The 279,829-nt window shown below is 56.7% G+C and overlaps 4 protein-coding genes, 3 long non-coding RNA genes, 1 other non-coding gene and 1 pseudogene across 16 annotated transcripts in view; 6 read left to right on the plus strand and 3 right to left on the minus strand.

Annotated features, from left to right (window-relative positions):
* Window positions 1-8,416, minus strand: part of GPR20 (G protein-coupled receptor 20) — a 13,904-nt gene extending 5,488 nt beyond the window's left edge. Inside the window, exon 1 of the mRNA XM_004047577.5 lies at window positions 8,331-8,416. The gene's annotated coding sequence lies outside the window, so the exon portion shown is untranslated. The remainder of the gene's footprint in view (window positions 1-8,330) is intronic.
* A 21,815-nt stretch (window positions 8,417-30,231) lies between these two features.
* LOC129523964 (uncharacterized) lies at window positions 30,232-32,897 on the minus strand. 2 transcript variants are annotated; one of them, XR_010135058.1, is made up of 4 exons: window positions 32,570-32,897; window positions 31,698-32,171; window positions 30,505-30,582; window positions 30,232-30,414 (listed from the first exon to the last, which is right to left on the minus strand). It is a non-coding gene; the product is annotated as an uncharacterized lncRNA (long non-coding RNA). The 2 variants fall into 2 exon arrangements; XR_008667599.2 differs by having other exon boundaries at window positions 31,698-32,897.
* A 96-nt stretch (window positions 32,898-32,993) lies between these two features.
* PTP4A3 (protein tyrosine phosphatase 4A3) lies at window positions 32,994-78,611 on the plus strand. Of its 8 annotated transcripts, XM_055348022.2 has the most exons (7): window positions 57,212-57,315; window positions 68,772-68,994; window positions 69,573-69,737; window positions 72,444-72,536; window positions 74,333-74,463; window positions 75,139-75,213; window positions 78,052-78,611. In XM_055348022.2, exons 3-7 carry the CDS (start codon window positions 69,633-69,635, stop codon window positions 78,167-78,169), a joined length of 522 nt encoding a protein of 173 aa, XP_055203997.1. In that variant the 5' UTR covers window positions 57,212-57,315; window positions 68,772-68,994; window positions 69,573-69,632; the 3' UTR covers window positions 78,170-78,611. The 8 variants fall into 8 exon arrangements, with proteins under 8 accessions (XP_063565621.1, XP_055204002.1, XP_055204001.1 ...); XM_063709551.1 differs by lacking the exon at window positions 57,212-57,315 and adding an exon at window positions 32,994-33,104 and having other exon boundaries at window positions 68,772-69,737; XM_055348026.2 differs by having other exon boundaries at window positions 57,211-57,315; window positions 68,772-69,665.
* Window positions 78,612-81,061: 2,450 nt separating this feature from the next.
* Window positions 81,062-153,214, minus strand: LOC101134497 (maestro heat-like repeat family member 5). Its single transcript, XM_019032685.4, is given in 31 exon segments — window positions 81,062-81,202; window positions 81,787-81,861; window positions 82,060-82,162; window positions 82,364-82,486; window positions 83,150-83,305; window positions 83,931-84,107; window positions 87,359-87,502; window positions 88,270-88,384; window positions 88,763-88,906; window positions 94,700-94,881; window positions 96,382-96,541; window positions 113,245-113,399; window positions 114,234-114,383; window positions 117,616-117,782; window positions 118,075-118,210; window positions 119,870-119,974; window positions 121,198-121,293; window positions 123,000-123,222; window positions 124,478-124,557; window positions 124,851-124,973; window positions 125,695-125,841; window positions 126,283-126,402; window positions 126,984-127,058; window positions 127,061-127,102; window positions 127,417-127,524; window positions 135,735-135,787; window positions 137,300-137,459; window positions 141,118-141,246; window positions 141,647-141,792; window positions 142,632-142,813; window positions 153,135-153,214. Coding segments are annotated over 31 exon segments (3,957 nt in total). The 3' UTR covers window positions 81,062-81,101.
* LOC129523967 (uncharacterized) lies at window positions 83,299-85,070 on the plus strand. The gene is made up of 2 exons (XR_008667601.2): window positions 83,299-83,398; window positions 84,695-85,070. It is a non-coding gene; the product is annotated as an uncharacterized lncRNA (long non-coding RNA).
* On the plus strand, window positions 94,268-94,342 carry LOC115935707 (small nucleolar RNA SNORD5). Its single transcript, XR_004071325.1, has one exon. It is a non-coding gene; the product is annotated as a small nucleolar RNA SNORD5 (small nucleolar RNA).
* LOC129523965 (heterogeneous nuclear ribonucleoprotein A1-like) lies at window positions 105,898-107,312 on the plus strand (annotated as a pseudogene).
* A 146-nt stretch (window positions 153,215-153,360) lies between the features above and the next one.
* Window positions 153,361-155,756, plus strand: LOC129523968 (uncharacterized). The gene is made up of 2 exons (XR_008667602.2): window positions 153,361-153,425; window positions 154,838-155,756. It is a non-coding gene; the product is annotated as an uncharacterized lncRNA (long non-coding RNA).
* Window positions 155,757-161,703: 5,947 nt separating this feature from the next.
* Window positions 161,704-166,318, plus strand: C7H8orf90 (chromosome 7 C8orf90 homolog). Its single transcript, XM_055348033.1, has 2 exons — window positions 161,704-161,812; window positions 165,805-166,318. Exons 1-2 carry the CDS (start codon window positions 161,746-161,748, stop codon window positions 166,302-166,304), a joined length of 567 nt encoding a protein of 188 aa, XP_055204008.1. The 5' UTR covers window positions 161,704-161,745; the 3' UTR covers window positions 166,305-166,318.
* Window positions 166,319-279,829: the final 113,511 nt, after the last annotated feature.

Consider the following 279,829-nt stretch of genomic DNA (forward strand, 5'->3'; position numbering starts at 1 on the left):
AACACCGAGCTCCCGTCTGGCCTGGGCAGGGGGGCCGGGGTGGGGGGCGGGCGAGGGGCTGTGCCGGAGCCACCCACTCTGTTTATGTTCCTGCCCTGGCGTGTTTAACTCGGCAGTGATTTATCCCTCTATTTATAAATGAAGGGTTAACGGCCCTACCCCCACCCTAGAGCTGGGCTGACCCTCCAAATAAGGGCATTTCTGGCTTTTTCAGGAGAAAGGAGAAGGCTTTGGGGCCAGGCAGGGTGGGGAGGCTCGTGGGCCGTTTCTTCTGCACAGCGCCCCTCCCCCACCTGCTGGAGAAGGGAGGACCCTTACCCCTTCCCCTCCTGGTGGCCCCTGCTGTAAACAGGCTGTGCCCCGCCACTCCCTCTGACCAGTGCATGGCCCCATCCCACCCCTGGGGAACAATGAGCCCTGCCTTCCAACAGTCCCTGGCCTGGCTCAGGGCAGCAAAAGAACTCTTGCTTTCAGAGGGCCAGGTCCCTCCAGTCGGAGGCCACCTTCTTCCTCAGAGTCAGAGAGGTCAGTGCCTGCATGAGGTCACCCAGCATGCCCTCTGCCTCTGGGACCCCAGCCCTCGGTGCGTGCTACCCTGGAGGCTGCTGGGAGGAGTCAAGTGCTGCCCAGGCCTGTGCCCAGCCCCTCCTGCCACCCCCACCACACAAGGGACCAGGCTCAGCTCACAGCTCCCCGCGACTGCAAGCAAGCTCTCTATCTCCAGGCCCTGACACGCGGGCATTGATGGGTGCATTTGTTGGATAAATAGATCTGTCCTCCCTCAGCCCAGGTGGGCCACCAGAGACAGGGGATTTGGGGGCACAGCAGGCAGCCAGGGGAGGAGAGGAGGCTGCGCACATGGGGGCTGGGAACCTGGCATCTCAGGGCTGTGGGCTTCAGGAGCCCCAGAAGGTCCCCCTGAAGGAGATGGGTCCCTCCCCTGCTGTGGATGAAACGCTCTCAGAAAAGGTCGAGGCGGCTCTGCAGCTGGACTGAGGGACTGCACGGCCAAAAAAGTATTTTGGGATTCCTTTCTATGTGCCTTTTGCTTTTCCAATTTGTCTGCACGGGGCCTATATTAGTGTCCCAATCAGAGACAAATCATAAACAACACAGAACGTTTCCTCTGGGAGTGAGTCCCAGGGTGATGCTGGCCCCTGGGAATTCTGCTGTCTCAGAAAACTCCCCAGGGCCAGCCCAGCAGGCTCACCAGCAACGCTGCAGTGCTGGGGTCCTGGCTAGGGATGTGGGGGCTCTGCGGCCTCTGGAGCTGGGGGGATGGGCAGAATGTGCCGGACACCCCAGAGGCCAGACCGGAGAGGAGAGGCAGCTAGCAAAGCATGCTCTGATGCCCTGCACTAAGGGTCTGACCCTGATCTCAAACAAAGCTGAGCCCTCCTCTTGGTCACACACTGAGCCATGATCCCAGTAATGTGATGAACCTCGATCCCTGTCCCACTCTGAGCCCTGACCCTGGTCACACACTGACCCCAATCCTAATAGCACAATGGGCGTTGATTCCTGTGGCGCTCTGAGCCCTGATCCCGGCCACGACTTGGGCCCTCGGCCCGGACCTTCTGTCCCTGTCTCTGCCCTCCTCTCCCAGCTTCGTCTGGCTGTCTCTGTCTCCATATTGTCAACCCCCACCTGCCTCCCACAGCGACGGATGTCCCGATTCGATTATTAAGGGGCCTCTCTGGGGCTCCCACTCACCACCCTCTTTGTTCAGAAGGAGGAGGAATGCAAGCGGGGACTCCAGACCCTGCAGGGGCCCATGGAAGTGGCTCCCTGGCGAGCGCCTGGGGAAAGGAGAAGGTTCCGCCCCTCCTGGGACAGACTGGCTCTGCCTGTGGGAGAGGCACAGACTCTGCTCTCCGGAGGGCCCGGGTGATGAGCAGTCACCAGCACAGAGACCCGGGTTTGAGTCCAGCCCTGCCACTCCCTCAGCTGCGACCTGGGCCTGGTCAGTAGGCTGGCCGTCCTCATCTGCTGAATGGGGTCACTCGTGCCTTCCACAGCTCTGCCTCGCCCTGGTAGCCTGGACTGAGGGGAGAGGCATGGTTTTACCCTCAGAGCCGGCCGGAGAGGGGAGGCAGGGCCCTGTCCCCAAGCCCAGTTTCCCTAAGCCAAACCGGGGTGTGGGGGAGATGGTCCTGTCTCCTCCCTCTTTCCTGGCAGGCACCCTGGGCCTGTCTGAGACAGCAGACTCCATGGCGGGGGCCAACTGGCCAGAGTCTCATGGGCAGGGACTGGCACCATGTCCTGATCGTGCTGACATGGTGCTGGGGCTCAGGGCCTGGAGGCTGTGCCAGGGCTGGGAGGTTTCTCTTTTCCACTGGCCCAGGCCGGCTCTGCTCCCCACCCACACACAGGTACTTCCTTGGGGACAGAACAGAGGGAACAAGGGCCTGCTCTCCAGGGCTGAGAGTCAGTGAGTGGAGACCCAGCAGGGTAGGGACCTGGAGTGTGGCCATGGAGCCCTGGCTCTGGCCTGGATGGCCCTGTCAAAGCCTGGCTCCATCTCTGAACGGACTATGTGGCCTTACAGTCTCTGAGCCTCAGTTTCCTCATCTGTAGAGTGGGCAAAATACAATCTCCCCTGGGGGTTCTTGTCCTGATGTGCCAGCCCAGAGTAGGGGCTCAGACACAGGAAGTGATGAAAGGATGGGACAAGCTGCCAGCGGGGGACCCAGAGGGCGAGGGGGCGAGCTCTGCTCCAACCTGGGTGTGCAGCCTAGACCAGGTCCAGCTCCCACACTACTCACTGCCCCCGCCAGCCTGGAGGGAGGGCTCTGACCTGGGTGGGTCCTCTCTGAGCCTCAGTGTCTCCTCCTGTGAAGTGGGAATGGCCGGACACGCTGCCCTGCAGGGCTGTCTTGGGCCTTGGCTGAGACAGAGCACCTGCTGCAGGTGTGGCGGGGCAGGGGCAGGTGTGCTGTGGCATCTCTTTCTTTTCTGTTTCTGGCCCACCCCTCCGGGTGGGCAGACCCCCAGAGCCCCCACCCCTCCAGGTGGGCACACCTCCCAGAGCCCCGGCCTTTCAAGGCTTCGCTGAGCTCCTCCAGGGGAGGGGGCAGAGGGTGAAGGAGGATGTCCCTCACCCCCTCCCCGTAGGTATCACATCACAAAACAGCCTTCCTAGGCGGGGCTGCCACTGGGTTGGGGGTTCTCCCTGGGAGGGGTCCGAGGCCTGGACTGCTGGGCAGGGCTGGGGATGTGCCTCTCCAGTCACTGCACCTGACTGATGCTTCCGCAGGCAAAACTACTAGCGGGGCCTAAACACTCCACTTGCCCTCCAGGCCCATCCCCAAGCTATTCCTGCTCTCTCCCTTTTGGCTTATTCATGCCCATTTTTAGGACTTCCCCCTGGACTTGCCTCCTTAAGGAAGCCTTCTTCCTCCCTGGGCTGCCTCTCCCTGGTGCATCCTCCCAGGGCACCCTGCGCTTCCTCAACCCCAGGGTTCATCCCACGGCGCTGCTATGTGCTGCAGGCTTCCCTGTTGGACTCTGAGCATCTTGAGGCGGGGCTGTGTGTGGGGGCTGAGCTCCCATCTGTTCCACCAGCCCAGCACCCAGATTGGCCTGGCAGAGAGCAGCACCCGTCTTCCCCCTTGTCTGAATGAACGCCCTGAGCAAGCCCCATCAGGGCTGGCAAGGTGTGGCCCAGTTTCTCACCCTGGCATTCAGGGTGAATGCCACCTGGCCTGGCCCCCTCTGAAACCTGCCTACCCAGTGTCTTGGTACTGGTCTGGAATTGGCTTCCACCCCCAGCCCCATCCTCACTACCCACAAGTCCTCCCAGCCGAGCAAGGCTGACACCTCCTCCAGGAAGCCCGTCCTAATCACTCTGACCATTGTGTCCACACTTACATTCCTTCCCACCCTCTATCTCCCATCACCACTCTTTCTTTCTTTTTTTTTTTTTTTGAGACGGAGTGCTGTGGCGAAATCTCGGCTCACTGCAACCTCCACTTCCTGGGTTCAAGTGAGTCTCATGCCTCAGCCTCCGGAGTAGCTGGGATTACAGGTGCCTGTGCCACACCTGGCTAATTTTTGTATTTTTGGTACGGATGGGGTTTCACCATGTTGGCCAAGGTAGTCTCAAACTCCTGGCCTCAAGTGGTTTGCCCACCTTGGCCTCCCAAAGTACTGGGATTACAGGCGTGAGCTACTGCGCCTGGCCCCATCACCACTCTTGATAGCAATGGTCTTTGGTTTGCAGGCCAGCTCTACCACCCGCCACCTTCGAGGCCTCGGGCAAATCATTTCATCACTGGGAGCCGCAGTTCCCTCACCTGGGACTTTGGGAACCATATTTGTTGAATGAATGAATGAAATCAGGCAGGGTGGCTGGACTAAGTGAGAAATACTGCAGACACCCCCCACATGGGAGGCGCGCGATATAAGAGCACTGGAGGCTCCTGGTTTTGGCACCTGGATAGGGCCCTGTCTGGACCAGCCCGCTCACACGTGGGGAGAGGCCAGGGCCAACACATGTGCTCAGTGCAGGACTTCTCAGAGCCTTTGTGAAACTCACGGTCCTGGGAACTTCCAAGGGGTGGGAATGAGCATCGCGCATGGAAGCTATTTGACCCCGTCCCCTCCCTGGGGGTTCCTGCTCCATCCATCCCAATGGCCACACCACTACTCCATGGCCAGAGCACTGATGGGGGCTGCTGCCTCCCTGCCCCCACCCACAGCTTGTTGAATTTCTGCTGGGCACCCGGCCATGGAAGGCCAGATCCCCGGGCTTGGGGTGCTGGCACCTGCCCAGAGGCCTCCAGGGGGGCACCAGGGTCATGCTGGCCTCCGTCCTTGGCAAGTGGGTGGGGAGGGCTATGTCCTCACTTCCCTGGGCTCCTCTCAAACCCACCCCACCAACCTGGGAGTTCTCTCTTGGCTGCCCAGCAGCCTGTCTGCCTCTGTCCTGCCACATGTGAGACCAGGCAGCAGAGTGGCCCCGGCCCCAGGGCAGCAGATGGCCCAGGGTGGCTGTTGAGCCTGCCTGGGGGTCTGGCTCAGGACCCTGTGTGCTGTCTGTGGATGTGTGGAGGTCGGGCCCAGCCTTTTCCCCACAGAGGGGCTCTGAGCACCTGCTAAGGGCGCTTTGCATCCACACAGCAATCCCAGGTTTTACAGACGAGGAACCGGAGGCCCAGAGGGGTGAGTGGTGTCCTCACGGTTACCCAGCATGGAGCTGGTGGGGCTGGGAATCAGACCCAGGTCCACTGGCAGGACCCGGCACAGGCCGGAGTGGAGCAGAGTGCGGGCTGGGGAGCAGAGGGGCTGGATTGGGCATCTCTGGACCAGGAGTTTGTGCACAAGGGGATTCTCGGGGCCCTGAGGCCACATGTGTGACCACGGGTCTGTGTGTGCTTGAGCCTGCACCCCAGACGGCGTGGCCCTCATGGCCTTCCAGGGCTAAAATAGCCATGATTCGGGGAACTGTCTGCCTGTTTATTTTTATGATTATTCTTGGTTTCACAGCATCTGCTTTTGAATATCTCCTGCTGTTTTTGATAAGTCTGAGCCTCTGTTTCTTCCACCCAGAGGCAGGTGGGTGCTTGCTGAGCTCTCCAAATGGGGTCAGACTCACCCCAGGTCACCTAGCAAGTCCCAGGTGGCCCTGGCCAGAAGCCAAGTCTTTCTCCCTGTCCCCCAAGCCCACAGGCCAGGGCTCCCTCCACCCCAGTGCAGAGAGAGATGTCACTGGTGGGCATAGACTGAGCTCTGTGGGGAAGGACACCTGGGCCCCATCTGGCCCGACTCTGCCTCAGTTCCACCAGCTGAGAGCCCTCTTGCTGAGACTGCGGCTCTAACGGAAACACCAGTGTCTCTGGGAGGGGCATAGCCAGTTGGAGGTCCTGCATGTCACCCGTCGGCCCCTCCCTGCCTCCCCATCATTGGGTTCATTGCTCACCTCTAGCTGGGTGTCTCTGGGAGGGGCATGGCCAGTTGGAGGTCCTGCGTGTCACCTACCAGCCCCTCCTTTCCTCCCCATCACCGGGTTCATTGCTCACCTCTAGCTGGGATAGCCGTAGCTGCAGCAGCTCCTGAAACCCCTCCCCAACCTCAGCCTCTCCAGGAGCTGCTGGGACAGGCATTCTGTCATGTATACCTGCCTGGCCTCAGCCTGGTCCTTCCACCTGAAGATCCTCAGCCTGGTCCTCTCAGCCTGTTCCCTCTGCATGTGCTGTTCTCTCTGCCTGGAATGCTGTTCCTCTCCCTGTGCCACCTGGTGAAGGCTCCGGGCACCCACAGTCATTGTTCCACAGAGCCCTCCCTGAGCCCCTCTGATGCCCTAGTGCCCTGGATGCCCCTGCCCCAGGGGGAGAGCTATGATCCCGCAATCTGAAGGGCACCCGCTGGGCTCATCCTTCCCAGGGTCTTATTGACTTCCCTCAAGATGCCCCTGGGTGGGTGTTTCCGGCCCCACTGTGCCTGTGGGGAACCAATACAGAGGGGCTAAGTCATGTGTCCGGGCTCACCCAGCTGGGGTGCAGGAGGGGCTGAGCTCTGCCTCAATCTGCCTGCTGGCACTTTGTCCCAGTGCCCGGGATCAGCCTTATGCGGCACCCAGCCCTGTGTGTGGAGGGAATCAGAGGCCCCAGGCCACACAGCCCCGTGCAGTTTGGAGGTGTCAGACCAGGACTTAGACCCCAGCACTGCGGGGACAAAGGGGTCCCAGGCAGACCTGGCCCCACCTTTCCGAGCTGACAGCTCAGGGTAGGGTGGGAGGGGGCTGGTCACGGCCGGGATGGGCCTCAGGACAATCAGAGAGAACAGCGCTCCCGGCAGCAGGAAGGGCACAGTGAGCATGAAGGGCCAGAGGTGGGAAGGAGAGTCTGTGTTCAGGGCTCTGTGAGACGCCGGGGGCGTGGGGAGGGCTTTGGGACGTATGGTGAGGGGATCAACTTAAGGTTCTTTGGGCCCTGACGCCCCTCCTCAGGGAGGCCCTCCAGAGCCCGCAGCCCCGCACGCCTGCACCGCCTGGCTCCCTTCGCAGTGCCCTGCCACGCGCAGTTCCCTACGTCCCTGCTTTCCTGTTCGCTGTGCTTCCCTCACTGAACTGGAGTGCCTCAGGGGCCCTGGCCTTGGCTGGCCCCTCTGAGTCACTGAGTCACTGCTGAGTGATGGAGTGGATGATTTTAGAATACCCCTCTGATCTCCTTGAGCCTCAGTTTCCTCATCTATAAAGAGGAGATGCTAATACCACTTAACAAGAAGACAATGAGGCCACCCCGTGGCTCCAGGAGCTGCTCAGAAATGGTCCAAACTGCATGGCCCCCACTCCCGGCTCTCCAGCCACAGACCCCGCCTTTGCTGATGGGCCCACACTGCGTGGCTCAGAGAGGGGCAGCGACTTGCCACGGCCACTCAGCAGACCGCCCTGGAGCCCAGCGACTGGATGAGTCCTGGGGGGAGAGGGGAGGGAAGACCCAGGATGACCAGCTGTTGAAGGAAGAAGACAGGGCAAGTGGACAAGCCCAGCCTCCTGCAGGGTGCATTCCCCATCCTGCGAGGTCGCCAGCTGCTCCACGTCTGCCCCGCCAGCACCCTGGCTGCTGGCCAGTTCCCAGCCCGCTGCCCCCTCGGGACCCTGTCCCGCCGCCTTCTCACAGCGCAGTCCCAGGGCGAGCTTCGCGGGGCTGGAGCCAGCTTCTAGGTCCACACTGAGGGCTGGCAAGCAAACCTTCCCTGGGACTCAGTTTCCCCACCCCTAAGGGGTAGAGAAAGCACCAAGGCTGCTGCAGAGGGCCTGAGCTGCGGGATGGCAGGACGGGCACTCTGAAGAGGGAGCATGGCACTTGGAGCCCATGCCCACAAAGCCCTCACCATGGCCCTGCCCCAGCTGCGGGGTGGTGGTGGCTGAGGCCCCAGAGCCTGCCAAGTGCCTCTGGGGTCCCCCATCTCTGTCCCTGGCCTGGCCTGTGGGCCACCCTGCTGCCTTGCCAGGTGGGGAAACCAAGACCCAGCTCTGGGCACCCAGCAGATGCTCGGTGAGTGTTGAACGGAGGGATGAATGAGTGAATGAATGAAATCCAGAGTTGGGTGGGCACCTAGCAGCTCAGCTCCCCCTTATGCAGCCGGCCCAGCTCACGCCCACGTTCTCCCTCAGGTCTCTGTTTTCTCTTCTGAGAAATGGCTCCCTGTCCAGCAGGACCTGCTCTGAGCTCTCCCCAGCCCAGACCTGGAGACAGTTTCTCTGCCCTGCCCTTCCCACTCCTGCTTGGCTGGGGGTGAGAACCCCTGCAGGGAGCAGCTCAGGAGCCTCCTGTCTAGGGAAGCTGGGGAGAGGGAGGCTGGGGCCAGCCCACAGGGGCACTTACCGCGCTTCACCAGGGCAGGCTGGAGATGGGAGTCCTCGGCTCTCAGCTCTGCATGCAGCCCGGACCTCGCCTTCCTAGGGCCTGACGTCAGGCCAGCGCTTGGGGCTCCTTTTGGGCAAAGGCAGGGTGGGGGCGGGGCAGGCTCCTTCCCCGCCCCCAGGAGGAGCCAAGGCTCAGAGCCTGAGGGAGGGTGCCTGGGGCGCCAGAGTCCCCACACCCACTGGAGACAGAAGAAGAAACCGAGGCACAGAGGGGCCTGGGGCATCAGAGTCCCCACACCCACTGGAGACAGAGGGGGAAACTGAGGCACAGAGAGGCTGAGCCTCAGCTGCACCATCCAGGAGGTGGTGGCTGGCACTTGTGTGTGCCATGTGCAGGGCAGGAGGTGGGAAACTGAGGCACGGAGGGGCTAAGCCTCAGCTGCACCATCCAGGAGACGGTGGCTGGCACTTGTGTGTGCCGTGTGCAGGGCAGGAGGTGGGAAACTGAGGCACGGAGGGGCTGAGTCTCAGCTGCACCATCCAGGAGACGGTGGCTGGCACTTGTGTGTGCTGTGTGCGGGACAGGAGGTGGGAGCACACGAAAGCCCAATTTCCTTCCCGGGAGGGGGCATGTGCACGGAAGCTTCAGCCCACGCAAGCCTGGGTTCCTGCATGGCTCTCTGTTTTGCATGTGTCCTGGGTTTGGCTGTGTCTGTGTGTACCCATGACCGACAGCCTGCACACCTGGCATCTGGGCCTCTGTTTGCACCCATGCAGCGGTGGCATGTGGCATGTGGGGTCAGGTGTGTGGGAAACACCTGGACGTGACCCAGGCCAGCAGGTGGGGACAGCATGTGGGACCCGAACCTCAGTGCTGGAGGAAGCGTGAGCTCATCAACAGGCTTGATCCCAGAGGGCTGCTGGAGGGCCACTCCCCCCAGACAGCTTCAGAGCCAGGAGGCCTTGTGGCCAGCCTGGGGTGGCAGCAGGGGTTGTCGGGGAGCGGTTGGGGCCATTTACTGTCTCCTCTGCCGAGAGCACCATCTCCTCTTGTTCCCATCCCGTGTGCTTCTGCTGATACTCACACTTCAATCTTCGAGCCGCCTGAGTGCCGAGGCCCTGCTGAGTGGGTTGTACTGCACACCGGAGACTCAGGGAAGGCTCCCCAAGGGAGGGGCTGGGCCCTCCCGAGCTGGGGCTGGTTGTAATGCAGACCAACAGGAGAGAGTAGGTGGGCCCTAGGGTCCTGACCCAGCCTGCTGGGGAGGGATGCCGTCTGGGAAGGCTTCCTGGAAGGGGCAGAGGGAGGTATAACAGGAGGCAGGCAGCCCAGATGGGCAGAGGGACAGGAGGCCATCAGAATAGTTCCTGGGGAGCAAAGCTGGGAGTGGGCAGGGGACTTCCACACTGAGTCTCAGCAGCCTCTATGGGTACCAGAGTGCTGCAACAGGGAGCCATTGAAAGTTCTGGGAGAGGATGGTTTCTTCACTCTGGAGCAGCCTCCCTGTGGCTGCAGGGCTGAGCCCACAGGCTGCAATTATCTCCTTTAGAACATTGTTGTGTCTGTTTTAGCTGGGGAAACTGAGGCCCAGAGAGGCACAGGAGTCTCTGGCCATCAGCCTCTTGCACCTCTCTGGACCAGGACTGGCTCCTGGCAGGCAGGGTTTCACCGGGCTTGTGGAAGGTGGGGGTGGATGCAATGTCATTTTTGTGTGGGGGTGGCCTGGAGGCAGCCCAGATTGGGCAGGGCTGGAGCCAGAGGAGGCTCAGATTTCCTGAGCAGGCGAGGGTGGCTGAGTCACCGCACCAGTGCCAGGCCTCATGTCCACCTCTGAGGGCCTGGGGCTCCAGCCTTGCACTCTCAGGCTTGTTCTCAAAGAAATCTCAGAGACGGTCCCCCAGCAAACAGCGGGGAACTGCCTGGGGAGGGGTCACAGCCCAGGCCAGCCTCCCCGACTCCTCCCCCAGGGAGACTCTTCTCAGCAGGACCCAGGGATCCTCTTGGGGGGACACCAGGGATGGGGGTCCCGAGCTCAGGGCCAACACTCCACAACCCTCAGAGGAGACAGGGCACAGGGACAATTTCCTCCTTGTCATCTTTACCAGGCTGGCAGGTCAGGCCAGGCTGTCTGTGACTGGGGTCAGAGGTCAGAGGTCAGAGAGTGGCTGTGCCCAGGGTCAGGACCCCTTCAGGTGTGTCTGACTGGCCCTTCGCAGGGCAGGACCGCTCATCCTGGGCTCCAGCCTACTTGCTGCTCATCCTGGGCTCTGGCACACTTTGCAGGGTGGGAGGGGCCCCTTGGGCAGACACTGTAGGGACCTGGGCCTGGTGGAGAGCCCTCTCAAGCCCATGGAAGCATCCTTGGAGGCCCTGCCAGCCGTGAGGCATCAGCAGCCTACCATTCCTCCTTCCCCAAGGGACAGGGTGCAGGGAAGCGCCACAGTGATATCTCCACATGAGCCACCAGCAGGGCTACCAGGCCACCCTGGGCAGGAGGCAGAAGTGGCCCCTCGTGAACCTCCATGGGAGCCAGGTGTACCCATGGCTCCTGTCCTCCACCCTTGGCCTTGACTCCAAGGCCCGACCCTGCAGCTCCGGTGACCCCGGAGAGGGTCCGAGAGCCTGTGCTTCCGGGAGGATGGGCCTGTGACGCCAAGGCCCTCTCGCTGTGGCAGCTGCAGTTGGGAATCCCATAACGCTGCAATCAAGACTGACAAGCCCCGCCCATCACGGGCAGTGCTGGCGCTGTAGGGTCCCCATCCTGAGGGATGAAGCCAACAACGGGCCACTGAGCAGTCCACGGGGTGGAGAGGGCACAGGATAACGGGGAACAGCAGACGGTGGTGACAGGCGGGTTCTGCCACCCCTGCTGGTGCCTGACACTGCAGACCTCGTCTGTCCTCCTGAGGGTACCTCGTCTTGGTGCCACTCGAGGATGTAAACAGCCCCGGGCCCCTGGCAGCCGTTTCCTGCCATGTGTCCAGGGGTGAGGTCCTCCTGAGGGGACCTGCGAAGGTGGGGTGATGCCAGCCAGCTCTGCAGGACTCCCACCTATTCGAGAGGCCAGAGCTATGGAGGAGGGGCAGAGGGGGAGTGCAGAGCTTCCAGATGAGGGGTGATCGGGAGACCTGCAGGCTCCTTCCTGGGGGGTCCAGTGCCCACAGGCCCTCTCCTGCACTCTGGACTTGCTGGGTAGCGGGCAGGCACCTGCCAGAGAGCTGGGGTGGGCAGGAGCCTTTCTCTGCCCCAGGGAGAGGTGAGCCTGCACGTCCAGGGAATGTGGGGGCCCCTTGTGCAGCCCTGGGTTCAAGCCCAGCCTGGCGCCTCCCTTGTCTGCTCTGATCCTCAGCCTTGGCCCTGTGGCCTGTGCCCATGGCTGGGAAGGGGCGTCCCTCCTCTCAGGAAGCGCTGGGCCCTGCCGGCCACATCGCAGCTCCACAGGGAGGCTCAGCCCCACAGTGGGAACCAAGGAAACTGGGCTGGGGGTACAGGGACAGGACCAGCCCCAAGGCCCACAGCAGCGAGGGGGCAGCCTGGGCTGTCTGCAGCCTCCTCCTATCTGAGGGGAAGACGCGGACCCCACAGTAGCAGAGCGTGTCGGGGCTCCAGGGGTGGAGGCTAGAAGAACCAGGGCAGGCTATGAGACCCTGCAGGGCAGAGCCTTTGAGAGGTGGGTGGGGAAGTACCCAGAGTCCGGTATCATCCAGGCCAGTCTTGGCTGAATGCCTGGAACTCAGCCACAACTGGGGACGTCCAGGGTACCTGGTGCAGTGCCTGGTGCACAGTTAACGCTCGGCTCTGGGGCTCTAGGGAGTCATCCTCGGGTGGCTGCTGGGACTGCTACCCTCTGGGCTGGCCCCCTCGGTGCCCCAAGACACCCCCTTATGCCTGCTCAACACACAGGGTTCCCCCCAGGGCATCTTGTCTCACCATCTGCTCTTACACACAGGGAAACTGAGGCCCAGAAAGGGAGGGAGGCCTGTCCAAAGTCACACAGCAAATGGGGCATGCAGACACTGGCTGGAACCATGCCTGGCTTGCAGCCCCCCAGTACCCTTCTGTTAAACCCAGTCTCATGAACTGTGGGAAGGGGCACCCACAGAACACTGCCTCATCATGGGGTCTGGCAGGGCTGTGGCCCTGGCCACGGCTGGCACAAGGTGGTGAGACTCACTGTGGGCTGGTACTGCCGAAGGGGCCCACATGGAAGAAGCTGCAGCCTTGAGCCCCATGGAGCCCAGGGAGGGTCTCCGCAGGGAATGGCGGGGGACAGCGGCGCGGGGCTCATTGGTGAGAAAGCAGAGGGAAAGCCCCAGGCTCCTAAGACCCAATCCGGGAGGGATTGCTGGTGGAGGAGGTCTGGTCACCAGCCTTGCAGGCTCTCCCAGGATTCACACTGGCTCCGCCTGGCCTTGCCACGGGTCCAGGAGCCTGGGGTGAGGTCTGAGTGTGGAGTGTGGAGTGTGTGTGGGGCTAGCTGAGTCTTAGCTTACAGAATGGGGCAGCAGGGTCTCAGGGGGAACACTGGGACCAGAGGACCTTGGAACCCGCCAAGTTGGCCCCACCTTTTATACATGTGGAGATGAAGGCCCGGAGAGGGGCTTCAGCTATCGAAGCTCCGAGGCAGCTCAGCTCCATGCCAGCCTTCCTGCCACCTGGGCAGGGGTGCCCCTTCACGCCCTGGCCTTCTTGTGGCCAGCCAGGTTACAGCTGGGAGGGGGTGCAGTTCCCATCATCTGGGTCTCCAGGCCCACCCAGGGCCAGCCTAGGAGGTGCTGGGTGAGTGGTGGGTTCCCCCAGGGCAGAGACAGCGGGAAGAGGATTGCCACCGTGGGGGGCTTCCCGTGTGTCCCGTTCCACCTGGCCTGTGCCTGGACCAGCACTTCTCATCCCGCCCACCTCCTGGTGAGGGTCCTCACAGAGACCAAGGGGGCTAAGTCCCTTCCCTCCCTCGGGCTCACACAGCTGGGCCCCTGAAGAGTCAGGTGGGAACCTGGGAGCTCAGAGGCCAGGCCACTGGGCTCCCACCACCCCGGGACCTTCCACTTGGGGTTTGAGGAGGCGGCCGAGCCTTTGGGGTCTGACCCACTTTGGGGCTGCTGGGGCAATAGACTCCCCAGGGAGAGGGAGAGAGGAAGCCCCGGGACCCTCTCAGGGGCCTGGCCCTGCTCCCTCCCTCCACGGCCTCCTCTGACACTTGGCCCAGCCAGGGAGGGGCTCTAGTGGGATCAGCACAGGTGCCAGAGCAAGCACAGGTCCAGTGGGCTTGGTGGCCGGGGGTGGTGGCCATGCGGGCCCTGCTTGGCACCTCTTATCCCAGGCACTGGAACACAAAACAGGGCAGAGTATGAGGCACTGCTGCGTGGAGCCCTCCTGGGATGTGATCCACGGGTTGAAACCCCTGGTCTAGCAGGTCAGTCACTCAACATGCAGCGCTCACCGAGACAAGCCTATAACAGCTGCTGCTCACTGAGAGCTGCTGGCGGGCCAGGCACAGGGGAAGCACTTCAGGTCTATTAATTCCCCCAAATAATCTTATAATGGGGCATCCTGTTCCCATCTTCAGAAGAGGAAAGGGAGGCTCAGAGATGCAAAGTCACTTGCCCAAGGTCATGTAGCTAGGAGGGTGGAGCTGGGACCAGGCCTGGAGTCTCTCAGCCCTTACAAAGCCCCCAGATTGCCAGAGCTTTCTCTCTGGAAGCTCCAGGAACCCATCACCTGGGGAACTGTGACAAGGACCCCACAGCCCGGGAACCTCAGGGGAGAGAGTGTGAGGTCTAAGATCCTTCCTGGGCCCAGGCCAGCCACCACAAACTGGCCAGGCTGGGCTGAGCTTCAACTCCCTCTAGAGTTGGCCCAGTCCACCCAGGTCAAGAACAGGCCACGTCCCCAGCAGGGCTCGGGACCTGCTTTCTATTTCAGCACTTCCCAGCCCCCAATGGCCCCTTGGGACAGGAATAACTGTGTCTGTCTGTGTCTGTCTGCTCGGCAGGCCTCACAGGAGCGGCCCCGGGTACCCGGGTTCTCCTGACCTTGGCTTCCTCGTTGGCCCAGGAGCGGGGAGCATGGATGTCCAGGGGTAGTGTCCGTGTGGGGACGCTGCAGTGGCAGCTGCTGTTCTCTGTCCAACCCCTCCACCTTCCCTCATAGCAATGAGCTTTGGTCACTGTGAGTGGCTAAAATGGCCTAGGCCAGCACAGGCTAAAAGCTACTGGCTGGACATCTGGCACTGGTGGGCAGGGAAACTGGTGACCTCTAAGGAGCAGGACGTGGAGACCCAGGCTCTGAACTCTCTGGCTCTGAGAGCAACTTTTAGGAAGTTGCTTGGGTTCAGGGTTTCTGGGACAAGCCCTCCCAAGCACTGGCCACAAGCTCAGGACCGAGAATGTGACCCCAAGGTCTCTCCTCACCGTCTCTGCAGAAGCCTGAGAGCCTTCCCACCTGCACAACTCTGCCCCACTGTTCTCTCCACCTAGAAGGCCTTTCCCACAGATCCAAACCAGCCTCTAGCCACAAGGCCACCTCTTCCAGGAAGCCTGCCCTGACTGGTTTGTCTTAGCCCTGAAGTCTGAGGGCAGTCTGGGCCTGGATTAATTGCTGGGATTTTCCTGGGCCAAGTTTGTCTCCAGCCAAATGTTTGACTCCTCTGAGACACGGCCAACGTTTCGCTGGTTTCTTCCTCCTTTCTGTTGCTGAGCATGTGGGGAGGTATATAGTAGAAGCTCAATAAATGCAAATGCCTACTCATTTTAAACATGGCTGGGAAGGGCAGGGCTCCAGGCTGCCATGACCCCATTGCAGGCACTTGGGCCCCTTTTCTGCCTGTATAAACTTTCCCACAGAGCCTTCCGGAGTGGCACACACTGCTCTTACGAACAGGAAGTTCTTTCCCGTTTCTAACCTTAGTCCTTCCTGCAGCAGCTTCATCTCATTCTGGCTCCTAAGAGCTGGACCTGCTCACCCTGCCCTCTCCTCCTAGGGGTCAGGAGACCACCTCTTAGTGAGTGAAAGGGATGCAGTGGTCCTGGGAGATGGCGGCAGTGGGATGGACCGCTGATGTTACCTCCACTGTCATAAGCAAGGAAACTAAGCTCTGAGGAACCACCCAGCTACTGGGAGGTGGAGCCAGGATTTGAACCATTCAGGTGAGCCCAGGGCCTCGGACTGGCTCCCATGGCTCTGAGCCTCACATTTCCCTGTGTGGAGACCCTCCTGCAGTGGGTTCCTCCCCTACTCACCAGGGCTGACCCCTACCTCCCAGGGGAGCCCTGGGCAAGTCCCAGCCTGTCTCCTTCCCGACCTGGGTCTGTCCATCTGGGCAGTGGGGGTACAACCCCAGCGAGGCGGTGGAGGAGTCAGGGCCACTATTTATAGAGGCCTGCTGCCTCTGCCGACTGCCTGCCGCCCTGGAGGAGTGCGCGGGAATGGGAGGAGGGAAGCTGTTGTTGGCGGGGTAGGTTACTTTCCGGAAGGCTGGTGCCAAGTCTCCTGGTTGGCAGGCGGGTGAGGGCGCTGGGAACCGAGCAAAGGGGAGTGGATGGCACCCGCCAACGGGCGGTCCCAACAGGGTAGGCGGGGCCCTGGCGGGGGCTGCAGACCAGATCTCACGTGCCTCTGCTGAAGCCCCAGCCCAGGATCCCGAAATCCAAACTTCTCTGAGACAAGGAAGCATTTAGGTAGGTTTGACACAAGCTCACTCAGCCGCGTAAACTGACTGGACCCAACCCGAGGGTATTCAGCTTCCATTTATCCCTCCCGGTGGGCATACCAATAAGGCTCGCGGCAGAAGCATCAGTGTGTGTGGTGGAGGTGCTTCCCAGACCCCATGGGGTGTATGTGACTTCCACTAGGTGCATCTGACTGTCTTTCTAAAATCTGAGCCAGACCCTGAAATGCACACAGCCTCAAAAGTTTCTACAAGCCACTGTGAACCTGATTGTCTCCTGCATTTTACAGACGAGAAACCTGAGACTTGGAGAAGGGACCAGCGGGTGGCCGGGACCTGCCCTGGGGGCTGAGACGAGGACTCCTTGGGATCAGAATTCCAGCCCTTGCTGGTGGGGCCCAGTTTGAGGTTGTCCCAAGAGCTATGGAGTCTCTCACTAAGGAAGCACCTTCCCTGTCTCTGCTACCCCCTAAAATCGGCCTGTTCTGTCCTGAGCGGTCTTCCTGGAGGCCTCCCAGGGGAGCTCAGCCCCCACTGGCAGCCCTGGCTCTGCCTGGCTCTGGAACCCTACCGGCTGTTGTTCACTGTCTGGGGCACAGACCCTCTCTGCCTCCAGCCCCATGGGTACTGATCCAGGAGGGGCTACCTCCTCCAACTCTGTCACTGCTCCTCCAGAGTACCAGCTGAGGCCAGGTCCTCAGGTGCTTTGGAGGTGGGAGTGAGAACTAGGCTCAAAGTCTAAGCCCCGGGCTCAGGTCCCAGCATGGCCCCTGACCAAGGCCAGGGTTTAGTGGCTCAGAGCCTCAGCTGGCTCACTTGGAGTCAAGAGCATTGGACTCTCCGTCCTGACCAAGTCGTGGGGCCATATGGGGGATCAAGTGTGAGGCCTGGGTCAGGGCTCAGCCTGTGACCAGGGTCAGAGTTCACTGTGTGACCAGGATCAGGGCTCAGGCTGTGACTAGAACCAAGGATCAGTGTGTGACCAGGGTAGGGGATCAGTGTGTGACCAGGATCAGGGCTCAGTGTGTGAGCAGGATCAGGGCTCAGTGCATAAGCGGGATCAGGGCTCAGTGTGTGAGCGAGATCAGGGCTCATCCTCTGGCTGGAGTCAGCAGTCAGGGGACTCAACCCAATGCAGGTTACCCCCCATCTACCCTGGCCCCCTTAAGAAGGCCTCTCATAGACCAGGTGGCCCTATGTAGGGCATTTCTCATGACCTCTGCACCTTGTCCCGGGGTGGGGTTGGCAGTCCTCTTTCCAGTGAGGAATGGGGAGGTGCTCAAAGTCCCCTCCCAGGCTCTCCCCATATCCCTTCCCAGGCTCTCCCCACATCCCCTCCCAGGCGCTCCCCACATCTTTCTCGCAGCAGAGCTGCTGGGGTCTGGGATCCAGCAGGCCTGCCTGTGCAGGGCCCCAGGCCACTTCCTGCTTATGAGGCGTGTCAGAAGGACAGAGAGCAGGCCCGGAAGGTGCTTAGCTGGTGGGGGTGGCTGGGAGCGGCTGAAGCTCAGGAAGAGGTGAGGGAGCCTGGGTAGGGCAGGCACATTCCTGGGAGCGGCTGAAGCTCAGGGAAGAGGTGAGGGAGGCTGGGTAGGGCAGGCACGTTCTCAGGCTGCAGGGTGGCTGCCCATGGCCAGGGGTGCTTTTGGATGGCCACCTCCCCAGTTCCCATCCTGCTCGGGCCTCTGCTTTTGAAGAGGGTCATGGTGAGCGTCTGGGTTTTGGGCCCTGCATTCCCTGTGATGAGCTGGACTCCGGGCTCCAGTCCCCACTCCCCCCGCCCCCCACCCTGCTCTCAGGAAATGAGCCTTGTGCCCAGACCCTGCAACTCAGGCTCTTCTCTGTGGGGGGCGTGAGAGCCTTGAGCCTGGCAGGAAACTAGGTAGCAGATCCACAAACACAAAGGGACAATTGGCCGTCATGACAGCGATGGTGGTGACAGCAGTATCTTCATGACAGTGGCCCCGCAGCAGGGCACGGAGCCACCTTGTGCTGTTCCTCACAAGGGCCGGCCATGGGGTGCAAGGGCTGCAAGTGAGAAACTCTGCAGACCCCAGCCAGACCTGGGGGAGCCCCGTCCCCAAAGGCCCTGCTTGGCGTGGCAGGTGGGATTAAGGTTGGCGGTCGGTGGAGGAGCAGGTGGGGCTTCCTGGAGGGGAGGGAGGAGAGACCCCACTGGTGGGTGGTGGGAGGGGCAGCAGGTCTCAGGCGGGAGTCACGGCTGAGGGCCAGTTCTCGGTGGGGCCTCCTATCACTGGGGGCAGGGGCAGGACAGCTGGGGATGGGCTACTGCGGGACCGTGTCTAGAAGCAGATGGTTGCTGTGTCCCGCCTGTGGGTGTCTGGGGAGTGGGCAGACTGGGCATGGTCATGGGTAGGGAAGGGGGTGTGGCCCTCTCAGACCCAGCAAAGACCCTGGGGTCCTGGCCACCAGTCCAGCCTCTGTTTCTACCAGACACCTGTGTGTGGGGCAGGTGGACAGTCAGGTCATTTGAAAATATTCTCCAAGAGGAAGCTCTTAGAATCTTTCGTCCCTTTAGCTGGGGTGGGTGGGGGGGCAACATCCTTTGATTCAGAGTTCTGGATCTGGGGTCCTGGGCAGCTCCAATGGCTTCACGAACCCCTAGACTTTGTGTGTGTGCAACTGCCCATGTGTGTGCCATGAGGGTCCATCGGGACTGTGAAGGGTCTGAAAACCCACGTGGGTTAGAACCACGGTGTGGTCCGGCCCCGTTCAGTGCAGATGGGGCAGGCAGTCCCCAAAGCCACACTGAGAGTTGGAGAGTTAGAGCCAGGTCAGCTGTTGGGAAGGGCTTCTCTGCCCCCATGCCCCAGACCCTCCTTCAGGGGCAGATTTCTGTCAGAGAGACTGGGATGGGCCTCAGATGAGCCCCATCAACATCCAAAGAGAAATGGATTGTGGAAGATCCGCCTCACTTGTCCAACTGACCATGTGTCTATCTGTCCTTCTCCAGGACCCCGGCAGAGAAGGCTGCCGGGGGGCCGGCCACCACTGTGTGGGGTTAGTTCCAGGCAGCAGCGTCCCGGTGGCTTTCATCCTTCACCTTTGTACATCCTGGCTGTGTTTGACATCTTTACGGTGAGCTCGTGCCATTCTATAAACACACGTCCTTTTCTTCCTTAAAGAACAGCAAAAAGTTGCCTGGAGTGACTGGAAGCAACCCTCGCAGGACATTAGCAAGGATTAATTCTGGGCGGGAGAAAGCAGGTGACTGTTAACTTCTTCTTTCCACTGATTTGTATTTATTATTAATTTATTTAAAAATTTTAATACAGAAACCCCTCTGCTCTCTAATTGTTCAGTCACTTGCATATCACCATCAGGCCTGTACACCAGTAGAGGCAGAAATGTGTAGCTTAATGCCAACTTCCCTTCCCAGGTTATAGGTGCAGGGTGACAGGAGGAGAGAAGCCCTGGCGCACGCCTGCCTCATCCCTGGCTGGTCCTGGGCAGGCGTCACCAATCAATGAGGCTCTTGCTCCCCAGGAGCCTGGATGGACACCCCCTCCCCGGCCCTCTGGGCAACCGGCCCAGTGGACCAGCAGAGCAGGCAACATGGCCCTGACTGGATTGGGTCCAGACTCCTTAATTTATCCATGAAGAACCTGAAGCCCAGAGGCATAGTAATTGCCAAAGTCCCACAAGTGTTCAGGGCCAGCCTGCCCCTGGCTCAGTGTTCTTCCTGCTGGGAGCTGGGCCATGGGCTCTGCACTTCCTCACTCTGCATTTGGGTCCATCTGGGTGGGACTGCCAGGCAGCGTGAGGGAAGCCTCCCAGCACTGTCCATCGTCCGGGGGAATACTTAATGTGTCATGTCCTCCACCTGGGCAGGGGCAGGGCAGGGGTGAAATACCTCCCTGCCCACCAGAGCTGCCTCCCCCAGAGTCCCAGACCCAGGAACCAGCCCCCACCCCACCCTGAAGCCTGCCAGGACCCAGCCCTTACCCAGGGGCCCAGCGGTTGCAGCTCAGAGGCGTGAGATGCGGACCCTGGACCACCTAGCTGGCAGGGGGCAGAGTCCGGACTCAGACCCAGGACCACCCATGCCAGCACACAGCCCCTTCCCCAGGGGCGCCTGTGGAGCAAGTCAGAAGGCAGGACGCAGCCTTGAGGACTGCAGGTCTGAGGAGGACAGTATCTGCCCTGGGGACCCTGATCTGAGGGAGGAGGCAACAAAAAATGACTCATCAACGGGGTGATGGGGACATTTTGGGATGGCAAATTTGGATCTCAACCCAGGCCCCACCGCCTCCCACCAGAAGCAGTTACTTAGCCTCCCTGTGCCTCAGTTTCCCCATCTGCATAGTGAGGACAGCAATGTTTGGGGCCGTGAGGAGTAAATGAGGCAACAGTTGTGGTTTGGGTCTGGTCTGTGGCTGTGTGGGGTCAAGTGAGCCCGTGTGTGCCCATGCCTGCCTGTGCATCAGAATCATCGGGAGTTCCCATCAAACACAGATGTCCGGGCCTGGCCCAGGGAGGCTGACTTTAATGGTCTGGGCAGAGACCTGGTCATCAGCACTTTTTTTTTTTTTTTTTCCGAGACAGAGTTTCATTCTGTCTCTCAGGCTGGAGTGCAGTGGCGTGATCTCGGCTCACTGCAACCTCCGCCTCCAGGGTTCAAGCAATTCTCCTGCCTCAGCCTCCTGAGTAGCTGGAATTACAGGTGCCCGCTACTATGCCTGGCTAATTTTTGTATTTTTAGTAGAGATGGGGTTTCACCATGTTTGCCAGGCTGGTCTCGAACTCCTGACCTCATGATCTGCCTGCCTCAGCCTCCCAAAGTGCTGGGATTACAGGCGTGAGCCACCGTGCCCGGCCGGTCACAGCATTTTAAGGACTCTGCCATGATTCTGATGTGCTGCCAGGGTGGCTGTGCCTGAGCCGGCCTTTGGCTCTTGCGCACACACTGAGATGCCGGTTTGAGTGGATACAGGGGGTCAGCCCGCTTGTTTCCCACGGCCAGCCTCCAGTCGGGCTCCCATTGAGTAGTTGTCTGAGCCCAGTCTCAGGTAGACATCGTCAGTTTCCACGTGTTCCTTCATTCACTCAGGAACAAACGGGCTTTACTTTATCCGAGGCCTTGTAGATAATTATTTTTTCCCTCTGTAAACCAAGTCCTGCTTAAATCCCATCCAAATCCCTCCAGCCAGAGCCCATGCTGCCTGCGAGCCTGCTCCCCATCTCCGGCTGAGCAGGTTTGTTTAAGGCTGGGCTGACACTTCTTCTCCCCCCGCTTTGGTGTGTTTACACTGGGGCCATCAGCAGAAACTGCAGGTGCGGCAGGGGGGCTGGAGACAGGGCAGGGACCACGGGGGTTTCAGGGCGTCCTTTCCACACAGTGTCTCACGTCGCCCTGTTCCCAGCCTCGTCCTCGTTCTCGTTCTCACAGGCGAGGCCTTGGAGGTCACTCAGGACAGGGGAAGTGCTGAGGCGAGGCCTCAGGCTGCTAAGTGGAGTGAGCCCAGGAAGGCTTTTTGAGTGGGGGACGCCCGAATTGGTTTTCTGTGAAGACCAGGGAGCAAACGTGCCCGCCATGGAGTGAACGGCATGACCCGCAGGGAAAACCTCAGGCAGTGGCTTGAAATACCATGGCCGTCCATGGAGGGGGCTGGTCAGATGCTGGCGGTGTGGGCAGAGGAGACTCTGGGCCACTGCCTGGGTGTGAGTCCTGCCACCACCACCTGATGGCTGAGTGACCTTGGGCACGTTACTTAACTTCCCCATACCTCGGTTGCCTCATTTCTCAAGGGAGTAATCATATTAACTTCTCAGGGTCATTGCAAGGGTGAAATCATCTAGAGACACAGAGCCTAGAATACCATACTCAGGAGTTTGTGCTCTGCCCTATAGGCAGTGGGGAGTTATGGCAAGTGGTTGAGTAGTGCTGGAGCTGGGCTTTCTGAGGGTCTGAGCTCCCAAAGCCTTTTCTGTATGGCTGGGTTGTGAGGCTTTTATATTGTCACTGCTGACCAATCACAGATTGGCTACCCTTCCTCCTGGCCAGTGATTGGTTTAGGGTGGGTTAGCCTAGCCAGCTTTGGGCCAATGACAGGTGACCAGAGGCTTATTGTGGGTTCTGAGCTCCCTCCTGTCCCCGGATAGACAGGCAGCCTTTTTGTGAGCATGAGGGGAACCTGCCTGAGAATGACGGTGGGGAAAATCTTAGAGAGGCACAGCTGGGTGTGGTCACCCTGTCCTGGAGCCCACAGTCCCTCTGCACTTCCTGTTATGTGAGTTCCTAAATTTCCTCACTGGGAAGCCTGGGATTCTGTCACTTGCTTCTCAAAGTACCCAGTGTCCACATGGCCGAGTGTCCTCCTAGAGCCCACATCTGATTGCATCCCTCCCTGCTGAAAACCGTCAGGGGCTCCCACCCCTTGATGAGGAAGCACAGTGCTTCACCCCACAGCCTGTGCCTCCCACTGCGGGTTCTGCCGGCCCCTGACTGTCCTTGAACACACCAGGCACACATCTGCTGTGGGGCCTTCACGCTGCTCCTCCCTTGGCCAGGAGCATTCTTCCTTTAGGCCGGTCACTGCTCACCTCATTGAGGGCCGAGCTCAAATGTTGGCCCCTCAGGGCAGGTGGGTGGCCAGGACCATCTGGGTTTGCTGCAGCCACACACACCCCTGATTCTTCTGTGGCCTTATTGATGGAGGTGTGGGTCTCGCTCACGCCATGAATTGCTGGTCGGTGCGGTGGCGGATGGGTCTCTTGCTCCTTGGTGGCTTGGGGACCTGAATGACAGAGGCTCCACCATTGCCTGTAGCTGGTGCTGTCTCAACAGAAGGCCTCAGGTCCCCTGCGGTGGGGGAGAGTGGAAGAACAGGGCACCAGTTCCTAAAAGCTTTGTCCCTGAAGTGTCCATCACGTTCATCTCTTCTACTCGCATTCCAAGGACCACAGTCAGTGGTGGTGGCCATGCCTAATACGAGGGGGCGTGACCCCAAGCCTGGAAGGGGCCTGGCACACAGCAGTGGCTTCCTGGCCATCCAGCCCCCGTGAGCGGTCTCTCCCCTCCACAGCGGCGTCCTGTTCTTATTCGGGAAAAAATGCACATAACACAAAATTCACCATGTTAAAGTATGCAACCCGGCTTCATTCACAGGGTGGAGCCCCATCACCTCTGCTTCCAAAACATATCCATCACCCGAAATGGGAAACCCCATTCCTCCCGCCGAGCCCTGGCAACCAACAGTCTGTGCTCATCTCTATGATTTGCCCATTCTGGGCATTTTGTATAAATGGAATCATGTGATATGCAGTCTGTCGTGTCTGGCTTCTTTCACTCAGCCTCATTTTCTCAAGAATCGTCCACACCGCAGCCTGGATCAGAGTGTCCTTCCTTTTCATGGCCGCATGCTATTCCACTGCTGAGATGTGCCACCTTTTCTTTGTCTGTTCATCCAGTGACGGTTGACGGACATTTGAGTGTTTCCTGGCTTTGGTCATTGTGAACAGCACTGCTACGCGTGTTCACATACAAGTTTTTGTTTGAGTCCTGGCTTTTTTTTTTTTTTTTGAGATGGAGTCTCGCTCTGTCACCCAGGCTGGAGTGCAGTGGTGCGATCTCGGCTCACTGCAAGCTCTGCCTCCCTGGTTCAAGCAATTCCCCTGCCTCAGCCTCCTGAGTAGCTGGGACTACAGGCGCCCAACACCACGCCCAGCTAATTTTTGTATTTTTAGTAGAGACAGGGTTTCACCATGTTGGTCAGGCTGGTCTCGAACCCCTGACCTCGTGATCCACCCACCTCGGCCTCCCAAAGTGCTGGGATTACAGGCGTGAGCCACCACGCCCAGCCAAGTCCTGGCTTTTAATTCTTTTGGGTAGATACCTGGGCCTCATCCCATTGCATTCCTTCCATAACTGATCCCCCTCCGCAGTTACTTGCTCCCACCGTGCCTCTGTTTCCCTCTCTGTGAACTGGGCATGTTGCTGATCTCCAGTTATGAGCAGCGTCTCTCTTAGGTGGTGTGTTGTGTTCTGCAGGGAGGGGAAGCAGCCGCTGCCCCTGCACGCGCCTGGCCATGCTCACAGCATCTTCCTGTCGCTCCTTGGCTTGTTCACTGACCCCTCCCTGATGTGGCCGGAGGACGGGGCCTGGTATCACCTTGTCCTGTGCAGGCCTGACACGTAGAAGGTGTTTGGCTGATGCTTGCTAGTATAGGAATAAGCTAGTTCTCTAACCTGGAGTTCCTCCCTGTGAGGTTTTGTTTGCAAGAAAAAATCTGCTGCTAAGCCAGCTGTGGAGGCACATGCCACAGTCCTAGCTACTCTGGAGGCTGAGGCAGGAGGAGCGCTTGAGCCTGAGAGTTTAAGGCTGCAGTGAGCCATGCTTGCACCGCTGCACTCCAGCCTGGGCAACAGAGCCAGACCCTGTCTCTTAAACAAACAAACAAACAAACACCCTGCTGCTAAAACATGTAGAAAGTGTGATGGACGCCACACTGGCAGTTTTGCTTCCTCAGCCAGCACCTCCCAAATGCTCCCAGGGTCAGAGGTCAGGGATCAGGCTGGCTCCTGGTAGGGGGCTCTGTGTGCCCTGGCAAGTCGCCCCTCCCTGGGCCAGGAGCGAGGTGAGGGTGCCCACAGCAACAGGCTGTGTTTGGACACAAGCGGGGTGGGGCTGCACCACACGGGGCTCTTCCTGTGCCTCATAAATCAGCTCCCAAGAACATTCCCCAAAAGGAGTTTCAGCTGCTCCTGAGCCCAGGACAGCAGGCTGGTCTCCCCTCCGGCGAGAAATCTCCTCTCCCGTCTACCACCCCAGGAGTCCCCAGAGAGGCTCACTTATCCTCCAAGGAGGGGATACTCGCTGCCTTGCCGAGATCGGAATCCACTTTTGCCTTTTCTCTAAGCCCTGCTGGAGATGTGGGAGTGCCCCTGCCCCACAGCCTGTTCCGAACTCACTTGGGCCATTGCCCAGCTCCAGCCTGTCTCTCAGTGTGAACCCCGAGAGCATCTTCCGCACCCAGGTGGATGGGTGGCTAACAGCGTGGGCATCAGGGGCTCCTGGCTTTGCTTCCCCGCACCTGCATTTCCTTGCTGTTTGGCTTTGGGTGATCTGCAGGAAGGAGGACCGCCACCGCCATCGCACGCACCTGGCCTCTCCACTGGCACCTTCCTGTTGTTCCTTCCCTTGTTCGCCAACCCCTCCCTGATGTGGCCGGAGGACAGGGTCTGGTGTCGCCTTGTCCTGGCACAGGCCTGGCAGGCAGGAGGTGTCTGACTGATGCTTGCTGGATAGAGGAATAAACTAGAGCTAGAACTTGGAGCTCCCTGTGGGGTTTTGTTTGCAAGAAGAAATCCCCTTTTCTGCAGCTCCCTGGGGCCCTGTCATTGCAGAGGGGGACTGGGATGACTGGGGAGGCATGCGCCCTGCTGAGGGCAGCCACTTCTCCAGCCCAGCAGGCTGTAATCCGACATCCACAGGGATTATCCTGGTAACTGGTGGTGCATGGCCCCTGTGCTGAGAGGGCTGCAGTGTGCACCCCCCGTTTAGAGCATCGTATGGGTTCAGCACGTGTCCGCGGATGGGTGCTTGAGGAGCACCTGTCAGACGGGTGCCTGTCAGGCCATATTTTTGGCAATGGTAGCTTCCCGGGAATGAGGGGTTTTTCCTGGGAAAACTGCCCCCGTGGAGGGCGGTCAGCAGCCCTGAGGACGTGGTATGAGACCCACAGCCTTCCTTGACTCCAGAGCGGCCAGGAAGCTGGGACTCCAGCAAGCTGTGCTGCCCCCACCAGTGCTTGTGTTCCCTGCATCTCACATGGAGCCTCACTCAACTCCTGTCCCTGAGTGCCCACTGGTGGGGACGAGGGAGATGGCAACCGTGGATGGATCCCAGGCCAGTGGAGAAGACAGACCCACACACCAGGAGGATGAGGGGTTGTCAGGTTCGGGGGGCCTGGAGGCTGCCTCCTGCAGGCCCTGTCCCACGGTGAGAGGGTCTGGACCTCAGGTTCCTCAGCCTGGACCTGCCGTGTCTCAGGCAGCATCCAGTGTTTGGGCCCCACGACCTCCAGGGAGGGTCACTTGTTCTGTGGCTGCCCTCTGTCCACCACCAGGCTCCCCATGGAGGGCTCAGCACGCAGGCTCAGCACACATCAGGCATGGAGGCCCTGGCCCCATGTTCCCTGCTGCTGGGCAGTGCACAGCCTGCCTGAGCCTGGGTCCCTGGGTGGGGCCAGCTGCCCCCGCCCTCTTCTGGGCCTGGTGGGGACATTTGGACCCTCTGCATTGTTGCATCCCTAGATTCAGCCCTGCTCTGCTCCCTGTGGGGACACCAATCTCCCTCAGCCCCCCAACAGGCCTCATCTGCCGAGGAACGGGAGGCATGGGGCCCAGGCACCAGGCCCGTCTCTTGTCCCTTCCCAGAACATCTTCTGCCTCCTCCCCTTCTCATCTTCCCCTTCACCTCCTCCCTCCTTTCTCCCTCCCTCTCTCTTTCCCTTCCCCCTCCCTCCCTCTTTTTCCTTTCTCCCTCCTCCCCTTCTTCCTTCTGTTCCTCGCTCTCCTCCCCCTGTCTCCTCTTTGCCTTCCTCATCATCTCTCCTCTCTCCTCCTCAGCCCAGGGACCTTTACTGAATCTGGAAAAAACAGGAGAAACAGCCTCATCACAAATTCTCCAAATTGTTCTTGGATTGAGGGTTGGGAACTTCAATGCCAGAAACAGTGTCATTTTCCTGGTTTGGTAAGGGTCTCTGAGCCCTGTGGGCCCCTCCAGGGTCTAAGAGGTCCCCAGAAAATGAGGTGGGATGAAAGCCTTCTGTCAATACCCTTGCCCAGAGGTACACGTGAGGGCTTCAAGACAGGAGGCAGGAGCCCCACTCCGGGGTCCCTGGTGGGCCAGGGGTACAGGGGAGAGCGGCGTTCTGAACCTGTGTGGGTGGGTGAGTTGGGCAGGCCCCAGTGGAAGGCCACTCCCCACTCTCCCTGGAGACCTCCCGTGGGGTCTGCCCCTCTGAAGATACAGGTTTTCCTAAGTCACACTGAGGGGCGGGCTTGCTGAGGCCCAGCTGGGGGTCTTCCTGCAGACCAGCCTGTCACTCCCCACTTGCCAGTGGTCTGGGCTGCAGCTGGGGAGGGCTTCTGCTCTGGGTCTCAGGACCTGGTGGGGGCAACTCACGGAGCAGGCTCTCCCTGCATTGGTGGGGGTGAAAGGACAGGCCCTCCCAGGCTGATCTCTGGGGGAGGGTCCTGACCCCTGGGAGCCCTGGGTGCTGAGGAGGCTTCTCCCAGGGCCATAGTCTCCATGGATGGAAGTAGGGGGTGGTGGCTGGGCCAGTCCCCTGACACCCACCAGCTGCCAGGCCTGCTCTGAGAGTCCCCGATCCCTCCACCGCCCTTGAGGCCACACCCAGCTGTGGTGTCCCAAAGCCCTGCTCCTGGGGTGGACGGGGAGCACGGTTCTACTTTCCCCACCAGCCTCTCCAGGCCGGCTCTGCTGGACCCTGCAGTGCAGAGAGGATGGAGCTGGACCCCACCTTGATGGGCCACAGGATGGGGGCACATCAGACACACGAGAGGTCTCCCTTTGGCCATGCCATGTGTGCGGGAGCCTCAGTCAAGCTGTGAACACGCTCAGCCTCAAAGGACTGAGCGGAGGGCCCTGCGCTTGCAGATCGCATCCTCCTTCATCGGGATCGTGGGGTGAGGAGCAGACCCCGGCTGCGGCTCTGCCTCTTGCCCTGAATGGGGTGCTGCAGGGCTGGCATGTGGACGCTTTTTGCTGGAGTCTCCCCTGAATCCCAGCAGATGAGGAAGCCAGGTAGGGACCCGCAGGCAGGACCTGATACGTAATTTCAGGGGCCTGGGGCAAAATGGAAATGCAGGCCTCTCATTCAAAAATGTTCAATATCGCCCTACAGCAACAGTAGAGCATTCAACCGGGCTGAGGGCGGTGCCCGTGACCTGTGCCCAGCTCGTACCCAGTGCAGTGGCCCTGCCCCACAGGCCCCACGAGGGGGCGCCCGTGTGGCGTGCCTGAGGCCCACTCCTTGCAAGCTCGCCTGCCCCGACCCTCCCGGCATCCTCAATGCCGCAGCGTGGGTGTCCCGGCCTCCTCACTGGCGGGAGCATCTGTGGACGGTGGTCCTCCGGGAGCTGGGGGTCACAAGTGCAATGGCAGGTGCCAGATGGGGCTGAGGCCAGCAGGGCTGTGTGTGGTGGGACACCTGGCCACGGTCACCCCCAGGGAGGCCCCGTCATCCCCAGGAGACAACCTAGCTCTTGCCTGGGACCCCAGCACCAGGCCACAGGGTCCCTGCTGACTCCCCCATCCTCCCTCCGCCAAGGCGCCCCTCCTGCCTGCTGAGCTCCAGCCTCTTTCCTCCAGGAAGAACACTTGGCCGGCAGGTCCCTGCTCAGATGCAGTGCCTGGGACGTGCCTCCTGGATGCCCCCACTACAGTAGCTGCAGCACTGTCTAGGGGGGCTCCCGCTGCAGGTCCCAGTGAGGCCTGGCACAGGTGCTCAATGAAAGTTTGCCAAATGCAGGGGCAGTGGGAGCCAGGAGCGCTTTCAGCTGTCAATGGGCGACACAGCTAGAGCATCCAGGCTTAGGGTAGCCCCACTGCTGCAAAGGTCCCAGCTCAGTGTCCCACCAAACTCCCACACCCTACCTCACTGGTGGTCTCAGAAGTCCAGGTCAGGCACTGCCCTACCTCCACCCCAGCCCCCAAGGGGCCGGAGCTCAGCCTGCAGTGGTCTTCCCTCATCCTTGTAGGTGGCACCAGCTGCAGGCTTGGGAAGCCGCCCCACCCTGCCCACACCAAGTCAGGGCAGGCCTGGGTGCCCCACAGAACACAGTGAGGTGGCACTGGGTGGCTTCTGAGGTCAGATCACACGTGTCTTGCTCTCCTGGGTAGCTCCTTGTGGGGGAGGCCAGCCCCAGCGCTGGGAGGACACCCAAGCATCCCTACAGAGGGGCGTCTTGAGGAAGACTCTGAAGCAGCAGCTAATAACCTGCATGGCCTGGCCAGCTGAGACAGTGAGAGGGTTCCGAAGGGGATCCCCCAGCTACAGTCGGGCCCTTGCATGTCTGGAACCCTGGCCATCTGACTGCATCTCATGAGACCCCAGCCAGAACCGCCCAGCCCAGCCACTCAGAACTCCCGACCACAGACGTGGAGAGAGAGCAGGTTTTACAGGCACAACTAATACACAAATGAAAATGTCACCATCACAGTAGCGTGGCTGCATTAATGAAACTAGGGGAAGGAGGGAAATGAAAACGACTTTCCCAGCTCCTGCACGCCAATCCCCTGAGTCCTGGCCTCCCTCAAGCCCTGCTTCCTCTTCGCATCAGGGGCGTGGCTGCTTATGCTGGTTCCCTCGATAGCAGAGCCTGAGATAGGGACACTGGTGCAGGTGGTTTATTTGTGATGACCAGGTGAGGGAGTCAACACAGGTGTGTTATCAAGGTCTCAGCTGGTTTCAGGACCTCCTGGGAAGTGTGCTGGACACCTGAGGAAGGTCCTTCTGCAGATGGGAGGCAGGTGTATCCACCAGAGCCCTGCCACACTGCGGAGGGATGGCCCTCCTTTGCCCTTCGGGGCTTGGTACACACGGAAGGCAGGCACTGAGGAGGAGGGTCCAAGCTCGCTCAGAATGGGCCACTGCCACTGAAATCAGGGCACCGAGGGGATGTGAGGTGGCCCAGAGAGCATCGTTCCCCACACTTACTCTCTTCCTAGATGTATACTCCTGCACCCCGCTTCTGTTTACCTAACTAACCACTAAACAACAAGCTGTTTTTTGTTTTGTTTGACCCTCAGGGCTTGAGGAGGATTCAAAAGGACAGTCATAAAGACATCTACTTCTGCGCAGGCAGAAGCAACGCAGCACTTGACAGCCACCGTCTTGTGGGTCTTCCCAAGAGCCCTGTGAGGTTGGAGCTATTACTATGACATTTATAGACGGGGAAACTGAGACCAGGAGAGGTCAAAGTGTGCAGCCCAGTGATGGGGGCTCAAGAGCTGCTGCTGGTGCCATTAGCCCACCCATGCCCTCCATGGCTGGATCTAGGTCCCCCAGCCTGGGCCCCTCCTGTAGGGCCCTGCTGGGCTGGAGGAGGCTTTCCAGAAATCCACTTAACGCTGACCTCGTCTTTGTCCTCCTTGGAGCTAATCTGCTAATCCTGCCAGCCCCAGTGGGCCTCACCACTGTCTAGATCGTCCTGCATGGTTGGCATCCCTCTCCAACAATCCCCCACCTGCTGGGGGCCTCCTCCTGGCCATGCCTCCAGGGCTGGGCAGGTCCAGTGACTGGGGTAGGTGTAGCTGGGATTCTTTCTGTGGAACATACCTCAATCCTGGGGGAGATTCTGGAGTCTGGAATTCAGGAGACTGGGCCTGGCTTCTGACCCCACCTTTTCACGGCTCAGCCATCATCTCTGAGGCCCCGTTTTCTCCTCTGTAAAACACGATCACTTTGAGCTCTCTTCCGGCTATGAAATCCCAGGATTCTCCCCAAGCCTGTTCATGCCCGGCCCATTCCACTCACAGCAGCTGGACAGCTCTGGTTTCTCCGTGCCTGGGTTTGAATCTTGATTCTGCTTTTGCTTAGCTTCTGCTTCCTAATCTGCAAAATGGGGGTGTCAGGGATTCCTCTGCAGGGCTCAGTGTGGACTTGGTGGGTGGGTGTAAGTCCCTGGCGTGTGGTCAGCACTTGGTGAATGTCTGGGAACTGAAATGAATCCAGCATGGAGGAGCCTCCTCCTTTGCTCCCAACTCCCTGCAGGATGGTAAGAGCGTGGGGAGGAAGGAGACTCCAGCCTCTTGGGAGCCCACTCACCCCAGCAAATTTGGGTGGCTGGGATAGAAACCTCTCTGAGATTTTGGGCAGGAGAGGAGGAAAATAGCATGAAACAGGCAGGGGGTGTTGGTGCTGCTCAGGCTAGATGAAGCCAAACATTTATTTATTAATGCTTTTTTTTTTTTTTTTTTTATCTTTTTTGAGACAGGCTCTGGCTCTTTCACTTAGGCTGGGATGCGGTGGCGGGATCAGGGCTTACTCTAGCCTTGACCTCTTAGGCTCAGGTGATCCTCCCACCTCAACCTCCAAGCTGGGACTATAGGAGCATGCCACCACGACTGGCTAATTTTTTATTTTTTGTAGAGATAGGGTCCCACTATGTTACCTAGGCTGGTCTTGAATTCCTAGGCTCAAGTGATTCTCCCGCCTCAGCCTCCCAAATTGCTGGGATTATAGTGTGAGTCACTGTGCCTGGCCTTAAGCTAAACATTTAAAAAATAAGAATTAAAATGCAGCCACAGTGAAATGGGAAGGGGCTGCTTTTACAGGTGCTGAACTTCCAGGCAATAGAAGCACTTAATGGGGGTTCCCTTTTTCCTAGGACCTCAAAGCTGGAGCACCAGGGATGTTGCCTTGACCTTCCCATGTGTGGATTTCCGCTTGAACACACCAAGTACAGGACACCCTGTTTAGTGACTAAATGTGGGAATTGCACCAGCTTTACTCCCAACTTGCTGGGCAATCTTCGGGAGGTGCTGACCTTCTCTGTGTCTCATCAGCAAAACAGGGAGAACACTAGCTCTCCCAACATGGGCTGTGTGAGGACTAAATGAGCTGATGAGCTCAGATTTGAACCTGGGTCTGCAAGTTTATGTCCTCTGAGCCATCCCCACCCCTGCCCTTAAGGACCAGGGGCCTCTGGACACCATCAGCTTGCCCACCTGTCCAGGATTTGCACACAGCTGCTCTGTGCCAGATGCTGGGCACTGTGGACAAACCAGGTGAGGTGTGGACCATGACCTGTGTTGTCACTGATTGGGGGACTTTCTGGCAGAGTGGAGAGTGCAGTGGGCTGAGAGACAGGATGGCCAGTGGAGACTGAGCTCTCAGAGGCGGCGGCAGCTGATGGGGACCATGCAATGGGAAGGATGGAGGCCCTGGGATAGTCTGCGGTGAACTTCCAGGCAGAAGGAACAGCAGGTGCAAAGGCCCTTAGCTGGGAAGGAAACTCTGGGTTGGAGGAATAGCTTGCAGGCGCTCCGAGAGAGGCTGGCAGCCAGGTGGCAGGGAGGCAGCCCAGTCAGGTGGTCTTGGGACAGTGTAGGGTCTCTGGCCTTCACCAGTGAGGTGGTGCCTGGTGACTTTTGCAGAGGAAGGCAGCTCTCACTCCCATCTTCCCGGGGTCCCTCTGGCTGCTGAGGGTGGATGGGTGGAAAAGCATCTTTCAGGGAAGCGGAGGCAGGGCTGGAGCAGTTGAACATCTGACTGGGCCAAGGGTCCAGGGACTGGCATGGAACAGGGCTGGGTGGGTGAGGCCGCCTGGGAGACCCCAGCTTGCCTCTGTTTCCCCCTGTACTGGGGCCTCCTGCGTGAACCAGCACTGGTTTTTCCAGTAACTGGAGCCACAAGCCTCCCTAGGAACGGCTGACCCATAAGAGGACGTTCTCAAGGTCCCCAAGGGCTAGAGGCTGAGATGCCGCCTTCGCCTGGGCGGGCCTCGCAGCCTGAAGGCACGCGGTGGTGCAGCTCGGGCAGGCCCCGTCCACACGCCTCCCCGCTCTTCTGAGCACCACGCGTCCCGTGGGCTCCCTACCCGTCCTGATAACACGGCGGTCCGGGGGCCTCGAAGCCGGTCTGACCCCAAGTACCCGGGCCAGGTGGCTGCTGTCTTGTCGCCCCAGCCCATCTCCTCAGCCAGCCCGCCTGGCGGCACGGGACCCAGCCCCAGTCGACTTAGGGGGAAACTGAGAACTCCAGAAGTTTCGTGAACTCCCTGGCTTCGTCCGCATCCCGCCCTCTGCCTCTTCGCTCGGGCTTCAAAACTGCCCCTCCGACGCCCGCCTGCCCCAGGTCGACCTGGCCTATGCGCCCGGCAGGCACAGGCGCCAAGGTCAGTCCCCGAGGCCGCCCGCGCGGCCGGAGCCGCCTCCTCCCAGCCCAGGAGCGCCCTCGGGGGCGGCGGGCGCGCGGCCGCGGCGTGGGGAGCGCTCCCATTGGGCCGTGCCCCCACGTGACCCAGCGGGTCCGGCGCGCGCCCTAAGCCGGTGGAGCCGCGGCCGCGCCTGTGCGCGAGGGCGCGCGCGTCCCGAGCCCTCCACCCGTCGTGCCGGCGCCGCCGGGACCGCCAGGTCAGTCTCCTCCGCGCCCGCTCGGGGCGGGGGCGCGCGGAGCTTTGTGGAGGCGCGTGGGGGGCCGTCCGCGCGCGAGCCCGCCGCCCGCTCCGGGCACGGCTTCGGGGCCGCGCAGCCGGGAGGGCCGCCGCCTTCCCCCTGCCCGCGCGTCCCGGGACCCTGCGCCTGGCGGCCGATCCGGCGGGAACGTGGGCCTGGAGGCTGCCACGTGCCAGGGCCGAGCCTCAGGAGGCCGCTGTTTCCCCAGGCGAGCCACAGAACACCCCTGGCTGGAAGGGGGTGACCCGCTCCCGTTTCTGGGTGCGCGGGAGACCTCCTACCCTGAGTTCATCCTGCCCAGGGTCCCGCCCAGGATCTGGGTCTGCCCCCATTCACGGCCCAGTTTCCTCAGCTGCACAGTTTGGGGGGCTGGAACCCCACAGCCTTCCGTGCCTCCAGGGCAGGTCGTAGATGTCAGTGGAGGTCAGGGGGAAGCAGAGCGTCAGGTCTCAGGCCGGGTGGAGTCCGCCTCAGACCATACCAGTGTTGGGACTCGGGCGGCGCCTCAGCCCTCCAAGCACACCCCGGTAGAATCAGGTCAGCAGCCTTGATCCACGTGCCTCAGGGATTAAACGGGTGACTCCTGACACGCCCCTGGGCAGCTGGTGGCCCAGGGGTGGGGTGGTGGCATGCTTAGCTCCAAGTGGGCAGAGCAGTTTCACCCTGCCGGTTCCCGGAGGGAAGCCCTTTATGAGGGAGGCTTCCCTGGCCCTCTGTGATAGCGGCTCCAAGGGCAGCGTGAGGTTCAGGCTAGCTGGTCACAGTGTGTGCCCGGGCACCCTCAGCCAAGACAGAAAGGCACGTGCTGCACCCCCCCCCCCCGCCTGCGGGCTCTGGGGTGTGCCCCGCACACGATGGTGGGTGTTGGGCATCCACCTAGTCTGTGGACCCTGGGGGCCCTGCTCCCAGGATGGAGCAGTGTCCTCGGCTGCAGACCAGAGGAGGTCACTGAACACAGGGTGCCTGTGGCCTTGCACAGACAGAAGCCGCCTGGCAGCCCTGTTCAGAGCCGTGCTTCACTGAGTTCCTGCAATCCTCCCAAGAAGTTCGTTAACCCCATTTCTCAGATGAGGAGACTGAGGCCCGCAAAGGTGGAGTTGGTGCAGCCCCTAGCCTGCGGGGCTAAGCAGAGCCTTGTTGTTCCCATCTGCAAAGGGGGCATTGGAGATGCTGTAAATGGGGGGCCCCGAGCCTGTCACCTGAGTGGAATTAGGCATTGGGGATCTCCCCATCACCATGCCGGCCCCCCTCTCTGTGGTTACGAAGGAGGAGAAGCTGCCCTGTGTAGGAATTCCTGGGCTGTTTCCAAATAGCCCCGCTAGGGAGCTGGTCACCCCTCAACACCCCCAACGTGTTCTCCAAGCACTTACTCTGTGCCAGGCCCAATGCCGGACTGGAGATGGGGCATGGCTGGCTGGCTGAGCGGGGCAGGTTGCGGACAGGCCCCCGCAGGCAGTCGGCGTGATGGGAGAAAATGCAGGCGGGGATGAGATGCAGCCTCCAGGTGGTTTCTTCAGCTGCCTGCTCCTCTCTGCCTTTGCCCTCCTCCCGGAAGCTTGTGCTGGCCACTGGAGTAAGGCTGGGGGCCTCAGCTGGTCCCCTCTCTGTCCCAAGTACCGGCCCAGAACATGGTGAGGGTGGCTGGCTGATGCAGTCAGGCACTGGACATGGGAGGCAGGAGGAAGGCCGGGAGGTGGGCAGCTTTCTCAGACGAGTGGGCAGTTTGGATGGCGAGGAGGTCTTGGAGTCACCATGGGTGGCTGGGCTCAAAGATGACATGAGGGCATGCTTAACAGACACTTAACCAAATCCTGAGTTGGCATTGGCCAATTTCTGTGGTGTAACTACTCCCAAGCTACACAGACGTGACTTTACTGGCTGAGGACTTGGGCAGAGGTGCACACAGTCAGCCTGAGAGGGGGGCATAAGCTGATGTGAGCCCTCCCTCTCACCGCCAGGGTGGGCAGAGTGTCCGCTGGTGCCCAATGCCTATGCACGTGGCCTCCTTAGGGACTTACATCCAGATGGTGGTGATATAGCTTGGGGAGGCCTCTCCCTGGTTGGCAGGTCCTGGCGAAAGGGTGAGTTAAGTGGAAAGGGTACCAGGCTGGTGTCCAGGTGGCATTTGGCCAGAGGGGCTGAGCTGGGAGCTCCTGGGCCTGGGGCTGGCAGACAGTAGTGATTTTTCGCCCCCCAAGACCTTGGGCTTGCTTTGTTCCATGAAGGTCCCAAACCTGACCAAAGGCTGTAACCAGATGGTCACTGTCCCAGACCACCCCAGGGCGCTTTCTCACCTCGAGAGCACCGCTTCTCCCCACCTCCACCCTGGCTACCCTTGCTGTCACCTACTCCCTCTGGTCCCTGGCACCCCTCCCTGCCCGCAGTGGTGTTTCCTAGCAAGTGCAGCAGCCCGAGGCTGGGCTAGAGGCAGGAGGGCCTGGGAGGCTGGGCTAGAGGCAGGAGGGCCTGGCTTCCCAGTGTCTTGCTGGATACTTGGCTTCTTGCCCCTCCGTTTCCACACCTGTAAAATGGGAGCAATGACAGGTCTTCCTGGCAGGACAGTGGTGAAGCTTGGTCACACAGGTGAACATGTGTGAGGTAAAAAAGACTTCCCATCCCTCCTTCTGACCTGGACCGGCTTGCAGGACCCATAGGCAGGGACCTGGGCAAGGTCCCAGGGCCGATGAGCCCCGCCCTCTCTGCACAGTTCAGAGTTGGGTGGGAGTGGCCGTGGGCCGCAGGTGGAGGTTCAGAGTTGGGTGGGAGTGGCCGTGGGCTGCAGGAGGAGTTCAGAGTTGGGTGGGAGTGGCCGTGGGCTGCAGGAGGAGTTCAGAGTTGGGTGGGAGTGGCCGTGGGCTGCAGGAGGAGTTCAGAGTTGGGTGGGAGTGGCCGTGGGCTGCAGGAGGAGTTCAGAGTTGGGTGGGAGTGGCCGTGGGCTGCAGGAGGACTTCAGAGTTGGATGGGAGTGGCCGTGGGCTGCAGGAGGACTTCAGAGTTGGGTGGGAGTGGCCGTGGGCTGCAGGAGGAGGTACTGCACTTTGCACAGTTACGTGGTCGGGTTGGCATCGCCGCCGCCTGACTTCGGCGCCCCGCAAGTGGGGTGTATGCGGTTGGGGGCGGCCCAGAGTGTGCCCCATGCCTGCCAATCGGGTAGGCCAGCCTCCCTGGAGAGAGGGGGCCTCCCCGAGGTGGGACGGGGACAGGGACGGGTGCTTCCTTCCACCCAGGAGCCTGAGCAGAGGGTGGAGGGTCCTGGCAGCTACCTACGGCAGCTGAGAGCTGCGCTCTTTAGCCGAGCGGTATCAGGGCTACGTGGACACAGCCCGTGCCAGTGTGGGTGGGGCACGAGCTGTGGGTTCCGATGGCCCAGTAGGCGTTCACCTGGCAGAGAGGGTGCACGTGTCTCCCCTCCTCGGGGCGCCTCAGGTCAGGACCCTGAGAACCTCACTTATCCTTTGAGCTGTGCCAAGGCTGTTGTACAAAAGACAGTTCAGAAAATAAGAACAGGCTGTTCCTCCCAGCTGACGGTGTGGCCCTAAGGACCCCTAGGTGGGGCATCGCTTCCCGCCAGGCACGTGTCACTCAGTCTTGGGCTGCTTTAGTGGCAGCCTCCTGGTTTGGAAGCAGAACTGAGGGTCAGGGATGACCACATGGCTCAGGGCTCAGCTGGGGTCCTAAGAGTGGGCCCTCAGGTTTACCTTCCTCCTGGAGGGGAACTGGGGGCCATCGCCCAGTGCACACCCACTTCCCCTTAGGTGCGTGGGCCACCCTCCCTCCTGCAGCCCCTGTTTATCTACCTGGGGTAGGTTCGTGGACGACCCCTCCCTCCTGCAGCCCCCGTTCATCTACCCGGGGTAGGTGCGTGGGCCACCCCTCCCTCCTGCAGCCCCTGTTCATCTACCCAGTGGGGATGTCCCCCGGCTCCTCTCCTGGCATCTTCCCGGGATGTAGGGGTGCTCCCATGCCCCCCGGCTCCTCTCCTGGTGTCTTCCCCAGATGTAGGGGTGCCCTCATGTCAGGGTTTATGCTTCTAGAAGGAGTGGAAATGCAGCACAGTCATTGCTGTTGCCTGCCAAGGGCCACCCTGGCTGGGGACAGATGGGGCTGCCTCCCCTCTCCCACCCTGTCCTGGCCACCTGCCCCCGCCAACCCTGCCACTGGCTCAGAGGAAGCAGGCCTAACCTGATGTGTAACCCCCACCCCTGCCGTGACTGTAACCCCGTGCCATGTGAAGGTGGGGCTCCTTGGCAGTGCCTGGTGATCGTGGTACAGCCAGAACCGGCCCCATTATCTGGGCTGTGGGTGCCATTAGTCAGGACCGTGATGGACTCATACGTAAAACTTGATGCATTTTAACTCCCTTCATCCTAGAGGATTGAGACCTCTGGGGTAAGTGTTCATATTACCGTCCTGCCCTAGAGCCAGGGAAGGACCCTAGGGGAGAAGTGGCGTGCCACGGTCACTGCTGGGAGGAGAGCAGGAATTTGAATGCTGGCCATGCCTCCTTTTTGGGGAAAGGTCAGTAAATGGGCAGGGGAGGGTTCTGGTCATTTGGGTGATGGTGCCAGTGGGGTGAGCAGCTCCAGGTCATCAGGTGGTATGGAATCTGGCCCCGGGCAGCCCGTCCAGCATTCCTCTCTCACCGAGCCCACAGCCCTGGAGCACCTACTGTGTGCCTGCTCTGGCCCACTGGGAACAGGACAGTCCCGAGCCCTGCCCCGAGGAGCTGGTGCCAAGTGGAGCAGCTGCACCACAGGCACACGGGGGACAAAGGGCACCGCTGATGATTTGGCCAGGAAGAGATGAGGTGGGGATGGGGGCTACAGGGTGGGGAGAAGGTGGCCTCGGGAAGGGCTAGCTTGGCCACGCCAGCTTGGTCATGTCACCTTCTGAGTCTCAGTGTCCCCTTCTCACGTGGGACAAGACCACGCATAATCCGAGGGGCTGCATGTGTGGAGCCGACAAGCTGACGTGCGGGTCCTGAGTGCACTGAGCCCGCTGGGGTTCCAGACACAGTGGATGAACGATCCAGGGAAGGAAACAGCCTGGGCTGTGCTCTCTGGGACCTGCCCTTGAGCCAGGTACTCCTGTGGGAGGGTAGCCGGGCTGGCTGGGGGCCTGGAGCCCATAGCCTCTCCTCCCTTGCTGTTTTCCCGGCCAGGGAGGAAGCCAGGCTGGAAGACCCCAGAGGACTAGGGGGATGAACGCAGGTTGATCTGTGTTGAATGTGGCTCTAGCCACCTCCTCAGGGCCAGAGCGGCTCCTGAAGCAGGAGTGAGAGCTGTGTTACACGCAGGGAAGCCGGGGCTCGGGGAAGGTGGCTGCCAGGGTGTGCAGGGCTGTGCCAACCCCATCCTGGTGGGTCCCTGTGACAACAGGACAGGCTGTCTGCCCATTGTACAATGAGAGGCTGATGCTCTGTCACTTCATGAGGTCACACAGGCTCCAGGCAGTGGGGGCTCTCTGAAGGAGGTCCCAGTGACCTGAATGGAGCCCCCTGGGTGGGCTGGAACTTCTTCCTGTAAGGCCTGTCCTGGGTTGGGGTTGGGTGGGAGAGGGCAGGAGTCCTGCTGGGAAGGGCCTCTGCCATGCCCAGCTCCTACCACAAGTACAGAACAATGACAGCTCCACCACCTGGCTGCCCCACGCTGGGCACATGCTCCCCGCTGGCCTCAGTTGGGAGTCCAGTGAGTCAGGAGGTGAAGGTGGGGTGCACATCCCCTGCAGACCCTCACAAGGCAGGTGGCGGGGCGGGTATTGGGCATGAGAACCCTGCCTTGGGGCCTGAGTGCCTCAGTGGCTATGGAGCCTGGTTTCGACCTCTTTGGGACCAGTGTTCTTGTCCATAAAAGGCAGTGATCTTTCTGGATAGTTCAGTGAGATTCTGTTATCTTTGCCCATCAGAGCTGGAAGGGAGTTGAACAAAATGTTTTGCAGAAATTGGACCTGAGTTGGGCATTGCTCCTCCTGCTGCCCCTGGTTCTGAGGGCTTGGCACCACTAGCCCGCTCTCTGTCCAGGGTCGGCCCGGCTCCTGCCTTTATTATGTGTGAGCCTCGCTGTGTGTGGCTCAGTCCTGGACGGGCCGAGACCTGGATGCAGGACCGTGGACAGTCAGCGCAGGTGGAGCAGGGAGGGAGGCGTCTGCCTGAGGCCTGCTTGGAGGTGCCTAGGCTGGAGCCCTTGGCCCTGGAAGATGTGGTCAGGGCCCAGTGGTGTTGGGATGGCCAAGAAGAGGGCCCCTGTGCCTTCTGCCCGGGGCTTGGCTTAGCCAGTGCTCAGGGTTTATTTGCTGGATGAGGAGTGGAGTGGGCCAGTGGGGCCCAGGTCTCCTGCTAGGTGACCCTCAGAGGTGGGTCATCCCTTGGAGTCTCTGCTCTGCACTTGCCAATAAGAGGCTGGACCATTTGAGTGGTTATAAGTTGGGGAAGCACTCCCTGATTGCTTGGTTCTGCTTGAGGCACAGCCTCCAACTCCCAGAGATTCCAGCACCCCTGCAGGAGCCAGCGTTGCTGATGTGGGCAGACGGGCGTCTGGGAACCCCCTAGACTCAGCATACTAGGGTTCAAGTCCCTGACTCCCATCCTGGGGCATGAAGTGGCAGGAGCCAGGGAATGTTCTAGAGTGAGGTGGTGAGGTGGAGCAGGGCCTGCGGGGATCAGATTTCCCTGGGGTGGGGTCCTGGAAATGGGGCATCAAGAGGAAGTCTCTAACCCTGGGAGTTGGAGGGTCTCGGGTCCATGGCTGAGGGTGGATGTGCTAGAACTGGACTCTGGAACCTGAAGACCCCCGGATGAGGGTGCTCAGGGCCTGGCTGGGGAGACTCTTGCCTTGTTCTCCCCAGTGTCCGGGCCTGGGCTGCCCAGGGGACACTTCAGTTGATGACGTCATTGTCCAGGAGGCTTTTCTCTTGGACCTCAGTTTCCCCTTCTGCAGGATGGGCTGGACCCACTCTGTCTAGCTCTACCACCCCCTAGTCCCTCTGGGGAGCTGCAGGAGCCTGTTCCCACGGCCTCGTCCTCACCCGCCACGGAGACCTCGAAGCCAGGCCTGGCCCAGCTAGAGGAGGTGACGGGTGGCCCTGCCCTGTCCCTGTCCCCATCTCAGTCCCCTTCCCACGGGACCGGTGCTCCCGGCTGCTCTCCTGGCCCTGGGTCCCTCCTGTGACTCAGGCTTCCTGGAAGAGGCTCGGGAGGGCTCGGAGGATTCCCCGCCACCCCACCCCGGGTTTCTGCCCGCCTGCCTCAGGTCCCTGTCACCACCCCTGCTGTGGCACACGGTGTGCTTTACCTGCTCATCCACTCCGCCCTTGCCCCTAGAGCGGGTGCCTCTTACTCCTGGCACCCCCACTCTGGCATCTTCTACTGATGCCTGGAACGCTGGCCCCCTCCTCTGGCTCGCCTGGTCCTGGGGCCCCTGCCAAGGCAAACATCTTCTCCTTTAATCTCCCCGTCCTGGGTCAGCCACAGAGGCCCTTCCTCCCGGGCTTTGCTTCCCTCTGGCCAGCTGCCCAGAGGTCCATCTGCTGGGAATTGCCGTGTGGAGCTCAGGGGGTCCCTGGGGGTGCCCGGGGCTCCCGGCTGCCCCTCCCCTCGGTGGCCTCCCTGTCCCCTCCGCATGGCCCTAGGGAGCTACAAGGCCTGGCCCTGGCTCTGCCGACTCTCCCTGCTCCTGCCCTTTCTGGGCCTCCGTTTTTGTGTCTGGAGAATGGGGAGCCTGGGGGAGACCCCGGCCCCCACAGCAGATGGGTGGGATCAGGACAAAGTCCTGGCAGCTGAGCTCCAGCCACTTGAGCCAGGCTGCTTGCTTCTGAGTCGGTGACTGCAGTGGATGGACGGGGTCCTGGTGGCATGCCCTTTACTCTCTTCCAGGCCTGTGATCTGGGGGAGGGCTGTCCATGGGTGCCTCAGTTTCCCTACCTGCCAGGTTGTGTTCTTGGGGCAGGCTGGGGATGTGCAATGGCAGCACTGCGGGACCCACAAGGAGCTCACATGGGGGAGAGGCAACATTTGAACAACGCTTCAAACATTTAATTATTGTTTTCTCTTTTTTGAGACGGAGTCTCACCCTGTTGTCCAGGCTGGAATACAGTGGCGCGATCTCAGCTCACTGCAAACCTCCACTTCCCAGGCACAAGCGATTCTCCTGACTCAGCCTCCTGAGTAGCTGGGACCACAGGCATGCGCCACTATGCGCAGCTATTTTTTGTAGAGATGGCATTTCACCATGTTGGCCGGGCTGCTTCTCCTGGACTCAAGTGATCCTCCTGCTCCAGCCTCCCAAAGTGCTGGGATTACAGTGTGAGCCACTGCGCCCGGCCCACCACTGTGCCCGGCCTGCCTCTGCGCCCGGCCCACATCTGCGCCCGGCCCACCACTGTGCCAGGCCCAAACGTGGTTATTGTTTTAGTCACACATTTGGTGATGTTCATTATAAAAATTCAAACAGCCTGGGAAATACACGGCTGCAGTAGCTCTGGGCTTCTGCTTCATTTCACAAGAACCGTGCCGGCCTTGGGTGCTGTTTTACAGTGTCACTTGAAATTTCCCTGGGTGTTGACTGGGGTCCTCTCCCGATGGCACCCTTGGACCCTGGTCTCTGGATCTGGTCAGATGCTTGTTTATTAACCAGCCATCCCCCCACCCCCATGATGGGCTCTCCTAAGTGAGGCCATGGACAGCCAGGATGTGTGTCTCGGCACCGGGGTGAGTCTTTCTTGGCCCACTGGCAGAACCCTGGGTCAGATGGGAGGGTTGTTGGTGCCCGGCTGTGTGTCTGCCAGCCCCTTCATCCCTATCCTGGCTGCTGTGTAGCTCCTGCCTCCCCATAACTCTTGGGGGCTGCCCGGGTCCACACTGGCCCCGTGGGGATGGCAGTAGGCAGAGAGGGGTGGTCCTGACCCCAGAGAAATTGCATGGGTGAGTAGGACTTGTAGGAGATGGCAGTTCCCTTCCTGGAGCATGTGTCCCCAAGACTTAGAGGTCGTGGTGAGGCAGGAAGCAGGTAGTCAGGGTGGGATTTTGGGAGGAGATGGCATCACAGTACGGAGGGAGTCATGCACGAGGCACCAGGAAGGGGCAAGCCGGGTGAGGACAGGCTCCTCCTGGGGACCCAGGACCTGACGGAACGGCATCACTCTTAATGGCACCGTCGCGAGCCTCTTCTGGGCCAGCAGCCGGAGCTCACCCAGGGCACATCCTTAAACCTCAGGGTCCCCTGGTGGCAGCTGCCATGGTCGTCCTGTTTCCCAGGGAGGGAAGCTGGTGTCTGAGGCTGGCACTCTGCTAGGTAGCACAGTTGGGGAGTGGCAGTGCTGGGATGGAAGACAGACAAGCTGGCACCTGCACATCTGCATGTCCTGTCGTTGAGATGACCTCTAGCCAGCCAGCTCATCTGCTCCTTTGCAGATGAGGCCAGAGAGACGGGAGTCTCCGGTGTGGAGGGGAGGGCACTGGGTTTGGTGGGCTGGCCCTGGGGTAACTTGCCTGCCTGTGCTTCAGTGTCCCCCTCTGTAAACGGGGTGTGACGTTCCCCCGGCCATGTCGGAGGCTCCGAGAGGGCAGCGGGTCCATCTCAGCAGATGCTCTGCTGACGGATGCTGCTGGCTGGCCCCTGCTCCCACCCTCCCCTCCTTTGGTGGCCTCCCTGGGCCGGGCTGTTCCCACGGCTGCCCAGCCACAGGAAGCCATCTGGAGGCCTTGTTTACCCCTCCCCCTGGCCTCCCTGGCAGGAAGTCACCGGAAGGGCCGTCCCGAGGGGCCCCGGGCCTGTGAGGACAGCCATCGGCTCAGAGGTCTGTGCCGTGGAGTCCCAGGATAGCATGCGGGGGCAGGGAGCTCAGAGAACAGCAGGTAGAGTGGGGCTCCAGGGCACTGGAGCACGTGGGCCGGAGCATGGGCAGAACCATTTACCGAGCGCATCCATCTGTCCATCCACACAGTCACCTACCCCTCCCCCGCTGTGGCCCCAGCAGGGCCCAGTCCCATGAAGCTCACAGTCTCAAGGCATGGACGAGGCCACTCCAGCTTCAGCCCAGGGCGGCCCCGTGATGCCAGGGCCATTCCTCCAGCTCCCGGGATCCCACACCTCCCCTGATATCACACAAGCCACCCTGGGTCGGGGCTGGAGGAGGAGACCTGGGCAGCAGCTAGGGTGTCCAGGAGAAGGGAGTTGGGGAGAGGGGTGCCAGCAGAGGGTGCAGCCTCTAGAAACATTGGAGGCCGCCCTGGGTGACAGGTCTGAGGCTGCAAGGTGTGGGTGGGGCAGGTGAAGGGAGAGGTGGGCAGGCACAGCTGGCGGGGGCTGAAGGCATGGATGGGGTCGACCAGTCGGGGTACTTGTGGCCCTGCAGAACCCCTCTCTCCACCACCTCCTCCAGCCCTCTGGCGCCCTGCTCAGGGAGGGCTCCCCCAGATAACCCTGTAGGTCTGGACCCTCCTGGAGTGGGCTCAGGGGCCTGGGTTTCCACTCCACAGGATGGGTCCAGCTGCCCCGGCATTTGTGGCAGCCCCAGTGCCCACTGACAGGCCTGAGTGTAGCTGGCTAGGCCCAGGGCCTTTCCCACGGACACTGCCAGCAGGGACTACCTGGCCCTAGGGGGATCTTTGACCTCCGTGGGGCCTTGCGCCCTGTGTTCTTGGCGGCCTCGCGCCTGTCCCGGCCTCCTGCCTTCAGGAGCTGGGTGGAGTGGGGGCAGGCAGCCCTGCCCCCGCCCACATGGGGAGGCTGAGGATTGGCCCTTCCGCCTCTGGCTACCGCTCTTCCCCTCCCCCATACCTCCTGCTCCCCTTTTTCCTCACTTTCACCCCACCCCTCCCCCCTGCTTCCGCTTTCTCATCCCTTTAGAAGGTGCCTACTCATGATCGTCTTGGGTAAAGCCCTCCCTGAGAGTGTCTTGGGGTTTTGGGCCTGGCAAGCATCCCCAGCCTCCCCTGAAGAGGAAGTGAGCGTGAGAACCGGGGCTTTGGCGGATCCAGGTGCCTGCGGGCAGCCCGGGGGCTTGTTTGTTGGGGGCCTGGCCAGCGGGCCGGTCCAGAGCAGGAATAGATGTCTCAGGAGGGTCCCTGGCTGGTCCCAAGCACCTCCTGTGTGCACCAGGGCCGCTGTTCTTCCGTCCAGCCTCCCAGCAGCCCTGGGGTGTGGGTGCCCCTGATTCGGAGGGAGTGACGGGACTGAGGGTTAGCCAGCTCCCCAGGTCAGAGACGCAGAGCCCTGGGCCAACCCCAGGATGAGCCCCATCAGCCTCTCCTTCCTGACTCATTCAAGATAGTAAGTGAAAGAGGGCATGCAACCAGCACGCAGCCCCAGAGGAAAGGCTGCAGCGGCCTCGCGCGGGGCCAAGGAGGCTGGGCACCGTGTGTGCCGCGGCACTGCCCTCCCTGGTGTTGCCGATGCTGCTGAGATGGGAGAATGTTGTGGGATTCTAGGGGAGGCTCTGGTCTGAGAGTCCCGAGCCTGGGGAGATGGCCTGGCTGGGCCCAGGCTGGCCACAGGGGCACCCCAGACTTTTTTCCTGGGCATGGTGTACAGTAAGTCCTCACATCACATCATAAGTTCTTGGAAGCTGCGGCTTTAAGCAAAACGATGCCAGTTTTAAGTGAAAATTGGTTTAAGGACACTAGTGTTCCCATAAGTTGATAGAGATAGATAAGAGTTAAGTTCCTGCCAGGTATTTCTGGTCACAAAAACGTCACCAGGCTTCCAATGAAGACCCCAAACACTTCTAATATTAAACACTGAAGTAAATGTGAGCTACACATACATGTAAGAAAAGTGAATTAAACAGGGAAGAGAATTGCTTCCCCAGCTTTCCGTGGGTCAGTGAGTGGCAGCGGAACACACATCTCACAGCAACCGTGGTCGGGAGCTCCTCCTGCCACACGCACTTCAAAAATCAAATGATCACAAATGTGGCGGCTTCCTGTATTGCCACGCATTCATCTGACTATGTCTATTTGACGAATTTTTATTTTGCAATAATTTTTATTCATTTATTCATTCATTTTCCAACCCACTAATTCCAGTGCAGGGTCATGAGTGGCTGAGCCTGTCTCAGCAGCTCCGGGCACAAGGTGGGACCTGACTCTGCTCAGGACACCATCCCCTCGTGGGGCACACTCCCATGCACAGCCACACCCACTCAGCCAGGGCCACGGCGACACGCCTGTTCACCGGATGTGCACAGCACTGGGGTATGGGGGAACCGGAGGACAGGGAGAAAAGCCACACAGACTTGGGGAGCTCGTGCACACGCCACGCAATGGCCCTGAAAGGGAAGCGATTTTTTTTTCTCGTCAGCGTTATCACAAAACCACGTTGAAAGCAACAGTGTTATTTGAGGAGCTGCTGTACTTGACGGACGGTGCAGGACAAGGTGGGCCCTCTTCGGGGCCTCTGCGCCTCTCCCCGTTTCAGGGGGTTGGGGTAGAAACTGGATCAAGGATAGGGGACTCTCATAGGATTGGAGGGGCCATTGGGGCAGGGCCCCCCAGCAGCTGAGGGCCTCTCTCCCCCTGTCCTGGGGTCCTGGGGTCTCTGGCCCCCATGAGTCCAGCTCCTGATTGCTCTGCCAAGTTTGCTGTCATGCCAGGAACTAAGCCTTTCTCCTCGTGAGCTCTCTTGCACCCACAGTATAGCCATGGTATTCAGTAGGTGCCCAGTAAGTGTGGGCTGGTGAATGGGCCTCCAGGGAGGTGGGATTTGGATGGACAGAATGGACGGGTCCTTGGGAGGTGGTACTGAGTCAGCAGAGGCTTGGGGGCAGAGCATCTCTGCAGAGGCAGGGGCTCCATCCTCAAGGACCCCCTGAGGGCCTCCAGGAGGAGGCAGCCATGGGGTGCGTGGGGAAGTAGGAGCGGCAGCTCTGAGTGAGCTTGTCCCAGCTCTGAGCTCCCTCCCGCACCTACCTGTCTCCACTGTGGGGGCCACACAGCCTTTACATATAAAGGGCATGGAGCAGTGCCTGGCACTCAGGCTGCCAGTACCACCAACTGGCAGCACTCATTGGGCACTGACTGTCTACATTGCCAGGAGTGTTCAAGAAGTAATTTAAACTGCCAGAAATCCTCATCCCACGGCGTTAACTGACACCTGCTTTGGGCCTGACCCTGTGCCTGATCCTGGGGACCTGGCATGGGTCAGTCAACACTCCCTGTCTGCCGCCCACAGTCCATGACAGGGACAGACAAGTCACGAACAGGGCTGCAGGGGCTGACCCAGGAATAAGCAGGACCTCTCTGGGACTGTTTAGGGCTTTGGCCCCCTGGTGAGGGAGCAGCGAGGCTGTGGGGACCCAGGTCCCTTGGGCCTTGCATGCCTGGCTCCTGATCCTGTGGGCCCCATGCAGAAGTGGCCCCCAGTTCTTTCTGGGTGCTTGGCATGTCCAGTCTTCCTTGGGGGCTCCCCAGGCAATTTTGGCTAGACACCCAGCAGACGCTCCTTCCTCCAGGCCCCCCAACCTCTGGGTCCCTGAGGTCGGAGCCAGTTTTCCCCAAGACCACCCAAGCAGTGACTTTGGGTCCACCCACAGATGCCCTGGTCACTGTGTTGCTGGGAGTGCTTGGGTGACAAGGAATGGCTGCTGGCGGGTCTTCCTTTCTTCATCCTCAGCATCCTCATCCATCACTGGGGATGCTTGTCTCTGCCTTACTCCCACTCACAGGACAGTTGAATATGTTCACACAGCCACTGAGCCAGCACCTGCTGTGTACGGTGCCCATTGAGAACCAGAGAGCCGAGGGTGGAGCTGTGGCCGGGCTCTTGTCCTGTGTGGGGAGAGAGGCTGACAAGCTTTGCCAGAAGGGGGACAGATGATCCCTACTGTGTGTGGGGGACAGAGGACAGGTCTCGGTGGCTAGCAGGAGGAACAGGAGGATGCTGAACCTGAGATCCGAGTGGTAAGAAGGGGCCAGCACCGGACGATGTGGGGACAGAGCATGCTCCTGGCCTCCAGCACAGGCAGTGCAAGGGCTCGGAGGCAGGACTGTGCTTGGCAAGTTGCAGGAACAGCTGGGAGGCAGGTGAGGCTACAGCAGATGAGGAGAGGGGAGTGGTAGGAGGTCAGAGGGCAGGGAGCAGCTCGCGTGGGGCCTTTAGGGCAATAAGGATTTTTGGCTTTCCTGAGTGATGTGGGCACCACTGGGGGCTTTGAGCAGAGGGGGCTATGATCTGACTTAGGTCGAGGACACTGGTGGGGGCAGTGGTGGGGATACCCAGGATGCCAGATGGGTATCCCAGATTCTTGGTGACCCTCGGTAGCCCCTCTGGGCGGTGGCTTTAGGCATCTGGGCTCAGGTGTCACCATTTCACTTGTCGGCCACCCACGGCTGCTTCCTGCCCCATCTGGGGATTCCGGGGACTTTCCATTTCCTCACCTTGCACTTGATTCTGTGATGTGCCTGGACTGGGGATTGTGGAGGCCTGTCTGTGCCCTGAAGCACTTCTGAGAAGCCGGGGAGCAGTTCCCTGGGGTTTCCCCTGGGAAGTCCTGCCGTCCTCTTTCTGCTGCCACCCAGAGCCCGCCCTTTCCGGAAAGCAGTTCCCTGGGGTGTCCCCCTGGGAAGTCCTGCCCTCCTGCCTCTGGCCCTTGCTCAAGCCGCGCCCCCATCTGGATGCCCACTTCTTCCACTCTGCTCTGTTGGACCAATTAGGCCAGCTCTGGGGATGTGTGACCCCAGTGTTTGTGATCAAACGGGGCCCAGACTCATTGACATCCTGCGTGAACTATAGTTTTGGTAGAGGTGCAAGTGGATTCTGTGCGGCACAGAAGATGGCGAGTGGTGACGGCTGTGTTGCCTGCATGCCACCAACAGCCCGCCTCTTCTTTCCATCTTAATCCATCTTGCCAGCTCTCAAGGGCTGTAGGCACTTCGCCCTGAATCCTCCTCTGAGCCGGCTTTGCCTCCTGCCGTTCCCACTGAGCGAATTAAATAAGTCTTTGCCCTGTGCCCACTGTATGTGCAAGGTCATGCAGGTTATGCTTTGAACTTCCAAAAATGCGCTCAGAAATCTTTCCTGTCCTCTAAGGCCCATCTCTGATGCCACCTTCACCTTCTGGATTCTCTCCAGGGGAGGAGGTCAGGCCCTTGGGAGGTACCCTTTGCCCTCTCTGCTGGGGATCCTGGAGAGTCCCTCCCCAACTCCCCTGGCCACTGGGACCTCTCTTCCTCCCTGACCTGCCCAGCATCCTCCCTTGGCAGCCTGGCACAGCCCGGACAGAACCTAGAAGGTGTGGATTCTGCCTGCCTGCCCTGTGTCCCCACAGTCCACATGCTGGCCTGGACTCTCAGGCCTCCCCACCTCCAGTCTCTCTCCTGCCCTCTCCATTCCTTCACACACGTGGGCACAAAGCTGGGGCTCCCATAAGGGTGCATCTGGTAGGACCTCAACCTCCCGTACCCGATGGGGTCTTGGGAGAACAGAAGTTGTGGGTGATGGTTAAGGTGTAGCCCTCTTCCCAACCTTGCACAGCCCCCTGGCTCAGTCCCTGAGGGTAAAATTCAGACAGAGCTGGAAATGACCCAAATGTCCATCAGCTGAGGATAAACGAAATGTGGCAGGCCCATAGAGTAGAACAAGCTTGCCCAGCCCGCAGCGCGGCCCAGGACGGCTTTGAATGTGGCCCAACGCACATTCATAAACTTTCTATTTTTTTTTTTTTTTTTTTTTTTGAGATGGAGTCTCACTCTGTTGCCCAGGCTGGAGTGCAGTGGTGGGATCTTGGCTCACTGCAACCTCCACCTCCTGGGTTTAAGTGATTCTCCTGCTTCAGCCTCCCAAGTAGATGGGATTACAGGTGCCCGCCACCACACCCAGCTAATTTTTGTATTTTTAGTAGAGATGGGGTTTTGCCATGTTGGCCAGGCTGGTTTCAAACTCCTGACCTCAAGTGATCCACCTGCCTCAGCCTCCCAAAGTGGTAAGATGACAGGCGTGAGCCACCGTGCCTAGCCAAATTTGTAAACTTTCTTAAAACATCATGAGGTTTTTTTTGTTGTTGTTGTTCATCAGACATCATTAGCGTTAGTGTATTTTATGTGTGGTCCTAGACAATTCTTCCAGCGTGGCCCAGGGAAGCAAAAAGATTGCACACTCCTGTAGTAGAATATAGGTGGCCAACAGGTGGAGCGGGCACAGACTCAGGCTGGGCCGTAGCTGAGCCTTTACAACACCAGGAGAAGCGAAAGGAACCAGGCGCAGAAGGCCACGTGGTGTGTGAGGCCATTCACAGCAAATGTCCTGAACAGGCAAGGCCACAGAGACAGAAAGCAGACTTGTGGTTGCCAGGGGCTGGGGGAAGAGGGGTGGAGTGACTGCTGGTGGGAGGGGGTGATGGAAGTGTTCTGGAATTAGTGGTGATGATTACACAGCACTGTGAATATATTAAAAACACTGAAGGTTACACTTTAAGATGGCTAAAATGACTGGGCCTGGTGGCTCACGCCTGTAATCCCAGCACTTTGGGAGGCCAAGGTGGGCGGATCACCTGAGGTCAGGAGTTTGGGACCAGCCTGGCCAACATGGCGAAACCCTGTCTCTACTAAAAATACAAAAATTAGCCGGTTGTGGTCGTGGGCGCCCGTAATTCCAGCTACTTGGGAGGCTGAGGCAGGAGAATTGCTTGAACCCCGGGGGGCGGAGGTTGCAGTGAGCTGAGGTCGTGCCACTGCACTCCAGCCTGGGTAACAGAGCGAGACTCTGTCTGGAAAAAAAAAAAAAAAAAGACTAAAATGGTGGATTTCATGTGTTATGAATTTTATCTCAAAAAATAAATTAGGATAGCACCCCCGCCTACACAGACTCTGTCCTGAGCAGCTCTCAGAAGTCCGTAAAATAGGGTGAAAGTGTCGTTGCCCTGCCCCTGGGTTCCCAGTGCTGTGGGGAGGTCACCAGCTGCTGGGGAACAGAGGGATGCTGGCACCCACCCAGGGCTCAGGGCAGGGCAGGAGCTTGGTGTGCGCTAGAGACTAGAGTAAGAAGGCCCTTCCCCAGCCCTAACAGAGTGCCTTGCCACTGGGGAGTTGAGTGAAGGCACAGACAAGGTTGTGAGGTACCCACGCTGCCGTGTAGCATCACCACACCCTGATGTGTATAACCTGTTTTCTTTGCTCATCTGGGTGGACTGGTGGGGCATTTGATTCTGGAGGGTGGGGTTCCAGTCTGCATGGTTCCCTGGGGATCCCTGGCCCCAACATGAAGGCAGTGTGGCCTGAGGGCCTCTCAGTCCCCAAGGTGCTGACCCACCACTGCCTTCCCGAGTCCTCCCTGGGCCCTGCTAGGGGAGGCCTGGGAGCTGCAGCATCCAACAGGCCCGTGTGAATGGCCTGGCCACAGCACTGCCAGACAGGGCAAAGTTCCTGGCCCGGGGCTGTCTCTGAGCCCTGGAGCTGGCGGGGTAGGGATCAGCTCCTGTGAGCTCCCTCCATCCCCAGATCCACCCTTCAGGTCCAGGGCTATTTGGTGGCAGCTCCTGGTGGGGCAGGGGGATGGGAGCCTCCATCTGTGGACCCGGCACCCAGTCTGCCTGCAGGCCTGGTGATTGTGGCCCGACCTCCTGCCCACCCCTTCTGGGCACCATGGCGATGCCCAGAGCCCCTGAGGGGCTGTGCAGGCAGGGCATAAGATGGCAGAGGGCTCCACGTAGCCCCTAGGCTGGCAGGATGTGTTCTGAGCTGAGGTCCTCTGGAAAGCGCCTGTGGATTTCTGGCCCCTCCCTGGTGTGTTCCCCACCTGCCTGCTGAGCCTTCAGATGCCTGGGAGAGCAGGTCTCCCTTAGGTCCGCTGGTTCTGATGGTTCCCCTCCTTCTCTCCTGGGAGCTGGGCAGGTGCTCAAAGTGGGCAGTGCAGGCTGCCCAGCGTGCCCAGCTCCCAGGATGCACCATGTGACCCAGGCCTCCTCCTGCCCTGCTTGAGCTGGCGAGGGGCCGTGGCTGGGTGCCCAGCGGTGCCTGCGGGGGCCCACTCCCTGGGGCAGTGCCTGCCTGCCACCCACCTGGGCTGGGCATCCAGTCTGGCCTTGGCTGTTGTCATGGCAGCCAATGCCTGCAGCCGGGAGCTAAACTTGCTACCCTCAAGCCACTGTCACCACGACTGTGACGAACATGGGGACATACAGCCTGGGTCGGGGAGGTGACCAGGCCTGGCTCTGCCCAGCCCCTGCTGCGGACGGTCACCGCGGTCACAGCCCACATGGCCTGCCTGCCACCCCCTCATGCCATGGCCTGGGCTGTCTGAGGTTCCGTGACAGGGATGAGGCCCCAGGATCACAGAAGTGCCCACAGCCACACAGATGGGCAGGAGTCGGGAGGCCCCGGCCCCCAGGCTCCCAGCCAGACTTGGGGAGTGGGGCTGGCCCAATCTGGAGTTGCCAAGGTGGGGTTCGGTGAGGCACCATTGTTGCTAGTGCCTGGTTTCAAAAACATTCCAGAAATGCCCTGCTGGCCACCTGCCTGGCTCTGAGGTCCCCACATCTGTGGAGGAACAAGGGCTTTAAGAAGCCCTGCGGGGAAGAAGCCCCATCTGCGCAGGCTCCCCTGAGGGTTCTGAGGCACCTGCTGGGAACTGTGGTCTTCTTGGGGCACTCGGTGTCCTCACAGCCCCTGTGGGTACCTGGCAAAGTGCCAGTGTTCCAGGGACTCAGGCGAGGCCTCTTGGAAAGGGTAATGTCCCTCCGATCCCAGGAGAACACCAAGGGCAGGTCCATGAAGGACAGCCTTCCAGTGAACCCATGCTACAGATGAGCACACTGAGGCACAGAGGACAGCCTTCCAGCGAACCCATCCTACAGATGAGCACACTGAGGCACAGAGGACAGCCTTCCAGCGAACCCATCCTACAGATGAGCACACTGAGGCACAGAGGACAGCCTTCCAGCGAACCCATCCTACAGATGAGCACACTGAGGCACAGCGAGGTTGAGGGATGTACCCATCACACAGCTCACAATGGGGAGCCAGGAGGGGAACCAGGTCACACAGCCCTGTGTGAGGACAGTGGCCATGGGCTGAGCAATGGCCAGGCCTCGGGGGTGGAAAGGAGCTGTCCCCTCCCCTGGACCCCAGAGAACCCACCTGCCTTGGCTTTGAGCTGAGCTTTGAGCCGGGGTCACCGGCTGAGTCTCGCACCCTCTCTGAGCTTCAGGTTCCCCATTTGTCAGATGGGGAAGGCCAAGACCCAGGGTAGATGGAGCCCGAGTCAGTGCTGGCAGCACTGGCGTCGTGGGCTGGCGAGGCGTGGGGCACCTCTGTGTGCATGGGGTGGACTTGTGTGTGCCTAGCAGCCTCCCTGCCACAAACCACCCTCCTCCCGTATGCCAGGGTCACAGGAGCTGAAGACAGTGGCCGAGCCCTGCTTTTTCTGCCCCCTCTTGATTGTTTCAGGGACGAGGTCTGGTTCTTTGTCAACCCAAGTGCCCAGCACAAGGCTTGGCATATGGTGGTGGCCTGTAAAAGCCAGTGGTGTGACTATGAAACTAATCCACTCATAGCACTGCACATGCTTTTTGGGAGGGAGATGGCTCAGAGAGGAAAGGCCATCAGCACTGGTCCCCCCAGTAGGATATAGGCACATGGGGAACCTGCGGGCCCCTCCAGCCCCTCCACCGTGTGTCCTGGGGGTAGCCCTATCCCGCTGGGCCTCAGTGGCGCCGTGTGCACTGGCTCTGGGGGTGCCAGGCTGCGTCTCACCGTCGGGCCAGCCCAGAAATAGCTGTGACCTTCCGCAGCCAGCTTGGCAGCGCTTGGGGCCAAGAGGCCTACGTGCATGCCGGCTGAGTCCCCTCACCGTGCGGGGCTGGCTATTTTGGACGTGGCCTCCCGAGGCCAGGTCAGAGCTCTTTCCCGCGGTTCCTCAGGCCCCTCTGACGTGCGTCCACTAGAGCCTTGGCCAGTGGCCCTGGCTAGCTCCATGATCTCGATCCCCCTTCCTGTCCCCCTGACCCCACGGGCCCTGGGTGGCACAAAGGAAGGGATCCCAGGGACTGAGCACAGGGTGACCGCGCCTGCTGGGGCTGACATGGAGTGTAGGGCTTGGCTGTTTTAAGAAGAAAATGCAGAGAAAGTGCCCACCCTGGGTAGGCCCTGAATCCTGTCTCAGCCTCTCAGAATTCTCGCTGACTGCACAGCCTGAGCCTCGGTTTACTCATCCACAAAATGGGGTGATGGGCGCCTTCCAGGACTGCTCTGAGGACGGACATGGGCATTGCCTGTGCTGAGGGCACCATGCGAGGCCACTACCCAGAGGGGTTCTTGGGCCTTCTCCGCCTTCCATGGGACTGGACACTGGGTTCAGGGAGGGGCGTCATGGGTATATGGGGGTGGTGCCCTGGGCAGTGGCTAAGCGTGGGCTCTTCCTTTTCTGTGACACAGCAGAGGTGTACATGCCTGCTGCCCTGTCCAGGGCGTCTGGGTATGGTGGAAGTGGCCCCAAGGTCCAGCCACCCTCAGGGACCACAAGCTTCCTGGACACCCTGCTGACAGGGTCCCACTGTGGAGGAACAGGCCGGCCCAGCTCCCCACCTCCCAAGTGAGCACGGGTGGCTGGGTGGGCGTGAGGGATTGGCTTCCCTGCTAGAGGGCAGAACTCCTGTTCCCGTGAAGGTGCTGGGTGGGGTGTGACTGCTCCTGGGTTTGGGGTCAGGCATGCCAGGAACAGCAAGCAGGGGCTGCCTGCCTGCCTAGTGCTGGCTGCATGCTCATGGCCCTCAGGGCCCTGTCCCCTGGATGGTCCAGGGGTCCCGAGGAGGAGCCATGGCCTCTTCTCCGTGGAGAGGGCCTGTGGGCCCAAGGCCTGGCTCCATCCAGGCAGGCACATGGAATTCAGCCAAACTCTGGATCCTTTCTGCAGAGCAGGCTTAGCTTGAGCCCTCCCACAGTGAGCGCGCCCACTGCCCACCCTGCCCTCTCAGCCTCTGCGACAACTCTGTGGGCACTGCCAGGGGCAGTTCCTGTGTGTTCTCATCTGGTGATGGGTTCATAATTCCCATGTTGTGCGGGTGACTAACAAGGTCTGGGAGCTCAGGAGAGGGGCCCAGAGGCACACAGCATGCACGGGACAGTTTCGCAGTTCCCAGGGGGCACCTGGGGTGGAGGCTCAGCCAGGCCCAGTGGGCTCAGAGCTGGCCTCATGCCCTTCCCCCGTTGTGGACCACTGTGGGGCCTCTGGCTGATGCTGGTGGGTGAGGACCTTCCTGGGCAGCCTCCTCCAGCCAGCAGGAGGGACCATCAGGGCATGCGGACCCTTGGAGAGCTTGGGGGTCGGTTCCTGCCCTGGAGTCAGCTGTGTCTGCTGAAGGTCCACTGGTGTGTGGCACAGAAGGGGTAGGGGCTGTGCCTGGTGTGCCAGGGAGGCCCTGAACTCTCTGGGAGGCCAGATCAGGGGCCTCCTCTGGGCCTGCTGGGGGCCTCTGCATTCTTGGCAGGGCCTCAGGGACTGGGGCGGGGAGAGGCTCCTTCTCAGAGGCTGTGAGCTCCGAATGAAACTCCATGCCCTCCGGGACACCATGCCCACTTCTGGGTACTGGCCTTCAGGGGCCTTGGATGTGGGTGGCATGGCGCTGGCTAAATGGGGCCCAGGAGGAAGGCAGCAGGACCGTGGGCATGCAGGCCTAATGCCAGGACCAGGGCAGGCTTCATGTGGGCTTCCTCCTGTCTGGAATCCTGGAGCCACACAATTTCCGACCCAACACCCCGTACTCCAGAGCGACTGGCTCTTAACGGAAGCTGCTGCTGGCAGGTGTGTTATAACAGAGCTCTGGGGTGGGAGGCTGGGGGCAGGGAGGGTTAGGGCCGTCAGAACACGGCTCCCTCCTGCCCAGGGCAAGGTGGGACCACGTGTGCGCATGTGAGTGGGGCACCTGGTCTGGGTGTGGCCTGGGAACCTGCATGTTACAGACGCCATGGCTTTGGAAACACTCAGGAGTCCAGCTGTGTCTGTTCCAAGATGGGTCAGGGTTGCCGCAGGGAGGGCAGTGACTGGTCCACAGCTGGTGTGGCTGTGCCATCCTCCTTCCAGCCTGGGCAGAGGCCTTCCAGGCAAGATGAAAGATGCTGTGTGGACAGGAGGACATGGAGGATTCAGGGCTCATGGTGTAAAGATGCTGTGTGGACAGGAGGACATGGAGGATTCGGGCTCACGGTGTCCCTGGAGGCTCTGGTGGGTGTCGTGGGGCTGGACTGCTGCGGGGCAATGGGGTCCCCATCTTCCTGGCACAGGCATCTGATCTGGTCATCTGTTTCTGTGGCATGTGTGTGTGTGTGTGCACGTGAGCACACATCTCTGTGTATGCAGGTCAGTGTGTGTGCTTGCCAGAGCTTCCCATTGGGCGGTTTCCACACTGGCTTCTCAGTCATCCTGGGAGGTGAGGCATGAGCACTGGACTGGGAGTCCTGTCTGAGCCACTGACTTGGCCTGCCATTGTGGAGCTGTCCTGTCCACTCGCTGGACATTAGGCCATTTGTGTACAATAATCCTCTGAGGTTTGTATCCTCCCATGGGGAGATCAAAAGGGGCCGAGTGTGGCCCTAGGGTCTGGGGGCCCAGCCTGGTGGGTGACTCCAGGTAGACCTGGCTTCTGGGACTGTAGTGGTGGAAGGTGGCTGGGGCAGGGGAGGTTCACTCACCGGGAGGCTGGAAGAGGTGGCCCGGTAGGGAGAGAGAAGGGCAGCCAGACAGAGGGCGTGTGGGAGCAGCAGCCTGGTGGCAGGTGTGTGAGTCTCTGCACCTGGCCGGGGTCTTGAGGAGCAGGAGAGGTTCGGGCAGGCGGCTGAGGAGAATGCGGGCACTGAGCTTGGGAAGAGCCCTGGGCTGGGGGGGGGGTAGGGACTGTTGGGCAGCCCCAGACTGGCACAGGTGGATCGGGTGCCTAGGCAGGGGGTGGTGAGTTATGGGGCAGCTGTCTTGGTGACTGGGGGGAGCAGGGATAAGGGTGGACTTCTTAGTGACCGCTCTCTGCCCCAGGAGGTAGAGTCCTGGGGGCTGGGCTGGCCTGAGAGACGCCCCCTCATCCTTTCCAGGGTGAGGTACAAGGGCTCCGCCCCCTCCTGATATCACCAGGCCTAGGGCAGCATCCTGATGGGGGAGGGGCAAGTGACCCGGGCCCTGGACTGCAGGAACAGCCCCTCCTCCACTGGTGGAGTTCCCACTTCCTGCGGAAGGAACTATGTTAGAAGTTGTGTATGTGGGGTGGGGGTTGGGTGTGGGTGGCGGGGGGCCTGGGTGGGGTCCACTAAGTCGCCTGTCTCCCTGTCTCCCTGCACTTCCTCCTGGAGGAAATGGGGACAAAAGGATGAAGTGAGGGCCTGCTGAGCCCAGGGCTGCCACCTGGGAGTGAAGCCGGGGCAGGCTGCAGGGTCCGGGCCCTTCTGTGTGGGCAGGTGGGAGTGGTGGGGATGCAGTGAGGCTCCCTCCAGCGCAGCAAGGAACGGGCCCTGAGACCCTCTTCCCAGCCTGCAGCAGGCAGTGGGGAGACAGGCCGGAGCCCTGGACAGCCCCCAGTCTTTCCCCACCCCAACTACAGGGCCTGGGTCTCCGTGCGCCATCCCCCTCCCGCCCCCTCCCGCCCCCTCCCGCTCGCTCCCGCTGTTACAGAGCCCTAGGGACCGCCCTGTCCCCCGTGGGCCCCAGAGCCCAGGCCAGCGCTGGAGGGACCCTCTTGCCCTCTGGCCGGGACCAGGGTGCCCGCCGCAGCCCTGGGACCCTGCGGCCCCGGTCCGTATTCGAGGCCGCAGCCGGAGCGTTCCGGGATCCTTCGGGGGAGTGCCCAGCCCCGCGCCCCCGCCTCCCACATGACTCCGGGTGGGCCCTTTTGACCTGCGCGGAGGGCGGGGGGCAGGGGGCGGGGCGGGGGGGGCCGGGGGCAGGGGGCGGGGCGAGGGGGTAAAAGGCAGGGGGCGGGGGTGGTGAAGGGTAGGGGGCGTGGCGGGGAGAGGGTTAGGGGGCACGGCGGGGAGAGGGGTAGGGGCCGGGGCCGGGCGGGGGGGGGTTGGTCAGAGGGACGGTGAGGGTGGGGGTGCGGGGAGGGGAGTGGAAGGCGTGGGGAGGGGGGAGCGAGTGGAGTGGAGCGGGCAGGGCAGGGCAGGGGAGGGGGGCGCGGGGGCGGGGAGGGCCGGCGCAGGCGGGGATAAAGCCCGCGGCGCGGCTCGGCTGACTCGGAGCGCGGAGGACCGGCCTGCCGGGTGAGTGTCTGCGCCGGCTTTGGCTGGCCCGGGACGTGGGACAGACCAGGGAGAGGGGCCCGCGAGGGGTCGGGGTGGGGGTGGGGAACGCTGCCTTCCGCGCACGCGCGCCGCTGGGCCTGAGCGTGCAGTCGATCGGGTGGGCGAGGGCGCCGCCCTGGTGGCGGAAGCGCCTCCTCCAGGGCTCCCCCGAACGGCGGCGCCGGGACCCCGCTCTCCTTGGGCTCTTTGCCTCAGACCGCACGTGGCGATGCCCCGGCCTCGGTGTGCGCGTCGGTGCGGAGGCCGGCCCTTCGAGCTGGGTCCCGAGATCGCTGACGTCTGGCCTCCACTCCCAGCCGCACCATCCGGAGGCGGGGGTGGGGGTCCGGGGGTGGGGGTCAACCTGATTCTTCTGCGGAGGAGAAAGCTCCCGATCCCCTCTGCTCGTGGCCTGTCTTAACAGCTGAGAGTCATCACGCAGTGGCCGCATGGTTTGTCCCTTATCACTCTGTCACTAAAGGAGGTCCTGTGAGCGGTCACTCCAGGACGGCAGGGTGGACCAGGGCTGCCTGGGTCACCCCAGTCACACAGGTGCCCTTAGAGGTGCCGTGGGACCGGAACCTGGCCACGCGGCCCCGTGGTTGGCATGGCCATTAGAGCAGATTCGACTCCCGCACCGGAGTGTGAACCAGCTTCACCACCTCATCCTCACAGCAGCCGGGGAGGCTGCTGAACCCCGCTGTGCAGGGCACGTCAGCGGGGGTTCAGAGCCGCAGAAGCTCCCCACCCAATAAGCAGCGGAGACTCAGGACCTACTGACCCCGACAATAATCAGGCTCTGTCAAAAATCAGGTTCCCAATATGTGGCAAATGTCACAATTACTGTTAACACATGGCAGCTTAGGTGGTCATCTGCTCTTGGGTTTTAATCATCCCTGTGAGGTCTGAAGTCCCAGTGGCTTTCTGGGTTGGTTGGCCAGTCCCTGGCTGAGTTGAGGATCTGAGAAGCTGGCCTGGGGTGCAGTGGCTGAGTCCAGGCGTGAGTCTCCTGCCGTCTGCTCGGCTGCTCTGCAGGCTGCCCGCGTGTGGTCAGCCTCCCCTGGGCTTGAACACATAAGGCTCTCAGGATTTGCTGGGGTGGAAGAGAAGGAGCCCTGGGCTTAGCACTGGAAAACCTGGTTTCCCGCAGCTCTGCCCCGTCCGGCCCGCCTCTGTGTCAGATGGGGCTCATAGGCTTGGGTCTGTGGTGAGGGTGACATCACGCATGGGGGCGGGGGTGATGGAACATGGGGCATGAAAGGGCTCTGAGATGCCAGTGGGGACAGACTTGATGTGTGCTGTGCTCGTGGGGCTCAGTGGAGAGTCTGGTACATTCCCCACCTTGGGAGCCCATACCACCCTCTGGGAGGATCCTACCCTGCCTGAAGGCCACCTCCTCAGAGAGGCCTCCGTGATTGCTCCCCGCAGCAATCACAGGAGGGATGGGAATCAATGGTTCTCTGGGTCACATGCCACTTCCCATTGCCATAATCCTTTGCCTGGTTAGTGTGTGTCCCCCCGCCCCCACTGACCAACCAGTGCCCTCTGAGTGTGGGTGATGGGGTTTGCTCACCCCTGACCCCCACCCAGCACCTATCATGGGGTCTGGAGCCCAGAGGGTGTTTGGCAGGTACACGTATGAATGGAAACGTGATAGGGGAGACCCAGGCACTGAGGGTACCTGCAGGCTTCCTGGAGGAGGAGGGACTCTGGTCTGGTCTTGAGCATGAGGAGGTGTGTCCTGGGACATTCTGGGCAGAGAGAAAAGGGTGCCTGGAGGTGTGACTCCTACAATCCCTTCCCCTCCTCACCTGTGAGGGAGGCAAGGGCAGAGGGGCCAGTGTGCCAGGCTGAAAAGCCGGTACTTGGTGTGTAGGCCATAGGGAGCCATGGAAGGTATGTGAGCAGCAGCAGGGTGGGGGCCAGTCTCCAATCCTGTGCCAGGCCTCGCTGTAGGGGGTGGCTTGCCGGGTGGGTGGGCAGCTGACATGGGCTCTTGACCCCAAGTCTAGTCTGGGCTGGAGTTGGGCTGCACACTTACCAAACCTCAACCAAGCTGCCCTCAGAGACAAGGATGCGTGGACCTCCCTTGATACCTGCCCTGGTGAGGAGGCTGGGCTGGCTGGCTGGCTGGGTGGGGGTGGGGGACAGGAGGGGTGGTAGACTAGAGACCCCAATCAGGTGGGGAGACCAGTGGGCCCCTGGGGCCTCGATGGTGGAAGCGGGGCTGGCCCAGCGGTGGCCCTCTGGAGGCAGATCTGTGCTCTCCCATTTGGTTCTCTGGTTGGGGTCCTGAGCTGCCTGGGGGTGTCAGGGACATTGACAAGGAGAAGGCATAATGACATGGGTGACAGGCCCTGAGACCTGGGCCCGCAGCGAGGCAGGGGTCAGGGAGGCAGCGGCCAGGGGCTCACTGTGGCCTCGGAGGATGCCCAGGCCTGGGTGGCCCATTCCTCGCTGGACCCAGACCAAGACCAGAGGAGAAGGGGTGGCATCCTTTCTGGGGTTTGGGGATACAGGGGCCACGCAGGCAGCACTAGGCACTATTCTGAGCACTTTTCATGACCTGATTCATTTATTTCCAAGGAGGAAGCTGAGGTGCAGGGAGTGGCTGTTACTAGGTAGTGAAGATTCCCCTGAGGAGGTGGTGTTCCCAGGAGAGCATGACCCAGGCTGGGAGGTGGGGAGGGAGCTTGTAAGGGTGGGCTCGGAGGGGAGGTGGGCAGCCCTGTAGAGGCAGCTTGTGGAGGCCTTGGCTAGGCCGACGGCTGGGGACAGTAGGGGGAGTGGAGGCCTGACGGCCCTGGGTCCTGATCTGCCTGCCGTGGCGGTGTCTCCGCTGTGAGCCAGGCATCCTACATTCTAACCCTGTTTGTGACAGCCTGGGAAACTGAGGCACAGGTTGGCATGGGGTCTCTTTGAGGAACCAAGTGGCTTGGCTCCAGGGAGGAAGTGACCCCTGACTCAGTAGAGATGCCAGCATGTGGGCACCCTGGACCCCTCCCTGGAAACTCACGATATTGTCATTACCTGGCCCACCCGCCCAGGGAGTCTGGGAGGCAGCTTGGCAGGGCAGGGGGTGGAGGGGTGGCTGGGCAGCCCCACCTGGGAGGGCAGGAGAAGGTGGGCAGGCTGTGTGCTGTTTCTGTCCATTTCTTTCCTGAATCTCCCAAGCTTAGCCCAGCACCTGGCCCTTGAAGGTGCTCAGTACATATTTGTCAAATTGGATGAATGAACGGATGAATGAGTGGATGAATGCCTGGTCTCCAGTCCTCGTTGGTGGGAGTCTTGTGGTCCAGGGTGGGAGTAGGGGAGGCTCAGAGGCACTGCTGAGCCTCGGGAGGGTGCAGGGCAGTGTAGAGGGCAGGACGCCCCCTGCAGGGATGGGGAGGTGGGTGGTGGGCTTTGGGCAGGGCAGGCAGCCCAGGATGCAGGCCTTATGTGCCGGAGTGTGGCACCGTGTGGTGTCAACAGGTGGCCTGGCTGGCAGTGGCTGCTGGGATGCTTTCCAAGCACTGACACCCCCATCCCGGCCCCCAGGAAGGGCAGGTGGGGGGCTGGGGTGCTGGGGGAATGACAAGGGCAGGGTGAGGGGAGTTGGGAGGGGGGCCTGGCTGTGTCACGCCCCCAGGCAGGGAAGATGCCCTACCTGTTCTACCACCAGGTGGGCTTCTAGGGCGGCAGAAGGGGTGAAGGTTTGCATGGCCACATTTGGGAGTCACACTTCCCCTGGCCGTGCCTCAGTTTCCTCATCTAAGCTGCTGCCAGAGGCCCCGTCTTCCAGCTGTCAGTGTCCACTGTCCCCTTGTCCCCTCGACCCCTCAAGACCCCGGTGAGCCAGGGCTTGCCATACCTTTTACAGGTGGGGAACCAGGGCTCAGAGGGGAGAAACGGTCACAGGCAGCACTGGGCTTGACCCTAGGCCCTATGAGCCCAGAGCCCAGTCCTGACTGCCGTGGTTTGGTGCCACCTTGTGAGTGGGGTCAGAACCCCTCCCTGTGACCGTCCCCCTCTTCTACCTCCTCCCCCTGCCACCTGTCCTTCCTTGCTCCTTTCTTCTGGCATCCCAGGTCCCGTTAGGGAACGGTCCAGGCCCACAAGGGTGAGGCTGGCTGAGCTGAGTCCAGGTGGAGAGGGCTGGGGCTTGGCGCTGGGCTATGGGGGTAGGGGTCTGAGTCCTGGGCTGGGATTGGGCATCGCAGCAGGCCATAGTGTGGTATTAAGCACCTCCTGGGGTCAGGTTTCTACCCATCACCTGGGTGGTTCTCCTGGTGCCATTGGAGGTTGGGAGGCTCCGGGTGGGCCTGGCAGGGCCTGAGTGGCCACAGATTTGGGAGGCTCCTAGTGCTTGGCGGGCATCACCTGCTGCCTGCCTGATGCTGGGTGCCTGGGGCCCAATGGCAGCCTGAGTGGAGCCCCATGGCCTCGTCCATGCTCTCGCCAGGTGCCCACCTACCCGCCTGCCTGTGGAAGCAGTGGTTACAGCCCCCAGGTCTGTGGTGGAACTGTGGCCTGCCTGGGCACTGCTGGTGGCTGGCAGCATGTGAGCAGCTTCAGGAGGAGCAGGGCAGGCCTCCTGGGTTGGCAAGTTAGCGAAATGCCCCAGGAGGCACTGTTAAAGCTGTGTGCAGCCTGGACGGGCAGCAGCTGAGCACAGGGGCATGTCCTTGGAGCCCACAGTCGTTTGTAGATGCCCAGTGGGTAGAACCCGAGCCGGCGCCCAACAGCTCTGCTTCCAGGCCGCAGCCAGGCACCCCATGACTGGCTTGGAGCTGGCACCATCTCGGAAGGTGGCTTTCCTTTCTGGCAGCGTCTCTATCTGTAAAGGCGGCCATGGGCCCCAGAGGGCTAGCACTGGCCTAGGGTCACACAGGGAGTTGGGGTAGTGGGTCAAGCCTGATGTGAGACTCCAGGCATCAGGAGCATGCCTGCCTCCCCACTGGCCAGTTCCTCCAGGAAGCCTTCCCTGACCTCCTACCCTCCAGATCACCTGCCATCCTGGGGCTTCTGCTCAGGGGCTTTCCTCCTGCTGGTCCCCGTCCCTGCAATGAGTGCTCAGAAGCACCAGAGAGGGGGCCTGGGACCAACAGCTTGGGAGGCTGCCTGGAGGCGGAGGGCACGAGGGCTGCTAAGGAGTAGTGAGGTCCCCATCACCAGAGGTGTGCAAGCTGGTGCTTAGGTGTGGCGTAGGTGACCTTTGAGTTTCCTCTAGGCCTCAGGGGTCGAGATTCCGTGATGGGTTCTGGATGTGTCCCAGATCTGGACGTCTGCCCACAATGTTGGGTCATTTGTTCCTTCCACAAACAAGTGGGAGCCCTCTTGGTGCCAGGGCCTGTGTGGGAGGTGGGGTGAAACTGAGGATCTCTCAGCCCTCCTCCAGTTGGGATGCCTTCCCTGGGGCCTGTGAAGGGCTACTCTAAAGGACACATAGCAAGGGGAGAGGGGATGGGGTGGGGTGGGGAGAGGGGATGGGGTGGGGTGGGGAGAGGAGAGGGGGTGGAGTGGGGAGAGGGGATGGGGTGGGGTGGGGATGTGGGGTGGGGTGGGGAGAGGGGATGGAGTGGGGTGCGGAGAGGGAATGGGCGGGGTGGGGAGAGGGGGTGGGGTGAGGGGGTGGGGTGAGGGAGTGGGGTGGGGAGAGGGTGTGGGGTGGGGTGGGGAGAGGGGATGGGGTGGGGTGGGGATTGGGGGTGGGGTGGGGAGAGGGGATGGAGTGGGGTGCGGAGAGGGGATGGGGCGGGGTGGGGAGAGGGGGTGGGGTGGGGTGAGGGGGTGGGGTGGGGACTGGGGTGGGGTGGGGAGAGGGTATGGGGTGGGGTGGGGAGAGGGTATGGGGTGGGGTGGGGAGAGGGGATGGGATGGCATGGGGGGATGTGGCAGTGAGGAGACTGGGCCCTTGGAGCTGCCGGGTGCAGGGGCCTGGAGGACTCTGGGAAGGCGTCCTAGTGCATCAAGCGTGGGCTTGGCCTGCTCGGGTCTCCCCTCCTGGCCCCCCTAGCAATGGGCGGACTTGGGCCCGCTCTGGGAGGATTCCAGGAACGGCTCCTGCCTGGTTATAAATAGACTTCTCCGAAAGGCCTGGGGCTGTGCCAGCTGCAGCAGGTGCCCCCCAGGCCCGGCCAGAGGGCCCCAGGCAAGGGGGTGGAGCCTGGGTGGGGGTGATGAGGATGCCGGGGTCCACTTTTGTAGTGCCAGAGGCTATGGGCTCTGTCTGGTTGTAGCCTCACAGAGCTTGATGGGAACTTTCACTCTGAGACCCCTTTTATGGATAAGAAAACTGAGGCTGGGGTGGCAGGAGCAGCTTACCCCAGAGGTCCTCTCTCCCAGAGGGCTAGGGTGGGGATAAGCAGGGTCTCTGGGGGGGCAGCAAGACCCAGCTCCAAATGTGGTTCTTCTGCCTTCTGGCTGTGTGACTCAGAAGGGTTGCTCAGCTTCTCTGTGCTGTTATGGTTTGTCAGTGCAGTGTGGCAGGTGTGTGTCTTGCTTGTGGAATGCAGTGTCTAGCCTGGTATCCTTAGAAAGTGGCTAAGGTTGGAGATTGGTGGGGCAGAGTCCCTGAAGCTGACCCATTCCTGCCTTCAACCTTCAGGGAGATGCTGCTGGAAGTGGTGAGCTGAGAGCACTGGGCAGGAGTCAGAGCCTAGCGTCTCCCTGTGGCGCTGGGTGCACCCACGTGGGTGGGTGTCCTTGCCAGGGAGCTCACACCCTTGGGGGTCCATGAGCTGGCAGGCAGGGCTACCTGGCTTGGTGTGCCCTTGGGTGGAGGCTCCCATGGGGCCCTTCAGACTGGGCACAGCCCTCCTGTCCTCTGCTCTCCAGCCTGCTTGCCCACCTGGAGGTGGGAGGAGGCGAGGGTTGCCGGCACAGCTGGGCCAGGCTGATGGTGATGCTTTCTGGAAGTGTGAGTGGGGGTAGCCTGGCAGGGGGAGGGGGGGTCGTGCTCTCAGCTGGGCCCCTTGATGACCTCAGATGGCAGGGACCAGGTTGTTTGAGAGCTGCAAGCAAGGCCACACCTCCAGGGACCCTGTGCTGGGGGTACCATCTGTGCCCCTCCACCCTGCTCTGAGGGCCCTGGGTGGCCAGGGCGGGCACAGAGTGGGCGGTGATGCCAGCTGCATCCCTGGGGTTCATAGTCTGGGGAGCACATGAGTTCCCGGCACAGTGCTCCCAGGAGGCAGAGCCAGGAGTCGCAGGGAGGCGTTTGCTTGAGAGGGTCTGGGAGGGCTTCCTGGAAGAGGGGGCATCAGTGCCGAGCCTCAGAGTTTGTGGAGCCCGCCGCCTGTCTGAATCCTGCCTGCCGGTGTTACCTCAGGGTGTTCCTCGTTGCAGTGCCTCAGTTTCCTCACCAGTACGCTAGGAGAGACCAGCGTAGCCAGCCACAGCTGGGTCGTGAGGATTAAGTGAGGGGACAGCAGTGTCTGGCACGGTGGGTGCTGAGTAAATTCATGGAGGAGTGCCCGGGCGGTGGGGCTGGTGAGCTGGGCAGGGGGTCTGAACTGGAGGGACTCGGGCGCCCTCCTCCTCAGGGTGCAGGACAGCACCTGCACAGCGGGGCCGCATTTCCATTTCCAAAGCTGGGCGCGCTCCGTCCAGGCCTCCCCACCAGGAGCGCGGCCCGGCGGCTCCTGCCCTCCGGACCCCGAGCCCACAGGCCCGTGCAGCCCCATGAGGGGGCCAGGGGGAGCTCCGAGGTTCTAGGGAGGGCGCGCACCGGGAGAGGGCGCTGGGCCGACCGGCGGGAGGAAGGAGGGGTCCCGGGCGGCAGCGCCCCCAGCCCTCGCCGCGCCCCGCACTTCCCTTTCCTGGCCGGACTTCCTCTTCCCCGCGCCCGCCCTGCGCGGCCCCTTTGTTTCCCGGGCAGGGCGCGGCTATATTTAGGCGGCAGGTGTGGGAGCCCCCGGCAGCTGGGTCGCCCGCCGGTCACGCCCCCCACGTGACGCCCGGGCGCTATAAATAGCCGCAGGCGGCGGTGGCGGCAGCGCCTGGAGCCGGCTCCGCGGCGGAGGGGCGGCGCCCCGACCCAGGCCCAGCACCGTGGGCACCGCCCGGCCGGCGCGTATGGAGGCGGCGGGACGCCTGCGGCGCGGGTGAGCCTGGCAGGTGGGGACGCGGCGGACCCAGGCCTTCCGGGACCCCAGCCCCGCCGGGGAAGAGGTGGCGCCCTCCGGATGGCTGGGCGGGAGCCCCGCTGGCACCCAGGGAGGGGGCCGCGCCCGTTACCACGACCCCACCCGCGACTGGTTCCCCGGGACTCCCCAGAGCGCCCACCTCAGCCCTGACCGCGGTGCAGCTTACTTCTCCTGAGACCCGCTGAGACCCGGGCCTCCAGCCTCCTCCCCCAAAATCACAGGGGGGGCCCTGTCTGAAGCGGGGGCTGGATTCAAACTTCCTAACCTGCTGTGCCATCGGGAAGGAGAGCGGTAGCGTCCCTGAACCTCGATTTCCTCTTCTGTGCAGGGCGCTGCGTGTTGTTCCTGCCTCCTAGATTTGAGCCAGAGAGAACCCAGTTAACTGGACGCCTGGGGTGGCCCTGGTGGAGAATGTTCTCCCGTCTCCCTGGCTTGTTTCCTCATCTCTCAAACAGGGACAAGGATGGACTCTCCCTTAAAGGGTCTTGAGAAATAGCTGAGGGCTCTGGGCCTGCTGGCCCGAGGAGGCTGAGCCAGATCTTGGGAAGGGTTCTGCAGGGCTTGGTAGCAGGAGGGAAAGGAGGGGCCATGGCTGCCAATGGGTCCCCGTGCTGTGGGCCGCGGGCTTGGTGGGGGTGGTAGCGACTCACGACACATGGAGGCAGGGTAAACCTGTCCCCATTTCGCAGATGGGAAGCCTGAGGCTTTGGCTTCAGGGAGTTCTCAGTGCCCATCCCTGGGGATCCTTAACCCTTGCTCTCAGGGCCCTACCTGGTGACCTCACTGGGGGCATGTGGTTATGGAGGGGTTTTCTCCCTTGGGGGACAGCCACCAGGCAGGGCAGAGCCACATAGTGGTGCCAGGGCATCATTGCTTTGCTCTCACCTGGGGCAGGGGTAGGGGCCCTAGGCTGCAGAGACAAGTGGGGTGTGTGGCAAGACCCCAGCCCAGCCTGGTCCAGCCTCTCCCTGGACCCCTAACCCCATTCTAGCCTGGGCTGTGACCCCTGAGCGTAGCCCAGGCTAACCCCCTGATTCCGGCAGATGTGTGGCATCCTTAGGCCTTCAGTGGGGGGTAGTGTGGGATGGTAGAGCCTCCTCCCTCCCAGTAGCCTGCAGCCCTGAGGACCTGTGCCGGGCCACTAGGCAGCAGGTCCAGGCCACGTGCTGGTGCCTGTGGGGTCTTCCCGGGTCCCTGGCAGCTGTAGGTGTGAGGGGTTGGTCAGCCCGTCAGGGAGAGGCCCAATACTGTGGTTTCTCTGGTGCTTTTCCTCCTTTCTTTCTGTAAACATGAGCTCGGCTCCCGTGTGCACACAGGGACATCCTGCTGCCCCAAGAGGAACCCAGGTGTTTGTGTGCTGTTAGCACGTGGTGGCTTCCCTCACCCACACTCAGAGCCTGTGCTCCCTCCAGTCGGGCAAGGTGGGGACTGGCGGGACCAGGGACAGTATCCTTGTCTCCACCTTTACCTCCTTCTGGGGCTCCCACCCTACAGCCCGTTTTTTTTTTTTTTGAGACGGAGTTTTGCGCTTGTTGCCCAGGCTAGAGGGCGATGGAGCGATCTCGGCTCACTGCAACCTCTGCCTCCGGGGTTCAAGCGATTCTCCTGCCTCAGCCTCCCGAGTAGCTGGGATTACAGGCGTGCACCTCCATGCCTGGCTAATTTTTTATTTTTTTATTTTTAGTAGAGATGGGGTTTCTCCATGTTGGTCAGGCTGGTCTGGAACTCCTGACCTCAGGTGATCCGCCCGCCTTGGCCTCCCAAAATGCTGGGATTACAGGAGTGACCCACTGCGCCTGGCACCCACCGCCCATTTTAACCTTCCCAGAACCATGCACTGGACAGAGCCTGAGGTGTGGCGGCTGCTCTGAGCCCATGAGCGCTGGCTGCCACCCAGGGTGTGGAGGGCAGGCAAGGAGGAGCCCACTGTCCCAGGTAGCCACCCTCTGAGTCCAGGGGCCCAGGCCTCAAGCCCTACTTGCACCTGGGCTGAAGCTCCAAGGGCCCAGCCTGCCTGGTGGGCAGCTGGGAAGGGGGTGCTGGGGCTGGGGCAGGGGCACAGGTGAGAGGGGGTGGGTTGGGGAATGGAGGGCTCTGCTGGGCGAGGGGCCCTGAAGTGCCTTTTCTTGGGTAGCAGGCAGTAGTGACAGGGCCGGGCTTGGGTTGAGTCTAGGGGGCTGGAGAGTCTGCTAACAGCTGGGTCACAGCCAGGGCCAGCAGTGCGGGGACCCCTCAGCAGCAGTGCCCAAGTACAGCTTGGGTCACTTGTGTCACCCCTCATCGTGCTAATGGGGTAACAAAGAGGCCGGCACCTTGCTCGAGGTCTCCCAGCCCTTCCGTAGAGAGGGAAGGGGGCTGCGTGCTCCTGGAACCCCTTTGCCTGGGAGCTTTGGGGTCATGAGACCCAGAAAGGGAGAGAGGCAGGTGTGGAGGTGCCTTGGGTTGCTGTGGCCCCCCCTGCCGCCTCCCCTCTTCAGGGCCCTGTCATGGTGTGAACCCACTCCTGGCCACCTGTGCTGTCACCACCTTGGCATGTGTGCCTGATGGCTGGCCCATTGGCGTGGTCTGTCCCCGCCTCCCTGAGCTCCTGGAGGGGCAGAGCTGGCCTGTTTATCGCCGAGCCTGGCTGAGACCTGTGTGAGCAGTGGAGACACAGTGGCGGGGGGACACTGGTGGACAGGGGGCTGCTGACAGGCAGGAGACTTTCTGCAGAAAGCAAGAGGTGATTAGGGTGGCCCACGGCCGCGTGTGGGGCCAGACCCCTCACCTCCCTGTGCTGGCAGCACTGACCGAGTGCCTGGGCCCCATTCCCTGAGGATGGGCCACCCAGAGACACCTGGGCTCAGATGTTCACAGTGGCCAAGAATCGGAAGAGGAGAGGGCAGCTGTCCTGGGGTGGAGTTTCCGCAGATCACAGCAGGTGGGCAGGGGCCCAGGCTCAGGCTTCTTAGGAACTCAGCCTCTGTCCCCACAGAGGGATCTGTCATCTGTGTGCTGGGGTTCATCATGTCCTCGGGGGTGTCCCTGAAATCCCTGTCCCCTCTGTCCTCCGTCATGCCCTGCTGGCTGTGTGGTGGCTACCCTGTCGCCTCTGGGCCCTGGGTCAGTCCTGGCAGGAGCTGTGCTTCCTTGTGCTCCCACATAAGGAAATAGACCCAAGAGGGTCATTCTCTCAGCATGGTCAGGAGGAGGGCTCTGGGAGAGGTGTCGCCTGTGACTGTGGGCTCATGACAGGCATGAACCCCTTGTGGGAGGCGGGGCCCCCTGTGACCCCTTTCTATTCATTTCCTTCATCTTTCCCCACAGATGCTGTGTGCTGTGGACCCACCTGGGGTTCATGGAGTGGGCCACGGGGCCCAGCCCTAAGCACTGCTGCACCCAGGGTCGCCGCGCCTCCTGCTGAGGGGTCCCCGCGCCACTGGCTCTCACCATTGCCCTCACCTGCCGATGGCCTCTGCTGCCCAGCCTGGGGCCAGCTCTACCGCCTGAGCCCCCTGCCCCACTCCAGGACTCACCGTACCCCGATGGGGTAACGTGACACAGGCCCCGCACGTTAGAGGCCGCTGTCCCCACGGCCACTGCCCGTGACCCCTGGCCCAAGGCAGCTGGAGTTCGTTCAGTTCAAGTTCATTCTTCCTCTGGCCCTTGGGGGCTTGGGGCCCACCTCTGAGTGAAGGGGGCTGTCTGCCCATCCACCAATGTGGAGAGGGCACCCCTGGCGTGGGGTCCAGCTCTGGACACTGCTTGGCGGCCGGGTTCACTTTGGGTTTTTAAGTTTTCTTTGCTGAACTTTTTTGGTTGTTCTTTTTATTTTTTGCCTCTTTATGACTATCCAGCTCTGAGAGACGGGAGTTTGGAGTTGCCTGCTTTACTTTGGTTGGGTGTGGGGGGGGGGGGGGGGGGCGGGCTGTTTTGTTCCTTTTCTTTTTTAAGAGTTGGGTTTTCTTTTTTAATTATCCAAACAGTGGGCAGCTTCCTCCCCCACACCCAAGTATTTGCACAATATTTGTGCAGGGTATGGAGGTGGGTTTTTAGATCTCGTTTCTCTTGGACAAGCACAGGGATCTCGTTCTCCTCATTTTTTGGGGGTGTGTGGGGACTTCTCAGGTCGTGTCCCCAGCCTTCTCTGCAGTCTCTTCTGCCCTGCCGGGCCCGTCGGGAGGCGCCATGGCTCGGATGAACCGCCCGGCCCCGGTGGAGGTGAGCTACAAACACATGCGCTTCCTCATCACCCACAACCCCACCAACGCCACGCTCAGCACCTTCATTGAGGTGAGTGGAGATGGAGGCGTGGCAGGCAGGTGGGCCAGGTGTCTGGGAAGCCCGGCTGAGCTGCCCTCAGGCCTCCCAAGAGGGGTCCCCAGCCCCAGCTGGCCAGACAGGGCTCACAGCCTTGGAGCAAAGCCCAGTCGCCTGTTACAGGATCCTGGAGGAGGGACATGGGGGTGCCCCGGGGGTCGGGGTTGAGGGTGTTGGGGGATCAACGGGGTCCCCTGGGAGGCCTGCAGGAGGCTGGCGTGCAGCGTGGAGGGACTCCACGCTGTGTGGATAGAGGCAGGGGGTGAGGCAGGGGGATAACATGGACCAGGCTGTGTGTGCTCAGCCGTGGCCTGGGCTGGGGCCCTCCCGAGCCCTTTGCTGTCCCAGATGTTGCTGGGCTCTGGATGAGGCCTCAGGTTAGACCAGGCTGGACTAGGGGTTTCAGGGCCCAGATCTCTGTGTGAGGAGGGACTGAGCAAGGGTCAGCGCTGACCACAGGAGGGAGGGACCGCTGTGCCCTGGAGAGGCAGCAGAGATACCTGCCGCTGGCAACCCTGGCAGATGGGATGAGATGCGTTTACAGAAGCTTTCTTGGGAGTGGAGTCTGGAGCGACCTGCATGGCCTCCTGGAGGAGCCTGGCCTCTGCAGAACGCCCTGCTGTTTGCAGGCCTGGGGCCGTTTGCAGCGTCTGTCTGCAGTTGTGTGTGGGGCCGTTGACAGAGCCTCTGACTGCCAGGCTGTGTGAGAGGCTGCAGCTGTGTGCAGGGTCATTTATGGCTGAGTCCTTTCCCCTGTGACATGAGATAAGCCATCATGGTCTTGTCATAATGAAACAGATTTGGGCGTGAGAGGGCATTGAGAACTGTAGAGCAGCAGAAGGCATTGGGCACCTTGCCATCAGGGAGCCTGGACCCTGGACACTGAGCCAGGTGCCCTACAGAAGATGGCTGTCTCTCTCGCAGCTGAGACCCTTGAGATAACAGCAGCATCTACAGAAAGATTGGCGAGAACAGCACGGTGAGTGGCCAGGGTGAGGCCTCAGAATATGACTGGGATCGGGGTTAAGTCTGTAACCAAGGTCAGGTCTCAGTGTGTGACCAAGGTTGGGGCTCGCTGTTTGACCAGGATCAGGGCTCTGTGTGACCAGGGTCAGGGTTCGGTGTGTGTCTGGGATCAGGGCTCAGTGTGTGACCAAGGTTGGGACTCAGTGTGTGTCCAGGATCAGGGCTCAGTGTGTGTCCAGGATCAGGGCTCAGTGTCTGTCCAGGATCAGCGCTCAGTATGTGACCAAGGTTGGGGCTCAGTGTTTGACCAGGATCAGGGCTTAGTGTGTGACCAGGGCCAGGGTTTGGTGTGTGTCTGGGATCAGGGCTCAGTATGTGACCAGGGTCGAAGCTCAGTGTGTGTCCAACATCAGGGTTCAGTGTGTGACCAGGATTGGGGCTTAGTAGGTGAGCAGGGTTAGGGAGGGCTCATCCTGTGACCAGGGTTAACGCTTAGTGTCTGACCAGGATCAGGGCTCAGTGTGTGACCCAGATCAAGGCTCGGTATGTGACCAGGATCAGGGCTCAATGTGTGACCAGGGTTGGGGGCTCAGCACGTGACCAGGATTAGGGCTCAGAGGTGTGTGACTATCAAGGCTCAGGACGTGACCAGGATCAGGGCTCAGTGTGTGACCAGGATCAGGAAGGGCTCAGCCTGTGACCAGGGCCAGGGCTGAGCCCTGGGCTGGGTGGCCATTCCCTCTGCTGAGGGTGCAGAGGGCCTCTGAGGTACCCCATGGCCACAGAGCCCAGCACCCTACCTGCTCCCTGCATTCTCAGATAGTTGGGTGCTGGCCTCTCTGTGTTCCAGGTCCCTGTCCCGTGACCAGCAAGACCCATCAGCTGATTCCTCACCCCTCCCAAAATAGCTACGAGAGCAGGTGGGGTGGGAACAGCCCCAGCACGTGACCCCTGTGGAGTGGATCCTCCGCGGTGGGAGTATAAATATCGGCCTGGCTGTGAACTACCACGACCTTTTCCCTGGTCGTGTGGGGCTTCCCTGCTGGCGTACAGGGCCCATCTTCCTCCTGGCTGCCATCTGAGCGGTGCCCACCCTCCCTGCTCTGAGGCGCCCCAGCTGATGCCCGCCCCTCTTAGACCCTAAAAACTGGACCCATCCCTGCGGCTCAGCTGGGGTCGCTGTTCGGATGCAGGGGCTCACACGTGGGCTGGGGAGTCCAGTTCCTGCTGTGGGGACCCAGTAGCTTTTCTGGAAGAAATGTCCTTGCTGGTAGATCTGGGGTCCTGAGCACTCCAGAGGAGGGAGTGGTGTGCTGGGCAGCTGGGGTCCCAGCTGCCAGTTACCGTGAATGTAGGTGGGGACACCTTTGCCTCTGCTGGGTGGCCCAAGGGACCTAGGACAGGCTCTTCCACAGCCAGACACCACCTCGACCAGTAGTGGAGCCTGAAGTCCACTCTTGGTGGACCTCACTGCATCAGGGTCTGCCTGGCTGGAGGGTGACATGCCCTTCCCTGGGGGCTTCAGGGGCCATGACCCTGCCCCGGGGGACTGAGGGGACAGGGCTCCACCCCGAGAGGTCTGAGGGGACATGTCCAAGTCCTGGGTGACTGTGGGGGACACAGCTGTGCCCTGGGAGCCCTGGTGAGTGGGTCCTGCCCCCTGAGCCCTGCAGCCCCAGCCCAGCCCGGCCTCCTCCGTCCTCCCACCCCCAGGACCTGAAGAAGTACGGGGCTACCACTGTGGTGCGCGTGTGTGAAGTGACCTATGACAAAACGCCGCTGGAGAAGGATGGCATCACCGTTGTGGTGAGGCGCGAGCCACGGGGACCCTAGTCACTGCTGCCACCGGGGGAGGGTGGGGCGGGGGGCTCTGGGCCTGCGCAGAGGGTTTGGTGCCCCTCTTGTGGCAGCCCCGGGCATGTCTGTGCCTGGGCCACGTGTGTGTCTGGGTACATCAAGGGAAGGCCAGGGTGTTGGGCCGTGTGACCTCAACAAAGTCACCCTTGCGCACCCGTCTTTCTGTCTCTAGGGTGGGCCAGCACGGCTCGCCAGGCAGGGGTGGCACATGCTTGGTGCATCGGCCAAGGTGGCAGGTGGGCTCCTCCGCCTGTCTCAGGCCCTCCTCTGGGCCTGTCTTGGGTGCATCTCAGTCTTGCTGCCTGGGCGGCTGGGGCCCTGTTGCCAGGCAGCAGGCTCCTGGGGAGGACCCTTGGGCAGTTTCCTCGGCTTCTTTGGCCCTGGGGACCCAGGTCTGGGCGGGGGGTGGGGCGGTTCTGCTGCGATATCCTTGGGGTGTGGGCCACAGCAGCCGCAGGCCCAGAGCCAGCCCCAGGGGGTCCACCCCCGGCCTGGTGGACGACTGCCCCCCTGGTGCAGGCCTGCCCAGCTGCGCCTGGGCCTCAGTCTCCTCAGTGCGGAGCACCCCTCAGTCACTGCTTTTCATCCCAGGACTCTGCTTTTGGCTGGGGTTGCAGTTTTGTGACCTCAGCTTGGCGGTTTGGCATGGTGGCAGCGCTGGCGGTTTGGGGTCAGACAGGCCTTGGGCTGTGTCCCGCCTCTGCCCTCCCCAGCCTTGCGACCCTGCAGGTCACTCCGAGCCTTGGGTTCCTCACCTCAAAGCGAGGCTGCTTGGAAGAATGGGAGGCAAAGGCATGTCCCCGCTTCTTGCACGGGGTGCGCCCACACCCTCCCTCCCCTTCCACAGCAGTGGGAGGGATTGGGGTCAGACGTAAGTAGCCGTGACACCGGTTGTCTCTAGGAGTTGCCCTGCCTGGAGGCTGGGGAGGGGTGAGATGCCCCCAAGGGCTGTGTGTCTGCCTCAGTGGGCCCAGCGGGCTCTCCCTGGCACCAGACAGCCCCATGCCTGGCACAGTCCCTGCATGAACCCGTCTTCCCAAGACTGAAACGTGTCCACTCCTACTGCAGCACCCTGGCCCGGGCCCTCCCCTAGGAAGACTCACGTTGCCCACCGATCTAGGGCGCTGGGGGACGGGACAGTGGGAAGCGCAGGTCATCTTCCAAGACCAAATTAACCCCCAGGAACAATGGGCCGGGGCCCGGTGGAACCGCCTGTTTTGAGTCCTGCCCTCGGAAATGTGGGCCCTGTCTCGCCCCACAGCCCTGTCTTCAGTCCTTCCTGGCACCTGGGCTGTGTGTGGCATGTGCCAGCCATCTTTGCATGCCAGCACAGGGGATGAGACCCTTTGCACCAGCCGACCCAAAACCTCTCAGGCTGCCACCGGCACACAGGCGTGAGGGATTGTGACCCCAGAACCAGAGCTTGGGCTGACAGGTGTGGGGATTAGGATTTGTGCGACTCTGGAGCAGGCTCTATTCAGAAAGGGGTGGGGTGGTCCAGGAAGGCTTCCTGGAGGAGGGGACAGCTGCAGTGTACGGGGAATGATGAGGAGTCTGAAGCACTCACCATGGGGTGCCCATAGGCAAGCTGTGCCCCTCCTGTGTGCCCTCTGGGTCTGCTGCCCCCACCCTAGTGGGCTCCTGGCATCCTCTGCCTCTCAGAGCTCCCTTTCCTCGCCTGAGCCCCAGGGCCGCCTCTCTACCCTCCCTCAGCCGGGGGTCCTCATGTCTGCTTCCCTCCGTAGGACTGGCCGTTTGACGATGGGGCGCCCCCGCCCGGCAAGGTAGTGGAAGACTGGCTGAGCCTGGTGAAGGCCAAGTTCTGTGAGGCCCCCGGCAGCTGCGTGGCTGTGCACTGTGTGGCGGGCCTGGGCCGGTGAGTGTCGGGGCGGGGTGGGGCTCGCCATGTCAGGTGGTTGGGCATCTCGTGGTCTGACAGCCTCGCTTTTGGATGTGGGTCTTGAACACACGTCCACGCGACACAGGAGGCCCATGCCCCTAGTGCTGGGGCTCCCAGGCTGGTCCTCTCCCAGCATCACAGAGAGGAAGTGCTTCCCAAAGTCTAACCCAACTTCTTCCTGCTGTGGTTGAAACCATCCTGACATCTTGTGTAGGAAAGGGCTGCCGTCCCCCTCTCCAGACACAAAGATCCCCCCACACACAGCTGGGGCCTCAGACTCCCTGCTGGGAGAACGGGAGGAAGAATGGCAGCTGGGATCGGATGACATGACCAGTGGGACACCCCCATCTGCAGAGGGAAACCCAGGCGAGCAGAGTTGATAGCAGGCCTGGATCCGGCTCTTAGCACTTCACCCGCCAGCTCTTATTTAACCCTCCTCCAGCAGATCACAGAGAGGTTGCCTGGGAGGAGCCAGGATTTAGACCCAGTGCTCAGGCTGGGCTGTGAGGCTGTGGCCTCCATGGGGGAGCTTCAGGCAGGGGGGATTCTGGGCCCCTTGGGCCCCCGTGCCCTGCATCTTCAGCAGGTGCCCTGTCAAGGGGACAGGGGTGCGCAGGCTCCGATGACCCCCGCCCTGCTGTTTGCCCCCAGGGCTCCAGTCCTTGTGGCGCTGGCCCTTATTGAGAGCGGGATGAAGTACGAGGACGCCATCCAGTTCATCCGCCAGTGAGTGGCCACGGTGGTGGGGTGGGCTGTGAGCGCTGGGAGAGGGGAGATCCGGCTGCCCACGAAGGGTGGCGGCATTGGCTGTGTGGTTCCGTCGCCCTGAGGCTGCGTCGATCAGCACAAGCTGGGCCTTGCTGCAGAAACGGGGAAGCCCGAGGTGTTTCTGATGGGTGGGGACAGCAGCCCCCGAGTGACCATGCAGCCACACAGGGACACAGCGAGGCCACCCGCCACGCCGTCCTGCCCGCCCTCCACAGACAGAGCTCCTTCTCTCGCAACCATCCTGACGGGGGTGGAAGGACCCCCAGAGCCAGCCAGTTCAGTCCCTCCATGAAAGACTAGAACCTGAAACCCCACACCACACCGTGTCCACCCCCAGGGACGCTGACACTGGGCTAGTGTCTCAGGACTACTCTGAGTCTAGCTGCTCACCACCCCACCCCCCAACCCCGAGCTCTCCAGCTCAGCCCCTCCCCGCCCTCCTTGGAGGCTTCTAGGCCAGCTCGCCTGCCCCATCCCTGTCACTTGGTGGCCTCCCTGGGGAGGGCTGCCATCTGCCCACTGCCCAGGGGGTCCTGGGGGAGTCTGGCCGGGATGGCAGGGCCAACTCTGGAGGAACAGATGCGGCACCTGAAGCCTGCCCCTGCCCAGCCCACCATGTGTGTGCCCGTGAGTGTGACACACCTGTGGTACTCCTCGGACAGGCTTGGCTGGTGGGGCCATCTCTTCCTCCCAGAGGCAGGCTTGTTCCCAGCCATGCCAGCTGGCCCTGTGGGTCTGTGCGAGAGCGTGGCCTGCAGGTGCTCAGGTCTCCCTGGGGACCATGGGATGTGCACACTCACACACAGACACGCGTGGGGGTCATACAGGCACACATTCACACACAAGCACATGTGTGCCCACACAGACCCGGGCATACGCAGGCACACACTCACGTACAGGCAGGTGTGTGAACACAGGCACATACAGACAAGCGGGTATTTGCACACATGGACACACAGGGATGCACTCAGGCGTGTACACGCGTGCACTCATACGTGACGTGCATTCTCACACATGCGGGTGTACACCTTCCCCGGGTTGTCTCCCCACCCCACGTCTCACCGAGCAAGGGCTTGTCTCTCCCTTGTGGCTTTTGCTGTGTGGCTCCCCACACCTGAGGCTGCGCTGGTCAGGACAGGTTGGGCCATGCTGCGGAAACAGCCAGGCCCGAACCCCAACGACTCAGAACAGCACGGGCGTTTCTTGCCCCTGTTGCGTGTCTGTTGGCGGGGGCCCTACGCGGAGGCGTGGCTGAGGGCTGCGCCTTCCCCAGTGTGCCGGCTGCTGGGCGAGGAAACGAGCACGGTGGAGCCACACGGGGCACCTGCAGCTTTGCTGGGCAGAGACTCCTCGCGCTACTGCTGCTCCCACTTCCTTGGCCAGGGCCAGCCTGTGGCCACGCCTGAGGTCATGGCAGGTGGGGATGGATGAGCCTCCAGAGGCGCTGGGTGGGCAGCCCTCGCCCCTCAATGCCTGTCACCTCAGGGCCTCTCAGGTGTGGCTGCAGCATCCTCTCCAGGAAGTCTTCCTGTCCACCCCAGCCAGGTACATGTGGTCAAGGACCAGGTGGTGGGGCAGGGTGAGCACATAGCCCAGGTCCCCGCTGTAAGGACCAGGTGGCAGGGACAGGGTGAGCGTACAGCCCAGGTTTCCGCTGTAAGGACCAGGTGGCGGGGACAGGGTGTGCACATAGCCCAGGTCCCCTCTGTAAGGACCAGGTGGCGGGGATAGGGTGAGCACACAGTCCAGGTCCCCGCTGTAAGGACCAGGTGGCGGGGACAGGGTGAGCACACAGTCCAGGTCCCCGCTGTAAGGACCTGGTGGCGGGGACAGGGTGAGCACACAGTCCAGGTCCCCGCTGTAAGGACCAGGTGGCTGGGACAGGGTGAGCACACAGCCCAGGTCCCTGCTGTAAGGACCAGGTGGCAGGGACAGGGTGAGCGTACAGCCCAGGTTTCCGCTGTAAGGACCAGGTGGCGGGGACAGGGTGAGCACACAGCCCAGGTCCCCGCTGTAAGGACCAGGTGGCGGGGATAGGGTGAGCACACAGTCCAGGTCCCCGCTGTAAGGACCAGGTGGCGGGGACAGGGTGAGCACACAGTCCAGGTCCCCGCTGTAAGGACCTGGTGGCGGGGACAGGGTGAGCACACAGTCCAGGTCCCCGCTGTAAGGACCAGGTGGCTGGGACAGGGTGAGCACACAGCCCAGGTCCCTGCTGTAAGGACCAGGTGGCTGGGACAGGGTGAGCGCACAGCCCAGGTCCCCGCTGTAAGGACCAGGTGGCGGGGACAGGGTGAGTGTACAGCTCAGGTTTCCGCTGTAAGGACCAGGTGGCAGGGATGGTGGGGACAGGGTGAGCATGCAGCCCAGGTCCTTGCTGTAAGGGAAGGTTGCGCAGCTGGGCTGGAATTCTGGGCTCAGCCCCTCCCTTACTCACAGGCCCCCCTTCCTGGATGGTGGAGGTGCCCAGGCACCACCCTTGTTGCCTGCTCATGGCCTTGGGGTGGGTCCTACCGAGCTGGGGAAGCCTGGGGGCCTTAGGGAGCCCAGAGTCAGCCTGGAGGAGGTGGCGCTTTGGTTAGTTTGGAAGGCAAGCAGGGGTGAGCTGCAGGGGGCCAGGAAAGGGTGACTGTGACTCTGGGAGCAGCCGTGCCAAGGCCCTGGGACAGGAGGGGCTTGGCCAGCCTCAAGGCCTTACTCCAGCCCACTGCACTCTCAGCTTCCAGCTCCCTGGGGCAGGTGAGATGGCCAAGCCAGGTCCTTGGATGATCTCTGTTCCTGTTCCCCTCTTCCCAGGAAGCGCCGCGGAGCCATCAACAGCAAGCAGCTCACCTACCTGGAGAAATACCGGCCCAAACAGAGGCTGCGGTTCAAAGACCCACACACGCACAAGACCCGGTGCTGTGTTATGTAGCTCAGGACCTTGGCTGGACCTGGAGGCCCTGCCCAGCCCTGCTCTGCCCAGCCCAGCAGGGACTCCAGGCCTTGGCTGGCCCCACATCGCCTTTTCCTCCCCGACACCTCCGTGCACTTGTGTCCGAGGAGCGAGGAGCCCCTCGGGCCCTGTGTGGCCTCTGGGCCCTTTCTCCTGTCTCTGCCACTCCCTCTGGCGGCGCTGGCCGTGGCTCTCTCTCTCTGAGGTGGGTCGGGCGCCCTCTGCCCGCCCCCTCCCACACCAGCCAGGCTGGTCTCCTCTAGCCTGTTTGTTGTGGGGTGGGGGTATATTTTGTAACCACTGGGCCCCCAGCCCCTATTTTGCGACCCGTTGCCCTGACCTGTTCTCGGCACCTTAAATTATTAGACCCCGGGGCAGTCAGGTGCTCCGGACACTCGAAGGCAATAAAACAGGAGCCGTGGCCGTGTGTGTGGAGTGGGCTGCAGCGTCAGGCGGGGCGGGCTGGTGGCCTGGGGGCCCCCCAGAGGCTGCTGTCTGGATCCTGGGCTGCTGCCCAGGATGGGGCTCCCGCGTGCTCTTGCGCTGCCCTCTGGTGGCCGCTCTGGGTCCTTGCACCCCGACCCAGGGGCCGGCCTGCCCTGTCCTGTCCTGATACTGAGGTGGGAGCCCTGCCTTGGCCAGGGTGGCCGTGTTGACGGTTCTTGGGACTGTGACATTGGAAGGCGAGGCAGGTCACCAGCACTGTCCTCTGCAGGATGGGCTGGGATTCATTTGGCAGCTTCTCAGGGCCTGTGTCCGGCGGGTTGGTCCCTGTGCTGCCCAAACCACGTGTCCACATTTCCGGCTCCGAGGCGCAAAGGGGGCAGGTGGTGGCTTGGGTGGAGGAACGCACCATCCATCAGCCCAGGGAGGGAGGGTACCGCCTGGGCACCTGGGGCTGGATGTGAGAGGCCTGGACCAGGGCCCGCCGGAGGGCGTGGACCAGATGCTCATGTGTTCCTGGGTGCAGTGTCTGTGTTGGGGGCTGGCCCCACCCTGGGCCGGGGTGCATGGAGGGCATGGCCCCAGCGGGGAGGAAGGTGGGCCTAGGGCTGGCTCCAGGGTGTGGAGAGCCTGGGAGTGGTCTCCGTCCTGCGGCCCCAGGAGGTTCCCGCAAGGAGCAACTGGGGCAGGTGCTGGAGGAGGTCAGTGGACAAGATGGGGAGATGTGGAAACCCCAAAAGCCCCTTCTCAGGCAGCCCTGCCTTCAAGACCGACAGATGGCTAAGGGGGCCGCAGTCCTGGCTCCCCCAGCTCCTGTGTGGAGAAAGGGCAACAGCTGTCCCGGATGGTTACTCTCTCCTTTCCTCAAACACATTTGGAACTCAAGTAAATCCGATGCATGTTGGGTGAAGTTTGCCGTATTTTTTCAATCCACCAGCCAAGTTTTGGGGTCACCTCTGCTGGCCCTGTGTAGCCATGTCCCTGCCCCAAGAGGCTCACAGTCTAGCAGGGTTGGGGGGAAGACAGGCTGGTAAGCCTCCCAGTTACAGCTAGGGGTGCTCCACCTCGGGGGGTGGCAGGGGGACAGGGGGCATGGAGGTGGGGCCTTGGGGTGCTGCACCTTGGGGGGACTGAGGGACATGGTGCATGGCGGCAGGGCCTCAGGGTGCTCCACCTTGCGGGGGGGACGGGGGAATGGGGGGCATGGAGGCGGTGCCTTGGTGTGCTCCACCTTGGGGGGCAGGGGAAATGGGGGCATGGAGGTGGGGCCTTGGTGTGCTCCACCTTGGGGGGCAGGGGAAATGGGGGCATGGAGGTGGGGCCTTGGTGTGCTCTACCTCGGGGGGCAGGAGAAATGGGGGCATGGAGGTGGGGCCTTGGTGTGCTCCACCTTGTTAGGGGGCAGGGGGACAGGGGCATGGAGGCGGGGCCTGGAGCGGCACAGTGCGGAGTACCACGTCGGGAGGTGGGGGAGATGCCCCAGGTGGAAGGACTGCCTGAGCTGAGTGTGGAGTGGGGGTCCGCGCTGGCCAGGAGGGGAAAGGGGGTGCAGTCTGGATCATCCCATTGGTGGGATGGTGGCTGGCCTGGCAGGATCCCGAGACAGATGGAGCATGGGATGAGGCCCCAGGCAGAGCTCTGCAGGGAGGGGCTCTCCAGGAGCTGTGTGGACCCCAGGCCAGGCGGAAACCCAGGCCGAGGCCGAAGGTCAGGCAGGTACCCTGGTGGCTCTCTGGGAGTCCAGGGTACCTGCCTCTGGACTCATCCCTCCAAGGGTCTCGGGAGAAAGGTCTTACTGCCCATTTTACAGATGGAACAGCTGAGGCTCAGAGAGCCAAGACTCCTGCCTCAGGCGACAGTGTGTCCAGGGTGGGCCTGGCTGGTTCTGCTGCTAGCCCTGAATGGACTGAGGAGGATGTTGGTGGGGGTGGAGGGAGACGCTGGGGGCCTGAGGCTGGGGGTCCTGACTGAGGCGACCCCGTCCCACCGTCAGCCCCCAGCCACTGTGGCGCACCAAGCTGGAGACAACTGGAGATTGAGTGGCCGCCCTGGGCGGAGGCTGCCCTCAATTTGAGTGCCTGCCCAGCCCCAGCCCCCAGGACCCTGGGACCCTGGCAGGCTGTGGCTTGGGCTCAGGCCCCAGTCAAGGTGACCGTGTCTCCAGGAGTGGATGGGTATCCACCTGCAGGGCACTTCACAGACTTCATAGTTTGTCTCTGTCCCCTGGGCCTGACCCTGAGTTTGTGCCCAAGTCCTGCCAGTGTCTCCTGGGGCTTGGCTTGGTCACAGCAGAGGGGCCTGTGGTGGGCAGGGAGCTGACACGCATAACGCTTCTTTTGTTGAATCTAGATCTTTCTTTCAAATGAAAAAACGTTATGCAACCAAGCTCTGTGGGGGGCGGATGGGGCAGGGCTGACCAGGTGGACACGGGAGGGGAAGGCGGTGGGTGGGAGAGGATGGCTGGAGGTCACTGCTTGGGTCTGGCTGACACCTTCTGGAGGAAGGAGAGCTGGCTGGTGGCGAATTCCCGGATGCTGGGCTCAGGGTCACTTCTGAGATGTTCAAAAGCTCCAGAAGAGGAGGAGCAGGTCAGAGGTGACCCCAGTGCAGGCAGGAGCAGCCCCTTTACTCCAGCCCAGGTGTTGGGGGAGTGTGTGTGGTGGGTGGGGCCAGCTCAGACCCCACCTCCTGTGACTCCAGGCCTGGGATGCTTCCCTCCACCACTCACCCACCACCCCCATTCCCCAGCCCCTTGTTCTGTTGGTGCCATGAGGCAGCTGTGGAGTGAGTGTGAGCCGTAGGCCCCAGGTGCCCTGATGGGGGCCTGGGGAGGGGAAGGGTCAACCTCAGCCTCCAGACATGAAGGTGGGATGGGGGCTGGGTGCTGCTCAGGAGGCCTGTGTCTTTGTCCTGATGCTGATGCTGGGGAGGGGAAGGGTCAACCTCAGCCTCCAGACATGAAGGTGGGATGGGGGCTGGGTGCTGCTCAGGAGGCCTGTGTCTTTGTCCTGATGCTGATGCTGGGTACGGGGAGCAGGAGGGGGTTCCCTTCTGGGGCCTCAGTCTTGCTGTCTGTGCAGTGGGTCTTAAGAGTGCTTGGGCAGGGGTGGGAGGGTGTGGGCTGCGGGAGCTCTGGAGGGAGGGCTGCTTACTGCGGAATAGCAGGTTGGTGTCCACAGCATTCAGCATCTGGAACATGGCCTGGGGGTGGTAGCAGATGGTGTGGCCTGTGTAACAGACGGGCAGCTGGTGGCTCAGGGCTCCCTGTCTCCTGGGGGGCTCTAGCCCACCCCTGCCCCTCTTCAGCCCCAAGCTCCTCCTCATCCACCCCCTTTCCTCTCTTGTGGGTGGTGGGTCAGGGAGGGTCAAGGGTGCTTGGGTGGGGGCAGGCCTGGGGGTCTCCAAGCCCGGCCTTGCCCTCCCACCTATGAAGAGTGTTGCCCAGGTCTTGATGTGGCAGGAGTGGCTGTGCAGGTAGCTGAGGGCCTGTGACAAGTGGATGCTGAATTCCTCCTGGCTGTGGGTCATCTGGCCGGAGGAGAGCACACCTGGCTGGGACGGGCTGGGGGGCCCTGGGCATACCAGGGTCCTCCAGCCCCAGTTTGCCTTGCCCAGCCTCTGGAGCTGCTATAGCAGCTGTGTGTGAGACGGGAGTGAATGGGGGAGCCGCAAGCCTGGTCTCCCCCACTCCCTGGCCCTGTTCCTCCCCACTGATCCCAGGCCTCTCACCAGGCAGGTCCAGAGGAAGTGGCGGGCGCTGAGGCCTCTCTCCCAGGCCAGCGTGCAGAAGAGGGTGTGCAGTAACCGCCAGCGGAGGAGCACAGCACAGCGGTAGAAGGTGAACTTGGCCTGCTGCAGGGACAGGCGTGGAGGGTCACCCACCGCCTATGTCTGAGCCCTTTCCCCTAGAGGCCACAGGCCTCCATGGGCACTGGAGGCAGCCTGCTGTGCGGGTGTTCCCTGGTTCTGTCCTGCTTGTGCCCCTCGGCAAGCCTCCCCGACCCTGGCAACAGCACCTGGCCCCCCGGAGCCCAGACTGGCCTGCCCGTGGCCCTGGCCCTGCCCCTTCCACGGTTGCCGCGTATCCTTTTCCCCATAGCAGGGAGACCCGCGAGGCCAAGCTCTGACTTCGTGGGCTGTGCACAGGGCATGTGCTGCCACAGCAGGCAGGGCACAGTCCATATTCACACAAGCTCTGTGAGCTGCTGGACCCCCTGCCCCGTTACAGGGACTGGGGGCACAGCAGTGAGCAGAAAAGACTGGGTCCTGCCGCATCGACGGCAAGCCTCGCTCGCATGCGTGTGCGCAGTGGGGGAGCGGGCAGGCCAACTGTGGTCACAGAAACCAGTGCAGGTGGCCAGACCCTCTGCCCGCCACTTGCTGCCCCGTGGGAGCTCCCCCAACTCTCAGGCAGTGCTGCTGCCATCCGTCTGCCCCGTACCCTGGCCTCCTGTGGGCCCCAGCCCTGGCCAAGGTGAAGGCCTATCACCTGCCTTTCCTGGGGTGGGCACTGACCGTGGCGACAGCTGGGCATTGGTCCTTCAGGTGCAGGAGCAGGGGCACCATGCTCTGGTGCACCTGGGTCCGCAGGCCTCTCAACTCCCTGTCTGCCATGGCCGCCACCAGGTCCCCGAACAGTGCCATGGCTGCCGCCCGAATCCTGTCCCGCTCCTGCAAGGCAGAGGCGCAGAGGCTCAGAGGCACGGCCAGACCTGTCCAGGGGTCCCAGCTTTGGTCCAAGTTGGGACCTCACACCTTGTAGGGGTACAACTCAGTTCTTTCTGCAGTATTCCTTCACCCAGGCTCTCGGCTCCCTGGGAAGGGAAGGGCTGGGGCTCCCCCCTCACACAGGGCTCTCTGGTGTCCCTGAGGATGTAAGAATCACATCTCCCTTCTACCCACAACTGCATCCTGGCAGCCCAGGCCTCATGAATGCATTTGAGGGGCGCCTATCCCCCAGATCCCCCAGTGAAGGAAAAACAGCCACGCTAACCGTGCTGACATGTCAGAAAGCAAATCTGGGTAGGCTGTTGTGGGGCCGGAGACCACTGCACTTGGAGACTGAACGTCAGAACTAGTTCAGCCCTGTGGAGAAGGGGTGAGCGCCAGGGGCCCACCCAGCCCACCTGCTCAGCGCCCACCTCAACCGAGGGCCACAAGCGGGCAGCTCCCCAGGGCCTGGGCCTCCCTGCCTGCAGCTTGGGGTTCCCCCTTTGGCAGAGGAAGGGAGCTGGGTTGGGAGGAGGGTCCTGGAGGGCATGAGCAGGAGGTAGCCCCGCCCTGCCCCAGTGCTCACGTCATTAAAGAAGGAGCGTGTGCTGATGGCAACGCTGAGGCTCTGGTTCCCTGTGCCCTGTGCGCCCAGGCGGTGCAGCGTGTCTGACACGGTGCCCATGATACACACGATCACCTGCTTGCTGCTCTGGAAGAAGCCGTCGAGCAAGGGCCACAGCTGTCCCTGGAGCAGGCTTCCCTGGGGGCGGTGGCGGCTGGTGGGCGGAGAGCACTAGGACCTGCTGGCCCCATGCCCCCGCCTCGTTCTCCCACTTGACCCCCTCACCCCATCTGCACTCGGGGTGGGGGGAGGTGATTCAGAGCTGTGGGTCCCGGCCTGGCCCTGCCCGCCATGGGGAGCTGTGGGTCCCGGCCTGGCCCTGCCCGCCATGGGGAGCTGTGCCCCTACCTGGGCTTTGTCCACCAGGAGCTGAGTGGTCTGGACAGGGTGGCCTCTTTTCTTTTTTGAGACAGGGTCTCACACTGTCACCCAGGCTGGAGTACAGTGGTGTGACCATAGCTTACTGCAGCCTTGACCTCCCAGGCTCAAGCAATCCTCCCAACATAACCTCCTGAGTAGCTGGGTCTACAGGTGCGTGCCACCACACCTGGCTATTTTTTTTTTTTTTTTTTTTTGGGTAGAGATGGGGTCTCACTATGTTGCCTAGGCTGGTCTCAAACTCCTGGGGTTGAGCAATCCACCTGCCTTGGCCTCCCAAAGTGCTGGGATTATAGGCGTGAGCCAACATATTCGACTTGTCTTTTTTTTTTAAAATTAATTTTCAGCCAGTTCCGTCTTCTCCACTTGATTGCATGTTTGCAGTGAGTTCCTGAGTTATCGGGATGAATGGTCAGAAAGCAGTGTGCCCACCAATGGATGTTTCCTGCCATTGGGCCCCTTAGCAGTGACTTGGGTGCAAACCAGGGTGATTTTTACAACTTTTAAACAAGTTTAAAGCAACTTTGTTGGCTTTCTTAGCTATTTGCTTTGAAAATATTAAATTCATTTTCAGCAGGTGAGTCATTCAACAGTCACACTTTCTGAGCATCTATGTTTGCAGCCAGTGTTCGAAGACCAGGGTTCTGGCCAGGTCAGAACAGGACAACAGAATGAAATTGTAATGGAAATGGTGAGAAAAGAAAATAAAAATGCATAGCATGGCGTATTTCCACTCAGAGTGGAGTGGGGTGGCCTGCCCCAGCCATACCTGGTTCAGCCTTCCCATCCCCAAGCCGGCAGGCCTCCCTGGCTGGCAGTGCTCTCGGGGCCTGTCTCCTCTGGTCTGCTGTGGCTGCTTGCCCATATCCCACCTGATGCCAGGCGGGGAACCATTCCCTCTTCTCTGGACCTGGTCCTCCCGATCTAGCAGGGCCCTTCTTTGCCTTTCTGTATTCCCTGTATTCAGTGCAGGGTACAGAGGAGGCACATGGAAACTTCCTACTGATCATTTCCCTGCCTGAGAGAACATTTGGTGCACAGATAACAGAACACTGAATGAATGAATGAGGGAGCAAACGTGAATAACTGGGTGAATGAATAGACATAAAAAGAATGAACAAAATAAATAATGCAAGAATGGGTCACCGATGAAGGACCCAAGGAACAAGTGGGTGGGTGGAGGGATATGTGGGTGGACGGGGGGATCAATGGATGGATGAATGGACGGGTGAATGAGTGGGTAGATGGATGGAGGCATGGGTAGAGATGAATGGGTGGGTCGATGGTTGAATGGAGGGATGAATGGAGGAATGAATGGGTGGGTGGATGGATGGAGGCATGGGTGGAGGGATGAATGGGTGAGTGGATGGATAGGTAGGTGAACAGTTGGATGGGTGGTTGGGTGGATGGAGGCATGGGTGGAGAGATGGATGGGTAGGTGAATAGCTGGACGAATGGGTGAGTGGATGGATGGATGGGTGGAGGGATGAATGGGTAGGTGGGTGGCTGGATGGATGGATGGAGGGATCAATGGATAGATGGGAAGATGAATGGGTGGGTGGATGGATGGAGGCATGGATGGAGAGATGAATGGATGGGTAGGTGAATAGCTGGACGAATGGGTGAGTGGCTGGATGGATGGGTGGAGGGATGAATGGGTAGGTGGGTGGCTGGATGGATGGATGGAGGGATCAATGGATAGATGGGAAGATGAATGGGTGGGTGGATGGATGGAGGCATGGATGGAGAGATGAATGGATGGGTAGGTGAATAGCTGGATGAATGGGTGGGTGGATGGATGAAGGATGGAGAGATGAACAGATCAATGAGGAAGTGCTATCTAGTCTCCATCTTCCATTAAGCACCTACTATGCATCACGCACAATGCAAAGAGCTTTGCCAACTGTGACCCTAATGGGAGTCAGTCTTGTTAACCATGTGGAGGCCTGTGGTTGGAACAGAATCACAGTGAACTAGTCTGCTAGGCAAATGACTTTGGGATCTCTTTGGAAACGGCCCCTTCTGCTGCCTTCCCATGATGACAGTTTTCTCCCACAAGCCCTGAAAATATTTATGTTCATAACAGCCTCCTCCAACAGCAACAGAAATGGGGGCTGGGCATGTCGCCTTCCCTCTGGGGTCTTAATGCAGCCCTGGGGTGGATGAGGGGAGGCTGAGGCTCCACACTTCCTGATCAGGTGAGAAAATTTCTGCCTCTAACTCAGCATTTTCAGGGTGCAGAGTCAGCCAGGCAGGAAGTTTGCTGCTGCTGCCAGCCGGTGCCCCTAGGGCTGACCACGTGCCAGGGACCGGTCTCTGCATGGCACTCGTGACCTGCCTACCACAGGAAGCAGGCACTATTACTGCTCTCGTTGTACAGATGTGGTCATTGAGGCCTGGAGAGCTGACAAAGCCTGCCAGCTAGAAGGTGCTGGAGCGGGGATAGGCCCAGGGCCTGGACTCTTAACCACTGCATGGTGCCCTGGGCCCCCACAGCAAGGGCGATGTCAGTTAAGTGGGGGGCTGTAGCTGGGGTAAGGGCAGATCCCCCAAAGGCGGCATCGCAGGCTTTCTCTCCCACAGCTGTCCATGATGGGATATGGGTTATTATGGTGATGAGGTAGAATTGGTTGGGACTGGAGAAGTCAGCAATGGGTTGGGGAGACCCATTCATAAGATTCTCAGAGGGCATTGTCCTCTCTGGGTGAGCCCTGGGATGCCATCTGGTGGGCTTCACGGTGACCACCTGGAGGTCTGCAACAAGGCCCCTCTCTCTTTCGGGTGTGGAGGAGACTCTGTGTCCGGGGAATAGACACTTTGACCCCTCCCACAACCTGCCCCATTCTGCAGATGAGGAAACAGGCCCAGAGAGGTGGAGTCAGGTGTCCCAAGCCACACAACCTGAAGTGACAGAGCCCGCATTCCAACCCGGTGGCCCTTGCCTACACCCGGTGCACCGGCTGTTCTGTGGGGTCGCGTGTGCACCAGCCACAGTGCCCGACAGCCCTTACCTTATCTGGGTGGAAGAGGATGTTGCTTAGGCCGGGCAGACTCAACACGCGGACCTCAGGGCTGGGGTCGCGGAGGCCTTGTGCCAGCACGGTCAAGGCAGCTTGTTTGGGAAGCACCTCCAGCAGGCCAGGGCTGTAGAGGAACTGAGGTGGCCCCCGGGAGGGCAGGCAGGTCACTCTTTTTTAGGCGCCTGCATCTGTGTTGAGGGGTGGGGCTCTAGGACCGGAGTCCGGTGGGAGTTTCAGGGAGGGAGGTTGACCAGTGCCCTCTGGGTATCTTGGTGAACAAGTATTTGAAACCTACCTGGTTCAACCCCTCAATGTACAGCTGGGGAAACTGAGCCCCAGAAAGGGAAAGGGCCTTGCCTAAGGTCACACAGCGAGGCAAGGCCTCACTTTTATCAAGAGCCGAGCTTGTGGGGCACCTGGGGGTAGAGCGCCCATGGAGGGCGGCCTAGGCAGCTGGTGGGTGGGAGCTGGCATGAGGCTTTCGCTTGGGTTCTCCTACTAGTGTCAGTTACTGAAACAGCACCCACCCCTGCCTGAGCTCGCAGCTGCAAAGTGTGCCACACCCAGCGGCATCTGCTTCTACCCATTCCCCTTTGGCTTTACCCTGAGTCCCACAGGCAGGACAGGGCTGAAGTTGGAGCCTGGACTTGCCTGAGTCTGCACCTAGTGCCCCTGCAACTCTGCAGGGATTGTGCCAGGGAGGGCCGAGTGGGGAGACAGGTCCCCAAAGTGTGCAGCCCCCCTCCGAGGGCTGGGAGTGGGAAGGCAGGAGTACGAGGGGGTCTGTCTGGGCAGCCTCCCCAGTCAGGGCGAGCTCTGGCATGGGTTCTGCTGGGGTGTCAAGGAGGCTGGAGAAGGAGGCCCAGACATCTGAGGTGCTCTCTGCTGGCCTGCATCCCTACCTCGGTGAGGATGAGGATGGCCACCTTCCTCTCACGCTCCTGTGGGTTCTGCAGGCTGGGCAGCAGCTGACGCAGCACCACTGTGATCTGCCTGCAGTGGTTCTGCACCATGGCCCTGCAGGGGTGGGCCTGGGCTGGCGGTCACTGCTCAGAGCCCACCCTCCTGCCCCCACCCATCTCATCAGGGCTGGCATCCCGGAGCGTCCCGACGTGGCAGGCACGTTCCCACTTCCTTTCCACCCACTGGCTGCCCACTGCGTGCCAGGCTTGGGTTGGACATGCAGGAGACAGAGAAGCAGGCACAGCCCTTGTTCCCTAGGAGGTCACAGGCCAGGGTGAGGGCTGGGGGAAGACACTGCATCAACAGGCTCTGAGGGTGTGCCTGTGACCGGGGGCAGGGGGCCGTGTCCTGTCACTAGAGTCCAGATACCCAGTCCCCTGGATGGGCGTGGCCTGAAGCAGGCTGCCTCGACTTGCCCTGGCCCCACCGTACCTGGCAAGGAGGCCCACGCCCTTCGGGTAGGTGTGGATGGTGGTGAAGAGCTCCCAGGATCCCTGCAGCTCCAGGTGGGCAGAGTCATGCCAGTGCCCCGTGGTGGACAGCAGGCTCTTCAGTGCCTCCAGTGACGTGCTGCAGCTGAGCAGAGGGGGCTCAGGGCTTGCCTCAGGCCACAAGCGGCCCCCTGGGCCACCCCCTGCCCTGGGAAGGGTGCCCAGCTGACCCAGATAGAACGGCACTTTCTGGTTCCTATGCCTGGCGTCACTGAGGCCCCCTGGGGCTACTCTCTCCTGCCCTGTTTTACGTGGAAATACTGGGACCCAGGATTGGCGGAGCTGGGCCGAGCACGGGGAGGCAGCATGTGCCCAGTCAGACCCCGGGCCTTGCTTGGGCAGGAGACCAGGGGGTGCCCTTCTAGGGAGCGGCACTCTGCTGAAGGGCACCTGCCCTTCAGCTCGAGGATGGCAGCATTTAAATATGGGCGAAGAGTACGGAGGGTAGCAGCGGGCGAGGGCGTGGGAGACTCAGGTCGTGTGGCATAGTGGAGCCCAGAGAAGTGTCCATTCTCCACTCCTGAGACTCCTGCCCTCAGAGGACACGGAGAAACCCGCGGCACTGGCCCTCGCTTGTGAGTGACGGAGAAACCCGCGGCACTGGCCCTTGCTTGTGAGTGCATGGCTTGTGGTGTCACCATATGCTTGGTAGTTGCCAGGTACCATGGATGGTGCCTCACCTGCCCAGCCTGAGGTGGCCCTCTACTGTCGCTGTCCTTCAGCAGAGGAGGGAGCAGTCCTGTCACACAGCCTGGGCAAGGGCACAGAGGTGGGGTCAAGCTGGGCCCTGGCTCCAAACCTGCCAGTGATGTCACTGTCACAGGATGCCACTGTCACTGAATGCAGTCCCTGGGGCACAGGTAGAAAGCCCCAGAATGCAGGCCCATGAAACATGAGATGGCCCTGGCTTGCTGGCCTGTCTCACTGTTCCAGCCACACACCCCTGCCCCGGCCGCTGTGCTCGGTCAGTGTAAGTGCATCACCCTGGATGTGTGAGCATGCCTGGACGAGGCTGTCAGCTTGGACCAGGCACGTTTCTGAGCAGATTTGCAAAACCAAGTATCAAATGATGAAATGCCATCCGTGAAAGTTCTGACAGTGCCAATCCAAATGCCAGCTGGCTTGTCCTCTCGCCCCAAGCTGTGTCATAAAAAAAGGCAGCATTTTCCAGGTCACTGGTCTCAGCCATAATGTGACAATGGTTTTCAGAAGAAGGGGACTTGGTGGGGGGAGTGGCATTTTGTTTGCTCTGGGAGGACTCCAGAAGCTTCTGGTCCTGTGACTTCTTGGGCACTGTATTGGCTTGTTCTTCAAGATTGCCTTGTCCCTGCAGCCCCAGCAGGGCTTCCAGAAAGATGGGCTGATTCAGCATTCTTGGGAATCCATGCCCAACTCCCCTGCAGGTCCATAGAACCCAAAACCACCTCCAGCCCAGGACCCCCCGCAATGCTCAAGGACATGTGTCTCCTGAAATCCATATGCAGTCCCAAGACCGATGAAGGTGGAGCCCCTTGAGTCTCTGCCTCGCTGTGGACTCAAGGAACCATCCTCCGTTCCTGCTGGTCTCAACGTCGTTGCCTGCCTGCAGCCTCTTTGGACACTTGGCATCCCAGTGATGCCTGCCCCATACTCGACCAACCCTCCTTTCCCCACTCTGGCCCCGGAGAGGGCAAAGGCACCTGAGAAAGAGGAGGCAAAGCCCCTCTGCTCTCCACACTCCTCCCCAGCCTGAGGGTCCATGAGACCCTCTTCCCTCTCCCATTACCTGCTCCTCATCTGGTTTTATTTCTATTTTTAATTGTGGTAAAATGCACATCTCATAAAATTTACTGTTTTAAGTGTACAGGTCCGTGGCATGGAGCACATTCATAATATTATGCAACCATCACCACCATCCATCTCCAGTACATTCTCATCTTCCCACACTGAGACTCTGTCCCCGTTAAACATTAACTCCCCATTCTCCCTCCATCCAGCCCCTGGCACCCAGCATTCTACTTTCTGTCTCTGTAGATTTGGCTACTCATGGACCTTAAGTAGGTGGACTCACACAGTATTTGACTCAGCAGAATGTGCTCAAGGTTCATCCATGTTGTAGCATCAGAGTTTCCTCCCTTTTCAAGGCAGAATAGTATTCCATTGTGTGGATGGACCACACTGCTTATTCTAATTCACCCATTGATGAACACTTGTGTTGCTTCTACCTTTTGGTTATCGTGAGTAACACTGCTGTGAGCAGGGCGTACAAATATCTGTCCCAGGTGCCTGCTTTCCTTTCTTTTGGGTGTACACCCATTAGTGGAATTCCTGGGCCATATGGTAATTCTATATTTAATTTTTGGAGGAACTTCCATACTCTGTTCCAAAGCAGCTGCACCGTTTTACATTCCCACCAACAGTGCACAAGGCTTCTGATTTCTCCACATCCTCGCCAACACTCATTTTCTGATTTTTTTTTGGACAGTAGCCAACCTAATGGGTGTGAAGTTCCTCCTCTTCTTTTGATCACAAGCCTTTGGCCCCAAATCCCCGGGGGACAGAGGGAACGATGAAGATGAGATGAGGGTGAGAATGATGAGTGCCTTCGAAATAAAGAGAAACGATGTAGCCCAGTTGAATTAAATAGAGTTGGCCCACATGGATGACATGTGAGAACAATGAGAATTCCTTTGTGGGGCAGGGTGGAGACTGGCTGGAGGAGGACCCAGCTGAGAACTGACCAACGCAGGAAACATCTCTAAGGAAAAGGCTTTGTTAGTGGAGGAGCAGGGGAGAGGGAGGCCCCTCTGGCAGGCCTGGCAGCACCTGTTGCAGTCCTGCCCAGGGAAGGGTGCCCTGCTCAACCCCACTCGCTGCTTCCTGGTCCCAGAGGCCTGTCCATCTAAGCAGGACATGAGAACTTCAGAGGCCCAGGGCTGGCCCCATCAGGCCTCAAGACTCGCCTGCTGCCCCATGGTGTCCTGTGCCGCCCCCACCGTTTTGGGCATGCAGAGACAGTGGCTACTCAGCACTGCTAATCCAGATGTCCTTTTGGGCCCCTGTCCCCACCTTGACAGTGCCACAGCAGCTTGGCAGGGACCTCAGACCCTAAGCCACCGGGATACACCTGGGTGACACTCTGCTCTCAGGCCTCCCTTTCTCCCTGGCTCCGTGGTGGCGCTGGGTGGCGTGGCTGCTGGTTTGGCAACCGGAGCCTGGGCCCCTTCGCGGTGGTCAAAGTGGCCTGGGCCCATGCCACTCCCTGGAGGGTGTGGGAGCCAGGCCTGGCCAGTCAGAGCCGCACAGGCCCCTGTGGCCAAGGTGATTGGTTCAGGATTGGGTATGTGAGCCAAGCTAGGCCAATCAGAGCCCAGGACTGTGCCCGTGGTGAGAGTTTTTTCTCTTGGGACTGCGGGGGCTGCCGGGGCCACCTCCAGGGCTCCAGGAGAACCTGCCCAGAGAGGGGCCAGCGGAGCGGCCTGAGCAGAAACCACCCGTGGCCCCGCACGAGGCAGAAGTCCCTGCTATATGGGGAGCCCGAGAGAGACAGACAGACGTCCCAGCTGTATGGGGAGCCCGAGAGAGAGAGAGAGACGTCCTTGCCGGTGGGGGAACCCGCGAGAGACAGACAGATGTCTCAGCTGTATGAGGAGCCCCCAGTGAGACAGACATCCCAGCTGTATGAGGAGCCCGAGAGAGACAGACGTCCCAGCTGTATGGGGAGCCCAAGAGAGACAGACAGACGTCCCAGCTGTATGAGGAGCCTGAGACAGACAGACGTCCCAGCTGTATGGGGAGCCCAAGAGAGACAGACAGACGTCCCAGCTGTATGGGGAGCCCAAGAGAGACAGACAGACGTCCCAGCTGTATGAGGAGCCCGAGAGGGACAGACGTCCTTGCTGGTGGGGGAACCCGCGAGAGACAGATGTCTCAGCCGCATGGGGAGGCCCCAGTGAGACAGACAGACATTCCCGCTGTATGGGGAGCCCCCAGTGAGACAGACAGACATTCCCGCTGTATGGGGAGCCCCCAGTGAGACAGATAGACATTCCCGCTGTATGGGGAGCCCCCAGTGAGACAGATAGACATTCCCGCTGTATGGGGAGCCCCCAGTGAGACAGACATTCCTGCTGTATGGGGAGCCCCCAGTGAGACAGACAGACATTCCCGCTGTATGGGGAGCCCCCAGTGAGACAGACAGACATTCCCGCTGTATGGGGAGCCCCCAGTGAGACAGACAGACGTCCTTGCTGTATGGGGAGCCCGCGAGAGACAGACAGATGTCTCTGGCTCTTCGGGACCTTCCAGTCTATGGGTGCGGGCAGTAAAGCAGGTAAAAGGCGCAGATCACAGATGGTAGCTGATGGCGGGGCTGCGGCGAGAATAAAGCAGCAGAGGGTGGGAGGCGCCGAAGGGGCTGCTATTTTGGAGGGTGGTGGGGGAGGCCTCAGCGAGGTGCGGGTGAGCAGAGCCTGCAGAGACAGGATGGCTGGGGGAAGAACATTCCAGCAGGGGGAGGAGCAGACGGGGTGAGGCTTTCTCCCAACCCTCCCACGTTCCGGGAGGAGAAGGTTTTATTAGCTTATTAGGAAAGATTCATGCATTTTGCATGGTTGAACTGAATAAAAAAGGAACTTCGTGCACATTCGAATTCAGAGGCAAGATGAGAAGAAGTGGCATTTTTTTTTTTAAGTGACTTGCCTTGGGGAGAGCTGTTAAAACTGACAAATTGCGTGACACACATCATAATACAAACAAATGAAAAGAGTCGGCCCCAGCGGTTTTTAGACTTGCTTATTGGATTTTTGGAAATATGACCTGGTGCAGAGGGAAGATGAAGGCAGGCAGCCCTACTGAGGCCAGAATACGGCGGGCGGGGGAGCGGGCAACTGGCCGTGATGTCAGTCTGAGCATGTGCTGAGGACCAATGAGATGCCCAAGAGAGCCTGGAAAGGTATCTGCCCCATGGGTGAGCCCAGTTCGCCTCTGCATGGACATGCTGTGTGGCCCAGGGGAAGCCTCTGACCCTCTCTGAGCCTCAGTTGCCTCATCTGTAGAGCAGGGACAACGACATTCATCTCGAGTCCTTGCAGGAAACCCATTGGGGTAAGATGTGGCTCACTGCATGGGCGCTCTTGGTAACTGCTGTCCCCTTGGGGTCGCTGTATGGCAGTGACACTAAGTATCTCTACTGCCAAGCACCCTCAGGTGACGGGTAAGTGGGATGAACACCTGTCTGCAGGTGCTGTCCACAGCCCCTGTGACCCTGGCCATGGATGGGGCTCAGGTTCATGTCTGTTGTGGGTTGAACTGTGTCCCCCCGAAAAGAGATATATTGAAGTCAACCAACGGTACCTGTGACTGTGACCTTATTTGGAAAGAAGGTCTTTGCAGATGTTATCAAGTTGAGGTCGTTAGGGTGGGGCCGTAACCCAGTCATTGGTATCCTTATAAGAAGGGGAAATTTATTCAGATGCTGAATTTAACTGTTCAACTGCTGAACCACTCAACAGACATGAACGAAAGCTTAATTCTGACAGAGCTGGAAAAAAAATGGAGGAAATTTAAACACTGGCACACAAGGGAGAATATCAGGTGACCACAGGGGCAGAGATGAGCGTGGTGCAGCCTCAGGCCCAGGAACACCCAGCGTGGCCATGAGACACTGGGAACCGGAAGCAGTGAGGAAGGCCCCCGCAGGTTTCAGGGGAGCACGCCCTGGTGACACCTTGGTTTTAGACTTCTGGCCTCCAGCACTGGGAGATGTTGCTTTGAGTCCGTGGGGTATGCGTCTTTGTTACTGTGCCCTATGAGGCTAACACAGTCTTTGCCCTCGGATGCCTGCGGAACCCTATGTGTGTCTGGCCAGGCCAGGAGGCCTGGGAGGCTCTAGTCTTACCTTTGGGGGCTGGGCACGGCTGCCTCCTGGGCCTGCTGCTTGGGCTGGGGCTCCCTGGGCAGGTTCAGCTCCAAGACATAGTGCATCTGGGTGAGGAGGGCCAGGAAGAGCTTGGGGTAGGCCTCCTACACGGCCTGCTTGAACTCCCGGGCAAACTGCAGCTCATGCAGCATGTTCATGGCCTGTCGGGGGCAGGTGTGGAGTGAGGCTCCCAGGCCCTGGGTCCCGGGACCAGGGGTTCTGACCTACTGTCCCACAAAAGCCACGTCCAAGCATGCTCGTCCCTCCTTGCTGCAAGCTCTCCAGGACCAAGTCCAAGTGTCCACATGCTGTCCCTCCCTGTGGGGCCTGACCCCGTGCCTCTGCAGCCTCAGCCTGGCCGTCTCTTGCACCCTCTGGACCCACCGCTTGGGTCTCGCTGCTGCTGGATGGCCTAGTGGTCCCCAGCCTCCCCCAGCTGTCCACCTGGATGCTGTCCGCTCTACACTCCTGCAGACCTCCACCTTGACCCAGGGCCTCCCTCAGACCGCACACTGGATGCCACCATCTGCCCTCTGCACTTTGCTCCTGTCTAAGGGGTGAGCTGCTGGCATCTGGGCCCTCTGCTCTGCTGCCTTGAAGGCAAGGTCCTGTGCTGTGTGGTCTCACGGTACCCTCAACTCTGTGGCTGACACACAGCAGGACCTGATGCCTGGGAGTTGGGGAACCCATGGCCCTGGAAGGCAGAGTCAGCTGATAGCAGCCCCCAACCCCAAAGGCCAGCTGTGCCTGCCGGAGCCTTCAGTCCAGAATGTTCTCAGGGTGGGGCCAGCACTGAGCAGTGACAACTGGGGGAGGGCAGGAACTGGCGGTGTGGTGGGGTGCAGTGAAGGCTCCCCTGCTACCCCTGGGTGGGTCTCACCCATGCTGCTGTGTGGTCCTCTGGTAGGGGGGCAGCATCAGCCCAGCGCCGACCGGGGCGGGGCTGTTGGGGACGGCCAGCCGATAAATCCCCGGGCTGAGGGGGTGCTCTCCCACCGGCTGCCATTGTTAAGCCCTCATCACACCCCTGCTGCAGGCAGCAGCTTGTCTGGGGGGCTCTGGGTGGCAGGGGAGCTGCTGTGAGCTCTGGGCCACTGCTGGGGTGCCTTTGGGGCAGGGACTCAGCCTGGAAAGCTCTAAACAGGAACACAGCTGTGGCCTCATCAGGGTCCAGGTAAGGGGGACAGGTGTGGCCATGCCAGGAGGGGAGCTCCTGGCTCCTGGGAGTGTGGAAGCAGTGCTGGGCTTACGAGGAAAACCAGGGGCTTCCTACAGGGGGGTGGCGGCTGCAGAGGGCAGCCTCTAAGATTCCTCTAGAATCTATGACTCCCCAGAACCCAAGCATGGGGAGGGCTCTCAACTCTCTCCACACCCTTCCCTCTACCTGAAGCCCCTCTCTGAGGCTGCCCCACAGTGAGTGAGTGAGTTCCCTTGCCAGCCCAGGGGACTGACACGACTGTCCTGATTCACAGACAGGAGCTCACAGCCCTCGGCCAGGAGGTGGGAGCTGGGCCTGTGTGGTCAGCCCTGGGCGGCTTTCCTCCAGGCTGGGGCTGGACTGGGTGTCTGCAGCCTGGATATGGGGTGCCCCCCTACAGCCCGGCACAGACTGAGTGCCCGAGGTGCTGCCAGTATCTGATGGGGCGGTGGCAGAGACTCACAGCCAGCGAGCGCAGGTAGGTCTTCTCCTTGGGGCAGGGGCTGCTGTCGCTGGCACCGGTGGGCAGGGGTCGCTCCTGCAGACAGGCCAGCAGTGTGGTCAGCACCAGGTGGCTCCTGGGCTGCTCGGCCCCCAGGGCCCTCCACAGCTGGAAGGTGTGGCTGTGGACAGAGAGGGCATGTGAGGGCAGTGCTGCCACCGAGGCCTGGCTGGGCTCAGCCACATGAGCAGGCCACCATCACCAGGGCCTGGGTGCCTGGAACAGCAAACTTAGGCTGGGCCCTGAGCCGGACCCTAGTGGGATGGGGCTCAGGGCAGATACGAGCATTGCAGGTTGGTGTGGGAGGGGCCCAAGGCGGGGGCTGGACAGGAGGCCCCTGGTCCCTGCCTGTGGTCTCACATCCGCACCAGCCCCCTCCTGGATCTCCCCGCTTTCAAGGTCTCTCCGCCAGCTCCTCACTCATGCTGGAGGTTTCCTAATGTGCCCTGTCTCCCAACTGCTTGTCATCGTCCCTGGCTCCCAGGTCCTGCAGACCACAGCCCCAGCCGGCACTCAAAGTCACGGCCTCCAAGCCCTCTGCTCTCTGACCTCCAGCCCCTGCCTGGCCTTCCCTTCCTCTCCTTCCCTTCCTCTGGGCCCCCACATGTGCAGGCCTGGTGTTTAGAGCACTCCTTGTCCCTGACTAATTCCCCCTCAGCCCTTAGGGCTCACCACAAAGTCACTTCCTTCTGGAAGCCTTCCCTGACTACTCCCTCCTAGTCCGGGTTTGCTGGGGCCCAGCTCCTCAGGCCCAACCTGCTTCAAGTGACAGGTCCTCACTAGCATGAGCACAGTGCTTTATAGTTTGTAGAGTGCCCATTTTGCAGATGGGGCCACTAAGGACCGGAGAGATGAGACCTGTCCTGATCAAGGCCCTGTCTTGGAACTGGGGATCCTGGAGGCCAGGGCTGTCCAGTCCTGTGGCCTTTCCATGGTTCCATGGGGCATGGCTCGGTGAGGCCTGGAGGGAAGGAAGGGACAGCTGGGTTGCCCTGAGATGCTGGTGACCATGATGGCCCTGTTTACTGCCCTAAATGGTCTTAGGGTCTGAGTGTTGGGTGGAAGGGGTTCGAGGGGCAGGAGGGCCCCTGGCATGAGGAGGCTGGGGCTGCGAGGACCACAGGAGGGTGGCTCCATGCGCTCCCACCCCTGCTTTAAGACAGACTCAAGGGTGGCTCTCCTTAAAACCCTGGGGAAGCCACTCCAGGACCATCTGACCCTTGGCTGGGTGGGCACGACAGCTCGGAGGACTCTACGAGTTTCCACCTAGCTGGAAAGAGCCGGGCCTTTGGAGTCAGAAAGGTCTAGGCTCAGACCCCTACTCTGCCCCAAGCTGGCTGTGTGGCCTTGGGGGAGTCACTTAACCCCTTTGAGCCTTGGATTCCTGGCCGCAGAGTAGTGGGCAATGCCCGCCTCAAGAGGCTTAAGCGGGAGGATTCTCCCCCGAGCAAGTGTGCATGCCCAGAGGGTGGGTGTTTCTATTCTGCTGCCTGCGGGCCTGCCTCTCAGTCAGCAGGTGTGAGCCGAGCGTGCAGACAGTGTCCCAGGGGACCAATCAGTGGCGGAATTGGCAGGAGTCCCCAACCTCCTGTGCATGACAGCCTCACGGGGACACAGCAGGAAGCGCAGTGTGCCGGATGCTCAGTGCTGCTTGAGAGAAAAAAGCAGTGTGGGGGGCAGGGGGAGAGTCTGGGTGCCTTCGATTTCAGACAGGGCAGTCGGGGACGCATCCCCTGAGAAGGGGACACTTGAGCAAAGCCCTGAGGATATCGGGAGGGAGCCAGGCAGTGATTCGGGGGAGAGAAGCTTCCAGACAGCTTAATCCTGGTGTGTTCAGGGGACAGAAAGAAAGGCCAGTGTCATTGGGGTGGAGTGGGGAGGGGAGAGGAGGAGAGGAAGACGGTGATATCATCGGGACCACAGCACGACCTTGATGGCTGCTGTGGAGGCTTTGAATGAGGTGGGACCACTGGAGGATTTTACACAGAGACGTGGCATGGGCCTACGTGTGTTCTTCAAGGACGGGGGGGGTGGGCGACTGGAAGTGGGCAAGTCACTGCAGGTGAGAGCCGGTGGTGTCCTGGACTAGGGTGGTGGCAGCGGGGGCCGGACACAGGCGGAGGTGGAGCTGGCAGGGTTTCCTAGGGGATGGGATGTGGGTGTAGAGGTGTCGGATGGCATCAAGAATTCCAGCCTGAGATGCTGGGAGCACAGAGTCACCAGGGGTGACATGGGTAAGCCTGCAGGAGGGGCAGGTTGGGGGAGGCCAGGGGTGTGGCCTGGCTGGGTCAGTGGGAGACGCCTGTGTGACATCCAAGGGCTGCCGTCAGGGGGTTGGGGGAGAGGCCTGGGCCAGAGGTGTCAGTATTTAGGGGATATTTGAAGCCACGGGAATGGAGGTGGTCACTGTGAAACTGAGTGTAGCTGAGGAGGAGGATCAAGGGTCAGCCCTGTGGCCCCAGGGCTATGAAATCTGGGAGATGAGGAGGAGCAGTGGAGGAGGCTGAGCAGGAGTGGCCGGGGAGGTAGGAGGAGAACCGGGGAGGGCAGCATTCCCAGGAGGAGAGAGTCACTGGCTGAGTCAAATTCTGCTGACAGGTCACATAAGGTGGGGACAGAGAATGGACTATTGGACCTAGTGACATGAGGTTACTGGTGACCTTGACGAGAACCATTTTATTGGAGCAGCAGTGGACAAAGTCTGGTTCATGTGGGCCTAAGAAGGAATGGGAGCTACAAGTCACAACCCAAAGACAAACAACCCAACTCCAAAGTGGAGAAAGGGCTTGAAGAGGCATTTCTCCAAAACAGATAGACAAATGGCCAATAAGCACATGAAGAGATGCTCAGGGAAACACAAATCAAAATATGTCACTTCACACCTCCTAGGATGGCTACAGCCCCAAGATGAGAGACACCAAGTGCTGGTGAGTATGTGGAGAAACAGAAACCCTGGTACTTTGCTGGTGAAAATAGAGAATGGTGTAGTTGCTATGGAAAATGGTACGGCAGTTCCTCAAAAAGCTAAACATAGTACGGCCACATGGCCCAGAAACTTCACTCCTAGGTACACACCCAAAATAACTGAGAGAAGGGTCTCGAACATGCTGGTATGCCAGTGCTGACGGCATCGTTATTCATGACGGCCCAAAGGTGGAGGCAACCTGAGTGTCCGTCAACAGATGAATGGGTAAATAAAATGCGGCCTACCCGTGCAGTGGACTATTATTCAGCAATGAAAAGAAATGAAGTTCCGATACATGCTACGGCATGGATGAACCTTGAAAACATTAGGCGGAGGGAAAGAATCCAGACCCGAAAGGACAAATATTATATCATTCCACTTACATGAAATGTCGAGAACAGCCAAATTCATAAGACAGAAAGTAGATTAGAAGTTATGAAGGGCTATGGGGAGGGGAAGATGGGGAATTATTATTTAATAGTTACACAGCTTCTGTTTGGAGTGATAAAAAAGTTTTAGAATTAGACAGCGGTGATAGCTGTGCAACAATTGCAAATATAATTAATGCCACTGAATCATACACTTAAAAGTGAATAAAATGACAAAGTTTATATTATACATATTTTACTACCATTAAAAAATAATGTAATATGCCAAACCCATTGAATTGTACACTTTAAATGGCCAAATTGTATAGTATGTGAGTTATATCTCAATAAATCTGTTTTTAAAAAAAATGAATGAGAAGACTTCTTCATCTTCCAGTAGTGGTGCACTAAGCTACTTGAATCAGCTCCTCCATTGGAAACAACTACAAAGGTTGGAGAAAATATAAACATGTAGGCTGGGCATGGTAGCTCACACCTGTAATTCCAGCATTTTGGGAGGCAGAGGTGGGTAGATCACTTGAGGTCAGGAGTTCGAGACCAGCCTGGCCAACATGGTGAAACCCCATCTCTACTAAAAATACAAAAATTAGGTGTGGTGGCACATGCCTATAATTCCAGCTACTTGGGAGGCTGAGGCAGGAGAATAGCTTCAACCCAGGAGGCAGAGGTTGCAGTGAGCTGAGATTGTGCCATTGCTCTCTAGCCTGGGTGATGAAGTGAGACCCTATCTCAAAAAGAAAAGAAAATATAAACAAGGGTCCTGAGAGTATTAAAGAGATGACAAGACTGTAAGAAATTGCAAGGCCAACATGTGGGGAATATGCTGACCCTGAGGGGTTGGGAGCAGGAAAGCTACTGATGCCTTGGGGGCATCTGACAATTCTGGAAAATTAGATCCTTTGTTCTGACAGCCTTGTGGGATGAAGGGACAGAGACCTAAGCTCAGAGACTGCACAACATGGTTAATCTCATAGGAGACCCTCGGCCACTTTCAGACTGGTGCCTAAGCAGGTGTGAAAAACCCAAGCAAATTTCAGCCACGTTTGAATTGAATGGGGGCATCCAGGGAATCTGAAGCACTGGATTTGGCTTAAGGTAATCACGGGCTTACCTTAGGTATCCTTAGGTGCTTGGCAGAGCAAAGACAAGTTGTTTTTGTTGGAGGAAAATACCTTAATTGTGGGCCCCAAATCATTCCTACATTTTTTTTCCCCAAAAACAACATCCAGTATGTAGTCAAAAGATAATCAGACACATGAGGAAGGCACACTCCATCGGTAACATACAGCAAGAATAACAAATAAAGTAGACCTGAAAACTTAGATATTAGAATCGTCAGGTATGAACTATGAAACGAATATTTGATTATGAATACAGAAATAAAAGACAAGCTTAAAAATGTCTTCAGGGACTAGGAACCTATAAGTGATAGAGCAGGTGAGAAAAAGAACCAAAATGACATTTTAGAAATAAAAAATACCAAATCTGAAATAAAAAAAATGCAATGGAAAATGTTAACATCACATTGACATGGTTAAAGGAGAATTAGTGAACTAGAAGATAACTTAAAATAAATTAGACAGAATTCAGCAATGAGGGACACAAATATGGGGAAGCACAAGGGAAGTAAGAAATTGTGTTGAATATCTTCTGCTTGCTCCTGCAGATATAATCTCTGCTGCTCCCCATCCTGCCTCATGCCCCAGGAAGCTGACCTGTATACACTGCATCAAGAAGCTCTCTTGACCTTTGGCTTCCAGTTGACTTGGCTAATGGTAAGCACTAGCAAGAGGTCAGAAGGTGGGAGTGGAGGGAAGTCAGGGTATTTATACCACAGAGTCTCTCCCTGTGGGTGGCCACAGGATTGCCATGTCCATCTGTCCTGTGGTCTAGCCATATAGACATCCTTGGTTCTGGGAGCACTCCCATTCCCTGCCCCTTTAGGTCTAGAAGGTGGCAATGACTCAGCATTGTTACTTTTCCTGGGGCACTGGCCCTTCCCCTGTCAGTCACATTAAACTCTACCCCTTGTCCAATAGCTCTTTTATTAAATTTTCCACCTCAACCAATTTGAGTGTGTTATCTGTTCCCCTCAGCACTCTGAGTGATCTAGTGAAATAGAGGATATGGTAAGATATTGACATGTGCCTAATCAGTGCCCTAGAAGGAAAGTGAGAGAGAATGCAGGAGAAGCACTATGTGGAGAGATAATGGCTGGGATTCTTCCAGGACCAGAATATTCCAGAACAGGAATTCAAGACAGGATAAACATAAAGAAATCCATTCCTAGACACACAGTGGTGACGTATCAGACAAATAAAAACAAACAAAACAACAAACTCTCCCAAACCAGAAAAAACCAGAGTACTGTAAAACCAGTCACAGGATAAAGCACATAGCACGATGAAAAGAGCAGCAGTCCTGCTGACAGCTGACTTCTCAACAGCAGCAATGGAAGCCAGTGACAGTGGGATGTTAGCTTGGCGTGCAGAAAGAAAATCACTGCCAATATTGAATTCTATACCCAGTGAAGTGTCTATCAAGATTGAAGATGAAATAAAGACATTTTCATACAAAAACTGAAAGCATTTGCTAACAGCAGACCCAAACTAAAGGCGGTTCTGAAGGATGTGCTTTAGGTTGGAGGAAAATGGCCTCAGGTGAGGGGCGTGAGGCTTAAAAAGAAATGAAGAGCAAAGAAAATAGTGAAAATGTGGGCAACTCTAAATGAATATTGACTTGTGAGATTTAAAAATATACAGAGTTAAACAACAAGGGCATTAAAATTGAGAGTGTGTTAAGTCAGTTGAAGACTCTGAAGGTTCTTCTTTTTTCTGGTCTGGAAAGAAAGTAAAGATGGTAAATTCAATCCCAAATATATAAACAATTATATTACATGTAAATTGAATACATGCTTCAATTAAAGACAAAGGTCGTCAGGCTATAAAAACCGAACTAAATGCTGTTTACAAAAGACACATCTAAAACAAAAGAATGTAGAAATAGCAAAAGTCTGGAAAAAGGCATACTATGCAATATCAACAAAAGAAAACTGGTGTTATTATATGACTAGACACTTAATATTAGACAATATAAACTCTAAAAAACTATAGTAATATTAGGCAAATGGAAATCTCCAAGTATGTGCAACATAATGCCCTTCATATGAAAGTATACAAATTATAACTCACATGAAATTATAATTTATATGAAATTAGAAAAACAATAAAGTACTTTTAGGAATATGTTTAGGTGCAATAAAACTAAATAAAAGGAAAGCAAAGTAATGATGAACCTTAGATAGGGTGAGCCAGAGGAATGGAAATTAGCAATGGCGGACAACACAATAGAAACGTGTGCAGGATACTTGAATAGGCATATCACCAAAGAGGCTAAAAAGAAACGAAAAGATGTTCAACTCCTTTATTTAATCATGAACGTGGAAACAAATACCACAATACTGATTAATAGCACCACCAGACTGACTAAAACTTTGATTACTGGCTAAACAGTGAATGCTAAGTGTTAGTAAACTGCAGAGTAACGGGAACTCTAAAAAAAATACTGCTGAGAGTGTGAATCAGTACAAGCTCTTTGGAAACATTTTGCATTATGTATTAGAGTTGGATATATGTATAGCTTTATGATGCAGACATTTCCATCCTGGATGCATACACTGTGGAAACTGAGAGCTTATGTACATCCAGGCACATGTATAAGCAAGTTCGCTGCAGCATTGCTAACCATAGTACCAAACAGGAAATGACCCAAATGTTGACCTCTAGTAAAAAGAATAATTGGCATTCATAAAATGGAATACTATACAGCAACAAAAATGAATGAACTACAACATGTTAAAATGAATCTTAGACACATCATATTGGAGGAAAAAAATAAGCCAGACATGCTGGGCATGGTGGCTCATGCCTATAATCTCAGCGCTTTGGGAGGTCAAGGTGGAAGGATTGCTTGAGGCCAGGAGTTTGAGATCAGCCTGGGCAACATAATAAGACCCCATCTCTTCAAAAAAAATAAATTAGCCAGGTGTGGTGATGCATGCCTGTAGTCCTAGCTACTCATGAGGCTAAGGTGGGAGGATCACTGGAGCCCAGGAGTTTGAGGTTACAATGAGCTATGATTGTACCACTACACTCCAGCCGGGGCAACTAAGCAAGACCTTGTCTCAGCAAACAAACAAACAAACAAACAAACAAACAAACAAACAAACAAACAAACACTCAAGCCAAACAACAGAAGAATATTGGAAGACTACATATTGTACAATTCTGTTTATACTTTTAGGACACACCCCACCATGATTTCACGTATTTCTAAGAAAGAAAAAATGGCCAAGATGGGAGTCTTATAGGAGACCCCAACATGGAGCTGGGACCCAAAGGTCTGCATGTACAGTTTAAGGGTGATCGAAATAAACAAACAAAACTCGGCCCTGCAGAAAGAAAAATCGAGTAAAACTGTCATGCTTCAGTCAGCACACTGGGTGGAAGTGGGAAGGGGTACGGATGTCCTGAGGATTTGAACCCAAACCTGTTTGGATGCCTGAATTCACACCAATGTGGCCCAATAAAATCTCAAGCAGAGACTTTTAAATTGAAAGTAGTCTCAAACTAACAGTGCCCCCAGGTGCCTGGCAGAAAACTATATAAATCCAGTGTAAGGCACCATCAATGGAAAATGCACCCTGATTTCATAAATGTTAAAATGTAAAAAAAAAATGCTTCTTAGAATTGAGGAAATAAGATAAAAATTCCAATACAATAAAATAGAACTGTAAACTTCTAGGTAGCTGAAGACGATGCCTGTTGCCTAGGCCTCCACCTCCCAAAATTTCCTTGAGATACAACAAAAAAACAAGAAGGGAAATAAAAATGCACAAAAACTATGACTCCAGTGCAAATTCAGAGAGTTCCCAGACTTCAAAATTAAGCACAAAGAGAAGAGTATCAACCTTAGCATGAAATCTCTACTGCTCCCACCCTATCCCGTTCTACCATAAGGCTTTGATAAAAGCAGGCTGAGAGAAACTGGGGGGAAAGAGGGAAGGGAGGAGTTAGCAACAGGGCTTGAGATTGATATAAAGCCTAAAGCACCTTCTAGAAGACTAAGTCCACCCTAAGTCTTAAAAAAAAAAAAAAAAGTTCAAGTGTCAGAGCCCCAATCACAGAGCAGTGACTTAAAAGTCTACCTGCTTTGGAGGGCGGTCTTCAAAATGCACAGATTTTTGGAAAGGAAAGGGCAAAAAAGAAAGCAGAGGTATCCTCTGGAGATTAGGTGGTGATAGGGAAAGAGGTAAAAGGGAAAAATGTACGGCCCTGCAACAGAAATGGAACCAAAACATTGGAGGATCCATAATCCTTTTGCTTACCACCCAAACAGTCTATTAAATTATCTGGACTTTGCTGTATTGACAGAAGAGGGTGCCATTGAACTTAAAATCATACAAAACACGCAAAGAACACAAACATGAACAGGAACAAAATTAACAGATCCATAGAATTATTGTAAAAAATGAGAAAACAAAAATCAGCACACACAAAATAAGGAACTCCCTCTGGAAAAAATCACGATGCAGGAAAAAAACCCTAAGACAACATTCATTCTATGTGTCATTACATATGCTCAAATAAGCATCTAAAAATATGAAAACTACCTTGAATTATGAGTTCAAAAAAGGACAAAAAAATCCAACAGGATCTGAAAAGAGAGTTGATTGACTTCAGGAAAGAAATGGATGAGATGAAAAAATTATCTCAGAAATGAAGAAAGAGTACAAGGCGTCCAAGAGAGATAAGACTCAAATGATAATTTAATAAGGGGCATTTAGGAAAACAAGAAAAGCAACCGAGAGAATGACAGTGAATTTAAGAAAGAGTAAAAGGGGTCAGAGGGAAAGTAGTGAAAATGGAAGACAGGAGGAATAGCATTTGTATTACTGGAGTCCCTGAGGAAGAAAAACAGCAATGGAACATGACTAATATTTAAAACTGTAACCAAGAAAATTTTCCAGGAATAGCAACCTCAAAAAAATTTCAGTTCTTTTTTTCTTCTGCCCGTGGACGCCCCTGAAGAAGCATCGTTAAAGTCTCTCTTCTTCCTGCTGTCATGTCCAAGTCAGAGTCTCCTAAAGAGCCCGAACAGCTGAGGAAGCTCTTCATTGGAGGGTTGAGCTTTGAAACAACAGATGAGAGCCTTGAGGAGCCATTCTGAGCAATGGGGAATGCTCACGGACTGTGTGGTAATGAGAGATTCCAACACCAAGCGTTCCGGGGGTTTTGGGTTTGTCACTATGCCGCTGCGGAGGAGGTGGATGCAGCCACGAATGCAAGGCCGCGCAAGGTGGATGGAAGAGCTGTGGAACCAAAGAGAGCTGTCTCAAGAGAAGATTCTCAAAGACCAGGTGCCCACTTAACTGTGAAAAAGATATTTGTTGGTGGCATTAAAGAAGACACAGAAGAACATCACCTAAGGGATTATTTTGAACAATTTGGGAAAATTGAAGTGACTGAAATCACGACGGGCCGAGGCAGTGGCAAGAAAAGGGGCTTTGCCTTTGTAACCTTGGACGACCATGACTCTGTGGATAAGCTCATTCAGAAATACCATACTGTGAATGGCCACAGCTGTGACGTTAGGAAAGTCCTGTCAAAGCAAGAGACGGCGAGTGCTTCATCCAGCCAAAGAGGTCGAAGTGGTTCTGGAAACTTTGGTGGTGGTGGTGGAGGTGATTTTGGTTGGAATGACAACTTTGGTCATGGAGAAAACTTCAGTGGTCATGGTGGCTTTGGTGGCAGCCATGGTGGTGGTGGATATGGTCGCAGTGGGGATGGCTATAATGGATTTGGGAATGATGGAAGCCATTTTGGAGGCTACAATGATTTTGGCAATTAGAACAATGAGTCTTCAAATTTTGGCCCCATGAAGGGAGGAAACTTTGGAGGCAGAAGCTCTGGCCCCTATGGTGGTGGAGGCCAATACTTCGCTGAACCACGAAACCAAGGTGGCTATGGCGGTTCCAGCAGCAGCAGTAGCTATGGCAGTGGCAGAAGATTTTAATTAGGAAACAAAGCTTAGCAGGAAAGGAGAGCCAGAGAAGTGACAGGGAAGCTACGGGTTATCAACAGATGTGTGAACTCAGTCAAGCACAGTGGTGGCAGGGCCTAGCTGCTACAAAGAAGACATGTTTTAGGCAGATACTCATGTGTATGGGCAAAAAACTCGAGGACTGTATTTGTGACTAATTGTATAACAGGTTATTTTAGTTTCTGTTCTGTGGAAAGTGTAAAGCATTCCAACAAAGGGTTTTAATGTAGATTTTTTTTTTTTTGCTCCCATGCTGTTGATTGCTAAATGTAATAGTCTGATCGTGATGCTGAATAAATGTCTTTTTTTTTTTAATGTGTGGTGTAAAGTTAGTCTACTCTGAAGCCATCTTGGTAAATTTCCCCAACAGTGTGAAGTTAGAATTCCTTCAGGGTGATGCCAGGTTCTATTTGGAGTTTATATACAACCTGCTGGGGTGGAGACGTCATTGTCTTCAGAAACCTTGGTGTAGTTGAACTGGTAGTTACTGTTGTGACCTGAACTTCACCGTTAAAAGGGATGGCCCAAGAAAAATCATGGAATTATTGGTTATAAAAATGATTGTTGGCACATCCTATGAAATACATGTAAATTGAATAATGGTACCAGATAAAACTATAGATGGGAATGAAGCTTGTGTATCATCCATTATCATGTGTAATCAATAAATGATTTAATTCTCTTGAAAAAAAAAAGATCTCAATCTACATAATCAAAGGATGTAGCAGGTGCCTGGGAACATTAACCCAGAATGATCAGCTCTGAGACATTTCCTAACTAAATGATTAGATTTCAAAGATTACAAAAAAATCTTAAAGTCTCTGGGCAAAAAGATCAAATAACTTACAAACGCCAAAAAAACCCCTATTGTCATTAACTTTTAAAAAACAATGCAAGGCAATGATGAAACAGCATTTAAAAAATACTTAATAAAAAAATGTGAACAAAGAATTTTATATCCAGCCAAACCATTCTTCAAATAAAGAACTTTCAACATAAAAGCACCTAAAGAATTCTGAATCTTTTGGAGGATGAGCTTCTTCAGACTAAGATGACTGGAAAACTTCAGCCTAGGAACTGATGGCATGCCTGTAAACACAAAGTGTGGAGATGAGGGTGGAGCAGTAGAGTGTGAATGTTCAATGTTTTGACAAAGTACAAATATGTAACTGAAAAATGGGAGAAGAAAGGAGACAGAAAGAGGAAAATAGAATAATTTCACTGATTGTTGTGCAGAAAACATGTGGGAATTAAAGAGTATTGGGGTAGGAGGTGGGACACGGACACAGGACCAAATTGAGGACTAGCTATCACAGGGATGGGGCAGAAGCACCTTTCCATAAGGCATGCCCACTGGCGCGCCATGTCAGTTTACCATTGCCATGGCTACACTGGGACGTTACCACCTCTTTCCATGGCAATGACCTGACGACCCTGAAGTTACCACCCTTTTTCTAAGAATTTCTGCATAACCTACCCCGTAATTTGCACATAATTAACTGCAGAAGTGCCTCTGAGCTGCTCCTCTGGGCTCACGGCCTCTGGGTAGCCCTGCTCTGCAAGGAGCAGGCCTCTACTGCTGCTGTGCAGGGCCGCTTCAATCAAAGTTGCTGTCTAACACCATGGGCTTGCTCTTGAATTTTTTCCTGGGCAAAGCTAAGAACCTTCCTGGGGTAAGCCCCACCTTTGAGGCTCACCTGCCCTGCATCAGTATCAGATAAAAAGGATAAACCTGGCCAGGCACGGTGGCTCACGCCTGTAATCCCAGCACTTTGGGAGGCCGAGGAGGGGGTGGATCACCTGAGGTCAGGAGTTCAAGACCACCAGCCTGGCCAACATGGCAAAACCCTATCTTTACTAAAAATACAAAAATCAGCCAGGTGTGGTGGTGCACACCTGTAATCCCAGCTGCTTGGGAGGCTGAGGCAGGGGAATTGCTTCAACCCAGGAGGCGGAGGTTGCACTGAGCTGAGATTGCACCACTGCACTCCAGCCTGGGTGACAGAGCAAGACTCCGCCACACACACACACACACACACACACACACACACACACACACACACACACAAAGACAAACCTGATGTTAAAGGGCTGAATAATAAAATGGGAACTAAGAGACTAAGGGCATTAAAATAGGTTAGGAGCACAAAGGTAACAACTAGGACAAAAATACATTTCCTAGATTAAAACAAAATTGAAGTTAAAGAGCAAAGAATGCATCTCTTGTAGAAAAAGAAACAGCAAATATCATGAAGTACACACAACTACAAAATGTCATGACAGACAAACATATCAATGGCATCAATATCGACAGGCTTCACTCACCTATTACAAAAGATTTTCAATTTGGATTTCAAATCAGGACAAACTTTGTGCTGTATATAAGATGGAGACCTAAAACAAAGGGATTCCCAAACGCTAAAATAAAGACGTAGAGAAATGCATACTGGGCAAATGGAAAAATAAAAAAGCAGGTTAATGATTCTGAACAGACAGTAGAATTCAAGTCCCCAAAACATTAAGTGTGACAAAGCAGGGCATCTCAATACCAAAAGTCACAGTTCATAAATATAGAATACTTATGACTATGTATGTGCCAAATAACATGGCAATCACCTTCACAAAGTAAAAGTCCAGGGATTGAAAGTATAGATAGAGACACACCAATGCTTCTTTAGTGAGACTTTAACACACATTCAGTCCAAGACAGATCAAGAGGACAGAAATTAAGTACATAGAAAACCTCGACAACACAATCAAGGTAAACCTTATACATATAGAGGCACACCTCGTTTTACTGTGCGTCACTTTATTGTACTTTGCGGATATTGCATTTTTTTACAAGTTGAGGGTTTGTGACAACCCAGCATCGAGCAAGTCTGTTGGTGCCATTTTTCCAGCAGCGTGTGCTCACTTCATGCCTCTGTGTGATATTTTGGTAATTCTCACAGTATTTTAAACATCCTCATTATTATTAATCTGTTATGGTGATCTGTGATCAGTGATCTTTGCTGTTACTATTGTAATTGTTTTAAGGCACCATGAGCCACACCCATATAAGATGCCAAACTGAATCCATAGATGTTGTGGGTTCTGACTGCTCCACCCACTGGCCGTTCCCCCATCTCTCTTCCTTTCCTTGGGCCTCTCTATTCCCCAAGACACAACAACATTGAAATTAGGCCAATTAATAACTTAACATGGGCTGTAAGTGTTCAAGTGAAAGGAAGAGTCCCATTTCTCTCACTTTAAATCAAAAACTAGAAATGATTAAGTTCAGTGAAGAAAGCATGTTGAAAGCTAAGATAGGCCCAAAGCAAAGACTCTTTTGCCAAACAGTGAGCCAAGCTGTGAATGCACAGGAACAATTATTGAAGGAAATGAAAAGTGCTACTCCAGTGGACACACACATATGAAGAAAGTGAAACAGCCCTTATTGCTTAGTGGTTTGAAGAGATCAAACCAACCACAACATTCTCTTAAGCCAAAGCCTAATCTAGAGCAAGGCCCTAACTCTTCCACCCTGTGAAGGCTGAGAGAGGTGAGGAAGCTGCAAAAGAAAAGTCTGAAGCTAGCAGAGGTTGGTTCGTGAGGTGGAAGGAAAAAAGCCATCTCCATGGCATAAAAGTGCAAGATGGAGCAGCAAGTGCTGGTGGAGAAGCTGCAGCAAGTTATCGAGAAGATCTAGCTAAGATCACTGATGAAGGTGGCTACACTAAACAACACATTTTCAATGAAGAAACCACCTTCTATTGGAAGATGCCATCTAGGACTTCCATAGCTAGAGAGGTAAAGTCAAAGCCTGGCTTCAAAGCTTCAGAGGACAGGTTGACTCTTGCGTTAGGGGCTAATGGAGCTGGTGATTTTAAGTTGAAGCCAATGCTCATTTCCCATTCTGAAAATCCTAGGGCCCTTCAGAACGATGCTAAATCCACTCTGCCTGTGCTCTAGACATGGAACAACGAAGCCTGGTTGACAGCGCATCTCTTTACTTCATGGTTTACTGAATATTTTAAGCCCGCTGATGAGACCTACTGCTCAGAACTAAAAGATTCCTTTCAAAATATGAGTGCGTATTGACAATGCACCTGTCACCCAAGAGCTCTGCTGGAGATGTACAAGGCGATTGATGTTGTTTTCCTGCCTGTGAACACGACAACCATTCTGCAGCCTGTGGATCAAGGAGTCATTTTGACTTTCAAGTCTTATTATTGAAGAAATACACTTTGCAAGAGGGTAGCTGCCATAGATAGTTGTTTCTCTGATGCATCTGGGCAAAGTACACTGAAAACCTTCTGGAAAGGATTCACCATGCTAGATGCCATTAACAACATTTGTGATTCATGGAGAGGAGGGCAAAAGAGCAACATGAACAGCAGTTTGGAAGAAGTTGATTCCAACCCTCACAGATGACTTTGAGGGGCTCAAGACTTTGGTGGAGGAAGTAACTGCAGATGTAGTAGAAATAGCAGGAGAACTAGAATTAGAAGTGGAGCCGGAAGACTGAATTGCTGCAATCTCATGATCAGACTTGAAGAGATGAAGAGCTGCTTCTTATGGATGAGCTAAGAAAGTGGTTTCTGAGATGGAAACTACTCCTGGTGAAGATGCTGTTGAAATGACATCAAAGGATTTAGAATATTCCATAAACTTACTGATAAAGCAGTGGCAGGGTTTGAGAGAATTGACTCCAAATTTGAAAGAAGTTTCACTGTGGGCAAAATGCTATCAAACAGCATCACATGGTACAGAGAAATCTTTCAGGAAAGGAAGAGTCCATTGATGCTAAAACATCATTGTTGTCTTATTTTTAAGAACTTGCCAGACACCTGAACCTTCAACAGCCACCATCCTGAGCAGTCAGCAGTCCTCACCACCCACCAGCAAGAGGATCCCGACTTGCTGAAGGCTCAGATGATCATTAGCAATTTTTAGAACGAAAGCATTTTTAAATTAAGGTAAGTATATTGTTCTTTGAAAAGACACAATGCTATTGTCTACTGAATAGACCACAGTATAGTATAAACAGAACTCTTATGTGCACTGGGAAACACGGAGGCACACGTGACTGCTCTATTGTGGTGGCCTGGAACCGAACCCGTAATATCCTGAGATATGCCAGTATCTCAAACTCTACACCCTGACAACAGAAAATACACCTCCTTCTTGAGTGCCAATGGGACATTCACAAAAAGCATTTAAAAGACTAGTAAATTTCATAAGGTAAAAACTTTACAGACAACACTCTCTGACTACAGTGCAGTAAAACTAGAAATTATTCACAGAACCACAAATGCGCTTCCACATGGAAATTAGACATCTTCCTGGAAACAACTCTTGGGCTCTGGGAGCTTATGACACCCCTGTTCTGGTGGCTTCTAAGTGTTCAGTGAAATGGGAGCAAGGCCAGCAGCTGGGGCCAGGGACCTGTGTGTGTGTGGGAGTCACTGTCTCACTGCCAGGTGCGCCCCAGGCTGGAAGGAGGGTGACAGTGAGGACAGGTGAGGGGGAGTAAGAGGGGAGCAGGGCAGTGCATGGCGGGTCCTGGGGACAAGGCTCGCTGGGTCTGGAGGCGAGCTGTAAAGGTGGGAGTGCCTGAAGCTGGTGATGGTCACACCAAGGGATGGCCGGGGGAGTGGGTGGCTGTGGGGGATGGAAGACAAGGTCCTTGGGAGGGAGGACATCCAGGCCTGGAGAAGTCAGGGTGAGGGGAAGACAGGAATATCCCCCAGGAGTCAGGCATGGGGAGTGAGCTAGGGGGTGTCCCTGACTGGAGCAAGGGGCCATCCAGGACAGGTGCATGGTAGGTAGGTGGCAGGGGGTATGGACTGAGGACTTGGGAGGCAGAGCTGGGACTTTGGGAAGGAAGGGCCATGAGCAGTGACAAGGAGCCTAGCCCATCTCTAGGCCCAGGTGTCTGAGGGCTGTGAGAGAAAAGCCAGCCCCACCTGAGAGGGATTTGATGGCCTCCGGTGGATATAATGGGGTGGTCTGTAGAGGGGCAGGAAGGAGAGTAGAGTGTTTGTAGATGAGAAGAGACAGAGGGGTTTGCTGCTGGGCGGCGAGGCTTCAGTGTGGGCTGGGGTCTTGCCAGGAGCACCCAGGGTCCTGTGGCCTCTCCATCAGGTGACAGCGTGGCCTGGCTGGGGCAGGTGTTTCATGTGGAGCCAGGACAGGAGACAGTGAGCAGTGCCTCCCATGTGCCCGCCCAGGAGGTGTGCAATGATGAACAGATGTGGGCTCCCTCCAAGCACCCAGCCCTATAGAAGTCCCTGTGGACCGTGACGGGGGCAGACAGGAGGGCAGAGGTCACCACCCCTGCCTGGGGAGAGGATGGGGAGTGGGCAGTGAGGCAAGAGGGGCAGGCACCTGTCCAAGGGGATGGAGATGTTCAGGAAGGTGGTCACCAGCTCGTGGGTGTGGCTCCGGGCCAACAGGGTGATGGCGTGCGGGGTCTTTTCCTTGGCTTGGGGGATGTGGACAGAGCACAGGCGGAGGCGGATGGCCTGGGCCATGCTGGAAACCTGTGCAGAGACGGAGAGGTCTGGCAGGGAGGCCCAGCCCTGCCCTGGGAGCCTGAAGGCAGAGGGAGGTCTCACCCTGATGAGCACGGAGCCCCTTCAGATATGGCCCTGTCCTGAGCCGTCTGGGTGGGGGGGCACAGCCCTGCCCCGGATGCTTGGTCTGAAGAGAAGTCCCAGTCTTGGGGGGACAGGTCCTGCCATGTTCTGCATGGCATTTGAGGTCTTTGTATGCTGTCCACGCTGCCCAGGTAGACACTGGAAGGTCCAGGCCCCCTGCCTCCCATCTCATTCCTAAACATGCCACTTTGCACATGGGGTGCCCTGTGCCTGGGGCACCCTGCCTTCTCCTTGGGGTCTCTCCTGCTCATCCCTAATGCCCAGTGCCAGTCTCCCTGTCTGAGCTCGCCCACTTGCAGGACTTGGCACTGGGCATCCTCTCTCTGGGGTGCACCCCTCACCTCCCTGCAGGGTCCTCCTCCCGGACATCATATCCCCATACGCTGTCCAGGCAACATCTGCCTGTGTGTCCGTTTTCCCCGAGACCTCAAGCTGCTCGAGGGGCTGGTCTGTGCTGTCCCCTTCCTTTCCCACCATTCCCATATTATGGCGCACAGAGGCTGCTCAGACCCCGCAGTCACCACCCAGGACCCAGGGGACTTGCTTGGGCCATTCATTCATTCATTCATTTGCTCATTCAAAACCATCAGACTAGTTGCTTCCTAGGGTGGGATCTGTGTCTCCCCCATCAGGCTCAAGGACCTGAGCCCTGGATGCTGACTGCTGGGCCCGCCCTCCGCCCCCTGGCCCTTCCTGGCCCAGCCCCAGTGCCCTCACGATCTCCAGCTTGGCCCCGTGCTCCTGGACGGCTGTGAGCAGCATCTCAGAGGCCGCCTGCACGCGGAAGGGGCTGGTGGAGCCCAGGCCGTCGATGGCCGTCCAGATGAGGTCGTTCAACTCTGCCAGTGTGAGCTGCTGCATGATATCCTGTACAGCGGGGGTGGAGAGAGGCCATCACCTTGGGCCCCCTGGGCCTGGGCGTCCGCCTCCCCACTTCCGCTTTTACCACTTCTCCTTTGTCCCAGGATCTCGCAAGTCTCTGAGCATATCTGGCCTCCTAAGCCCCACTCCTCTGGGTTCCAAGCACCTGTCAGTGATTTGCAGTCTAGACTTGTGCACGTCCACATCTGTCAGAGCCAACCACGGCCCCAGCTCTTTCCCACACTCACACTCCGTGCTTGTCTCAGGACTGGGTGGCCAGGCCAGCCTTCCCTCTCCCCTCCTCTGCTGTCCTCTGCCCATAGGGCTTCCTCATCTGCCAGCCTCAGCCCCGTGGGGTGTCCCCCTGCCAGGCTCCAGTCCTCCTTATGAGCATGTATCAAAGAGAAAGTGAACTTCCTGGCTGTGAAGGAGCTTCGAGGTCACCTGGGCCAACCCCCAGTCCCAGAAGGGTGTGTGGGCTGCCGTCAGCCTCGGAGCAGGTCAGGGTGGGTGCAGCCAGGACCCAGCTCCTGTCCCAGGACAGGCAGCACTGTCCCAGGACCCTGACACTCTCTGTCCATCTCCTCCTAGGAGTGGCTTTAAAGGTCCAGGAAGGTGGGTCTCACCTCCACAAGCAGCCGTGAGCTCAGGGGTAAGGAAGGGGCTCTAGAGAAATGCAAGATGATGGGTGTGACCCCCGCCTCACAGCCTCAGACTACAGCCTCCTGGAGGGGGCACCGGGCCTCAGTCACTGCTGCAAAGGTAGAACTTTCTGGAAAGACTTTAGGCATTGTACCACTAGCTATACACAGCTATTTATATTTCAATTTAAGTACAGTTAAAAATTCAGTTCTGCAGTAGCACTAGCCACATTTCAAGTGCTCCATGGCTCTCCGTGGCCAGTGGCTACCTTGGGTAGCACAGAGATAGAACACGCCCATCCTCCCAGAGGGTTCTCTGCACAGTGGGGACACACAGCATTGAACCGAAGGAAGTTAGAAGCTAAAGGAGGGATAGGAGAGCAGCCTGACAGAAAATTAGGGCATTTGCAAGGATGTCAGGATGGCAAAATGCTTCTTTGCATGTTAGGATATTTGCTGGAGTGCCTGCAATCTGTTAGGACGTTTCTAAGTATATTAGAACATCAAATTAAGTGTTAAATAATGGATGTTAGAATATTTATTAGAATCTTTTAATTCTAAAATTTTGATACAGTGTTTGTGAGAATGTTAGAGTATTAGCACAATGGTTAGAATGTTAAAATAATTTTAGTGGAAGATTTGTGGTAAGAACTTTTTAAAAGAATATTATGCTATTATACATCTGGCTAGAATATTTGTTAGATGAATAAAATCATTTGCTAGAATGTTAAACTTCTGCTTAAAGCTAGCATTTAGAATGTTTGTGAAGAAATTCAACTTGGAATGGTGGTTAGATTCTCAGAATACTACAATCTCAAGATTGGTAAAGACTTTGGAGCCATCTTCCTTCAATCAAGGGCAGGAATAAATGTGAGATAAAGGTAGCAGTGATAGTAGAAGTGGTGGTGGTGGTGATAATGATGGTGGTGCAGGGTCATAGTAATGCAGATGGTGATGGTGGTTGTAGTCATGGTGATGTGGTGGTCGTGGCAATGGTGGTTATGGTGATGGTGGTGACAGTGATAGTGATCATGATGGTGATGGTGATGCTTATGGTGATAGTGATGGTGGTGGTGATGGTGGTGATAATGTTGGTGGTGGTGACAGTGACCATGATGGTGGTGATGATGATTACAGTGATCATGATGGTGGTGATGATGTTGGTGGTGATGACTGTGGGGGCGGTGATGGTACTAATGGTGGTGGTGGTGATGATAGTGATGTTGATGATGCTTATGGTGATAGCAATGGTGGTGGTGGTGGTGATAATATTGGTGGTGACAGTGATCATGATGGTGGTGACGGTGATGGTGGTGATGATTGTGGGGGTGGTGACGGTGGTGATGGTGATGATGCTTATGGTGATAGTGATGGTGGTGGTGATATCACCACCAGGTGATAATGTTAGTGGTGGTGACAGTGATCATGATGGTGGTGATGATGATTACAGTGATCATGATGGTGGTGATGATGCTGGTGGCGATGACTGTGGGGGCGGTGATGGTACTAATGGTGGTGGTGGTGATGATAGTGACGGTGGTGATGATGGTGGTGATAATGGTGGTGACAGTGATCATGATGGTGGTGATGATGATTGCAGTGATCAGGATGGCGGTGATGATGTCGGTGGTGAGGGAGATGGTGGTGATGGTGGTGATGATGATGCTGGTGGCGGTGGCGGTGGTAGTGGTGGTGATGATGCTTGTGGTGATGGTGGTGGTAGTGATGATGGTGATAGTGATGCTGGTGGTGGTGGCTGTGATGGTGATGGTGGTGATAATGGTGGTGGTGACAGTGACAGTGATCATGATGGTGGTGATAATGCTGGTGGTGATGATGACAGTGAGGGTGGTGATAAAGATGTCATGTATCCAAGACTACATGAGGAGTTAGGGGCAAACTTGGGACCAGAACCTAGGCCCAAAGTGTCTGTTTTCCAGCTGGAACCTTCTCAGCCCTGTGGTTCTATGATGGTTCTGTGATTAGCAGACCCTCCCATCCTCTCCCTTCTACTGCTGCCGTCTGTCTGGGGAGAGCCAGAGCTGGACACCCATGGTCTGTGTGCAGGGACCACATGGGGTGAAGCAGCTGTCCCTTCAGTGAAACTCTTCCTTCCCGGCCCTGCCTCTGCCTTCAGGGCAGGTTCTGCAGGGTAAACTGCAGCCAAGTAAGGTATTCTTCCTTCTGGACACAAACAGTGAGTTGGCCCTAGGGCTTTAGGTTTTCCACACTAAACTTCTAACTGGCCTCAGCACACCAATGGCTTGCAACTGCTGCTGAGAGCACGGGTTCTGGAGTAGCTGGGGCTGGATCAAATTCCAGTGGGGCACTGACTAGCCCTGTGCCATCATTTCTTCATCATTTGGTTCAATTCAGTTTATAAAACTTGAGGAAGGGATGTGGTAATGTCTGTGAAGCCCCTGGCGTAGGTAATAAGTAGGCATCTAATGTGTGCTGGCCCCCCAAACTTTCCTGGCTCCACCTCAACAACATGAGAGAGAGTGAGTGAGCGCATTTACCCACCACTTCCCACTCCCCAGATATGTGGTGTGCTCTGGTCACGCCCCTGCCCTGCCCTCCACTCTAAGGACTTTGACCTTGATGACTTGGAAGCTGCAGAGCTGGAAGATGTGGTTCTTTGCCATCTCCTGGGGGCCCAGGGGAGTGGCCTTCTGGTCTCTGCTGTTCCAGAGTGGGGCTCCGTCCGAATGGGCCTGGAAGAGCTCCTTGGGGGCCTGTGATTCTGCCTGCAAAGCTTCTCCTGCTGGCCAGGGGCAGGGTGGGTGAGGGCAGGGCGAAGGTGGTCTTGGGGTCTAGTTTGGGACAGGGCAGGGTTAGGGTAGGGTCATTTGTAATCAGGGTCAGGCCTGTGCCCAGTTTGGGGACTGGGATCAGAGTGGTGAGGGTCAGGGCGAGGCCATTACAGGGTTATGGCTCAGATCCGGGTTGGGTTTGGGGGTAAATCTGGGGCAAGGTTGAGGTCAGAGGTGTGGGTGTGGGTCTGCCAGAGGTTGTAGCTGGGGTGGAAGTTGGTGCTCAGAACTCACAGAACTCACCTTTGTGGTACATCAAGAGCTGGTAGAGATGGCTCGCCCCTTCCAGGCTGCAGCACTGGGTGGCCCTGTCTGGGTCCTGGCACAGCATCCCCAGTATGCCCACCAATTGCCCAATCCTTTTGAAGTCCTCTTTTGGCTGTGTTAAGAGTACGGGAATCATTGATGGCAGAACCTCCCTGCAGAGCCCTGCCACACACTCACCCAGCATGGCCTACATCAGAGGTGACCCTCCAACAGTGTGGCAGGGCTGGGACTGGGGGCTGGGCAAAACATTCAGTAATCAAGAAAAGTAATATTTTAGGTGGCCGGGCGCAGTGGCTCACACCTGTAATCCCAGCACTTTGGGAGGCCGAGGCGGGTGGATCACGAGGTCAGGAGATCGAGACCATCCTGGCTAACACGGTGAAACCCTGGCTCTACTAAAAATACCAAAAATTAGCTGGGCATGGTGGTGGGCGCCTGTAGTCCCAGCTACTCGGGAGGCTGAGGCAGGAGAATGGCATGAACCCGGGAGGCAGAGGTTGCAGTGAGCCGAAATCACGCCACTGCACTCCAGCGTGGGCGACAGAGCGAGACTCCGTCTCAAAAAAAAGAAAAAAAAAAAAAAGAAAAGTAATATTTTAATGCACTATTTAGAAAAATCAGAATAAGTGCAAAAAACTCTGTGGTGAGCAAAATCTCAAAACTGTAAGTAAAGTCAGGATCTGACCCTGGTTTTGCATGTCACCTCACCTGTCCTACCCTCATCCTGGCCCTGGTTTAATAAAACTTTATTTACAAAAGCAGGTGGTCAGCCCATGGGCCATAGCTTGCCAAATTGAGTTTTAAAAACATCACATGAAAACATGAATCATCTTGATTACAGAGTTTTTTGTTTCTGCGGTAAATTTTGTGCGCAAGGTGAGTATCTTGCTTGCCTTACCCTGGTCCAGTCCTCTGATGTTGAAATGGATTTTGAGTAAATTGAAGCCACTTTAATTGTCCTCCTCCTCCTAGGGGTGCAGGGTCTTTCCCTTGGCAGAACAGTCCCCCCTCCTTCCGGCACTTCTGCCTCCTGCCCTCATTAGACCAGGCAGTCACCAGGCATTAGGGCAAGGAACTTATTTCCCCATCCCCCTGAATATGCCTAGGGAGTTAATGCGGGTTTGGGCTCATACTCGCGGAAGCGCACTCTCTGACAATGCGCTGACGCAACTCAAGGGCAGTAGCGACAGATGAGGGCTGTGAGCCATGTCATGATAGGGGCTGCACTGGCGGAAGGGTGGTGGGGTGGCCACTCCATGCAGCAAGGAACCCCTAATCAGGCGCAGGGCCGTACAGTTTACCAGCCTTCTCACGGCCTCCGCCCCATCTGAGCTCCACCATATCGCTCTAGGGAGGGGTCATTTCCATTCACTCTACAGGTGAAAAGCTGGGGCTCGTTGAGGAGAAACACCTGTACAAGGCCTCAGGTGCATAGACAGGTGCTTAGCTCCAGGGTCAGGGTTCAGGGTTCAGGGTGACCTGCCTTCAGATCCCAGCTGTGAGGCCTCGGGCAGGTCCTGCCCCTCCCTGCCTGTTCCCTCAGTTGCAAGGAGATTGCCTGGGCCGCCAGTCAATATGGAGCCCGGCTGTGCTGTCGGGTATTCAGGGATCCACTCTGTCCTGGAGGCAGGTGTCCAGGGGGCCTTGAACCCTATGAACCCTGGGAGGATCTGGGAGGAGGGCGGCTCTGGCTGGGCCCTTGCGATCCAGGGCAGGAGGCCCAGCCGGCAGAGCGGGTGCGGGACGTGGGACCGGCGAACCGCGTACTCACGTCCAAGTAGCCATTGTGGTTCAGGAATTTGAGGAGGATCATGCAGCTGTGCACAGCCCGCTGCCGCTCATGCGCCTTCTCCGACGCCAGCCAGATGTACAGGTGCTGTGGGGCGGGCAGGGTCAGGGAGAGGATTCTGCGGGGCCCTCGGCCCAGGCCCCGCCCACTCGGCCCAGGCCCCGCCCACTCGGCCCAGGCCCCGCCCACCGGCTTTGACGCCCCCCCCGCTACCCGCAAGGCTCCATCCATCCTCCGCCAGGCTCTGCCTGCTGCACTTACAAAGGCATCTAGAGACTGGTACGTCAAATAGTTTTTAAGCCAAATCTGAGCTCTTTATTAAGGTGATATATGATTAGATATATAATTAGTGGCTCTGAAGTAGGATGAGGGTACCTGGTATTTGGAGATTCTGTGACCCAGTGGTGTCCCAGAAACACATCTGTGCCTTCCCCAAGACGCACTGGGCTCCTCTGCACTGCTCACCTTTGCCCTGCGTGCCCTCTGCCTGCTGGGCCCCTCCCTTCCCTTCTCTGCCTGTGGCTGCCTTAGTCCTCAGCCAGGGCTGCAAGAAGTCCTGTTGGGCTTGACCTCTGAGCCAGAGCCAGCCTCCCCTCCCTGGGCTTCCGCCTGCCCCGGGACTGTCATTGCCTGCTCTGGTCTGTCTCCTGACAAGGTGAGGGAGGGCAGGGGGGGAGTGGGGGCAGCGGGTTTGGGAGACCCTTCAGGGGACACTGCAGGGGAAGTTCTCTAGGAGGGGAGGGCGGGACCCTCATCAGCCTTCTTTCTTTCTTTCTTTCTTTCTTTCTTTTTTTTGAGGCAGAGTTTCTCTCTTTTGCCTGGGCTGCAGTGAAGTGGTGAGATCTCAGCTCACTGCAACCTCCATCCCCCGGGTTCAAGCGATTCTCTTGCCTCAGCCTCCTGAGTAGCTGGGATTTTAGGTGCCCACCATCATGCCTGACTAATTTTTTTTTTTTTTTTTTTGTATTTTTAGCAGAGATGGGGTTTTACCATGTTAGCCAGGCTGGTCTCAAACTCCTGACCTCAAGTGGTCCACCCGCCTTGGCCTCCCAAAGTGTTGAGATTACAGGCGTGGGCCACTGTGCCAGGCCTATCAGCCCTCTTTCTACCAGGCCACCTGCTGTCTCTCCCTCCCCAGTGCCCCAAACCACTGTGATCCCTAAGTGCGGGTGGTCCTCACCCCTCCTGGTTCCTGGACCACTCGAAGCCCCCAGGTCCCGCCCTGTCTCCTCTGGGATGCCCTCCTTTGGAGTCTGGCCATAGGCTGAGGACCCCTCGGCCCCAGCCGACTGGCCTCCCCGCAGCCTCACCGACAGCAGGAAATGCAGCTCGTCGGCGGTGGGGTCCTGCATGATGAGGCTTTGCAGCATGAAGTCCAGCGCCTCCATGGTCCTGCTGTACAGGCTCTGTGTAGAGACGAGGGTGGTCAGGCAGTGCCACGCCCAGGTGGACGCAGGGCTTGAGGAGCGCCTACTTCCTGCATGTGCCGGGCTGCTCACCACTGGGGCTTGCCACTGTGCCTGCGAGGGGGCCGCCATGGCCCCCATTTGGCAGATGTGGGGACTGGGTGGGGAGGCCTCTGGTGATCACCCAAGGGCACAGGTATCTCAGTGGCCCGGACGAGTTCATTCCTAGCAGGGCTAGCTTCACAGGAGGGTGCCCTGAGTGGTCCCAGGGTCCCTGGCTGAAAAGGGCCCTGTGCTGGGTGAATGCTCTGGAGGTTCTTAGGTTTGAAGCAGGGGCTGGCATCTTCATTTTGCCCAGGCCCTGCCAATGACGCAGTGGGCTGAGTTCTAGGTCTTACATGCCATGCTCCTAATCTTTACTGCTTTACTGCTTTGCTTACTGCTTTACTTCAGGGAAGGAGAGGACCAGAGAAATGCCCCCAGCTACCCTCCCTTCAAGGGCCCACCAGGAGCAGAGCCCTGGGGCTCTGGTCACTCAGTAGGTGCCCTGGGGAGACTTACTTTGCCTCTCTGAGCTTACTTTCCTCACCTGAGAATGGCATGAAGTCAGCCCTACCTGCCAGAGTGGAGGCAGGCAGGGGATTGGAGTCAACAGGAACCCCAGCTCAGTGCTCCCAGCTCCCAGCGCCGGACCGCCAGACACCAGGTGGCACTCCCTGGGTGAGCCAGCCTCAGTGTCACCGTGTCATCAGGTAACGGGGTCATTCTGAACTGCGGTGGGATTGGGGTGTGGCCAGGGGCCACCCTTCTGGAGGGCTGTGTTGCCCTGGTCCCAGGACACCCTCGTTCTCTCACCACCCCACCCTAAGTGTCTGTCTGTCTAGTTCCAGCCTGGACTCACCCTTGGGGGGTAGGGTCGGGGTCCAAACCCTGCCTCTCCCACCAGACAGCCTCATTTCTCTGAGCATTTCTTTACTCTGGGGCCGCTGCTGGGAAGGTGAGATAACTGATCTAGGGCCTGGCACCTAGCAGGGGCTCAGTTAACACTGGCTCTGGCCACAGGCCGAGGACCGCAGACACACTAGAAGCCAGGCACGGTGACTGTGCCCAGGAGCCACTCATGTACCCAGTGGTGGCCATGAGCAATGGCAGGCGTCTCTCTGCAGGGGTGGCTTTTACTGAACAGAACCCAGGAAGGGGTGGCCACTGGCCAAGTGCTGAGAGCAATCCTGGAGTTCCTTCCCCCAGCCTCCTGGGGTGGCAGGGTGGGCTGGGCACGGCCTGGGCAGGGCACCACCTCTGAGTAGCTGTGTGGTGAGACTGAGCCCACCCTGCAGGGAAGGTGACTCACTCCAGGTGTTGCAGGGACCCCTACAAGGTTGGGGAACTCATCTCCCCTCCTCTCCGCTTCCCTTGGGCTGCTGGGGAGCTCAGCGAAAACTCAGACCTGACCCTGCCACATAGCATGGCGGCCAAGGCCTGCAGGGCTGGGCAGCACCGGCTTGCCAGCCTCTTCCCGCTGGCTCTCAGGGCTGGCAGGGAGGGAGGGAGGCCACACGCGCCACTGTTTACAGGGTGCTCCTCCACGCCACTGCTCACCCAGTGTCTCAGTTCAGTCGCCAAGTGTTAAGTACCATTGGTCCTGTTAGTATCACCCCCATTTTACAGGTGGGCAAACACACTGTGGCATATAGCACACAGCAAACCTGTAGGTGCTCAGAGCAGTGAAGAACTGCCCTGGGTCCCCAGCCCTGGTGCGTCCAGCCTGCCCGCTCCCGAGCCACGGGTCACACCTGGATGTTGGGAGGCTCCACAAAGAGGCAGGTGTGCTTCTCCAGGGCATCCAGCAGCGGCAGGGCAAACACGCTGCAGAAGCAGGTGGACAGGAGCTGAGACTTCCTTTCCAAGTCTATGGGAGGCCTCAGCTTGCTGTTGGGAAGACAGAGGGCCATTAGCATGGGGCTGGGGCCTGGGGAGGTCCCTGAGTGGCGTCTGCCTTCATCCCTGCAGACTTCAGGCCTTCAGCTGTTCACAGAGACTCTTGTGCACACATCTGCCTCCCTGGCCCACCTGCCTCTGCAGGGCCTTGAGCTGGGGCATCCTGGCCAGGTGATGTCCTGGTCCATCTCTCCTCTCAGTCCCTGGCTTTAAATGCCACCCTGATGCTGTCTAAGGAGCATCTCCATCTTGATGCATTCCCCCAGGGTAGCTGCACCTGCAGCCCGCCCCATCACAGTGGACTGCAGTGCCATCCTCCTTGTAGCTTGGGCGAAGCCTCAGCACCTTCTCCATTCTTTTCCCTCCCTCGAAAGCTGCGTCCAGCCCTCCAGCAGCTCCTGACAGCTCTACCATCACAATTTATTCGACATTTAAGGACTTCTTACTCTTAATCAGAACACTTGTTACTTTTCTCCTGGATTGTTCTAGGGAGTCCTTACTGGTCCCCCATTTTTTCTTGGAAGCTCCATCTACTCCCCACACTGGATCCAGACATTCCTTCTCAAGTGTGACTCCCCCAAGGCCCCACCTCGCTCAGGCAAGAGCCAGTGCCCTGCAGTAGCCCGGACGACCTTCCCTGTGGCTCCCGGGGCCCTCATGCATTCCAGTCCTGCCACCCTGGCCCTCTGCGGGTCCTCCAGCAACCCTGCTGCGCACCAGCCTCGGGGCCTTTGCACCCGCTGTCCCTTCAGCTGGAAACTGCAGGGCTACTCTCTCACCCTTTCAGGTCTTTGCCCAAAAGTCCCCTTTTAGGGCCGACTAACCCAGCCTCAGGCTGTATCCTGGAGCCTAGAAGAGCATGGGGCCAGTGGTGGGTGCCCAGTCCACCAATATTCAGTTAATCAATTCTCCTTGCAGAGTCTCCTGTAGCCCTTAACTCATGAGGATCTTACCTCCCCTCCACCTCGCTCCCCCAGCTCCATCTGCCTTCAGGCAGCAGTGTCAGCTGTCACTGAGATGTGTGGTTTGCTCACGGTCTGTCCCCATCCCCCAAGGGTCAGCTCTTAGAGAACAGGGATGTTCCCTGCTGTCCCACAGCTGGGTCCTCAGACCCCAGAATGGTGCCTGGAACACAGAATGGTGCTCCATTTCTGACCTCTCCACCTTGCTGCCTGCCAGCTCCAAACCCAAGTGGAGAGGCTGCTGCGTGGCACTGAGGAAGCCCTGTGTGAGGCGGGGGGCCTACCAGAGGCTGGACGCGATGTGCATGGTCTGCTGGCGACTCCGCGTGCACAGAGTGTCCTGGGGCTCCTTCTCCATCAAAACCTGCAAGTCCCAGGTGGCACCAAGCCGCTCAGGCCTGGCCCGTCCCCCTTCCGACGCCACGTCTCCCCACCCTGGGAAGACCTCAGTGCCCAGCATCCCCGAGAACCGCAGGATTACGCTCTGGCCCTTCACCCGCCCAGAGAGGCCTCTGTGAGCTGCCCCACCAGGAGGGCAGAGCACCAGAGCAAAGCCACTGGAGTCAGGTTAGGACATGCCCTAGAAACCCACCCCACTCCTTCCACAGGGAGTAAACTGAGGGAGGCTGCCCGCCTCACCCAGGGCCTGGAACACACCATCAGACACTGGAGGAGCTCGGAGGTCTGGGAGAACCTGTAGCTGTGGGCGCCCTCACTCCGGCTCACCGCACCTATCAGCATCAGGGTGGCTGTGAGGAAGCTCTGCTTCAGGGTCTCGTCCTGCAACGGGGGACAGGGTCAGGGCCCAGGGCACGGGAGTGTGCAGTGGGAGCAAGAGCGTGAGGCTGTGATCCAAGGGGCAGCAGGGTCATGGCTGAAGGGGACAGCAGAGACCACCCACTGGGGCCGCACCTGGGGGGCTTCTTAAGGGGTGGGGCTGCATGGTTTTAAAACTGTAATTTACAACGTTTAAACACTGGGAGAATGCCTGTAAGTCTCTTGAGATGTGGCAACCCCATGCCCCAGGGCCACAGCAGCGGCGACCCGGGGCAGCGATGTGGCTACTTTGGGGTGGGGGCAGCCCTGCAGGGCCCCTCACAGTGACCTGGGCTGGAGGCCCTTGGTGTGAGGTGTGGAGTCAGGGGCTTGTCATCAAGGCATGAATGGACGTCAGCCTGGCCTCTCCGTACCCATGTCCCCCACCCCCAAAGTGAAAACCCAGGGTTTGCTTTAAGAGGAGAAGTGAGGGTAGAGGCATCATGAAGCCCAGAGAACTTTCGGTGGGACGGACGGACGAAACCTGGGGCCACCAGAAAGCTGGGCCTGGTTCCTCATGATTCCAGGGTGGGGTGGGGCATGGGGGTGGGCTCCAAGGCCCTGGGAGGTCCTGGAATTCTCTGCTCTGAGAGGCTGGTGGGGCAGCTCTGGGCTGGGGTCCGGGACTCGGTCTTGGTGGGGAGGGGCAGGTGTTGGGATGTTGCAGGGGCAGCCAGGGGCCTACCCAAGAGCTGTAGTGGAAGTAGAAGACCATCCTGGACACGATGTTGTCCACCCACGGGAGGATGTGGGCCCGGGCTTTGGCTGCCACCTGGCCGTATGCCAGGAGGATGGTGCTGCTGGCCCATTTCCAGCGCAGGTCCTCCGAGTTCTGGCCCAGGGGTGGCAGGCAGGTGAGGAGTGTCAGCACCCCGCCTTACCCTCCTCTGGGGAGCTGTGGAGGTGGTTGCCCGGCTCTAGCAGGGCCCTGGGGGCAGGTGTCTGTCCTGAGGGGCAGTGGGCCTCCATCTCCTCAGTCAGAAAACAAGGGGACTAGGACTGGCTCTTTGGGGGATGGCTTGGGCCTTGTTAGGGCCACGGTTTGGGTGGGGTGTTAGGGTGGGGTGTGTGTGGGGCGCTCGTCTCTGCTGGAGCTGGCTGGGGTCCAGGCCCCTTGCCTTCCCCTCCTTGTGGGGGCCCCTCCCACACCCACCTGAACGGGGTGGGTGAACGGGGTAGTGTCCTGGGAGTCCCCAGAGGCTGGCCTTCACAGAGGGTGGGGGTCTTGCTGTCCCAGCCCCCTGCTGGTCTCTGAGGACCCCTGAGCCAGTACCTTTGGGGAGGAGCTGTGGAGACTCCATCTGATGGGCCTGCTCCTGCCAAACTTGTCCAGGACAGCCCAGACGTCATCCAGGTGGCATGTGGCTGCCAGCCCCAAGGTCAGAGCCAAGCCCTGTGGGTCGGGGATCAGGGTCACTCATCAGGGGACCCCAAAGTCCAGGACCGAACCCGGCTCCTCCCCTGGCAGGAGGGAAAACAGGGGGAATGGGACCGCCAGAGGGGGTTGGGGCTCATCCAGGGCCCCAGGGCAGCCAGCACCCACCCCACTCTGTCAGGACCTGTGACCGAGCCCATGCCAGGGGACACACGGCTTATGGGGCCTGGTGGGGGGAGTGAGGGGCGTGGGGGGCAGAGGTGAATCCCTGGAGGCCCATTATCCCTCACTGCCGGCTATGAGCAGGCTATGCCGGAGTGGGAACGAGGAGTTGTGTTTAAGAAGGAGGAGGAGGGCTACGCTGCGGCTGAGATCACGGCTGTAACTGGGGTCAGGGGTTAGCCTGTGATCAGCGTCAAGGTTCAACTGTAGACCAAGGTCAGAACTTAGTTTGTGACCACGGTCAGGGGTTGGGGTGAGAAGAGGGAGAAGGCTCAGGCTGTGGTCAGGATTAGGGCATGGTGTGAGACCAGCCATCAGGCTCAGCCTGTGGTCAGGGTCAGGTGGTGGTGGGGACAGGGTGGGGCCTGGGTCCTCACCTCCCTCTGCTTGGGCCACTGGTGGGATGTTTCCAGGAGGGCTTGCAGGTGTCTCCTGACCGTGGCACCGTTTTTTTTTCAGCTTGAAGGATTAGCCCATAGTAGGTGAACAGGAAGGCCTGTGGGAAGGGCAGCATCTTATCCTGTGCTTGACCCCCCCCGAGGTGGCCTGCCACCTCCTCTGAGCAGCTGCCCCTGACCACACTCGCTTGGCCTCCCTCGGCCCCTGCAGCCACCGCAACACCCGGCTGTGGACTGTCCAAGCCTCTGCCTGCGGCTGCAGCGAGTGCAGCTCAAGTCCTGCTGTCCAGGCCCCACCCCTGCCTCAAGTCCACCAACTTCTTTCTAGGACCCTGGGTGTCCTATGGACAGAGCCCCTGGGGCTGTGTAGGGGGCAGGCAGGGGCTGCTCCTGGAGGCAGGGTGGGGCTCACCTTCTCAGGGGACTGCTCCTGTTGGGTCCAGCTGGGCGTGGTGAGTGTCCACAGCAGCTCCTTGGACCACACATCCGTGCTCAGGAACGGGACTGACTTGATGGCCATCTGTCAGCAGAGGGGCATGGGGGGCTGGAGCTGTCTGTCCCTCTACCTGAGAGCAGGGCCTGGGATTCTAGCTGCCCCGGCCCACCCTGGCCACCCTGAACCCTGATTCCATCACCCCCTTGTCCCTCCCTTCTTTTGAGTCCCCAGCGCCCAGCTCTCTTCTTTGTTCTATGGTTCTCAGGGACAGGGAACTCATTCCTGAAGATTCTTTCTGCAGAGGGGTTCAAGGTGAGGCTGGAAAACCAGAAGGCTGGAGACTGGAGTCCTGACTGTGTCCTGGGCACCACCCAGGAGTCTCCGACATAGCAGATGATTAGTGAGTGTCAGCTGAAGGTGGCCCCTCTGCGGTGGGTGCCAGGAGGGCAGGGCCTCGTCTGGTTATTCACAGCTGGATCTCCAGCACCCTGCATGGTACCTGGCACACAGCAGATAGGCCATTAATTTTATAAATCAATGAATGAGAAATCAAATGAATGAATGAACTGTCCCTTCAAAATATAAGGTCCTGAAAGTTCTGTTCCTAACATCACGTGATTTTATAACGATGACTGCAATATTTCTCAATTTCAAGTGTTCCCAGATTCTGTGATTCAATATTTCCAAAGTTTTTGATCCCAAGATTCTTTGGGGGTGGGTGATAACCTCCAAAATTATGATCCCAAACCCAAAAACCTTAAAAGCAAAGATTGATAAATGTGAAGATAAACATTTAAAAAAGCTGGTTCAGCAAAATTACTATAAATTAAGTGGAAAGATGAAACAAAGTTTTGTTTTATCTTTGTTGCTGCCTATTGCCAAGGGTTAACATCAGAGATCAACAACCCACACTTTATAAATCGATAAGAAGATGACAAACAAGACATTGTAAAATGATGAAGGGATACATACATGATGAAGACACTGTAAACTCAACCTTGCTAATACTTAAGGAATGAAAACTAATGTAATGTTTTGACTAAGATTGGCAAACAGTCAAACGCTGACTATCAGCAAGGAAGTGTCCTTTGGTGGGAGGGTGATTGGATCTGCATTTTTGGAAGGTTTTTTCAATCTCAATTAAAAGGCAATGTCAATATCAAAGTTGAAAATATACACAATTTCCCTAAGCAACCCCATTTCTAGAAGTTTATCCTAAAGGAATACTAAATGTGTGATGCTGTGAGCACGAGGGGACATCTTGTGGGGCAGAAGACACAGGTGGGACCATTTGCATCCTCCTTGGAATTAATCCCTTGGTCCCTGGAATGGAAATCCGCCCACCACTTATGGTAGAATCTGGACGAGCTTGTCTGCCCAGGATAGACCTCTTCCTGGCCATTTGTAAAACACTGGGGTGCAGCGGGACCTGGGGGGGCTGTCTCACCCACAAAACAGGTGATGGCAGAATGTCCATGAAACCCCAGCCCCCCAGGAAGCCCTGAGGTCCCCCAGAAGGTCCCCTCCCCCAGACCTTTACTGTCTTTGTTCACTGCTGCATATAACAATGCCACAGTTCCTTGTCTAAAATTCAAATTCCCAAGCTCAGAAAATTAAACATTTTTCCCCCATAGCTTTGTAGCAACCTCATTGGATAGCAGACACTGAGCCATGCCGACGTGATGCGATTTGTGGGACCTGGTGTGACTATTTGCTTCTGATTGGATAGCAGACACTGAACCGCACTGACGTGATGCGATTTGTGGGACCTGGTGTGACTATTTGCTTCTGTAGCAGGGATGCCAATCTATTTCATTCTACATCTGCCCAGACCCTCTTAAGGATGTTCTTGGAATATACAGTGTGTATATCATATTACCTTTTAAAAAATCGAAAATATTCTGAATTTTGAAGCACATCTCTTCCCCAAATTTTTAATTTTTAAAGTTTTAAGTATTTAAAAAATTGAGATATTTTAACTCACAATGAAGTGCACAGATCTTTACCGTAGAGCTCATGAATCCAGCCCACTTAATTTACATCCTCTCAGGATATAGAACATTTGCCACCACCCCAAAAAGCTCTCTCATGCCCCTTCCTGGTTAAGCTCCGTCACTACAAAACTGTTCTGATTTCCCTGCCGATGAGTTTGGCCTTTTCTAGAATTGCATGTAATTGGAAGCAGGCAGTCTGTGATCTTCTGTGTCTGGAACTTTTTCACTCAGCATGTTTTTGAGATTCATCCATGTCGTTGCATGTGCCGCAAGTTCACTCCTCTTTTTCTATTTTAACTTTTATTATTTCATTTCCTTTGTTCAGGTTTAACTTGATCCTTCTCTAGTTTCCTGAGATGGACACTTAGATGATTGACTTTAGATCTTTTCACGGGGATGTGCAGCATACTGCCCGTCTGGGTTGTTTCCAGTTTGAGGCTAGAATGAATAAGGCTGCTATGACCATTTTTGTAGAAGTAATTTTGTGTATGGATGTTTTCACATCTCTTGAGTAAAATACCGAAAAGTGGGATTGCTGAGTCATATGTTAACTTCAGAAGAAAATGTCAGTTTTCCAAAGAGGTTGCGCCATTTTCCCGTCCCGCCCTCAACGTTCTGCTGGCTCCACGTCCTTGCCAATGTCTGTTGTGGTCCTTGTTTCACCTGTGTGCCCTTGGCAGAGACATGGAGGCGGCTCCTTGTGGTTTTAACTGAGCCTTCCCTGAGGACTAACGACGCTCATCGTTTTTTCACTTGCTTATTGGTCATTGAGATGTCTTCCTTCCTGAGGTGCGTTGTGGATTTTTTGCTCATTTAAAAAATTGACCTCTTTGTCTTTTGCTTACTGAGTTATACAAGTTCTTTATTTATTCTGGATATAGCCTCTTTTCCAGTTTGTGAGTATTTTCTCCATGTCTGTGGCTTGCCTTTTCATTTTCTTAGCATTATCAGTTGATGAAACGTTTTAATTTTAATGAAATATAACATCATTTTTTAAATCTTTATGATGATTACTTTCTGAGCCCTAATAAATATCTAGTTACCCTAAGGCTGGCAAGATTTTCTCCCATGTTTTCTTCTAGACACTTTTGAGTTTTACCGTTTACATTTTAGCCTTTGGCTCCATCTGTAATTAATATTTGCGAATGGTTTGAACTAGGCACTAAAGTTCACTTTTTTTCTTACATATATGAAATAGTTTATAAGACTTTCCCCATTGAACTGCTTTGATATATTTTTCTTTAAAAAAATCAATCAACTGTTTACGTATGGTTTGATATTGGATTTTCTATTCTGTTCAATTGATTTATCTGTTTAACCTATGCCAATGCTTCATGTCTTGTTTGCTGTAGCCCTATAGTAAGTCTTGAAATCAAGTAGCCAATTTCTTGCAACTTTTTTCTGTTTCATAATTGTTTTGGCTATTCTAGGTTCTTTAAAATTTCTTTATAAAAATTTATTCTATAGCTTATATTTAATCCTACAATATAGTTTTCTGAGATTGATTGGCATTGCATTCAATCTACAAATAAATTTTGGGAGAATTGACATCTTACCATTATTAAATCATTTTGTCCACAAACATTGTATGTTTCCATTTTTTAAGGGTTGTTTTAATTTCTCTTTGCAATGCTTTGTAACAATATTGCATATATTTTGTTGCATTTATCTTTGAGTCTTTTATATCTTTAATGCTGCTGAAAATGTCATTTTTTAAGAAAAATTTTATTTTCTAATTATTTGTTACCAGTATATAGAAGTTCAATTGATTTTTATATATCGATCTTGTATCCTGAGATCTTGCTACATCCAAGTATTAGTAATTATTAGTTCTAGTATTTTAAATATGATTCTGTAAGATTTTCTATGTGTATAGTCACATTGTCTACAAAAGAGATAGTTTTACTTTTTCAATTGCAATCTCTATGTCTTTTTTCCCTTCTCCTTTTTCTTACCTTATTGCATTGGCTAGCAACTTCAGTGTAATGTTGAGTGGAAGTGGAGAGAAAGGACACCTCTGCTTTATTCCTGATCTTAGTGGGAAAGTGTTTGGTCTTGGATCATTAATTGTGTTAACTGTAGCTTTAGATGTCCGTTGTCACATTGAGGCAGTTTCCTTCTACTCCTAGTTTGTTGAGAGCTTTTATCATGGACAGGTATTGAATTCTGTCAGATGCTTTTTCCACATGATTTTTTATAAATATGACCAAACTTTTTTTACTTTATTCTGTTAATGTGTTGAATTGCACTTATTGCTTTTCAAATGTTAAATTGACCTTGTGTCCCTGGGATAAGCCCTCCTTGATCATGGTGTATTATCTTTTTATTCAATTTGTTAATATATTGTTAAGATTTTTGAGTCTATTTTCAGGCAGGTGGTGGCTCATGCCTGTAGTCCCAGCACTTTGGGAGGCTGAGGCGGGCAGATCATGAGGTCAAGAGATTGAGACCATCCTGGCCAACATGGTGAAACCCCGTCTCCACTTTAAAAGAAAAAAATACAAAAATTAGCTGGGGGTGGTGGCATGTGCCTGTAGTCCCAGCTACTTGGGAGGCTGAGGCAGGAGAATCACTTGAACGCGGGAGGCAGAGGTTGCAGTGAGCCGAGATTGTGCCACTGCAGCCTGGCATGTGCCTCCAGCAACAGAGCAATACTCTGTCTCAAAAAAAAAACAACAACAACTATTTTTGAGTCTATTTTCATAAAATATATTGGTTTTTAGTTTTCTTTCTCTTTTTGTAATGTCTTTGGGTTGTGTAGCCCTCATAAAATGATTTAGGAAGTTATTCATTCCTCCTCTATTTTCTTGAAAACATTTGTATAGAATTAGTACTATTTCTTTTTTAACTTTTTGATAGAATTCACAGTGAAGTGTCTGGGCTTGAAGTTTTCTTAGTGAGAATGTTTTAAATTATGATTTCAATTTATTTAATAGATATAGGACTATTCATTTTTTGTTTCTTGCTATGTCAGTTTGGTAACGTGTTTTTTAGAGAATTTGTCTATTCAATCTAAATTATCTAATTTATTGAATATTTCATTATACTTTTTAATGTCTGAGGGATGTGTAGTGTTCCTTATTCCTTTCTGAAATTGGTATTTTGTGTTTTCTCTCTTTTTGATCAGTCTAGTGAGGGGGTTTATCAATTTACTTATTTATTTATCATTTTTTAAATAGAGATTGGTCTTGCTCTATTGCCCAGGCTGGAGTGCAGTGGTTTGATCCCAGCTCACTGCAGCCTTGAACTCCTGGGCTCAAGTGAGCCTTCTGCCTTTAGCCTCGTGAGTAGCTGGACTACAGGTATAAGCTTGCCTGGCTAAGTTTTAGAAGTGTTTTTTTTTTTTTTTCTTAAATCTCATATTCAACCCTAATATAAGTTTTTTTAGAGACAGGTTCTTACTACGTTGCTCAGGTCGGTCTTGAACTCCTGGCCTCAAGCAGTCTATCTGCCTCAGCCTCCAGAGTAGCTGGCATTACAGGCATAAGCCATGGCATCTGGCTCAATGTATTGATCTTTTGGTTCTAGTCATTCTCTGTTTATCTCTTTTTGTTTCTTTGATTTCTGCTCTAGTTTTTGTTATTCCTTCCTTCTACTTACTGTAAGTTTATTATCTGCTCATTTTTTGGCTAGTTTCTTAAAATAGAGGCTTAGATAATTGATTTTTTACCTTTCTTCTTTCCTAATATAGGCATTAAAATATAAATTTCCTTCTAAATATTGCTTTTTATCGCATCCCACTGATTTTCATATGTTGCGTTTCATTATCATTCAGTTCAAAATATTTTCTAATTTTCCTTGTGATTTCTTCTTTGACTGATGGGTTATTTAGAAATGTGTTGTTTAATTTCCAAGGATTTGGAGTTTCTCCAGATATATTTTATTTTGGACTCTAATTTGTATTTTGATCAGAGAGTGTACTCTGTTTGATATCAGCTGTTTTAAATTTGTTGAAACTTGATATATGGCCCAGCATATGGTCTATCTTGGTGAATTTTTAAAAAAATTTAACATTTTTAATTTTTGTGGGTATATAGTACGTATATAAATTTGTGGGGTATATGGGATATTTTGCTACAGGTGTACAATGTGCAGTAATCACATTAGGGTAAATAAGGTATCCATCACTTCAAGCGTTTATGCTTTGTGTTACAAACAATCCAATTATACTCTTTTACTTTATTTTATTATTATTTTTTAAGACGGCGTCTCACTCTTTTGCCCAGGCTGGAGTGCAATGGCACGATCTCGGCTCATTGCAACCTCCATCTCCAGGGTTCAAGCAGTTCTCTGCCTCAGCTTCTCGAGTAGCTGGGACTACAGGTGCATGCCACCATGCCCAGCTAATTTTTGTACTTTTTAGTAGAGATGGGGTTTCGTCATGTTGGGCAGGCTGGCCTTGAACTCTTGACCTCAGGAGATCCGCCAGCCTCAGTCTCCCAAAGTGCTGGCATTACAGGCATGAGCCACTGTGCCCGGCCCTCTTTTAGTTATTTTATTTTATTTTGAGATGGAGTCTTGCTCTATTGCTCAGGCTGGAGTGCAGTGGCGTGGTCTTGGCTCACTGCAACCTCTGCTTCCTGGTTTCAAGTCATTCTCCCATATCAGCCCCCCGAGTAGCTGGGATTACAGGCATGTGCCATGACGCTGGGCTAATTTTGTATTTTTAGTAGAGATGGGATTTTGCCATATTGGCCAGGCTGGTCTCGAACTCCTGACCTCAAGTGATGGGCTCGTCTTGGCCTCCTAAAGTGCTGGGATTACAGGGGTGAGCCACCACACCCAGCCTCTTTCAGTTATTTTAAAATCTACAATTAACTAATGGACTATAGTCACCTTGATCTTATTCATCCTTCCTATTTTTTGTACCCATTAACCATCTCCATTTCCCCCCACACCCCCGGCGAATATTTTGTTTGCACTTTATTCGACGAATTTGGTTAATGTATTGTTCAAGTTTTCTCTATCCTCCGTAACTTTTTGTCTTTCTTGTTCTATTAATTGCTTGTGTTGCTGCTGGTGCTATTTCTACTGGATACCATTCCATTCCAAGTATTCTCCTGCCGCCACCGCTGCTGTTCCTGTCACTACCACTACAGCTCTTCCCATAGGACAATAATGATATTAGCGAGGGTTTCCTGCGTCACTGGCACGGTGCCTGATGCTTTCCACGGATTACCTTGTATACTCGTCATACCCACCATTTGAGTGAAGTGCTTGGATTCCCATTTGACAGATGAGGAAACTAAGGGACCAAGAGGTGAAGTGGGTCCCCCAGGTCACAGAGTGGTGATTGGTTGAATATGGGCTTGGATCCAGGGGGCGGGGGTCTCGTGTCCCTTCCCTCAGCTATGTCAGCCCCTCACTCACTCGGGTGTGTGTTCAGGGATGGGCCTGCACGGACTCTGTTTCTTGGCTGGGGCTTCCTCTGTTCACCCCAACCTGCTTCCTGCGTTCCGGGGTGACAGCTCTGGCTGAGTGCGTTGCGTATGTGCTCTGTGCCAGGCATGTGGAGACCAAGGTTTGAATCCCACCGCCTCAGTGACAGGCCCTGTGACTGTGGTCCCCTCCCGAATCCCAGTGCTGCAGTCCCCTTCCCAATCCCAGTGCTGCAGTGATCGGCCCTGTGACTGCGGTCCCCTTCCCAATCCCAGTGCTACAGTCCCCTTCCCAATCCCAGTGCTACAGTGACGGGCCCTGTGACTGTGGTCCCCTCCCCAATCCCAGTGCCGAAGTGACCGGCCCTGTGACTGCGGTCCCCTTCCCAATCCCAGTGCTGCAGTCCCCTTCCCAATCCCAGTGCTGCAGTGACGGGCCCTGTGACTGTGGTCCCCTTCCCAATCCCAGTGCTGCAGTGACTGGCCCTGTGACTGCAGTCCCCTCCCTAATCCCAGTGCCGAAGTGACTGGCCCTGTGACTGCAGTCCCCTCCCTTTTCCAGACTTGTGTGCTCATCTGCAGAGTAGGGGCCTCCCTCCTTCCCTCCCTCCTTCCCTCCCTGCTCCCTCTTGTTCCCCCGTCTTCCTCCCTCCCCCTCAATCCCCTCTTCTTGCCTCCTCCTCCTCCTTTCCCCCCTCCCTCTCATTCCTCCCTCCTTCCTCCCCGACATTCCCTCCTTCCTCCCATCCTCCCTGTCTCCCCACTACCCTCTCTTCTCCCTCCCCTCCCCTTCTCTCTCTCTCTGCCTTCCCTTCCTCCTCCCTCCTTCCCCCTACCCCTCCTCCCAGGCACCCATCCTGCTGCCTCTCCCCTGTTGCCCCCACAGAAGGCCTGGTGGCTGGGAGCTGGGCTCCTTCCCTACCTGGATCAGTTGCTCTTCCCAGCAGGCCTTGTCTTCCTGGCTGAAGAGCTCCTCTGTGGGAGGAGGGATGGGTCACAGGGCCCTGTCTAACACCCGTCTCTTCCAGCCTTTAGCGCTGGCCTGGGCTGATGCTGCTGGCCTCTGCCTGCCCTAGCTCTGTGGGGCGCGGGAGCTGGAGGGACGTGAGCTGGGCTTGGCTCTGGGTTCAGAGAGCTGGGGTGGGCTTGCGGCCCAGCTGCTCTTACTGTGTGGTCTCAGGCGGGCTGGGCTCCCTCTCTGGGCCTCAGGCTCACTCATGGTGAATGGAGGGGCGCTGCCAAGCATGGCCTCTCAAGAGTGGGAAAATAAGCCTTTGGGAGGGAGGCATTGTGAGAGTGGAGAGCTTTTCCGGAACTTTGGAACCTACCCCAGAGGGAAAGGCTGCTTTGGGGAGGGATCTGGCAGCCTCAGCAGTACCCCCAGGTGCAGAGGGACCTCCATGCAGCCTGCTAATCCTGGGGTGGGAGGTGCAAGGCCAAGCCGAGCAGGTCCTGCTTCGCCTCAGGTCTTAGCGTCTGACCTGGGCGCTGGGCCTGGGCCTCCCTGCAGGTCACAGGGCCTGCCACACCCCAACCCCACCCCTCACTGTGGCTGCTGACCAACTCTTCCTCAAGGCCCTTGGCAGAAGGAGTGTCCCTCCTCACCCTCCTACGCATCCCTCTAGATGTGGCCTATACTGGCCGCCTCCTCCAGGAAGCCCTCCTTGATGGCCCCAGGACAGCTGGTCCCTTTCCTCTCTGGGCTCCCCCAGCTGCCCTCAAGGCAGCCCTGCATCTCCCAGTGGGAAGCGCAACAGCATATGCTGTGAATGAATGAGTGAATGAATGAAGGCTGCCCCTCGCCTCTGTGTGGCTGGGGGCCTGGCACTAGGTAGGTGCTCAGTAAGTGTTCACTATTTTGTGTCAGCAACTCTCTGAATGTCCTTCTTCTGGGGTCCTCAGAGGCCCCACTGTCCAGGCCGGCACTTCTCGCAGCTTGGAGGCAGCGGCTATGTGGACGCAGGGCCCAGACACTGCGGGCTGTGACAGGCTGGGAGTGGCCCTGGTCGGCCATGCTGCCTCTCTGAGCTCCATCTCTTCACCTTCCAGGGGAGGAATGCCCACCTGCCTTGTGTGACCAAGGGAGGAGACAGATGCAGCAGCTGGCAGTGGAGTTGCCCGGCCATGTGCCAGCCTCACACCTGTCCTGGGCCACCTCCTGGGACCTCCTCTGTCATCCTGGCTCCGTCCAGGTCCAGCTGTTGCAATACTGACAGTAGGAGTGGGTGAGCCATCAGAGGGGCTGACACGGCTGGGCCTGGTGTCGCTCTTTCCAGGGAGATCCTGAGCATGGCCTGGGCCCTCTTAGGGGTGGTGGGCAATGGGGGTCCTCGGGGCAGCAGCCTGTTGCTGCCGGGCATGAAGCTACCTCATGGTGCACAAGTGACATGCAACCCTGTACCCTGCCCATGTGGACCCTCAGAGCCACCTCTTGGATCACTCTCCATGACCCACCCCACCCTGTCCGCAAACTGGCGCCCGACATACCGCTGGAGGACAGGACGCCCATCACGTAGAGGAGGCTTCTGTGTGGGAAGACGCCCATCAGGAGCTCCGTCTCCAGATGCTGCGCCACCGCCCGCCACGAGTGCCTGCAGATGGCCACCAGCACGTTGCTGGCCGCGTCCTGGTATATGTCTTCCAGCTCCTGGGGTGGGGTGGGAGCAGGCAGGGCGGGAGGTAGAGTAAGAGCGGCTTGTTACGAGACCTCGCGTCTTCACATGCCAGGGCTGGTTTGAGGGGCAGGACAGCGGCCACGGCCCATGTTTCTTTTAGTAGAAAACTGAGGCTGAGGGAGCCTGAGGCCTTCCTGGTCTGCGTTCATTGCCGGAACACCTCCTCCTCTTCCTCCCTACCTCTGAGCCCTTGCTTACGCTGTGTGCCTGCCTGCACCTCCACTCCCACTTAGAGCCTGCTCCAAGGCCTGGGTTCAGGGCACTGATCCTGAAACCTCCAGCCCACATCACATCTCCTCCTGAGCACCTGGCGGCTCAGGACAATGTCACATCTTTCACCATGAATTCAGAAGCAGAGGCTATGTTCCTGTCCAGGAGAGCCAGCTGCTCAAGGGCAGAGCCCTGCTGACTGGGTCCCTGGCCTCCCTGACCCTGGCCAAGCCCCCACTGTCCAGTGGAGGGGCATCTCCAGCAGGAAGGAACCACATGGGTCCCGGAGCCTGGCTCTGTGTGGTCACACCTGGGACCTTTCTCAACAAGCGTGTGGGTATCCCTTTAGATCTTGCTGCAATTTTGATTTCTACTCTTTTCTCAGTCTTCATGGGAGCCATAAGGCAGCTTCTGTGGCTCTGAGGCAGGTGAACAGGAGGCCTGCCTGCACTTGGGGGCGTCTGAAAGTGGGGGTGTCTGAGCCGTGCCATGCAGCTTGAATCATCACATGAAATAGATATATCATTTATAACTTATGGAAAGTATGGTTATGGGGGCTTCTTGTGAAGATGGTGATTGAATCTGATTTTGCTCTTTCAAAAAACCTACCTCAGCTGACACTACATTTAGGAGATTTTTTAAAAAGGACAATAGCAACCGCACTGTGGAAGCGGGAAGCAGGTAGGCAAGGGGCCTGAAGACCACGTGTAGGCTAGTGGAGCAGAGGCTGAGCGGCCAGCTCACCCACACGGCACTGTCCCCCACTATTTGAAGTTGGGGGGGTCTCTTGTCTCCCAACCTCTAGAACTGGTGGGGCAGTGGAGGGGGCTGAAACTAAAGGTGACGTGGTTTTAGAAGTAGTTGAGTCCGTAGATGTACCTCCCACACTCTGCACACGTGAAGGGAGCTGGCCCTCTCCCACCCCAGCAAGACTCTGGGGGCTCAGTCTCTGGAGGGGGCAGATGAGTGTCTCTACCCAGGGGTTACCAGGCCTGTAAACTCCAGGAATACTCACTTCCCAGGCCAGTCCTGGCATGACTGCCATGGGATGGGACCCTGACCTCTATGCAGGGCCCCTGGGTGAGCGTCTCCCTGGGACTCCTCAGAGTGTAGAAGGGAAGATGGAGAGATGCTGATGTAGCTGGGTGAAGGTGGCAGCAGTGGGCTCACCTGGTCACTCTACGGTGGAACCAAGGGCTCAGGTAGCCAGATGGAAGGGATACGTGACCACAAAGCGCGGTGGCTAATGCTGCACCCAGAGTGACTTCCACTCCTGCGGAATGGGCAGGGCAAAGACTCCACAAGCCCGAGCCCCCCAGCAGACATCAGGTCGCGTGTGAAGGATCACGGTTCAGAATGGCTCTGGATCCTCAACAGCCACGAGGGCCAGAGGACAATGGACAGTGGTTGCCAACCCACAGTCCAGTGTGAAATCAAATCCAGAGATTTCTGGAAATGCACGGGCTCAAAACCTTACTTCCCTTAAGCCCTACCCCAAGAAGCACCTCCAAGAAGCTGAAGTCTGTCTCCGGTTTAAGAAAGTAAATCGGGAAGGGGGATACTTAGGGTGTAGGAAACACAGTCCCCCACTGGAGCAGGGCAACAGGAGTGCAGGCCCAGGCCGGTCCTCGCTGACTCCAAGCTCTATGCTGGGCTGGAAGATTGTCTGAACTCGGCTGGTCCTGACCTAGCTAACAGAGTGCCTGATGACCCTCTGTGTCCCAGGTGGTGGGTAGGACCCACAGAAGTGTCCCTCTGTGTCCCAGGCAGCGGGTAGGACCCACAGAAGTGTCCCTCTGTGTCCCAGGGGGCGGGTAGGACCCACAGAAGTGTCGACTTACTCTGGGGGCTGGAGCGGGGCTGCGGTGTGTTCAGAAGCAGAAAATGTAGACCAGTCCTGGCCTCATTCATGCCAGACTCCATGCAGGGGCCCCTCCTCATGAAGCCCCAGGAGGGTCTTGTCCACCCTCAGGGAGGCTGAGGCCAGACCACACCCCTGAGTGTCCCGAAGCCCTTGCCTCCCCGGAGGAACCGCTCCCCGACCCCATCTCCCTAGGATCATCGATCTGTAAACTGCAGAGACGCCTGAAAGACTTCGCAGTGGTGAGTGTGACAAACACATGCATAAGATTCCAAAAGAAAGAGAAATGAGGTGGAAAAAAGAAATAGGTGGACAGGGCCCTTGCTTCCCATTTTGCTGTCTCTCACACCCAGGGTGGCCTCATTCACTTCTCTGGGGGAGCACAGGGGCATGTCCCACCTGCCACCCACCAGCTGGGCTGTGATTGCAGGCCAGTCCCTAAGGCTGTGGGCTCCAGCCTCCGCATCCGTAAATGGAGCCACAAACCCCTGTGTGGAGGATGTGTTGACCATGCTTGTAGGCCCTGTGCTGGCTGTTTGATGTCTGTTATTCCAAATAACCTCTCCTTGAGTTTGTTGAATCATAGGGCCAGGTGAGCAGCTGGAGCTGCTTACATCTTTTGGGGAGTATGGAAGTCCCATTACAATGCCCCCAACCTGCCTGTGTCCCCGTAGCTCCTAGGGGATGTCTCTACTTCATTACTTCCCACCACCATGGCCCTGAAGCCATGTTCAGATGGTCCCTCTGTCTGCTTCCTGACCCCCGCGTGGGACAGGCCTGTGTGGCCCCATGGGGTGTGCTGTGCCTCTTGCTTTGGGGGGAGCTTTGAGTATTAAAGACCTTTCAGTGGCCTTTGCCTCCTGCACAATCATGAATTAAGACTCGGCACCACACGGAGGGTAAATGGTGTCTACTCCTGCTTTGTGGGGCACCCTAGTGTGTGTGCGTATTGAGGTGTCCCTGGGGCTGCCCTGGCCTAGTCAATCTAAGCCACCTGCTCCCAAGTCTCCACTCTTGGAGTGGAGATTGTTGGCGGCTAGGGCTGGCTCTTGGACTGCAAGCTGCAGATGGGGTGGGGTGGGGTGGGTGGGGCAGTCCAGGTCCAGAACCCCAAGTCTCCATCAAGCAGGAACCCAGAAGGTGGAGGCCAAGGGCAGAGTTACAGCCTGCAGACTGGGTTAGACTCGCAGCAGGCCTTCCAGAGGCTGGGCTGCAGGCAGCTGCCATGCAGTGGTGAGGAAGGCGGTGCAGAGGGGAACCATAGCCTGCTTCAGGGAGAGACCTCCTTTGGGGAGAGGGCCCCCCAACTTACGAGCCCCTTGGCTTTAGACAAGCAATGCTCTCTTGAGCCTCACTTTCCTGAAATGGGAAAGTGAGATGGAAAAGTATGATTGTCCCGCTGAAGGGGCTAGGGGTAAGAACGTGAGTCACTGGATGGAAATTGCTTGGTAAGCCACAAGGCTGGGCATGCCCAGCATCACTTGGGTCCCTGGGGCAGCCGCTGGCATTCCCAGAACCCGTGGGGGGTTGGCCCACTTGCTGTGGGAGGGGAGGCCCACCGTGGCCTTGGTCATGTTCTCCAGAGCGAGCCGTGTGAAAGTTTTCTCCCAGGTTTCCTCCAGGATGTCACTGGCCCCGATGACCATCTCCAGGGTCTGGAACAGCCGGAACTTGTGCCTGCTGGAGATCTGTGGATGGCAGAGCAACGGTGGCTTGGGGACAGATCAGGTCAGATCGTGTGGGAGATGTGGGCGGGGGCGTGGATGGGGAGGGGTGTGAGAGGAGCCATTTCTCTCTGCCACTTCATGGTTCTATGACTCCAGGCAAATCCCTTGGCCTCCCTACGCCTTAGTTTCCCCACCTGTGAGGGTCAGGATCGCCACCTCATGAGCGCATTCCGAGGGTGGTCAATGCATGCGGGTCCACTTTTCTCCCTCCCCACTTGGCCCATTTGACATATGAGGAAATGGAGACTTGCCCCAAGCCATGTAGCTGTTCTAGGCAGGATCTAGGGTTTGAGCCCACCTTGGGGTCCCACCCTCCCCCTCTGCTCCCTGTGCCTGCCCCAGTGGCCCAAGCTGTCCCCACCTCTGGGTTGTCTATGAAGTAGTCGTGGATGGTTTCCATCACCAGCCTGGGGGAGCCATGAGCCATGTTCTTGATCTTCTTGATGATGTACTTCATGTGGAAGGGGTCGGCACTGTTCATGTCCTGCAGCATCTTGAAGCAGGTGGCTAAGGTTGGCAAGAAGGCATGTGTGAGCAGGCTGTGGGTAGCTCACATTGTGGCAGCAAGGCTTGGCAGGCAGGAGGGTGGGTCTGGGGATGGAAGGAGTGCTCTGAAAATGAGAACTGGGGAATGGATATATGAGAAGTCCAGGACATTCTGACTGTCCAGATGGACTTGCTGGGGTTCAACATAGGTAAGGAGCAGGAGTGCAGGTGCATGAGCACGTCCTCACTTGCCATTCATATTCCCATCCACCCATCATCCACTCATCCACCTGTCCATCCAGCCATCTGTCCATCCACCCACATGTTCCATCTGTCCATCCTTCCATCTACTAATCCACCTGCTCATCTATCTTTCCATTCATCTACCTGCCCATCTGCCCAACATCCATCTATTCACAAATTTATTCACCCACCCACCCACTCATGAATTCATCCCTCCATCCCCCCATCCATTCTTTTATCCTTTCACCATCCATCCAGCCATCCAGCATTCAATGGTGTTTGAATAAGGGAGCGGCCAGGCCTGGACTGTGGTTCCGAGGTGTGAAAGGAAAGGGAGGATAGCGGAGGGCGGGGTGTAGGGTGAGCTGGGGCATTATTTGGGCTTTGGATGGTGCCTCAGGAGGCATGAAGAGGCCAAGCCGGGTGTGCAGGGTTCTTTGCTGAAAGCTTCACTATGTCCACACCACTTGATACCCTCAAGATCCTGGAGTAGAGACTCCCTCTGGCCATCACCCTCAGGACTGCTTTTTGTGGAGGGACATGGTGGGATCTGCTGGAGCCTGACCCCATCTGGGCCGACCCGCCCCTGCCTGTCTGAGCCCAGGGCTGGCAGTCACCTGCACTGTAGGCTTCCGCCATGAACATCCTGTGCTCCTGTGGCATCAGTGTGGCCTGGCTGCTCTGCGACTTGTGAAGCAGGATGGTGGTGGGGTGTGACCATCTGTCCCTGCGGGCAGAGTCCTGGTGTACCTTCATGCAAGATGAGTCCTTCATGGATGTGGAGACAGGGAGGGAGATTCTGAAATGGAGGAGGGGCCCTGGGTGTTGGCATCTGAGTGTGTGTATATTTCTGCGTTAGTACAGGGGGTGCTGAGCGCAGCATTGACTTCCATCGGGCTCAGCTGCATCCTTCCATGTGTTTGTCCTTCCATTCAATGGACTGGCTGGGCCCTGGGAGGAGGGCAGGGGTCTCGAGGCCTCAGGGACACTGTTGAGTAGGCAGCATCACCTGTAGGCCTGGTGGGGCCTGGCCTCCCTGCAAGTGTCAGGTTCTGAGGTTGGGTTTGAGACAGACATGGCTGGTGGGACATGGCAGGGCTCAGGGTATGGTATCCCTAGCTCAGGCTCTTGATTTGAGAGAGCCAATCTCATTCCGATCACATGTGAGACTGCCTTGGTCACCCAGACATCTGGTGGAGTCTCCGAGGGGAGTGGGGGAGCTGCAGGAGCAGTGAGAGCAGAGCAAGGGAGGATGCAGGGGCCTCCAAGGAAGGCCTCCTCTCCTTCCTCTAAGGTGGCCTCTGCCTCCTCCTCCTCTTCTTCCTCCAAGCTGGTCTCTGCCTTCTCCTCCTCTCCTTCCTCCAAGCTGGCCTCTGCCTTCTCCTCCTCTCCTTCCTCCAAGCTGGCCTCTGCCTTTTCCTCCTCTCCTTCCTCTTCTCTTGCAAATGTGGGGAAAGCACTACCTCAGGCTGTGTTAGTGGCCACAAAGGGCCAAAAGAGACTGCGTCCTTCCTTTTGGGGATGCTGCCCAAGCCTTGTCCCCCATCACGAGTTCTGCCAGTGAGCCCCTGGGGCAGGAACAGGCTCCTGCTCCACCCACTTCCTGACCTTATTCATTTGTTCACTCCTGGTACCCACTTCCCAGGTGCCTACTATGGGTGGGACATGTTCTAGGCTCCTGGGATGCATCGATGAATGAGATAAAGTCAGCAAATCAAATCAGTGAATTCTGTGGTACATTAGAAGACAGTTCATCTCTCAATATTTTACCCATTCATTTGTCCCACCATGGGAGGGTTGCATGTCAGATCATGCCACTCAAAATCTACCCATATGCCTCCCATTTCACTCAGAGTAAAACCCAAAGTCCTGAAGATGACATAAGACACCGATGCTTCCATCCATGAGGGTGTAACAAGGACCAGCTTCACCCTCCTGCCTTAAACAACTCAAAAATTGGAAAAATATACAAAACCATGATTATCAGACATCAGACAACAGCAGCACAGGACAAAGATCCCTGAAAATGGAAAACCAGCACGGTGAGCCCAGCATGGCCACAGCCAGCTGCCTGGGAAGTTTCCAGTTTGCGGCGCAGGGAGAGGGAGCCTGATAAAGCCCAGTAGTCTCTCCGAGTGGAGGAAGTGGACGTGAAAGTCTTGGGGAGCCAAAGTGGCTGGAGTTTGCTGGGAAGAGTCACAGGAGAGAGCTGCAAAAGGAGGAGAGAGAGTTCTGGGGCTTTGCAGGGGATCCCCTGCATTCCCCGTCTTCATCTGAGCTCAGTACGTTTGGGAAAAGAACCACAAAGCTCCAAAAGGAGTAGAGGGAACAATCTTTGGAACTCACACAGAGCTAGGAAGAGTTCCTTTTCTCATCAGCAAGAATGGAAAACTTGGTAATTCACAGCGCATTAGGTAGAGTGCTAAAGGTATGACCTCAGTAATGGGGGAAAAAAATCTGCCCTAAACAACAATGCTTTGGCTCTTCCTACTAAAGCTTTAAAATCAAAGCCTCAAAGGAACCAAACTTTTCAAGTAATTTAATTGTGTTCAAGAACAAATCTGAAGAATATTTAAAAAGTACAGGAATATCCAGTACCCAACAAGGCAAAATTCACAATGTCTAGCATCCAATCAAAATTTGCTAGGCATGGAAAGAAGCAAAAAAATATGATCTACAATTAGGAGAAAAATCAATTAATTGAAACCAACACAGAAATGATATAATTAGTAGACAAGGACATTAAAACAATTATAACTATAAGGTTGGTGCAAAAGTAATTGCGACTTTTGCCATTACTGTCAATGATATATTTCTCATGTTCAACATGGTAGAGCAAAACATAAGCATGGTAAGGAGAGACATGGAAAATATAAAATGATGAAGAATACATTTCATACTATCAATACACTAGTTTAGCAGCAGATTAAACAATGTAGAAGCGAAGATGAGTGAACCTGGAGACACAGCAATAGAAACTATCCAAAAATAAAACATATAGAGAAAAAAGACTGGAAAAAATAAAACAGAGCATTTGTGAGCTGTGGGACAGCATCACATGGCATTTTGTATGTGGAATTTGCATCCCCACAGAAGGAAGGGGAAAGAAAACATATTTGAGGAAGTAATACCTCAAATACATTTTACAAATTTGATGAAAATTATAAATCCACAGATCCAGGAAACAACGAATTCCAAGCAAAAGAAATACAAAGAAAACTACATGAAGACACATTGAAATAATATTGCCCAAAGCCAATGATAAGAGCAAATCTTAAAAACAGCCATAGAAAAAAGACACATGAAAGGAACGAAAAATCAGAGCACAGTTCTTGTTGAAAACGGTACAAGCTGAGAGACAGTGAGCAACAATTTAGTGCCCTGAAAGAAAAAACAGAATGAAACAACAACCTGCCAAGTTGGAATTTCATACCTAGAGAAAATATCTTTAAAAACGGAAGGTGATATAGAAACACTTTTCATGTACACAAAAACCAGAAGAAGTTATCACCAGGAGTCCTGCACTACAAAAAATGTTTGAGATAGTCTTCCAGACAGAAGGAAAATGACTGTAACAGATGGAAATAGGAAACTACACAAAAGAATAACAAGCACCACAAATGGGAAAAATGTAGGTAAATAGAATTTGTTTATTTTTAAAATTTAAAGTAAAAATAATAATGCATTGTGGGTTTATAACAAATATAGAAGTAAAATGTATAACAATAATAGCACAAAAGCCAGGAGGGGGAAATGAAAACAAAATATTGGAAGGTGCTTATACTCTTAATTTTACTCGAAGCTATAATTTCACTTGAAGGTAGACCGAGATAAGCTAACATGTATATTAGAAACCCAAAAGCAGGCCGGGCACGGTGGCTCACGCCTGTGATCCCAGCACTTTGGGAGACCGAGGCGGGTGGATCACGAGGTCAGGAGATCGAGACCATCCTGGCTAACATGGTGAAACCCTGTCTCTACTAAAAATACAAAAAATTAGCCAGGCGAGGTGGCGGGTGCCTGTAGTCCCAGCTACTCGGGAGGCTGAGGCAGGAGAACGGCGTGAACCCCGGGGGGGCGGAGCCTGCAGAGAGCCGAGACTCCGTCTCAAAAAAAAAAAAAAAAAAAAAAGAAACCCAAAAGCAATGACTAAAACAACATAAGACAAAATATGTGTGGCTAACAAGTCCACAAAGGAGATAAGGTGGAGTCATAAAAAATACTCAATGCAAATAAAGGCAGAAGGAGACAAAAAAAAATGCATAAAAACAGATGAGACAAAGAGAAAACAAATTGCAAGATGGTAGACTAAAACCAAATCATAGCAAAAGTCATATTAAATATAAATGATTAAATCACCACAATCAAATAGCAGAGATTGTCAAATTGAATAAAAAAAGCAAGAGCCAAGTGTACACTGCCTATACAAAATTCACTTGAAATATAGTAGCTACGAATCAATCAAAAGTAAAAGGATGGAAAACGATATATCATGCTAACACAAATATTAAAAAAACTGTGTGGTTATGTTAATATCAGACAAAGTATATTTTAGAGTAAATAATATAAAAGGGATAAAGAGAATCAGTTGATTAGTCAAGGAGATACAAGAATCTTAAATGTTCATGCATCTAGTCACAGAACTTCAAAACACATAAAGCAAAGAAGTTAGAGCTAGAAGGAAAAATAGACAAGTCAACAATCTTAGTTGAAAATGTCAACATCCATCTATTGATAATTGATAAAATAAGTTGACAGGTAATCAGTAAGAATATAAAAGGCTCAATTATTAACCAACATAACTGAATTGACATTTATAGAACTCTAACCACAAAAGAATAAACTTTATTTTCAAATACACATGGTACACTTACCAAGGCAGACTATATTCTGTGCCATAAAAAGTCTTAGCAAATTGGAAAGGATTCAGATCCAACAAAGCATGATCTCTTACCACATGGAATTAAATTGGAAATCAATAACAGAAAGATAGATGGAAAATACCTAAGTATAAGGAAACTAAATAACATACTTTTAAATAATCCATCGGTAAAGAAGAAATAAAAGGTAATGAAAGTAAAAGGCATGTTGAACAAAACAAAAATGAAAGCACAGCATATAAAAATCCCTGGGGTGCAGCATTAAAACACCTGTATTAGAAAAGAATGAAGGTCTGAAATCAGATTATAACTGAATAAACTAGGAAAAACCAGCAAATTAAACTCAAGAAAAAAAGAGCAAAAATCAATGAAATAGAAAATAACAAAAAATAGAAAAAATCAATGAAACCAGTAGGTTTTTTGAAAAGATGAAAACATTGATAAACCACTAGCAGGATTTATTAGGGCAAAAAAGTAAAAACACAGATTATTAACATCAGTAAGAGTGGGTACATCATTACAGGTTCTACAGACATTAAAAGAATGATGAAGGGATAGTCTGAATAACTTTATGCCAATAAATTTGGTGACATAGATGGAATGGACACATTTCTTAGAGTCATAAAATACCAAAGCTTACTCAAGAATGAAATAACAAGAATAACCCAAATTATGAAAATTGAATGTGTAGTTGAAAACTTTCCCATAAAGAAAATTTTAGGCTGAATTGGCTTCATTCTTGAATTCTATCAAGTGTTTAAGGAAGAAATAATACCAATACTACAAACTCTTCCAGAAAATTGAAGAGGAGGGAACACTTCCCAACCCTTCCATGAGGCAAAACCTGACACCAAAACCAGATAAAGATATTGGAAATAAAGAAAACTACAGCCTAATATCTTCCATGAACAGACACAAACTTTCTTAATAAAACAATTTAAAGTATACGGAAATGCTTATCCATCATCTCCTAGGGGGGCTTATCCTGGGAATACCAGGCTAATTGAATATTTGAAAAATCAGTCGATGTAATTCACTAGATTGACTAAGGAAAGAAAATACAATGATCTCAATAGATGCAGAGAAACATTTGGTAAAACCCAACATCTATTCAAAAATAAACATAGGAATTAAGAAAAATTCCTCAACCTGATAAAGAGTATCTATAAAAATCCTACAGCTAACATCACACTTTATGGTGAAAGGCTGAATATTTTTCCACATGACTGGGAATGAGGCAAGAAGTCTGCTCTTACCTCTCTCATTCAACATTAGACTGTGGACTTAATCAATGTAAGAAGTCAACAAAAAGGAATAAAAGTCATACCGCCTGGGAAAGAAGAAACAAACTATTTTTATTTGTAGAAGGCATTATTATACAAGTGGGAAATTCCAAATCTACAGAAAAGCCTACTAGAACTAAAAAATAAGTTCAGCAAATTTGCAAATTGTAAGGTCAATAAACAAAAATTATTCATATTTATGCATACTGGCAATGAACAATTGGGAATTGAAATAAAAAAGGTACCATGTACACTAGCACCAAAAATCATGAGTTATTTCGGCATAAACCTAACCAATAATTGCAAGGTCTGTATACTGTAAACTACAAAATATTGATGAAATAAATCAAGAAGATAAATAGATACACCATGTTCATGGATTGGAAGACTCAATATTGTTCAGATATTAATTTTCTCTAACTTTTTCTAAATATTCAATACAATTTCAATAAAAACCCCAGCAAGAATTTTTTTGGTAGTAACCAACAAGCTGTTTCTAAAATTTATATGGAAAGGTAAAGAAACTAGGATAGTCAAAAAGATTTTGTAGAAGAACAAAATTGGAGGACCATTACCAATGTCAAGACTTATTGTCAAGCTATAGTAATCAAGGCAATGTAATATTGATAAAAGCACATAAATATGAATATGTGTAACAGAACATGGATTCCGGAAAAAGCCCACACATATAAGGTCAATTGATTATTTTTGTTTTGTTTTGTTTAGAGATAGGGTCTCACTCTGTTGCTCAGGCTGGAGTACAGTGGTGTGGTCATAGCTCACTGCAGTCTCAAACTTCTGGGCTCAAGCAATTCTCCTGCCTCAGCCTCCTGAGTAGTTGGGACTATAGATGCATGCCACTGTGCCTGGCTTCAACTGATTTTTGATAAGTGTGCAAGAGCAACTCTATTAAAAAAGCATTAACAGATGGTGCTGCAATAATTGAACAGACACATGCAAAAAATAACCCCTAATCCATACCTCACACCATATGTAAAAATTTACTCAAAAAGATCATAGACCTAAAAGTAAGACCTAAACTTCTAAAACTTTCAGAAGAAAATATAGGAGGAAATCTTTATGATCTTGGGTAAGACAAAGATTTCTTAGATGTGACAACAAAAGCACTATATAAAAGAATAAATGATAAATTTGATTTCATAAAAATTAAAAACTTCTGCTTTTTGAAAGATACGTGAAACACGTTGGAATCAAAATGGAGTCACTGTGTTAAAACTCTGATAAATGGGGCTGGAGGAAGCCTTAAAGGATGGTTCTCATGCACAAATGCCTGACTGCAAGAACGATCACAAAAGACTCTGCAAAACCCACAACCTTGCACAAAGGCCAATTGCAACCTTACACACACACACAAATACTTCTGTGAGGTCATCTACCCAGAAAACTGTCTTTCCAACCTAGGACTCAGCCCAGCCTTGTTATTGACCCTTGTAGCCAAGAATTATTATTTCAGAACAACTTATGTAATCAATCATTTTAATTTTGCCTTTAAAAACTTACCCTTGCCCCAGCCTTGAATAGGCATGTGGTTTACTATGGCACACGTATTACTATTGCAATGCCCATTCCTGAATAAATATCATTTTCTTTTAGAGATCCCCTCTGTCTTTATTTTATTTTTGTTTTCTAGAGAGAGTCTTGATCTGTTGCCTAGGCTGGAGTGCAGTGGCACAATCATAGCTCACTCACTGTAGCCTCAAACTCCTGGGCTCAAGAGATCATCCTGCCTCAGCCTCCCAAGTAGCTAGGACTACAGATGCATGCCACCATGTCTGCCTATTTTTTTTTTTTTTATTATAGAGGCAGATTGTCTCTATATTGCTCAGGCTGGTCTTGAACTCCTGGGCTCAAATGATCCTCCTGCTTCCGCCTCCCAAAGTGCTGGGATTACAGGCATGAGCCACTGCACCTGGTCCCCCTCTCTTTTATTTAGATTAAGGGATATGCATTAAAAAATGATAAGCTGCAGACTTGGAGGCAGTATTTGCAAATCACATATCTGATAAAGGACTATCTCCAGAATATAGAAAGAACTCTCAAAACAAAACAAAGCAAAGCGCAAGTGGCCTAAGGAAACACAGGCAGGAGACTGGGACAAGGCATCAGAGGAGGCAGACAGATGGCAAAGAAGCACCTGAAAAGCACTCAACATTTCTCACGAGGGAAACCAACTAACACCACAGTGGGCTATCACTACACATCTACTGAAATGGCTAAAATCAGAGACACTGGAAATACCAAGTGCTGGTGAGGTTGCAGAATAGCTCTGAGCTTCCATACATTGCTGGTGGGAATGCACAGTGGCACAGCCCTCTTGGAAGATAGCCTGGTATTTGCTAATAAAGTCGAATGTACACTTACCAAATGGCTCAGCTACCCGCTCCTAGGCATTCGCTCAAGCGAAATGACTACTGACTAAAATATATACACAAACATTTATACTGGCTTTATTTATGATATCTCCACATGGAAATAATCCAAATGTCCCTCACCCTGGGAATGTATAAACAAACCATGTCACATTCACAGTAATGCTACTCAGCAACAAAAGAGGTGAATCACTGATAAACACAAAAACATGGATGCTCCAGGAGGGAAACCAGACTCCAAAAGATACATGTGGTGTCATTTCACTTTTATGACATTCTGAAAAAGGTGAAACTACAGACAGAGAGCAGGTCAGTGGTTCCCAGGGGCTGGGAGTTGGAGAGAGTGGGAGGGAGTGTCTGGGAAATGGAGCTGTCTGGGCGTCATGTACCCACCGCCATATTTTGTTTGTGATGGTGACTCCATGACTATATACATTTGTCTAAATTTGAGAGCTATACACTAAAAATAGTGAATTCTATCGTCTGTAAATCATACTGTAATCGAAAAGAAAAAAGACACATAAGAACAAAAATGGTCTCTCTGCCCTTGTTTCCTTCTGCTCTCCCTTGCTTATTCCACCCAGGTGGTGGGGTGCTCCCACCACCGGGTGCACATCTACTTCTGGACCTTTGTGTGGCCACTCCTTCTGTCTGGGGAACACCGTTCCTTCAGATGGCTGTCTGGCTCAGTCCCTCACCGGATTTTAGTCTTTGCTCAGTTGTCACCTTCTTGAAGAACTGATTTAAATCCTCACCCCACACTTCCCCCTCCCCACCCTCTCTTTTTTCCATGTCACTTTTTGCCCTGTAACATCATATCGTTTACTTTCCTGCTTCTGGTCTCACTGGCAGGTCTCCCTACCTGGAATGTAAGGCATGAGGGCAGGGTCTTTATCTCTTTTGTTCCCAGCAGCATCCCCGACACCTAGAACACCTGGTCCATGTAGCAGGTGCTCAGCAAATACTGAATGAATACAGAATGAATGGAGAGCTTCATAGCAGGTGATGTATCCAGAGCCACCACCGGCCCGTCCTGACCCTGGACATGGCATTGTGACAGCCCTCCCACCTCTCCAGGATCCAGTCTGTCCCCTGTAATCATCACACCAGATCCAGCTTCCCAAATGCCTTCTGGTGGACCCTGTGAGGCTCTGCTTCCCTGGCCCCTCTGCCCAGAGCATGTCTCCTTCTCCTCCTTTCTTTCTGTCCCTTTGCCAGGGCTGTAGGAGGATACCCACCAGGCTTCTCCATCCCATAACTGCAGCAGAGGGTTGGAGTTGCCTGAGAAGCTGCATTTCTGCACATCTGAGCTTTGCTGTCTGAAGAGCTCTAGAGCCTCCGTCCTAGATATCACGTGTTCTGACATCTCTTGGCATCTCAGGGCCAGGGCAGCTCTGGGGAGGCCCTCAGACCCTGCTCTCTTGACCTTGAGAGGTCAAGACACAGTTTACCCCTTCTGGAAGCCGCCTCCTTCCTGTAGCCTCTCAGAAAACTAGCCAGTTCCCTGATCCTGGAAAGGGTGACCTTCCAGACAAACCTGGCTGGGGCCCACTCTGGGAGTGGGAGTGAGGATCCTGTTGGAGCTAGAGCCCGGCTTCCCCCAGGCACAGCAGTGGCCACAGCATGGGCTGCAGGCACCAGCGAGGCCTGTACCTTGCCCCTCCAAACCCACATCGCAGCCCCTGTGGCTTCCAGAGTTAAATGCATTTTTAAAAATAGAAAAACGATGTGAACACACTATTAGCAAACATCTGCAGAGGAGTACTCTTGGCTTAGCAGCAACAGAAGCTATGGCAGAGGAGGGAGGCCTGACAACATTCAAATGCGGACTGCGAGAGCCGGAAATACCTGAGTTCACAGGCAGGTACCAAGACAGTCCTGGAACAGCCACCGTAGGCAGCGTGGATTGCAACCGGGAATCCTGCTCTGAACCCATGGCTTGGCTGTGGGCCCCAGCCCTGGTGGACGAGTGTCTGGACAGCAGAACCTGCTCTGAGTCCCCATAGAGGGGGCGGGCAGGGCTCTGGGCTGGGGGCCAGACAGCTCTGACCTGCGTATCGGACACAGGAAGGTAGAGATGCCCTTTGTGTCTTTCCAGGTTCCTGGGACACTGGGGTTCCCTGGGGACCCTGGAAGGCTGTGGAGGAACCTTCTTTTATTCATGTCCCTTAAATCTCTGCAGAAACACTGGCTGTGGTATCATCTCAATTCTGCTGAATAGAAGCCGAGGCTCAGAGAAGCAGGTGGACGGTCTGTCCATCTATTCACTGACCCGTTCACACAGCCTGCAGGCACTGTTGGCAACACAGGCCATGGTCCCTCTGGCCCTCACACAGGTGCAGGCTATGTGGGCAAGGCCCTCACTCCAGTTTAAGCTTCCGCCCTCTTGACCTCCTCTCCTCCAACCTGATCCGCACTCCAACCCCTGCAGGCTGCTCCTGGGGGCAGGACCCTCCTTCCTCAGCACAGGGGCCCCTGGATGGCCTGCAAGGAGGCTCCCCTGACAGATGAGGAGGCTGAGTACCGGTAGGGGTGGGTCAGGGGGTCCCTGCTGGGGTTGAGCTGACCTGGAGTTTTGGGACACGGCTGACCACACTCTACCCGTCGGGGTGCGGCTGTGTGGCCTTTCAGAACACTGCCTGTCCATGGTTGGGGTGCAGTGCAGACCCACAGGAACCTACCACTAACTCTGGCCTGACGCCTGTGGGCAGGCCCTGTCTCCGGCACTGGCCCTCCCCAGCCCTGGCAGGCCTGACCTCACCCCTGAGGTCACAATGGTTCCAGTGTCCACAGCATCCTTTCTAGGGTCTGTCTGTGTTGTGGGGACAGCAGGCGTGCATGTGTGCCTGTGTTTGTGGGTGCGTGCTCAGACGTGGGTCCTCAAGGGGTCCCGGGCCTGCCCCTTCCTTCTCTGGGCCTCAGTTGTCTCCTGGGAGACCCGTGGATGATCCGGCTTGGGCCATTTGTTTGCTAAGTCCAGGTCCCTGTGCGGGTGGCAGGTCCCGGGGCTGGAGCTGTGACTTCCCCTCTGGGTCTGAGTGTGAGCACCTGCGATGCGCTGGGCTCCCCTCTGGGCGTGAGTGTGAGCACCTGCGATGTGCTGGGCTCCCGTCTGGGTGCGGGTGCTTGCCGCTTCTGGGATCCTCTCCAGCCGAAGGAACCAGGAGCGGGGACAGCCTGGGAGCTCAGCCTGTGGGGCTGGGCAGGCTGCCCCGAATCAAATCCAGCCCCCTCTCTGCTGACCGCGTGCCCGGGTCGCCGTGCCTCGCTGTGCACTCCTCCCCATCTGTAAGACTGGAGCAGGACCGAGGGTCAGAGCGGCCGCTGTGGGCCTGGCCCTGCTCACCGCCCTGGGATTGGGGTGGAGCTCAGAGAGGGCCAGGAGCCAGCGGCTGGTCGCACAGCAATCAGTGGTGGAAATAAGCCTCAATCTCAGGTCCCCAGACCCAAGTCTAGGGTGAGGACGAGGCCCCTGGACCAGTGGCATCCCCTCCCTCCCCGCCGCCTGCTCCGCGACCCGGCCCCCGCGCGGCCGGCAGATGGCGCTGCGGGCCCAGGTAGGACTCGCGCGGCAGGAGGGCAGCGGCCTGGACCTGTGAGAGGCACACGTGCCACCCAGCCCACGCGCCCTCCCCGCCGCACCCTCCCTCCAGCCAGGGACCCGCAGAAAGGGCGTCATGGATAGGGGTGCCTGGCATCCCACCGTCTTAGGCCTGGGGCTGCGGGCACTACCCACTGGGGGCAGTGAAGCCGGAGGGCGCCACGTGGGTCCCACCAACCAAGACTTTGCCTAGGCCGTTCCGCCTCCTGCTGTTCGCCTGCAATGAGGAAGGGGCCAGACTCAAGGGCCGGGCAGCCCCCTGGCCTCCCAGGCTCCTTCTCTGTGTCCCTGCCCAACTCCCCGGGGTTCCTAGGCTGCAGCCAGGTTTGAGGCTTTGTGCAGTGCCTTCCTCCTGGAATGCGCCCTGCCCCCCACTTTCCTAGAGAAACTCATTTTTGCCCTTTCCTATTTGTCCTTGGAGACCTCTGCCCAGGCCACCTCCTCGGGGAAGCCACCCTGATTTCTTTGGGCTCCCATAGCATTTATTCTCTAGGCGGTTTGTTCAACCTTGCTGGGCTTGACTGGGCGGCAGGATGGTGGGGGCTGTGGTTTGACTGGAGGTGACAGGAGGGGCCAGGTGGACACCCATACCCCTCGTCCAGCTGGGTCCCACCACCAGCTCCCCTGGCTGCTGCCCCAAGGCCTGACTCTGTGAATTTCCCTTCCCAGGAGACAGTGGCCCTGTTTGACCAGTGGACACCCCCACAGAAGACGTAAACATAAGACCTGAAGCTGTAAAACTCCTAGAGGGAAACAGGGGAAATGCTGTTTGACATGGGTCTTGGCAATGATTTTTTGGATATGAAGCCAAAAGCACAGGCGAAAAAGCAAAAATAGACAAGTGGGACTACACCAAACTCAAAAGCTTCTGCACAGCAAAGGAAACAACAAAATGAAAAGGCAGCCTACGGAATGGGAGGGAATATTTGCAAACCCTCTCTCTGATAAGGGGTTAACATCCAAGATATATAAGGAACTGCCGTCACTCAACAGCAGAAAACCAAATCAGCCAATTAAAAAGTGGGCAATGGATTTGAATTGACATTTATCCAAAGAAGACAAATAATCAACCGGTATATAAAAAGGCGCCCGACATCACTTATCACCAGGACATGCAAATCAAAGCCACAGTGAGACCGACTTGCACCTGTTAGGATGGCTGGCATCAAAAAGACAAGATGGCAAGTGTTGGCTGGGGTGTGGAGAAAGGGAGCCCTTGTACCCTGTTGGTGGGAATGTAAAATGGTGCAACCAATATAGGAAACAGCATGGAGGTTCCTCGGAAAACTAAAGATAGACCTGCCATCTGATCCAGCAATCCCTCTACTGGGTTACAGCCAAAGGAAATGGCACCAGGATCTTGAAGATAGAGCTGCACTCCCGTGATCGCTATGGCTTTGTTGAGGATAGCCAAGATACGGAAACGACCGCAGTGTCTGTGGTCAGATGAATGAAGAAAGAAAATGTGGTATAGACCCATGATGGAATATTAACCTTTAAAAAGGAGGAAACCTGCCATATATGACAACGTGAATAAACCTGGAGGATTTTATGCCAAGTGCAATAAAGCCAGACCCAGAAAGGCCAATGCTGCTTGATTCTGCTTCTACATGGAATCTAAAATAGTCAAAGTCGGAAGCAGAGAGTAAAATGGTGGTTCCCAGGGCGGGTCGGGGAAAGGGGAAAGGAGGCATTGCTGCTGAATGGGGATAAAGTTTCAGTGAGGATAAGTTGCAGAAGTCTGCCGTGCTACATTGCACCCATAGTTAACGAAACTGCACTGCACACTTAAATGTTTGTTAAGTGCGTAGATCTCATGTTAAGTGTTCTTACCACAGAAAAACAAAAACACCCACCACAAACAACCACCACTGAGCACACCCGACCCAGCCTCTAGTGGCAGCGCTGGGATCCCCAAGGGGGGCTGCAGGGCCTCAAGGTTGGCCCTCCCCTAGCAGCTGCAGCCTGGCGGGGCTCTGGGCTCTTGCTGGGGCTCTGTGCTCCCGGCTGAGGGAGTCCCTGTCCTCTCTGAGCCTCGCTGCCCTCAGGTGCACAGCAGGGATGGACTGAGGCCCCTCCAGGGGGGCAGAGACAGTGCCCACCTCCTGGCCCTGGGTGGTCCCCATCCTGCAGATGGTTGATTTCCTATGCCAAGATTGCCTAGGGAGGGTCCCACTGGCAGCTCTGGGGTCCACAGGGTGGGGCAGCCCCGGTCAGCAGCAGGCCCGGGTCCCCAAGCTGGGATACTGCCCAGGGGCTCTTCCTCGCCTTCCAGGGCTCCCCTCCTCCTCCACACCCCCTCCTACGCTTTCACAGAAAAAAGAGTGGAGAAAAGGCAAAAGAAAGAGGTTTTCTCCTCCGCTTTCTGAAAATGAGATTTTAAAAATAACTCCCAGCGGGGGGAGCGCTGGGAGGGGCCTTTCTGGGGAGGCCAGCCAAGCCTGCTCTCCCTCCTCCATCGGCAGCCACCCCCCAGGGCCTTTCTGGGGAGGCCAGCCGAGCCTGCTCTCCCTCCTCCGAGCCTGCTCTCCCTCCTCCGAGCCTGCTCTCCCTCCTCTGGGCCTGCTCTCCCTCCTCCATCCGCAGCCACCCCCCGGGGCCTGGGTCTGCATGCCTCCACCTAGAGGCTTCTTCTGCCGGGCCCCCTTCTCTGTCCCTCAGGAAGGCGGGGCCTTCCTGACCTGCTGGAGGAGGCAGCAAAGGCCAGTGTGTAGCAGGGGGGCTGCTGGGGGGACGGGGTGATGCTGATGGTGGAGGAATGTATGTCAGGCCATGGCCCCAGGCAGGAGAAGGGGGCTGGCTCCTACAAGTCCCCTGCGTCTCCTCTGTCTTGCCGGTGCCCTCGGCCTCCTCTCGGCTCACTGCTCACCAGCCACAGGCCTCCTGGGCTGATGTTTCATGGTCCTCAGGGGCTGGGGCTTTTCCTGCCACAGGGCCTTTGCACACGCTGCTCCTAAGGCCCACCTACCCCCTGCTTCAGCATCATTCCCTGAAAGGCCATCTCAGATCACAGAATGGACACAGAGTGTCCCCCCGACCTCGACATTGTCAGAGCTCCCTGCAAATTTCCCTTTCACAGTGGCATTTCCTTCTGGGTTTCTCTCTGTTGCCCTCCCAGCTTACAGTAGAGAGGCACCAGAGGGTGGGCTGGGCACAGATGCTCTTGCTCCCTCACCCCACACTTAGGCTCTCGTCATTCCTATTATTCACCTGCCATCACCTGTGTTTCTCTCTGGGGGGATTTCTGGCCACTGCTGAAGCTACCAGGGAATCCAGCTTTCCTGGGAGCAGCCCTTGACCCATGATTTGGGGGCGGGGACAGACGGCTCAGCCCTACCCCTCCGATGGGGTGACCCAGTGGGATCAAGCCCCGGTGGCTTCCAGGATGCTGAGTGCTTGACTACGCCAATCCGGCTTCCCACCTTCTGAGTCTCTCTTCCTCCCCCACCCCACAGTGTTTCCTGGGATCACATCCCAAGAACATGCCTGCCCTGAGTTGCTGCCTTGGGGTCTGCGTGGTAGGCAGAAGAAATGCCCCAAAAATGTCAATGCTCTCATGCCTGGCACCTGGACTTATTAGTTTTTATGGCAAAAAAGGGCTTTGTAGCTGGATGAAATTAAGAATCTTTAGGGACATTATTATCCAGGTGGCCCCCAGTGCAATCATGTCTGGCCTTACAAGAGGGAGGCAGAGGCAGGTTTGACTACAGAAAGAAAGGAGGCCGTGTGGCCCCAGAGGCAGAGGTTGGAGGGAGGCGGCCACCAGCTTCCGGCAGAGGTGAGGAAGGCTCCCGCCAGAGCCTCTGGGGTGAGCGTAGCCCTGTTGGCTTGATTTTGGCCCAGGGATGCAACTTTAACCCAGGATGGTGTTAATTAGTTACAGCAGCTCCAGGAAGCGCACTCTCGGCTGCAGGAGAGCCCACACTGAGACACACTGGGTGGGCTTCATTCTTGCTGCCAAATGAAGTTGTCCCTCCAGATGCTGGGCACATGGCCACCCAGGAGTGGATGGCATGTCCCAGCCTCTCTTGCAGCCAAGGGGGACCACAAGACCAAATCCTCAGCCCTGGAATTTGAGAAGTGGAGTGGGCAGTGCCCTGGAATTTGAGAAGTGGAGTGGGCAGTGCCCTGGAATTTGAGAAGTGGAGTGGGCAGTGCCCTGGAATTTGAGAAGTGGAGTGGGCAGTGCCCTGGAATTTGAGAAGTGGAGTGGGCAGTGCCCTGGAATTTGAGAAGTGGAGTGGGCAGTGCCCTGGAATTTGAGAAGTGGAGTGGGCAGTGTCTCCTTGTGTTCTCCATAGGAAGCTGCCAGCCCACGACTGCCTTTGCCCCTCCCGGGCTGGGATGCGGTACGTGCCACTGCACCTCGGCCTCGCAGATGAGGACACCCACCCCCGGGTGAGGGCAGAGCCACAGGCCAAAGAGCCTGGGCTCCTGAGTATCCCCATGGAGCAGAGCTGCCCTCGAGGCCTGCAGTGGCTGGACTGTTGCAGGAGGGAGACAAATGTTCTGTCTTGTTTTAGCCACTGTATTTGGGGGTGCTTTGTTGCAACAGCTTAGATGTCTCCCTGACTGATACAGCTTGGTTTAGAGGCCACTAGCCAGCTGAGGCTTGGTCCCCAGGAGGTGCTCAGTGGCGGTCTGCAGAATGAGCATGTCAGGATGAACTGTTTCTTCCTCTCGTAGTCACACAATGATATTGATAGCTGAGCTGCCATTCAGGACCATCATTCGGCCGGAGCCCACCAGGCTGAGCTGAAGTTGACCTGCACCTGCCTTGAGAATTGGTGTTGGGGGGCCACCTGGCTGGAGCACAGGAAGGTGGAAAACACATGCGGGCCATGTGAATACAGGACCACACTCACCATGGCTGATTCTGAGGTCCGAGAGCTGGGTGTGCTCCTGCCTACAGGTGCCTGGAGGGCTGGGCTTCAGCCTTCCCATCCTTCTCCATGCCCAGCTCGGAGCCTGACCCAGCAGGGGCTCAGGAAAGGCTCGGGGGTGGAGGCTGGACGGGGGGCACTGGGACGCTGCTTCTTGGGACTGCGGATGGTGCTCAGGGCCTGGACGGAGGAAGCAGAGGGGGTAGACCTCATGGCTGGAGACCAGATCCCAGGCACACTCCATATTCCTGAGCACTGCGCCTGTAGGGGCCATCCCAGCACTGTGACCTCACTGGGGGGGGTGTCACACAGGACAGTAACGGGAAGGAACTGTGCACACGTGCTGCCTACCAGCACTTGATCCCACTTCGGGGGAACCGATATCCCCATGAGCTCTTTGTGGCTGGGGTGAGGTCTGACCTACTTCATAGGGACTACTGGAGTTGCTGAAGATGGGGACTGCTGACCTGGGCTCTGAGGACTTCAGGAATGCCTGTGGGAGCCCCGTGGTCTGGAGGGACAGGCCAGCTGAGGCTGGATCAAGGCCTTGGCTGCCCTGAGGGCGCTCACAGGCTGCGGCTGTGGACACCTGCAGGGCCCTGGACAGGCAGGGCCCCGGACACGGGACCATGTGCAGAAGCCACGCGTGCAGAAATGCGGGGAGCTCGATTTCCTGTTCCACGTCTGTCATTTTATACCAGTGAATGTGAGACACACGTGTGCCTTTCAGAGCAGCGCCGTGGCAGGTTCCAGGCCCAGCCCCGCACCCCATAAGATCGGAGGGTCTTCAATCACAAAGGTCCCATCACGAGGTGGCCAGGAAGCCAGGCCTCCAGGGTAAGGGGAGTTTCCAAGGCCAGGTTGAGTTCCAGCTTTGTTTATACTGTATTGTCCCTTCTCAAAGGCCCATTTATTTCTCCGTTCACCTCAGGTCTTCAGCCCCATTTCACAGATGGGCAAGCAAGGCTCAGGGAGGTGAGGAGGTTGCACAGCCCACAGGTTTCGAGCGTCCCACTCAGAGCCTCGGCCTCTGCTGGGTCTCCTAGGCTGCACCCCAGCCTTGCTGGAGGTGGGGGAGGGCGTGGGGTGTGGCTTGTCTGGGGAGAAGGGTTCCGGCTCACCTGCTGGGGCTGAGCAGGCCTTTCTTTAAGTCTGGCCCAGAGGATGTGGCCCAGGCCTGTCCTGAGGGGTTCTCAGGGGGGTGGGAAGACAGAATGGGTACAGGGTTTTGCTATGACAACCCTGGCCTTCCCTGCCTCCCGCATGCCCACCTTCCTAAGTCTGAGGCTGGCACTGACCTAGGAATCTCAGCAGAGGGAGCTGGAGCCTAAGCTGCTCAGAGGGTGTGGCCCCGAGGGGCGGGGCCCTGGACATGGGACCATGTGCACCCTGAGGTCAGCACCAGGACACACGGGAGCCCATGGAAGGCAATGGAGGGACCATATCCAAACAAATGACTTCTGATGGGGGTGCCAGCCAGGCCTGGGAGGCTCTCAGGTACAGAGCAGGCCAGGCAGGCTTCCTGAAGGAGGTGGTATGAGCCAGAACCTGAAGGGGGAGCACGAGTTTGCATTGCAGAGGAGAGTGGGAAGGGCACCCTCTCAAGGCAACTGCACAGAGATGTGGAGGTGCAAAAATACAGAGACCAGGAGAGGGGAGGGGGCCCTGCCCCCCCGTCAAGCCCCATCCTGTCCTGCGTCACAGCCCTGCTGTACTAGAGGCTGTGGTAACAGAAAGCCTGGCATGAGTGACACTCAAACACCAGGGGCATTGACTGCTCGATCACATCCCAGTCTGTGGCTGGGGTTCTCCTTGTGGAGAGCCAGGCCCCAGCTCAGGCCCCTGGGAGCACTCACCTTTCTTTCCCTGAGGTCATCTCTGGCTGCCAGGCTCCTTGCAAGCCACACCTGCTGGGGATACAGCAGCCGTGGCTGTTTGGGCAGGCGGGGTAGCTCTGAGGCCATCCCCGGTAAAACTGTGCTGGGATGCGTCTTCCCAGGCTTTGTTCCCTTCTCTGTCTCATGTCCCCACCCCTACCAGCACTTGATCCCACTTTGGGGGAACTGATATCCCCATGAGCTCTTTGTGGCTGAGGCAAGGTCTGACCTGCTTCATAGGGACTACTGGAGTTGCTGAAGATGGGGACTGCTGACCCGGGCTCTGAAGACTTCGGGAATGCCTGTGGGAGCCCCGTGGTCTGGAGGGACAGGCCAGCTGAGGCTGGATCAAGGCCTCGGCTGCCCTGAGGGCACTCACAGGCTGCGGCTGTGGACACCAGGCTGACCCGAGGTGAGTCAGGAGGAAGAGTGCTGGTGGGGACAGGCTGGCGGTCTCTGGGTGCCAGGTTCTCATGGTCCCTGAGCAGGGCAGGTGAGCAGATGTGACTGGGGATTGATCTCGGAGGGTTGCTGGGTGCAATGGGAAGGGTTAAGGATGGGAGGCTGGCCCAGAGTGTGGCCCTGCAGGGTCCAGGCGAGGGGCAGGGTGCTGGGTGAGGGGCTGCAGTGATGCCCACAGAGAGTTTAGTGCGCAAGAGGCCACCGAGCCCACAGGTCCCCACTCAGCCTCCCCCACAGCCCCAGCCCACTCCTGAGTGGAGGCCCTTTAAATGCAAGGTTCTGCCCTCCCCTGGGAGGCCCCTCCCCATCTCCTGGGCAGCCAAGTAAACAGAAGCCTGTCCCCCGGGCTGCTGGCATGGCTTCTTCTTGTCCTGGGACCCCCAGCCCAGCAGGTCTGCCCCCTCCTTCTGTAGCCACTCCAGGTGAGACACTTGGTGAGGGAGGGGAATGGACAGGAAGGGGGACAGGGACACCTGGGGCTCTGAGAATGTGGGAGCAGGAAGCGGCCCTCTGACCCATCTTCCAGAAGAAGATGCTCTGCCAAGGTCATGAAGGAGAGTGGCAGTGGGGCTGGGCCAGGGTGGGGGCATCAAAGCCTCCCTGTAAAGGTCCTTCTCCTCCCTACCCTCCCCAATGCTCTGATGCTCTGAAGTCCCCAGGGAAGGGGTTGGCTCTCTTCCTGAAGCCTTTGGATCTATGGACCTGGAGGTGTGCAGGGTCCTTCTCACTCTTTAGGGCCTCTTCCAGATCATTCTCCTGCCCTTGCCTCTTCTAAAACCCAGCTCTGGATCTCAGAGGCAGTGGGAGGGGCAGCCAGCCATCCATTCACTCATCCATCTATCCACCCATCCACCCACCCATTCACCCACCCACCCATCCATCCATCCACCCACACTTCCACCCACCCACCCACCCAACCATCCATCTGTCCATCCATCCATCCATCCATGCATCCATCCATCCACCCACACTTCCACCCACCCACCCACCCACCCATCCATCCATCCACCCAACCATCCATCCATCCATCCATCCATCCATCCATCCATCCACCCACCCACCCAACCATCCATCCATCCATCCATCCATCCATCCATCCATCCATCCACCCACCCACCCACCCAACCATCCATCCATCCATCCATCCATCCATCCATCCATCCATCCACCCACACTTCCACCCACCCACCCACCCATTCACTCCCCCACCCATCCACCCACCCACACATTCATCCATACATCCATCCACCCACCCACATCTCTACCCACCCATCCATCCACCCATCCACCCACCCATTCACCCAACCACCCATCCATGCATCCACCTAGGCACCCACCCATCCACCCACCCATTCACCCACCCAACCCACCTACCCATCCATCCATCCATCCACCCATCCACCCACCCACCTACCCATCCATCCATCCATCCATCCACCCATCCACCCACCCACCCACCCACCTACCCATCCATCCATCCATCCATCCATCCATCCACCCACCCACCTACCCATCCATCCATCCATCCATCCATCCATCCATCCATCCACCCATCCACCCACTCCTCCACCCATTCATCTGCCCACCCATCCGTGCACCCTGCCCATGGTCAATGCCTTCGCTCCTGAAGACCCTGGCCCCTGCCCTGCCCTGTCCCTAGCTCTCCTGTCATCCTATTGGTGATTTCTCTCAGCCCCTTGGACTCCCCCAAGGATTTTGTCCTCTCACCCAGCCACCCACCCGACAAACTGTACCCAAACTGCAGTCCCCTTGTCCTCACCGCACTCTGGGGATTCTCGCCCCAGCTCCTGCCCTCGAGGGCCAGCCCCAGCACGCCTTTAGTGAGATGGAAGCCCACCGTGTCTTCCGCCTGTCTGGCCTCCTCCACCCCTCCTCACATCTTTGCCGTGGCCTCTGCCCCCTCGCTGGCCCCTCTCCTGTTTTCTTGTACTAGTCTGGCAGCCCCATCTCCCTGCTACCCTTGCCTGTGCCCTTGCAGTGGGCTGCAGCTGAGTGAACTCCGCCTTGCTAATGCCTGCACTTGGCTTCAGCAGCAAGGAGGCCTGCTCCGCTGCCCTCCCTGGTCTGCCCAGCCTCTCCTCACCTAGCAACCACCTCGCACCTTCTCTCCCTCTAAGCCCCCATCGTCTCTCTCCTCACACTGTGCTGCTGGCCTTGCACCCTCCTTCCCTGAGAAGCTGAAGGCATTGGAAGAGGACTTTGCTGGTGCCCACCCACTGTACTTGTGGCATTGGGCACTGTCCACCTCAGCCTGCTCCTGTGAATGCCCCATCCCTCCTCCCAGCCAAAGGCAGCATTCACCTTCTCTCATTCCATCCCCCAACTCACGCTGTCACTCCAGCAACTCTTCACCCTCTTTCTCCTGCATCATGATACCGCTCTTTCCCAGGTCGTTCCCACTGGCATGAAAGCATGCTGCGATTTATCCTGTCTCTTGACCCCACTTCCCTTCTCCTGCCCTACTTCTCTGCTCCACATTCAGAGCCGAACCTCAGGAAGGTCATTTGTCTTTGCTGCCTCCATGTTCTCCCCTCTCATTTGCTCTTGAACCCACTCTCACTGGGTTTCAATTTCCAGTGCTTCACTAAAGCAGCTCTAGCAAGAGTCATCAATGACCTCTGCGCTGGTAAGTCCGAGGTCACTTGTGGGGCCTCATTTGATGTGATGCGCCGGCAGCACACGGCCCAGGTCCCTGCTCCTACACTTCCCACGCTCCCATCACTGCCCGCTCCCTCTTGGTGCCCTCACTGGCTCCTCATCTCCTTGACCTGGTCAGGAGGGAGGACCCGAAGCTCTCTGCTTGCGCTTCTGCCCTTTCTAACCCCACTCCCTCAGTGATTCATCTAGTTTTGTGGCTTAAACATCATCTCCCCAGTGTCTATCTCCAGCCTCGACCCCTCTACAAGCAGAGCAGTCCAGGCTCTTGTGTGAGCTGGATCTTCTCCAGCCTCGGGGCTCCACTCTTATCCCCAGCGTGGCGCTGTCCACGGTGCTGATTTAGGAAAGTACTTCCCATTGATCAAACAGGCTGGTCAATGTCATCTCATCTGCAACTGCAGCAGAACAGGGTTGGTTGGCTCCATTTTCAGAGGCTCATGGAAGGTGAAAGACTAGCCTAGGCCCTGACAGGTGGAAGGACCCCCACGTCTGTGCTGCTCATGGCTGTAGTTGATGGCTCAAACAGAGCCTGCCTGCCACACAGTAGGTGCTCAGTGAATATTTGTGCAGAGGGAAGAGACTCTTAATCAAAAGGCCCTTGAGCCGGGGGCGTGGCATAGTGGAAAGTGATTGCCCAGCCCAGGGCTTCAGCTTGGCATCTGTGTATGACTTCTCTGGGTCTGTATCCTCACCAGTAAAACAGACTGAATATTGTTACCCCTCCCAAGGGTGTTGGGAGAAGGATCTGACAATTCATGGTCATATTCATCCATTCCCACTTCCTAGCCTCCCAGTGTGGCCATCCCCAGACAGCTGCCTGGTCTGGCTCCTGTGTCCACCTGACTACATTCTTTCCTGGACTGTGTGCCCAAGTGAGGTCCCATGGCTGCTTTGCTCACTTCAGTATCCCTACAGCTAAGCACATTTGCTGAATGAAAGAAAGAAAGAAGGAATGTAGGGGTCTCTCCTGAATGGAGGACCTGGATTTGGGCAGGGTGTGGACCATGGGCCAGGAACGTGGGTGCCTTCTGGGGACCACGGATAGGCTGAAGGGTGGCATGACTGAACCAAAACCAAACTCCTCTTCCACCTCCTCTCCCTCCTGGGGCCACACCTCCCTCTGGATTCCAGGGTCAGCTGTGTCCAGGCTGCGAACCAGGCTGTCCCCACAGGCTCCTCCCTGTCTCGGTCTACAAGGCCTGGCGATCTGGCCCTGCAGCCTCTCCCCAGGTGGTGTTTTCCCATCCTCATGTTCATCTTGTCCTCCCCTGGATCTGACCTTGAAGCTGGGCCCCCAAAGTCCATTCTCTGCACAGCGGCTGGATCAACTTTCAACTGAGAGTGACTGCTTCACTTCCTGCCCCAAGCTGGCCGCTGTCTTCAGGGAGAACCTCAACATCCTAAGCTCGCTCAGTCCCCACATGGTCACGCTGGCCGAAGTCTGCAGCCTCCTCGCCATCGGGAAGGCTCTGCCCAAAGAGTATCCCCTTCCGTACACCCAGGACCTCCCTCTCTTCCTGGTTTGCTGTTGCTGTTCCCTCAGAAATGCAGGGCCCGGCCTCGCCTCATCACCAGGTGGCCCTGGCCATCCCCAGCTCTGCCTTTCGAGCTCATTCGGCGGCTCGTTCCAGACTGGCCACCGCTCTTCGCGCCCGGCCTCCTGGTCTCCCGCCTGCGCGGGCCGCTCCCGGCCCTCCCCGCCCTGCCGGGCGTTCACTGTCCCCTCCGCCCGCAGGTCCCGCGGCGCCCCCGGAGCCCGCCTTCCCGGACATCTACGGCGGGGACGCGCAGCTCTGGGAGGCGCATTTCCGCGGCATCGGGCGCGCCTACCGCGCGCTGGGCAAGCAGGACGACTTCGCCATCCGCGTGCTCACCGAGAACTTCACGCTGCCCTTCCCGTTCGCCTGGCCGCCGGGGCCCGACCCCGCCTGCGGGCCGCTCTTCTACGACCCCCGCGACCGCGCAGACTTCGACTTCCTGCTGCGCGGCCCCGGAGCTTCGCCCCCAGCGCTGCTGCGGCCCCTGCACGCCACGGCCCAGGCAGCGATGCGCAAGCGGCGCCTGGAGCTGCTGGCCCTGAGCTACGCCCGCGCGCGGGGCCCGGGCCCGGCCTCGTCCTGCTGCGGCCCGGCCCCGCCGCCGCCTTCCCGGAGCCCGAGGCCAGCGCTTCCAGCGACGGCACCCCCAGGCTGGCCCAGGCCCCGCCGCTGCCCCGAGAGCGAACAGAATAAATAAAGAGTTTCCCCAGCTCTCCCGCGCTGGGCGCTTTTCTGCACACACTCCGACAGGCCTGGGCGGCTGGGCCAGGCGGGGAAGGGGGGCGGTGGGACGGTGGGACGGTGGACCAGGAACCCAACTGGGACACCGGGCCAGGCCGGGCAGCGGTGGGCCTGGGAAGCCGCATGGGTCCGAAGGTGCAGTGAACACATTCGCAGTAGAAACGGTGACGGAGGCAGGCCCTCTTCAGAGGGAGGAGGACCCGGGTACGGTGGGTGGGGGGCCGGGCCTCCACCCTCAGTGCCCACGCCCTGGGACCCTCCCCACAGCTCTGCGGTGGGGACTAGCGTCCCCATCCCACAGACCAGCATACCAAGGCCCCATGCCTCCAGGGAACAGCTGGGATTTAGTTCGCCACATGCAGACACCAAGTCCGGCAGCTTTCCCGTTTCCCATGATAGAGGGGGCAGCAGGATGGGGACGGGGCCGGGAGAAGGGGCGACGCAGCAGAACAGAGGAAGAGAAAAGAAAGGAGTGGAGGGCATGCGTGGGGCAGAGAGACGCGAAGGAGGGGGCACCACAAGGCACCTGCCCCTCACTTGCTGCCTCCCCCTTCCTGGTCCTTGGGGAGGGGCTGCCTCCTGCTTCCCCCGTGTGGGGCTGAGAAAGTCTGTTGAGCCCAGCGTGGCCAGCAATGACCTGGCCTCTGCCCTGGACCACCTCCCTCTGCAGGTGACAACCCCCTGCCAGAGGCCTGGCTCTGCTGTGGGCCGGCTGGTGGCAGGGCGGAACGACGGCATGACCCCGATATCTCCTCCTCCTCCTCCCCACAGAACACCAAGCAGGGAGGCCAAGTGGCCTTTAGGAGAGGTGCCACGCTGGGGAGCTTGCAACCCAGGTGTGCAGGGGAGACCACATCAAGTGCAGGTGGAATCCAGGTGTTTTTTTTTTTCTTTTCTTTTTTTTCCCAAATCCAGGAGTTATTTATCACATGCCAGTCATGGGGAGAAAAGGTTTTTCCAAGCCCTGGTTTTGCTGAAGAACCAGTTGTGGATGGGAACAGTCATCTCTGGAGAAGGAGGAAACCCTGGGCTGGGAAGAGGCGTCTCCAGCCTCCCCCTCCTCTGCTGCCACCGGCCCCAGCTGAGATGCCGGCCCCTGCTCCAGGCTTCTCCCACCCGGGGCCTTGTTTCTTCAATTCTACAGATGCACAGTTACATTGCAATAATAACCATGCCTTTGAATCCTGACAGGGCAGCAGCAGTAACGACATTATGTACTATATATCCTATATTGCATATGAATTCGGGTCCCCAGAAGCAGTCCCTGAACATGGATTTTGGTGCAAGTGGTTTGTTTGAGACGTGGTCCTTGGAAACACAGGCAGGGAGTGAGGACGCAAGACAGGCAGGGAAAGAAGCCAGGAAGGGTGCGATGGGAGCAAGTTACCCCTGTGGGCACTGGTCAGTCCTACGGGGGACCCCTGGGAGACAGTGTGGCACGTGCCCTGGAGCTGTGCCACCCAGGGAGAGTGGCACCAAGCACTACTGCCTCCTTGTCATCACTGGCAGTTTGGCTTACCTGTGGGGTATGCATCCAGCTCCCCTGAAGACAGCAACTAACAGTGACCACTGAGAAATGTTTATAACAATTTGATAGAGTAATTTTATGACTGGAGAGTGTAACAGGATAAATGTGGGGTTTAAACTTTGTGCTTTTTTAAACTACATTTTTCTAGAAATTTATTTTTAAAGTAGTTTACAGCAGTGTGGGGCTGTGTCAGATTGGAAACAAAAACCTTGGTCCTTCACCACTGCTAGCATGAGAAGCTTGGTCTAGGGGACCCAGACCCAAGGCAAGTAATCAAATAGGAAACAAACATGGTGAAGAAATGCAGTGAGTGCCGTGAAGGACATGAAGAGACTGACTGTACTTCAAATAGGGTGGTCAGAGAGGCGAGTCACCCTGGAGAAGGCGGCGTTGAAGCTGAGGATGGAAGGATGAGGAGCAGCCAGTTATATGGACATTGGGGAGGACACTTCAGGCCAAGGGGGCCATGCGGGCAAAGGCTGGGGAATGAAACAGAGCTTCAAGGGTCAAAGAATGGGAACCAGGGCTCTTTTGGGCTCTTTCAGGCTGGAGCAAATGGAGCAGTATGTTATTTGAAGCTCTGACTGGCTTAAACGACAAAAGGGACTAAATGGTTCATGTAATTGGAACATTCAGAAATAAGATGAGCTTCAGGGAAGGTTTGATCCAGGGGCTCAGTGTTGTTATGGAGGCCCAATCTTCTGTGATGCCAGTGCTACCCTCAGACTAGTTTCCTCAGTAGTGGTAACATGGTAGATGCAGCTCCTGACTACACAGTCTGCCTGGCCACTGAGAAGGCCAGAGGCCACTGGCTTCCACGAGCTGTCTCAGAGGAGCAGCTGTATGTCCTGCAAAGCCCTGGGAGTCTCCTCACATGACCCATGGGTCTGGTTGGGTCATGTGCCCAATCCTGAACTATCCCTGCGGCCGAGGGAGTAGCATGCATTGATTGGCTTAGGCCTGTATTGCCTGAATCTGTGGCACGGGGGTAGGGTGACGTTGGCTGGATTGTGACAATAAGGTCCAGAACACTGTGTGGCCCACAGTGGGGGAGCTGACCACCATGTCCAGCACTGCCAAGTGGTATGAACCCTGGGATTTGCTCCAGGGCTGACTTCTGCTAAATCTCATGCCTTCCTTCCAGTTAGACCTGCTGCTCACACAGAAAACCATGGTCAGAAAGGACCCCAGGCTGGAGTCCCTGTCTTTTGTGTAAAGCAGAGTCGATAATCTGTTTTCTCAGCATCTGTTCTGTGCTGTGCCTGATGCCGAGGCTGGGCATTCACGGAAGGAAGATGCTTCCTGCCTCCAGGAGCTGGCAGATGGAGGGCTGGGAGGGTGTCAAGACAACAGACTGCCCGCATTGCCCCTTGAACAACAGCCTGGGCAATGCCTCCTAGGACTCAGTTTCCCTGCTTCCCTCCACCACACAGAGAGAGCCAGGTAGCCCTCATATTTCCCTTTTTGCTATGGCTGCTGGGATGCTCAAAGCACATTTGTGCCCCATTGTTCTGACTTTCCCAAGCTTGCCATTTTGGGGCAGCTTGCCCGTCTGCTCTGGCTTTGTGGTCCCCTCAAGCTGCCTGGCTTTTTTTTTTTTTTTTTTTTTTTTTACAATGCCTGGATTATAATCGTAAGAATGTTGCTTCAATTATTTTTGGAAATTGGGGGGAAATACCTTTTTTGTAAAGTCACGGATTCCAGCTCTGGTTGGCAGCACTTCACCCCCGAGCTTCTTCCCACTGACCTGCCAGGAGACTCTGCCATCTTTTCTGAATGAAACCCGGTGGCCTATGTGGAAATACCGTGGCTATTTCCCTGGGAGCCAGCCACTGTGTCGTTGGGCCCTGGTGCCACTGGGGTGGGCAGGGGCTACAGCATGGGCTCTGGGAGATGACAGAACTTGGCTTGCGTGCTGGGTCCTCCACCCACTGACCGGGCAGCCCTCAGCCGCCACTGCTGATTTTCGTGCCTTAGTCCTCAGCTGTGAGGGGGAACACAGCAACAGGACCTCTGGGGAGCTGCTGAGGGGATCATGAGAGAGACTGTTGGTCATGCCCCCGATCCCAGCCTGGCACAGTGAGAGCCCAACAGAGAGAGGGCAGCTGTTTCTCCATGATGGGCCGCACTCCCTGCCCTATATGCAGGCTGGCACAGACACCTTCCCCAGGGCTAAGGGGGGCCATCAGCTTTTCCCCAGCACCAGCTGGCCCTTGTGCTCAGAGGGTTCTGGAATCAGAAGCACACACGTTCCCCCTCTTTGCAGCTGTGTGGCCTTGGACAAGCCTCTTGACCTCTCTGAGGTACCATGTCCTCACCTGTAAAACGGGAGTCAGAAGCATGTCTGGTGTACAGCCTCGATGAGCTGGTGCAACCAGCTGGGGACCTGCCCATGCAGTGTTCTGTAAATGTGGCTATTACTTGTTCCCTTGTCTGGCCACCCCTCCTCTGTCCAGAGAACACAGTTGCCTTGCAGAGTGCCTCTTATCCTCCCTGGAGCCATCTCTTCGGCTCAGCCCAGAACACACCAGCCTCGACAGGGAGCTGGAGTTGCCAAGGGCACAGCAAGGGCATGCTGTTTGACCTGTTCTATTCCTCGTAAGGTGCTGCTCCGAGAACCAGGATAGGCACGCAGGAGGTGCTCAGTATTTTCTGAATAGGCCAATGTGATCTGGGAGATAAGCTTGCTGAGCAGAGGGGCTGCGGCCTCCTGGGGCCCTGCTCATTCTGGGTGCAGGTGGAGCCCCAGAGGGAGGGCAGGAATCCGGGGTGTTGGCTGGAATCGGGAGGCCAGGTTCTTTCCACCTCCCCAGCTGCCCCCGGAGACTTCATGCCCTTCGATATTCAAAGGAGACGGGTTCCCCCTTTGATTCTGGGGCCGCTGGGGACAGGGGTCAGGTATGCCCCTCTCCTTGCCCCTGCTCCAGTTTCCTGGGAACGGACTCTGAGGAGCAGCGAGCATGTTTAATTAATTGCAATTAGTATCTTCAAAGGAAGCCCAGAGTTGAAAGTTGTTCCTAATTACTGTGTTACGATGTCGACCAGCTACTGAAATTGATTGTGTGAGAATTTCCGATGGAGGATTGATTGAGTTGCTGTGAGGACCTACTCTGTGTCCCTCCCCTTTAGATGTTCGGCCTAGGCAAAGGCGTGTGGGGCTGGAATGACAACGAGGGCTGGGACCCGGGCGGCAGCTGCCTAGATGAAGACCTCAACGCCAAGGTCGGGGCCGCGGGCTCGGTGTGATGGCCCGTGGAGTCCATCATGCGCTTTCTCTGCTGGCCTCTGGCACTTCGCAGGGGGCGCTGCTCCTCCTGGCTCCTGCAGTGGGTGAGGTCAGCAGGTGACCAGTGCTGGCTGACGAGTTGTGGGCACAATGACATCTGTCACTTCTGGGCCAAAGCATTTATGGCCAGTGTGAGAGCCTCTGAGCTCTCTTTCTGTCTGCCACCACGGGGTGTGCTCAAGACAGTGGCTCCTTCACCACCCGAGTCCTGGGCTGGCCCAAGGCGGGGGAGCTGCGGTGTGAGTGAGAGGCGAGCCGTTGTGATGCCAGCCCCTGAGAGTTTGGGAAGGCTTTCTCACAGTGTCATCTAGCCTCTCCTGACCAGCACAGGATCCAGCAGGCAGGCCCGGCTGTGTCATGTGCAGGCCCAGTGTGAAGTGAAATGCAAGCCCACTGTGGGAAAATTAGTAAGATTTGGCACAGCAGTGGCAGCACCTTAGAGCCAGCTGCGTCCTTCTGAGCACGGGCCGTCTGTGACCACTCGGGTTGCCTCCTGTGCCATCATCAGCTCTGTTGCAGGCCCAGGTGTCTTTTGGGGTCTGCAGGTGTGGATGTGTGGCTTCGGCTGAGTGGCTTTCTTCCTCTGTGCCTCAGTTTCCTCATCTGTGAAATGGGAGGCTGTGGGGCCTGAATGGGATGGGGCAGGGGTGTGACCATGCTTCAGGGGCCGCAGGGAGGATGAGTCAAGGTGACTCACTTTCCTCCTGTCCTTCTGCCTGCAGAAGGAAGCTTCCTCCCTCAGCAGGTGGTCACCTATTGCATTTCAGACACAGGTCTCTGGCCTGGGACCCAGCGGGAGCCCCTGCCTTCCTGAACAAAGATGGAGCACAGGGTATGGGGGAGTGTGTGCCATCTCAGTGAGAAAAGTGCCTTCGAGGGCATCAAGCAGGCCTGAGGGCAGGGGAGAGGGACATCCTTTCCCGCTGGATGGCAGGGAGGCCTCCCTGAGAAGGGGTGCTGAGCAGAGGCCCCAGGGAAAGGAGGGCTCTGTGGAGGTAGACAGTTGCGGGTGGGGAGCCCGGGCAGAGGGAACACCAGCGCAGGAATCTGGAGGCCAGAGGGAGGCCCGAGCCTCCAGCCCATGAGGGCAGAATTGGAGGATGTGGCGGCTCCCGGGATCCAGGCCTGACGGAGGGAACTCGGACTTGTCCTCTGGGTGGGTCTGGAGCCAAGAAATGCCATGATCTCATTCATGCATTAGAACAAGCATTCCCAAGGGGGTGGTCTCAGCCCCAAGGGGAGTGTTTGGTTCTTGGGGCATGAAGAAATCTCACTGTTTATGTAGAAAGCCCAGATACTTACACAGCACATAAACAGACGCATATTTGTCTGTGGTTTTAAAATTCCATGGTGGGCGGGCAAATTAAAAAAAAAAACAGCCTATAAACTTCCTTAGGTTAGGGGGCAGTGATAAGGAAAGCAAGTTTGAGATGCTGATCTGGAAGGATCGTTTCACCGCCATGGGCTGGAAATAGGTTTGGGGGCAGAGGCAGGAGGCGTTCAGGGCTGTCGTGAGGAGCCCTGCCAGCTCACTTGCTGGGTGGGTCTGGCGGTGTCTGAGGCGGTGGAGAAGTGGGTGGATTCGAGGGTCCTCTGGAAGGTGTAGCCAGTGGGGATTCCTGAAGGGTAGACACAAACGCGGAGAAAGAGAGGGTCAGGACGGCAAGGCTGGGGCCGGGGCGGTGGGAAGGGTGAGGTTTCTGTGCACTGAGATGGGGCTGCTGGGGCTGTCTGGGGAGTCCGAGGTGCCCAGGGGCAGGCGGTGGGCTCAGTACACGAACGCTGCGGGCAAACAGGCCGGGGGAGGAGCAAGGACCTGCCTGCTGATGGCACTTGAAGCGCCCCTGGAGAGGTGCGCTTGGAGCCCCTGATCATGGCAGGCCCTCAGGCTTCTCATCTGCAAAATGGGGCAGCTGACTCTTGGTCCCGGTTCCCATCCCTTGGGTGGGGCTGGAGTTGCTGAGGCCCATTTCAGGCCCGAAGGCTGGGCTGTTCCTGGGAAGTGATGAGTGCCCTCTAGCCCTTTCATTACTGGACACTACCTAGCCCTGAAATGCAATCAAGAAGCGGGAGTACCCTGTCTTCTCTCCGAGCCCAGGAAGGATGTCAGGGACAGATGGAGGCCTGGGCGGGGAGGCTTCCAGCAGGCCCTGCCCTGTGCCACCGAGAATGTGGCATATGGAGGCTTACAGGCTATTCTGACATTCAGGCACCCTCTGGGCCTCATGTGGGCCCCATGAGAGGTGGGTGGATCAGCTGGCTCCAGAGTGATGGCAGGTCAGGGGCAGGCATGAGAACACCCCAGCCCCAGACCTGGTGGATCCCGTCATCCCCCCATTTTGCAGTTGGGGAAACTGAGGCACACAGCAATGGCAGGCAGAGAGTGACACTGCAGGTTTCTGTTCCCAATGTCCATGCTGCTAATGACTGCCCTGTGGCCTGGCTGGATTCCCCAACTTCTCTGAGCTCTGGTCTCATCTGTGGAGTGGGGTGATGGGCACCACTGTCAGAAGATCACTGCGGATTATGGAAGAAGACGCGTACCGTGTGTGTGCCCAGCCCAGCTTAGACCACAGGGCTGACCGGTCTCCCCCTGTCATCAGGGCTTGGGTCTGATGCCCAAGGTGCCTGTGTCCATGACTGTGGGGCCACCCTGGGGTGGGCCTCAGCGCTCTGACCCCAGCCCTGCCCTTGATCATTGGCCACCCCATGCCCTTTGCCCAGTCCCAGGCCAAGGGCTTTGGAAAACATCCCAGGGAGCTCCCCACTCCCTCCTTCAACATGTTGGTTCCAAATCCATGAATATGCAATTGTTGCCCACCCCCTCCACAGAACTTCCTCCACTTCTGCAGCCAGCTTCGACATTAATCACAGCTAATTGCTAGCGGGAGTCGTTTATGTCAAGAGCCATTATTCCTGGGAATAAAGAGACATAAAAGACAGATCCTTTTTGGAAGCCCGGCGTCGCCTGGGGAGGAACAATGCCAGACCCGGAAGAGGTCCCTGGCCAGCCCCGGCCCACTTCCAGCAGCTCCAAAATGCATGTGACAAACTTGAGGCCCCGGCCTTTGCTGCGTGTTCAGTGAGATGAGTCCATCCGTCATGTTCACGCGCTTCTCTGAAGTTGTTGTGAGTTTCCTTGAAACCATGAGGGTTTTTTTCTTTTTTCCTTTTTTTGGCAACAACAGCTGGGAATAAGTTGACACTTTCTAAAAACTGCCACTTACCGCCCGGAAGGGGCTGAGGGAAAGACACCCCATGCGTGCCAAGTCCCCAGGCCCAGAGCTGAGCTCACATGCCAGATCCTGTCCGTCCTCAGCATCTCCAGGGTGGGCGGCCTCCAGGGTTTTCAGGAGGTCAGTGGGGAGAGCAGTCTGGGTAGGAGGAGGTACGGGGTTGAGTTTTATCCACAGGCGTTATCTGTGGGCATTATCCGCGGACATTATCCCTTGGGCTCTGGGCCGGGCTCCCCTCACAGGACCCAAGGACAGATTGAGGGGAAGGTAGAGAGGAGTTTCTGCATGTTGTTCATTTTTAACACTGCTTCCATATTTTCATTTTTATTGCAATAGGTCATAAATCAGTTTATTACCTGGAATATCTGGTTGTTATTTTCTTATAATCAAACACCACGTCTGTTTGTGTCTGTTGATACTGACTGCGGCCACACACGAGGCATGGGAACAATGGATGGCTGTGGGGAGCTCTGCGCTTGTGCACATGTTTGCTGGTATCCGGTGCACGTGCATGCATGCTTTGCACATGTGTACATGTGTGCACCTGTGCATGCATGCAGGTGTGCACATCGCTTGCTAGTGTGTGTGTAGACGTGTCGGTGGCAGTACACATGCACACCTGTGTGTGAGTGCCTCGTGTGTGTGTGTGTGTCTCTGGGTGCCTGCGCTCGCTGTGGTTTCTGTACATGGGTAATAGAAAGCTCTTGTAATTCTGGAAGCCCCATGCCTGCCTTGCCCCCTCTCTGTGTCAGGAACTCTTTGAGCTCTGTCATTTTATGCATATTCTACTGAGGGGGAAACTGAGGCTGAGAGGGCTCAGAGGACCTGCCGGCTGGGACATGGCTTGGGTTTCTGATTGTAAGTCTCATCTATGTCCATAAGGACCCCCTGGGAAGGGCAGAGGTGGCTGCGTGGTGGATTGGAGCAGCAAGCAGGACACGGTGTTCTGAGGCCCCTCCTGTCTTTGTTGCCTTGCCTCCTGGTTGGTCTCACTGCGATTCTCACCAGCCCTGCTTCCAGTGCCCACTCCTACCTTCACAACCAATGCTGTGGTCCTTCTCCCCTTCAAGGGCCTCTGGCTCCTACTTCAGTGGTTTCCTGGGCATGCACCTCTGAGCTCCACAAATGGCCCAAAAGCAAAATGAGACTTGCAATCCTCCCTGAACTGGCTTCCCCTGCTGGGCCTCTCCCAAGATGGCCCTGCCATCTGTGCAGCCAGACAGTGGGGAGTCTTCCGGTTCTCCCACCCCTACCCACCCCCGCCAGGAGCCTGCTTACCTCCCCACTCTTCCTTTTTTCTCCCTCTCTGTGGCTCAGATGGTCCCTGACCACACATCCTCATCCTGGCACACCTCCTCCTGGAAGCCTCCCCAGATCCTCCCCACACTCCAGGCTGGGGATCCCCCGGGCTCGTCTCAGCACCTGCCATCACTCTGTGTGACTGCCACTCTGTTCATCTATTCCCAGCAGGGTTGAGTCTCATGGGCCTGGATGCACAGGTCCAGATGCAGAATGCTCTGTGGTCACCAAGGTGACATGAGATATCAACTAGAACTCAGGATGAACTGGATCCTGACCTCTCTAGCCCCATGTCACTGGGGGATGACAGGCAGGTTTCATGCTGTGTGCTGCTGCTGGTTCTTCGGTGTGGGCCTCCTCCGGTGATGTGTTGAGAAAGACCCTGGAGTGAGTTCTTGGCTCAGTCAGGCATGCACTCTGATGGATTGGTGATGTCTGCCATGGTGTGGAGTGGACAGAGGAGGGAGGAGGGAGCAGGGGAGAGCAGGGAGAAACACAGAGGAAGAGGCATGGAAGGTGAGGAGACTGAGGGAAGCTTCCAACCTGGGCCTGTGTGGGGCTGACTCCGCCTCTTCTCTGGCTCAGAGCTGCATGGGCGTGGGAACTCCCTCAGCTCAGCTGGCAGCAGGGCCCTGCCCTGGCAGGCCTGGAGCCCAAGAACCAGCAGCTTTGGCAAAAAGCCCCCGAACCCCCAGCAGGCCACCCGCCCAGCCCGGGGGGACTCAGGGCCCCTCCCCTGCCTCAGCTGGAGTGCCCCAGGTGAACTGATGAAGTGTTCCTGGAACAGTTTGAAAACATTTTCCCTGTCTCCCTTGTAAGCCTCCTGAAGGATGGGCTCTTGCCCCACCCCACCTAGCCCTGGGGATGGTGTCTGTTGGTGAATGCCCTGCAGCAAGACAATGACCGCCTTCCTGACCCCAGCTCCCCTCCACCAAATGCTGAGGCTGCCCTGCTGCTTCCTCCTCCCTGCCTCTAGGCACTCCCTGGAGACAGCCTGGGCCCAGAGTCAGAAAAACTCAGGTTCACACCCAGGCTTCTTCTCTTATTAGCCGTGTGATTCCAGGCAGGTGGCTCCTTCCCTCCAAGCCTCCATACACTCACCTGTAAAATGGAGGTGCCATGAACTGAGGTGAGGTGAGCTGGGTTGAGGTGTACCTGGGACCCCAGGGTGCTTGGGGAGCTGGTGGGAAAGTCAGTCTTGCCGTCCTGCTGGGAATCTCCAGGTCTCCAGGCATGTTAGGCCACCTTCGCGATGCTTCGGAGGCTCAGCTAAGGACCAGATGGTGTTTTGAGCATTTTAATAAGAGCTATTTGCAGTGTTGCTGCCATAAAAAAAATTCCTGCTTAATGAGCAAATGCACGTTGGTATTGAGTTAAAGGCGCTTGGATGTTTTAAATATTATGTACGTCGTGTTCGTGTTAACAAACCTGATTTTTAATTACACCTTCCCCTGCTGCCTGGCTGGGCTGAGGGTAGGGGAGGGGAAAAAAATCAGGCAAAACAAGTGTGTCTTGCTGTCAGAAACGACAGGCAGTTTCTCCGGATCTGTCCTCTGCAGACATTGCTCTGATGGCACACGCAGTACTGGAGCTTGGCGGGGGTACAGGATGGCTCCTACCTTGCTAACCCTTATTTTGCACTCCCAGCCTGAGCCCTGACCCTGGTTGAACATTGAGCCTAATCCTGGTCATGTACTGAGCTCCTATCCCCGGTCATACTTGGAGCTTTGAGCCCTGACCCTGGTCACACACTGAGCCCTGATCTCATTCACATACTAAACACTGACCCTGGTCGTAGACTGAGTCATGACTTCAGGCATAGGCTGAGCCCTGATTCTGGGCACTAACTGAGTCTTGACACTGGTTGCAAACCCAGCCCATTTCCTGGTCATAATCTGAGCCCTGATCCCAGCCATGAACTGAGTCTTGATCATGTTCAGAGACTAAGCCCTTAGACATGTACGGAAGACCTCAGCTCCCTTCACTGGTGGCCCCAAGGGGAGGCAGATGTGGTGGGTCTGAGCATGCAGGAAAGGCCTTGTGTGCCTGGACTAATGGTGTGGGCCTCAGGGACAGAGGCGCGGCGCTAGGCTCCTTTGCTGATGGCGGAGACATGATCCTTGGCTTCCCAGTCACCAGGTGTGACATGGAGATGCCCCTTTCCACGTTCTGTCCACAGCTTCCCTGCCTCCTTCCCAGTGAGGACCTTGTGGTCTCATTGCAGAAATGAGAGAGAGGGCTTGTGCTATGGTCCTGTGTCTGCTGGGAGCTCCTCCTACCAGATCCCTCCACCCGTCTCTTCCTTTCACAAGTGATAAAGTGGGGGCTGTGGGAGGTGAAGTGACTTGCCCAGGGTCCCACGGCTGGTGCCTTGCAGAGTCATTGGCTTCGAAAGCCTGCAACAGACAAACAGAAGGGGCCCCAGGTCCTTAGGGCCAGTGGATGTGGGAGTGCTGGGGAAGCCCCACGGAGAGTGACCCCACCCCCCTTGAGGACAGGTGGCTGCATTCACAGAGACGGTGATGGTGGGGATGCGTCCTGCCTTCGCTCTAGCCCAGCCCAGGCTCCAGCCCCATCACCCTCATTCCAGGGAGAGGGTGAAAGCTGCGCCCAGGGACAGAGCCAAGACGCAGGCCCAGACAGCTCACTCTTCCCCTCAGCCCCTCTGCCCACTTGTGCACACTGTCTTCATTCTCTTTCCTTTAGCTGGGCCCCTCCACTGGGAAAAGATGAAACGTCTTCTCAGATCCAGTTCAAAAGACTCCCAGGGAAGGTCCCTGCTTGGTCCACACTGGGTCATGTGCTCACACCCTGGACCAATCACCTGCTGTTGGGCCAAAAGGCTGCTGTGATTGGCAGCTCCATGGAGCCTCGTGGTTGGGTGCTGCCCCGCCCCAGCAGGCCAACTGCCTGGGAGGGGCACAGGGAGCCTGGGGGAGGGGCATGCGACTGCCACCCGCTCCCTTCACAGGGAGCACCGCTGGCCAGGGACAGCGCAGTGCTGGGGGCACTCAGGGTGGCCGTTTTTTTTTTTTTTTTTTTTTTTTTTTGAGACAGAATCTCGCTCTGTCGCCCACGCTGGAGTGCTGTGGCGTGACCTCGGCTCACTGCAACCTCCAACTCCCTGGTTCAAACGATTCTCCTGCCTCAGCCTTCAGAGGAGCTGGGACTACAGGTACCGCCACCACGCCTGGCTAATTTTTGCATTTTTAGTAGAGACGGGGTTTCATCATGTTGGCCAGGATGGTCTCGGTCTCCTAACCTCGGGATCGGCCCGCCACGGCCTCCCAAAGGGCTGGGATTACAGGCGTGAGCCACCGCGCCCGGCCGGCTTGGCCGTCTTTATGGTTGTACAGTGCCACTTTGATTTTGTGGCAATCATGAAAATATTAAATTAATAAAACCATCAAGCTGCTTATAGATTTTAATGTCATATTTGTGAGTTTTTGCCCGGAGATAAGCTGCAGCAATAAATGCGATTAACTCCTTATGAAGTCTTCTACTTACATTTTTCAAAAAGTGATGCTGATTTTCGATTGGGGACTGTAGAGAGCCTGGAGCCCCGTCACGTCCCTGCGCTTCCCCCCTTACTGCGTCAGAGTGCGTCAGAGCTGCGAGGGAACCTCACGATCCGCATGTGAAACCTGCTGCTTCCCAGAAAGGAGGTGGGGGCCAGAGGAGGCCGGGGACCTGCTGAGGCAGCACAGCCCCTCAGAGCAGGGGCAGGAAGGCAGGTCCCCTGAGTCCCAGGCTGCCTGTCCCATGCCTGTCCACCCTCACAAGCACTGGCCTGTCACATCCCAGAGATGCCAGCCTGCATGTGATGGTTAATACTGAGTGTCAACTTGATTGGATCGAAGGATGCAAAGTATTGTTCCTGTGTGTGTCTGTGAGGGTGTCGCCAAAGGAGGTTAACATTTGAGCCAGTGGACTGGGAGAGGCAGACCCACCCTCAGCGTGGGCACCATGTAATCAGCTGCCAGCAGGGCTAGAATAAGGCAGGCAGAAGAACATGGAAGGACCTGACTTGCTGTCTCCCGGCCTTCATCTTTCTCCCGTGCTGGATGCTTCCTGCCCTCGAGCATCGCACTCCAGGCTCTTCAGCCTTGGGACTCTTGGACCTTCAGCCACAGACTGAAGGCTGGACTGTTCGCTTCCCTACTTCTGAGATTTTGAAACTTGGACTGGCTTCCTTGCTCCTCAGCTTGCAGACAGCCTATTGTGGGACCTCACCTTATGATTGTGTGAGTTGACTCTCCTTATTAAACCCCGCTTTATATATACATCTATCCTATTGGTTCTGTCCCTCTAGAGAACCCTGACTGAGGAACAGAGGACGCGCTGGACCCTTCTTTGCCCAAGAACCTTCAGTAGCTCCCACAGCTCAGAGGAAGAAGCTAATGTTGCTAAACTCGGCCCCTGGAACTAGGTCCTTCCTTCGCCCCCAGAATGTTCATGGGTCTCTTCTTCCTCCAGGGAATCTTTTCTTCCAACTGGAGTGGTTGACATCTGTTGATGAATGCATGTTTGTGAAATGAGAGTGTGAGTGAATGAGTGTCCTGCATAGCTATTTGCCTAGCACGTTGGCTGTTAGATTCCCTGATGTGCTGGCTGCAGTGGCTCATTCCTGTAATCCCAGAGCTTTGGGAGGCCAAGGCAGGAGGATGGCTTGAGGCCAGGAGTTCAAGACCAGCCTGGGGAACATACCTAGACTTTGTCTCACAAAGAATTAAAACATTATCTTGGTGTGGTGGCGTGCACCTGTGGTCTCAGCTACTTGGGAGGCTGAAGTGGGAGCATGGCTTGAGCCCAGGAGTTCAAGGCTGCAGTGAGCTGTGATTGTGCCACTGCACTCTAGCATGGGTAACAGAGCAAGGCTCCATCTGTAAAACTAAGAGCACAAAACAAAAAAAAAAAACCCAACCAAATAGATTCTGAAATCTGAAGATCCTAAGATGCGTGGGGGTCACATTGATGGAGATGCCCCGCCCCACCATCTATGATCCTTACTTGCCCCTCCCACTGTCCCCTGGAATGGGTTTGGGTTGTTGGAATGCACCCTCCTGTACCCTGCCCCCTCCTTCCTCCAGGCATTCACCCTTGCTGTTTCCTCCACCAGGAACAGCCTTCTTTCTCTTCTTTGAGAATTCCTACTGATTCTCAAGTCCCAGCTTGGATACCACTGGGGGCCATGGTGTCTCTGGCCAGTGGCCGGGTGGGCTCTGTGTCCCGCGGGACCCTGAGGGGACTCCCTGACGTAGCACTTGCGTGCTTCTCTCTGACTGCTGGTGTCTGTCTCCTGCCAGGCAGTGTGTGCCCTGGGACAGCTGCCTCTCCTTCTGCTCGGTATCCACAGGAATAGTAGCACCGACACCACCATTGTCGGCTCCCCAAGGCAGCTAGCCACATGCCTGGCGCTTTGTATGGGTTTTGGAGCTCCTCCTTTCTACTGAGGGCCACCATTTGGTGACCTCAGAATGCATAATTTTCAGTGAAGGAATGGACAAAGGCACGAGAAACTCGCAAAAGTTGCCAGGTAGTGGGAGCGACTGCTCTAGATGGCCCCTCTACCCCAGCCTCAATCTCAGCGCGGCTGCTATCAGCATCCCAGGGCTGGAGCTTTCGGCAGGGGTCTTTTCAAGAGGAGGACCCCAAGAGGAGTGGCTCCCCAGGAGGCTGGGCAAGTCAGCCTTGGGATGGAGCTGTGCAGGGAGCCAGGAGCCAGCCAATGGAGGTGGTCCCTGGGCAGGACATGGAAAGACCCCACCACCATGCCAGGGTTGAAATGTTTTTGACGTGCCTGACATGGCCAAGAAATTAGGATGTGCTGCCAGCTGGATGGACTGGATTGGGGTGGGCTGGATGGGGTGGGCTGGATTGGGATGGGCTGGATTGGGGTGGGCTGGGCCCAGCAAAGCATCTGAGCTTGGGCTCCCAAGATACTTTCAGGGCATCTGCAAGTTCAAAATTGTTTCAGCAAGAATACTCAGATGTTGGTGTCTCTTGCTGTTTTCCCCGATGGTGCAAAAGCAATGACCAGTATTGCTGTAGATGTGCAAGCACCGATCTCCGTGGTGGTCCCAATGCTGCTTGAAGGCGGGCATGGGTTCTGCCGTGCCACACACTTGCAAAACTCCCAAGCCCCAAAACAGTCAGTTTCACCTAGGACTGTCTTTCATGAAGCACAGAAAATACTTTTTATTAAATCATGACCTTGAGGCTGGGCGTGGTGGCTCACGCCTGTAATCCCAGCACTTTGGGAGGCCAAGGCGGGAGGATCACTTGAGGCCAGGAGTTTGAGACCAGCTTGGCCAACATGGTGAAACCCCATCTGTGCTAAAAATCCAAAAATTAGCCGGGTGTGGTTGGGCGCCTGTAGTCCCAGCTACTCAGGAGACTGAGGCATGAGAATCACTTCAACCCAGGAGGCAGAGGTTGTGGTGAGTTGAGATCACGCTACTGCACTCCAGCATGGGCAACAGAGTGAAATGCGTTCTTCTCCCTGGGACGCTGTCTTCTCCTCTGGAATATGGGATGGTTGTAACTTCTTCACAGGTGTCCTCTGAAGACCGAAGAGTGTTTGTAAAGTGCCTGGCATTTGTAGAGGTTCTAAACCTGGCACCAGTTATTGCTGAGAATGATCATTTTCCTGCAAACCTAATGAAATATGTCCCAATGTGTCTGTTTTTGAGAGGGGGAAACTGAGGTTTGGGGGAACTGATCTGTCCAGGGTTACCTAGCAAGGAAGGATTCCAGCTGGGCTGTTTTACCCTCTAGGGCTGCCTGGCACCCCTCTTCCCACTGGTCCTCCTCAGACCCCACCACGGGGTCGTCCCACCCAGGTGGCTATACCCCCACCCTGGCCTGCAGCTCAGGCCTTGGCAGAGCCAGTTTCTCAGGGCAACCCCCTATCTGGAGCTGGCTTCCTGGCCGTTGTCATGGGAACTGCTTTCTTGTTGCCAAATGCTGCTGACCGGGGAAACTGAGTTGGACGGATGGGATGGATGGGACGGATGGAGGGAGGACCGGAGCTGGGTGGGCAGGAATGAGGAGCCAGGAGGGGAGACAGCTTCTGGGTGGGCCTGGATAGGTAGCACGAGGGGGAGGGGGAAGGTCATCTCTGTCCCATCAATGGGCATGCAGTGGGCACTCGGAGTGAGTCTCTTCAGGGTGCCAGGCAGGAGTGGGTGACCAGAGGGACTGGGGAGGAGGGGGCAGTCAGGGCTTGAGGCAGGCCGCATGGCGGCCTGTAGGTGGGAAATGCTCCCCCTTTTCCTGAGTGAGGGGCTTGACAGTGACTGCCCCCAAGCCTGTGCCTGGAAAACTCCATGCACCCCGGACTTCCTGCAACTTTGGCCTAACTGGGGAGTCTGGGGCTGCTTTCCATAGCCCCGTGGCTGGCCTGACCCCACACTCCTGGGGGATGGGGCTCCTCCTCCTCCCGCTCCCCGACTCAGGCCTGGACACTTGGGGGGGTCTGTGAGGCTGTGGAGTGGAGGCCAGCTAGCCCAGGACACGGGCCCAAGGCAGCCTGTGTGGGTCCAGGGTTCCTGGCCCAGCCTGTCCCTTGACTTGGAGAGTGACCTTGGAGCTTCGCTGCCGTCTCAGCATGGCCTCCATCTCCTGGGCTTTCGGGCTGTGTTTGGGCCTGAAATCTAGCTTCGGGGCCGGTGCCTCTCTTCCCCTGCTGGGATGGGACAGGGCTGGCTGGTCCCTGGATGCCGGAGCTGCAGAAACATTTGCTCTCAGAAGCAGAACATGCTGCACAAAAATAGCAGCCTGGTGACGGATCCGCCTGCCAGGAACATATGCTGCCTCGGGTGGGGGCGGCGGGCGGTGGGGAGGGGCGGGGGCCTCTCTGCTGGAGGCATGGGTGTGCTGGGGTCCCTGTCGTTGGCTCTGGGTGGAGAGGGCCAGGCCAAGCTGCTGCCCGAGGCTCTCCTGGGTGCCAGGTGCTGCCCGTCTGTCCTCAGGGTCGCTCTGAAAGGACCTGCCAGGCAGGTGCTCTTGTCCCTCCCCAGATAAGGACGCCCAGGGAGAGAGGCCTCAGGACTGCCCGGTCACACAGAGGAGGGGCAGAGCCAGGGCTGGCCTGCCTGGCACCAAGGGAGGGGCCCTGCCTTTGGCATGGGTGGGACAGATTCACCCCCTCATGCATTCGCTCATTCATCAGTTACTGTGCTGGGTGTGAATTCTCACCTCACTTCCCTCACTGCGGACCCCTGGTGTCTTACCTGGGCCCTGTGGAGCTCTGCATCCTCAAGCGGAGAGTGGACGCCTCGCCACGAGCCCTGCTGGCCGCACAGGAATGGCACCCTTAGCCTAGTCCCCCATTCCTGCAGGCTGCCTGGAGAGGGACTGGCGAGGCCTCTCCCCCTCCACCCCCCGTTCTGCCTCACTGGCATGGTGGCATGGACTCGGAGCCGGGCTGCTGGGTCTGCTTCTGGCCCCTGTAATGGATCTCTCTGTGTGCCGTCCATGTCCTCAGCTGTGAGATGGAGGACTAGTCACCCCACCTTAGTGAGTAGTTGGGATAATCCAACTGGGCCATGGATCTGGAGCCTGAGAACAGGTGGGCTGTTATGACTGTCAGGATCCATCAGCTCCGGGGCACCCACTCAGGGCTGGGCCCAGTTCTGGGGTCCAGAGACTCAGAGTTGAGTGACCTTTGTCAGGCTTTGTCCCCAGGATCTCAGGTCCAGCTGGAGGCCCGACAAGTGAAGGGACATTGGCCGTGCAGTGTGACCAGCCACGGGGCAGGTGAGGTGGTGTCCTGCGCAGCCACCTGCCTCCCGCCTGGGCGGGATCCTGGCCCTGGGCTGCTCTCCTCTGGCCGTCCCTGTCCCTGGGCAGCTTGGAGGGGAGGCCACACAGCCCAGCCACGCAGCCCGCATGCCCTTCCCAGCTCCCTGGGGCGGGGGCCTGTGAGCACCATGGGCCGGGATCCAGCCTCCACCTGGGCTGGCCTGGGCGGTGCAGGGCTGGGGTGCGCAGGGCTGGGGTGTTCAGTGGTGAGAATCTGTGATGGTCTGAGCAGGTGAGCAGGGCTGGAGACCTTCCTGGGTTGGTGGGGGTGCTGTAGCGGGTCCCACACCCTCCCCTGCTTCCTGGGTCTCCCTGGGAGTCTGGGAAGTCCTTCTTCCAGTCTATCCCAGCTTCCACCCACCGCAGCTCCAATCAGCCTCCCCTCTGGAGCCTGATTAGGACAGTCAGTTGGAGGGAAGCTGTAGGAGAGGCATCGCCCGGCTGGGAGGGAGGGTGACATGTGGGCTCCCGTCAAACGCGTCCTCCTCGTGCCCGCGGCTGGGCTGTTGAAGAGCAGTTAGGAGCTGGCGTACAGGGTGGAGAGCAGAGCAGCTTCCGTGGGAGAAGGGGCTCTTCTCTGGGCAATAGAGAGACACGGCTCTGCCGCCTCCTCATCCAGAGTGGGGCTGAGGGGAGAATGAGAGGGTCACTTTTTCCCTGCAGAGGAGGCTGTCGGGCAGACAGGGAACTGGCCTCTGCCGTCTTTGTCATCAGGACGAAGGCCACCCAACCTCCTGCGTCCTCTCCCCAGCAGCCCTGCCCTCCCCCTGGGCTGGGTCATGGTCCTGAACTGTGGGCTCAGGTGGCTTCAGAGTGTCTCCCATCCTGGGCATCTCCCAGCCTGGCTTTTGGTTCCCCCAGAAGCCATTTGGAAACAGGATTTCCACATAGGAGGTCAAGTCTTGGAAGCCTGTCAGGCAGAGGGGGTACAGGAGTCACTGAGTTTAGGCTCAGAGTGTCCTCGGATGGATGGGGTGGGAGACACTGTGATCAGCAGGCTGCCCAATTGTAGGGTTGTGGATGGGCCCAGCACGGCCCTCACCATGGCAGATCCAAGAAGGCCCAGCAGGTCAGAGCCTGGCGGGGGCATCTCACAGATAGGGAAACTGAGGCCAGGCGGGGAGAGGTGTCATGTCCAAAGTTGCTGCTTAGGTACAGGTGGCTCTGTGTGGGAGTGGCAGGGAGGAGCTGGGTGGATCTCAGCCCCAGTCCAGGGAGCAGGGCACTTCCCAGAGCTCCTCGACTGCCTCTGCCTCCTCCATCGCACCCCACGGGGGCGTTTCCCTTAGTCTCTGCCTCCTCCATCGCACCCCACGGGGGCGTTTCCCTCACTCTCTGCCTCCCCCATCGCACCCCACAGGAGGGTTTCCCTCACTCTGCCTCCTCCATTGCACCCCCATGGGAGTGTTTCCCTCACTGGTTCTGTTGGTGGCGGTGGCAGCAATCCGAGTCACATGGCACCAGAGTATGTCACGGGGGGCGGATCTGAATGGGGCTGCAGAGCCTCACACCTCCAGTGTCTCGCAACCCTTCTGCCCTGATGCTTCCCTTGGGGTGTGCTGTCCGCACGCGCATGCTTGAACCCACTCGCCCAGCTCCTGAGTTTTTTTTTTTTTTTTTTAATACTTTAAGTTTTACACTGTTGGTGCGACCGTAAACTAGTTCAACCATTGTGGAAGTCAGTGTGGCGATTCCTCAGGGATCTAGAACTAGAAATACCATTTGACCCAGCTCCTGAGATCTTATCGGGAAGCAGCGGATCACGTTTCAGGTGTTTCCTATCTGTTGGGAGATGGCCTTTCCCTGGCGCCGGCTGTGGCCAATTATTACTTTAGAGAGACAATTAACGACTGCCTGACCATCAGCCGAGGGTTGGCTGACACTTCTGTGTGTGGGGTCCCTCTCCTGCCCTGCCCTACCTGATTAGCTACCCACTGGGACAGTTCCTGGGCTGTCTCCCCGCTGACTCGGTTTCCCAGGAAAGGGTTCTGTGTGATGTTTTCAAACCATGCCCCCGTCCAAGGCCCCTGGCGCAGAGCAGGTGATAGTCAAACAGTGACTGAATGGCCGCTGGTGCGGCTATGTCATGAAGGGCGCAGGGCCAGCTGAGGACTTGGGAGCTGCAGGTTGGTGTGTACACCATGCCCCACCCCAAGGCCCCTGCAAGCATTGCTCATCAACCACAGCACTGCTTCTCAGGCCCAGGTGCAGGGAGCTTCTCAGTCACCCTCCACGTGGTGCTCCAGGGGGCCTCTCCCCCAGAAGCTTCCTCACACAGTCCTTGGCTGGGGCAGCGGGAGCTGAAGGTGGCGGGACAGGGAGTGACATGGTTGTATGGGAGCTGTAGGAATGACTGATCCTGGCTGGATTGAGGGCTTCCTGTGCAAGGGCCTCGGCGGTGGGGAGGTGTGCGTCAGCAGGGAGAGCTGGCATGGTTGGGGGTTGGGACAGCTTCCCTGCGGAGGCTGGGCTCGGGCTGTGCCCAGCAGAAGAGGTCAGGACCCTCCTGTGTCTGAGAAAACTGTGTGTGAGAGCCCTGAGCGGGGAAGCTGGGGAGCCTCACATGCGCTGGCCTCCTCCCATGATCCAGGCACAGAAAAGGGGTCCCCACTCATCATCTTGGTCACTGATAGCCTTTCTAGGCAGGCAGCCTCCACCCCCTGCTTTGGATGAGGAGAGACAGGGTCAGGGCTGTGATGACTGCCTGAGGTCACCCAGCTTGGGGTGAAGTGCAGAGAGGGCTGTGAACCCTGGTTCCCCCTCACCCACATGCACACTATGCACACCAGCACACACGGACTCTTGCACATGCAAATGCGTAGACACACACACACTCTCAGACACATGTGCACACACAGTGCAACACATGCACACACACAGGCACGTGTCCGCACACAGCCACACCCACTCAGACACGTGCACACACACGCAGCACACACAAATGTGTCCATGTGCACACTTCCACACACACACGAGATCCATGGTGCCCCCAGGACCCGTCCCCGGCATGCTCTCTCGCTCACTGGTCTCACTGAGGGTGACGTCTGGGTCAGGAGCTCCCTGGGGGACCTTCTCACTGTCTCCGTGGCCCTGGCTCACAGGGTAGCTGGGTCTTTGTTGGTGTCCACAGGGAGCATGGACAGGCCCCTCCAGGTCAGGATGGAGCAGGAAGCACCCTGGTTTGTCCCTGTGTCTCCCTGTCCAGTCCTGCCCGGAGACTGGCCCTGCTTCCTGCCAGTCTCAGCCCTCATCTGGGCCAGCAGGCCCTGCCTCATAACCCACTAACACCCTGTGGCCTGGAGCAGAGATGCCCAGGTCCTTGTCGGCTGAGAACGAGGCTGGGGCCTCCACTCCCAGCCCCTGAGTCTCCTCCGGGTCTCCTTTTTCTTTGCAAGCTGGGGAGAGCACCTGGGTTAGTTCCCGGGGCTGTGGTACAAAGCACCACAGGCTGGGTGGCCGAAACAACACAGATGGGTCCCCACAGTCCTGGAGGTGGGACCCCAGATCAAGGTGTCCCTCCGGGGGGGGGACTGCAGATGCCACCTTCTCCCTGCTTCCTCATGTGGTCGTCCTTCTGAGTGTGCCTGTGTCCCCATCGCCTCTTCTTATAAGGACACCAGGCATCCTGGATCAGGGTCCACCCCAGTGACTTCAGCTTACCTTTACTGCCTATTTAAAGACCCTATCTCCCAATATGGTCCCATTCTGAGGCTGGGGGGCAGGACTTGCACAGAGAAATTTTTGGGGCACTTGATTCAGTTCATAAACCCCTCCTCCTCCAGGTTTGAGGAACTGCCTGCTCCACTTCCCAGCAGCCGGGCAGAGACTCTTGTTGTTTAGTGTCATTTCCTTTAGTTCTCTCCATTGCCGCAGGATCCAATCTACACAACCCTGTCCACACGCACACGCTTCACACACACACCACACCACACAGACACACACACCACACACACACCACACACACACACACACCACACACACACCACACACACCACACAGACACACACGCTTCACACACACACCACACCACACAGACACACACACCACACACACACCACACACACACCACACAGACACACACCACACACACACACACCACACCACACATGCACATACACCACACACCACACCGCACACACACCACACAGACACACACCACACAGACACACACCACACACACCACACACACACACCACACATGCACATACACCACACACACACCACACAGACACACACCACACACACACCATACACACACCACACAGACACACACCACACACACACACCACACCACACAGACACACACACCACACACCACACCAGACACACACACCACACACGCACCACACAGACACACACCACACAGACACACACCACACACACCACACACACACACCACACATACACATACACCACACACACACCACACACACACCACACAGACACACACCACACACACACACACCACACCACACAGACACACACACCACACACACACCACACACACACCACACAGACACACACCACACACACCACACACACACCACACAGACACACACCACACACACCACACACACACCACACAGACACACACCACACAGACACACACCACACACACCACACACACACCACACATGCACATACACCACACACACCACACACACACACCACACCACACCACACAGACACACACACCACATACACACCACACACACACCACACAGACACACACCACACACACCACACCACACATGCACATACACCACACACACACCACACAGACACACACCACACACACACCACACAGACACACACCACACAGACACACACACACCACACACCACACATGCACACACACCACACACCACACAGACACACACCACACACACACCACACAGACACACACCACACACACCACACAGACACACATACACACACACCACACACACACCACACAGACACACACACCACACACCACACAGACACACACACCACACACCACACACACACACACACACCACACACCACACAGACACACACACCACACACCACACAGACACACACACCACACAGACACAAACCACGTGGACATAAACCAGACATAACCTACACACGTCACACACACCCCACACTCACACCACACACACACCACACTCACACCACACACACACCACACTCACATCACACACACACCACACTCACACCACACACACACACCACATGCACACACACACACACACCACATGCACACACAGCACACACACACACTTGCAAACTCCATGTCCGTTGTGTGTTCCTGTCATACCCAGTGCTCCACATGCACAGCCCAGGAAGCATGCAGACCTTTCACATGCTGGGCACGCATGTTACACAGACACATACATTGTACAGAAGCCGTGGCTCTCCTTCACATGACAGCACACATGTGTGCAGGCGGAGCAAGGCCAGGTCCTGCATTCTCTACACCAGGGCTCTCAGGCTCCAGAGGTCACTGGGATTGCCTGGGGTCTGATTCGCTATGCCTGGGTGGGGCCAGCCAGGTGCGTCCGTGAGCAGGCACCCGTGGCTGCCACACATAGTCCCTGAGGACATGCCAGGCCTGGCCTCTCAGCTGCATGCCTTCTTCCTGCATGGAGCTCATGAAAGACAAAGGCCTTCCTGGCGATGGGGCAGTATCAGGGACCCCACTCCTGCAGCCTCTTCCTCCCGGGCTTCCCCTCTGCCCTCCTGTTCCACCCAGGACAGCCTGGACCCAGGAGGACTCCCACCTGCTGGAGGCTGGAGGTGGGCAGGCAGCCCCAGGAGGAACCAGCCCCACACAGGACCAGCCGACTGCATGAAGGACGCTTCTCATCCCATCACTTCATTTTTAATCAACCAGCCCCATGCTGGCTGGGCTGCCCCTCTGGGGGCAGAAGTCTGTGGTGCCCTTTCAGAAGCCAGCACATTTGGGAGGAACTGGAATCTGTCTCTGGGCACTGACATTGCTCACTGCTGGAGGCCAAGCTGCCGAAAATGTAAATTTCTAATTAAAATAGAAATTAATCCTCTCTCCCAACTACCTGCTATCTCCAGCTGGATGAGCAAAAGTTTTATGCTGCTAATTAATGTTATCACCCGGAAGCTTTATTTACATAAGCAGATAGAATTCACACAGCTTTGTGGGAGCTGATGGAGAAAGTAAAAAAAAAAAAATTCAGTTAAAAAAATTAATTACCTTGATCCTTCGTCTTGTATTCTAATCACACACTGGCAGGGGTCCCTCTTTGGCTTTCCCTAAAACCCACCATTGGTGCTTTCTTTGATGAACTGGGCACTTGTTCCAAATGCAGAGAGAAAAGTTGAAAATTGCCACAAGCGGCTCAGAGAAAGGAAGAGCAGTCGCTGGCACATGGAAGGCCCAATGGGTGGGGAAATTATTTACCGTTCCTGGCGTCGGATGTTTTTGTTACCCAGCTAAGTAGATTTTAAATTTCAAATTAAGATCTTGAAAAGTTCCTGGCAGATTAATAAATCACACTAACTGCTCTGTGTTCTGCAGGTCTTTCAGGGAGGTTTGAGAATGGGGACGCTTCTGCCACTTCCCTGGAGGGTCCACACCTTCCCGTCCTCCAAGGGCAGGAGCCCCCAAGACAAGTGGAGGCTGGAGGCCCTGGCCCCTTGCTGGAGGTCTCTTTCCTTCAGGCTGTGGGTGGGGACCCAGTCAGCCTGACTCTCTGTCTGCTCCCATGAAATGAAAACTCAGATGTTCAAGTCGGCTGCTGGGTGCCTGGGTGACGCTGGCCCAAGGTGCTGAGAGCTATGCTCCTGAGGAGGGAGTGGTGGAGTGGGGCCATTATTCAATCAGCAGACGTACTGTGGGGGTCCCCCCATGTGGCTGTCTTGTGCTTGCCCCCGAGCGATGTAGACAAGCTCTCTGTTTCGGGTTGAATTGTGGCCTCCCCAAAATACGTGTTGAAGTCCTAACCCCAGTACCTGTGAGTGTGAACTTACCTGGAAAGAGAGTCTTTGCAGATGTCACCAAGTTCAGATGAGGCCATACTGGAGTAGGGTGGGTCCAAATCCAATGTGACTGGTGTCCTTATGAGAAGAGGGGAATTTAGACACAGAAAGAGGGGAGGATGCCGCTTGAAGACAGTGACACGGAGGCACCAGGAGAAGGCGGCATGATGACGGGGGCAGAGGTCAGAGCGATGCATCCCCCAGCCAAGGAACGCCAGGCACTGGCCATCCCAAAAGCTGGGAGGGAGGCCTGGAACTGACCACCCCCAAAGCTGAGAGGGAGGCCTGGCACAGCTCCCCCTTCACAGCCTCCAGAAGGTGCCAGCCCTGCCAACACTTTGATATTGGACTTCAGGCCTCCACAACAGGGAGTGAAACAACCTCTGATTGTTTCAAGCTGCGCAGTGCATGGGAATTTGCTACGACAGCCTGGGAGGCCAATTCACTGCCCCCTGGGGCCTCTGTCCAGCGGGGAAGACAGAACCTCAATCCCTGCAGACACAAAGCTCAGGATACCCTGGGTGGGTGGGCGCAGGGCACCAGGCTCAGCCCCAAACTTACGGAGGGCTTCCTGGAAGAGGGGAGAGATGGGGCTGAGCCCCGGCGCAGGCTGCCACTGATCCTCGTTCCACCTTGTGTGTCCGCTTCCACCAGCCTCTTCCCCCATCCCATTCTGAACCTTCCCCTGCCATGCCTGGGCCTTTGCCATTCCTTCCGCTGCAGGGTCCTTCCACTCTTTCCCCACTTTGAGACTCTAGCCCACCTCCTGGCACCACCCCCAGGAAGCTTCCCGAGGCTGGGACCTGAGAGAGGCCTCTCCCTCTGTCTCCCGCACACTGCTCTCTTATGCCCAGCTGTGTGGCTGTGATTTCTGCTTTCCTCCCTCTGGGGCTGGAAGCTCCTTGGGCATTTCATTCCACCCATGGTCACCAGTCCGTCCCTGTGCATGGCACACTTAAGCTTCTGGGAACTGTTAGCCAGACTCCAAGGAGTGGGACCCCTTTCTGTGACTGCAGGATCAGAGGGCACCCCGGAGCCCCGGTGTGGCACTGCCAGCCCTGAGCACAACTCTCTGCCTCCGTCTCCACACCTGTGAGATGCAGGCTGTGCCCTCCGACCTGGGGCCTCAGGGAGGGACAAGGTGGTCAGGTGGGAGGGTCTCAGTGTGGCCCATCTCTGCCCTCATCTCTTCATCTCCTACAGGGGGAGAAGCTGGCTGTCGGCTCCCCAGTCTGCCAGTCTGGGGGTCTTGGATCAAATGCCACTTGGAGATCAGAGAGGCCTGTGGTTTTGAAGACTCCCAGGAATGTAAAGATCACCAACCTCCACACTCCCTCAAGAAAGGATGGGGCTTCTTTCAGGGGACAAAAGACAGTGACACTTTGAAGAAGTCTTCTTCCCCGCCCTGCAGAGAGCAGCTGTGTAGGGTCTGAAAGAATTTCCTCCCCTCTAAAGAGATGCTGGTGTGTTTCTTCCCCTCCTTGAATGGAGGAAAGAAATGACGCTGAGTAGAGAGTAATTACTCCCAATTGAGGCGGAAATCAGTCATGAAAGGGAGAGAAATGAAGAGGATCAGCCAGGAAATGCCCCCTCCCCGCCTCGGCCCTTCTTCCACCTGCTCGTCCGCCTGCCTCCCTACCCAGGCCCTGAGGGATGCGGTCCTTCCCAGGAGCAGGCCTTGCTCTGGGCGGCTAGACCCCCACTCCCGACCCAGCAGGGTCCCCCAACCCCGAGAGCTCTTGGCATTCCCAAGCCTCCTCACTGCTGGCTCCCGCTGCTTCCAGGGCCGAGTGGAAACAGCAGTGCCCTGGCTTCACAAAGTTGTGGAAAAGAAACCTGAACGTGTTGGAGCCAGCTCATTCTTTTTCTTTCCCCTTTTTGAAGTCATGCTCATTTTACCTGTCCGGTGGGGAAAGATGAGCTGATACTCGCCAGCAAAGGAAATGCAGGTGGAAATTCCCCACGCGGCACCGTGCAGAGCAGAGATGGCCACTCACCCGTGGTGTGGCCTCTTCCCTCTGGTCCTTTGCCTTCCACATAAGGGCTGCCAGCATCAGTGCTGTGCTTCCTGTTTATACGGTGACAAGCGCCCGCTGTGTCCCCTGCCTCCCACAGCCAGGCTGCTGCTCTCTTTCCATTTGTGGAGACACAACGGCTCCAAGCCAGGGGTTGTTGGTGTTGAAGCCCAGTCACCTGTCCTGCTCCAAGCCAGGCCAGTTTGAGAGCTTCCGGAAGCAGTTTTGTAGAAAACCGCTCGAGAAAATCGTCAAGGTGAAATCATGAGTGGGGCCCAGGGACATCTGCAGACCCCAGAGTCCGCCCAGGAAAGGCTCCCAGAAAGCCTCCCGAGAGGAAAACCGGGGAACTTTGAAGAAAAAGGCTTTAACATTTCTAACAACCAGTTTTATTGAGATACAGTTCACATACCACACAATTCACAGCTTTAAAGTGTACAACCGATGGGTTGGCAGCATATTCGCAGGGCCGTGCCACCAGCACCACAGTCCATTTTGGCACATTCTCGTACTTTCAAAGAGAAACGCTGTGTTCTTAGCCCCTGCCCCTTCCATACTCCCTGGCAGCCCCAGGCAACCCCTGCTTTACTTTCTGTCCTTGGATTTGCCTGTTCTGGGCATTTTCATATGAGTGGAATTAGGCCATGTGTGGCTTTCTTGTCTGGTTCCTTTCCGTTTCCTAGGGCTCTGAAGGCTCGCCCACACTGTGGCCTGTGACCGTGCAGCGCTCCGCCTCACCACGGCACATTGTTCTGTTGTGTGGATGGACTGCATTTTGTCCATCTTTTCATCAGTTGATGAGCATGTGGGCTGTTTGAACTTTTTGGCTGTTAGGAATACAGCTGCTGTGAACATCTGTGTACAAGGTTTTGTGTGACATAGGCTTTGCTTTGTCTTGAGGATATGCCTGGGAGCGGAATTGCTGGGTCACATGGCAGCGCCATCCTTAACTGTTTGAGGATGTGCCCAGCAGCCTTCCAAGGTGACGGCACCATGTCACATTCCCGCCGGCGGTGTCGGCGAGGTCCAATTTCTCCAACTCCTCGTCAACACTTGTCGTTGTCTATCTTTTTGGTTCCAGCAATGTTAGTGGGTGTGAAATGGTATCTCACTGTGGGTGTTCAACATTTTCTATACCAAACTTTTACAAACGTTTTGGACCCCACATCCCTCTCTCCCTAAATACCCGTGCAGTCTCCATGAAACCAGGATGCAGGGCACCCCTCAGGACATGCTGGCCTTGCATGGGGTTGCTGAGGGTGAATGGTGGCATCATGACAGCCCAGGGTCTCCATGGGGTGGTGCTTAGTGTGTGTCTAATAAATGCACAGAGGTATGAACGGCTGAGGGGCTCAATGGATGGCTTGGAAAGAGAGGACGTGGGGCCTCATGAGGTTGGAAAGAGGATGGGTAAGCATACTGACCATTGGCTGGGCCTTGCGCCTTGTGGAGGTGCAGAGCCTGAAGCCAGAGTCAAATGGTGGTGGCTCGGACCTGGCATCCCCATCCCCTGGCTGTGGGGCCCTAGTCACTCTGCACTCCATGCCTTGTTTCCCCCTTCTGTAAAATGGAGGCTTCAGAGGGTTGTTCTGTTTGGTTGGATTCCCTTAGAAGCAGATTCTGAAGCCAGGAATCTAGTGTGCATGGCTTATTTTGGGGCGTGTGAGATGTCTCAGGAAGCAGCTGTTTGGGAGGAGGGGTCTGTTATCAAGGCAGTTACCACGGTGGCACCTGAAGCTCAGCTGGGCTGGGATCTGGGATGTGGGTCCCGCAGCTCAGACGTGCTCTACCCCAAGGGTGGGGACGTGGATGGTTCAGTCACCACTTCCTGACCATCCCTGGCTGAGGGCCACTGCCTAGGCCACACTCGTGGCCTGTTCCTAAGGCTGAGGGTCTTGGGTCCTTGCAGGAGGTCACTGCCAGCATTGTCACCAGAATTGAATGGGTCAAAATGCAACAAATCCCTGCCACACTGCCTGGACGTACAAGCTATGCCAATGCACCTTTGTCATCTGCCATTCGTATCATGGTTGAGCATCTCTGATCTGAAATTCTTGGGACCAGAAGTGTCTTGTATTTCTTTGGATTTTGAAATATTTGTATTATACTTACTGGCGGAACATCCCAAATCTGGAAATCTGAAGTCCAAAATTCTCCACTGAGCATTCCTTTGAATGTCACTTTGGTGTTCAAAAAGTTTTGGACTTAGGAACATTTTGAATTTGGGATTTTTGGATTTGGGATGCTCCACCTATATTAGGATTACTTGTCCACATGCAAAGAGCTGGGCTCCAGGTTATCTGCATTTTCAGAGGATTGGCCCTCTGCCCTGGGGAGTGCTTGGTGGATGATGGGTACTAAGGCAGGAGCAGCGCTGCATGTGGCCACATGCATTCAGTTTCTCCAACACCTCCCAACTTTGGCAATGTGGCAGTGGAAGTGGCTCTTTCTTGCTCATGCAGTCTTCTGTAGGGTGGCAGGGGTGACCGAGTGAGGCCGGGGGGTCTACTCCACAGAGTCACTCAGGTCTCCAGGGTGATGAAAGACCCAGCTTTGGTATATTGCTGGGCAATGCAGGAAGGGGAGGGGAAACTGCAGACAGCCACTGGCTCTTCTGGATTTTGGCCTAGAAGGGACATGGTATCTGTTCTCATAGCCCATTGGGAGAGTGGAGGAGCAGACAGAATGTGTGGGAGTACAACTCTCCTGGTCACAGTGCCTGTGGCAAATGACTCTGCTTCTTGAAGCCTGTTTCCTTAGCTGTACAATCAGGAAAATCGTCTTCTGTTGAGGTCGTGTGAGAATCGAATGTGATTGTCAGTGAAGGAGCCTGGTGGAGGCACTGCATCTGTTGGTGCTTGATAAACGCGTAGTGCCCACCACTGTGGTTTTCTTTAGGTGCAGGGAGGATCCCCATGCCCTGGAGCCTTGCTTTGCCTCTGCATGGTGGGTGGGGTTTGGGTCTGGGAAGGGCAGTCAGGAGGTCTGATTGCCCGTGTCCTGGGAGGGGCCTGAGGCTCACTGCATCTTTCCAGAAAGTGACATTTGGAAGGAGGGGGGCCTGGGGCTTACTTAACATTTGAGTGCAATTGGTGAGTGCTCCCTGGGGCCAGCCAGATGCCTTTGCAGTCACATTAGCCGGCAGTGGAAGCTGGCAGAGAACACGCAGGCAGGATTTAGGGGCTCCAGGGGCATGCTTAATGGCGGAAGCTTCAGCCTTCGTGCCCCAGAGAGGGAGGGAGGAAGGAAGGACAAGGAAAATAGCCTCAGAATTATCCTCTCCCCTGTCTGAGATCCTTCACTGGTTCTCCGCAGTCCGTGTTCTGGGTCAGAATTGAACGCCCACTCTCCCTCTGCCAGCTGTCACCCCATCCACCCTAGGTCCGGCCAGCAGCACGCTCCTCCCCCTCCTCCCCACCCAGGTCTGCCCTTCGTGGGGTGGCAGGGGCGGTCCGAGCTGAGTCCCCACAGGGCTTCAGGGAGGGCCGGGGTGGGGATGCAGACCCAGGAGCTGGTTCAGGCTCAGTTTACCTGCCTGTGCTTCTGCTTCCTGAGCAGCACGTCACCCGCCCCCAGACTCCCAGGGCCCCAGGCTGGCAAGGTGGCCTTCCAGAGTGTCCGGGGCCCCTGCGGTTCTGTGCCCGCCAGCACTGTCCTCACAGGCACAAGCACCTCGTGGATGCCGGTGGGACAGGTGGGCTGGCGTCTCACAGGACCCCTTCCGCCACTGCCCTCGAGGGTCCTCAGAGGCGGCCCCTCAGGGATGCTCTCAGCAGCCCTTACCCTCCAGCGTGGGGCTTCCTCAGGGCTGCAGGGCAGAGATCTAGAAACGGGACTATGGGCCCAGGTCTGTGGCTGGTAGCCAGACTCTGAGTGGAGTAGGTTTGGATCCTGGGCTCCAGCAGGAAGAGTCCTGCGGGGCCACCCAGCCTGCTCAGGGAAGGGGTGCCAAGGTGATGGGGCCCAGGCCCACTGCCTTCACTTCCTTCCCGGCTGGCTGCACCTGTGGTTGGGGGCATGAGGGGGGCAGGAGCCCTGCCACCTCTGCTGTGCTTCCTTCGTGTGGCATGTGGCCCCTGAGGGAGCAGGACCGACTGTACCTCCATTTCCTCCCTGGACTGGGCCCCTGGGGACTTGGGGATGAGTCCTGCCTTCCTGGCTTGTCCCCTGGCCTACTGCTTGGCTGAGTGTGCCTCAACCTGGAAAGCCCCCACCTCTATGTCCTAGGCTGTTCGCCACTGGCCACGGTGGCCTTGGCTGCGGTGTGTGGCTCAGAACCACTGGCCAGGGCCTTGGCTGCGGTGTGTGGCTCAGAACCAGGGTCTCCAGGACAGAAGGTGGAACCAGAGGTCCACCTGGGGTCGCTGGGTGGCGGGCCTTTTGTCTCCGCAGGCAGCTCAGCCCAGCCCAGCAGTCAGGGTCCCAGCACCCGTGTACCCTGTGGCTGCCACTGAGGAGCAATGGGTGCCTTCCTGAGCCAGCCCACCCGCTTGAGGCTCCATCCCTCTGCTTGGCCCAGGAGGCCTCATAGTGCAGGGCACTGTTCCTCCTGTCACTCAGTGGACTGGCCCAGCCCAGCTGTCCCCAAGGAGTCCTCAGGCCCCACGGGAAGCCCAGGCCTGTCCTCTGCAGCCCCATGACATGGGTCAGCCTGCCCGAGGCACCCAGCCTTCTTCTGATGCTGTCCCTTACCACCTGCAGACACAGGCGCACCCTGTGAGTCCCCGGCAGGCGTCACTGCCCCCAGGGCTCCACATGGTCTCTCCTGCATGTGCTCAGTGCTGGGTGGGCTGCTCCCAGCTGCAACCCATGTCCTGAGCCACCCTTCACAGTCAGGCCCGTCAGCTCCCCATGGGCCCAGAGCTGGGCCTATATCTGCCAAGCACGGTGATCCAGTGGGGCGGGGTGGACATCAGAAGACAAACCAGGTGAGCAGGGAGGAGGATGGCCACCGTCAGGCAGATTCCAGGCTGAGGACTCCTCAGCGAGGCTAGTGCTGCAAAAGCACATGCAGCAGAGGGAGCAGGGGCCAGGGGCGCTTCCGCCTGGTGGGCAGGGGTCTGTCTGGGGGCTGGGCCGGCGCCCCTCTAGAGGACCTTAGTTCCCTCACCATCCTGAGCAGGGGCTGTCTGCAGAGTTGCTCCTTTATGTGCTGGGCACACCCAGGCCTAGCACGGAGGCACAGTCAGTCCTGCTCCCTCAGGGGCTACATGCCACATGCAGGGAGTGCAGCAGAGGTGGCAGAGCCCCCGACCCCCTCATGCCCCCAACTGCAGGTGGAGCCATGCCTGCCCCCCACCTCCCAACCTCCATGCTCGGCCCCATCCCCTTCCGCCCTACCCCGGCCCATGTCCCTCCTGCAGGCACCAGTTTCCCTGCAGTCTGGCCCTGCCATGCCCACCCCAGTTGTCCTGAGCTGGGATGCCAGGAGACGCAGCGCCAGCCCCATCCCTTCCAGACCTGGCCAGCTCCACCTCCTGCTCATGAGGCCCCAAGTCTGGCTTCTTCCCCCTCCCTCTCTGAGCAGTTTCTCTGCCTCTCTTTGCCTCCTTCTGGTCCCTGGGCCTCCCCCCAGGGTCCTTGAGAGTCTCAGCCCAGCTCTTGGCTGTGCCAGACGCCTGCTACTCTCCTGTGGGAACAGCAGCTGAGACGCCCTTCCCGATTTCCGAAAAGGCACCAAACCTAAGTGGTTGCCAGGTTGGATCTTCCACTACTCATTCACTTAACCTCTTTGCATTTTGACAGGAGACACAGAATTGCTTCTTGCATTTTCCTTGCTCGAGGGTGACCCTGCACACAATTACTTAGAACAGATGGAGGACCAGTAGCATAAAGCACCTTTCACAGCCCCCAGGAGCCCCCTCCCCTCCTGCTGTGCCCTGCTTCTCCAGGCACCCCCCAATTCCCCTACTGTACCCCCTAACCTGCCAGTTCCTTAGGGGCAGAAGGGACACTGGTGCCTTGACCGGTGTGGCATGGTGGCTCTACTGTCCAGAGGGAGGGTGTGTGGCCCTGGCTGGGCTGTCTGAAGCTCACTGGGACTCAAGGAGACTCAGTCATTCAGTCACTCAACAAACACTGCCTGAGCACTTACCAAGGGTCCCTCAGCCCTCCCGTCTCTTGCTCCGGGCAGCTTGGAAGGGCAGCTGGCCTCAGCTTCCTGTCCCAAATGCTTGCTCATAACTCTGGCCTGATGCCAGCGGTGGTAAGCGTGAACATTGGAACTTCCTGCTGCCCAGTGCCGTCTTGATCTGTGTAGGCTGATTTTAGTCTAATAGTGAATGGTGTGTGTGCATGAGTTTGTGTGAGTGTGCACCCATCTGTGAGCAATTGTGAATGCTCAGTGAATGCTCACATACACCCAGTGCATATATCTTTCCATATGCTCCAGATATTCACTCTAGGGCTAAGCCGCCCACACAGGCGCTGCAAAGCAGGGTAGACGCCGACTCAGCAAGGGCCGCCCAGCTGGGAGCATCCCCCAGGCATCAAGGGGACTCGGCTTAACCTTCCAGAGCTCTCTTCATCATACTCTTCCTCACTGTCTTCACCATCACTGTACAAAAAGCTTTTGTATCTCTCATCTCATTTTATAGGGTCCTCATAGCAGCCAGGGGTCCAGCAGCGGAGGGTAGCACATGCATTTTACAGATGTGGACAGTGGCACTGGACAGCGGAGACGGCCCTGCCCACAGGCCGAGGGTGGACCTGGGTAGGTTAGGCTGTCAGGCCGAACACGCAGGGGACAGGCACCGGTTGGCCCTTCAGGTACCGTTACCTCTTCACAGATGGGCACTGAGAACTGACAGATAGATCAGGAAGGGCTTCCTGGAGGAGGTGTCCTGAGGAAGTGGCTTAGAGCTAGCCAGCCTAGAGCCAAGGCTTCTCTGTGCATTGAGCAAACCCCTGAGTTCTCAGCCTGGGCTTGTCCTGTGTAGCATGGTGCAGGCTGCCTCGGGCTTTGCCAAGGTCCTTTTTGCTCTGAGGCTTTGTGACTTTGGCTCCAGGTCCAGGCTCTTCCCTGATCTATCAGCACTGAGGTCTTTGGCATGTGAGATGGAGCGGGCCAGTGAGGGACTGGATTCTAGCAGTGGCAGCGGGGCCGTCGCACCATATGAGGCACACACACGGCCAAGCCATCCCCACTGCTCCTGTCAGATGTGCAGGTGAGGCCAGCAAACTGCAAAGGCTCGTGTGAGCCCAGACAGCATCCTGTGGAGCAGAGGACCCATCCCAGCTGAGCCCTGTTCAAACGACCAACTCAGGATTGTGAACACAGAATGTCACTGCTTGAAGCTGCTTAGTTTTTGGCGTGATGGTTACACCACGACAGGAACTGACACACTTGATTCATCACCACCACTGCTTGGCTAATCCTTATGAGAGGGACATCAAACTCCCTATGGGGAAGTGGTTAAGAGAACAAACTTTGGAGACAGAGAAACCTGGATTCAAAACCCTGCATCTCTTAATGCCCCTGAGGCTGATTCCTCATCTGAAAAATAAGGATTAAAAATATTAGACTCCAAACTCATTGGTTGTTGTAGTGGTTAAACACACATGAGTAATTTAGACACTCCTGACCTGGCTGTGGTGAGGCTGGGGGAAGAGTGAGAGAGGGGAGGCTCCTGGAATAGAACCAGGGAGTGGTGAGGGAGCTCAGGCACAGGGACAGGGGGCCTGAGGGCTGCTGGCCAGGAAGGGATTACATCACACAGCTCCTCAGGCCCTGAGCACCAAGTATTATGCAGGGTCGGGCAGGTCTGCAGAGAGAACCAGGCCACCAACATCTCTACAGAGAAGGCCCAAATCTTAGTCCTGCTGGCTAAGATTACTTTTATTTTGCCTTTAAACTTGAGAGAGAGAGAGAGAGAGAGAGAGAGAAAGAGAGAGACAGACAGCGCCTGCACGCAAGAAGAGAAACAGGCAGAGGACGTAATGGAGGCTGAACACTGCACTTGGAGGAGGGGTGGTGGCTTTCACTGCCTGGTCTCCAGTGTGGTCAGGTCTCACTGGACTTGGAACTGTGCACCTGCCTGCTCAGAAGGCACAAGGCAGAGGAGTGGCCACCTTCAGACCTCCAGGTTCCAGGGAAGGGAGGCAGAGAGGGAAGGTAGAGCTTTGTTGAGACAAATGGAGGAGGAAAATGGAAACACAGAGGGGCCAGGTGGGGAGAGAAACTCCTGTCTGGGCAGAAGCTGAGGTGTGTCCATGGTGTTGGAGGTGTGTCGTGGTGTTGGAGGTGTGTCCATGGTGTTGGAGGTATGTCATGGTGTTGAAGGTGTGTCCATGGTGTTGGATGTATGTCATGGTGTTGGAGGTGTGTCCATGGTGTTGGAGGTGTGTCATGGTGTTGAAGGTGTGTCCATGGTGTTGGATGTATGTCATGGTGTTGGAGGTGTGTCCATGGTGTTGGAGGTGTGTCATGGTGTTGAAGGTGTATCCATGGTGTTGGAGGTATGTTCATGGCATTGGAGGTGTGTCCATGGTGTTGGAGGTGTATCCACACCGTTGGAGGCATGTCCATCACGTTGGAGGTGTATTCATCCCGTTGAAGGCATGCCCATTGCATTGGAGGCATGTCCATGCCATTGAAAGTGTGTCCATCTGTTGGAGGCCTATGCACAATACTGAAAGAGTGTGCATGGCATTGGAGGCATGTCCATGTGTTAAAGGCTTGTTAAAGGAAAGACTAGAAAGGAGGGTTGGACTCTTGCTGAAGGTCTTTGATGTGGGGACTTGGGCACTGGAGCAGTGGAGCCCTGGGGGGCCCTGGGAAGGCATGTGGCTTGATTTGACAGGCATTTAGAGAAAAATCACTGGTATGGTTTTGCTGTGTCCCCACCCAAATCTCATCTTGAATTGTAGCTCCATAATCCCCACATGTCATGGGAGGTAACTGAATCATGGGGTCAGGTTTTTCCTGGGCTGTTCTCCCGATAGTGAATAAATCTCATGAGATTTGATGGTTGTATAAAGGGAAGTTCCCTGCAGATTCTCTCTTGCCTGCCACCATGTAAGATGTGCCTTTTCTCCTCCTTCGCCTTCTGTCACAATTGTGAGGCCTCCCCAGCTCTGTGGAACTGTGAGTTCATTAAACCTCTTTTTCTTTATAAATTACCCAATCTTGAGTATTTCTTCATAGCAGTATGAAAATGGACTAATACAATCACCCTCCCAGTGTAGGGTGAGGGTTGGGCTGAGGCCAGGAGGGACAGAGAAGCTTGGGAGGGGACAGAGAATGGAGGCTGATGGAGACCTTATAGGAGGTAGAACGACAGAACCCTGGGGGGACAGGGAACTGCCAGTTGCTGCTTTTCCTGGGTCATTCCATGGGATTGCCTCGAGTTTCCTTCCAGGTGGGCCTCCTACCCACAGCGGGCTGGCCCAGGACCCCAGGCTCCATGAGCTTGGCGCTGGCCAGTGTCCTGCAGTTAGTGTTGGTGGGGCTGAGGCTTAAATCTCATCAGTTTTCCTCCAAAGCCTGCGAGGGGGCCCGGCCCAGGCCACTGAGTCTCCCAGGGTTGTCTTGCCGGTGGTGCAGGAGGGATGCTTTTGAAGTTTTGTCTTAATTTGAGGCCCCACTGACGATTTTGAGACAGGGAGAAGGGTGCAGGTCCTGTGGGAGCTGGCCAGGGATGCAGGGCGTGTAGTCTTCAGGTGGCTGTAACAAAATTCCACAAAGTTGGCACCTTAAACTGCAAACGTGGACTCTCTCACCGCTCTGGAGGCTGAAGCCTGAGATCCGGGTGCTGGCAGGGCCCCCTCTCTCCGAGGCTCCCAGGGAGGCTCCTTCCTGCCTCTTCCAGCTGCCGGTGGCGCCAGGCATTCCTTGGCTTGTGGCCGCATCCCCCAGTCTGCTTTCATCGTCTCACGGCTGTCTTCCCTCTGTGCCTGCATCCATGTTTTTTGTTCTTTTTTTTTTGAAACAGAGTCTGGCTCTGTCACCCAGGCTGGAGTGCAGTGGTGTGATCTTGGCTCACTGAACCTCTGCCTTTGGGGTTCAGGTGATTCTCCTGCCTCAGCCTCCTGAGTAGCTGGGACTACAGGTGCATGCTACCAAACCTGGCTAATTTTTTGTATTTTATTTTTTTTTTTAGTAGAGTTTGGGTTTTACCATGTTGGCCAGGCTGGTCTTGAACTCCTGACCTCAGGTATCTGCCTGCTTCAGCCTCACAAAATGTTGGGATTACAGGTGTGAGCCACTGCACCTGGCCCCAAGTTTCTTTTCCATGTGAAGACCTATCCTATTGGATTAGGGCCCACATGAATCCAGCGCTACCTCATCTTAGTGACTCCTGCATAGACCCTATTTCCAAATAAATTCACATTCACAGGTTCTGATGATGTGAACTGCCTGGGGGCACGATTCAACCCAGAACAGGGGTGACGCCAGGAAGGGAGGGCAGCCCATTGGGGGCGTGTGGCCCAGTTGGCCACTGCTCTGGGAAACTGACACTTAAACCTGTTGGAGACCCTGGAGGGCAGCCAGCGAGGCCAGATGCTGAGCTGCGGTGTGAGAGAGCTGCAGTTCATCCAGCACCTCCTGCCTCCGCTGGGGGCTGAGTGGACTCACAGGCAGAGCAGCTGGGTTAGAGGCACGGGAGGGCTTCCTGGGTCCCTCCCTCCTTGCCATCACCCCGTTGCCTCCTATCTCATCTTTGAGATCCCTGTGGTCTGGACAGAAAAGGGGCATGTCTGTCCACTGGGGCGCTTGGGCTGAGAACTCCCACTGGCCCAATCCCCGAGACCCCATCCCCACATTCACGTGTCTGTCTGGGGAGAGCTGCTCTCCTGTTATTTCTGGGAATATTTTTATTCTTTGTTCATCTTGGCATTTATTGTTGACATTCCAAGAACAGTCAAACAAGATAAATGTCCCATCTCCAGGACCCACAAACCGCTGCCTCTCCCTGCTGTAAATTCATTTCTAGCTATTGAGCAGTCAGGGGTGCCTGTGCCGGGTTAAGTGGAGGGAGGCGGGTGCCAGGCCTGCCGGGGAGGGGCTGCAAGCTGCTGGAGGGAGATAAAGCCCTGAGACCAGATGCGATTACACCCGGCCAACGTGCGAGGGCCCTGGGGAGCCTGGGCTCTCTGGCACAGCCTGCCCATGGGGGTGCCCAGCTCTGCCCCACGTGGGCGTGCCAGCCTGTGGGACTCTGTGAGACTCAGGTTCCTGTGTGGGCCTGCACGGCTGGCTCACGGCTCAATGTCCTGTTGATGTCGCTGACCTGGGCTTCTCTGCCTTCAGGTGGATGTTAGTCAGGGCTCTCCAGACAAACAGAACCAGTAGGCGTTATGTAGATAGACTGCTGGATCCATCAAGAGAGCTTTATTGCGGGGGTTTGGCTCACACCATCGTGGAGCCTGGGAAATCTCAAGGTCCACCATCTGTAAGCCCAGGACCCAGGGGAGCTGAGAGTGTAAGGCCCAGCCCAGGTCTGAAGGCCTGAGAGCCCTGAGTGCTGACTTCCAAGCATATACCCAGAAATCATGTTTTCTTCATGGTGTTGAAGGTGTGTCCACGAGGAGCACAAATGCCCTAGGCACTGGGCACTCATTGCCCATCCCAGGTGCCACGCAAGTCTGTGGCCTGTGCTTCCCCCTTTCAGTTTCACACTGACACTGTGGGGTGGGTACTGTTCCCAACACGTTTTATACAAGGGGAGACCAGAGCTCAGAGAGGTCAAGCCACCTGCCTGAGGTCGCACAGCTGGCCTGTGGAGAAGCCGGGGCTCTGCTACCCAGGTCCGCCTGATCTTGCCATCGTCCGATGCTCTTGCCAACGGCACCACGTGGCTGCGGAAAGGGTAAGTGACGTGATGAGCACAAACGCCCTTCAAAGACCAACCTCTGGGCGACTATCTGCTGTCATGCCTCTCTCTGGACCCCAAGCCAGGCCACCCCTTAGCCCAGTCGGGTTGACACATAAATAAACCATCACAGGGCGTCCCATTTCTCCTGCACAGGATTTCTGGGGTCGTTAGAGATAAATTAGGTCAGCCGTCGGGACGTATTTACACTTAGCAGGCGCTCCGTAAATGGGCTCTACCCCTCCCATGTGCCCCTCTCTCCTTCTCGCGGTGCTGGTGATGCTGCTGAATAAGGCCTCTTGCTTCCTGGGCCCTGTGCTGGGAGCAGGGCTGGGGCTGGGATCAGAGACCTCATCCTGCGCCTCAGATGGCTCGTCTGGCTTGGGGGCCAGAGAGAGAGAGGCATGGCAGCCGACAGTCGCCCTGAGCTCACCACCTCACTCACCCTTTCCACAGCCATGTGGTGCCCTCAGCAAGAGCATCGGATGGAGGCTGTGGGGCAAGGTCAGGCAGACCTGGGTAGCAGAGCCCCGGCTTCTCCACGGACCAGCTGTGTGACCTCAGGCAGGTGTCTTGACCTCTCTGAGCTCTGGTCTCCCCATGCATAAAGCATGTTGGTAACAGTACCCACCCCACAGTGTTGGTGTGAGGCTGAAAGGGGGAAGTGCAGGCCACAGGCTTTCATGGTGCCTGGGATGGGCAATGAGTGCCCAGCAAGTGCAAGCTCTTGATATGACCGTCCCCATTTTCTAGATGAGGAGACTGAGGCTCAGGAAATTAGAGGCCTTACTCAGGGCCTTTACCACATGATCAAGGCTGGAATGAAAATCCCAACTCCGTCCCAGGCCCTGGCCTCTGTGTGCCGAGAACATGAGGCAGAGAGAAGTTGTGCCTGGCAGAGGGAAAGAAAGATGGCCAGAGCAGGACCAGTCAGGGAGGGCTTCCTGGGAGTGGGGACACCTAGACAGTGGCCTGCAGGGTGGTTAGGACTTGGCTGGGCTGAGAGGCAGTGAGAGGTCACTCCTGTTCAGGGCAGGGAACGGGCCACACCCTTCATAGCTGAGCCAGGGAACAGGCATACTGTTCACGAGCAGCCAGTGGAGACCGAGGCTCAGAGAGGACAGGCAGCCCAGCAGAGCTGCTCAGTGTGAGGCGCAGGGGCTGGGACTCATCCCCACACCCTCACTCCCTCACTCCCTCACCTCTGCCACCCCATCCTCTCCTTCTGCCCTGGCAAGTGTGAGCATGGCTCCCAGGCAGGCTCACTTTCCTGTCGTGACTTGGCAGCAAGAGCTAAGGGGCTTGCTCTTAGCTGGCCTGGAATTGGACACACTCAAGTGCTGGCCAGTGAGGTGGGTATTTGGAGGGACGTGGATCCCAGGAGCAGGTGCTGGCAGGACACGAGTCGCCAGGCTTGGGAGGTCAGGGGTGACATCCTCAGACTTGATCTCCATGCCCCAGGCCTGGAATGTCTGCTGGAGCTGGGGATGACCCGAGTGAGCTCGGGTCCCGCCACGCAGCCCAGCGGGCCTTCCCGTGACAGTGTTGGTGGCTGGCATGGGGGCCGGACAGTGGAAGGCCACCCCTGGTGAATGGTAGACTGGCCACCTCATCCTCATGGGGCTGCCACAAGTGCCTCTACCCAGCTCTGCTGTGCACTGAAAATGCAGGAGAGGGGGTGGGGTGAGCGGGGTACAGGGGTGTGTGGTTCGGGGCTAGGAGGCAGGAAGGGGAGCATCTTTGAGTGGAGACAGAGTCCAAAAATGTAACAGCTGTCTTTCAGGGGACACAGGGAGGCAGGCACTGGATGTGGCCACATGCCAGGCTCTGTGCTGAGGGCAGGGTGCTCTCTGGGGTCCGAACCGTCAGCATCCTCCAGCCCCAGGTGGAATCTGAGGCCTCTGTCCTCCTCCCAGGAGGGATCCAGACGGAGGGCAGGGGAAGAGGGAGGGAGCAGGGTAGGAGGGACTCGAGCGCGGGAGCCCTAACACTAGGGGATGCGAGGGTCGGCCAGGCAGTACCCAGAAGTCCATGCCCATATCAGGCGTGGCTGATGGTGGGCCGCGATTGGCTTTCCAGGGAGGAGGGACCGATGCCAAGGCTGCAGCTATGATTGCGTTTTCCAAGACTGGAAACTGAGGGTGTGTGACCAGCCTACTGTCAGCCAATTCGCAGCAGTGAGGCCAGAATTGGCATCAACCTGAAAGGTTCTTGCTCCATGTCTGTCAGCGGGAGTAAATTCCCTGTCCCTGCAGAAGCCCAGATTGTGTCTGAGAATGTACCAGTGTCGATGTCAGAACGTCATGAAGTCACCGGGGGCTGTCTCTAGGGCCTGGAGGTGAACAGACACGTGCATGCGAGCCTGTGTGTGTGTGCATGCGTGTGTGATTTGGGGCCCTGCCTCTCTTTGCTCTTCTCCCTCAGCTTCCTTCATTGTTCTGGCCCGTCCCCCTCAAGGGAGGAACCTCTCAGTGTCCTAAATGACAGGCTTGTTGGGAAAGGGAGGTAACCTGCTTGCACACCTCCAGGGCCAGGAGGCTCACCACCTTGCGGACAACCCATTGCCTTGTGCACACTGTGAGCCTGTGAGAAAGTCCCTCCTTGGGCTGAGCCAAGCTACGCTCGTGTCCCTGCTCCTGGCTGTGCCCATGGAGGCTCTGGATGGCCATGCTGCTGCCCCAGGCCCTCCCGCAGTGAAATTCCCAGCCTCCTTCTAGTCTGACCCTGGCCACTGTCCTCCAGATGAAGGCCAGGTGCCCCGAGGAGGCTCCTGACTTCACCAGCACCTCCCTTTGCCCATTCATGCTCATCTGGACTGGGGTGTGGAAAGTGCACTTGTGCCTTCATATGCATCCACAGCACACACACAGGGATCCAGATACATGCAGGGATGTAGGCACACCACATACACACACACAGCACACACACAGGCGCCCAGATAAACGCACAGATGCAGATACACCACATATGTACACACAGCACACACACAGGGACCCAGATACACACATAGACGCAGGTACACCACATATGCACACCCAGCACACACACACACACACACACGGACACCTAGGCACACTCATGGATGTAGGTACACCACATCTGCACACACACAGCACACACACACAGGGACCCAGATACATGCACAGATGCAGGTCCACAGATGCATATGCCACACACAGGCATGGCTATATGCACACGCATCCCATGAACCCGACAGGCACACGGACGCAGATACACGAACATTAGAATGTGGACCTCCACAGCCACATGCAGTGCATGTCCAGACACAAGCATGAGCACACAGACACATACACCTCGTGTGGGACACAGCCGGTGGCTCTGGAGAGCTGGCAGGAAGCCTGGAGTGGCCCTGAGTTTGCCTGTTATGTGTGCACAGCTTGGTGCACCCAGCTCCCAGGCTGGGAGACAGCAGCCCTTTCAGTGAGGTTTTTATGGTTTTGTTTTGTTTTTTAGAGATAGGGTCTCGCTGTGTCACCCAGGCTGGAGAGCAGTGGCACAATCATAGCTCACTGCAGCCTCAAATTCCTGGACTCCAGTGATCCTCCTGCCTTAGCCTCCCAAGGTGTTGGGATTACAGGCGTGAGCCACTGTGCCTGGCCTCAATGAAGCTTTTTGGGCAGGCCTTCGGTCTTTTCCCGTATCCCTGCTTAAACATTAAACATTTCCCTGGGCAATGATGCCACCTCCTGTACCAACTGACTGTCCCATCGGCTGCCCAGGTTTGTGGGGACAGGGTGTTCCTCCTGCACCCTCCAATGTGACATTTCCAGCCCCTCCCACCATGCCCACTGGCTGCTGGGCCCTCTCCAAGCCCAGGCTGGAGCAGGCTGGCAGCTGATGTGTTTATTTGCCTGGCAGCGGGGGCGGGAGGGAAGGCGCGGAGGTAATTGGTACATTTTGTAAGCAATCATCCCCTGGCACCCTCTGCCGCAGCGTGTGGGCCGCCAGATCCCGTTAATCATGACCTGGAGGCCTGGGGCCCCCGCCACCTGACAGCCTCATTTCTCTCCTCGGAAGGATGGAGCCGCTCTGCCTCCCTAATGGCGTTATCTGTTATTCCCAGACACACTGCTCTCTCCTGGCACACTGATGGAGCCAGGGACTGTGCACAGGGCCCAGCGGGTGGGTGAAGCGGGTGGCAAGCAGGGGAAGACACTGATTCTGCAGCCTGTGACTGGCCAGACCTCGGCCGAGTGTTAGGGGCTTCATCTGCGCAGCATTGCACCCATTTCAGCGGCAGAGACAGCGGGAGAGGCTGGTGCCCCACAGGAGGCCACGCTACTGGAGGTAGGTGGCATTTGATACCAGGTGCCCCTGACTGTAGCCTCCCGTGGAATTTTGGGGCTCACTCCAAAATGAAAACTCAGAGCCCATTGTTAAAAAGTTATTAATCATTCCATGACGGCAACAGCAGAGCATTAAACCAAGCAGCAGGCCTGGAGAGCTCGGGCCCCGTCTGAATGCACAGGCCACATGGCATGCAGCTGCCCTGTCCATGTGTTCTGACACCAGCCTATGAGCGCACACACATCCACTTCACATGTGTGCACACATGCACAGGCATGCCCGGCCGCAGGCAGGCATGGGGGTCACAGTGGAGTGACCCAGACCCAGGCCTTGCTCATCAGGGGTCACCAGCCAAACCCCTCCCTACCTGTTTCCTCACTGCTTACAGGGGCCCAGGACACAGCCCAATGCGGTGGCCAAGATGGTGCCCAGTTGAGGGAACTGGCTGGTGCCCCCTGGCTGGCCTCCCACAGGGAAACGTGCCTGGCATCATGATTGATGTTGCTGTTAATGACGGAAATGACAGCCATGTATGAGAGACGCAGGAGCAAATCATCCCTGCATGATTAATAAAGGGCCCAGGGGGTGCCGGTGTGATTAATTCCTGCACTTACTCTACCTCGCCTGCTCATACATGCTCACACACATGCACACAGCACCCACTGGGTGCCAGGGCTTTGCAGGGGCTGGCCCTACCCATGTAGCACTCCAGCTGGACCCAATCCAATCCTTCATTCTAAGCATCCATCCATCTACCCATCCATCCACCCATCCATCCATCCATCCATCCATCCATCCATCCATCCATCCATCCACCCATCTATCCATCCACCAATTCATCTGTTCATCCATCCACCCATTCACCAGTTTATTCATCCAGATAAATCAATTTATCCATCCATCTGTCTGTCCATCCATTCATCCACCCCTCCAACCTCATTCATCCATCCATCCATCCACCAGTTTATCCATCTGGCAAGCTCTCATCCCTTCTGTAAGTATCCACCAAGTTTCTATTTGTGTCAGCCCCTGGGGATCCAAGGATGAATCATCCACGTGGGCCCTGAACTGGAGGGCCTCCCAGGCAGGTTAGGGGTCAGTGGCAGGAAACACCACCCCCCATCCCCAAGCTCTGTGCTGTAGCCAGCTGAGGTGTGGGGTGGGCTGTGGAACTGGGGGACAAGTTGGTGAGGTAACTACTCCTTGGGGAGTAGGGAAGGACTCACTTCCCCATTTTGGGCAAGGCACTTCATCTCTCTGTGCCTCAGATTCCTCATCTCTAAGATGGGGATCATTATGATACCTCCCCTGTCAGGATTGTTGTGGGGGATTAAAAGAGTTAATTCAAGTCAAGCATTTAAAACAGTGCTGGCCATATTGTCAGGGAGTGCCATGTTAGCATGAGACACACATGTAACTTCTAAATTTATCCTTTGCATTTAAAAATAGTACAGCCTGATAGAAGGATCTGTGTGATCCCAGCACAGATTCTAGTTAAGAAAAGGAAATCGGAGAGAATATTCAACATAAAGTAACACATGTGAAACCCTTCTCGGGGTGGACAATCACTGACTCCCAAAGGTGTGTTTGGTGTTCCTTCTGGAAGTTTCTATTACACACCATGGGTGAAAGATGCCTTTCCCTTGTTCCTAGAGCAACTGATCTGGGCAAAAATCCTTGAAACCCAATGTAGTCAGAACAGTGATGGGGGCTGAGGGGGACACAGCGCCCAGGGAGCTGGGAGGAGAAAAAGCTGTTTCTGTTCAGGGGCTGTGAAGATTAACCCAGGTTGTTGTGGCAAACAAGGAGAGGTGGGCATTCCTGCAGGAGAGGCCGGTGTGTGCAAAGGCCTGTGGTGGTGATGGATTGGAAGTTATGATGACACCTTCCAGGAGAGAAGACAGGCTGGACTTGGAGATTACTCCCATTCTGCAGGTGGGTAGACTGAGCCAGGAGGAGGAAAGCAGTTATTTATTGAGTGCTCCCACCCTCCAGGCGTGGTGCAAGATTACATGCTCTGAGGCAGCCGAGCCACCTTTCTTCATGAGATGAGCAAACTGTAGTTCAGAAAGGTTGGGTGATGCACCCAGGGCCCAGCTGGTCAGGAAGGGGCTGGACTTGACCCCAGGTCTCCCAGCTTTTGGTCTAGAGCTCTGTTCATAAAGGATAGGGGGTGCAAATAGGAGCAGAGGAGGATAATGGGGTTTGTGTTTCTGGATGAGAGGGTCCCTGACTCCCACCTCGCTCTTGACCTTTCATGGCGAGGCCAAACTCTGGCCCACTGAGTCCAGCTGCCCCCTCAAGAGTTTGTGTGGCCAGGTTAATGGTCCCCAGGAGCTGCAGCTGAGGGGCCAGTGGTGCACAGTTGGGGCTTTCCAGGCCTTGCCTGGCAGGCAGCCCCAGCATCTCCTGACAACAGTGTAGCCTGCCTGGAGTGTGACCCCAATCTGGGCAGTCCCTCTGGCCTCAATGTCCTTTGCAAAGACAGCTGCTTCAGGCCCCTCGCTAGGCCCCTGCCTCAGGCCTCACCTTTCCCCCATCACAATCAGATGCTGCTTCTCAAACCTCCACCCTGATGCTGTCTCTCCCTGCTCTAAAACCTTCAATGGCTCCTTATCACCAGCCCTGTACCATCTAAAGGCATGTGGGTTCACGGCCTCATGAGACTTCCAGCTGCTCTCACTGGCTGACTGACTCTCTTCCCCTTGCCCTTTCCTGCCCCCGATCTGAGGCCCACGAGCTCATCTCACTCAGCCCATGCACTGCAGCGTTTTTCTCTGTTCTCTGGAAATCATGTCACGGTCCTCTTCTCCTTGGAGTCACCCACAGCTCCCTGTGCCCTCATCCTCAGACTGGACTTGGAGGGCCTTGGATGACAGGCTGGGCAGGGCCTCTGCCTTATCCCCCATCAGGCCTTGCCCCTCCCTGAAGTCCCCCCTCAGGTTTCCCATACTTTGCTCTGTGAGGGTGGGGAAGGAGGGGGGCACATGTATTTGGGAACCACTACCTCTCCCATGCCACTCTTGGGGAGTCACTGCTACCAGCCTGGTACAGGCTCTGTGAAGTCTGTTGAACTCAGTTTGTCCCAAACCTCTAATCCCAGAGCCTGGCTGCCCTGCTCCAGCCATGCTGGGTGACTTGCGGTTGCTGTCCCCTGCCCCAGCCCTTCCCTGCCTTGTTTCTGGGATTGCCCTTTCTCTCCCCTTCTTCCCCATGGTTGCTTGGGAAGCCCTGGGTCCACCTCTTTGGCCCCCAGAGATCTCTTTGAAGCTGAATCAGCTCACAAACAAAGATTCTTACCTGTTCCTAGTAGAGACACAGGCATCCCTGCTGGCCTCAGGCGCGGGATATACTGGGCCCTTGAAGGCGGGTGAAGGAACCTTCTGGCTTGGGGTGGCCTGTGGTGTACTTAGCAGCCTCGTGTTCTGAGCTAGGGGGTTGTCTCTGAGGGAGCATGAGGTTCCTTCAGCTCTGGCTCTGTCAGTGGCATTCTGGGTGCTGCAGAGTGGTCAGTTCTCAATCTGTTTGTCACTGTGTTTGTTCTCAGCAGTGGGACAAGAACCATAGAGAACCTCCAAGAGCATTGGAGCCTGGGGCCTGGGTTCAAGCCCCCGTTCCAGTCACCACTGTGCAACCTCAGACAAGTTGCCTAACCTCTCTGAGCCTCAGTCCTCCCATCTATAAATGGAAGGATTTGTATGTTTGTTGTGAGTTTACAATTAGTTCACAAACATAAAGTGCCTAATACACGAAAGCTCCTGGCATTTAGTTGGCTGTGCTGAGGGGATATCTGGGGTCCTCTCTCCAAGCTTGCCATGGCCCCAGGTGCCAAGGTCAGGCCTGGTGATTGCGTGATTCTGTCCCAGAAAAGCTGTGGTCGTAGCCTCTCCTTTGGGGATTTGAAGATGAATGTGTCCTCTCTGTCCTTTTGCAGAAGAATAAGGCTTTCTAAGAAGATCAGATGATGAGGCTCTGATGCCCTCTCACTGATAACGACCTGTCACGGAGATGCAGGCCGCACTCCACAGCAGATGCTGCCCACGGAGGGACGAAAGCCCCGCCTGGTCAGCGGTCCTGCTTTCAAGCTCGTCCTTTTCGACCCTGTAAAGAGGGTCAGGCCCTGCGATGTGAGCTCCAGCGATCCTGGGGACAGCTGCTACCAGGCCCTGATTCTAGAATTCCTGAGAGCAGTTGTGGAGGCCGCCGCCTCTCGCTGTGGGGCAGGAAGGGACAGACACTGGGGCCGGTTTTAAACTTAGTTGAAAAGAGAGACGCTCTGTCAATCAGCACCATGGACAGCACCAAAGGATGCGGGAATTTGTGATGGAAGGGGAGCCCTGAGGGGCAGGGCTGGGCGTGAAGGCAGCTCAGGGGTGTGAAGACCAGCTTCCTGCTGGAAGACCACAGGCAGGTTTGAGATGGACAGAGCACCTCACTGCCCATCACAGGCCACAGGGCTCCCCGAAGCACAACTATTCTGGTGGCCAGGGGGCCAGAGTCCAGGCAAAGCGGGAAAGTGGGTGGGGTGCCCTGGCTCAAGGGCCTGAGAGGGCATCGTCTGTGTGGGGAGAAATAGAAGGGAAAACCCCCCCTTGGCCAAGACCTGTGCCATCTTCCAGGTGGCAACCCCCGGGGACTCCTTGGAGAGGGATTTCTTGACCCTGCCCTGCATACTGATGGCTCCAGCCTCAAGCTCGCCTGTGACTCTCAGTGCTTCTGTCCAGCTGTCATGGGAGCCCCAGGAGGCGCTCAGGATGCACGGGGGCAGCTGGGAAGATGGGGGCCCCATGCCCCAGGAGCAAAGCTCCACCCGTGAGGACAGACAATGCCAGCCTCCACATCTCCAGCATGACACTCCTGAGAGGTGTTCAGCTCCCTGTCACAGCCTCCAAGAGGGACGCTGAGTGTTCTGTGCCCCAGGTCACTTCCTCTCCTGAACTAGGTCAGCCCCTTACAGCAGGGATGTGGGTCAGATTGACCCGAGCTTACAGGCTGGGCGTGAAGTGCCCCTGCCGGAGGAATCAGGGCCTGCCTTAGCCTCTCTCAGCTTCAAGGCCTGAATTCATAGCCTGACTCCCTGGGCTGAATGTGGGTAGAAACAAGGCTTAGTGGGAGCAGTGCCGAGAGTGGGGCCAGGCACGTGCTGACCACAGCAGTGTTTGTTCAGCATTCGCCATGTGCTCAGCGTGGTGCTGGGGGAGTTTGTTATGCACGGAGCCCTCACTGGTTTCTCCTAAGAAGCCCACCATGTAGCTGATTCCCCCACCTCCTGGCTGTGTGACTTGCAGCAAGGTATGCTCTGAACCATGGCTTTCTCCTCTAGGAATCCGGCACTAACGCTTCCCCCTAAATGAGGTTGCACCTTTTTGAGAAAGCGCCTTGCACCTGCCTGCTTATCAAAGTCCTCAGGAATGGTTGGTTGGAGGTGGCAGTCCGAGGCTGGACTTGGCCAGGGGGGACCCTGCCTTGTCTTTCTCCTTCTGGCCATAGTCCTGCTGCCCTTGCAGCCTGGTCAGTACTGGAGATTGGCTACCTGGACAGGCTTGTCTCCAGACAGACCTGTCTCAGAGGGGAGGCCTGTTTAGATAGATGACTCGGCCATGCTAGGCTCAAATGGGACCCATGGGGAGATGGAGAGAAGTACGGCCTGCCTGCTTCATGGCAGTGTGTGGTTGCAGTGGGCATCAAACACGCAGGACGTTTATGTGCCCTAACAAAGCAGCAGCTGTAATTTTCTCTCTGTTCCTTGGCAGAACCTTGGGGATCAGCCTGCCCTCTGAGTCACCTCTGGAAGGAATGATTCTCCTAGCATTCCTCCTTGGAGATCCAGGGAGCCCAAGCAGCTGGGAAGCCTGGCTGAGTCATGGTGCTTGCAGGTTCAGTATGCGGGAGGGGCTGGGGAGGCCATGAGGAAATGGACAGAATGCTGATTCAAGAAGGGACCAGTGGGAGTGGACGAGGCAGGGTATAGAGGACCGTGGGGAGAATGCGGCTTGCTCAGTGAGGCTGCACCTTGAGAGGGGATGGCAAACTCCTCTCCTGGCTGCACTGTGGCCACGGGCTGGGCCCCTCCTTGAGAAAGGGGCCTAGTGCTCCCTGCCCTGCTACCAAGCACGGGGTGAGGCCTGGGATGTCAAAGCACTTTATCTGCAGCCTGCGGCCCCCATGACCAAGACCGCTTTGTGCTGAGTCCATCGGTGCAGCACCCCACCGGGCCACTGTTTCTGACCCAACAGACCTGTCTCATGTTGTCTAGGTCCTGGTTGGGGGTTCTGGGGGCCCCTCACACTCCTGGGGCTCTGGGAGTCTTGTGGGTGCGTGGAGTCTGGGGGTCTCAGGGTTGGACACAGTTGAGCAGGAGCCTCTGCGGCAGGACTTTGACAAGCTTGTGCCCGTGGTGACTCTCTAAGAGCAGAGGCTGTAGGAGGCAGCATTTCCTGAGATCTTTTGGACCTAGAGTCTTTCTTCTGTAGCATCTCCTGGGATTTTGTGTTTTGCGAGACAGGGGTTTTGGGATTGCCATCTTGGGAACGTGGTGCTGCGCATCCATCCATCTGGTGAGGCAGTAAAAGACTCACATTCCCTGTCCTGCACTGACAGCCGCATTGCCCCCACCATGGGACCAGGAGAGCCTTGGAAGAGATGGCAGGGGTAGGCTGGGGTGAGGAGGCCTCAACCCTAGGCAGAGCCACCTAAAACACCCAGGCAGAACGAAGGTGAGGAGTGGGGGAGTGCTTCAGGGACAGTGGCCTTGGGACACTCCAGGTGGAGTGGTCTGGAGTCTGCTGGCCTGGTGGGGTGTAGGGAAGAGTGGAGAAGTATTAGGGGGAGAAGCCCCTTCCCTGGATCCAGGTGCTGGCCTGGGTGTAGTTGCTGGGTCAGGGGCCCCAGAAAGAATACAGTTCCCACAAGGAAGAGGGGAGGGCCTCTGGATCCCCCCAGCACCCATCACAGGCCAGCCTGTGAGTGCCTTGCCCTGGAGCTCCACCTGCATCCTGTCCTGCAGGTGCCACCTGCATCCTGTCCTGCAGGTGCCACCTGCATCCTGTCCTGCAGGTGCCACCTGCACCCCATCCTGCAGGTGCCACCTGCACCCCATCCTGCAGGAGGCTGAGGCTGCAGAGGCTGAGCAACTTCTCAGGGTTATGCAGGAAGCTCGGGGTCCCCCAGCCTAGCCTCCTGGACAGACTCGCCCCCAGTAGGCCTGACCCCTTCAGCTTCCAGCTCTCACTAGCTATGTTTCCAGATGCCTTGAAATTCTCTCCTTGCATGAGGCTGGCTTTTTCAGCCCATTCTATCTGTGCATTTCTAGTTGGGAGAGAAGCCTCTTCAAGTTCATGGGGGTGGGCTGTGTGCTGATGAGAAAGTGATGCTGGGGCCACACCACTGCTGAGGCCCCTCCGGCGAGTCTGGTGGTGACCTTGGGCCAGGTGTGCTCCTTCTCATCTGTAAGGAGGATATTTGGGCTCAGTGGGTGATGAATGATTTGAGCTGGAAAATCCAAGACCTTGGCATGGGGGAAGTTGTGGAGGGAGAGGTGACATGGGGTGGCTGGGGCTACTCTGGGCCCACAAAGACCTGCCTGATCCCTTGGCAGCTGGATGTTTACTGACACCACCTGCTGTATGTGGCCTAGGTAGGGGCAAGGGTGGTAACCTAGAAGCACAATCAGGCTCTTCCCCGGCCCTGCGGGGGTCAGGGGGCTGGGATTTGGGGAAAGGTGTAGTTCAGCCAGAAAGCTGTTTCCTCAGTATGCTGTGGTCCGAATTAGAAACCTCCTGGGTGGTCCTGGTCATAAACACCGCACTGTTGGTGACACGCTGATGGCTGCACAGGGTGCACAGGAGGGCATGGGTGTGCAGGCCCTACCTGCACCAAGGGCTTCAGGACCTGGGGACAAGGTAGAGGCAAGAGACTGGAGCTTTCTGATTGAGTTCCTACTGTCCACTGTGCCCTGGCCAAGACCTGGATGGTGGACCTGGTCTCCTTGAATTCTCATGCTTGAGGAGTGTCTTAGTCTGTTCTCACACTGCTATGAAAAATAGTCAAGACTGGGTAATTTATAAAGGAAAGAGGTTTAATTGACTCACAGTTCAGCATGGCTGGGGAGGCCTCAGAAAACTTACCATCATGGCCGAAGGGGAAGCAAACACGTCCTCCTTCATGTGGTGGCAGGAGAGAGAAGTGCCGAGTAAAAGGGGGAAAGCCCTTTACAAAACCATCAGATCTTGTGAGAACTCACTCACCATCACAAGAACAGCACGAGGGTAACCGCCCCCATGATCCAGTTACCTCCCACTGGGTCCCTCCCACGACATGTGGGGATTATAGGAACTACAATTCAAGATGAGATTTGGGTGGGGAACACAGACAAATCATATCGGGGGCAGGGAGCTGGGTGGGTGACACCTGGGGGTCATGTCTCAGGTCAGGGACTGAGGGTCCCACGGGCTCCTCAGGGGGTGGGGGTACCCATGAGACCCAGGGCTCACAGTCATGGCAGGAATACCCAGCACAGCGCCCCTCCCCAACCCTATTGGATTTTGTTGGGGTAGTGTGGGCAGCCAGCCTGTCCCCAGTTCCCATGGCACCTGCCCTGGTTGTCTACACTGGCGGCCCCATGCAGCACCCAGCAGAGCAGCCTCGGCTCTCCAGGGTGAGGGCTGGACAGTGGCAGTGGGATCCTGTTCACTGGGACGCTTGCCCCAAACACTAGAGACTGGCAGTTCTCAGGTTCCATACCCCATGGGCTTCCTCCACCCAAGCCCAGTCGTCTATAGCCAAGTCTGCTTTCCGGTGGGGTGGGGGTGGGTTGGCAGGGCCAAACCTATGGTCAGCTCTGCTCTTAGCTAAGGTTTGGAGGAGGTGTCATTACCCAGTTGGTGGCAGGTGAAGAAATGGAGGCTCCTGAGTAGACAGCAGCCCTAGATCTGCAGGAAGCACAAAGGGGCCCTGGATCTGCCATCATCCAGTCCGCGGCCACCTCTCCTTCCACTATCCTTTCCCACACTTCCCTCCACGCCCCATGCCCCATGTTCCAGTTTCTTCCTGGGCTGCCTCCTGGAGCCCACGCTCTGCTCTGTCTCTGCCTTCCGATCCATTGTCCACCCGGTGACCCAAAGGAGCCAGGCTTGGGCTGCCTGAACCAGGAGCCCCTCCCCAGGGGTGTCCCTAGACACTTTCAGCCCTGCTATTGGGACCATATGGCAGAGGGGGCAGAGTGGCCCAGCCCCAGTCAAGAAGAGCTGCCTGGATGATGAGGGGGTGTCTCCTGGAACCAGATGGAGGGAGCTGCTCAGCCTCAGCGAGGTGACAGAGGAGGAGCTGGGGAAGCAGCCCTCCTCCGCCCACCAGCCATGCTCAACTCTCAGCTCCCCACTGTCAGGGACTGAAAGTAGCCCCCCAAGAGATGTTCACACTCTGATCACTGGAACCTGTCCACGGGGTGCTATTTGGAAAACAGTTGTTTGCAGATGTGTTTAATTGGAGGATTTTGGGAGGAGAAACATACCTTGCAAAGGGTCCTTGTTAGAGGGAGGGAAGGGCAGTTAAGGTGGTGGATGGGGTTGTCGGGAGCTGAGATTAGAGTGCTGTGGACATGCACCAGAGATGCCTGGAGCCCCGGAGCCGGCAGACACAAGGAAGTTTGAAACACTTGGCTCTCTCGGTCTTCTTCCTTGGTGTCTGCTTTGCCCACAGGGATGGGTGCTCCCCTGGGAAACTGGCAGGGTCTGATCCCCTGGCCCCCGCACCCAGCTCTGAGTGGACTTCCCATGACTATTTGTCAAAAGCTTCAGGGAGGGTCCTAGAGGTACAGCCCACCTTCCTGGGAAACCTCTGGGTACCCGGCTGCGGTGGTCTCATTGCTGGGCCTGTCTCAGTGCTAGGGTGAGCCTGAGTCCTCGGTGGGGGGGCAGTGAGGCAGAGCAGTGTGCAGAAGGGGGCTCTGAGGCTGCTCGGGTCCTACCTGCAGATGCCAGAGCTTTTCCTCAAACATCTTCCAGGTGCGACCTTCACACCTTCTCCAGGGAACAGTCAGTGGGGGTATTTTGAATCACTCTGGGAGGCCATGACTTACTCTGTCTGCCGATGCACCGCCCTCTTGGCTGTACTTTTATGACTGCCAGGGACACTTTGGTGATGAGTGGCCTGCACGGGGCCTGACAGCAATGCAGCCGTGTGCAGGGCAGGGGGGCGGGGGGGACGGGGAGGGCAGAGGAGCCATTGGAGTGATTATGATGGAGCTGGCACTGGTCATAAACTTTAATCAACTTAAAACCCGCTTTTGATATTAAACTTTACCAACCATTTAATACCCCTGGACAGGCCCTGAGTGTGGGAGCAGATGTCTGTCAGAGCCACCTTCCAGGATGTGCCAGGCCTGAGGCTGGTCTGGGTGCCCGAGGACAGTGCTGTCTCCCATAGGCGTGCTGGGGTCTGGGCTTGGCTGGCAGGAGACAACCTGAGCTATGGCCTGAACAGGATGGGGGAGCTGGTTCTGGAGCTCCCACTGGCCTGTACGGCCTTGAGCAAGGCTGGTGAGATGGTCTGGTCCTCAGGGCCCCCAGGAGGAGATTCTGAGGTCGGAGAATAGGATCTGCATGCAGGGAACCTAAGGCTGATTCACACTCACTGGATATCAGAGGTTGCTCTTTTTCCTGCACAGCGGCTGAAAAATGAAAGTACCTCTGATTGGTCCCCTCTTGCAACCAATCAGGCTGGTCACAGGCCTATGCTTCACTCTGATTGGTCCCCTCCCACAACCAATCAGACTGATTGCAGGGCTACTCTTCATCCTGATTGGTCCCCTCCTGCAACCAATCAGACTGGTTGTGAGCCACTACTTCATTTGAGTGAACCAATGAGAAAAGTCTAGAGGGTATTTAAGCCCCAGAAAATTTTTTAACTGATGGCCGTGGAGCTGCTTGCTTGAGTGTCCTGCCACCCTGTGGAGTGTACTTTCATTTGAAATAAATCTTTACTTTTGCTGCCTTGCTTTATTTGTGCATTTTGTCTAATTCTTTGTTCAAAACGCCAAGAACCTGGACAACTACCCTCAATTGGTAACAATTCCAGAGGCAGGCAGCAGAGCCGGCAGCCCCCGGGGAGGATGGCCGCAGAGTGACTCCACCTCACATGCTCCTCAGTGACTCCTGCCAGCCTCAGCTGGACCTGGGATTGGAGTCTGCTCGCCTTCACAGATGGGGAAATTGAGGCTCCGAGAGGGTACAAAGTGGTCACAAGTCACACAACCAGGAGCAGCAGATTTGGGGCACTCAGTGGACCCTGGATTGGACACACTGCAGATTGTCCCCAGAGGGTTCACAGCTCGGGGGAGGGAGCATGGTCCTGTGTCTGGGCAGAGCAGGGAGCTCCTTCCAGAGAGACGGGAAGCAGCACGAGTCGGCTGCTTGTGTCCTCCACTGTGCACTCAGGAGCCCTCTGAGCTGGGGGCTTCTGGAGACAACCCCCAGGCTCCTCATACCCAGGCAGCTGTGGTGAGTCCTTGGGTCACTTGATGTGTCCAGTCCTGAGTGGGGTATCCCCTGCCCATCTCCGCAGCTCTGTCTGTGGTGACCTGGGAGGCCCACGGGGCAGTTTCAAACTCCTGGTGCTGATCAGGCCAGGGAGGAAGCTAAAGAGGCCCCAGTGGGCTCCAGTCCTTCCTTCATTCATGTAACAAGCATTTATTAGGCCATTCCTGTGTGCTAGGACCCATGACAGGTGATGAGCAGGGAACATGCCTTGGCCTGCAGGGGGAGAGGAGCTTCCGTAGGCAGTTCCAGGCGGGAGTGGGACGTCTTATGGTGGGGGAAGCCCAGGAGCTCATGGAGGACAGAGCATGCTTCCCTGTGCAAGTGAGCGTTGAGTTGGCTATTGAGGGATGAGTAAGAGTTTGTCAGGAAGAGAAGGGGAGAAGAAGACTCTTCAAGGCACAGTGAACAGACTGTGCATTAGCAGAAAGGCATACAGCATCTCCACAAGGCTTCAAATAACCCAGAGGAGGCACTGAAGAGGAGCAGATGTGTTGAGAGAGTCTGGAGGAGAAAAGATGCCGTCCACGGGTGACAGGTGGAAGTCTGCATTAGGGAAGGCTTCCTGGAGGAGGTGGCTCTGCAGTGAGACCCTGAAGCACTGAGGGGACTAGAGGTGGACATTCCAGCTGAGGGAACAGCCTGGCCTTTCCCACCTGCCTTGGCTTTTTCTTTTCTGTGCAGCCACCGTGGGTTCTCACCTTTGTCTTTACAGCAAAGCAGAAAGTGGCCCTGGTGTGGCTGCACTTAAAGCACCTGCAGCCTGTCTGATGTCTCCTGAACTCACAGACGTCCTGCTGCAGAGACAGGCCATCCCCAGCCTGAGATGCTAAGACCCTGTGGCTCAGCCCTGTGGGGTCCAGTCTGGGCACAGACCATGGGAGGGGGCTGTCCCTCAGAGGGGTGCAGGGCCCACAGGCAGACATTTGATTGAATAGCAGTTGTGTTTCTAGGGCACTGGCCGAGCCGCAGGCTCCAGGTAATCTGTTGTCCTAGTTATCCCTGATCCTGGGCCGTGGGGGTATCCTTGCAGCTGCATTTCTCGAGTGACGTGGAGGCTCGTTGAGATCCAGTGACTTGCTGAAGGTGCCAGTCAGCCCCACCTCGTGGCAGTGGTAGGACATGAACCCATGTCTCAGGTAGCAAATGCCACATTGTCTTCAGGGCAGGTGCTGAAGTCCTTCGCTTCTGAGTGGGGCTGGCATTTACACTGTGAGCTCTTTGTTTGTTTGTTTGTTTGTTTTGTGAGACGGAGTCTGTCTCTGTCACCCAGACTGCTGGAGTGCAAAGGCATGATCTTGGCTCACTGAGTTCTTTGACTACGGGCCAATAGCTTCTCATCCTCAGGGCTCGGTTTCCCCACCTGTCCAGGGAGGGGCTGGCCTAGATGCTCTCTGGGCTCCCTGCCAGCCAGTACTCATCTGCCCCACATGCCCCGGGTGGTCCCTGCCCTGCCCTGCCCCGCCCTTCCCAGTGCTGATCCTGCCTGCCTGCCAAGAACCGTGTTGCCCTCGGGGGACAACAGTGGTTTCAGGTTCCCTCCAGGAAGCATGCCTGGGGAGAGGAGAAGACTCAGCGCTCATTTCCAAAACCCCCCATGTGCCCGAGTAGTGGGTGGCAGATGGAAGCTGACGAGTTGAATAAATGAGGGCATGATCAGGTTTTAGCAGACGTCATAGGAAACAGCTCGAGGCCCTGTTAATCAAGCATGCTGGGCTGTGTGTCAGAGAGGAGGGGGTCTCTCCGTGACCCAGGGATGGTTCTGAGATGCCAGGCCCTGTTCAAACCCTTCCAGGGGCTGCTTCGGTGCTGCTGCTGGGGTCCCGGCCTGCAGACCCCCCAGCCCTCAAAGTTCTGGGTACCAGGACTGATGAGGGTGCAGCTCAGAAGGCCTCGGTCCACTGCTGCCCACTCACTGCAGGAGCCAGGTACACCCAGGCAGGGATGACCTGGGATGCTGGGGACCCCTAATCCTTGTCCCCAGCACTATGGCAGGCTGGAGCTTTTTCTAGCTCTGTGACAGCTTTGCTATCTTGGGATGCCTAGAGCTGGGGCTTGTCTGCTCATTCAAGAAATAATCCCCGAGAGCTTCTGTGAGCCAGACACTGTCATAGGTTTTCGGATTCAGCAGTGAACAAGAGAAGGCCCAGCCCTGAGAGCAGCCATGCTGGGAGAGAGGGTTGAAGTTTATATTTCAGATGACAGAAATCCACAGGGCACTTTCTGCACCCAGCCTGGCATTAAGTGCTCCGTGAATCTGACCCCATTCAGTCCCGACCACAGCTCTCAGGGGAGGCTGCGCTTGCCTGTGCTACAGACACAGACCCTGGGCATGGGGACCGCAAGTCACCTCCAGGGTCACCACTCGGGAGGGACACAGCCAGCATTGGCACACAGGCGGTCTGGCTCCTGCTCCCAAGCCCTGCCGGATGCTGGTAATAAACACACGAGTACACAGTGCCCCAGAGTGACAAGAGTCAAGAACACGCGTCTCTGAGTGGCTGCTCTGCTGGCTGGGTGGGCAGTCAGGGCGGCCTCTCAGAGGAGGCGGCCTTTGAGCAGAGACTACAGTGGAGAGAAAGTGTGGGCTTGGCTGCAGCATGTGGACTGAGGGGTAAGTATGAGGAGCGTAGCCAGTGGCTGGGCCAGACATGGAGGGTCAGGAGTTTCCCCACCATAGACGGCTGCCAGGGGAGCTCCTAGATGTCGACCTGGTGAGTCCTCTGCAAACTGCCAGCCTCATGATCTCATCACCCTGACCTTGTAGTTCCACCAGCTCAGGCCCTGGCACCCCCAGCCCCCACTCTTTCTTAAGAGGAGAATCCAAGTGCACCCCATGACCCCTTCCCGGGCCTGTCTCACTCCATCTCCTCCCCTGCCCCTCATTCCCTGGTTCCATCCCAAGGCCACCTTCTCCAGGAAGCCCGAGGTGATTGCTGCTTTCTTTGGGTTCCTACAGCGTCTTCACTGGATTACCAGCCTCTGCTGTGAAGTGTCTGTTTTTGGGACCACAGCTCCTCTCTGGCTCCGGAGTGGGTGTTTCTCTGGGGTTGCTGAGGCAATAGTAGGAGCTGGGACTGGCCTTGTATCCCCACAGTGTCCAAATACCCCTCGGTTGGCCACAGGGTCCAGGGTGTGTGCTCAGAAACCCTCCCCCTGGAATTTGGAGACATTGCATTCGAATGGAGGTTGAGGCTCTGTCTTCCCATTGTTTCCCTGCCAAGATACAGTAAAGCAAAACAATCAGAGCCCTGATTTGTGGCTCTGGCGGGTGGAGGTCATAATGAGAAGCCTACTCTGGGGATTCTCCCCTCTCTCTTTGCCGGTGGAAGGAGCCCTGTGGACAGCTGTGAGGTCTCCCCAGCCCTGGAGAGGTGGGGTTGGCCTACGGGAAGTGGTGCTGCCTGTCCCGTGCTTGGGCACACGTGGGCTGCAGCCAGATCATTTAGAGAAGGAAGGTGGAGGCTGCTTGGAGGAGGGCACATGGGCAGGCAGGGGCTGGAGAGCCCCAGGAGGGAGCTGGGGCAGTGCCCAGGTAAGAGGCCTGAGCAGATATGCTGTGGCTGTGACCTGGACCCATAACAGGAACCCAAAATGCAGGTGAGGCTGAGGCAAGCAGACACCATGCTCCAGCAACACAGGCACCACCAGTGCAGCCACCATTTCCCAGCAGCCTATGTGTGACCCACGTCAGCCTGGACACTTGTCACGCATTGTCTCAAATGCCCACAACCACAAAAAGCAGCCACTGTTGTTCCCATTCTGCCTCCAAGGAAGCAAGTTCCGAGAAGCAAAGACATTCCCCATGGTGGGCCAATGGGAAAGTGGAAGAAATGGGGTTTCAACCCAGGTCAGAACGTGGTTCTGAGCCTAAGCCACTTCCCCTGCCAAGTCCTGGGGGGTGACTAGCAAGGCTGGCTGACAGCCTGGCTTTGGACAGGATAAGGTTGAGGTGCCTGAGGGACCTCCTGGGAGATGGGAGCACTTGGTCTGGAACCTGTAACCTGGCAGAGAGAGCTGGGCTAGAGATGAGGATCCCACAGATGGGGCCGGAGGTGAAAATCCCACAGATGGGGCTGGAGGAGAGGAACCCACAGATGGGGCTGGAGGTGAGGATCCCACAGATGGGGCTGGAGGTGAGGATCCCACAGATGGGGCTGGAGGTGAGGGTCCCACAGATGGGGCTGGAGGTGAGGGTCCCACAGATGGGGCTGGAGATGAAAATCCCACAGATGGTACCTGAGGTGAAAACCCCACAGATGGGGCTGGGTCATATCAACCCCTCAAGGGCAGGAGGAGAGGAGTAGCCAGCAGAGAGTTTGCTCACCTTCACTCCTCAGCAACCCCCTTCCACCAGCCCATTCTGAAGACTGCGAACTGAAGCAGGAGGTGCGGTCACCCGGCCTCTGTGCTGCAATGCAGCCTGGATCCTGGGCCAGTGTCTTGGCATTGCTGCCCCATGGCTGGACCCCGTGTGAGCCCTCAGCGTCCTCCCTCTTATCCCACAGCCCAGAGATGGCTCAGGGTTTTGTGGGAATCATGATGAATTGGTTGAGAGTCTCATAATTGCCGGGAAGTGGAATAATGAGTCGGAGCTTGCAGTGTGGAATGGCAGGGAAGAGATGGGCAGGGAAGAGATGGGCAGGGAAGAGATGGGCAGGGAGGTGCTGGAAGCTCATTTCTCCTTTCCAAGGCCCAAGAGGCAGGTCCATCCAGAAGGGTGGGAGTGAGGGAGGAGGACGAGAGTCAGGAGGCCCTGCCAGAAGGGCCGAGCCAGGCTCCTGCTCCCTCAGTGGACATAGAGAAAACACGGCCATTGGAAGGTCCTGCTGGTCCCGAATTTTCTTCCAGTTTTGCAGAAATGTCCCACTCTTGGAAGGGACTGTGGAAACAGCCTTGCCCTTGGTCACACTCTGAGTCCTGGTTCTGGTCACAGACTGAGCCCTGGTCATAGGCTGAACTGTTACCCTGGTTATAGACTGGGCACTGATCCCCTTATATACTGAGCCCTGATCCTGGCCACTGACGGAGCCCTGATTCTGGTCACAGCCTGAATCTTAATGCCTTCTTACCAATCCCTCTAAAGAGACTACAGTGTGACTATAGGGATGAGACGGACATTCCAGACACAGTTAAGTAACAGCATCAGGCTGAGTCCATCTGTACTCTGGAAGTCCAGGAAGTCAGCTTGGCTACATGGTCAGGACAATTCAGGCAGGCTTCCTGGTGTGGAAGCTGGACGCTGAGGCACTCCAAGAACAGCCGGCTTGGTGGGGAGAGGACTGTGTGGACATGGGGGCAGCACCTAGGTGTCGGGGGGCCGAGGGCCCACTAGTCCCAGGTGTGGGAGGCCAGCAGGCCCTAAGGCAGGCATGGCAGACCCCTGCATCCTTTTCTCTTCTCCACAGGGCATGTGGGGCCCTGGGCTCCTGGAGAGGTTTCTGCGGGGGTGATGTGACTCTGGTCTCTCAGGTTGTCACTCAGGCTCTCTGCTCCTGCTCTGCTGCCTCCGGCTGTCTTGGGGTCCCCATACACGCTTGGAGCAGTGGCCTGGCTGTGCAAGAGCCCACAGGACCTCTGGGCCACATGACAAGATGCGGCTCAGTGCATGGTGGCCTGGGCCCACCCCTACTGTCCATGCCGTCGTGTTGCCTGCAAGAAGGAGGAGGGCCAGGAGTAAGGGTGCAAAATGGGAAGGACGTTCTGGGATGTGTCCCTCTCCCCTGGAAAAGAGAGCTTAACTACCAGGATGCTCGGGCTGTGAGTGGAAGAACATGAAACTCAAAAAGGCTTAAACATGAAAGGGTATTTATTGGCTGGTGTAACTGAAAAGATCAGCGTTCGGTTCCATTGTTCATTTCCAGCTGCACAAACAGTATCTGCAGCGTTCAGCCTCTCTCGTTTCCTTTGATCTTCTCTGGGTCAGGTCCATCTGTGGGCTCCCGCGGAGGCGGAGTGACAGCCCTCAGCTCCTGGCCAGATTCCTGCCAGGCTGATGTTCATGGCAAACGGGAAACATCTTCACAGCAATTTCCTCTCAGTCCCAGTGGTCCCTCTGCTTGACCACCTGGCGCCACGGGCCCGGCTCTTAGCCGGCCACTGTGGCCAGGGGCATTGGTGCTCTGACCTGGTCACCCTCTGTCATGCGCCTCCAGGGAGGGAAGGGGGCTCCCCCAAAAGAAATCCAGGTGATTCTTTGCTGAGGGGCAGCGCTTCTCACTCTGGCCACACAGTTCTGTGGATGCCTCCAGGCCTGAGTCAGTCTCCCCTTCCCCGGGAGCCCCCCAGGCCACAGCAGCCCTTCTAAAGTGCTCAGGGCCTGGAAGGAACTAGATGTGGCTGCAGTCTCTTCGCCCTCCCCGGGGGTAGTGGAAGAAGATTCTCCATCGAGGATGAAGAAGGGGAGGCCTCAGCCCGACCCACACAGCAGACCCATCAGATCGTAACTGAAGAAGACCCTTCCTGCCTGGGGGAGCCGCGAGCCAGGAGTGCCCCTTGGCTGACAACACGCCTGGGGGAGCCACCAGCCGGGAGCGCCCCTCGGCTGACAACACTGTGATAGGACTGAGATGGGGCGGAACCTCGAGAGTCAGGAGTCAGGGTCCCCAGGGCAGAGCTGTCGCGACTAACAGCGAAAAGACCGAAGGACCCTCCACCCAAAGCCCCGCGAAGGAGCCAGAGACACAGAGCCACGGTGGGGCTGGGAGCCTCAGGATTGTGTGCAGTGGACAGGAAGCTCCGCATGGGGCAAAGGGGCTCGGGCACTTCTTGCCTCCTGAGGCCTACCCCTCGTGGCTTTGTGATGAGTGATGGGAGAGGCAGCTGGGGCGACACTGGTGAAGCTGGACCAGGCCCTTCAGGAGCTGATGGCAGGGCCTGGGCCGTCCACCCCTTGAGAGAGGGTGGGGGACACAATGTTGAGTCAGAAAGAGACAGGAAGACAGTGATAGAGACAGAGAGAGCCTGGGAGAGAGACAGAGAGACCGAGAGAGACAGGGAGACAGAGAGAGACAGGTGGAGACTGGGAGAGAGAGACAGAAAGAGACAGAGAGAGACAGAGAGAGACTTGGGGAGAGAGAGACAGGGAGATATGGAGAGACAGAGAAAGAGACAGAGACAGGGAGACAGAAACAGAGAGAAACTTGGGGAGAGACAGACAGGGAGATAGAGAGAGACAGAAAGAGGTGGGAAACCCAGGGATGGGGAGACATACAGACAGATGCACAGAAAGAGAGACAGACAGAGACCGCCTCGGCGAGGCAGTCACGAGGCTGGGAGGCAGAGCAGGAGTCAGTGCTGAGGAGGGCACAGGGGACATGCCTGGCTCCGTCTGGGTGCCAGACCCAGAGCCGGGCGTTTCCCATAGTCATCGGCCCCTGCCCGCCCCCAGCATGTCGAGGAGGGGAGGAGTATTTTTAGTTCCATCTTGAAGACGGGCACAGGAATGGAGAATAACTGCCTGAAAGCACCATCCCTGGTCTGAGCGGCCCTTGGAAAGGCTCAGCCTGGGTGAGCCGGAGGCAGGAGGGAGGGAGAGGGCAGGAGAGACAGGGGAGGGACCAGTGAAGGGAGGGGACAGACTCAGCAAGCGGCAGGCTGAGATCAGAGGGCAGAGGGCAGAGATGAAAGGGTGAGGCCAAGGAGGGATGTAGAGAGCTCTCTGCTGTGCTGGGTCTTCCCCCAGAGCGTGGTTGGGGTCCCCTAGGGCTCTGCGCTCCCAGGCGGGTCACCCTGCATCTCTCTCCTCAGCCCAGGCCTTGCTGCTTCCCATAACAGTTACAAGCACTGGCTCTGCCATCGGAGATGAAAGGGTACACGTGGGGTTCTCCGACCTTCCAGCCGTGTGACCTCGGACTGTGAGTGGACCTCTGGGCCTTGGTTTCTGAGTCTTAGCTACCTCATAAGGGGGTGGTTGCGATGAAATGAGTTAATCCACAGAAAGTGCTCAACCAGGGCCCAGTCAATGCTGGCCATGCTGTTGTGCTCTGGGCCCCAAGATGGGGGTGGGCTGAGGGCAAAGGCTGCCTTCCTGCCAGCACCTGGACACTCAGCCCCCGACTGCCAGCAGGCGCCCAGGCTCTTTCTTGGCTGAGCCGAGCAGCTGTCCTAGGTGGTAATCCAGCTGCATTTGACTCCTGTTCTCTTTTTGTCCAACTTCCCGGGGGGAGCAGAGACCTCTGTTTGCTTAGCTCCCTCTACTTGCCTTCCTCGAATGTGGGAACCCCGGACTCTGTCCTCTCCTTCTCTGGGTTGGGTCCATCCGTGGGCTCCCGCAGAGGCCTGTGGTTGCAGAGACTGGAAGCCACAGCTTCAGGAGGGTAAGTGACTGTGCCCGGGAGCCGCACTGAGCAGCAGCGGGCTCCACAGGGCCTCCAGGCTCCCCAGGGCGTCAGTGGGTCCTGCCACCTCCCCCTTCTCTGTGAGCTGGCACTGTGAGGCTGAGGGCACAGGCTGGGGCAGGAATCTCGGTTCTTCCCAGCTCTGTGAGAACTGGGAGATGCTTGAGAACTATCCCATCCCCGGATCTCAGTTCCCCCATTGTAACGGGGCAGCTGGACTCAGGGATGTCCAGTCCCCATGCTGGATCCCACCCTCATCTCCCTGTGTGAGGTGGGGGTGGTGTCCTGTGCCCCATCCCCATCCCTGGGCCTGAATTCCCAGCTGCTGTACTGGTGCCCGGGTCCCTGGGTCCCTCCCACCCTGAGCCGCCTCCAGACCAAGCTATTGTCTCGGATCCAAGCAGCCAGGCTGGCTGGGCCTGGAGCGGGACGGGAGGACTGTGGGGTTGGTGGGCCAGGAGGGGAACAGAGCACCTGCTTCCCTGTGACTGCCTCTTGGAGTGCTAATCATAGAGTTGTCCCAGAGCAGGGCTCCTCACTGAGCCCTTCAATATCGGATCTGTCATGGAAGAAAAATGTTGCGTTTTGTGTCTGAGACCTTTCCTTGATCCTATCTTGCAAAAGAGAAAGAAAGAAAAAAGAAACAACAAAGGCTGCCGGGAGAGTGAGAGATTTGGGAGGAGCATTTCTGAGGGAACCGTGAGTGTCGGGAAGGGTGGGCCTGGGGTCACAGAGCGCTTTCTGGAAAGCTGTGGCGAAGCATCACCCGGTACCAGCCGCCTCGCTAGCTCTTGCCATAGCAGCACCGTGAACAAGTGTCCTGCCATTTAGTGGCTCAAAACAACAAGGTGCTGTGGTTTCTTCTGAGCCTCGGGTGGGTCTAATCCACCTGCTGGGCTTGCTGGCAAGTCTGTGGTTAGCAATGGGCTGGCCAGGAGGCTCTGCTGGTCTGGCCTGGGCCTTCTCACATGCCTGGGGTAGTGGGGCTGGGTGGGCTCGCTCCCCTGCGGGCTTCTCATGGCAGGGGCTGGGTCTGGGGAGGCAGGGGGTAGAAGCTCATGCCGTGCCTTGAGGCCCAGGCTCGGGGTCATCTCTTCTGCCGTATTCTGTAGGCCAAAGCCAGTTCTGGGCCAGTCCTGCTTCCAGAGATGGAAAGTGGGCTTGGCAGCAGAGTGGCTTTAAATGGTGCAAAGGACGGAATGTTTGTGTCCCCCAAACTCACACATTGAAATCCTAGCCCCGAAGGTGATGGTATGAGGCGGTGGGGCCTATGGGAGGGGAGGGGGGCGTGAGAATGTTGTCTTCATGAATAGTACCGCGCCCTGATAGAAGGGACCCCAGGGAGGTGCCTGGTGCCGTGTGAGGACTGAGTGAGAAGGTGGGGTTGAAACCTGGAAATGTCCCTCCCCAGACACTGCCGGTGCCCTGACCTCAGCCTCCAGCCTCCGGAATGGCAAGAAATAGATCTCTGTTGTTTATAGGTCATGCAGTCTGTGGAGCTTGGGTGTAGTAGCCCAAACGGACTGAGACAATGACAATGGGAGAGGAAAATATATCTCAGGACACCAAATCACTAAGCTAGAGGGAAAAGTCAAGCTGGGAACTGCGTGAGGCAAACCTGTCTCCAGTTTATTCCTAAATAAGACAGCTACGAAGATAAAAAAGCTACACAGCTCCCTCACCTCTTGCCCACAGGGTATTCCCTGTGGACCTCAAGATCTTTGCTATGAAGCAGTTCTGTTGAATTTCACCAATGTTAACTGATAGCTTATCTTCACAGGCATGGGACAGAAAGTCATCCCTCTGCTCACCTGAGACAAATACTTATCTGATTGCTTTCTGATATGATTTGGCTCTGTGTCCCCACCCAAATCTCATCTTGAATTATAATCCCCACGTGATGAAGGAGGGGCCTGGAGGGAGATGACTGGAGCATGGGGCAGATTTCTCCCTTGCTGTTCTCATGACAGTGAGTGAGTTCTCACGAGAGCTGATGGTTTTTGAGTGTGGCACTTCCCCTGCTCCCTGTCTCCTGCCACCATGTAAGATGTGCCTGCCTCCACTTCCACCATGATGGTGAGTTTCCTGTAGCCTCCCCAGCCCTGCAGAACTGTGAGTCAATGAAACCTCTTTTCTGTGTAAATTACCCAGTCTCAGGTAGTTCTTTTTAGCAGTGTGAAAACAGACTAATGCACTTCCTCTGCCCTATTGTTTATGTAAAAATGCAGATTCACTGAGCTACACTAAAGACTCAGGGAAAGGCTAATCAGAGACTCAGAAGAATGCAACTGCTTGTCTCTTATCTATCTGCGACCTGGAAGCCTCTTACTTCAAGTTGCTCTGCCTTACTGGACTGAACCAATGTTCATCTTACATATATTGACTGACGTCTTACATATCCCTAAAATGTATAAAACCCAGCTGTGTCCTGAACACCTTGGGCACATGTTATCAGGACCTCCTGAGGCTGTGTCACAGGTGCGTCCTCAATCTTGGCAAAATAAACTTTCTAAATTGACTGAGGTCTGTCTCAGATCCTTCAGGGTCACAGCAATCAGGGAGAGTTGTCTTCCCCAAGCCCCGAGAGACTGCAGGAGGTCGAGGCTGGGGACTGTCAGGAGCAAGAGGAGCCAAGGTGTGGATGGAGTGAAAGGCCCACAGGGGGACCTGTCTACGCGATGGATGTACCCGAGGGCTCCCCTATCCTGCCTGTAATTACACGAATGTGGGGGGGACGGTGGGGACATGAGTCCACTGCACACTTACCCACCCTGGACCAATGCATAGTAAGTGCTTCACACACACTTGTTGAAGGTTCAGCCCAGCCTCATGTCCCCCAGAAAGCCCTCCTTGGTCATTCACCCTGGATCAACACATAGTAGGTGCTTCACACACACTTGCTGAAGGTTCAGCCCAGCCTCAAGTTCCCCAGAATGCCCTCCCTGGTCATTCAGTCTGTTATGGAGTGAGGCGGGGCAGTTTCATGGTCCAGGACACAGACCCCAGGGCCAGGTCTGGCAGGTTTTCATGTGACCTGGGCTCTCCCTGGCTGCAGGGTCTCGGGCACGTGTCTTAGTCTCCTTGCATCTTAGTTTTGTTGAAGAAAAGAGTCAACCTCTGTAAAATATTTGAAGAGATTTATTCTGAGCCAGATATGAGTGATCATGGCCCATGACACAGCCTCAGGAGGTGGAGAACATGTGCCCAGGCTGGTCAGGGCACAGCTTGGTTTTATCCATTTTAGGGAGACATTAGACATCAATCAAATACATTGAAGATATACACTGCTTTGATCCAGAAAGGTGGAACAACTTGAAACAGGGGCTTCCAGGTCTGTTATGGTGTGGCTCTGTGTCCCCACCCAAATCTCACCTTGTAGCTCCCATAATCCCCACATGTTGTGGGAGGGACCTGGTGGGAGATAATTGAATCATGGGGGTGGATCTTTCCCAGGCTGCTCTCGTGATAGTGAATAAATCTCAAGAGATCTGATGGTTTTAAAAATGAGAGTTTCCCTACACAAGCTCTCTCTTTGTCTGCTGCCATCCCTGTAAGATGTGACTTGCTCCTCCTTGCCTTCCACTGTGATCGTGAAGCCTCCCTGGCCATGTGGAACTGTAAGTCCATTAAACCTCTTTCTTTTGTAAATTGCCCAGTCTTAGGCACATCTTTATCAGCAGTGTGAAAATGGACTAATACAAGGTCATAGGTAGATTTAAATTTTTCGAATTGGCAATTGGTTGGAAGAATTATTTTTTTCATGCAGATGAAGGCTCCAGGTAGCAGGCTTCAGAGAAAAGAGATTGCAAATGTTTCTTATCAGACTCAAGTTCTGTGTTGATGTGAATGCCGGAGAGGTATAATGAGGCGCGTCCACCCCCCTGCTTCCCGTCATGACCTAAGCCAGTCTTTCAGGTTCAATTTTAGAGTGCCCTGGATGAGGAGGAAGTCTGTGAAGATGGTTGGGGGGCTTATAAATTTATTTTTGGTTTGCAGTTTCCTTGTCTGTAAAATGGGGAGAAAAGGCACAGCCCTGCTATGTTGTCTTGGGGCCAGTTCTCCACTGGAGGGCAGGGGGACAGCTGCCCACAGCCAAAGAGGCAGCACCTGCCATGTGGTCAGTGCTCAGGAAGTGTTAGTGAAAGGGGAGGAAGCCAGATGCAAAAGGCCTCACATCCCACGCAGGAGATACCCAGGACGGGTGCATCTGCAGAGATGGGCGCAGTGCAGACAAGGGGCTGCCAGGCACCACAGGGAGGGACGTGGAGGACTGACCATGGGTGCAGGCTTTCCCTCTGGGGTGATGAAAATGTTTTAGAATTAGGGAGATGGGGTGGCTGCGCAACATCGTGAATGTGCTCAGTGTTGTCGGATTGGACACTTCAGAACGGTCGGTTTTGTGTGATGTGAATTTTGCCTCAATTTAAAAAAAGCCTTAGCTGTGATTCTTTACCAGATACTCCAGAAATACCAACGGAGCACCAACACTGTGCTGGGCACAGGCTGGGGACACAGAGGTCGGCAGGGCAGGCGGGTGTCTTGTTCTCACAGAGTCTGCATCCTGGTGACTTGTTTATTCACTCAACAAACTCCTGCACGAGGTCATGAAGCCCCATGGCGTGCCAGCTCCCGAGACCAGACTCCAGTGTGGCCGTGACTGCCTTCAATTTCCTGCTGGCTTGTGGCTTTGCCTGCCTCTTATCCACTCCTGCCCACGTGTTTGTGCCACTGGGTGTGGCTCTACCCAGACTCCCGGTTGCCTGAACCCTCAGTCCACACCTCTGCCTCTAGTTTCCTGCTCGGTGTGTGGGGCAGGGCCTCCAGGGCTGCTCAGCGGAGACTTGCTGGATTGAAGGGAGCATAGCTCATTGCAGGCTGGTGCCCCTCCCCTGAGATTCCCCAACTCCCAGCAGCAACTTCCTGGGAAGCCTGGGACGTGATGACTCACTGTGAATTTGGGCAGTTCACTTCTTGTCTCTTCATCCAGAAGTTGAAGGTGTCCACTCAGTAACCCCTGCGGTCCTTCTAGATCCAGCCTTCTCTGGGCCTGTCCAGTGGTTTTGTGACCCAACCCCATGGTAATACTTAAGTGCAGTGATTCTATTCTGGGAGGCTCAGTTTCTGTTTTGACTACATGACTTGTTTCTGTGATCTCGTTATTTTATTCTATGATCCGGGTGCAGTCTTCCATTATTAATGTCCATGATGGGATGATTCTCTGGGTCCTCTAGAGATGTGCTTGAAAGCTGGGGTGTATGGAAAGCCAGAGGAGGGGAAGGCAGGCTCCCACAGTCCCCACAGTCCCCCTATATTCGTGTAATTACAGGCAGAATGAGGGAGCCCTCCAACCCTGCCCCAGATCAGTGAGCTGTGTCCTAGCAAGGACCACACCAGCAGGACAGCTTCTGGGGCCCTCACACTGTCCTGTCATTGTATCTGCCCCAGGAGGGTGCCAGCCTGGGAGTGGGGCTAGGGGACAAGATGAAGCTTCCCTGATGGACAGAGTGAGCCAGGAGGAGCCCAGGTGGAAGGGGACGTGGGCGAGAGAGCTGGAGGGTGGACAAGAACCTGGAGCGGAGGCACATCTCGGCGGGGACGGAGGGGATGAGAGGCACCACGGCCATGAGGACAGCCCAATTGGAGGCTGCGGCTAAGAGCCATTGACAATTACAAGAGAGAAATTGACACACTCAGATCTGTTAGTCATCAATTTAACACAAATTGTGGGGGTCGGAGGGCCTCCTTGGAAGCATTGGAAGAGAACTAATTCCCTGCATCAGGGGCCAAGCAGGCTTGGGAAGACACACAGGACTGAATTGGAAGGAAGGAGGGGAGCTGAGTTCTCAGAAGCTGGGTCTCCTACCACCGCTGGGTCCTGACGGGGAAGGGGCAGACCCTGAGCCTGGGGGCATTTCTGGAGAGATGCAGTGAGAACCCTGAGCCCCCTCCCCACCCTGCCCTGCCCTGGGGTTCTACAGACATGGCCCTAGAGGCACTGAGTAAGGTGGGTACCTGCAAGACAGTGTTGCCCCTTCCTGGATCTGCCAGCTGGACTCACAATAGGGTCAAATCCCAGCAAAATGGGAGGGAGGAGCTCGGCCTGCTAAGGGGGCAGCTGCTAGCCTGGTGATGGTGCCTGCAGGCCTGGGGCGAGGTGCTGCTGGAAGTGGTGGGGAGGTGGGCACGGAGGGAGATAAAGGAGCCCGTGGGTCTCGGGGTGCTCTCCCCTGAGGCTGGATTTCGGCCCACCAGGGTCCTGGGCAGCCGGGCTGCTGTGCTCCTGGGGCAGTTCCTGGAAGCTTTCCATTAAACGAAGGAGAGGCCAGCACTTTCACGCCCAGCCCCAGAGGACAGGGTCAGGAGGCTTTGAGGAGTGGTCTTGCCGGGAGAGTTTCACTGCATGGAACTGGAGCCCACCAAGTGTTCACCAAGGTGATCAGGACTGCCCCAACAAGGGCCACCTGTGTGAGGAGAGGCTCGGCAATGCCTGTCCTCTCTAGCTGTTGACAGCAGGAGTTGCTGTTACTGAACTGGGCTCCTCCAGAAGCAACAGGGTGAGAAGGTGCCAGACTTGCAGAAGCTGGTGGGGGACTCTACTTCATTGCAGAAGCAAGGTGGGGGGAACTATAGGGGGCCCTAGAACACTGTGCTCCTAGGGGCAAGATAATTGGGCAGGCACGAAGACATCTGCTAATATATAATCAGTAGAAGTCAAGGATGGACGAGCGGAAGGTCAATGTCAGCTGCCTGGTGCCAGATCCAGGCAAGTTCTCAGACCCAGAGTCCCTCAAGGTAAGGAGTGGTGGGATCCCCGTGTCTGGCGACAGAAAAGTTAAGAGGGCCTAGAGTGGTCAGGGAGCTAGAGGAATTGTGCAGGGCAGACAGCCAGTGGGGCCGGGAGGCTGGGCGCATTCCCGACGATGGCTCTCAACCTTGACATATCAGGGATGTGTGTGCATATGTGCATGTGTGTGTGTACGTATGTGTGTGCAGGCGTGTGTGTGCATGTGTATGTGTGTGCACACGTGTGTACAGGCGTGTGTGTGCATGCACGTGTGTGTGTGCACGCGAGAAAGAAGGAGAGAATTGAAGAGTTGGAGAGTTTTACTGGATGCCTTGCCTTTGCCTTCTGATAATGCCCAACACAGCTTGTCTCTACCCCTCCGGCGTTCCCCTAGAGTAGGTATTCTTCCCATTTCACAGAGGAGAAGGTTGAGGCTCAGGAAATCAATCAACCCCTGGAGCTTCCAGGGCCGGGGCCAGGCTTTGACCTCTAGTGTGTCCTTCTCTGGAGCCCACACTTTCCCCTGCTGTCCCTACTGGGAGTCAGACTGGACAGGGCCAGTGAGCAAAATTGCTGAAGCCAGCCAGCCAGACCTACGACTGACAGCCTGACCTGGTTGGTGCGGGCTCCGTCTCCTGCAGCCTGCGTGACCCTAGGTGAATGACTCAGCATCTCTGACCTTCGGGTTCCTCATCCGCAAATCGTGCATGCAGGTTCACAGCCCCCATCTGCAACATGAACCCAAAATGTGCTTGAACAAACCAGCCCACTTGAAATTTGTGTGGCGGTGCACCCAACCTCAACAGATGCATCTGGGATCTCTGTCTGTCTCACCCAGTGTGAATATGAATGGATTTTGCTGCGAAACTACTGCTGTCTGTGTTGTGGGAGCCCCCAGCCCCAAGAGGGTGTTATATGATAGGCACTTTGTGATAAGAGAGCACCATACCGCTCTTCTAAAATCCCAAACACTCTGATTCACGCTCCCTCTGGACCCAGGGCTTGGGTCAGGGATCAGGGCTTGCAATGACAGCCGTCATCTGCAGGCAGAGGCAGGGCTGCTGTGGGGGCCGCCTGAGTCCGGCAGGGGCAGCGCCAACCGGTACCATCTGTTCCACGCCCTCCTCATGTTCCTGCAGGCAGACCCAGCTTTCCAAGGCCCCACAGCTCAGGAATGCCCCAGCCCGGACTTGAACCTATGTCCATCCGAGCCCCACACTCTCTCCACCTCCCCAGCATCTGCAGTACGGGTGACACAGGGGGGCTGCCTGCAGGAGCAGGCAGGGAGTGTGCTGTCCCTGCAAGGGAACAACAAGGAATGTTCAGCCCTGGAAACCGCCTCAGCCCCATCAGCTTTCCCAGGGGCCACACCTCGGGACAGTGCAGGGAACATCCCTAGAGACCTACAGGGCACTCAGTGTTGTTCTGGACGTTGGCAGCTCCAGCTCCTGTTCCTCTGGAGGGCCTGGCTCCCTCCCCTTCTGAGTGAAGGTGGGAGGTCTCCTCACCTGGAGTGCTGGTGATTAGTGGAGACCGTTCCCCACGTTCCCAAGCCCCCATGCTGGAACACTGAAAAGGTTCCTTGGAGGGTGACGTCCCCATTGTGGTGGAGCCTGGTGAGGGGAGACGGAGCACACTTTGCCCAACACTGGGGAGAGAACTCTTCGCCTTCACGGAGTTGTGCTGGGGGAGGCCCTGTGCTGTGTGGAAGTGGGTTTGTCTCAGTCCTGCCATCCATGCTTCTGCCTGGAACTTCAGGAGCCTCAGTTTCTTTTTCTGTGAAACAGGGTCACAGCACTTCTCTCCCACGGAGGTCGTGCAGCCTGAATGAGGCAGCGTCTCAGTGCCTGCCCTGTGTGGGACCCCAGGCGGACACAGCCCTTGTTCCTCATTCCTCCTCCTCCCACCTGGGCCGAGGTCCAAGTTCCCTCAGCTTGGGTGTGTGTGTGTTGTTCTCTGAGCCTAGGTGTGTGGTCCTCCCTCAGCCTGGGTGTGTGTTGTTCCCTCAGCCAGGGTGTGTGTTGCTCCCTCAGCCAGGGTGTGTGTTGCTCCCTCAGCCTGGGTGTGTGTTGTTCCCTCAGCCTGGGTGTGTGTTGTTCCCTCAGCTTGGGCGTGTGATCCTCCCTCAGCTTGGGTGTGTGTGTGTTGTTCTCTGAGCCTGGGTGTGTGTTGCTCCCTCAACCTGGGTGTGTGTTGTTCTCTCAGCCTGGGTGTGTGTTGCTCCCTCAGCCTGGGTGTGTGTTGTTCCCTCAGCCTGGGTGTGTGTTGTTCCCTCAGCTTGGGCGTGTCGTCCTCCCTCAGCTTGGGCGTGTGGTCCTCCCTCAGCTTGGGTGTGTGGTCCTCCCTCAGCTTGGGTATGTGGTCCTCCCTCAGCTTGGGTGTGTGTGGGTTGTTCCCTCAGCCTGGGTGTGTGTGTGTTGTTCCCTCAGCCTGGGTGTGTGTTGTTCCCTCAGCCTGGGTGTGTGTTGCTCCCTCAGCCTGGGTGTGTGTTGTTCCCTCAGCTTGGGTGTGTGTGTGTTGTTCCCTTGGCTTGGGTGTGTGTGTGTTGTTCCCTCAGCCTGGGTGTGTGTGTTGTTCTCTCAGCTTGGGTGTGTGTGTGTTGTTCCCTCGGCTTGGGTGTGTGTGTGTTGTTCCCTCAGCCTGGGTGTGTGTGTGTTGTTCCCTCAGCCTGGGTGTGTGTGTGTTGTTCCCTCAGCCTGGGTGTGTGTGTTGTTCCCTCAGCCTGGGTGTGTGTGTTATTCCCTCAGCTTGGGTGTGTGCCTGTTGTTCCCTCAGCCTGGGTGTGTGAGTGTTGTTCCCTTGGCTTGGGTGTGTGGTCCTCACTCAGCTTGGGTGTGTGTGTGTTGTTCCCTCGGCTTGGGTGTGTGGTCCTCCCTCAGCTTGGGTGTGTGTGTTGTTCCCTCGGCTTGGGTATGTGGTCCTCCCTCAGCTTGGGTGTGTGGTCCTCCCTCAGCTTGGGTATGTGTGTGTTGTTCCCTCGGCTTGGGTGTGTGTGTGTTGCTCCCTCAGGCTGGATGTGTGTCGTTCCCTCAGCATGGGCGTGTGGTCCTCCCTCAGCTTGGGTGTGTGTGTGTTGTTCCCTCAGCCTGGGTGTGTGTTGTTCCCTCAGCCTGGGTGTGTGTTGTTCCCTCAGCCTGGGTGTGTGTGTATTGTTCCCTCTGCCTGGGTGTGTGTGTGCTGCTCCCTCAGCCTGGGTGTGTGTGTGTTGTTCCTTTGGCTTGGATGTGTGTTGTTCCCTTGGCTTGGGTGTGTGTTGCTCCCTCAGCTTGGGTGTGTGTTGTTCCCTTGGCTTGGGTGTGTGTTGCTCCCTCAGCTTGGGTGTGTGTTGTTCCCTAAGCCTGGGTGTGTGTGTGTTGTTCCCTCAGCTTGGGCGTGTGTGTGTTGTTCCCCCAGCCTGGGTGTGTGTGTGTTGTTCCCTCGGCTTGGGTGTGTGTGTGTGTTGTTCTCTCGGCTTGGGTGTGTGTGTGGTGCTCCCACAGCCTGGGTGTGTGTGTGTGTTGTTCCCTCGGCTTGGGTGTGTGTTGCTCCCTCAGCTTGGGTGTGTGTTGCTTGGTTCTGTTGAGTGTGTGTATCTGTTTTGGGCCCAGTCTTGAGCTCTGAGGCGTGTGTTTAAATTCCAGGGATCAAACTGCCCTCCTTCCTCTTTCCATCCCCGCCTTCCTTGGCTCTATTTTCTCCCCGGGAAGCGCTGAGATTGACTGTTGCCACTGATTCCTTGCAGAGATGGACTTTTCCCCCTTTTCCTACCAGACTCTTTGGTTGAGAGCTGTGGGACTCACACGTTCCCTAAATCTCCTGCCCCTGGTGTCTTCTTGCCATTTCATAAATCTCAGCCTCATTCCCTCCGGCCTGGGAGGCCACGCCGCCTCCAAGGCGACCTCCTCTCGGGAGCTCCGGGTATGGAACACGCCATTCATCATGGAGATGCGGAAGGCATCACAATTTCTCCTGCCAGGGAACGTGGTCAGGCCCACCGTGGCCACACATCCAGGATGGCGACACCTGGATGGGCATAGGAGGGGGCATGGAGATCACAGCCACGCCTGGTCACGGGGACAGGTAGGTGGCGTGGCTCCCAGGTGTGGCTGAGGGCATCTGTGTCTGGTTCTCAAGGGGCCCCCATTGTGCAGGGAGACCCAAGCTGGCCCCCAGACGGGTCCCACACATGGAGGTACAGGCTGGGAAGGGGCACCCAGGGCCTTGGAGCACGCTGAGGGTGGCGCCCTGCCCTGTCCTAGGCATGCGGCAGGACCATGAAGGGGATTTGCACTGTGAGCAGGGAGAAGGCACTGCAGGCTGAGGGACCAGTGTCTGCACAGGCAAGGTGGTGGGACAGCGGGGCAGTGTGTGTCGTCAGCAGAACCCCCAGAGCCATGAGTGACAAAGCAGGCATGTGGAGCTTACCTTCTGGTGCACATGTGCGTACGTGTTTTCATGCACATGAGGGTGTATGTGCATGTGTGCATGTGTGCAGGGGTGTGTATGTGTGACAAAGCATATGAAACATTGTAATCAAGGCCTTCTAGAGCAAGCTGGGCAAAGAGGAGAAAGGAAAAGCTGAGAGGAATGAGGGGGATGTGGAACTGAGGGTGAAGAGGGGTCTGGGTAGCCTCCTTGAGCAGGGAGCTCCGAGCAGAAATGTGAAGGAAGTGTGGGAGAGCCCAGTTCTCGCAGGGGGAACGGTGCTGCAGGGGCCCCAAGGCAGGGGTGGACAGGGGTCCCAGGAGCAGAACGGAGCCCAGTGTAGCTGGAGCAGAGTGAGCCAGGGGACATACACTGTGGTGTGGAATCCGGGTTTACTTTGAGTGGGGCAGGGGCCACACAGGGAGGGACAGGGTGTGACCTGGGCTTTAACAGGACCTATGGCTATGGTGGGGTCCGTGGCTGTGAGAACAGAGAAACTTGGCTGGGACCTGGGTGTGCCTTGATGGAGAAGCCAACAGAATTTGCTGCCAGACCGGATGCTGGGGCTTGTGGTGTGTTGGACAAAGGTGACATGTCAGGGTGGCTGTGACAGGGAGCAGGGGTCCAGATCCTGGGCTGGGTGAGGAGGGTTTCTCCCACTCCATCACATAATGACAGAGACCATGGATGCTTCCCACTTCCAAATAGGCTGCAACAATCTTTCCCATGCCACATGCTCTTTTGCCATGTGGCTCTGCCATTCCTCCCAGAGAGAGGTTGAGTCTGTGTCCCCACCCCCTGCACCCCGGTGGCCTTGTGATGAGGGCAGAGATGATGCTAGGTCACTTCTTGGGCTAGGTCACAGAAGGTGGTAAGCTTCTGCCTTGTTCTCAGAGGACATTTACACTTAGGACTCAGCTGCCATGTTGTAAGGAACCCAAGTAGCCCGTGGTGAGGCCCATGTGGAGAAAAGCCAAGGCCCAGGGCTCACAGCCCTGGTTGAGCTGCCAGCCACTTGAGTGAGCCATGTAAAAAGGAAGTCCTCCAGCCCCACTCTAGCTGCTCTCACGGCACAGATGAGCCATCCTTGCAGGGCCCTGCCCATCTTGCAGATTCATGAGCACCTGGTTGTCTTCTGAAGTCACTAGATTCTGGGTAATTTGTTATACGAGGCGAGGGGTCAGCTGAGTGTCCGGAAAAGTCCCAGGTCTGAGGTTTCCCTTTAGTGTTCATCTGCTGTGCTAAGCTCCAGACTTCCCAGTCTGGGCCTCCCTCCTCAGTGTCCCTTTTTCCCCAGAAGTGCCCGGAGGCCATTTAGGAAATACTGGGGGAGTGTGGACAGGTTTCTGCGTGCGTAGCTTGGAGAAGGTCTGTGGAAGAAGAGAGCCCTCGGGCCCCGGAGCTGTTAGCTTTTGCTGACCCTGTTTTCTCATCTCTAAGAGTGCTAACGGCCACCACAGCTGGCATTTTTGGAGCCTCCCCACCCTGCCGTGTACCCTCCTAAACACTTGTCATGCACTCATGAGTGGCTCTTTCTAGTGCTAATGTTCCAGAGCCCAGATCTCACCCTGTCTGCATGGCCGCCCTGAGCAGTAAGCACTGCTTTGACCCCATTTTACAGATGAGGACACTGAGGCCCCAGTAAGTCACAAGTGGCAAAGCCAGGGCATGGCCTCATGTTGTCTCACTGGGAGTCCTGCTCTTGGCCTCCACTCCCTAGAAGAGGCCCCTCAGGTCCTGCACAGTGCCCCCCATGCTGTGCCAGCACGGTGGGATCTACCCGCTGGGGTTCCATCCTGTAGGCCTGTCTGCAGCGCACGGGGCCTTCAGGCTCTAGAGCAGAGGGGGTCATGGCCCTGAACCCTAGCACACGTGTCTCCCTGGTGTTCTGGCTCCGAGGCGCCTGGGGAACCTCAGAGAGGCAGATCCGAGCCTCCTGCACATCCCCGCATGGGAGCCAAAGACCAGAGACCTGGTTCTAATCTCGGCCCCTGCACATGCTCTTCCTGAAGCATTACTAACTTCCCTAAGCCTCAGTTTTCTCACCTGAGCAATGGCGCTGGAGGCTGAGAGCTGCTTGTTTGTGGGGAGCAGACTCAAGGTGACTAAGCACCCAGCCCAGCACTGGCCCAGAGCAGGCACAGGGCCGGGCCTTCAGGGGTTATCTGAAAGCGAGAGGCGCTCTCTCCCTCGGCACCCAGCTCCCTCAGCCGACTCTACATAGAATCATTCTTCCTCCGCTTCTCTGTGGTGACATTTAATCTACGCAGGGGCTGGCGGATGCTTTATTTCTGGAGCTGGCTTTGATTTGGGGAGGGTATTGTTAGCTATGTCCCTTGGGAGTAGATTTAGGAGCAAATATTACTGTTTCTTCTCAGAGGCATCTAGGAGCCTCTTGCAGACGCCTCCTTCCAGCAGCGAGATCCTAGACATTGTTTGTTTGGGTCCCTGCCAGAGTGGGGAGCCTGGCTCATTCTCTCTAAGTAGAAGGAAGCAGGGGGTCTAGAAAGCACCTAGCCTGGGGGCTTCCTGCCCTGCTCCACCCAGGCACGCTGGGTGATCTTAGGGACGCACATCCCTCTCCCTGGCCTCAGTTTCCCCAGCTGTAGGTGTGTGAGGGCAAATGACAAGGTCCCTCCTGGCCCAGCTGCTTGGGTGGAGCTGACCCTCGGGGAGGAGGACAAAGAGCTACACTTCCCTGCAGCTGATCTGGGGGTGGTGTGATTTGCATATTATTTGCATGAATATGCAGGCAGATTTCATAAAGGCCTAAGCTCCAGGCATTTAAGAAAATTCCAACAAACAGATTCCGGCAGAATGCCCACCATTGTCCTGTCCCCAAAGGCAGCTTTTCTGAGGACCGTATTCCCGCATCCCCTCACAGGGTCCCTCATCTAAGACTCAGGAGGAGGCTGGGGAGGGGTGTTAGCATTTCCTCCCTTGATTGGGCTCCAGACAGGCCTCAGGACTTCCCAAGGCTTGTCCAGTGGGAGGAGGAGATTCCTGGACAAGGTCAGGGCGCCCTGGGGGAGCCTCCCATTCTGGCAGACCTCCTCTGGCAGCCCGAGAGTTTAGCCCCGTGCCTCCCCTGAGAGAAAGAGAGATGGGCCCTTTAATTCGAGTCAAAGCTGCTCTCCTGATCTCCCCCTCCCTCCCTCCCTCTCTCTCTCTCCCCTGCTCTCCCTCCAGCTTGGGGAGGGCCCTCCTTCCACGGAGGATCTGAGCCTGGAGTCTGGATTCCCCTCACCCCACCCACCACCCTGCCTTGTCAATTTTTCCCCCTAAATAGCTCTCCCACTTCACATTGTGAAGCTGATCATAGCACACCCCCGCCCGGCAAAAAAAAAAAAAAAAAAAAAAGCCCAAACCAAAAACCCAGACACACAATGGCTTCTCTTCGCTCTTGGAATAAAGACCAAACCCTTTCATGTAGGTCCGCAAGGCCCCTTCCGGCTTCCGCCACCGCCGCATCCCCAGTTCCAGCTGCGGCCCGTGTCCTCCCTTCCACATGCTCTGTTCCCCCCCGATGGCATGCAGTTCCCAGTCCCTCTCCCCTGCCCAGCTGGGCCAGGCCCCATCAGAGTTGCTCCCAGGGCCTGCTCCCTCCACAGAGGTTTGACGTTGGTTGGTGAGCAGCTGTGCCTGACCCCTGCAGGACCAACCGTGGCCGTGGGGTGGGAGCCAGGCCGGCCTTCTGCTCCCCTCTAGGGCCGGTACGCAGTAGGCGCTCACTGAATGAATGCACGTGTGACTGTCTGCACCACTCTTGCTTTTGTGTCAGGCGCCCACGTAGACCGTGGGCTCCCTTAGCCAGGGCTGGGTCTCTCCTCCCATGTTGGTCCGGGCGGGGCAGAGTGCATACTAGGGTGGGCCAGAGGGAGCCTCTCTGGGCTCTTCATACACCCCGACAGGAACCATGGGCACGGCAGTGGCTTCCTGTCTTCATCAGCATGGGGGCACAGGCTTTCAGAGGCATTTGTTCTAATGGCTGTATTTGGCTGTATGGCGTCCTGTTCCGATGCCGGCAACCCTGGCAGAAGATGCTGCTCCGAAGAGGGCCGAAAACACCCGGCATGGTGGCTGGGTGGGGGAAGGAGGAGGCCTTGTGGGGGTCTCCACCATCAATTCCCCCTTTTCTTTCTTAGCTCCTGCAATCCATAACCCCACACCTCTGAGTCCTGGCAGAGTGGGTGAGTGTGGTCTCCCAGCCCTGCTCCAGACTCCCATAATACAGTCCCCACCAGGCAGCCGGAGGGCTGGGTCCCGCTGCCCGTAGGACAGAGAAGGCTCCTTGCTGGGCCAGCGATGCCCTATGCGCTCAGTGCCTACAGCCCTGCAGCCTCGGCTCTCTCTGCCTCCTTCTTTAGAGACAGGTCGTGCTCTGTTGCCCAGGCTGGAATGCAGTGGTGCAATCGTAGCTCACTGCAGCCTTGACCTCCTGGGCTCCCGAGTAGCAGGGACCATAGGCACAAGCCACCAAACCCAGATAATTAAAAAAAAAATTTTATAGAGACAGTGTCACCAGGTTGCCCAGGCTGGTCCCAAACTCCTGGCCTCAAGGGATCCTCCTGCCTCGGCCTCCCGAAGTGTTGGGATTACAGGCGTGAACCACTGAGCCTGGCCTCCTATTTCTTGACTGTGTTCGCCGTCTCCCTTGTGGGCCTCTACACAGGCTGTTCCTTCAGCCTGGGAGGCTCTTCCCTACCCATCTCCGCCTCCTAATTCAGGCCTGACCTGCCCTCACTTTCCTGGGGGTCTGCTTGCTTCTACTGGAGCTCACTAGTTCCATTGACCTCAGCTCTTCAGCTGCAGGCTGCATGAGCCTGGGGCTCTCTGGCAGGCACTGCCTCAGAGGTTGCAGCTCCCACTCACTCAGTGGCTATTCCTGACTCAGAACTTGTACTTCTCACACCTTCCACGGCCTGAGGACTCTCCTCTGAGGCAGGAGCACTGCAGAGCCTCCTTCCTCCTCCCCCTTGGCCTCCGTCTCTTCCATGCCTACAGCAGGAGCTCTCACTGGCCCCACCAGGCGGGTGAAAGGCCAGTCTTAGAACACAGCACAGGTACGTTGCCACAGCCATGCCCTTGAACTGCGCCCCTCCAGGCTCCCTTGCCCTTAGGTCATGGTTGGGTTTGGCGTTGGGAGGCCCTGGCAGGAGATTGGGGGTGGGAGGACAAAGAGGTCTGTGGTTTCTTCCTGCGGCCATGCCAGCTCCAGCTGTGGTTGTGTGGCAGTGGCTTCCTCCACCTGACCCCTAGACCCTGCTGACCCTGCCCTCTGGCTCTGGCAGAGCCTCAATGCCTGCTCTCCCGCCCAGCCCCTGTGCCACAGGCGGGTCCCGGCTCCTGCCACCGCCACTCTCTAGGTGACTTGGTGTCCCTTGCTGGGGTCCTTAGCCCTGCCCGTCCTCTGTGAGACTCCTCCCTTAGAGTCTTCTCAGTGACCCGTGACCGTGTCCTCTCACTCCCGTCAGGACCCCAGCCCAGGTGCCCACCACATTGCCGTGCCACCTGGGGCTTCCTCCCTCTCTGAGCCTGCAGCCTGGAGCTGGTTTTCTGGAAGCTTCCTCTGTCCCCCTCCTTGGGTGCTCTGTGATGTGTGATGCGGCCTGGCTGCCAGGGGTTGGGGGTCACTCCCCCATGGTCAACTCTGGGCTGAGAAAGCTTTCCCCTGGGCAGAGGGGGGGGGTCTCAGGAAATGAGTGGTGCGGTCGCACAGCTGAGGCCTGTAAGCTGCTGCTCCTGAAGCTGGGACGTGAGAAGAGGCAGGCTTGGGGCTGGGCTTGCTGAGCCTCGGGGGAGTCCGCTGGAATGATCACGCTGTCCCCTCCTCTGGATGTCCCGTTTCTGGCTGTCTTTCTCCAGGTGAGCTCAGCCTTCAAGGTCAAACATGCAGACCTCCAGGAGGGCTGTTGGGGAGCAGAGTGTGGCCTGGCCTGGGAGAGCTCAGCTTGGGTTCCAGCCTTCTGCCTCCAGGATGTGCTGCTGTGCAGCCCTGGGAGGTCCTCTGACCATTTCTGAACCTTATCTTTCTGCACCAGCTCACCGGGAGGTGCTCACAAGGAGAGCAGTCACTCATGGGGAGTAGTCAAGGTCAAAGGTAAGGCTTGGCAAGCCTTTTCCGGAAAGGCCCAGATAGTAAATATTTCAGTCTTCATGGCTCACATGGTCTCTGTTGCAGCTGCTTGACTCTGCCATTGTAGTGCAAAAGCAGTCACAGTCAATATACAAATGAGTATGCATGACTGTTTCAATAAAGCTTTATTTATAAAAACAGACAGCAGGCTGGATGGGATTGGCAGGCTATGGGATGCTGACTGGTCAACAGGAAGGAAAATCCCTTTGTGAGTGCTCAGATCCTGGAGAAATGAACATCATCGTTAGATAGTCTTGCCATGACCTTGTCAACAGCACCGATTTCTCTCTCATGACCAAACTCAGTCCTAGGGAGGCGGTCAGGGAGGGCTTCCTAGAGGAGGTGATGTCTGAGGCTACCTTGAAATAGGAGGTGACACCTAGAGGCTGGAGGGAGAAGGGGATCCCAGTTGAAGAACTTTTCTCTGTTAAAGGAGGAGTGGTGGCAGAGGGGAAGGAGCTGCAATTTGTAAACTTGAGAGTGAACAGGCTGTCAAAGTCCCAAAACCATGATAAATGCCCCTGAGCTTCCAGCGTGGGCCCACGTGCTCCTGAGTGATGGTGATTTATGATGGCTGAGATTTTTCTTAAGCAGGTGGTTTTCGGAGGAAAAAGAAAGGTCACAGCACGTCAGGCCTTACACATCTTATCTTGTTCTCCACCAGCCGTAAATTCCCTTTGAATGCAGCAGAGCCCGACGAAGGTGTTGGCTGCCAGGGGATGGACATTAATATCAAATAAACAAAGGCAGCGATCGCATACCTGGCTGAGCAGGGAACGCCGTTATGTTATTATTCTGGGGGTTGGCTACAGGGGCGGGCCCGTGAGGGTGGCTGCCAGTGGAGCCCAAGTGCGAGATGAGAAATCTCAAGCTAAGCTGGAGGAAGTGGCTGTGCTGGGGGCTCTGGGGCACAGGTGGGGAAAAGGCAGGTGAGGCTGGCTGGCCTGAGGAGGGAGGGCAGCCTGGCCTGGCATCTGCAGGTGGTGGAGACTTGGTCCTGGTCCTGGCTGCAGCCAGGCACCCTCTACACATGCAGGTGTGAGCAGGCCTGCTCTACTGCTTCTGGGCTGTGTGGTTCTGGACAGCTTGCGCACCCTCTCTGGGCCTCCTATTCCTTAACCGTCTACCCCTCACTGCCACCGGAAGTTCACTGCTACAGAAGGGCAGAGATAGCACACCTGGGCCTCAGGCCCCTGGCCCCGAGACACCTGCACCAGTGACCTCTGGCCCCGGGACACCTGCACCAGTGACCTCTGGCCCCGGGACACCTGCACCAGTGACCCCTGGCCTAACGATACCTACACCAGTGACCTTTGGCCCTGTTGCTTGCCCTTTGCCCCTCCCTCCTGAGGTAGAACCTGGAGCCTGGAGCCAGGGCCTGGATGCGGGTTGCACTGGGGGACTTGGTCTCTCTGTGCCTGTTTCCTTGGCTATAATGTGGGGCTGTGATGGCACTGACCTGGTAGGCTGTATGAACTGAGATCATACGTGCCTGGAGCCCGGCACGCACATATGTGTTAGCTGTTTAGCTGTTGTTTTTGTCAAGCAATGTGTTTGTTTTCACTTAACGACGTGGTGAAGATGAAAAATTTAATTCTTCAGAGCAGATACTCATTGAGTGTCCTTCTGAAAAAAGGACTGCTGTTTGAATTATTTGGGTCTGTTTGGATACAAACACAGTCTTTCTCTGCCTTTCCCTACCCTCCTTCTGAGGTAGGAGGCGGGACTCAACTCCAGAGGCAGGACCACACTGAGGACTAGCTAAAACAGGGAGCGGGCGGAAGCTGCTTTCCCTGAGACATGCCCACCAGTGCGCCTGTCAGTTTACCATTGCCATGGCAGTGCCTGGGAGTGACCGCCCCTTTCCATGGCGATGACCCAAGACCCAAAATTCCCACCCTTTTCCTAGACATTTCTGCAGAAACCGTCCTTTAATCTGCATGCAGTTAAAAGTGGGTATAACTATGACTGCTCAACTTCCGTGGGCTGCTGCTGTCTGCCTTTGGGGAGCCTGCTCTGCAGGAGCCACCTTGAAGCTGTGACCTGAGCTGCTGCATCGGGAAAACTCTTCCCTTCTACCTCTGGCTGGCCCTTGGGTTCTTTCCTGGGTGAAGCCAAGAACCCTTGCTGGCTAAGCCCCACTTTGGGGCTAACTTGCCTTGTGTCGCTTCCACCACCAACACAAAGAGAGCCTGTGCAGACAAACGCCCACTTATTACTTGCCGATTGTCCCTAAGATGTCATACATAGTATGTGACTGTATGTACGTGTACAGATATTATATAATATTATCTACATATCTACACTTAGCTTCTTCATGCGGTATTTTGATACCCAGCTGATGTTGGCACTTACGCTGAAGGTAGGGAGGAGGGAGAGGAGGAGGAGGGAGGGAGGAGGGGAGGAAGAGGATGGCAGAGCGCAGGAGTGACAGCGAGAGTGTGTGAGCTGAGGGAAGTGCTGGGGAACATAGTACCTTTCCTGTGTGTGTTACACTGGGGTTTAATCAGATTTTGCTTCCTCAACACCCAGGAGGAGCGAAGGGCAACTCCAGTGGTGTTAATGGTGGAGACGATTTGGGAACACAGGGCCCTGGTGTTGCCTTATAGATCTCCGTGCCTAGAGGGTCCTGTGACGGGCGTGGGGCAGCCAGAGGGCAGCTTGGGAGCTCCTGCCCTGCTGGGCTGGTCGGTGGACAGGCTGTGTGGGGAGGCCACCGTGGGCCTGCCTGAAGGAATTTCAGAGACAGTCTGGTTTGACTTGGCCATGTTGGACACACCCCCATTCGGAACGGTGGCTTACTGGAAGGCAGCTGTCTCCTCAGGGTGACCGTCAGCTCCTGAAAGAATCGGTCCATGGCATAGCTTCTCATGCCCAAAGTCTCAGCCTCAGCAGGTGGGTTTGGGGCCTTAGGGAACATGGGACAAACCCACAATGAGATGAGCGAGAACCTAAGTTCTGCCGCTTCACACAAGGCGCAGCTGGGCCGTCAGAGGCTCGCAGCTCCCGGGTGTGAAATGGAGACATTATCTCTGTCTTCTCATCCCCTCCAACCCCCCAACCCCCGGGAAAACGATCGATCCCTCTCTTGGTCCGGTTGTGCCTTCAGTTCCCCCGTCCTCACCATTTTCAGTGAATAAAACCCCGAGCCTTCAAGGCTACGGTGTCCCTAGAGGCCCCCAGCCCTGGCATAATGCCTGGCACATTGCAGGCTCTCGTACGAGTTCCCTGGAGAAGGAGAAGAGGCGTGAGAGATGACGGGGAGGGGGCCTTGGCCTCCTCTGGAGGCTGTAGGAATGTGTGTGGTTTCCCCCACCAAGCCCGGCACACAGGAGGCCCCCAATAAACGTGTGTCAGCGTGAGCTGGTGATGCGGCCAGACGGTACCAATCTCTTCTAATGGAGAGGGTGGGGGTTTCCCCACGTCAGGCAGCTAGGGGTGAGCAGAATCTCCGGGTTCTGAACTCACTTCCCTGCAGGCTGGGGGCTGGGTTGGCCCTCCCAGATCCAGGGCCTCCACAGCTGTCTTTCCTCTTCGGCAGGTCTGAGGCGCGTTCTCCAGGGAAGTTGGGCGTGGCGGTCTCTGTGAAAGTCCCGCTCAGGCCAGGAGGAACCAGCTGCTATCAATATCTGGCTTTGGGTTTTTGGAGAGTTAGCAGGTATCAGGGAAAGAGAGGGACTCTGTGGCCACCCAGGCATGGATTCAAGTCTTAGTTCTCTCCCTTCACAGCTGGGTGTCCTTGGGCAAGTATGCTGGCCTCTCTGAGCCTCAGTTTTCTTCTTCCCAGAAAGAAGCTCACACAGCCTGCTGGGACGGTTAGAAGAGACGGCCCAAATCGCCCTCTGCCTCTCCTGCAGTTAAGGATGCTAGTCCTTGGATTTAGGGCCCACTTGGATAATCCACAACGATTTCCTTATTTCAAGATCCTGAAATTAATTACATCTTCAAAGGCCCCTTTTCAAAATAAGGTTTTTCACAGGCTCCAGGGGTTAGGGTTTTGCCATATCTTTTTTTAGGGCCACGCTTCAGCCTTCCCGCGGGAGCCCGATCTGCATCAGACCACCTTTTCCTGTTCATGGGGATGAGCGGGGCAGAGGCTCAAGGTGCCTGGCTCCCTCAAAGCTGGGTAGAGACCCCAGGACAGGTCAAGGTCTGGAAGGAGCAGCCTCTGCTGGGCCCCAAGAGGGACAGGATGAGCCCAGGTGAGGCTCAGAGAGAGAGAGTGTGGGCTGGGTCTCGGTGAGCGAGGTTAGACATGGCTGGAGAAGAGAAAACCCAGTGTCCAAATCCCTGCTTGGTGTGACCACAGTGCGACCCTTAATCTCAAAGCCACAGCAGCCCCGTTAAAAAAGGGTGCCCCTCCCGTAAGTCTGCAGTGAGGGTTGGTATCGATCGCATGCTGCACGCTGTGTTATCTTTTTATTTTATCCTTTCTTATATTGCTGGATCCCCATCTCATTCCCAAGAAGTTGAAGGCTTGCGGCAATGCGCGGAGCTCAAGGACCACAGCTGTCATTCATACCAGGGCCTCTACTTTGTCCTCCAGAAGGTTCCCCCCTTCCCCGAGAGCCACTGGCCTCTCCAGTCCAAGGCCCTCAGGAGCCATGCAGACAGGGACCCCGACCTCGCTGCCCTGTGCATGGGTGTGTGGGGGTGCCCCCTGCTTGGGGAGGGCTCATGGTGTCCTGTCTGGGTGACAATCTTGTGGGGCCCTAGGGCAGGCCCCGGCTGTCCTTCCTGTGGACGGCACGGTAATTCCTGAGTGGCCTCCATCTGCATGGGAGGCAGGAATGAGCCCAGAGGCCAGGGTGGGTGTTGCTTGGGCCTCGCTGGCCCAGCCTGACCATGACCAGTGCCCCTATGGCAGATGCCTTCGTGGCAGGGCCGAGTCTGCAGTGCTGTGCACAGGCAGGTGGGCAGGGGGACCTCACACCTACCCAGAAAGGCCACCAGAGGGTCTGGAGTGAGGAGGGGGCAGAAGCACCAGGCCCTTGGCTGTGTGTTCCGTGGGGCACCTGAGTGACGTGGTGAAGAGCTCTGGGCAGCCAGGTGGCAGGTGAGCCCAGGCCGGTGTCCTGAGGCTTGAGGGAGTGAGTGGGGACCTGTGGGCAGCCAGTCCTGAGCCCAAAGTTTCCACAGGCTGGATCCGGGGCTGCCCTGTCCCCTGCACTCGGGGCACCCTGGATGCCTGGCGGTTGAACAGTGTGGGTTTGAAGGATACTGATGCCGGCCCTGCCCTCTGGAATTACATCCTAATGGGGTTAGACAGAGAAGTAAATAGGGGCAGCAAGCCCGAGTCAGGGGGCCAGAAGGGCCTGGAGAAAGCCAGAGCCCGGAGGCACAGGGAGGCTGGGGCAGTTTCTAGGAGGTGAGCAGGGGAGGCCTCCCTCACTTGGGACCTTTGAGCAGGTGGGGTGAGGGGTGCCCTGGAGGGGAGCAGAAGGGGTGTGACCGGGGCGCCTCGGGGCTGGGGAGCAGGCTGGCAGGCTTGTGCATGTTCAGATCCTTCTCCACCCTTAGCTCACCCCCGCAGGTGGGCAGCCGTGTCCCTAAGCCATGGAGTCATCCCCTGTAAAGTGGGTCCGTGGAGGCCTGGCTTACCTGGAGCTGATCGCAGCAGTGAGGCTTCTCTCAGCAAACAGGGCTTTTCATTGTCCCCTTGTTATGATCATTGTAATGCCAGTCACCTCCCCCGCCACTGCCTCAAGGTGGGCAGGCGTCCGAGATGGCAGCTTCTGAACACCGGGCTTCCAGGATCCACATCCGGGCTCCTCTCCACCCTCTTTCCTGGCAGCAGTGGAGGCTGGAGGCTCATGTGGGTTCCTGCCTGGCTGAGCGCTGGCTCCTGCCCCATCCCTCCCGCCCCACCCTCCTCTTCCCTACCTGCCCCTGCAGGGTGATAGGGTTGGGGATGGAGTGGGCAGAGGCAACTGCACAACTGATAGTTTTCTGGATGCTTCTTAATTTCAATGTTTGTCCACTTCCTGCTGGGAGGCTGTGGGCATCAGGGCAGGTGGTGACCTCAGCAAAAGCCTCGGAAGCTTCTGGAAGGGCACCTAGGATTGTGTGTGCTTCCACGTGGAAGCGGATGCATGTCTTGAAGAGGGTCAAGTGGGCCTGGGCCCCTCATGTCCAAGTGCAGGTGAGCTGCAGATTCTAGGGGCTTCTAGGCAGGGGCCGGGTTCCTCTGCCTCCCGGCCCTGCAGGATGATGGGGGTCCGTGGGGAGCTGAGGCACAGAAAGGCTGGCAGAGCTACTGGGGTCTGCCTGGTGCCCACCCTGGTCTCCAGCCTCCCAGCAGACAACTGGATCTGAGAAAAAGGAGGGTCCCATGAGCTGGTTTGGCCCAACCTCCATTTATGCTAGGGAGGCATTTTGGCCCAATGAGACTTTAGCTCAGAGAGGGGAGAGGCAATTGCCTAAGTCCCCCCAGACAGGTGGCAGCAGGGCCAGGCCATGGGCTGGGGTCTCATCCTCCAGGGCTCTGCTCTTTCCTGGAGTCACCCCTGGAGTCCACAGGGCAGGGTTCCTTCCTTTCCTGAGGGTGTCCAGGCTTCACATCTGCCCTCATTGCCAGGTAGGTGCGGGGACACCTTTGTGAAGCTCCCGGGCCTTTAGGGAAGACAGAGGAGAAAAGAGAAGGTTGATAAAGTGTAGGGACTGTCAGCCCAAGAGAGGGAGCAAGGAGGAGGGTACGCATTCATCCCGCATTCATCCTGACGAACGGGGGGAGCTGGGATGTTGGGGCGCTCAGGGCCACTCCTGGGGCCCCCCTGACCAACCCCCTGTCTCTCCCCTCCGTTTCCCACCTGCCCTGGCCTCCTGAGGCTGCAGCTTCAGAGGCACTGGAGCCTTGTGAGGTTTATTCTATCTGCGGTTTAGTTGTTGCCCAGTTGGGGGTAAGTGAGGATTTTGCTGACTTCCGTAAGCTGTGCATGTCTTCCTGGTGGACTTGGAGACCATTGTGCAACCACCTCAGAGGGCCTGGAGCTGTGAGCCGTGGCACTGAGTGCTGAGACCCTGTTCCTGCAGGGGCTCGGGCAGCAGCTGCAGGTCCTGCCCGGCTTTGGTTTGCCCACCCTGATTGTGTAGTCTGGGACAAGACAGCAGGTGCCACGTCACCATAAAAATATCTAAACGGACCGACTGCAGATCCCAGAATTAAGTTTAAAACTGCAGCTATTGATGTTTTCGAAAAATAGCGTGTGCTAAGAGGCAGGAAGATGTTTTGCCCAGTAGGCTCCTTTTCCGTTTTTTTTGGGTGTATTTTATTGATTTCTGCCCTGAAATAGTGCTTTTGACATTTTAAAATAGAATCCTAGGCGAAGGTATCCTAGGCTCGGGATTTAAGTGAAAATGGACATGGCTTTTCATAAATGCAACTTTAAGACAAAGCACTCAGGTGCTGGCTTCCTGGGCTGGCTCAGACGTCTTCTACGCCCTCCTCTCTGCAACCCCCTCCTCCATCCAGGCTTTTGGACTAAAAAAAAGCCACTGGGACAACTGCTCATTGCTGCTTTATCGTTCTGCTATGGATTATTTTCTCTTCTCCATTGCTAGATGGGGCGGGAGAGAGCGGTGCTGCAGGTCAAACACGGAGTTGCCTGTGTAAGCCTGGGGCTAGGCTGCCGCCCTCAGCCTCAGGGTCCTGGGCCCGAGGCCATCCAGGCCCAGCATCTGGTGCTGCCTTCTTCCTCCTTCCTCCCTCTCACTGGGCAGCCCCTGCTTCAGGCCAGGAGGGCCCTGGGACTGTAGGAAAACTTGACAAAGTCCCCAGTCTTTGGAAAGACAACCTAGAAAAGGGCAATTCTGATACAGAATGCAGGTCCTGTCCTTGGGCCACAGGCCAGTGGCTGGGCTCTCTGAGGCTGGGCTTCCTTTCCACGAGTCCCAAACACCCCCTGTCCTGCCGGCAATATGGGCTGCTGCAAGGGGCAAGGAGTGGTGGGAATAAGACAGAGGCCCTGGTGGGGTCTCGCCCGCAGCTCCTGCCTCAGCTGCACTCCTCCCTGGCCTGTGGCAGTGGCCGGGCACTAACGGCTGAATGTTTCTGTCCCTCCAGTCTTCATGAGGAAATCCTAACCCCCAGGGTGATGGGATGGGCAGGTGGGGCCTTCGGGAGGCAAGGAGGTCCTGAGGGTGGAGTCTCATGATGGATCAGCGCCCTTAAACAATGAGAGTCCAGAGAGATGCCTTACCCCATCCACCATGTGAGTCCACAGCAAAAATACAGCCATCTATGGACCAGGAGGCAGCCCTCATCAGATGCCAAATCTGCTAGTGCCTTGATCTTAGACTTCTAGCTCCAGAACTGTGCGAAATCAATTTCTCTTGTTGATAAGCTTGCTTCCCTTCCCACTGTTGTCCAGGCTCCATATCTGTCCTCATTGCCAGGCAGGCCACCAGGCTTTGATATTCTGTTATGGCAGCTTCTATGGGCTCAGACACCAGGCCTTCAAGGTGTCCAGCCTGCAGGTGGTGCGGCCCAGGTGCGCGTCGTAGGAGAGGAGGCACTTCATTGCTGTCAGCTGCTTGGCTATTCCATGGCTGTTCCATGTCCCCAGAGACACCCGTGGGGCTCAGTCCCAGCCTCCTGTTGGTGCAAAGTGGCTTCCACATGCCCAAGGGCTGGTTGTCAGTCATCGGAGGCACTGCTGGCCCCCAGGGTCATGAGCCATGCCTGAGGATGAGCTCCCAGGTTGGCTGGATTAGAGGGGATGAGGGGAATTTGTCCCTGGGCATCTGGGGACACCAGGGCTGCACCCCACATCTAGTGGCTGCAGGAACAGGTACTGCAGGGCAGGGACAGCTAGGTGGCCAAGGCTGTGGGAGCTGCATGAGGAGCAGGGACCAGTGCTGGTGTCCTCTGATCCACCGGCATTGCCGGGGCTCGCGCTGCGGGGGGGTGGGGGAGTGATGGTAACAACGGCCGAGGGCTACTGAGCACATCCTCTGAGCAGGTGGGATGTTAGGATTTTTCCTGCATTTCCCCATCTGACCCTTCTAGAAATTCTGCTGGCAGGTACCTCTCCATTGTCCAGGTGAAGACAGGTGAAGCAGAGAGAGTGATCTGCATCTCTGAGGTTCAGCAGCTCCAAAGTGGCAGAACTGTGAGCTGAAGCCCAAGAACCTAGTGCCAGGCATCTCCGGCGGCTTCCATGGACCGCTGCCTGCAGGGACCAGTGGCAGGGGGTGGGGGCTGGGGGCAAGCCGGGCTGTGCTGGGGGGTTGGGGGCAGGTGGTGGTGGAGTTAATAGAGTCTGGGGGCTCCAGCTTCCTTCCCAAGGTGGGGCTGCCCCGGAGGAGGCCGTACAGACCGGCCACAGCGTGGGGCCCGTTAGTCACCACAGCGTTGCTTAGGCACCTGCAGAATCCGATGCCTGGGGTGACGGCCGGGGGCCCTGCCCTGCCGCCTCCACCAGCAGGCCCATTTATCCAGCTCTCTTGCGCTGGTAGGGTAATTAGCTCCAGCAGCTGGGACTACATTTTCTGAGCGGATGCCAGAGAGAAGTTAGTTGTTCCGGAGTTGTAAATTATGTCATCTCTTTTGTTTTTATTTAAAATGTCCCTGCCTTCCCCTACCAGCTCCTTTTCTTCTAGCCGAGGGCCAGGGGAAGGTGGTTTCAAGACATGCTGTAATGACCGGGATCCCTGGTGGCTCCTGATGGGCAGCCATGAGTCTCCAGGTTGCCAGTGGCTCTGAGTCCAGCGTGAGGGGGCTGGAGGCCACGTCAGGCTCTGAGAGGGGGTCTAAGCCAGAACCACACCATCCTGCAAGGAGCAACAAAGATGCCGAGCGGCATGCCAGCCAGGCTCTGCACAGCTTTGCCAGGCTTCAGAGCTAGGATTCATCTATCTTTAATTCACTCAATAAGTCACAAATGATTAGCTTGTGACAATTATAATTTTCAAACATGAAAGAGTTTTGTCATGCTGCTGAAGGTCACGGTGTGAACAGAACCACCGGCGGGTCCTGGACATCTGGCCCCACCCCTCTCAGTGCAGAACGCAGGCAGTGCCCGCCTCCTCCCTCTGCTCCTGCCCTGGGCGAGGCTCTGCTCCTGCAGAAGAGAAGAGATGGCCCCAGTGAGCACAGGGACCCGGGTTAAGATATGGTGAGACTGTCCCGGTGCCCTGCAGGACCTGTCCCTAGGGCCTGCCTTCCTCTCCCCAGATATCATTCATTTGATGCCTCAACACAGTGCCAAGTCATGCCACTGTCCCCCAGACATATATTAAACAGTGTCTCCAAAACTGGCCCTGCCATCTCCTGGCCATGTGGCCTTGGCAAGCCCCTTCACCACTCTGACCTTTTGTTTCTTCTTCCACAGGTTGAACCTACGCAGCTGAAGTCATGGTTGGCACGCAGCTTAGTCTTGTATCTGGCTCCGTGGGGCATGTGGTGCCCCGTGCACACATCCCCACCTCGCCCTGTTGGCCCCTCTGGGCACAACCAACTTTGGGATAGGGACCAGAGCCTGAACTGTCCTGGGGGCCCAATGTCATTGGTGATCCCCTAGTTGGAGAATGCTCTCTGGCAGGGAGCAGGAGAGGAAGAGAAGCTGAAGCTGGAGGAGGATGCAGTGCACGTGGCTGACTGGCAGGTGGAGGGGTCACCCAAGGAGGAATGGGGGCCCTAGGGCAGAGAGCAGCCTCCGTGGACGCCAGCAAGGAAACAGGGGTGTCAGGCCTGTAACCTCAAGGACCCGGATTCTGCCAGTGCCCGAGTGAGCCTGGGCAAAGATTCCTCCCGGAGCCTCCAGGTTGGAGTCCAGCCCCACCACGCCTTGATTTCGGCCCATGGGACCCTGAGCAGAGAGCCCGGCTGAACTCATATGGCAAGAAAGACCGGAGCTAAAAAGGATGTTGTTTTAAGACGCTAAGTATAGGGCGATCTGCTACACAGCAATAGAAAACCACGGCGAAACCCACGTGGGTGAAGACACTGGGTTTGGGTTTGGACGTGCTGAGCTTGGGACGCTTTAGGACTTCCAGGTGGAGGAGTCCAGAAGGCATTGTTTGCCCATCCATGGTGCCCTGAAGAGACCAAGAGGCTCAAGTCAGAGGGTGATCTCAGAGAGGCCGAGCGTGTGACAGCAGAAAAATCGCTTGCTGTCTAGACCCACCCTCCCTCTCTGCACGAGGACGTGGCACCAGAAAATTGGCAGTCTTTTCCTAGCCTAAAGCACCGCAGTGTGCACCAGCCAGTGGTTGCCATCACCGGCCTCACTCCGAGTCCAGCTCCTGTGGCGGGATAGCCGAGCTCTGCAGAGGGTCCCGGGCTGGGGCCTGGGGCTGCGTCCGCCAGGCGCTTCCCTGTCTCCTTATGCTCCAGGGGCAGTTGGCTCTGGGGCATGCAGGGGTCCCAGTGGTGCCTGTCTCTCATCCTGCATCACTATCACGCTGGCACACAGTAGGGCCCCTCATACTGCTGATGTCACGTGCTGACTGCCCGCTGCCTTCCGAGAGCCCGTCCTCTTCATCCAGGGGCCCCAGCAAGTGATGCCATTTTAACACAAACTTCAAGAGCAAAGTTTGTGAATCAGTTGCTTTGAGCCCAGGAGCTGTGTCTTGCCTGTGCCTGGCCTGCTTCCTAAATTCCAGGGATGCCTCCTGACCTCCAAGCCCACTCCTCAGCCCCCATCGTCTCTGCTTCCTTCTCAGGTTGCATTCAACTCAGCCGTAAAATAGACCAGGGCTGCCGGATCACCGCTGCTCAGAACACGAGATTTTCTCCTGGCAGTGGGAGGCCTGACATCTTATTAAAAACAGAGCAAATGGCATCAGTGGAAAGGTAACTCAGGGCTCTGAGTGATTTGTACTTCTGGGTAAGGACTTTAGCCTTCCCGGTGGGTGGCCTCTCAGCCCAGCAGGAAGAGAGGTGGGCTCCACTGTCACAGGGTAGGCGTCCCACTGGTGTGGAGGTGTCGTGGAAGGCTGAGCAGGGAGTGGCACTGTGAGCCACATCTGGGGGGCTCACCCTGCTGGAGGGCAGCAAGGAGAGACTGGGGAGGCCTGTGAGAACTGCTGGGTGCCATCCCCAATGCCCCATCCCTGCTGTCCCCAGCTGGAGCCCTCCAGCCTGCACTTGCTCAGCGCTGGCCTGGCTAAGAGAACTGTGGCTCACCCCGAGGGTCCCACATCAGCCTTTGTGCTGCCCCAGCCTCCACGGGCATCTGGCCACCTTCAAGTGCTGCCCGGGGCCATGGCATTGCTCCTACCCTCCCAGCCTCGGATTGGCCCCTTGTGGGCATCTCTACTCTGTAGCCAACCTGTGGCCCTGTCTGGGCTGGAGATGCCCAGACTCACTCATCACGCTAGCAGGGGCCAGGGGAGAGCCGGAGGGCTGCAGCTTTTGGATGCCCTGGGGGCACTTGTTAGGGAGGATGGAGAGAGGTTGAGGGGACAGAGCTGGTGTCTGGGGTGCAGAAGCCTGGCCCCTGATGTGCTGTCCTCACTCCTTCCCCTCTGAGCTCCTCCTGGTGCACATTGGCAGGGAACAGTCAGCAAGGAGAGGTCAGGCATCACTACGGTGAGCAATGCTGGTGCCCACACCCGGGGCCACGGGCTAACTAGGGAACTGAGGGGCGGGCTGTGCCCAGGGTCCAGGACAGCCTCCCTGCTCCTGGCCACCTCTCAGCTTCACAGCTAGCTGGGTTCTGGCGTCTGACTCTTTATCTGCTCAACCCAACAGGTAGTAACTGAGTACCTGCTATGTGCCTGGGGATGTCTTCTGAGCTGGGACTGGAAAGAGAAGCGGAAGGAGAGGCTGAGCTGTGAGTAAGATGTCTCCAGCCAAGCACGAGGCAGCCCAGCCTACTCAGCAGGGAGCAGAACACAGTGGCCCAACCTTTTTGGCACCAGGGACCAGTTTCATGGAAGATAATTTTTCCATGGACGGGGTAGGGGACGGTTTCAGGATGACACTGTTTCATCTTAGATCTTCAGGCATTAGATTTTCATAAGGAGCGAGCAACCTAGATCCCTCGCACACACAGTTCACAACAGCGTTCAAGCTCCAGTGAGGATCTAATGCCACTGACCTGACAGGAGGTGGAGCTCAGGCAGTAATACTCACTTGTCCACTGCTCACTGCCTGCTGTGTGGCCTGGTTCCTAACAGGCCACCGGCAGCTCCATGCCTGTGGCCTTGGGGCTGGGGACCCCTGGGAGAAGGGATGGCTCACCCCATGGGCAGGGCTTTGGAGAGCATGGCAGTCCTGGGAGTGGCCTGGAATTAGCCACAATCACCCTAGTGCGCCTTCTAGAGTTGGCAGGTAAAATGAGGGATGCTTGGTCACATTAGAATTTCAGATAATTAATGAATATTTTTTCAGCATAAGTATATCCCATCCAGTATTTGAGACATACTTATACTAAATAACTCATTGTTTATCTAAAATTCAAAAATCTAAATTCCTGTAATTTTAGTTGATGAATCTGGCAAGCCTAGATCTTGCCTGTGGGGGGAAACTTGGAAGAGGGCCTGTCCCTCCCCTGACCCACAGGCCATGGGGAGAGTGGGCTGGGAGGAGAAGGTGGAGACCCATGGAGTTTGGTGGCCACGCTGGGACCACCACCCGTTTGGTGGCTCAGCTGGGACCCGTGGAGTTTGGTGGCCACACTGAACGAGTGTTGTCTTCACAACGTCTGTAGTTCCTTGGCCAGGGCTGGGGGGCCTGGGCCCCCATACTACATGAGTATTCCCCCCAGAAAAATTCATAAGACTCCAAATCTCTGCAGCTGAACAAATGAATGCATTTTCCATTTGATTTGGCTGAGTCACTCCTCCGTGTTCTTCTAGGAATCAAATAACTCTAAGTGTGTTTGGTCACTGATTTTGGCCACTTGACCTAGCCAAATGTTGCTTCCTGTCTGGAACAGAGCCTTGCTGTCTTGACAGCACAGGCCTGAGTGACCTCAGCTCCCACATCTGTCCCCGTCTGTCTCTCGGTTGCCTCGAGTGCTCCCTGCTTCCAGATGGAAGGAAGGCGCCTGCTGGTTCCAGTGGTGGAGGCGTGGTGTGCACAGTCGAAGGGGACGGATGTGTCCCCCATGAGCTGTGTGATCACGGGCTAGCGGCTGCCCCTCTCTGGGCCTCCTTTCCATCTGCAGGTCATGGGAACTCTTCCTCTTATAAGCACCGTAGTGATGTAGCAGTCCCCAGCCACATGCTGCAGGACCTGAGACGGGTTGAAGTTGGCTTTGTTGAGCCAGAAATCTCAGGCCTTCTTCCTTCGAGCAGGGGGAGGGAGGTGTTATATTTTAATCAAACCAGTTTGGGGCCCCAAAGTCTGATCAAGAACTAAACAGCTGTTTTAGTGGCAGCAGGTTGAGAGGCCGAGATGACTCGACATCAGAGAGGCCAGGGAGGAGCGACAGGAGAGGCCTCCTGCTGCCCCCCACCCCCAGCCCAGGGGCTGTATTCACCATGGGAGCTGCTCTCCTCCCCCTCCCCGGGGCCCAGGGTGACCTGTGAGCTCTCCGCTGTGACCATGGTACAGCCAGAGTGGACAAGGACAGAGGAGAGGGGGATCCAGCCTTTTCTGGGAAGCAGCCGGTGTTGGAGTCAGGAGCAGGGGATCATCAGAGAGAAGCCGTGAAGTGGGGCAGGCTTGGCTCAGCTTCAAGTGTGCCCGGAGAGGAGACCCTGCTCCTGACCACATTGGCTTCCAGGACCTGGGGTCGGACAGGCCTGCGAGGCTCATGGAATGGGTCTGAGGACCTCCACAGGCTCCAGGGAGGGCAGAGAATCGGGAGGACATTGTAAGAGGACCTCCAGGTTTTCAAAACTGGTTGTCATGGTTTCCAACAATCTTGAGGGGGGGTAAAGAGATTCCTCATTATTTTGTAGTCGATCCTGTATACTAACAATGAATGACTTTATAGAACTGCAATGCTTGCTGTTCCGCCGTGGATCAAATAGTTCCTGATGAATTCATTTCTTCTGTTACAATGCCCTGAGTTGTAAGAAACTCTTCAGGAGGCTAGAAACAAACATTGGGAATGCACGCCTCTGCGATATCCCAGCTCCAGCTGAGATCCTGGGCAGGTGAGGCGTGGTCCAGCCTGGGGGTGCCGCTCGGTCCAGAGGTGCTTTGGGGAGATGCCCTTCTCCTCCAAGGGCAGGGCTGTGGTTTGTTTGTAAGAGCTGGGTTGTAACAAAGCCCAGCTCTGTGTGTCCCCAACACCCACTGGGTCTCCCATCCTCCTGTCCCCCAAGGAAAGGCTGGTTATAGACAGGCTTTATTCCTGCTGCCCCGGTGGCCTCGCAGCCCTGCTCTGTGAACGTTCAGGCAGAAAGCATCACACACTGTTTGCTGGTCACTGCCCACGTCCCCTGAGATGCTCGGATGGCTTAGCATCCACTGTGTCCCTGGTTTCTGGACTCTCATTTAATTGGATGAAGAGGTATTGACCAGGCAACGGGCAGGGGGCTGGTGGGAGCCATCAGGTATGGCCCCTTGGGAATGGCTGCTCGAAGGATTCCTGACAGCCTCAGTTGCAGGTATGTCCCCCTGACTCACTGCCCGGCTCCCACAGTGGGTGTGGCCCCCTCCTGGGGAGCAGTGGTCTTCAAGTGGGTTGCATGGTCATGGGGGTGTGCAGGATCGTTCATCAGAGAGCAGGGAGCAGGTGAGAGCTTCTGTGTAGGGTGGTTTTTCTGTGCACTGCGGAACTGCAGTGGTAGCATTGAGGCAGGGAGTGCCCTGGCCCTTGCTCCTGCCTGATGTCGGAGGGGCGTGCACTGTGGACCCCAGGGCACCCCTGAGTGGGGTCCACAGTGTGGAGGAATGGACAGCACCCACTCTCTCCTTCCCTTCCAGTGTACTGTGCCTTTTGCAGTTTATGAGTGCCCAGTGCTGTGGATTTATTCGCCAACTTCTCCAGCCATATTTCACATCACCCTTACGGAATGGACAGGCACCCTGGAATGTGTCCCTGGAGGTCACCAGGGCTGCTTAGAGGAACTTTAAGTGCCTCCCCTCCCAGGCACGTGGCTTCCAGGCTCCCTTTCCCCTCCCCCGTCCATGGCAGCATTGGAGATGGGGCTGCTCTTTCCACTGGGTTCCTGGATGACCACAGGGAGGAGAGACTGCGCTAGGCTCCTGCAGCCCTTGGTGGGCACACAGTGTTCGTGAGAAACTAAGCTTTGTTGTTGAAACTCCTGAGGCTTGGGGGTGCTGTTTGTTCCTGCCATGTAAACCAGCCTGCCTGACTACTGCACCTCCAGAGACTGTGGCTGAAGAGGGTCAAGTGCCCCACAAGCCCGGGAGCAGGGGGTGACGCTTCTCTCAATCCCGACACCAGATCTCTGCCAGCAGATGCCATCCAAAACGTCACAACTGACCAGCTCCCAGAAAAAATGGGCAAAGTGATTCCAAATAATTAACAAATCATTTGAGATATGAACTACATGCACTGTCAGCAACAGCTGATCTTTTCCTCAGCATGCATGTGCCTTTGGTTAGAAGCTAACGCTGGCACGACGTTATACGACCTATACGCAAATACATATGCACAGGCCGAGAGTGCACTTACACGTTTGGGGGAGCACAAGGAAAATGCTTGGAGAGCGAGGCTGCGGCAGCTCAGGTGCTCTGGGAATGAGATGAGAGCCTCCCGTTAGCCTGTAGAAGAAGCACCCGAGGTCTGAGAACCAGGGACCTGCAGGGGGTGGGGTGTGTTTGGCCCCTGCTGTTTCGGCATTTCCTAGGCGTCAGGAACCCCGGGCTCTTGGTTTCCTGTGTTGCTTGGAAACATCTCATTGTTCCACCTCAGGCTGCTGTGAGATGGTTGTGCCCTGTGTCCTGTGCTCCATGTTCAGGAATAAAATGCTCTCTGCCATGTGGACCCGCCCACTATGCTCCTCGCCCTCCCTCTTCCCCATCAGAGGAATTCCTTGCCCCCTACTCTGTGGGTTTAGAGTCATTCTTTACATTCTTATCTACCCAGTACACAGCTTCTGAGCACCTACTGAGTGCCAAACCATGGGGACGGAGGACTCCAACGGGGTCCCTCTGATCCCTCGCCACGGCAGCCTCTGTCCTCCCACGGGTGTGACAAGGCCGGCACCTTTCATCCGCGTTGTCCCAGCCATTTTATCCGCCTATGTGTCTACACAGATCCATGGTTTCTCTAACTTTTTATAGAGCAGTGCAAATCTTTTTCTGGAAGAAAATCTTGCATGAGACTCCAATATATAAGAGGTGTTAAGCAAAGCCTCTCGGGGAAGTGGCAAGGGCAGGTGCTGCGGAGGCCCCCGGGCAGAGGTGCCTGCCTCCATCTGCGCCTTTGTCTCCACACCCTGGGATTCCCGAAGGGCTCTGTGGTCGGAACCCCCTGGAAGTCTCTGGAGGCCAGAGGCTGTGTGGTCTGCCAAGTACCTGCGTCCTGCATGCATCTGGCACCAAGCAGGCTCAACACATGTGGCTCATGGCAAACACAACCAGATGGTGCAAGGGGAGGCTTCCAAGACTTCAGGGTGCTCACTTTGGGATGCCTTAAATTTGGGTAGGGACAGGTGCTGCATCTTTGAGAACCACACGAAAAGGCTGTCGGGCAATGAAACATTCACACCTGCAGCTCATACCAGTTCCAGACCATGCTCCAGGAACCGTGGGATTCCCTGCCAAAATGTCCCCAAGCCTGCCTCACAGCCTGAATGGGTTCCCATTGGGTTTGAGTTCTGGAAGGCAGACCAGGCTGCTGATGTGTGTGTCCCTGGGGTGATGGAGGTGGACCAGGCTGCAGGTGTGTGTCCCTGTGGTGACAGAGGCAGACCAGGCTGCAGGTGTGTGTGTCCCTGGGGTGATGGAGGCAGACCAGGCTGCAGGTGTGTGTCCCTGGGGTGATGGAGGCAGACCAGGCTGTAGGTGTGTGTGTCCCTGGGGTGATGAAGACGGACCAGGCTGTAGGTGTATGTGTCCCTGGAGTGATGGAGGCAGGTCAGGCTCCCTGCTGCAGAGGTCAGAACAAATGAATAAGTCAAGTACGGCATCACGTGTAACAACAATTGAGAAAGTAGCAAATCACTTTCACAGCAATCATTGTATTGAAGCCCCACCTCTCGGGCACTAACCCTGCAGAGAAGTGAGTGGCAGCAGCATCTCTTCATAGACGGGGAGGATGGAGCACAGATGGCATGGTCAGTGGCTTGCTAAAGGTCATGGCCACAGGGCAGAGCCAGGCTTGAAGCCACGCCATCTCCACTTTCCCCACAACCAGACAGTGCTTTATCTGGGTGTGAGAGACAGGGAGCCCAACTCGTGAAGGGCCCGTGTGCTGCCAATGTGGATGTGTGATTCAGGTATGGCTGGATCCAGGGGTCTAATGATGCCATCAGGACCAGGGCTCCGCTTGCCTTCTGGATGGCTTCTTTCCCAGGCTCCACGTGGCAGCAATACAGCCCCATCCACTTCAGCCCACATCTTCCCAGTGCCAACTCCAGAGACAAAGAGCTCCCTGCAACCAGGGAGCCAGGGAGCTCTTTCTAATTGGCCCGAGCTGGGCGGCATGTCCACACCTGAACCACTCACAATGGTCTGGGACATGAGGGACTCTGATAAGGCAGGCAGCATGCTCACCACGTCCTCCTGTGTGACCTGTGCTAAGGAGGTGCTCCCCATCCCGGGCCATCCTTCCATCCACCTTCATCCCCCACCCCTGTACTGCTTTGCTGCATGCTTTTCTAATACTTCAAAATCCAAGCCATGTGGCATCTCTCAGGGTGTCTGCCAGGGCTCCGAGCAGGATTCCTCACCCCACTCTCCTCTGCGGCTGCCTGCGTGGGGTGTTGCATGCTGCTCATCCTGGAAGCCTGCGCTGTGACTCCTCATGTGGTCATGGCCTTCCCCCACCAGCTCCTGCACCGTGAACTACTGAGGGCGGGCACCAGGCCTTGCCATCTCCCTTTCCCCAGGTGCAGCTAGCACAGGATGGGGCCCTGAGCAACAGTTGTTCCATGACTGAACACAAAAATAGGGCTCCCTGGGAGTTGGGCCCAGGGCGGGTGCCCTTTAACGCCTGCCTCTGGGTTGCTTCAGTGCAGATATTGAAATACAGAGTGCGCTCTTCTCTCACTGCAAGCGGGGAGCTTGGCATTTGCTGAGAAGCTTCTGGCTTCAAGGAGCTTTACCCACGTGGATGCAAGTCCATGCAGCTGAGCCCCGAGGCCGCATTGGCACCCTGTTTGACACAAGGGACCCTGAGGCGCAGGGAATGGAAGTGACTGGCCTGAGGCCATCAGCAAGAGGGGACAGAGCCGGGATGGCTGGGTCTTTGGCGTGGGCCTAGTAATGGTTCTTCAGGCCCTTGCTTACCTGACATCCCTGCCCCTCCAAGCGAGGATGACATGCACTAGGCTGTCCATCAGCGGAGAGGCTGGGTGTCTCACGGAGGCCTCTCCACACTGCAGTGGTGACCTGGGGCTCCCCAGCCTCCCAGCTGCTTCTCATACAGGAGTCAATATCAGATCAGTTGGCTAATCAAAGAGTAATTCCCAGGGGTTGGGGAGCAGACCCTGTGCCAGGCTCAGAGGCTCCTTGCTATTAGTTTGACAAACTGGGGTGTGTGGGTACCGTCAGCTTTTGGTCACTAGGACAGGGAGGTAGGACTTTGGAGAAGCCAGCTGGAAGCCACATGCCCAGGGGAGGACACAGGAGAGCGGCTGGCAGGGAAAATGGACATGGGCATCTTCCTCAGGGTCCTGGAGCTGTGCGGTTCAGGGAGCGCCAGGCTGCTGTTGTGTGCTGACACTGCAGACAGGACACCATGGTGCTGTGGTGGGCATGTCTGTCCCCTTGTCTCCTCCATGACCCCCTCCCAAGAGAGGGCCAGAGCCACCCAGCAGCCACTGTGGCGCCACAGAAGGAGCACTGCGTGGCGAGTCCCCACTGAGGGGCAGTTGCCGAGCCAAGACTTGGAGTGGATGAGGCGTGGGGACTGGGGGGCCAGGAGGTATCTGGGTTATGTCCTTTCTGGCAAAAGTCATTCAGTTGACGTTTCTCTCCTAGACCCCCACTGAGAAAAGCAATCCTGGGAAAAGACGTCATCACGAAGGCTGTGGAAGGAGGTGAGGGCCTTCAGGTGCCAAGGGTGGTGCGCCCCCTGGGATGCTGGTGGGGGGTGTTCACCTTTGTTGCCAGAAGTGTTTGCTCATCCAAGATGGAGTGCTGGGGGTGGCACCTGTGGGTACCAGCCTTGCATGTTCCTGGCTGGCACACCAGTGTGGGGCTCACTCCAGGAACTGTTTTCCTATCTGGGAAGTGAGGGGGAATCTTAAAGAGTCCCCTGTCACCATAATGCCCCACGCAGTCCTTGCAGCAAAGACATGCCACCATGACAGCTGCCCATCTGGGAGACCCTTGGCAGGGCCTCTCCTGTAGGAGCTGCCTCCCAGGGGTGAGCTAGAGAATGCATAGGTGGGGTCGGGAGAACCTGGTTTGGGCCCAACCCTGTCTCTCTCTGTGTGACCTTGAGCAAGTCAATTCATGTCTTTGAACCTGAAATGTCCTCAGCTGCAAAGTGGGGGTCAGAGACAGCCCAGCCAGGGAGGAACTGAGCAGAGGAAGACATCCTGAGGCCCTGTACATTTGTTAGGGGCAGGCAGGTTGGCACCGAGCTCCCTGGCAGCCAATCACAGAGGAGGCATGGGGTCAGATCATGGGGCACGGGGACCACAGGTGACCCCACAGCCATCATAAGGAGATGAGGACTAAGGGGAGAAAAACGGCGACTCCTGGGGGCTGAGAAGTGTGTCTGAGGCTCCTCTGAGGAGGAGCTGGGTGGACGCTGGCCCTCCCGGAGCCCCTCTGGCCAAGGCTGGACAGTGAGGCTGTAAGCTGCCTCCCAGCTTCATCTGGACGATCCTGGAGGGGCAGAAGGGCTAACTCAAGCACACGGCAGCCCAACCATCCACCCAGGCTCCTGCAGGGGCGTGGAGCTCCCAGACAGCCTCTGGACACAGCACTCTCCAATGCCAGCCCTCACTGGGCTGGGGCAGTGGCGAGTCCAGGTGGAGTTTCTGAAACAGACCCGGATGCTGACCAAGACAGGGCAGCCGCTGCCCTTGGAGAGCTGGATTGAACGCTGCAGCTTGGTTGGAGTCCCTGCTAGCCCCTCACCCCTCGGTGGCCTCAGGCTCAGACCTGGTTTTTCTAGGTGTGGGGTAGGGATTAGGGCCTTTGCCTTTTGAGGTTGTTGGGGAGAAAACAGAAATGGATGTCGGTGTCTAGTGCAGAGTGGCTGCCTCAAGACCCCTCTCAAAATTCAGTCCAAGGCACTGAAAATCCGCCCTCAAGTGTCCACAGCGGCGACTCACACTGCCGACCCCTGGGGTCACTCTCCCTCCAGGCTGGGGCTCCCGAGGCCGCCCCTCTATTGAGAGGCCCAAAGCCACCCGAACACCATGCTCAGCCTTGCCCAGGAGCTTCCCACCGCATGCCCGTGGTCCGCGCATCGCCCCTCGGAACCTCAGTTTCCCCTCCGACTCCGGGCCTCCCAGCGTCTCTGCGAGGCTGTGGGCGGGGTGGTGCTGGGCCAGCTTCCTCCTGGCCTAGGCGGGTCTCTGCTCTACCAGAGACCCTGTACCATCTGGAAACTAAGGCTCTGAAGTAAGAATAAGGAAGATTAGAGACATTAATTTAATTTAGTTCGAGTTCTAATTGTCTGGAGAAACTTCATATGCACTAACATTAATTTATTTCCACTTAGGGCCAGTTATGCTAATTCAAATCCACTTTAAGTATTAAAACACTGATATTGTGAATTAGATAATAACACAGATTAAGGGAAGCAGGGGAGGTGAGAATGGAACTGCGGAGGCAGCGGCAGCAGCCGCATCTGTCCAGGGTGGGGCTCCTCCAGCTTCCTCCCAGCCCTTGCTGCTGCTTCCAGAGGTTCAGGGGCACCTCCCTCCTCTGCAGGCCATGGGGAGCCCTGCTACCGTGAGCACCACCCACGCCGTCCCCACCGCCACCACCCCTCTGTCTCTGGCAGGGCCCTGATCTTCACTGCAACCTCACTATCACCTCATCTCCACCGCTGTCACTCTTGTCTTCACCGTCGATGTCCTCATTGCTGTCCCGGTCACTGCCTCCATGATCGTCACCGCCATTGTCATCAGATCACCACGTCACCCTCGCCATCACTGCATCTCCATCACTGTCACCACTCCATTGTCGTCGGCCGTCACTGAGTGGCCAACACTCCCATCACCTGGTCAGTCTTGATGCTCACTGTCCTTACGACTGTCATTCGGGTGGTGACGGAACCTCTCCGGTGCCACTGCTCACACCAATCTGCTCTTGGGTCCCAGCCTGAGGGGCTTGTGCAGGGCCCTGTGAAGGTCTATTTGGAGGCCCCTGGTGCAAGGGCTGATGTGGCCATTCTGACCTGGGGTTCTTTGGGGAGGATTTGGGTCCTAGTGCCTTGGGGTCTGGGCATTGTGCTGGCCCATCACATGAGCCTTAAGTCCAGGCCCAGAGGAGGTGGGGCCAATAAGAGCCCACCCAGGGGAGGCTGCTGATGGGAGGGCTGAGCACCGAGGCCACTGGGGCTGCTGCAGCTGTGAAGACCCCACCCGGAGCACACGTGGCCCGGTTCTACAGGTACTGGGTCCAAGCTCTCAGCTTGTGGCTGCCACGTCCTGGGGGCTGTGTGTGCGAGGGCCTGGGCCATGGGCCTGGCTGTGTGCACATCACTGCAGCCTGAGAAGAGCCAGTTCCCAGCTGGTGCTCCTGCCCCACTCACCTGACTCTGCCCGGCATCCTCAGCTGGGCCAGTGCGGCCCTTCCCCAAGGTCCCATTGTTCCATCTTTGCTCACCTAGCACCCCGGGGCCTCTGCCAACATTGTTGCATCTTTGCTCATCCAGCACCATGGGGCCTCTGCCAACATTGTCCCATTTTTGCTCACCCAGCACCAACAGGCCTAACTGGCCCGCTGCAAGTTGGCTCCCTGGTGGAGGTCGTGGATGGGTTCTCTCAGCAGGGGCCAGGTGCTGACCAGTGGACAGGCACGCATCTGCAGAGCTCAAGGGTCCCAAGAGCAGGCCCTGGATTCCACGGCCTCATAGCAGCTGGCACTCCTACACCGTCTCACACCATGTCCATAGCTGCCAGGCCCTGAAACCTGCTCTCCACGTGGCCGTGAGCTCCTTGGTGACGGTGCCCAGGTCATGGCCTGACCCTCTGTCCCCAGGAGGCAGAGCAAATCCTGGAATGGACAAGGTGCTGCATTTCTCCATGCTGCTGGTGGCAGGGGTGCTCTTTCTACTACCTGGGGGAGTGAGCACCATCCCTGGAGATGCCCAGGCAGGCCTGGCTGCCATTCTTGGCATCGCTGTGGGGCCGCAGGGGCCTGGTGAGATTCTGAGTTCTGATCTCATGTCTGAACACCCACAAAGTGCTGATTGGATCCCCCAATCCCCAGGCTGTTCGAGGACAGCTCCTGCAGGCCCCTGGCCCCGACCTTCCCTCCCAGCTTGCCGTCAGATCTTCTCACTCCAGCCCCTGCTGTTCCCTCGGCCACAGCCTGGCTTCCGCCAGCGCCCAGGACAAGGCCTCTCCACGTGCTCCAAGGAGGCGTCTCCCGTGTCTCCTGCGGGACAGAGCCTTGCTGTCTTTGTCTCTGTTCCCTAGCATAGGGTGCAGGCTCTGCTTGTGGTGTCCTTGGTCGGTCTGGTGAAATGACAGGAACAGATTCCCAATGCTTCATTCCTACTCTCATGCACTCAGCTGTGCTGGCCAAGTGCCTGCTGTGAGGCTGGCCCTACTCCTGGTCACAGGAGTGGGCTGGATCGTGGCGGGCAGTCAGCTGGTGCTGAGGGTACCTACTGGAGGTGTGGACAGGGCCCAGACAGGGCTCACAGCTGAGAAGGCCCAGGTTGGGGTGGGGTCAGAGGCAGTCAGGCAGGCTTCCTCGTAGCTGAGGATGGGAGGCCCTCATTCTGTGGCCTATAAGGTCTGGGAGAGTGGACATGTGGCCCTCTCCCCCCAGCCCTAATGCTCAGACAGGGTGGGTGCTCACTAGACACTTGCTGCGTGAAAGAGTGAGTGAGGGTGAACTGTGCAGATGGCCGTGCTTAGGGCCCTGTCCCATCCAGAGGCCACACAAAAATCGACAGCATCTCAGGGCCCCTTGGGCCTTCAAACTGGAGCTCCGCATGCTCCAGAGCAGAGGGAGGGGCCATGGGAGTGGTGGGTGCTGTGGGCAGATGGACCCACTGGCTCTTAATACGGCCACATCAGTTCCTATCCTAAGATCTTGGGCAAGTGATTAGAGTCTCTCAGAACCTTGGCTCCCCTGGCAGGGGCAGCGACACACCCATGTGGGGGAGTGGCTGGGCCTTGAACTTGCGTGGGCAGAGCCTCTTCTCTTCTGGGGAGGGTAAGGAGGGGACCGAGAGCCCGAGGTGGGCATGAGTGTGGCCAGGACAGGGGCCTTTGCCCTGCCTTGGGCTCTGGTGGCGTGAGCCCCACATGGTGGGAGGGAACAGAGCAGGCAGAGGCAGCGAAGCTGTGCTGAGGAGCCATGCCGAGGTCCCACCCTCACTGCCCCTGGTGAGCTGTGTGGCTTTGGGCAAGTCAGTGCCCCTCTCAGGGCCGCGGTGGCCTCACTGTCAAAAATGTCGAGGATGGGCTTCTCCAGGCCTTGGCTCCAGAGCCCCTCGGAGCTGAGCCTCACCTGCCTCCTCCTCCAGGGCTTCTCTCCCTGGCAGGGGCAGTGATCACTCAGGCTGTGCCCGGGCTGGGCTGAGTCCTCAGTGTGGGGGTGGCTGGAGCAGGGCCCCCTGTTGCCAGCAGTGTGACTCATCAGGTGTTGATGAGGTGAGTCATCAGGGGGAGCTGGGGAACGGTCTCCAGGGTCCGAGATGCTGGCTCAGAGCAGGGCTGACTGACAGGGCAGCCTGGGAGGCCGACCCTATGCCAGCACCGTGCACTCATCGTGGCCCCACCCCCACCTCATGCTTCCGGTCCCCTCCCCGGGCTGCCCTGGTGAGTCAGGACACCCTGGGTCCTGGAACCTCTCTAGTCCTAGTGTCACCTTGCACAGGTGGGCAGACTGAGGTCCAGAGAGGGGTCATGGCAGGGACAGGGTGAGGACCCAGACACAGCACGTGTGTGGCCCATGGTGCCCACACCAGGAGGCAGGGGTGCGGGCGAGGACCTGACTTACCTGTCTGCTCCTTAGGGTCTTGTTAGGCATGGGAGGCAGAGCCCAGGAGGCAGGTGTGCAGGCGAGGACCTGACTTATCTGTCTGCTCCTTAGGGTCTTGTTAGGCATGGAAGGCAGAGCCAGGGCCACTTGGTTTTGGCTACAGCCTGAGGTAGGGGAGGAAGTAAAGGTCCAGGGCTTGCACCTCACCCTGGTGGGTAAAATGGTGGTGGGGATGGGGAAATGGGACCTGTGCAATTTGGCAAGTGCAGGCTGCGTGTCCAGGGTAGAGCGACAGGGTGAGGAGCTTGGAGAGGGTGGCGGGATGGGAGCGGCAGGAGTGTCATTGTTTTTAAGAATGATTTGTTCCCTCTTATTTTCTGCTCCCTCCTAATCCTGCTACCTCATATGCATAAAGGGCAGATGAGTTTTGGGGTCTTTTCCAGTTATAATGGCATATTGCTCTTGTTGAGCGCATAGCCAGGAGCATATAGATACATGCTCAGCAAATCTTGGATGAATAGATGGCCCTGAGAGACAGTGGATGAGTGGTGGATGGATGGAGGGGTGGATGAATAGGTGGGTGGGTGGGTAAATGATGAAAGGGTGGATGGATGGATGGGTGGATGGGTGGGTGGATAAATGGGTAGATGGATGGGTACATGTATAGATGGATAGGTGAGAGGATGGATGGGTGGGTAGATGAATGGGTGGGTGGATGGATGGGAGGATGGATGTGTGGGTGGATGGATGAATGGGTGGATGGATTGGAGGGTGGTTGGATGGATGGGTGGGCAGATGAGGAAGGGGTGGATGGATGGATGAGGTGGGTGGCCAGATAAATGGGTAGATGGATGAACGGGTGGGTGGCTGGGTAGATGGATGCATGAATAGATTGAGAGGTGGATGGATGGATGGATGGGTGGATGGATGGGAGGATGGATGGATGAGTTGGTGGGAGGATGGATATAGATGCATATGTGGATGGAGGAATGGATGGATGAATAGATAGGGGGATGCATGGCAGGACAGGAAGATGTCCAGATGAATAGATTTTGGGTAAGGGGATGGATGATGCCTGCAACCTTTCTAGTAGCAAAACTTTGGGCTTTCTCTCCTATTAGCAATTAGATAGTGGGGGAGCTAAGTGCCCATCAAAAGCCCTGGTATGGTCGATGGAATCTCTGGGCATAATTTTCACTCTGTCACTGTGTGACCTTGGGTAAGTCATTTACCCTCTCTGATGTTCCCTTCCTCATTTGCAAAATGAAAGGGATTGGAGTCATTGCCTCCAAGTTTCATCGCTTTGTAAGGGGGCAGCCAGGGGTCTCCTGCCCTCTCTGCCCTCTGCCCCTTCTCTCACCTTCCCTTCTGGGCAGGGGTCCACTCTCCGCTCCCTCCCATACCTGGGATTCAGGGCCTTCCCAGGGATTGCAGCTCAGCTGACCTGTGGTGAAGGACGGGCAGGTGGTCCTGCTGCGACACCTTCTGGAGAAGGGACTGCCGATGCCAGCTCCTGGCCAGATTTGGGCAGGTGCCCAGCCGGCTTCAGGTTGTCATTTAAGGGCTGCGGGGGGCTGTCTGTCTGTGTGACCTCCCTGGCTGAGGACACAGCCCCCTCTGTGGTCTCAGACAGCTGCCATCTGGCGGTGGTGGTCTGTGGTGGGGAATCATATTGTTTTTGTTATGATTACTTTTTTGGTGAAGTTGAAGTCTAAGTATTCATCTAGAAACACTGCAGGTTGCCTCCCCAACCCACACCCTTCCATCATTCTATCAACCACCTGATGTTGCCCCGATGACAGGGTGTCCATGGGACAAGTGAGAAAAGGAAGAGAAGAACTGACATTTTCTCCAGGACGATTACAGAATTAGAACTGGAATAATAGTGATAACGCATGCTGCACCTGGGAGGGCCTGTGTGATTCTGAGCATGCATATTGGCGTGTGTCAGCGTGGGGAACCTGAGTGGTAATGGTTTAGGTTTCTGGGCCCTGCCAGCCAGAGTCCCCTCCCCAGCTCTGCTCCCTGCGGATGGGTGGCCTCGGGTCTGCCTCTTCCTGTAGAGGGGAACATACCCCGCCTCCTAGGCTGTGAGCGACAGAACAGTGCCTGCCATGGTTGTCAGTGATGAGGCCCTTGTCTTCTCCTTCCTGTCTGGATAGCTGCTGCTGGTGGGACACGCAGCCCTGCCGGCTGGATCCACAGATCCCCCAGCCCTCATGCTGGACCCCCAGCCTGCTCCGGCCTCCCTGGGACCCAGGGCAGAGCATGGACCATCACAGACCTAGAGACCTGTGTGTTTGATGAAAGGAGGCTCCAGGAGACAGGGATGCACCACAGCTGTGTCTCGAGCACCAGGCCGTATCCCCTCTCTGGGCCTCAATTTCCCATTTGATGAACGCATGTGACAGGCATTTCCATCCCCGGCGTTTCTTAGGTCCCTTTCAGCCTGGGTTTCTTGGCTCTGAGACTGCAGGAGGGAGGAAACTTCGCACTGGTACTTCCTCTGTGCCAGGGCCTGTGTAGGGCTCAGGACCCGCAGTGACGGCCCCAAATCCCCTCCCATGGAACTGTGCAGGGAGGTGGCCCCAATGGCTCCCCCCGGGTGGTACCTTCCATTGTTTTACAGTTGAGGACGAGGCTCTGTGGGGCGCTGGGCACAGCTGAGGCTCAGGGCTGGGAGATGAGGAACCCCGGGTGACAGTACTGGTCGTTGAGCCTGGAAGCAGGTCAGGGGCTGTGGCGGGAGAGGACACTCAAGTCCTGAGTGTGGCCTGGAGGGGTGGAGGCTGCAGGGACATCCTCAGTCATGGTTCCTCCTCCCAGGTGATGTCTTGGCCGGACACCTGCCTCTGAAGGGCAGCGGTGGGTGTAACCAGGCCACGCCCTGTGGCAGAGCCTGGGAGGGAGCCCCAGGGAGCTGCCCATTGCTCCCCTCCCCATGCTGGACACCATCTCTGTGGGCTTGGCCTGGGCACTTGGTCACTTTCCCTCACAGGCCTCAATGTTGTCCTCTGTGAAGCTGTTGGGGTGTGGTTGAAAGCAGGCAGCCTCGCTGCAGACGGTTGGGACTGGACGCGCTGGTATTCCCCGGAGGTTGTTGAGCGGCAGGTCTCACTGGGCTGCAGCATTGGGGACCTGCTGAGAGGTTTGTAGGGCGCGGGAGAGCCAGTGAAAGCGTATCCGGAGCAGCTGTGGGTCTTGAGGGGCTCAGCTGCTGTGTGGGAGACAACTTTTCCCTCACACTTGTCTGTCCCATCCAGCCCATGCTTTGGGGGCTGGGTTATGCTTTTGTTTTTATGACTGTTTAAAGGTTTTTTTTTTTAGACAGGGTCTCTGTCTCCCAGGCAGGAGTGGTGTAGAGTGGCGTGATCATATCTCACTGCAGCCTCGACCTCCTGGGCTCAAGCGATTCTCCTGCCTCAGCCTCCCGAGTAGCTGGGACTACAGGTGCACAGCACCACACCCTGATAATTTTTAAATTTTTTGTAGAGCAAGTCGGTTGGTGGTCTCGCTATATTGCTCAGTGTGGCCTTGAACTCCGGCCTCAAGTGATCCTCCCATCTCGGCCTTCCAAAGCACTGAGATTACAGGCATGGGCCACTGTGCCTGGCCTGTTTTTATGATGCTTTATTATTATTATCCTGGGGAAAAGCAACTAACAGGGCAGGCCTGGCCTTGGTGCGGGTCTGGGAGGCAGCTGGTGTCACCTGGCAGGCAGTCTGCTGGGTGTGACCAGGAAGCCCAGGTCTGAGGAGAGAACCATGTGCAAGCCTGGGATGCTGGGGGATGATGGAGGGAGCTGGGGCTCGGCATGGCCCGACATGGCTGGGGAGCCTCCTAGGATCCTGGTCCCCTTCCTGACTGAGGCTGCAAGTCCCAGGAGGGGCACCTGTGAGCTCGGAGGAGTGGGCAAAGGCTCGGGAGCCTGTGCTGCCTGCCGCTGGCTCTCGGGGCCCTTGGACATCTCTGTGCCGTCTCTGGGCCTCAGGGAGTGACCTGAAAACTCCCTGGGCCTGTGGAGGGAATTGCCGGGCTCAGGCACACGCTCCCTCTGCAGGGCCTGCTGGACTGGCTGGCTGGTTCTAGGGCCGTCCTTGAGCCGGCGGCCTGGCTCCCAGCCAGCCTCTGGGTGGCAGTGGTGGTCCAGCTTCCTCCCTCCAAAGGCCAGGGCTCTGCCCCAGGGTCCTTTTTAGGGTATTGCCGGGAGCCAGAGCCCAGGGACATTTATGGAGCTGCCCTGTCTCCAGGTTGAGGGGCTGAGGCGGGCTGATGGGGCCTCAGCAGTGAACCCTTCATCTGCCGGGGCTTGTTGTGGGCCTCAGCCGCTCACCAGATGGGGCCACACAACCGCTCCGTGACCTGCTTTGTGCACACAGCCTCAGCACTTGGCCCTCTGCCCTGACAGAGCTGGCTGAGCACCCCCGCTCCGTGTCTCTTTGTCCTTCTGCCTGTCCCCGATGCTGAGTGATACCATTTGCACCTCAGAGGTCCTTTGAGAGCTGAGAATCTTGGAGAACATTCCATGACATCCCGGCCATGTGCACCTGTAGCTCTGGCCTGGCAGCTTCTTGTGTTGGGGGTCTCGCTACCACCTGTTTCAAGGCAGCCCACTCCATACAGGGAAAGCTCTAGCTTCCGTTTATCGAACTGAGGGTCTACAAATAATCATGCTCACTGGCTTCGCCCTGTGCAGAGGGTCTGGGGGCTGGATGAGGCCGCCGTGAGGGGTGCCAGGCACATGCTTTCCCCCTTCCTCCACTTGCGAGCTTCCCCACAAGACCAAGCCAGGGTCCCCAGCAGGCCCTGCCTCTCTCTTCTGGCTCCACGGAAGCAACCTGCACCTCTGGCCTCAGGCCAGTCCTTCAGGGCTGTGAACAGCAACCTGCCCTGCCCCATCAGGCAAAGGGAGACACGTCTATCAGTGCACCAGTGCGGTGACACTGCCGATGTGGGGCAGCCACCAGGGTGTGGGGTGGGGCAGGATGACCTTCTTTCCCTCTGGGAGTCAGGGCAGGCCTTGAAGGAAAGGTAACATTTAAGGAAATGTGAAGACTAGGCAGGCACTCTGCAGGCAACATGGCGCAGGTGCCTGGAACTGTGTGGGTGAAGGCCTAGAACAGTGTAGACACAGCTACCTGGAACAGCATAAACACACACACCTGGAATAGTGCAGGAAAGGTCCTGGAACTATATTGTCATGGCTGCCTGGAACAGCATGGACACAGGTGCCTGGAACACTATTGGCAAAGGCCTTGGTGAAGGTCCTGGAGCAGTATGGGTGAAGGTCCTGGAACAGCATGGGAAAGGTCCTGGAACAGCATGGGTGAAGGTCCTAGAACAGCATGGGTGAAGGTCCTGGAGCAGTATGGGTGAAGGTCCTGGAACAGCATGGGAAAGGTCCTGGAACAGCATGGGTGAAGGTCCTAGAACAGCATGGGTGAAGGTCCTGGAGCAGTATGGGTGAAGGTCCTGGAGCAGTATGGGTGAAGGTCCTGGAACAGCGTGGGTGAAGGTCCTAGAACAGCATGGGTGAAGGTCCTAGAACAGCATGGGTGAAGGTCCTAGAACAGCATGGGTGAAGGTCCTGGAGCAGTATGGGTGAAGGTTCTGGAACAGCATGGGTGAAGGTCCTAGAACAGCATGGGTGAAGGTCCTAGAACAGCATGGGTGAAGGTCCTAGAACAGCATGGGTGAAGGTCCTGGAGCAGTATGGGTGAAGGTTCTGGAACAGCATGGGAAAGGTCCTGGAACAGCATGGGTGAAGGTCCTGGAACAGCGTGGGTGAAGGTTCTGGAACAGCGTGGGTGAAGGTTCTGGAACAGCGTGGGTGAAGGTCCTGGAACAGCGTGGGTGAAGGTTCTGGAACAGCGTGGGTGAAGGTTCTGGAACAGCGTGGGTGAAGGTTCTGGAACAGCGTGGGTGAAGGTTCTGGAACAGTGTGGGTGAAGGTTCTGGAACAGCATGGGAAATGTCCTAGAACAGCATGGGTGAAGGTCCTGGAACAGTATGGGTGAAGGTCCTGGAACAGCATGGGAAAGGTCCTAGAACAGCATGGGTGAAGGTCCTGGAACAGCATGGGAAATGTCCTGGAACAGCATGGGTGAAGGTCCTAGAACAGCATGGGTGAAGGTCCTAGAACAGCATGGGTGAAGGTCCTGGAGCAGTATGGGTGAAGGTCCTGGAACAGCATGGGAAAGGTCCTGGAACAGCATGGGAAAGGTCCTAGAACAGCATGGGTGAAGGTCCTGGAGCAGTATGGGTGAAGGTCCTGGAACAGCATGGGTGAAGGTCCTGGAGCAGTATGGGTGAAGGTCCTGGAACAGCATGGGTGAAGGTTCTGGAACAGCATGGGAAATGTTCTGGAACAGCGTGGGTGAAGGTTCTGGAACAGCATGGGAAAGGTTCTGGAACAGTGTGGGTGAAGGTTCTGGAACAGCATGGGAAAGGTTCTGGAACAGTGTGGGTGAAGGTTCTGGAACAGTATGGGAAATGTCCTAGAACAGCATGGGTGAAGGTCCTGGAGCAGTATGGGTGAAGGTCCTGGAACAGCATGGGAAAGGTCCTAGAACAGCATGGGTGAAGGTCCTGGAGCAGTATGGGTGAAGGTCCTGGAACAGCATGGGAAAGGTCCTAGAACAGCATGGGTGAAGGTCCTGGAACAGCATGGGAAATGTCCTGGAACAGCATGGGTGAAGGTCCTAGAACAGCATGGGTGAAGGTCCTGGAACAGCATGGGTGAAGGTTCTGGAACAGCATGGGAAAGGTTCTGGAACAGCGTGGGTGAAGGTTCTGGAACAGCATGGGAAAGGTTCTGGAACAGCGTGGGTGAAGGTTCTGGAACAGCATGGGAAAGGTTCTGGAACAGCGTGGGTGAAGGTTCTGGAACAACAGCATGGGAAGTGTCCTGGAACAGTGTGGGTGAAGGTCCTGGAACAACAGCATGGGAAGTGTCCTGGAACAGCGTGGGTGAAGGTCCTGGAACAGCATGGGAAAGGTTCTGGAACAGCATGGGTGAAGGTCCTGGAACAGCATGGGAAAGGTTCTGGAACAGTGTGGGTGAAGGTTCTGGAACAGCATGGGAAAGGTTCTGGAACAGCGTGGGTGAAGGTTCTGGAACAGCATGGGAAAGGTTCTGGAACAGCGTGGGTGAAGGTTCTGGAACAACAGCATGGGAAGTGTCCTGGAACAGTGTGGGTGAAGGTCCTGGAACAGCATGGGAAAGGTTCTGGAACAGCATGGGTGAAGGTCCTGGAACAGCATGGGAAATGTCCTGGAACAGTGTGGGTGAAGGTCCTGGAACAGCATGGGAAAGGTTCTGGAACAGCACGGGTAAAGGTTCTGGAACAGCATGGGAAAAGTTCTGGAACAGCATGGGAAAGGTCCTAGAACAGCATGGGAAAGGTTCTGGAGCGGTGTGGGTGAAGGTCCTAGAACAGCATGGGTGAAGGTCCTAGAACAGCATGGGTGAAGGTCCTAGAACAGCATGGGTGAAGGTCCTGGAGCAGTATGGGTGAAGGTTCTGGAACAGCATGGGAAAGGTCCTGGAACAGCATGGGTGAAGGTCCTAGAACAGCATGGGTGAAGGTCCTAGAACAGCATGGGTGAAGGTCCTAGAACAGCATGGGTGAAGGTCCTAGAACAGCATGGGTGAAGGTCCTGGAGCAGTATGGGTGAAGGTTCTGGAGCAGCATGGGTGAAGGTCCTGGAACAGCATGGGTGAAGGTCCTAGAACAGCATGGGTGAAGGTCCTAGAACAGCATGGGTGAAGGTCCTAGAACAGCATGGGTGAAGGTCCTAGAACAGCATGGGTGAAGGTCCTAGAACAGCGTG

Source organism: Gorilla gorilla, chromosome 7 (assembly GCF_029281585.2).
Source record: "Gorilla gorilla gorilla isolate KB3781 chromosome 7, NHGRI_mGorGor1-v2.1_pri, whole genome shotgun sequence".
Classification (NCBI taxonomy): Eukaryota; Metazoa; Chordata; class Mammalia; order Primates; family Hominidae; genus Gorilla; species Gorilla gorilla.

What these genes read in the sequence shown, in the direction of transcription:
- C7H8orf90 (XM_055348033.1), top strand. Translation starts at nt 161,746, where the DNA reads ATGGCTTCTTCTTGTCCTGGGACCCCCAGCCCAGCAGGTCTGCCCCCT. An exon ending in TCCTTCTGTAGCCACTCCAG is followed by an intron (nt 161,813 to 165,804) that starts GTGAGACACTTG and finishes CTCCGCCCGCAG; the next exon opens with GTCCCGCGGCGCCCCCGGAG.
- PTP4A3 (XM_063709551.1), top strand. Translation starts at nt 69,633, where the DNA reads ATGGCTCGGATGAACCGCCCGGCCCCGGTGGAGGTGAGCTACAAACAC. An exon ending in CGCTCAGCACCTTCATTGAG is followed by an intron (nt 69,738 to 72,443) that starts GTGAGTGGAGAT and finishes TCCCACCCCCAG; the next exon opens with GACCTGAAGAAGTACGGGGC. An exon ending in GCCATCCAGTTCATCCGCCA is followed by an intron (nt 75,214 to 78,051) that starts GTGAGTGGCCAC and finishes CCCTCTTCCCAG; the next exon opens with GAAGCGCCGCGGAGCCATCA.